Here is a 288,358-nt window from a genome sequence, read left to right as displayed (position 1 = left end):
ACGGACACCATATGGCTTTGCTCACATGATATAACAATATACTATTGGATAATCTGTGTCGCTACTAATGATTCTATTCTATTTTTGATTGTAGAAACATACTACCTTTGGAAAGTTTTGGCTATTGTTTGCTGCCTGATGTTGGCTGGATGCAAGCTCACTGTTGGAGTGACACTAATGTCTCGATTTAAAGAATCTAATATGCATTGTCTGTGTTGTTTCTTCATTGGCCCTTGATTGATTTTAAACTAATGTATGCTAATTTATGCTGTGATGTCATTGGATGGGCAAATCTTTATATAGCCCTTCCGCAGCTTACCTGAAAACATTCTATGACTAAGGGCTTTGGCCAGAAACGCGTCAGAATGAGCACGACTTTTATTGTATGGTTATCCTTTTAATGGCATGAAATAAAGGTCAACATTTTTTATAAGCTGTAAGGATCCCTTTTCCAAGTCTATTGCATCATGACTTTCTCAATCAAGGACCAGAACAGGTCACATAGCAATGTAAATATTGATTTTCCAGTTGTGGTTTATAGTTTAAGCTTATGTTTTTTCAATATAACAACCTTTACAAGAACTAGGTAAGACAAACAGAGTTTTTAATATTTGAAGAATAAGAGTCAATGTCTCCGTATGAATCCTTTTCATGTTAAGAATAGAGTACAAGTGATACAGAGGAGTCTGTAAGTAGTCTAATGAGAAACCATAGTGTAGGCATGTTCTCTAATAATATGAGTAACATTTATACTGATGCTAAGTAGGTCCAGATGTTAGAAATCCCTCTCTCGGCACAGATGGAAGTGGAAAACTGAATCACCTTAAATTTCACGAGATGACGCTAAGCAGGAACCGTTAGTGGACACACACATTTGTGGTGCGTAACGATTCAGCACAGTGTTATATTTTCATTATGTAAGTTTATTATTTCCAATCACGTTCTGCCTCAGCGGTAGGTTATACTCATTTTTATTACTTGCAGGGTGGCTTAGTGTAGATTTTGTATCTGTTCGCTTGCACATGTAGAGCATGAAATATAATTTCTTGTCCTTTGTCCAAGTGTTAATAAAATGAGAATTTAAACAAATGTGGAAAATGTATATGTGGCACCCCAGGGGTCTGGTTTTCCACAGTAATGTAATGTTATGTCTGAGAGCAGGTGGGAGGTCCTTTGGTCAGGGATCCTGTGCATGCCACACCTCCTGCCCAGTCTTGGGAGGGGAAGAACTTCCCCTGTATAAACCCGGGGCTGAGGCAGGGTGAGTCAGACAAGGAGAGTGGAGAAGAGAAGCAGCATAGGAAACAGCAGAGTTACTAGGAGTCAGGGGCTGGCAGCTACAGAGCTCGCCCTGACTAAGAAGATTCTTTACCGGACCCGGAGTCCGAGGCTGTGGGGACTAACTCCTACCCAGCAGCAGAATCCGTCGGGCAGGGGATTTCAGGTCCTCTGGCCCAGAAGCCCGAAGGCACGGTCACACGCGTGGGACCAGCACCGCCATCGTGGAGCGGAAGCCATTAGAAGGCCCCGAGTCACCGGCCATACGGGTGATCACCACACGGTACACTCAGGGACGTGGGCTACTTACATCAGCTTCTAGCAAGGTAGCCAGAAGAGTACAGTCAGTTTGGGAGGCCTACAACTACGCCTGGCCAGGGGAGATCCCATCTGCTCAAAGACTGACCAGGCCCCGTTTGCTAGCAAGTACTCCGGGAGGGTCTGTCGTTGTTACCAGTAAAGACCCTGAACTACACCGTACCGTCTCTGAGTGGTTCCTGCTACCCCCATCATCCACGTCGGCTGCCCTGAGGCCATACCCCTCCCGTTGGGGGTTATACTATCACGCTGCACAATCCTACCACCGGCCTCAGCGGTCTGCCCTGCAGCAGCAGCTTCCTGGCTGCACTCAACGGGTGGCGTAGTCATCAACTATTTACTACTAATAGACTGCCGTCTAGTTTGACTCCCTGGGCACGGACCGGGTCACCGCCACGAGATTACAACCCTCCACGGATCCGGCTCCGGGTAAGCTCCCGCGTGCGCACCGCAGCGCGACACAGGCCCAGGGGCGCGTCAACTTTGGCGTAGTCGGCAGGATTTCGTGCCCGCAACCACCGGGTACTGCGTGCCTGAAAAGCAAAGACTGTTCAAATTTACCAGTGGTGAAGATTCCCGCTATCCGTGGAGGTTTCCCGCCATCCGGCGCCATCTTCTACCTTCTTCCCGCCATCCGCGAAGTTTTCCCGCCATCCGGCGTCATCTTCGACCTTCTTCCCGCCATCCGTGGAGTTTTCCCGCCATTGGACGCCATCTTGAGGACGCCGCGCGGGAAGAAGAGGGGCGTGTACTCCGAAAGCGCGCGAGAACTGAAGCCCCGCCTCACGTCCGGACGTTGCGTAAGGTCCTGGAAGGAGCCCAGCAGACGCCGACGTCAGAGGAGCGCGACGGAAGGTCCTCAACCCTGACGATCCACTGCGGAGCCGCGGCCTACGGAAGAGGATCATCGCAAGGTAGGCCACGGTCCACTAGGGGGGAGGAAGATGTCGGATACGGAGGAGAGCTTCACTGCCCCAACCCCCGCCAGCGCTACCGCTGCTGCAGTTATGCCCTTCACCATGCCCTATATCCCGGGAGCAGCTTGGCTACCCCAGTACTCAGGGGAGTCACATACCCTGCATGACTTTAGAGAAAAGCTGGATAGCCTCTTCCAGGTGTACCCCCTCACAGAAGAGCAAAAAGTGAGCATCCTGGTGGCCCAACTAACAGGGGCAGCCAAAAGGGAAGTAAAATCCTGGCCACCTGGGAGGAAGACTGTCGCAGGGATACTAACCCGGCTGAAGGACACCTTTGATACCCGCACCTCAGCCGAGATTAAGCTTAGATTCTACGGGTGCAAGCAGCGAGCGCATGAGAGTATAAGGGACTATGCACTAAACCTACAAGAGGCCCTGAGGGCCATAAAGCAGACCGACCCTGATGGGGTGGGAAACGAGGACAGGCTGTTGACTGAACAATTTATAGAGGGTTTATATTGCAATGCCCACCGAACCCAGTTGCGGGCAATGGCCTTACAGGATCCCCATCTGGACTTTGCACAGTTCAAGGACAGAGCCATCCGGGTGCTCCGAGAACCGGCACCAGGTGGCGTTGTGACCCACAGACGCCCCACTACCACTTACTACCAGGAGGCGGCGCCCTTGTCAGCAGGGCCTGTGGGAGCTGATGCGCAGGCTTTGGACAATGACCCGGCTCCAGACCTACACCATCAGGTCCAAGAGCTAGCTAAGAGCGTTGCTGCGCTAACCCGAACTGTGCAGTCTTTACAGGTTTCCACCCCAGGGAAGATCCAGCTGGCATCCGGACCGGAGGACATCCCGTGGCGTCGACCAAGGAGGACCCCACCGGCCAGAGGAAGACCCAGTGACCGATACAGCGAGGACGGACGACCCATCTGCCGCCGCTGCAATCAACCCGGACATATGGAAAGGTACTGTTCTTTAAACGGGCACAACCTGGGGTAGAGGGCCAACCCCCAGGAAAAAGATCACCAGGCCCATCGAACTGGCGCGACAGATATGTGGGAGGACGTCCAGTCTTGCCTGTGGTACTGGATGGCATTCCCATGAGTGCCCTACTGGATACCGGGTCACAGGTCACCACCATCCCGTACGTGCTCTTCAAGCAGTACTGGAATGACTCGGATATTACCCACTACCCTGACGACGACTTGAGTATCATCGCCAGCAATGGCCAGCCCGTGCCACAGATCGGATTTAAGGAGGTGGCCCTCAAAATCGGTAGAGTCGAACTGGCCGCACAGGGACTGATCATTGTAGATATTGATAAACATGAGAGTCACCCAAAAATAACTCTAGGAGCTAACGTAATTGAAAATTGTCTTGCAGAGGTGATTTTCCTTTTACAGCAGGTTGCCAAGAACGCCAGCTCCGGCGAGCAGCGGGTGCTCCAGAAAGAGATCCGGGCACTGATGCAACGGCAACAAGTGGAACTCTCCGGCGGTGAGATTGGTAGCGTAAGAATGTGTGACCCTTTTCCTATTGCCATGCCCCCAAAAAGTGAAATGATGATTTGGTGCCGGGCAGCTATTGGTCTGAGAGGAAGAGATTACCAGGCAATGGTAGAACCAGTTTACTCAGACAGTAGGCCCACCATTTTGACAGCACGGGGGGTGGTCAATGTACGCCATGGGAGGGTGCCCATTCGCATAATAAATATCGGGGAGAGGGAAGTGTACCTGCCCCGGTATGCCACGCTAGCCAAATTATATACCACTAATCAAAATTCTATACAATCTGTGGAACCCTTGCCTCCATCTCACCCGGAGGAAGGTAACGGCTCTAAGAAAGACATGGAGGACTGGTGTCAGCAACTACATTTGGGTACTGATTCCACTCCCTCACATCAGAAACAAGGAGTCTATCGGGTGGTTCAAGAGTATGAGAGAGTGTTTAGTAAACACCCGTTAGACTTCGGGCGAGTCAAGGGGGTAGAACACCGCATCCCCACGGGAGATCATCCTCCCATAAAAGAGAGGTATCGACCCGTACCCCCTGCACATTACCAACACGCCAAGGGGATGCTTAGAGACATGAAGGAGGCTGGGGTAATCCGGGATAGCTGTAGCCCCTGGGCAGCCCCACTAGTTTTAGTCAAAAAGAAAGACAACACCATGAGGATGTGTGTAGATTACCGGAAAATCAACCGTATCACACACAAGGATGCGTACCCCTTACCAAGGATAGAGGAGTCATTGGCTGCTTTAAGATCTGCTAACTTCTTCTCTACCTTGGATCTCACTAGCGGGTACTGGCAGGTTCCTGTAGCAGAGGCGGACCGGGAGAAGACCGCATTCACCACCCCGATGGGACTTAGTGAGTTCACCTGCATGCCGTTCGGACTCTGCAACGCCCCAGGAACCTTCCAACGATTAATGGAGTGCTGTCTGGGCCACAGAAACTTCGAGACGGTCCTGTTGTACCTGGACGATGTCATCGTATACTCCAAAACTCATGAGGACCACCTGAAACACCTGGCGGAGGTGTTCGAAGCTCTGGCGAGTTACGGCCTAAAGGTGAAACCCTCCAAGTGTCACCTCCTGAAACCAAAGGTGCAATACCTGGGACACGTGGTGAGCGCTGACGGAGTGGCTCCCGACCCCGATAAGATCACCGCAATTAAGGGATGGCCAAGCCCCTCCAGCGTAAAAGAAGTGCGGCAGTTCCTAGGGTTGGTAGGCTACTACCGAAGGTTTATTCCCGGTTTCACCAAAAAGGCAGCGCCTATGCAGGACCTCCTGATAGGCCAGTCCCGGAAGGCCAAGAACCAGAAGCCGCCCTTCAAATGGGAAGAGCTAGAAGAAGAGTCCTTCCGCCAGCTGAAGATGGCCCTCACGGGGGATGAAATCTTGGCGTACCCAGACTATAGCCAGCCCTTCATCCTCTACACCGACGCCAGTAACATCGGGCTAGGAGCCGTACTATCCCAGATTCAGCAGGGGAGAGAACGAGTGATCTCCTATGCCAGCCGAAAACTGCGACCCACCGAAAGGAACCCCGAGAATTACAGCTCATTTAAGCTAGAGTTCCTGGCCGTGGTATGGGCAGTCACCGAGCGCTTTAGGCATTACCTCGCTTCTTCCCGGTTCACCGTATACACGGATAACAACCCGTTGATACACCTGGACACGGCAAGACTCGGTGCCCTGGAGCAGAGGTGGATGGCCCGTCTGTCCAACTACGAGTTCACAATCAAATACCGGGCAGGACGCTCCAATACTAACGCGGATGCCCTGTCCAGGATGCCCAACCTGCCGGACGAAGGAGAAGATCCGGAGGGACTGGAAGAAGTTGAACTCCCTGCGTTCCACCGTCATGGGACTATCCAGTATTCCCACCGGGTAAGGGGTAAACAGGCTGCTACGTTGAACCCCTTACCCCACTACAACTGGGCGGAAACGCAAGACAGCGACCCTGCCGTCCGACTGGTGAAGGAGATGCTGACTCGGCCGGAGGCTCGACTTGAACCAGACGCTCCGGAGGAAGCCAAACAACTATGGGCGGAGAAGAGTCGACTATTCCTTTACAAGGGGAAGTTGTGCCGCAGAATGGTCAACTCCCGGACGCATGAACTACTCTGGCAAGTAGTGGTGCCACGAAGAGACGCAGCCATGGTGATGGAGGCATACCACGACGGAGCTGGACACTTCGGGTGGAAAAAGCTGGAGTTCCTGCTGCGCGAGCGGTTCCACTGGGTAGGCATGAGGGGAACCATCGAGAAGTGGTGCAGAGACTGTGGCCCGTGCAATCTGAGAAGGAAGGACCGGGCCAGCCAGAAGACTCCCCTGCAGTCCATCGTCACCCGGCAACCGTTGGAACTGGTAGCCTTGGATCATGTAAAACTGACCCCAAGCAGAAGTGGCTACGTCTACGCGTTAACCATCGTGGATCATTACTCCCGGTTCTTGGTTGTCGTCCCCGTCAAGGACTTAACGGCTCAAACAGCAGCTAGAGCCTTCCAGCAGCACTTCTGCCGTCCACACGGGTACCCGGACCAAGTGCTGACGGACCAGGGACCTGCCTTTGAAGCGGAGGTCTTCCAGGAATTCTGCAATCTGTATGGCTGCCGGAAGATAAGGACGACACCCTACCATCCGCAAACTAATGGACTTTGTGAAAAAATGAACCAGGTGGTAATGGATCTGCTAAAAACATTGCCCCTGGAAGAACGCAGTCTGTGGCCTGAGAAGTTGCCCGATCTGGTGGACCTATACAACCACATCCCGGTAGGTTCCACCAACTGTACCCCGGCTTACCTAATGAGGGCGAGACCTGGTAAGTTACCTGTTGACCTGGAAATGGGAGTCCTGACACCTGAGGACACTTCACCAGAAACAGACTGGGACACAGAGAGGCAGCAGCAGTACCGGAGAGTACAAGAGAGCGTGGAGCGAAGTCTCTGTCAGGCTAGGGAAAGACAAGAGAAGACTTACAACCAGTATGCTCCCGCTGTTCCTCTGGTACCCGGAGAGCAGGTCTTGAAGAGGAAAAGACGGCTCCACAAGTTGGATGACCAGTGGGAGGAGGACCCGTACACCGTACTGCCCTCAAGCCACGAGAACCCGAAGGTCTGTACCATCAGTAAAGACGGAGGGGAAACCACAGCCATTGTATCCCGGGACCACCTGAAGAAGTGTCCCGAACAACTGAGGAACCCTGAAGAGGAACAAGAAGACCATCGACCCGTGGAAGAAAGGGAAGATATGGTTAGTACCGTGCTCGGGGACTTCCCTCAGTCTTGGACTCAAGTCAATGGTGCAGTTGTGGTACCCGTACTCACCTTCCTCCAACCATCATCCCAAGAACCTACGGAGCAACGGGTAGAGCTGGAAGAACAGCCGGTCCAGGAGGCAGAAGACTCCATACAAGCAGAACAGGAGAATCAACCCTCTGCTTATAGTGAGCCTGCCGTACCCCTAGTGAGACAAAGAGCCGGTAGACAGCTGCCCAGTTTACCCTTGACAGCTCCTACACCCTGTAGTTCAGGGCCAGACAGTCAGCTCCGTAGGTCCACTCGGGCCACTAGAGGCCAGTTACCCGCACGCTGGAGAATTTAAAGTGTATAAATTGTTTTATTTATGTTTTTCTGTGTATTGTTGCTTGTGAATAATTTTGTGTTTCCAGTTGTTTTTAGGAAACCTTGGTGGATTTACCGGGAATCCTTGTATATAGTTGGAGCGTAACCCAGGATGGACTAGAGACTGTTAAGGACTCGGGGTAGGACAGACCCCTACCTGGTTACGTCTCCCTGTGTTGGTGAAATGGACACCTTTGCTTTTCTTCAAAGACTGCACCCGGTTGCGGACACGCCGCAACCATCTTATGTGTTTTTCTTATAGTATTGTTATTGTTATACTTTGTTATGTTTTTCTAAATGTGTTTAGTCCCGGAGTACTAAATTTCACTAGGGGGGAATGTGGCACCCCAGGGGTCTGGTTTTCCACAGTAATGTAATGTTATGTCTGAGAGCAGGTGGGAGGTCCTTTGGTCAGGGATCCTGTGCATGCCACACCTCCTGCCCAGTCTTGGGAGGGGAAGAACTTCCCCTGTATAAACCCGGGGCTGAGGCAGGGTGAGTCAGACAAGGAGAGTGGAGAAGAGAAGCAGCATAGGAAACAGCAGAGTTACTAGGAGTCAGGGGCTGGCAGCTACAGAGCTCGCCCTGACTAAGAAGATTCTTTACCGGACCCGGAGTCCGAGGCTGTGGGGACTAACTCCTACCCAGCAGCAGAATCCGTCGGGCAGGGGATTTCAGGTCCTCTGGCCCAGAAGCCCGAAGGCACGGTCACACGCGTGGGACCAGCACCGCCATCGTGGAGCGGAAGCCATTAGAAGGCCCCGAGTCACCGGCCATAAGGGTGATCACCACACGGTACACTCAGGGACGTGGGCTACTTACATCAGCTTCTAGCAAGGTAGCCAGAAGAGTACAGTCAGTTTGGGAGGCCTACAACTACGCCTGGCCAGGGGAGATCCCATCTGCTCAAAGACTGACCAGGCCCCGTTTGCTAGCAAGTACTCCGGGAGGGTCTGTCGTTGTTACCAGTAAAGACCCTGAACTACACCGTACCGTCTCTGAGTGGTTCCTGCTACCCCCATCATCCACGTCGGCTGCCCTGAGGCCATACCCCTCCCGTTGGGGGTTATACTATCACGCTGCACAATCCTACCACCGGCCTCAGCGGTCTGCCCTGCAGCAGCAGCTTCCTGGCTGCACTCAACGGGTGGCGTAGTCATCAACTATTTACTACTAATAGACTGCCGTCTAGTTTGACTCCCTGGGCATGGACCGGGTCACCGCCACGAGATTACAACCCTCCACGGATCCGGCTCCGGGTAAGCTCCCGCGTGCGCACCGCAGCGCGACACAGGCCCAGGGACGCGTCATATACAATATGCAGATTTTATTACACTGTTTGTATAGATGTTAATACGACTTTGACACAAAGGAGAATGTTTATTAGTTTTGCTCTTTAGGGATAAACTTGAGACAATTTTAGATAGAATAAAGTAAATAATTTCCCTAGATGGGAAAAATAGTAGGAAATAATGTAGACAAAGCTACTATTGTATCTGTTCATTTAACCAATGTTTATTTAAAGTCTGTATAGTCCATCTAATAAAACAGGTCATGGCTCACAGGTATGAAAACCTATAAAATAGTGATGCCTCTCAAAAAGGTCACCCCTGAGAACATCGCTCCTAGATGTAGACTAGATTTCTATGTGACTGATGTCTTATGCCCTTTTATCTCATGTATATTGACAATCCATAAACTAGAGCATTATTTTTCTCCAAAGAGGCACACAAACATACTAATTAGCAATTGATAATGCTCACAAACTTAGTAGTTACAATTTTGATGCGTTACAAACGTTTACAATATCAGATAGGCAAGATAATTAAAGTCTTTTGTTGGTTTAGTATAATATAAATTATTCCTTTTGTTTTGACTTTCTTATTAAATGGGCTGTTCAATTACAGTAAATTGATGATTACAGTAAATTGAGGAGAAAGAGAGAGAGGATCCTGTTGACCAGAAGAGCTTAGATTCTATAGGAGGATGAAGGGGGACCCTGCTGACCATAAGAGCTTACACCCTACAGGAGAGAGAGAGAGAAGACCCCCACTGATCATAAGAGCTTACACTCTTCAGGAGAGAGAGGATCCCGTTGAACATAAGATGTTAAAATCTACAGGAAAAAGAAAGAGAAGAACCTGCCGACCATAAGAGCTGACACTCTACAGAAGGGAGAGACTTGCTGAGTGACTCTGAAAATGGAAAACAAACCGTGTTTCACTGGGAACCACTAATCTGTGATGGACCAGGTACTGACCACCACTATGCAAGGTATGATAATCTGTAAGATGTCATACCTCCAGGGCATGATGGGGAGGGCCATGTAGCAATGCAAAATGATGTTGGCCCTCCCTTTTGCTTCAGCTCTGTGAGAAATGGTGCTGGGCAAGTTTTACTTTTTTGCTAACCACAAAACGAATCTCAAAATGTTCAAATTCATATGGAACCGCAAATTTCAGGAAATTCAACTCTAACTTATTTATCCTCAGATTAATCCGTTCTTCCCTACAGCTGATCAGTGGGAGTGCATCGATCTGACAAGTGTTCTGTGATAATTGCCTTAAGCCAGATCTGTTCTGCAGCATTTGCTGCTGGTTGATATAGCCCGCTGTTTGTACGAGTCTGTCTGTGCCACTTAATTGTTGAAAACTACCACTGTCCAGTAGTCTGATGAGTGCTCTGCCACAATACTGTAGTGCAAGTTTCAATCTCTGAGTCATAGTCTAGTAACGAAAGCTTTTGTTATGTGACTACTAAGCTCAGTGCCTCACAAATAAAGTGTAACAACCAAGATCTGTTTCATCATTGCTGTGAACCCCTATGCTAGCATCCTCATGTGAGATATTATTGTAACCGATAGCTTGCCTGCTGCCATGTCTGTCACAGCATCATGTGTGAGGAGCCATGTTTCCAATGAAAGGGCTATGCATGAAAAAAGGCCAGTACTGCAGACAATGTATCTTCAAAATGAAGGGCACTTCAGATATAGCATATTCATTAGCAATATACAGTGGGTATGGAAAGTATTCAGACCCCTTTACATTTTTCACTCTTTGTTTCATTGCAGCCATTTGGTAAATTCTAAAAAGTTCATTTTTTTTCTCATTAAAGTACACTCTGCACCCCATCACATGGTCATAAGTAATCAGACCCATTGCTGAGACACTCATATTTAAGTCACATGCTGTCCATTTCCTTGTGATCCTCCTTGAGATGGTTCTACTCCTTCATTGTAGTCCAGCTGTATTTAATTAAACTGATAGGACTTGATTTGGAAAGACACACACCTGTCTATATAAGACCTCACAGCTCACAGTGCATGACAGACCAAATGAGAATCACGAGCTCAAAGGAACTGCCCAAGGAGCTCAGAGACAGAATTGTGGCAAGGCACATATCTGGCCAAGGTTACAATAGAATTTCTGCATTACTCAAGGTTCCAAAGAGCCTCCATAATCCTTAAATGGAAGAAGATTGGGACCACCAGAAGACTTCCTAGACCTGGCCATCCAGACAAACTAAGCAATCGTGGGAGAAGAGCCTTGGTGAGAGAGGTAAAGAAGAACCCCAAGATCACTGTGGCTGAGCTCCAGAGATGCAGTAGGGAGATGGAAGAAAGTTCCACAAAGCCAACTATCACTGCAGCCCTCCACCAGTCGGGCCTTTATGGCAGAGTGGCCCAACGGAAGCCTCTCCTCAGTGCAAGACATATGAAAGCCCGCATAGAGTTTGCTCAAAAACCTGGCAAATACAATCTCAACAGTGAAACATGGTGGTGGCAGCATCATGCTATGGGGGTGTTTTTCAGCTGCAGGGACAGGACGACTGGTTGCAATTGAAGGAAACATGAATGCGGCCAAGTACAGAGATATCCTGGATGAAAACCTCTTCCAGAGTGCTCTGGACCTCAGACTTGGCTCAAGGTTCACCTTCCAACAAGACAATGACCCTAAACACACAGCTAAAATAACAAAGGAGTGGCTTCAGAACAACTCTGTGACCATTCTTGACTGGCCCAGCCAGAGCCCTGACCTAAACCCAATTGACCATCTATGGAGAGACTTGAAAATGGCTGTCCACCAACGTTCACCATCCAACCTGACGGAACTGGAGAGGATCTGCAAGGAAGAATGGCAGAGGATCCCCAAAGCCAGGTGTGAAAAACTTGTTGCATCATTCCCAAGCAGACTCATGGCTGTACTAGCTCAAAAGGGTGCTTCTACTCAATACTGAGCAAAGGGTCTGAATACTTATGACCATGTGATATTTCAGTTTTTCTTTTTTAATAAATTTGCAAATATTTCTGTGTTTTGTCAGTCAAGATGGGGTGCAGAGTGTACTTTAATAAGAAGAAAAATGAACTTTTTAGAATTTACCAAATGAAGCAAAGAGTGAAAAATTTAAAGGGGTCGGAATACTTTCCGTACCCACTGTAAGGAGGTATGTTAAAACAAATTTGATTACAGTTTTTCATTGCTTCCAAAGCGAAGAAAGAAGCAACTTTTCAAGTCATCCTACTGTCTTAGCCTATGTTTCCATGGAGACCAACAAACTATAGTCCTGCAGTCAAATGTTTATCCATCTGTTCTTTGCAACAACAAAAAATGTATCCTACATAGGTAAATATAACTTTAAGCAATAGTTTCACGTAAAGCATATGGATGTATTTAAACCAAATATTCAGCATCTTTGCCAAACACAGATGTAAATGATTTATGAGTGTTGTGTTCATTGGTTGGAATTATGCCGGTTATTAGGGTTACGATCTGACAGTCCCATAAGACGCTTTTCGTATACATTTCTTGATACATCACATAATAGTGTGAACGTGATGTCGTATTTTTCTAACACCATCCAAGTTTGCAAGCAGAGACCTTGCAGCTGTTTTATACACTTGGCAGATGCATTTATACATTTTGGAGCAATTTCACAATGCAAACTTTTTCACCAAGCTGAGTAAGGTAGGTGCTAAGTCCTTACAACGGGGCAGCGTTTCTCGGTGCTAAACATTAATTAAAAATCATAATGCTGTAACCTTAACTGCATTACATCACTGTTTTATACTTTACAGCAGAACTCTCCTTCATATAGTGTCATTTTAACTGCAAACATAATAGGCAAATCATATTATTGGCAAATGAATGAAACTTGACAACCAGCGATTTAGAATTTATTATCAGTCCACATTATGGCTCACCAACCTCTATATACACTTGAATGTGGTAAGAGAGTACAATCTAAAAAGTACATTAGTTGCAAACTTGCAGAAACCTTCACCAAATCTATAAAAAGATATGTGACGACTTATTCACTAGGAGTTTGGTTATAATGGACATATGCCTTAGTGACAGTAAGGGCAGGTGCAGATGGCCATATTCGGCCCCGGTGCGATCCGACAAAACATTGAATCACACCAGCACTAATGTTATTCAGTGGAGCCGTGCACATGTCTGATTTTTTCCTCTGATCCATACACGCAAATATCTCTTCTACATCAACCCACATACAAACATGCCCACACCTCTGATGTACACTGTGTATATACTACAACATTTTGAAGTTCCTTTCAGGTATGGGACTGATTACATGACCTGAAACATCCAGGGCCTTGCAACTTAAGGGATGTGTAGGTCCCAGCTTTTTCTCCTGCCCTGTACCGATCAGACTGATCAGTGTTAGGCTGGAGGAGATAGATCTGTGCCCCAGCATAGTTCTCTCAGCGATCAGGAAGGACGCTGAGCCTGCTTTCTTCTCAATCATAGGAAGCTGTCTCCGTATTATAAGACTCATACTTTTTTTTAGCAAGATTTCTTTTCGTTAAAAAGTAAGTCTTATAGCCCAAAAAATGAGGTAAGTTCTTCTGTGGCCTCAAATAACCTAAAATTCTAGAAAAAACATAATTTGATCCACTTCTTCAGCATGACTGTATTTATATGACAATCTAAGGTAATATGTTTGCTGCCAGTGGAACTATATTATATCTTTCTATTCCAATTTTCCGATTTTGCATAAGATCCAGTGTTTTATCTTTTCAAGTATGAAGAATTTAGTGGAATAATTTGTTATTTATTAACTCATTTTTGGACCTTAAGATGATTGTGGCATCCAGAATGATCTGAGCACAACTGCTCTTCATTATAACAGCAATAATAATAATAAAAAATTCTCTCTTGCATGCCTATATGTTTGATTGTAAGGTTGGCTTATTTTTTGCCTTGGTTTACAAAATTATGGCTAAACTGCAGTATTTTGCTGTTTTTTTAACCCCTTAACGACCTTGGGATTTTCCATTTTTGCGGTTTCATTTTTTGCTCCCCTTCTTCCCAGAGCCATAGCCTTTTTATTTTTCTGTCAATATGGCCATATGAAGGCTTATTTTACTTTTAAACGCCATCACTGGTTTTACCATATCGTGTACTGGAAAACGGGGAAAAAAATTTCCAAGTGTGGTGAAATTGCAAAGTTGTTGTTTTTTTTTTGTTTTTTTTTACCACGTTCACTGAATGCTAAAACTGACCTGCCATTTTTATTCTTCAGGTCATTATGAGTTTGTAGACACCAAACATGTATAGGTCCTTTTTTACTTAAGTAATAAAAAAAATCCAAAGTTTGCTAAAATAAAAAAAAAGGCGTCATTTTCCGAGACCCGTAGCGTCTCCATTTATTTGGATCTGGGGCTGGGTGAAGGCTTATTTTTTGCACATTGAGCTGACGTTTTTATTTATACAATTTTGGGGTAGATCCGATACTTTGATCGCCCGTTATTGCATTTTATTGCAATGTTGCGACGACCCAAAAACCATAATTCTGGTGTTTAGAATTTTTTTTTCCTTACGCCGTTTACCGATCGGATTAATTATTTTTTTATATTGATAGATCGGGCGTTTCTGAACACGTCAATACCAAATATGTGTATGTGTTTTTTTTTTATTATTATTTTAATTTGAATGGGGCGAAAGGGGGGTGATTTAAACTTTTATTTTTTTTAATTTTTTTATATTTTTAAAAACATTTTTTACACTTTGTGCTTGCTGCAATAGTCTCCATAGGAGACTAGAAGCAGCAGTTGTCAGATTGCCTCTGCTGCTTACAAGCGATGAGCAGATCGCTTGTATGCAGCAGAAATGAGCAGGACTGGGTCCTTTATATGTATACCCAACAAATGTGAAGCTATATAAACGTAATGTCCAGCTCATTTTGCATGCATACCAACTTATACTCCAGTTCATTTTTTTCGAGTAAGTTTCAGGTTCCTGCACTCAGTGCAGGTAAGGGTGTGGCCTCCCTTTCTTTGAGCTGGACATTATATTTATATAGCTTCCCATTTGCTGTGTGTCCATATTCTGGACCCATAGAGGCAAACAAACAGCGTCCAGTCCAGGGTGATGCATTTCAAAAGTTGAAGCCTATTCCGCCATCATACAACGTTTCAACCTGAGATAGGTCTTCATCAAGTCCTTGATAAGGTTTTGTCTGTTTAACCCCTTCACCCCAAGCCTTTACGACAGAAAATACCCAAAAGTGATACCATTCAAAAACTGCACCTCTCAGGGTGCTCAAAACCACTTTCAAGAAGTTTACTAACCATTCAGGTGCTTCACAGGAATTTTTGGAATGTGGAAGAAAACAAGGAACATTTAATTTTTTTTCAGAAAAATGTTACTTTAGACCCCAATTTTTTATTTACGCAAGGGTAACAGTAAAAAATGGAGCCCAAACTTTGTTGTGCAATTTTTCCTGAGACTGCTAATACCCCATGCATGGGGTAAAACCGCTGTTTGGGCGCACGGCATGGCTCGGAAGGGAGGGAGCACCATTTGACTTTTTGAATGTAAAATTTGCTGGAATAATTAGCGGATGCCATGTGAAGCTCAGAAGGGAGGGGCTGCATTTGGATTTGGGAGTGCAGAATTTCTTTTAGGGGGCAGGAAGCCATGGCACTTTTCCAGATCCTTTGTACTACCAGTAACATGGAAGCCCCCTATATTTCTGATAACAGATGATGGACCTGAGTGGGGACTTGCTTTTTTTTATGGATTGATTTGAAGCTTTTGTTAGGAACATTTTACATACCATTTTGGATCACATTTATCCGGCGCTTTACGCTGAGCACTTACATTAGGGTTTCCATCTAAATCTCCGAGTGACATGATTCAGATGAAACCCCTTGAGGGATCCATTCACTGTAATGAGGCAGCAGAGTTACTCTGGACTCCGTCTGGCCTCTGTTCAGCAGTATCCTTCTTTTCAGAAGTGCACAAAACTGTGGCCGACGGCAGTTTTATGCACGCCTAATAAAAAGATGGACACCGTTGGAGCATAGGCCAGACGGCGTCCACAGTGCCTCCATCTGCCTCGTTACAGGGAATCTTCCGCCGGGGTTTACGTCTGAATCATGTGTTTCAGAGATTTACATGGAAACCCCGGTATAAGTGCTCAGCACAGAGTGCAGTATAAATGTGAGCAGAGCTTTACTGCAATCTTTGGGAGACAGAATAAACAAATCAACAGCAGGTAAGGAATTGGTTTTATTTATTTTTTAAGCCGTTCCTTGTGCGGTATAAGTGATTAGGTGACTTTATTCTTCGGGTCGTGCGATTACAGCGATACCAGATTAATATTGGGTTTTTATGTTTGGCTGCTGTCACACACAAAAAAAAAATGCTTTTTATGTATCGCCATATTTTGAAAGCTATAATTTTTCTATGTTTTGGCCGAGAGAGTTATGAGAGGGCTTGTTTTTTGGTGGACGAGCTGACGTTTTTATTGGTACCATTTTCGGGCATGTGTCATTTTTTGATCGGTTTCTATTCTATACACCTGGCACTGAGTCCTGGGTGTCAGCTGTCAGAATCAGCTGACACCTGGCGGCGATCACCCGTGCACAGCCTCTTGTGCGTGGACGATCGCCATGACATATATATACTGCCTCTGTCGGGAAGTCCTTCCCGACGATGACGTGTATATATGCTACAAATGTCGGGAAGGGGTTAATGGCCAATGTGAACATGCTCCTATTTTGCATGCATACCAACTTATATGCCAGTTCATTTTTTTCAGTTAAGTATAAGTGTGGCGCCCCTGAGGGTTCGGTCGCCACAGAAGTATTGCATCTTATCCAGAGGTGTGGTATCTCACTCTCAGGTAAGGAAGGAGCATGGCTCAAGACCCTAACACTACATCCACTACACCACATTTCCGGGGGACAGGGCGACAATGCTCCTACGGTAGAGCACAACTGTCCCTGATACCTGGCTGGAGTGGGGAGGAACCACTTAGAGAGGGGGAACTATGTAGTGGATGGGTGGAGGACGTAGATGGTGGGTGCACTGAGTAGGAGCATATAAAAGAGGGTAGCCATCTTAGATGAGGGTTCAGTCAGAGGAGGAAGGTGACAGGAGCAGAGGCTCTGCATGAGCTCTGCTCCACAGGCAGGCCTAGTTAAGAGGCCTGAGCCTAAAAGGAAGAGAAAAGAGAGAAAAGGGGAGCAGGAAGTCTCCAGGACAGGAACCGAAGGGACCCTAGGGTTACGGGCCGTGCAGCTGCCACCCGTACGCCCACCGTTGCCAGGAGGTAGGGGGGTCAGGTCAGAAGAAGGGAACCGGATCTCTCAACCAGCAGAGACTACAGGGCTCAACTGGGAACCGGAGGCTGCAGGACTTTAAGTACAGCAAGCCACCCACACCAGCCACTAGGAAAGTAGCCACATAGGACCAAGGGGACAGAACACACGTCGCCCACTAAGGCCCGAGGACACTGGACAGAGGTGCTGCTAGGTGTGAGGTACAAGGAGAGAGGCCAGAGAGGACACACAAAAGGGGGTCCTGCTAAATGCTCCAGCGATACCTGAGGGTCGACCGAGCCCCTTACTGCGTGGCCCTGTAACTGGAACTGCCTAACTGTGAGTAAAAGATCTGGGACTGCATTATCTGGACTCTGTGGTTCTTATTACACCGCGATACCCTGCACTATCACCACGATCATCCACTCAAGCTGCCCTGAAGCTACACTCTTCCTATGGGGAGTTATACTACCTTGCTGCGCATATCACCAGTTTCAGTGGACTGCTCCGCAGCGGCGGTTTCCAATAACCGCAATCCACAGGTGGCGTAGTCGGACTATTTAAACCAGATACACATAGACTACCCTGGTTTGACCGCCCTGGGTCACGGACCGGGTCACCGTCACGGTGACTACAACCCCCAGCAACTACAAGGCCCGTCTCCGGGTTCCCCCACGGCCCAGGGGGCGCGTCATAAGTTCTTGACTTGATTTTTATTTAACCCTTTAGAGACAAAATATCAACTGAAAACATCCAAAATGCTTGCCTACTAAATAATGTTGTTTTTAATCTCCACTTCAAATTGGGAGGGCGGGGCTATCTTGTTTTATACATTGTATTTTTACCTGTTATGATGCAACTACTGATAATGTACAGTATATTGTTTTTGACAACCCCCATCGTATTAGACAGGTCCTGGCGGATTTGGGTTCCCAAATTTCCCATCATGCAGCTGACACATTGAATATTGCCGCACATGTCATTAAATAAACCACATATGCGATAGTGCAGTTGATATGTTGTCAGTACTGAAAAGTTCTATTGGTGGTTGTGGAATTTAAATTCTAAGAAATTAACATCGATGTAGAGCAAAGCTACTGCGCATAACCATGTCTAAAATTACCCTTGGTTTACAGTCAGGTAGAATTTGGTGACTGTGTTTCCAAGGATAAAGTTGGACATAACAATTGCCATAAGTAAAGGCTTTATGGGGTACACAACACAACCTACACCAGCCGCTAATGTGATTTTTGACGATCACTATGATGTAATGGGATATTTTTTTTTAAGATTATACATTATTCTGCATATTCCATGGATAACTAGGTGGGAAAAGCAATAGAAGACTGTTGTTTAAGTATGATATCATGACAAAAGTTGCCTTCTAGTTCTGCGGCAAACTATGTTCTCAGCACACGTTAATGTTCTCAAGGGGTATCCTTGTTTAAGTTTAGAACTAATTTCCTGTCTCAGTTTTGGTCTCCTGAAAGCAATTGCATTTTGCCTTGAGCAATTCACCAATGTGGACCCCTTTTATGGTATGTGCAATATGACATTAACAAGCATGCAGCAGAAAATTCCTTGTGTTTTCCTTGTGGTGCATGCTAGTGATCACACTATCACTTGCAGTAGCTAATTTCAAGGATAAGTCGAGGAACGGAACTGACACACAATTAAAAGTAGAATTAAAATGGAGGCATATAACATTGCAACTGAGGTCTGACATGAGCTGTGACATGGCCGCTCTTGCCACGCCACCACCATCCCCAAAACAAGAAAAGGTCATCAATGTAGCAAGCATAACAGAACAAATGCCAAACTACATTGCAATAGCTGTGAAAAATAGATTTTTTCTCCTTAAAGATTACATGTATATATTAGTCAATTTAGGGGAAATTTTAGCACCCATTGAAGCTCCAGTCTTCTGGAGAAAAAATTCCCTATTAAAAAGAAAAAATAATGCTTCAATAGATAGATGTAATTTCAGCCAGGTATGTTTTTCTCTAAAATGCGAAGTTTCAGAGAAGACAAACATTTAAACGCTGGCTTGGATGACCAGTCCACTAGTCTTCTCCCCTTCTCACTCCCCTTGAGTAACAGGTCTCTCCTTATACAAAAATGTAGGGAGTTGCACAGCCCAACATTTCCGGCGTTACATCCTATGAGTCTGATTCTGTAAAGAAAAAGTCCCCTTTAGATGAAATATTATGGTTTAGAATTCTGATTTCTTATTTAGACTTGATTTAAGGGTAATGATGGAAGAACATTGTTGAGACCAAGAATATTACGTCTCTGTTTTATTATAAAATTTTGATCTCTTTGTTTCCATTATATTTTTTTCTAAAGTACATATGTTACTCTTGATTTTTTTGTCTCGATCCATCAAATTCATCTGATCTTTTTAAACTACAATTTCATAATGGAGAAAAGTAATATTTTCACATATGTTCATAAGGAGTTTTGGGAAGATTTGGATGTGTGAAATGCACCCAGATAGGGCAGTACCATAAGAAACAAGATGGCAGTGAGGGTGCTGGTAGCTCTCACCTGTAAGCGTTGTGTAAGGACACAACACCTATAGAAGCCTTATGTACCATAACTGCAGCCCTTGGCTGGAGGAGAGTATCATCCAGTTATCATTTTGGCAAAGTGGAGATTATCACGATGTGCAGGCTGCACTCACAGAAAAGGTGAGATACGCAGAGTAGAAGCAAGGTTTTTTATTCACACCAATGCATTTCAGTGCCGTAACGGCACCTTTCTCAATTTAAAAAGCCAAATACCTTGAGAAAGATGCCTATCTGGAGCCAAAACACATTGGTGTGCATTAAAAATCTTGCTTATACTCTCGGGATATCATCCTTTCTGTGAGAGCAGTCCACAAATTGTGATAATCTCCATTTTGCCATAAGGAGTTTTTGTTCTACTTTTATAGTAAGGCATATTGAGTTAAGGGAAAATACCAACAACCAATTTTCCCATCGTTGAATAAACATATTGGAGCATGTTTAGGGGGCCACGATTTTAATTGTGAGATACTGTGGCATCATATTTTTTGTGCAGAATTTTTCAAGGTGGTCAAACCCCACCATGTATCCTGTAGAAAACAAAGGTGGATAGGAGCTCACCATGTCTGTAGAGCAGGTGCACTGAATGATTTCACGGAGGTTGCTGGATGAAGCAGGAGTATAAGGCACATCTGGTAAAAATAATCTTTATTGGATGGATGTGCCGTATACTCCTCCTGCTACATCGTTGTCCCACCATGTATGCATTTCTTTTGGAAGAGTTTTCCAATTGTAGTATAAGGTCATGAATGTCTTCCCAATCGCCTTCGAGTCATTAAACATTACATCCATTTTAGACAATCTGTCTGTATTATCAGTAACAGGCTTAAAGTTCAAGCTTGATGTATTTGGGTAAATACACACCGTGCCAGACGTAGATTAATTTGCCATGATACTAATTTCAAAGCACCACAAGAGACAATTCTGTACTGAGCAGTAAACAAGAAACTAGAGCCGCGTATTTTGATGGCCGAATAAACTACAGATTTTGGACTCTGGATAGGACGCTGTTTATTTGCTTCTCTATTGCTTAGTCATAGATGATGGATATGTATAAACACTCAGTGTTCGATACATCACTTGCATTTTTTGTCATTTTTTTGTATTATGATATTTACCAATAATTTTGCACCAAATCAACAAAAAGGCACACACATTTCATACATTTTTGATATAGTCAACAACATATCTTTTTTTTCTGAGTTTAACAATTTTTGTGACTTAATACAGCAAAAACTTGCATGTTTTTCAAGATGTCACAAAAAAAATTCTAATGTCCAGTACATAAAATCACTCCATGGGGAAATTGAGCACATTTTGTGGTAATTTTTGTGACTTTTTTAAAAATCATAAATGATTAGTGTTGAGCGAACATGCTCGACACTGTTCGGTACTCGCCCGAGCATCACGCTACTCGGGATGTTTGGCGAGCACCGAGCATTTCCGGGTTACTCGGGCGGGAGCTCGGGTCTCCGCCCTGCATGTTTAGCGCTCTTTACAGAGCCAATGAACATGCAGGGATTGCCAGCCAGTCACTGTAATGCTGCAGCCATGTTGGTTGTGGGCATTACAGTGATTGGCTGGCCGCACAGCGTCACCTCGAGTATTTAAAACCGGGCGCCGCCATCTTGGACACAGGCGCTCCGGATTAGACAGTGTAGGGACAGCGCTGCTGATTTAGGGAGAGATATAAACTGCAAAATAGTTAGTGTAGGGTCTGTAAAGGCTGCCAGAACAAACAAACAGTTCTTTTCAGGACTAATATCCATCCCAGATACCAAGCAGGCTGTATAGGAGACACAGTGGTTATACCAGCAAACGCTGCATTACAGTCCTGTATGCTCCTGTTGCTCAAATTGCTGGACTTAGCACCAGGTGTCGGGGACCAGGAAAAATCCTTTTTTTTCCATCTAAATCCTCTTTTTTTTTCCTCCTTCACACTGTACAAATACCCGTCTTATTAACCTTTTGGTGTGTCCCCCCTCCCCCACCCAAAAAAAAGCGTGTCTCTGATTTTTCAGACACAAATATAACTGTTGAAAATAGTCTGGTGTAGGCTAGAGAAACAGAAGTGTTGTTTTGCACTTCCACGGTTCAAACCTCTGTATTATCCATTTTGGGCCATTTGTATCTAAAAAAAAAAACAGTTTGAGTGTGTCGCTCACTGTTCAGCCGCAAATATCTCTATTTAAAAAAGTGTGGTATACCCCAGTAAACAATAACTGTGGTTTTGCCATCCCACGGTAAAAAATCTCTATTATTCAGGTTTTGGTAGTTTTTTCCGTAAAGAAAAACAGTAGTGTCTCCTGACTGTTGTGACACAAAAATATATCTGTTGAAAATAGTCTTGTGTAGGCTCGACATCCCAGTGTGGTTTCGCAGTTCCACGGGTCAAATCGCTGTACTATCCAGTTTTGGGCCTTTGGTATCTAAAAAAAAAGCAGTTTGAGTGTGTCGCTCACTGTTCAGCCGCAAATATCTCTATTTAAAAAAGTGTGGTATACCCCAGTAAACAATAACTGTAGTTTTGTCATCCCACGGTAAAAAATCTCTATTATTCAGCTTTTGGTAGTTTTTTCCGTAAAGAAAAACAGTAGTGTCTCCTGACTGTTGTGACACAAAAATATATCTGTTGAAAATAGTCTTGTGTAGGCCCGACATCCCAGTGTGGTTTCGCAGTTCCACGGGTCAAATCGCTGTACTATCCAGTTTTGGGCCTTTGGTATCTAAAAAAGAAGCAGTTTGAGTGTGTCGCTCACTGTTCAGCCGCAAATATCTCTATTTAAAAAAGTGTGGTATACCCCAGTAAACAATAACTGTGGTTTTGCCATCCCACGGTAAAAAATCTCTATTATTCAGCTTTTGGTAGTTTTTTCCGTAAAGAAAACAGTAGTGTCTCCTGACTGTTGTGACACAAAAATATATCTGTTGAAAATAGTCTTGTGTAGGCCCGACATCCCAGTGTGGTTTCGCAGTTCCACGGGTCAAATCGCTGTACTATCCAGTTTTGGGCCTTTGGTATCTAAAAAAGAAGCAGTTTGAGTGTGTCGCTCACTGTTCAGCCGCAAATATCTCTATTTAAAAAAGTGTGGTATACCCCAGTAAACAATAACTGTGGTTTTCCTCTTCCACGGTTCTAATCTACTCTTTATTACCCTTTTTCCATTGATAGTGCAAGTGTAAACTATTTTACTTCATTTACAATGGGCAAGTCGTGTGGCAAGGGACGTGGAAGTGGACGTTCTGGTGATGGTTCGTGCAGAGGAGGGGGCCGTGGCCAAGGTGAAAATGTGCCACAACCAACAGCCACATCTTCTCGCTCCCACTTCTTGACCAAATTACTAGGGAAGCACAGAACAACACCAGTATTGAGAACTGATCAGTGTGAACAGGTTATTAATTGGATAGCAGACAATACTTCCAGTTACCTGGGCACCACCACCTCCGGTCTGTCTTCCACATGGTCAACTCTTAGTAGCCGTGAGTCTCGACCGCATACTCCTCCTCACCCTGATGCTCCTTCCTCCCACCATGCCGAGTGTCGTCAGACAGCAAGTGATCCCACACTTGGACACTCTGAAGAGCTGTTCATTGGTCCATTTCCATATTTGGGCCCCTCGCCTGATACGCTTGAAGTGGTGGAAGAGGAGATCCCATGTTGCGATGCCCAAATATTTGAACAGCCACGGCCACAGGAAGTTGACGTTGGCAATCTGTCACAAGAGGTGGACGATGACGAGACACAATTGCCAGGAAGTGAGGAGGAGGATCGTGGTGCGCAAGTGGAAGAGGAGGAGGTGGTGGGTGATCTAGTAACTGACCCAACGTGGAAGGAGGACATGCAGAGTGAGGCCAGCAGCACACAGGGGGAGGGAGGCAGAGTACCCCAACAGGCAGGAAGAAGCAGTGTGGTGGCTGCAGACAGAAGGCAGGCAACCGTTCCCCATAACACCAACACGAGGGACGTTGCCAGTACAAGCGGTAGGTCTTCCAGAGTCTGGAATTTTTTTAAAGACTCTGCTGATAACCCCAAAAAGGCCAGATGTTCCACCTGCCATGCCAGCATCAGCAGGGGTGACAAAACTACCAGCCTGACCACCACCAGCATGATCAGGCACATGGCAGCAAAGCACCCGACTTTGTGGGGCGAAACCCAGGGTCCACGACCAGTGTCAGCGGGTGTCACCACTGCTTCTTCCACTGTTTTGCGTGCAATAGAACCCCCTGTTGTGTGTGCAAGGCAATCCCCTATCCATACTGCATGTAAAGATGCCCCCTCCTCTCAGTCTTCACTTGTTATGGCAGTTTCTCAAGAAACAGCATCAACATCCACGTCCCACCGCAGCGTTCAATTGTCCATATCCCAGACCTTTGAACGAAAGCGGAAATTCGCAGCTAACGCCCCACAGGCCACAGTCCTAAATTCGCACATTTCACAACTGCTTGCATTGGAAATGCTGCCTTTTAGGCTGGTGGAGACGGAATCCTTCCGCAATCTTATGGCGGTGGCCGTCCCTCGGTACTCGGTCCCCAGCCGACACTATTTTGCCCGGTGTGCCATCCCCGCACTACACAAGCACGTGTCCCAAAGCATCTGCCATGCCCTCAACAACGCAGTTACTGGGAGAGTCCACCTGACAACGGACACGTGAACAAGTGCTTGTGGCCAGGGACGGTACATCTCTCTGACGGCACACTGGGTAAACATAGTGGAAGCCGGGACCCAGTCGGACCTTGGGACGGAACACATCCTCCCCACACCTAGGATTGCGGGCCCTATGTCAGTCAGAGTTGCCCCCACAGTGTACAGCTCCTGCGCATCCTCCTCCTCCTCATGTTCAGCCTCCATGTCCGATATCACCACATCAGTTACAAGCTGGAAGCATTGCAGTACTGCCTCCGCCAAGCGGCAACAGGCTATGCTGAAACTCATAAGCTTAGGTGATAAACCTCACACTGCTTGTGAGTTGTGGACAGCTGTGAAAGAGCAGGCAGATCTGTGTCTGAGACCGCTGAACCTACATCCCGGCATGGTCGTATGTGACAATGGCCGTAACCTGGTGGCGGCTCTGAGGCGAGGTGAGATCACACACGTACCATGCCTGGCTCATGTGCTTAACCTCGTGGTTCAGCGGTTTCTTAAATCATACCCCGAGTTGCCAGATCTGCTCGTGAAAGTACGCCGCCTGTCAGCTGATTTTCACAAGTCGTCTACAGCTTCCGCCGCCCTTGCTGTGTTGCAGCAGCGTTTGCAGCTTCCGGCACACCGACTGGTGTGTGATGTCCCCACACGTTGGAACTCTACCCTCCACATGTTGCAAAGGATTTGTGAGCAGAAGAGAGCAGTTGTGGAGTACCAGCTGCAACAAGGCCGTCGATATTCAGGTCAGACTCCACACATAAGACCTCAGGAGTGGACCTGGATGTCTGACATATGTACCATCCTGACAAACTTTGAGGAGGCCACCAAGATGGTGAGTGGCGATGACGCCATCATTAGTGTCAGCATCCCACTTGTCTGTCTTTTGCAACGCTCTCTGCAGAGAATTAAAGAGGAGGCATTGCAGCCAGAGTATGATGAGATGGATCAAGAAGCCGTAGTGGGCGATTACACACAGCCCAGCCTCATCTCATCCCAACGTGCATTGGGGGACAATGAGGGAGAGGAGGAGGAGGAGGAGGAGGAGGAGGAAGAACAGGAGCTGCTATCATGCGTTGTAGACGGTAGTACCTGTACAAGTGTCATACCGTCGGTTCAGTGTGGGTGGCCTGAGGACAGGGGGGAGGAGGAAGAGGAGGAGGAGGAGGAGGAGGAGAGCATGGTCAGTCGTCATCTTGGTGAGGACACGGAAATCTTGCCCGTTACCAGTCTGGCACGCATGGCTGACTTTATGTTACGCTGCCTTAACCGTGACCCTCGCGTTGTCAAAATGTTGGGTGACAGTCATTACTGGTTGGTGACACTTGTAGACCCCCTCTACAAGGAGAACTTTCACTCTCTTATTCCTGAGGTGGAGAGGTCTACAAAAATGGGGCAATACCAGAAGGCCCTTGCTGCAGAACTCTTAAAAAAATTCCCATCTGAACACGCTAGCGGCAGAGGTCACAGTTCGTTGCCCAACCAAGGCGTACTGGCGAGAGAGATGCAACTCCAATCCAGCAGAGAGAGGTGAACACTGTCAACGTTCTGGGACAGTTTTCTGACACCCGCCCAGCTTACAGGCCCTGAGGCGCGGGGTACTCTCACAAGGAGTGGAAAGTTTCAAAAGATGGTGAGGGAGTACCTTGCCGATCGTACCAGCATCCTCCGTGATTCCTCTGTGCCTTTTAATTATTGGGTATCCAAGCTGGACACTTGGAATGAACTCGCTCTGTATGCCTTGGAGGTCCTGGCCTGCCCTGCCGCTAGCGTGTTATCGGAGCGTGTTTTTAGTGCCGCTGGGGGAATTATAACTGATAAGCGCACTCGCCTGTCAACTGACAATGCTGACAAGCTCACCCTTATCAAAATGAACAAGGGCTGGATTGGGACAGACTTCTCATCACCACCAAATGGCAGCAGAGTAACATAAAGTCAAATCCACTGTGTTATTTCGGGAGGTGTATTCACATGCACCGCTTCACACCCACACATGGGTATACGCTTCCTCGTTTCGGCTGTTTAATCTTCTTCTCCTTATCCTCAGCCTCCACCACCACTATACCACCAGGGTGCCAGCATTGCAAGTTCCTCCATCCAATTTTTGGCAGCTTTTGCTGGGAAAGCATAAGCAAATACCATGGGACACCCACTCCCCAATAATGGGACTTATGTTTGTAATATGCTGTACTGCATGGCTCTTGTAAGGGGCATTGCAAGTTGCTCCGTCCTAATTTTTGGCAGCTTTTGCTGGGAAAGCATAAGTAAATACTATGGGAGACCCACTCCCCAATAATGGGACTTATGTTTGTAATATGCTGTACTGCATGGCTCTTTTAAGGGGCATTGCAAGTTGCTCCGTCCTAATTTTTGGCAGCTTTTGCTTGCAAGGCATAAGCAAATACTATGGGACACCCACTCCCCAATAATGGGACTTATGTTTGTAATATGCTGCACTGCATGTGACGCGCCCCCTGGGCCGTGTGTACACGTGTGTGGGATACCCGGTGCCGGGTCTCTGGGGTCTGTAGTCTCCGTGGCGGTGACCCGGTCCCGTGGCTCAGGCTGGTCAAACCAGTGGCAGTCTTTCTTAGGTTTTGAGGTTAATTGTCTGACTGCGCCACCCGTGGATTGCGGTCAGGGAGTACCACCGCTGCGAGGCAAACCGCTGAGGCTGGTGTTGTGTGCGCAGCATAGAATGGGATAACTCCCCTCGGGAGGAGTATAGCCTCAGGGCAGTGAGTGTGGATGATGGGGGTGATGGTGCACGAGGGCAGCAGAAACGACTCAGAGTCTTTGCAGTGCAGTTCAGGGTCTTTACTGATGATTATAAGGTAGACCCTCCCGGGAGTACTGGCTAGCATAAGAGGCCTGGTCAGTCTGTGAGCAAGCAGGAGTTCCCCTGGCCAGGTGGAGTTGTAGGCCTCCCCGTCTGTCTGCACTCTTCCTGGCTACCTTGCTGTAAGCGGGTAGAAGTAGCCCACGTCCCTGAGTGTACCGTGTAGTGCTCACCCGTATGGCTGGTGACTTGGGGCCTTCTGTTAGCCTCCGCTCCACGATGGTGGTGCTGGTCCCTTCCTTGTGACTGAGCCTCCGGGCTTCTATGGCCAGAGGACCTGAAATCCCCTGCCGGCTGGTTTCTGCTGCTGGATATATAAGTCCTCACAGCTTCGGACTCCTGTGTCCGGTTCCTATTGTCTTCTGCCAGGGCGAGCTCTGCTCAGCTTCCAACCCCTGGTCTTTAGCTCCTAGCTCCTACAGAGCTCCTTGCTGTTACTTTCCCTTGCTCTCACTCTGACTCTGACTGTTCTCTGACTCACTCAACGCCGCCCCAGATCCAGTTTATATGGGGAGAATTCTCCCCTCCCAGGACTGGGGCAGGAGGATGTTGCATGTTTAAGGGATCCTGACCAGGAAACCTCCCACTTGCTCTCCGACATAATATCTCTATTACTGTGGTGACCAGACCCCTGGGGTGCCACACATGGCTCTTGTAAGGGGCATTGCAGTTCCTCATAATTTTTGGAAAGCCTTCCATTCACTGCTTAGGCCAACAGTGCACGGGAGACCCAGTTGCTATAAATCAAAAAAAAGGTTTAGTTAACGCCCTCTAACCTCCATGTCATTTCCAAGGGGCATTGGAATGGCTCGAAATTTTTGGTAGGCATTGCACTCACTGTATGCCCTATAACTGTGTAGCCGAACCGCTCCTTTTGTTACAGAAACATATCCTACAAGACATATCTGGTTGACTGGCCTGATATTGATGTGAATGGTCCCTGTTCCTCCTGCTCTTTCTCCTTTGCCACCACCTCATCCATCATTTATCACCTGAAGCTTTGTTTTAACGGGAGTCATAGAACTGGGATAGTAGCAGGAAAACATCCAGCAATCCTCGGAGGAGGTAGGATATGCGGCAAAACGCTGACCACCTCAGGCCTAGCCGCTACTACATACATGCGCTTGCATTCCAAGAAAACAAAGCAGATGCTAACTTCTATCATCATCATCATGCTCCTCACCTAGGCAATCTCAACTGCCCTGATGGAGAAGCCAGGGCCCACCGGAGGAGTCTGGTTCTCTGGTGGGCTCGTCCAATGCTGCCCTAAAGCAGGCCAGGCTAAGAAAAGTGTGGGGGAAGGTGACAGGAGAAATCAGGGCGGCTGGGGACCGAGTATGGACACCTGGCCGCCACCTGGCGGCTGGGGACGAGCGTGGACACCCGGCCGCCGGGCGGCTGGGGACAGAGTATGGATACCTCACTGCCGAAGCGGCCATGAGGTAGTGGCCAGCTTCGGCCTCCTCCAAACTAAAAGGCCCCATTTCAAGTGAAAGCTAGCAGTATGGTATTGCAGCCTGCGGGTGGGTGGGTGGTTGGCTGCATATTTTCGCTTGCATTGCAAGGAATGGGGGAGGTACAATTGAACACTGCCCTGGGACAAGGGCTTGCACGGGGATAGTTGCAAGTCTGCATCTTCTGATGCGGCAAGGATCACTTCTGATGGGCACACTTTTAGACAGTGACCTGGGCTTCAGAGATGCTTCCAGGGGTCTTCCCCATGCTGATCCCTTGTCTTTTCAGCACTGTATGCATGTGTCACACAGCACATGGCCAGATAAGGTTGTAAAATGTTAAAATGACATTTCCCGGTGAACGCATTTGTCACGGTTGAAAGCAATACAAAAGTGCAAAAACGCATGAAAAATGCTACTTGTGAACATATCCCAAGGTGTGGAGGATTATTTTTGTTTTTGGTTATTTATTTTACCTTATACACAAGTTTTTACCCTGGAAAGGAAATTCCTTAACATATTTCACAGGAAAACCCTTTCAGTTTCGTTTTTGAACGTTTTATTGTGAGCCCGCAAAAGTGGCTTAGTACCTCTGACCACGTTGTTGACAGCAGTGACCTGGGGGTCAGAAATTCTTCCAGGGGCGATCCCCATGCTGCCCCCATGTCTTTTGAGCACTGTCACTATCGTTTAGGGCACTTTTTAGGCTTTCTACAGACTGCCGGGGGTGCCGCCGCAAAAATGCACTAACATTGGGCTCGTTGCTCGGGTCGAGCACCCGAGTATCACGGTAAGCTCGGCCCGAGCTTCGAGCACCCGAGCATTTTAGTGATCGCTCAACACTATCAGTCGTCATCTTAGTGAGGACACGGAAGTCTTGCCCGTTACCAGTCTGGCACCCATGGATGACTTTATGTTACGCTGCCTTAACCGTGACCCTCGCATTGTCAAAATGTTGGGTGACAGTCATTACTGGTTGATGACACTTTTAGACCCCCTCTACAAGGAGAACTTTCACTCTCTTATTCCTGAGTTGGAGAGGTCTACAAAAATGGGGCAATACCAGAAGGCCCTTGCTGCAGAACTATTAAAAAAATTCCCATCTGAACACGGTAGCGTCAGAGGTCACAGTTCGCTGCTCAACTAAGGCATACAGGCGAGAGAGACGCAACTCCAATCCCAATCCAGCAGAGGCAGGGGAACACTGTCAATGTTCTAGGACAGTTTTCTGAGACCTGCCCAGCTTACAGGCCCTGAGGCGCAGGGTACTCTCACAAGGAGTGGAAAGTTTCAAAAGATGGTGAGGGAGTACCAGCATCCTCCGTGATTCCTCTGTGCCTTTTAATTATTGGGTATCCAAGCTGAACACTTGGAATGAACTCACTCTGTATGCCTTGGAGGTCCTGGCCTGCCCTGCCGCTAGCGTGCTATCGGAGCGTGTTTTTAGTGCCGCTGGGGGAATTATAACTGACAAGCGCACTCGCCTGTCAACTGACAATGCTGACAAGCTGACCCTTATCAAAATGAACAAGGGCTGGATTGGGCCAGACTTCTCTTCACCACCAAATGACAGCAGAGTAACATAAAGTCAAATCCACTGTGTTATTTCGGGAGGTGTATTCCCATGCATCGCTTCACACCCACACATGGGTATACGCTTCCTCATTTCGGCTGTTTTTTGCTCTTCTCCTTATCCTCAGCCTCCAAGACCACTATACCACCAGGGTGACCGTGGTCCATGTTGCCAGCATTGCAAGTTCCTCTGTCCTAATTTTTGGTAGCTTTTGCTTGGAAGACATAGGCAAAGACTATGGGAGACCCACTCCCCAATAATGGGAATAATGTTTTTAATATGCTGTACTGCAAGGCTCTTGTAAGGGACATTGCAAGTTCCCCCTTCCTAATTTTTGGCAGCTTTTGCTTGGAAGGCATAGGCAAAGACTATGGGAGACCCACTCCCCAATAATGGGAATAATGTTTTTAATATGCTGTACTGCATGGCTCTTGTAAGGGGCATTAAAATCGTCTTGTTAAGCTACTGTGACCTCCACGTCTCTTCCAAGGATCGTTAATATTGTCTTTTTATTCCACTGTGACCTCCACCACTCTTCCAAGGGGCATTAAAAGCGTCTTGTTAAGCTACTGTGACCTCCACGTCTCTTCCACAGGGCGTTGATATTGTCTTTTTATTCCACTGTAACCTCCACCACTCTTCCAAGGGGCATTAAAACCATCTTGTTAAGCTACTGTGACCTCCACGTCTCTTCCACGGGGCATTGATATTGTCTTTTTATTCCACTGTAAACTCCACATCTCTTCCAAGGGGCATTAAAACTGTCTTGTTAAACCACTCTGAACTCCACAGCTCTTCCAAGGGGCATTGACATGTTGTTTTTAATTACCTCTAACCTCCACGACTCTTGCAACGGGCATTGCATTTCCTCCTAATTTTTGTCAGCTTTTGCTTTTCAATGCATAGGCGAACACTAAGGGAGACCCACTCCCCAATAATGGGTAGAAGGTTTTTAATACGTTGTAATCCACGTCTGTTTCAAGGGGCATTGCAGTGCCTAATAATTTTTGGAAAGCCTTCCATTCCCTGCTTAGGCCAACAGTGTACAGGAGACCCAGTTGCTAGAAATGGAAAAAAAGGTTTAGTTAAGGCCCTCTGACCTCCATGTCACTTCCAAGGGGCATTGGAGTGCCTCAAAATTTTTGGTAGGCATTGCATTCACTGTATGCCTTATAACTGTGTAGCTGAACCGCTCCTTTTGGTACAGAAACATATCCTACAAGACATGTGTGGTTGGCTGGCCTGATATTGATGTGAATGGTCCCTGTTCCTCCTGCTCTTTCTCCTTTGCCACCACCTCATCCATCATTCATCACCTGAAGCTTTGTTTTAACGGGAGTCATAGGACTGGGATAGTAGCAGGAAAACATCCAGCAATCCTCAAAGGAGGTAGAATATGCGCCAAAACGCTGACTACCTCAGGCCTAGCTGCTACTACATACATGCGCTTGCATTCCAAGGAACAGAAAGCTAAGGAGGTGGATGGCCTCATGATCATGAATAATTTACTCGTTGTGTAGGAGGCCGACCACTGCTGCTGTCTACCTTCTGAACTTTGTGTTGAAGCCTGATTGACCCAGGACCAGCAATCCTCTATGTCTGGAGGACGTGTTGCATCCCAGTGTCCAACTGTGTCCCGGCTTCCACAATATTAACCCAGTGTGAAGGTGTCAGTGAGATGGACAATTCCTGGCCACATTCACTTGTCCACGTGTTTGTGGTTAGGCTGTTCTTCCCACTATATGCACTGGGGAGGGCACAGGTAATGTTTTGGTATGCGCGCTTGTGTATAAGGCGCACCGGGACAAATAGGGGCGGCTGGGGACCGTTTATGGACACCCGGCCACCCCACGCGGCTGGGGACTGTGTGTGGGCACCCGGCCGTGGGGCGGCTGGGGACTGAGTATGGACACCCGGCCGCCCCCTGGCGGCTGGGGACCAAGCGTGGACACACGGCCGCCGGGCGGCTGGGGACTGAGTATGAATACCAGGCTACCGACGCAGCCATGACGTGGTGGCCAGATTCCACCTCCACATGCCTAAAAGGCCCAATTTCAAGTGCAAGCAAGCTAGCAGTATGGTATTGCAGCCTGGGGGTGGGTGGGTGGCAGGCTGCATACTTGCGCTTGTATTGCAAGTTATGGGGGAGGTACAATTGAACACTGCCCTGGGACAAGGACTTGCACGGGGATAGTTGCAAGTCTGCATCTTCTGATGTGGCAAGGATAACTTCTGATGGGCACACTTTTAGGCAGTGACCTGGGTGTCAGAGATGCTTCCAGGGGTCTTCCCCATGCTGTTCCCATGTCTTTTTAGCACTGTATGCATGTGTCACACAGCACATGGCCAGATAAGGTTGTAAAATGTTAAAATGACATTTCCCGGTGAATGCATTTGTCACGGTTGAAAGCAATACAAACGTGCAAAAACGCATAAAAAATGCTACTTGTGAACATAGCCCAAGGTGTGGAGGAGTATTTTTGTTTTTGGTTATTTATTTTACCTTATACACAAGTCTTTACCCTGGAAAGGATGTTCCTTAACCCCTTTCCAACCTGGTCAGTAATAGTACGCACCAGGTCGGGAAGGCCGGTTCAGCGGGGGCTCCGGCGGTGAGCCCGCACTGAAGCGAGCACATGTTAGCTGATTATTGGAATCGCAATCCACCTGCGGCTGTTAACATGTTAAATCTCTGACAGTGGCATTTAACTCGCGCTTCCGGGAGTCCTAAGCCCCGCCCATCAGTGACCCCATCACGTGATCGCGGGTCACCAATGGGTGGGCATGACAACTCAGGGTCTGCAGCAGACGCCTGTGGTTGTCATGTCTCAATTGCTATGAGCGCCACCTAGTGGTCAGCGCTCATAGCAAGTGAGCATTTCTCCTGCATACAAGCAATCTGCTCATCGCTTGTATGCAGTAGAAGCAATCAGACAACTGCTGCTTCTAGTCTCCTCTGGAGACTATAGAAGCAAGCAGAAAGTGTAAAAAAAAAGTTTTTAAAAAAATAAAAAAAAATAAAAAATATATAAAAGTTTAAGTCACCCCCCTTTCGCCCCATTCAAAATAAAATATATATATATATATATAAAAAAAAAAACACATACACATATTTGGTATCGCCGCGTTCAGAATCGCCCGATCTATCAATATAAAAGAAGAATTAATACAATCAGTAAACGGCGTAACGAGAAAAAAATTTTAAACGCCAGAATTAAGTTTTTTTGGTCGCTACAACTTTGCAATAAAATGCAATAACTGGCGATCAAAACATCGGATCTACCCCAAAATGGTATCAATAAAAACGTCAGCCCGGCACGCAAAAAATACGCCCTCACCTGGCCCCAGATCCCGAAAAATGGAGAGGCTAAGGGTCTCGGAAAATGGCGTCATTTTTTTTTGTTTTTTTAGCAAGTTTTGGATTTTTTTTTCACCACTTAAATAAAAAAGAACCTATACATGTTTGGTGTCTATGAACTCGTAACGACCTGGAAAATAATGATGGCAGGTCAGTTTTAGCAATCTGTGAACGTGGTAAAAAAAGGACCCAAAAAACAACTGTGGAATTGCATTTTTTTGCAGTTTCGCTGCACTTGGAATTTTTTTCCCATTTTCTGGCACACGATATGGTAAAACCAGTGATGGTGTTTAAAAGTACAACTCGTCCCACAAAAAATAAGCCCTCACATGGCCATATTGAACGAAAATTAAAAAAGTTCTGGCTCTGGGAAGAAGGGGAGCAAAAAAGGAAAACACAAAAACAGAAAGACCCATGGTCGTTAAGGGGTTAACATATTTCACAGGAAAGCACTTTCACTTTCGTATTTGAACGTTTTATTGTGAGCCTGTAAAAGTGGCTTAATACCTCTGACCACGTTGTTGACAGCAGTGACCTGGGGGTCAGAAATGCTTCCAGGGGCGATCCCCATGCTGTCCCCATGTCTTTTGAGCACTGTCACTATCGTTTTGGGCACTTTTTAGGCTTTCTACAGACTGCCGGGGGGAGCCGCCTCAAAAATGTTCGGGTCTCCCATAGACTAACATTGGGCTCGTTGCTCGGGTCGAGCACCCGAGTATCACGGCGAGCTCGGCCCGAGCTTCGAGCACCCGAGCATTTTAGTGCTCGCTCAACACTATAAATGATGAATTAGCTGAAAAAATCTGGAAACTCTAAACTCCACACACAAAGTAGAACTAAAAAAATCCCCCAAAAAACAGCCGAACACAAATAAAATAGATTTAAACAAGGAGCAAAGATGAATTAGGTGAAAACAAAAAAAAAATGGTGAAAAACACCACAAACCAAAACAAAAAAACAGGCAAAAGTGCAACTATGAATCGGTCACTCAGTTTTTACGCAGATAACAGGGGTGCAGTAATAAAACAGCACTAGTCAATTAAAACAGCATTTAGTAGCTGTGCATTCCCGTCTCCTTGTTGACAAAACCATGCACACTTCTTTCAATGACTGGACTGGATACAGACAGAAGAACAGTATATAAGCCCTTATAGTCCAATAACTCATCATAACGCACAATTCCACCTGCTTTGGAGGTGGTAATGGACCCCCCTACCTCTTGGGCTGATAAGGCTGCACCACTGGTATGTCCGAACTTGTCCCATGAAGTCAGCACATTTAGACAACTTTTTTTATGTGTGTGGGTAGATTTAGAGGGTTATTGTTAGAAAAACATAAGATTATAGTTCATCAATAACAAATTTGTGGGGATCCAAAACCCAACTCCCCCACTAATCAACTGTCTTCAGCTTTGGCAACAACAGAATTTAAACAGTGGACATAGCTGGAACAGCACAGCTCCGTACACTGTGCAATAGTTGTTAGTGAGATGGTCAACTCAGTTCCTATTCTATTCACAAACTTCCATAGCTTGTCTGTGAGCACAATATGTTGAGATTCAATTGGCTCTACGACATCTTAACCATGATATGTCTTTTCTTTCTGAATCTATGCAATGTTTAACATAAATCAGATAAAGACTAAGTGATGACAAATAGCAGAGTCTTAGCTGAGCCAAACGTAGTAGAAAGGGGAATCTAAGTAGTTTTCTTTTAGTTTACCACTAGAAAAAGAAGTATCAGCTGGAAGTTAAAACACCCAAATCATCATAACATGTTTGAACTCTTTCTTATTCTAAACCTGTGTATATGTATATGTAGTTTACTGTCAGTGTGTTAATACACTAAATTACCACCATGCGCTGGTATCCAACACTGCTCTGGTCCTCTTCTCGGTGACATCAATGCTCTGTAGACTCTCCGGATCACTCTGTGCTGTGAGTAATCTAGAAATGGCTTTTACAATGTAAGTCAATGTAGTGTCAGAACAGGGCTCCATAGGCTTACATTGTAAAAGAGATTTCCAGCTGACGCATAGACCATAGAGTGACCTGGATAGTCTTCAGAGCAGTGACATCACTTAGAAGAGGACCAGAACAGCATTGCATATGACGATAGATGAGCATTAGTGTTCAGCGAGCATGCGTTGTTAACCCTTTCGGCGAGCACACTCGGGTGCTCGCTGAGTATTTGCAGCGTGCTCGGCATCTATGTTAGTGCCACAGCGGCTGCAAGTGTCACGGCTGTTTAACAGCTGTGACACATGCAGGGATTGCCTAACAAACAGGCAATCCCTTCATGTGTCACAGCTGTTAAACAGCCGTGACATATGCAGCCCCGGCGGATCAAACATAGATGCCGAGCACACCGCAAATACTCAGCGAGCACCTTAGCGTGCTCGCTGAAAGGGTTAACTTCACACGCTTGCTCAACACTAGTGAGTATATTAATGCACTGACAACCCAGTACATACAAATATAAACAGATTTAGAGGAAAAAAAGTTCAATGGAGGGCTTCTTTAAATGGTGTCCAACACATGTGGATACAGACATAATAACATAAACCTGAGAGAAAAGGGGAAACAGGGGAGTCAGCTCACCAGATCCACATTGTAAAGAAGCTCTGTAAGTCTTCGCACGGAGCCGCCCAGGACCAGGTGGGTGCAGTTAGCAGACAGCAGGAAAACAAAATATATGTAGTGAAGAATCAAATAAGTAAAACTTCAGTATTTATTTGAACATCATAAAACAGTAGCAGTTTCTCCAATGGTCTCCAACCAACGTGTTTCGGCTAAGCCTTACTCATGGGTATGCCAAAGTGGAGTGAATACCGACTTAAATGAGAACATACATAGAATCACATATTATTGCCAACCAATGGTATCACATTAACAATCAGGAAACACATGTGTACAAAAGTTTGCAAGGAAACTGGGGCTAGCATTAACCCTAGCGTATCTGGGATACTCCCAGAACTTGATGAACAAAAAAACCAAAAAAACACAAGTGGGACAAAAACCCTATATTTCAATCCGATCATGTGTATTGTAAAATTAGGTCTTGTCTGGTGTTTAAACCACAGTTCTGGTATTTAAAACAAAAATCCAATAAGATTCTCTACTGAAGAAAAATTCTCAATAGAGAATCTTACTGGATTTTTCCTTTAAATACCAGAACCATATGTGGTTTAAATACTAGACAAGACCTCATTTTCTCATTTTACAATGCACATGATTGGATTGATAGTAAGGGTTTTTGTCCCCCATGTGTTTTTTTTTTGTTCATCACATTCACACAATTGGCTGAGGACATATTAGGAGTGTGCGCACTTTCTCTTTAGGAAACAGGAAGAGCACATGCGCACGCTGCCAGAAAGCAAGCACAGCGTACCCAGCAAGCAGAGTACAAGGAGCTCACTGCATGACATGGGGTGGTGAGAATGTCGGTGTACCTGTGTAGAACAGGCAAGAAAGCTTGTAAAAGAACTTCAACATGATGTTTCAAGGATGGAGCGAGACTGCCATCTACTGGCCCGATACAGTCAAGCGGAACCAAAATATGCAAGGGAAGTTGCAGGGAGAGCAGGTTCAGACGCTGGACCCGATCAGGTGACTTCCAGGAAGGAGTTCCGGGAGATAAGAGGCCAGCGCGCCAAACCTGAGGGGTCTTTGGCGCCAAGCAGCAGAAAGGAGCAGACGTGCTCCCTGCGTCCTGAGAAACCCCGCGTGACAGGCCAAATCCAGAGGCCTGAGAGGTGCTCCAGCCGGGCACCGGTAAAAGAGCTCCGGATCCCTCACAGTTGTGACCCGAGTGCTGTGCCTGCTGAGGAGACTAGGAACCTGATCGCGGTGCTGAGTGAGTTTTCGGAACCCGACGTTGCCCGCCGACAGACGAGGCCTGGACACCCCTATCCAAGGCTCGAGAGACTGCCTCCAACGGCCAAGCAGAGAGGAGTTGAGAGACGGTTGCCCCAGGAAAGTCACGCCAGCGGAGGCAGAAGAGCTGCATACGTGAGCAGGGCCGTCACTTCCACTGTTCACCCACGGTACCGGGGACAATTGGGTTTAGGTACTCAGGTTGGGTGGGGAACGGTTGGGGCTAAAGTAGCACAACGTGATTTAATTGAATTTATCCGGAAGAGACTCACGGCCTAGCGGGAATAACCGGTGACCCCCGATAGGGCCAAATGCACAGTTAAAGAACTTGCGTGGTGTCTCCCATGATTGAGGGCATCACCTTACTTTGAGAGACTGCGCCTTACTTTGAGAGACTGCGCCTTACTTTGAGAAATTTAGTATTTTTCTGATATTTCAAACCACTGTTCATTACCCTTGTTGCTAATCCCTTGTTTCAGTATACCTGTTGTATAAAACTGTTTACAATCATCTCTGACTGTTCTCGCCTTGTGTCTCTGTGCGTTGCATTCCGGCACCTGCATTACATTTGGCGTAGTCGGCAGGATGCAACATTTAGACGCAGAGATGGGGGATCAGTCTGTGGCTGGGTCCGGCCGGAGCCATATACCCCTGGGGGCTATGCTCAGCCATCTTCCCAAGTTTACAGGGGATGGCATGTCACTGTGGGACTGGGCAGAAAGACTGAGAAGTATGCTACGTATGTATCCCCTTGACCCTCTAGCCCAGGCGGAGCTAGCCCTCCTAACCCTTGATGGAGAGGCCCGGCGGACTGTGATGTACCGCCCACCTGGGGACCGTGACACCGTGGATAAAGTGATAAAAATTCTAGAGGACATGCACGGTGACACTACAGATTTGGGACACTTGCGCTTACGGTTGTTTCAGCGGGTCCAAGGGGAAAATGAGACAGTAAATCAGTATGTTAATGCATTACAGGAAGTGACGGCCCATATCACTAAGAAAACTCGAGATGGGAACCGAGGACTGGGACCATTGGATGAGGTGTTGCTTGAACAACTGATTGCTGGCTTGAAAGACCCTTCCCTGAGGCAGATCCTGAAGGAGCGGCTGCGATTGAGCCCTGATATGGGCTTCCTGGAGATAGGGGCTGAAGCTAGAGTCCTGGAGAGAGAAGTTCCTGTTCTCAAAGCCACAGTTAGAAGTCATGAGGCAATTGCTCCTGGATTCACCAACCAAGAGCCTGATTGGGCACGGGAAATACGTCAGGAAATTCGAGACATTCGGGGTGAGCTGAATGCTATTAGGAAGACTCCTACTGCCCCCTTGCCGACGGACCGTACTGCTCAACGTGGACGGAGACCAGAACGAGAAAGACGTTCCTATCCGGCCCCAGCACGACATGTACCCGACCTATCGGCAGAACGAGGACCGGAGTGCTGGACCTGCGGAGGTAGGGGGCATATCTCCAAAGACTGTCCCAACCGAGAAAGGAGGAGGAGGGGACAGCCGTTAAACTAAAATGCCCCACAGTTGTGGGGCATACCGTGGGGTCTCAAGCTTCGGAGAGTAGAAGAGGGAGCTCTGAAGACATTGTCTCCGAGAGGCCCATTATCTGGGCTGAATTCACTGGGCAGCGGATCCGCTGTTTGATGGACACTGGGTCTCAAGTGACCACTATGCTTGAGACGTACTTCCAAAGTCACTTTCCTGAAGTCGCTCGTTCCTGCCGGGAACCCACTGTCAAACTGGTGGCGGCTAATCAACTACCTATCCCAGTAGCGGGAGTAGTATGGATGTCCGTGCGGGCATGTGAAAAGGACCTCGGTCGAAAAGGGATCGTACTGACCACAGGGCCCGGAGGCGATGGGCCCATTGTAACCCTGGGCATGAATGTGCTGAAAGAAGTCGGACAGTTCCTGGCTGAGGGCTGTAGCAAAAACAACTGGACCCGCGCCACTCGAGACCCAGCTAACAAGGGAGTGTTCCAGCACCTCGTGCAGGTCAGTCAGATTCAAAAGTTGCCCACTACCTCTCAGTACCTTTGTAAGGTATCGATACCGCCCGAAGCCACAATGACACTGCCGGTGGGACAGACTGTACTGACTTTGCCGGTGCTGGCACATGTGTCCTTAGAGGGCGTGGACATTCAAATTGAACCAATGGAGGGAGAAGAAGCGCCCTCTGGACTCCTGATTGCTCGAACTCTGGCCACCGTACGGCACGGTCGAGTACCCGTGCGCTACATCAATTTAAGTGGCACCAGTTTACAGTTGTTGCCCCGACAAGAGGTGGCGCGAGTGTGCATAATGCCAGAGGCCCTTACTAGAGCTGACGCTATAGGGCTGGCACCTGTGGAAGGAGAGCCATGGACCCTAGAGGTGTCCCTCAATAGCCAGGAACATGGAAGAGAACCGTTGGCTGGACGCCACCTCCTGGAAGAAATGGAGGCTAACCTGACTGAGTTTTCTGCCGGACAAGTAAGGCAGATCGAACAACTTCTACAGTGATATCAGGGAGTGTTTGCACAGCATGAAGATGATTTTGGGTGCACTCGGGACATTCAGCACGAAATACCCACCGGAAATACTGCTCCCATCCGAGAGAGATATCGGCAGATCCCGCCTCAAATGTATCAGGAGGTGAAAGAGCTGTTGGCCCACATGTTGCGGAACGGTGTGATCCGTGAAAGCCAGAGCCCCTGGGCGACTCCGATCATGCTGGTCTGAAAGAAGGATGGTACCCTGAGATTCTGCGTAGACTATCGAAAGCTGAATGCCTGTACAGTACGGGACTCCTATCCACTCCCCCGAATCGAAGAGTCTCTATCTGTACTAGGGAGCGCCAAATTCTTCTCCTCCCTCGACCTGGCCAGTGGCTATTGGCAGGTCCCAGTAGCTGAGAAGGATTGCCCGAAGACAGCTTTTGTTCTCCCTATGGGCCTGTATGAGTTCAATCGAATGCCGTTCGGACTAACAAATGCGCCAGGAACCTTCCAACGGCTCATGGAAAGATGCTTGGGGGACCTCAACTTTGAAGCCACTTTAATATATCTGGACGATATAATTATCTATTCCGCTACGTTTGAGGATCATCTCCGCCTATTGGAACAAGTGTTAGAACGACTACAAAGGCACGGCCTGAAAATTAAGCCTCGTAAGTGTCATCTCTTCAAACGAGAAATTGAATATCTGGGGCACACTGTGTCCAGTGCAGGGGTGCACCCCACTGCGGAGAAAGTAGCTGCCGTGCAGAAGTGGCCCACGACCGCCAATCTAAGGGAACTAAGGGCGTTCCTGGGGCTTGCTGGATACTACCGCAGATTCATTAACCCTCCGTCACATATAATATCGGTTCTAACGAGTTCACATACAATGTGACTGTCAGGCGCAGGCTAGAAAAATACCTATAATATCTAATGTTTGGAATTTCAGTGCTCTAAAAGTGATCAGTGACCTTCATAGGGATGTAATAAAAGAGACTACACATAATCAGGTGCAAAACAAAACATTTACTTAACATAAAACGAATAACTCTGAAATACAAACATTTCAAAACTCTCGCCAAATAGTCCCCAGTTCGACTCTGTCCAAAAACTCTACAAAGAAAATTTATGGAAACAAACTTAATTTTAAGGTACCTTATGTACTATTAAACACATATTCAATCAGAATTAGATCCTGAAGTTTCCCCAGAAAAATTACACTTGCAGAGCAAAGAGCAAGAATTACACATCATTTTTGCATGTGTCAGGCAGATTGCATTATGACATTTGTGACATTCATAATTAGAAAGCCTTCTGATTCCGCTTTCCGTGGTGCAGGTGGTGCATCTCCTTCTTTTGGGAGGTGGTGCAGGTGGTGAATTTTCACTATCATCTTCTGGGCAGAATCTTTTGAGCTGAACTTGAAGGCAAGAGGGGATACCGATTGTTTTCATACTTCTCCTGCGTAGCTCTCCAAGCACTAGTTCATGGGCCAATTTTTTCAGATAGAATCGTCTACGGAGTGGTTCAAGCTTGTTTTCAAGGTAAATGACATGTGAATTTATACCACCCAAATTCAACATAGCAAAAAATATGACCATTGGCCAGCGTTTGGTGTTTCTGCTGACATTGAAAGTTGAGCACATCTGATCAGCTGTATCAACACCCCCTTTGGTTGCATTATAAAATGTAATTATCTCCGGGTTTTCTTGTGCCTCAGTCCCAGGATCGATGGCATCATCATCATGAAGTGTTGATAGAAGAAGTACAATTTTTTTTGCTTGTGGTACATAGGAAACCAAAACCTTTCCATTATGGAATGCAAGCATACTGCTGTACTGTTGTCTCCCTTTCACACTTACAAACTGTGTAGGCAATTCTTTTTTATTTTTTCTTACAGTTCCGACATATGAAAGCTTCTGCATTTTCAGATAATGAATCAGATCACAATTTGAAAACCAATTGTCAGCTGTTATATTGCGACCCGATCCTAATAAGGGCTCAGCCAGCCTTTTTAAAACATCACTGGGTTTGTTGCTGACACAGTAAGGACCTTCTGGTTGTTTTCCTGCATAAACTTCCAGGTTGTAAGTGTAGGTCTTACTGGCATCAACAAGGGCATACATTTTTATTCCATATTTGTTAGGCTTTGATGGAATATATTGACGAAAGGCACCTTTATCACGAAAACCAGGGAGCATTTCGTCAATAGTGAGATTCTCCCCAGGGCAATAGCTTTTTTTACAGTTTTCAACAAATTTTTGGAATATATCACGAATTGGAGCAAGTCGGTCATGTGTTTTACGTTCGGTTCGGGTAGTTCTGTCGTCAAACCGAAGGCAACGAATTAGAAGCTTGAATCTGTTTATGGACATAACAAGGCCAAATTTTTTAACTCCATCCCCATCTTTACTCCAAAGTTCCTCCAAACTTTGTCTATTTGCCCTCTAATCTCCTGCAAGGTATAATAATCCAAAAAAGCACGCAGTGCTATTTCATCTGTGGCCTTGATGGTTCTGTTGCAGATGAACTTGTCCTTTATAATGTCTATATATTGGTTGGTATATGTGACAATAGAGTCCAGAATGTCATCTGTGAATAAACTATTCCAGCATTCAACTGCAGTTTTTGCATTACTTGCAGTTCCTATAACTGCAGGAAGGTGAGTAATAATGTTTTGAGGTTCCCTACGTTTTTTCTGGAGTGGCTTCTTGTTCCATTGTTTTTTTTATATTTTCCCATATAATAAGATTCTACATCTTCATCCTCATCACTGTCACCATCTTGCTCTGTTTCAGAATCCACTTCACATACTTCCACCTCATCATGAGAATCAATCTCACTTTCCTCTCCCAAATCCTCATTCAGTGTGGGGTCTGCATAATCTAACAGCATGTTTAGGTTTTTTGATAAATTGTACATTTTCCTCTCCATTTCAGCAGATAATCTGAAGCAAGAGAAGGAATATGTGTTAGGGAACTACTGTATATGCCTGAGCAGCACACTTTCTTTTTTAATCTGCCTTATTTCTATGAAATATCCTCACACTTTGTGCTATACATTCATAAAACAAGCTAAATAAACAATTGTGATGAATAAAAACATAAAATACCAACCTTATTGAGTGTGACGTGTTCACATACAATGAGCCTGAGAGATTAGCGCAGTTATATCTGTCCTCCTGAAGCTCTGCAATCCAACTGTGGTATGAGGTTTCACAGAGCTGCTAGACACAGGAGACGACCTGGAGGGAGGGGATTTCCTCACAATCTGGTGAGGAAGGAGAAATGAAAGTAAAAGAGATGTGCCTGTCAGGCCTATTGTATGTGACGGAGGGTTAAAGACTTTGCTAAGATTGCGATCCCGCTCAATGAATTGCTGAGAGGAACGGCCGGGGGAGCCAAGCGGCAGCCCATTCAGTGGGGCCCACGACAAGAAGAGGCATTCCGAGCATTGAAAATGGCGCTAACAGATGCCCCAATTCTGGCCTACGCTGACTTTTCGCAGCCTTTCATGTTGTACACTGATAGAAGCTTGCATGGGCTGGGAGCAGTGCTGGCTCAAGTACAAGTAGGGAAAGAGCGAGTGATCGCGTATGCCAGCAGGTCACTCCGAGATACGGAGAAGAATCCGGACAACTACAGTTCGTTTAATCTGGAGCTACTGGCACTGGTGTGGGCCATGACCGAGAAATTTGCTGAGAACTTGTCAGGGTCAGAAGTGCAAGTGCGGACAGATAACAACTCTTTGGCCCACTTGGAGAGCGCCAAACTGGGCGCGTTAGAACAGCGGTGGGTCGCAAGGATGTCCAAATTCCAGTATAAAATCGCCTATCGGTCCAAGGCCCTGAACACACATGCAGATGCCCTGTCCCGGGTCACTCAGGCGGAGCCGAAGAAGGACAGAGATGAGGAGCTCGAAGGCGACGAGATCCCGGATTTCAGCCAGTTCGCCGCTGCTGTGATCGACGCCCAAGAGACCAGAGAGGAGCCGAGGCCCACTCAGATTCTGGGCCGTTCAAGAGACGAATGGATACATCTGCAGCAATCCAACCCGGAGCTAGCAAAGTTGAGAGAATGGGTCGCCCTTAATCAGAGACCCGACCAGGAAACCAGAGCCGCTTCACTTCCAACTACCCTACAAATCCTAGGCCAGTGGGAGTGGCTTCTCCTGAAGGACAGCTTGCTATGCCGAAGAATCCAGCTGCCTCGAGAGTTTGATGTTACCTGGCAAGTGGTAGTTCCAGGAGCACTAGTAACACAGCTAGCCCAGGAAGCTCATAGAAGAGGTGCTCACTTCGGAGTAGAAAAGACCTTCCGGTGGTTGCAACGGCTGGTGTATTGGTCTCAACTGTGGCAAGAAGTCGAGGGGGTCTGCCGAACATGTCGCCAGTGTGAGTTGAACAAGCCCCCGGAGCAAAGAGCTCCCATTCAGACCATCCGAACTTGTGCCACCTTGGAAGTCTTGATGATTGACTACCTGATGATAGGAACTTCATACAACGGTTATGGACACTGTTTAGTCATGACTGATCACTTCACCAAGTTCGCAGTAGTGACGCCCACTAAAGATCAGACGGCAGAAGCCGCAGCCAAGGCCATCTGTCAAGATTTCATCCGGATTTATGGGTGCACGAAGCGAATACATTCTGACCAGGGAGCCTGCTTCCAAGGACGAGTGATGGATGAGCTATACCGCATCTATGGGATCGACCGTTCCCGGACAACGCCCTACCACCCGCAAGGGAACGGTGCATGCGAGCGCTTTAACCGAACCCTGTTGCAAATGTTGCGAACACTGGAAGCGGACAAAAAGATGAAGTGGCCCGAATTTGTGTCGAGCTGGTGTGGGTGTATAATAATCGAGTTCATGCAACCACCGGCTACACCCCTACATGTTGCTGTTTGGAAGAAGCGGCCGAGAAATCACCGAACCGGAGCTAGACTCAGAACACCCCGGCCCGGGCAGTAGCCCAAGTACCTGGATTCGAGAACACCAGCGTCGACTCCAAACTGTGAGAAGACTGGTTGCTCAGAAGTTTCAGGAAGTAGAGCATGCAGTTCGGCCCCCGACCACAGGTGGATCGCTTCAGCCCGGAGACTGAGTGCTGGTGAGGGCTAAACAATTTGGGAGTAAGCTGGACCATCGTTGGGAGGCAATACCATATCGGGTGGTGAAGAAGGTTCACCCAGACAACCCCGTCTACGTGGTTAGGCCCGAAGGGGATGACGCCGCGACATCCAGGGTGTTGCACCGTAATATGTTGCGACCTTGCTCCTCTGAAGCAGAAGTCTGTAATGGGGTTGGGCCCTCAGACGTGTTGGCTGAAGTGCCACATACAGGAACCTTGGGGGATGAAGAAGGATGGGCCACAATGCAGTTGGGATCATCAGAACCGTTGGTGCCACTCCCGAGTGGAACTCAGAATGAGTCGGGAAATGATTTGCAATCCCTAGTAGTTGATTCCTCGGATCTCCCGGAGTCTCCTCCGCAAGAAGAGCCCCACAGAACTGAGCAGGCTAATGCCGGAATTCCTCCTAACCGGTATGCTCAGGAAGTGTGCCCAACTCCTGTCTGAGCTTGCACTGCTTGGAAGGAGACATCAATTCTGCGAGAAGTCCACTTGCCCGAGGACTGGCGAGCAAAAAGGAGGGAGGAATGTAGAACAGGCAAGAAAGCTTGTAAAAGAACTTCAACATGACGTTTCAAGGATGGAGCGAGACTGCCATCTACTGGCCAGATACAGTCAAGCGGAACCAAAATATGCAAGGGAAGTTGCAGGGAGAGCAGGTTCAGACGCTGGACCCGATCAGGTGACTTCCAGGAAGGAGTTCCGGGAGATAAGAGGCCAGCGCGCCAAACCTGAGTGGTCTTTGGCGCCAAGCAGCAGAAAGGAGCAGACGTGCTCCCTGCATCCTGAGAAACCCCACGTGACAGGCCAAATCCAGAGGCCTGAGAGGTGCTCCAGCCGGGCACCGGTAAAAGAGCTCCGGATCCCTCACAGTTGTGACCCGAGTGCTGTGCCTGCTGAGGAGACTAGGAACCTGATCGCGGTGCTGAGTGAGTTCGCGGAACCCGACGTCGCCTGCCGACAGACGAGGCCTGGATCCCCCTATCCAAGGCTCGAGAGACTGCCTCCAACGGCCAAGCAGAGAGGAGTTGAGAGATGGTTGCCCCAGGAAAGTCACACCAGCGGAGGCAGAGGAGCTGCATACGTGAGCAGGGCCGTTACTTCCACTGTTCACCCACGGTACCGGGGACAATTGGGTTTAGGTACTCAGGTTGGGAGGGGAACGGTTGGGGCTAAAGTAGCACAACGTGATTTAATTGAATTTATCCAGAAGAGACTCACGGCCTAGCGGGAATAACTGGTGACCCTCGCTAGGGCCAAATGCACAGTTAAAGAACTTGCGTGGTGTCTCCCATGATTGAGGGCATCACCTTACTTTGAGAGACTGCGCCTTACTTTGAGAGACTGCGCCTTACTTTGAGAGACTGCGCCTTACTTTGAGAAATTTAGTATTTTTCTGATATTTCAAACCACTGTTCATTACCCTTGTTGCTAATCCCTTGTTTCAGTATACCTGTTGTATAAAACTGTTTACAATCATCTCTGACTGTTCTCGCCTTGTGTCTCTGTGTGTTGCATTCCGGCACCTGCATTACACCTGCATGGCGAGGGAAGGTAAACCATGCAGGGACACAAGCAGTACTGTTGCCTTACCCCCTCCTTACGCCCCCTCTTCTTCAAGCCCGCAAGGATCGTCTGCAGAAGGTGTAAAGCCCAACTCTCCTCTGGAACACGTACAGTCCAGTACATCAAGACATCCTTGGGATATATTGAAGTGGGCGTAATGCCAGAAACCTTGGATTACCAAGTCTCTCTCTGATCAGCTACTACTATAGAAGATACAACAACCTGGGCTCCTTCTGCCTGGTCGGTGGATAGCAGAGACCTGAAGGTTTTCTGCCTTGACGTCAACCGGCCACTTGAGAACTGAAGACACCCTCACAGGATTCATCTTCCACCCAGTATCCAGAAAAATACATCCTCGGGGCGGTGAGGTTCCTGGGAACTGATCATTGGTACAATCGTTGAAGATGTGTGGAGAAATCGCCTCCACTTGCCCTTATTCAGGGATGTCAGCACACAATGATTTGATGACTAGCAGACAAGTAATGACCTTACTGTCCACAGCTACAGCCAGAGTCAAAGATGGAAAGGGAATACTCTTGCCAAGGGTAGCCTCTCCTACAGACCCAAGACTTTGGAGTACTTCAGAGTTCTTAGAACAAAGATTGGTGCAATGTTCCATAAAACCTCCGCAATCGCTTAATCCCCCGGAACGTCAAAGTTCAGACTGCTGCTCAAACAGCCAAATCCGGTCGAGTTGCATGGGTTCAGAGCAGACAGCCATCTCAGGAAGCTGGGGAAGGGAAAGAATACTCTTGGCAACGGTATCCTCTCCTACAGACCCAAAGCTTTGGAGTACTTCAGAGTTCTCAGGACAAAGACTGGTACAATGTTCCATAAAAAGCGCTGCAATCGCTTAATCACCTGGTAAGTCAGAGTTCAGACTGCTGCTCAAACAGCCAAACCCAGTCGAGTTGCATGGGTTCAGAGCAGACGGCCATCTCAGGAAGCTGGGGAAGTGAAGATGTAGTAGGAGATTCGTGACTTGGCTCATTGAAGACCCCTCAGAAGGCCACCAGTAAGGCCTGTAGGACCGATGTGACAGGATCCCTTCTCTCCCACAAGGGGTTGATCCATGTTAGGGCATCTCCTATTAGGTAGGACATAACGAATCCCATCTTAGCCAGATCAGAGTGAAAATAATGAGCAAAAAATTTGTAGTGCTACAGGAACGCACGACACTGCTTTGGATTCCCATCGTGCCGTGGTGGATCAGACAAGACGGGTTCCACTCCAGGAGTGCAAGTCGCAGGTTGAATAGGCAACTACGACTTGGGCTGATGCTGCTAAAGTCAGGACTTCTGATCGGGTATCCAGAGTCTGTGGATGATAAAAAAATGTCTTCCTGTCACTCATACTGGCCAAACAATGATTGGTATATCTCCGAGAGCGAAGGAACATGGGGCTCAGCGGGGACCATGGCCTGAGCAAACTGTTATGCCCGCAGGTGGCACACAGTAATGTGGAGAGCCTGGAGGTGTGTGGCTAAGTGAACACCAGACTCTTCACTAGAGCCCCTGATGGTGGGGTTAGACTTGGCTCTGGATGGATGCTAGGTACTACTCCAGGGCAGATCTCAGACACACGGCAGCTGACCCTCAAGGAGGTATGCCGGCACTGGCAGGTTTGGCTGGTATAAAGGAACGGCAAGCGCTGACTGGCTCGGCTGGTATACAGGAATATCAGGTACTGGCAGACACGGTAGGAATACAGGAATGGCAGGTATTGGCAGTCATGGCTGGTACACAGGGACAGCAGGTGCTGGCAGACACGTCTGATATACAGTCACGCAGGTGCTGGTGGGCACAGCTGATATGCTGGCAGGCAGGTGCTGGCAGGTATGGCTGATGTACAGGCAGGCAGATGCTGGCAGGCATGGTGTTATGTACTGCAACTTAGAACTAAGGAATAGAAGGGAAAAGCTGTCCCTGCACTGAGACTCAGCTTAACCCTACACTGCGGTGGGAGCCCTATTCCTTATGAATAGCCCCACCGACACTCCTGCGCTGAACTCAAACAAAGACCTGTAGGAAGGGAAAAGGGGTCCCTAAAAGATCTAAGGACTGGGAGCAAAAGCAGGAGACCTCCTAACAGAAAAGTTAGTTGCAGAAATGAAGATTAAAGGGAACAACAACTGGTGGAACAAGAAGTCCCAGGATAACAATTGTTCAAAGCACAAGAACTAAACATGGCTACTTAGCCAGAGCACAAGCGTAACAACACTGATGTCCAGCGGGGAATGGAAGCCAGGTGTTGAGTAATAAAGAGTGCAAAGATCACGTGACCAAGAAACCCAGCACCAGAGGAAAAGACTAGAAGCCAGCAAACCACAACAAGATGGCCGATAGTAAAACAAAATAGATTCTAACACATGGCTCATATTCAGGCAGGCGGGTGCTGGTGGGCACAGCTGATATGCAAGCAGGCAGGTACGGCTTTAGCAACAGGAACGTATAGAACCCAGTTCAGACGGGACAGACCGGAACAGCTTCAGGGAGAACTAGGTTACTGGCAGAAGAGGTTCCAGTCCGCAGGTGCAGACAAAATGGTAACTGCAGATGCGGACAGGCAGGGAATCACAGATGTGGCAGACAGGAAACCGCAGGTGTGGACAGGCAGGGAGCTTTTTTGCTTGTCTTTCAGGTCGGATCTGGGGCATATATACAGCATTATAGAATGCTGTATATGAGGGCTAAAAGGTGGTGGCCATATCTCATATCGATCAAACCTGGAGACAGATTTGCTTTAAATACTAAGTGCCTCCCAGCAATTGGTTGAGGACACATTAGGAGCATGTGCACCATCTCTTTAAGAAACAGGAAGAGCACGTGCGTGCGCCCTAAGCATGCTGCCAGGAAACATGCACAGCGTACACAGCAAGCAGAGGACAAGAAGCTCACTGCACGACGTGGGATGGTGAGTATGTCGGTGTCCCTGCATGGTGGGGGAAGGGAAACCATGCAGGGACGCAGGCAGTAGTGTTACATCTTATTTTATTCCTGGGACTTGTGGCTCTGGTCAGTCCAAAAGCTATGGGGTGAATCCTGCCTGTTAGTTTTGAGTTTCTCCCTGTTGTCAGAACTGGGTAGGGTTGTTCACTATATAAACCTTTACCTGTGTTTTATGCATCTGTTGTTTCATCCTGATTTCTTCTGTTCCCTGATCTTGGATAGTTTATTGATGTTTCTCCTGCATGATGATTTTGTACCTCTTGTACATCTTGGTTCTGACCCAGCTACATTACTATCCTTCTTTCCAGCTTGTGCCACCAAACAGAAGCTGACTCCATGGCCCAAACCTACAGATCCCTGTGTAAGTCCAAATCCCTGTCCAGTGGTTAAAGGTTGAAGGCCAGGGCAACCTCTGGGTTCTGAATAATGGAGTAGCTAGCGCCAAGCCTGTTTGTGGTAGCCATTTTGGAGCTGCCAGGTGATCAAGAACAGGGCCATTGTGACACCGAATTTTGTCTTGATAATAATCCACCTATGAACCAATGAACCAATAAAATTGTTAGCTTAATAGTTAGCTTTGTCCATAACTATCAGATCTGTGAAGGTTTAAAATCTGGCACCAGAGGCGTAGGTAGGGTTTTGGTTCCGGGGGGAGGTGAAACTTCTGAACAGGCCACTAACCAGGTAACCCTGATTACAACTATGGTGGCGCACCCTAATAGTGCATGTAGGAGAACCTCAGCAGATAACCGCGCTTTACTAATAAAAATCTCTATACGAAGACCAACACTGATATTACTGCCATATGGTGACCATATAGTGGTAAATACCAGTGCTGCAGAACATGTAAGAGATTACAGCACAGTTATGCAGTATATAGTGACTTACAGCTGACATTCTGTCTGATGGAGTCGTTCACTTTTCCCGTGTTTTCCATTTGGCCCAGACTGACATTACAACTTCTTGAAGCCAGGACTGCAGAAATTACAACAAAGAGACATTTGACTTCTCACATTTCCAGCACGGTCACCATCTAGTCCTGCACAAACTCCTTATCCTGCTGATACCCCAATGCTGAGCCGCTGCTTACGTGTCCCTATTGCTGCACCTACTGTGTCATACTGTATGTCCTCTAGATGGTAAAACAACCCTTTAGAATATATTAAAGCCCTATGCAAGCACCCTAGAAAACAGTGCCGACATTTTACCCTCTATAAAGTAATAATGCCCTCTGTGTGCCCCTTTGACAGTCACAATAACCTTAGTGCCCCTATAACAATAAGTGCCCACTTAACATTTAATAACGTCCTGAGTCTCCCATCTGGACAGCTTCCCTCTACACATTATGATGCTCTCAAGTACACAGTATAATGACCCCCCGCACTGTACAGTACCCCCCACACAGTATACTGACCTCTTAGTAGCCCCCAAACTGTTTGATGGCCCAACACTGTATGATGGACCCCACACTGTACAAAGACCTTACATTAGCTCCCACACTGTATGATGGCCCCCTCAGTGTATGATGGCCCCCTCACTGTAATCCCCACACTGTATGATGGCCCCCTAAATAGCCTCCATATAGTATAATGCACTCCCCATAAACCTCCATACAGTATAATGTACTCCCCATAGGCCTGCATACAGTATAATGCACTCCCCATAGACCTCTCTATAGTATAATGCACCCCCTATAGTCCTCCATATAGTATAATGCACTCCCCATATGCCTCTATATAGTATAATGTACTCCCCATAGTCCTCCATATAGTTTAATGCACTCCCCATAGGCCTCTATATAGTATATTGCACTCCCCATAAGCCTTTATATAGTATAATGCACTCCCCATAGGCCTCCGCACAGTATAATGCACTCCCCATAGGCCTCTATATAGTATAATGTACTCCCCATTGGCCTCCATACAGTGTAATGCACTCCCCATATGCCTCTGTATAGTATAATGCACTCCCCATAGGTTTCTATATTGTATAATGCACTCCCATTAAGCCTCTATATTGTATAATGCACTGCCCATAGGCCTCTGTATAGTATTATGCACTCCCCATAGAAAAAATACAATACTCACCTCTCCTCCTCATTCCCCCAGTGCTAAGGTCCCTGCAGCGAGCATTCTGAGCACTCGCACGTCTCAGCACAGTGGTCACCATGTAATGATGCCATCACACCCCCTGTGCTGAGACGTTAGACGCAGACGGGGAATGATGGGAGAGGGAGCATCAGCTGACGCTCCCTCTCTCATCATTTTTTTCAACAGTATTGCTTTCAACTGTATCAGCATCAGTGATACCGATACAGTTGAACTTGCGATGGGCTCACGGGCCCGATAGTGTCCGAGTGGCAGTGCAGGGAGATCATGTCTCCTTACTCTGCCGCAGAGTTTAACTGTATCGGTGTGCTATGCACACCTATACAGTTAAAAGTAGAGTAGCTCTGGATGGGCCCTCAGAGTGCGACTGCACCCTTTGCCCCCCAGTAGCTACACTACTGCCTGGCGCCTTAACAATCAACTTCTGCTGGAGACAGATATACCATGTGTACAAAGAAAGACCACCATTGCTTCATTCACTTTGTAGTGGCTGTTCTCGAGTACTGAAATGCAGCGGTCATTGAAGTGAATGAGGATTGAGCAGCAGTACCCATGGCTCTTTACACTGTGTACATTTGGCCTTAGCAGGAGCTACAAACAGCTGAAAAGTGTGGGAACGAGTGTGGAACCCCCACCAGTTTGAAACTGATGACTAGAGATGAGCGTTGTTCTACTCGAACTGTTCGCCAATCTCAAATTCGAGCTGTTTTGGGCGGTGTTCGAGCCGTTCGGCGAACACGAACAATTTGAGAAAAATTCGGCTGTTCGAGGTTATGTTCGATAACTGTTCGTGCACCAAAATCATAACTGGATTTTTTCTCAGTAATGATGAAAATTAATGTTAATACGCAGTTTGAGTGTACAGCGGGGTGGGGGGAGGGGCAGGGGATGGATCTCTGCAGGAACAATGAAGATCTCCATTTTTTTTTCTCTTTCCCGCATTTGCAGTGGGGAGGTGCAATCTGTCAGCCTATCAGCAGCGCACACACGGAGCGAAGTGCTTTTTTTCACACAAGCAAGGGCATGTGTCATTGGCAGTGTATGTCACATGTCCTTGCCCTATAAGACCAAGCCATTTTCCCCGTCGCCACCATTTTCTCACTGCTGCAGCTGCGTGTTAGACGGCACCGCTGTTGCTGTGTGCGCTATACCTTGTTAATTTCAAGCCAATTTTCGCACAAATCTACAGATAGCTTGGGAGTAGGGAATAGTTGTGATTGCAGTCCTTTTAAGGACTAGGTTACAGCATTTCCTACGACTTTTATCAGGCAGGTCTGTGCTCTTAAATAGATAGATTGTGGGAGTAAAGACTAATTGTAATTGGAGTCCTTTTCAGGACTAGGTTACATCAGTTCCTATCAGTTTTTGCCAGGCAGGTCTGTGCCAGTGCTGTGCAAGTTTTTTTCACAGCATTTGGCTGAATCTAGCAAAGCTAATCCTTTTTGGCCTATTGCAGAGTGGGTTAGTCAGTGGAGTAGCCTATCTGTGTTGCAAGATATACCACCTGTGTATAGAATACCAATTTTTTTACTGCACCTAGTGAAGTAAAATCTTTTGGGCATAGCATCATTCTATTAGTCCATCTATACTGACCTCCATCAGGTTGCAAATTGAATATAATTTTTTTCTGCATCTAGCTCTGAAAAAATATTGGGCTTCTAGCTGTGTGTGGGACTTGTTCTATTAATCCATCTATACAGACCTCCATCAGGTTGCAAACTGAATATATTTTTTTCTGCATCTACCTCTGAAAAAATATTGGGCTTCTAGCTGTGTGTGGGACTTGTTCTATTAATCCATCTATACAGACCTCCATCAGGTTGCAAACTGAATATATTTTTTTCTGCATCTACCTCTGAAAAAATATTGGGCTTCTAGCTGTGTGTGGGACTTGTTCTATTAATCCATCTATACAGACCTCCATCAGGTTGCAAACTGAATATATTTTTTTCTGCATCTACCTCTGAAAAAATATTGGGCTTCTAGCTGTGTGTGGGACTTGTTCTATTAATCCATCTATACAGACCTCCATCAGGTTGCAAACTGAATATATTTTTTTCTGCCTCTACCTCTGAAAAAATATTGGGCTTCTAGCTGTGTGTGGGACTTGTTGTATTAGTCCATCAATACTGACCTCCATCAGGTTGCAAACTGAATATATTTTTTTCTGCATCTACCTCTGAAAAAATATTGGGCTTCTAGCTGTGTGTGGGACTTGTTGTATTAGTCCATCTATACTGACCTCCATCAGGTTGCAAACTGAATATATTTTTTTCTGCATCTACCTCTGAAAAAATATTGGGCTTCTAGCTGTGTGTGGGACTTGTTCTATTAATCCATCTATACAGACCTCCATCAGGTTGCAAACTGAATATATTTTTTTCTGCATCTACCTCTGAAAAAATATTGGGCTTCTAGCTGTGTGTGGGACTTGTTCTATTAATCCATCTATACAGACCTCCATCAGGTTGCAAACTGAATATATTTTTTTCTGCATCTACCTCTGAAAAAATATTGGGCTTCTAGCTGTGTGTGGGACTTGTTCTATTAATCCATCTATACAGACCTCCATCAGGTTGCAAACTGAATATATTTTTTTCTGCATCTACCTCTGAAAAAATATTGGGCTTCTAGCTGTGTGTGGGACTTGTTGTATTAGTCCATCTATACTGACCTCCATCAGGTTGCAAACTGAATATATTTTTTTCTGCATCTACCTCTGAAAAAATATTGGGCTTCTAGCTGTGTGTGGGACTTGTTGTATTAGTCCATCTATACTGACCTCCATCAGGTTGCAAACTGAATATATTTTTTTCTGCATCTACCTCTGAAAAAATATTGGGCTTCTAGCTGTGTGTGGGACTTGTTCTATTAATCCATCTATACAGACCTCCATCAGGTTGCAAACTGAATATATTTTTTTCTGCATCTAGCTCTGAAAAAATATTGGGCTTCTAGCTGTGTGTGGGACTTGTTCTTTTAATCCATCTATACAGACCTCCATCAGGTTGCAAACTGAATATATTTTTTTCTGCATCTACCTCTGAAAAAATATTGGGCTTCTAGCTGTGTGTGGGACTTGTTGTATTAGTCCATCTATACTGACCTCCATCAGGTTGCAAACTGAATATATTTTTTTCTGCATCTACCTCTGAAAAAATATTGGGCTTCTAGCTGTGTGTGGGACTTGTTCTATTAATCCATCTATACAGACCTCCATCAGGTTGCAAACTGAATATATTTTTTTCTGCATCTACCTCTGAAAAAATATTGGGCTTCTAGCTGTGTGTGGGACTTGTTCTATTAATCCATCTATACAGACCTCCATCAGGTTGCAAACTGAATATATTTTTTTCTGCATCTACCTCTGAAAAAATATTGGGCTTCTAGCTGTGTGTGGGACTTGTTCTATTAATCCATCTATACAGACCTCCATCAGGTTGCAAATTGAATATAATTTTTTTCTGCATCTAACCCAGCCAATAGTTTTGGCCTAATACCACAGTTTGGCCACTCAGCTCTGCTCGGTTCCCATCCATTGTTTTTTTGTGCAAACAACTCCAGAGTTGTGAATTAGTTAACCACCAAAATGAGTGGAAAAAGGCCTGCTGCTGGTGGAAAGGGGAATAGGCGTGTTGGGAAGGGGAAAAAAGGTTGTGTCCGTGGGGTAGGTGTTAAAGCAACAGTAACATCTGCAGAAGAAAGACCATCTTCCAGCCAAACTAAAATGTCTACTTCTTTTAGCGGACAATGTGATAAGATCCCTTTCTTACGGCCACGCCAATCGCTACAAATTCCAGATGAGGCACAAAAACAGCAGGTGCTTCAACGGATATCAAGTGCTCCTTTAAGTGGGCTCTCCTCCACATCAACTTCAACATCACAAATACTCCAGTCCTCAAAGGTGTCACCCCAATCGCACTTGCGTCCTCACAGCTCCCAAATCTCCAGCTGCCCGTCTGAGTATGAGGTAGAACAGATGGTTGAGTCTGCAGAGCTGTTTACTCATACTATAGCCTGGGAATCAGAGGTCGACTCCAGCGCTTCTGTGAATCCAGACGAGGAAATGATCTGCACTGATGCCCAGAATCTTTATGAGTCGGATCCAGGACCAGACGCAGAAGGTTCGGACCATAATGTAGACCCTCATTCCCAAACTGTAACTCCTGTTGGTGGAGACAATGAGTAAGACGATGATAAGACTCAAATACCTGATTGGAGCGACAACTTTAGTTTTTTGTCAGGGCAGGAACAGGTTGGCTCTGAGGACGACGGGTGTGATAACGCACAGGGTGATGATGATGAGGTTGGAGATCCCACTTACTGTCAACCCACAGTCAGCCAAGAGATGAGGTCAGCAGAGGAGGTGGAGGAAGATGCTAGTGATGACGAGGTCAGGTTGCGCCTTCCTGGACAGAGACGTAGTACTGGAAGCACGTCAACAACTGCATCCTCAAACACAACTCTGCCTCTCACCACAAGTCGTGGTGGCTCTTCAGGTCGCATGGGTGCTAAGCCTTGCATAGCCTGGGCATTTTTTCAGATCGATAAAGATGACCCAACTCGTGTTATCTGTAACATTTGTCAGCAAAAGCTAAGTAGAGGCCAAAAAATACATAGTTTGAGTACTTCATGCATGAACCGGCACATGGACATGAAGCATAAGTTGCAGTGGGAAGCTCAGTGTGCTACAATGCGGCCTAGCCGGCCGGGCCAACCACCGTCTGCCATATCTTGTGCATCCGCGGCCTCTTCATCCTCTGTGACTGGGGGGACAGCAGTCACACCTGTTTTGGGGCGCAGACCTGCCACCTCTTTACCCGCAACAGCCAGCGTGATTGGCAGGTCATCATTTTCTTTGGAGGTGGTAACACCAGCTGGTGTTGAGCGCTGTCCGACATCGATAGCACCACCTTTGGATCAAGGCAACCTAACATGTCAGCCTGCATCTTCCTCACAGACCGGCAGTTTGCCAGGGACACCCTTATCAACCCCGTCTAAGCACAATAGCCAGCCCTCGGTCCCTCAGATGTGGACAAGTAAAAGACCATTTCCTCCTAGCCATGAGAAAGCTAAGAAGTTGAATTTCACCATCTGCAAGTTCTTGGCTACAGAAATGCTGCCTTTCCGCCTGGTGGACACAGAGGATTTTCGAGACCTTATGTCCGTCGCAGTGCCCCAGTACCAGATGCCCAGTCGGCACTACTTCTCAAAGAAAGGTGTGCCTGCGCTCCACCAGCATGTCGCACACAACATCACCGCTTCTTTGAGAAACTCTGTGTGTGACAGGGTGCATTTCACCACAGACACTTGGACGAGTAGGCATGGACAGGGGCGTTACATGTCGCTGACTGGGCACTGGGTAACTATGGTGACAGCAGGACAAGGGGCTGCTGTCCAAGTCTTGCCGTCCCCACGAGTTGTGCGTCAATCCTCTTTATGTCAAAGTTCCTCCACTGCTTCTGCCTCCTCAACCTCCTCTCGGTCTTCCACCTGCACCCAAAGCCTGTCTGGTCATGCCACAAGCTTTCTAACTGCGCAGAAGGGATCCTGCACACCTCCTTACTATGCTGGCAGTAGGGCTCAACGTCATCAGGCGGTTTTTACATTGAAATGTCTGGGAAATGTGAGTCACACAGCTGAGGAGTTGTGGTCAGCTCTGGAGAACCAATTTCATGAATGGTTGTCTCCACTGGACCTGAAACCAGGGAAGGCAGTGTGCGACAATGCTGCAAACCTGGGTGCGGCCCTTCGCCGCGCAATGTCACACACGTGCCTTGTATGGCTCACGTGTTGAACCTGGTTGTCCAGCAATTTTTAGCCCACTATCCCAGACTAGATGGCCTTCTGCAGAGGGCACGGTCGCTGTGTGCTCACTTCCGCCGTTCGCATCCCGCAGCTCAGCGACTTACATCTCTACAGAAGTCGTTGGGCCTGCCACTTCACCGGCTAAAATGCGATGTGCCTACCCGGTGGAATTCAACTCTGCACATGTTGCAGCGACTGTGGCAGCACCGACAAGCCCTGGTGCAATACGTTCTGACGTATAGCCTGGGCCAACGAGATTCAGAGGTGGGGCAAATCACGCTGGAGGAGTGGTCTCAGATCAGGGACCTATGCACCCTTCTGCACAGTTTTGAAATGGCGACGAAGATGTTTAGTGCTGACGATGCCATTATCAGCATGACTATTCCGGTGATTTACATGCTGGAGCACATGATAAACAGAATTCGGAGTCAGGTGGTGGCACAAGAGGAGGTGGAGGAAGTAGAGGAGGAGGAGTTGTATGCGGAAGGGCTAACATCTGCAAGGTCCAGACGGTCGGCAGCACCAAGGCGGCAGGCATGTGAGGGTGGGGGAGATGGTTTTACCAGGGCGCATGGTAGCAGCCAAACTAGTGAGGAAGGTGCAGGAGCCCAGGAAGAAGTGGAGGACGAACTGATGGAAGACTCATCAGATGAGGGAGACCTTGATCACATTTCTGTTGTGCGAGGTTGGGGGGAGAGGACAGAGGAAGGAAGCATGATTGTTACCTCGCCACCAACACAACAGGGACTTGGTGCTCCTGGATGCGCAACACACATGAGTGCCTTCTTGCTGCACTACCTGCAACATGACCCTCGAATTGTGAGAATTAGAAATAATCCTGACTACTGGGTTGCCACACTGTTAGATCCCCGGTACAAAAGTAAATTTGCAGAAATTATTCCTGCCATAGAAAGGGATGCACGCATGCAGGAGTATCAGCAGAGACTGTTGCAGAATCTTACATGTGCTTTTCCACAAAATACCAGTGGTGCACGTAGTGAATCTCACAGTTCCAACTTGCCAACCGTGGGACCGTCAAGTGTTCAGCACTCAAACCGTAACAGAACCACAGTATCTGCTGGTAACATCAATTTTGCGGAATCATTTCACCACTTTTTTAGCCCATCCTTTGCAAGGCCACAGGAGACAAGAAGTCTGACACATAGTCAATGCCTAGAGACGATGGTACAGGAGTATCTCCAAGTAAACATTGAAGCCACGACTGTGTCACTGGACCCTTGCTCCTTTTGGGCTTCCAATCTGGATAAATGGCCGGAGCTAGCCACTTACGCCTTGGAGATCTTGTCATGCCCCGCAGCCAGCGTTCTGTCTGAACGTGTGTTCAGCGCTGCTGGTGGTGTGCTGACAGATAAGCGCACGCGGCTCTCCTCTGATAATGTAGACAGACTCACGTTCATAAAGATGAAAAAATCATGGATCCGAAACGACTTTTCTACTCCTGTGTCATCCTGGGGAGAGTAAAAGCTTGATGATTGGTTAAAATCACCCTACCAACCGTTTTAAGCTTTCAAATTACTAATCATGTTTATCTGTATCTTGGCTGGAAAATAATTTGGGCTTTGTAGCAGTATGCAGCACTGATTCTATTAGGCCATCTATAATAAGCTCCACCAGATTTAAAATTACTAATCATGTTTATCTGTATCTTGACTGGAAAATAATTTGGGCTTTGTAGCAGTGTGCAGCACTGATCCTATTAGGCCATCTATACTAAAGCTTCACCAGATTTAAAATTAATAATAATTTTTAGCTGCATCTAGCCCGGAAAATAATTTTGGGGCTCCGAGATGCGCAAGACACATAAGTGCCTTCTTGCTGCACTACCTGCAGCATGACCCTCATATTGTCAGAATTCGAAGTAATCATGACTACTGGGTTGCCACACTCTTAGATCCCCCAAACTTTTCGATCAACCTTTTCATTTTAATAAAGACCAAAAAAATGGTCATTTTTTAAATTATAAGCATTAGCAGGTTGTTAGAAACTGAAATCAAACAGTTTTCAACTCAAAACTTTATTCTAGGTGATGTTACATTTTCACATAGGACCCCTTGTTCGAAAGGAGCTCCTGAACTATCTCGTCCATTGAATTTGTCAGGTTTTGGATGGTTTCTGCTTCAATTGTTTTGCATGAGGACAGAATACCCTCCCAGAGCTGTTGCTTAGATGTGAACTGCCTCCCGCCATCATAGACACTCCTTTTAATGATGCTCCAAAGGTTCTGAATGGGGTACAGGTCAGGGGAGCATGGGGGTCACACCATAAGTTTGTCCCCTTTTATGCCCATATCAGCCAGAGATGCAGATGTTTTATGTGCAGCATGAGATGGTGCATTATCATGCAGAAAAATGATCTTGGTGTGAAATACACGGTTCTTCTTCTTGAACCATGGCAGGAAGTGCTGTTTGAGAAAATCCACATACATTATGGAGTTCATCTTTAGCGCCTTCAGGGATCCTAAAGGGGCCGACAATCTCTCTCCCCATGATTCCAGCCCAAAACATTACTCCACCTCCTCCTTGTTGGCGCTGTAGCCGTGTTTGCGTGGGGTGTCCATCAACCAGCCATCCTCCACTCCATCCATCTGGACCATCGAGCGCTGCACGGCACTCATCCGTGAACAAAACAGTTTTGAAATCAGTCTTCATGACTGGAGCCGTTTCTGCTTGTGTGAAGTGGATAGAGGAGGTCGACAGGATGGCGTATGCACAGCTGCAAACCTCTGAAGGACCCTGCATCTTGTTGTTCGGGGGACGTTGGAGGCACAAGCAGCTTCAAAAACTTGTCTGCTGCTAAGACAAGGCTTTTTTGCCGCTGCTCTTTCAACCTGACGTAATTGCCTGTAGGAAAGAGTCCTCAATTTGCCCTTATCAGCACGCACACGTGTGTACTGTGAATCAGCTACATACTTCTTGATTACCAAGACACTTCATCCTGATCATCGCACAATGTTGATTGTAGTCATGCCTTGACCTAAACACTCCACAATTTGTTGCTTCTCAGCAGCCGACACATCCTTTTTCTTTCCCATTTTGGCAGAAAATGTAGGCTGCTTAATAATGTGAGACAACCTTCTTAAGTAGTCTTGCCTTTCATTGGACACACCTGCCAAACTAATTAGCACAGGTGTCTGCAATTGCTTACAGTGATATAAAGAGCCCTGACACACATCACCATCAATGAGTTTAACTGACAAACAAACAAATTCTTCCCTTATCACTCCTAAACACTTTTTGCATAATAATTTGGAACGCAGTGTACATGTGCTTTTCCACAAAACACCAGTGGTTCACGTAGTGAATCTTACAGTTCTAATTTGCCAACCGTGGTCTGTATGGGGTTGTTCAATAAAGGGCCCAAAATTAAGATAACATAGATGGGAGAGGTCTCTATGAATAGGAATTCCTAAGTATTTGATACCCTGTGAGGGCCAGGCAAAGGGAAAGTTGGACTGGATGGAATCCTATATGGATTTGGGGAGGGAGACATCAAGGGCCTCAGACTTCGCTGCATTGATTTTAAAATTTGACCATGTAACAAAGTGATCTATTTCAGCCATAACAGCATGGATGGATATATGTGATTGAGTGATATATACTAGGACATCATCAGCAAATAGAGAGCACTTGTACTCGGTGCCTCCCACCTCAATCCACCTAATATTGGGGTTATGGCGAATTGATGAGAGCAGGTGCTCCGTCACTAGGATGTATAAGAGAGGGGACAGAGGACATCCCTGCCTTGTCCCATTGGTGATTGTGAAAGGTGATGAAAATGTTCTGATGCACCCCCTGGGCCTTGGGACACCCGGACCCGGACCCTTTTTGGTGGATGCTGGTGGTTGTAGTCTTCGTGGCGGCGACCCGGTTCCGTGGCTCAGGGTGGTCAAACCAGTGTCGGAACTATTTATGTGGTTTTGATGTTTAAATGTCCGACTACGCCACCCGTGGATTGCGGTCAGAGTGAACCGCCGCTGCAGGGCAGACCGCTGAGGCTGGTGTTGTGGGTGCAGCAGAGCGTAGCATAACTCCCCACGGGAGGAGTATAGCCTCAGGGCAGTGTATGCGGAGGATGGGGGTGATGGTGCAGGGCAGCAGCAGTAACGACATGGAGTCAGTGATGCAGTCCAGGGACTTTACTCACAGTTCTTATTATCCAGACCACGTCTGCAGGTAACGGCTGCCCACGTCGTACTGTGCTCACCAGGTGAGGGGCTCAGACAACTCCCAGATAACTTTGGAGCGCTTCACAGGACCCCCTTTGTGTGTCCTTTGTCTGGCCTTTCTTACCAACCCTTCTGTCCGGCTGCCTCGGGCCTCCTCTTGGTAAACTTGGCGCCAGTTTCCCTGACCCTATGTGGTGCCTTCCTAGCGGGTGTAGCGAGGGGCTGCGCCACATAAAATGTCACAGCCTCCGGTTTCTAGCTGAGGGTCGTTTCCTGCCTCCACTAGTTTCGGGGACCGGTCTCCCCCTTTGGCCTGACCCCTCCACGCAGGTGGATTCGGGCGTGCGGTGGCGACTCGCCCGTCCGCACCCCTGGGATCCCTTCATTCCTCGTTCCTGGAGCCTTCTCCGCTCCTCTTCCTTCCTTCTCCCTCTTCCAGGCCTGGGCCTCTGTTACTAGGCCCGCCTCCGGAGCAGAGCTCATGCAGAGCCCCTGCTCCCTGCCACTTCTGCTCAGACTTCTCTGCACTGAACTAAGATGGTGCCCACCTTTTATACTCCCTTCTCAATGCACCCAGGAACTGCTTCCTCCCTGCTCCTGCACTACAGGGTTCCCCTTCCTCAGTGTTCCCTCCCCCCACTCCAGCCAGGGACAGGGACTGTCGTGCCCATCTCAGAGGCCTATTGGTCGCCCTGCCCCACGGCAATGTGGTGTAATGCATGCAGGTGTCGGGTCCTGATCCACACTCCATCCTTACCTGAGAGTGAGATATCACACCTCTGGGTGAGGTGCAATACCTCTGTAGCAACCGAGCCCTCAGGGTGCTACAGTTCCATTTATCTTCAGCCTAGGTGACGTATTGTGATACAGGGCCGTGATTTTGGCTATAAAAGGGTCCCCTAGACCCCTACCCCAAGCTTTTTAAGAGAATCATATATGGCGTGCCAGGAGACTCTATGGAATGCTTTCTCAGCATCCAACGAGAGTATCTAATTACAAATTTTTAACTGCATCTAGCCCAGGAAATACTTTGTGCCTAGTAGCAGTGTCTGCTAGTCAGCGGATTATCCCGGCTGTTAAGCAAGCTACACCACCTGTAGTTTAGACACTTAATTTTTTCAAAGGAAATGCTTCGGGACCTTGGGATACTCAGTGAAGAGCATCAGGAGGCACCCCAAGGCATAGGGGCTGGGACTGGCAGTAGGATGCCTTGCGGTGGACAGCTGAGCTCGATCCTTATAAAAGCTTTTTAACTGCAGCAGCTTTAGTGGACGCTACTGGAGCTGGAATTACGCGGCTGCTGGCATGAGACTTGCCCTCCAATAGATCCTTGTAAATGGATTTAAAGTGTATTCATTCAAATTAGAGAGACAATTTTAATTAAAAAGCTTAGAGCTGCCTCCACCACAGGGGGGCTCGCTCGACCCACCAGCGGACAGGCACCAGTATTGGGAGAGGGGGGCTGGCCATCAGGGTTCACCGCGGCTCTGGCACAAACCCGGTGACACGGAGGTGGCACGGGCAGGAGCGGACTGGCCGTGTCGGCTTCTCACTTTTTGGATTTTAGAAGGGCATGACATGCCTATATCTGTGTCTCCCCCTCCTTTTACTCCTCCACCTCTTTTATTTTCGCATGACTATATGTACTTGTCACTTTTCCATGTGTTAGTTATGTCTTCTGAGCAGTTTGTCAGCTTTTGGACACCTTTGAAGGTGTTTTCTATGTGTTTCTATGTGTTTTTGTTTGCCTGCCATTGGTTTTAACGGTGTTCGAAGGTGTTCGACGAACAGTTCGACGAACAGTTCGGCGAACACACGGGTGTTCGACGAACCGAACCGAACTCGAACACTACAGGGGTGGCTCAACACTACTCAACACTACTGATGACCTATGCTTAGAATAGTGTATTGATATTTAAGCCTTTTGCACCAGAGCCCTTCACTTTTGTGACCAGGCCAATTTTTTCAATTCTGACCAGTGTCACTTTATAAGGTAATACATCTGGGATGCTTCAATGGATCCCAGTGATTCTGAGATTGTTTGTTTTGTGACATATTGTACTTCGTGTTAGTGGTAAGTTAAGGACAATATTTTTCAAGTTTACTTGTGAAAATATCGGAAATTTGGCAAAATGTTTGAAATTTTCGAATTTTTCAAACTTCTAATTTTTATGCCCTTAAATAAGAGAGTTATGTCACACAAAATAGTTAATAAATAACATTTACCACATGTCTACTTTACATCTGTATCATTTTTTAAACTTTTTTTTTTGTTAGGAAGTTAGAAGGGTTAAAAGTTTATCAGTAATTTCTCATTTTTCCAACAAAATTTACAAAACCATTTTTTAGGGATCACATCACATTTGAAGTGACTTTGAGGGGCTGACAGAAAACACCCAAGAGTGAAACTATTCTAAAACTGCACCTCTCAAACTGCTCAAAACAACATATAAGAAGTATATTAACCCTTCAGGTGTTCACAGAAATGAAAGCAATGTGGAAGAAAAAATGAAAATGTTACTTTTTATCACAAAAATGTTACTTTAGCCCCAAATTTTGCATTTTTACAAGGGTAAAATGAGAAAATGCACCATACAATTTGTTGTGCAATTTCTCCTGAGTACACCAATACCTCATATGTGGTGGAAAACTATTGTTTGGGAGCACGGTAGGGCTCGGAAGGGATGGAGCATCCTTTTATAACATTGAACCGTGAAAATAAAAAATCACATTTTTCTCGCAAAAATGTTGTTTTAGCCCAAATATTTTTATTTTCACAAGTTTAAAAGAAGAAAATGGTTCATACAATTTGTTGTGCAATTTCTCCTGAGTATGCCAATACCCCATATGTGGTGAAAAACTACTTTTTGCATGCACGGCAGGACTCGGAAGGGAAGGAGCACCATTTGACATTTGGAACGCAAAATTGGCTTGAATTGCTAGGGGACACCATGTCGCGTTTGGACAGCCCCTGATGTGCCTAAACAAAGGAAACCCCCACAAGTGACCCCATTTTCGAAACTAGAACCCTCAATGAATTTATCTAGATATGTGGTGAGCACTTTGAACCCCTAAGTCCTTCACAGAATTTTATAAGATTGAGCTGTGAAAATAAAAAATAATTTTTCCCACAAAAATGTTGTTTTAGCTAGAGTTTTTATTTTCACAAGGGCAAAAGGAGAAAATGGACCATACAATTTGTTGTACAATTTACACTGAGTATGCTAATACCCAATATATTGTAGAAAACTACTGTTTGGGAGCACAGCATGGCTCGGAAGGGAAGGGACGCCATCTTGGCTGGAATAGATTGCGGATTCCATGTCACATTTGAGGAGCCCCTGACATGCCAAAACAGCAGAAACCCCCACAAGTGACCCCATTTTGGAAACTACTCCTCTTTAGGAATTCATCTAGGGGAATAGTTAGAATTTTTATTCCTCAGGCGATTCACAGAATTGTATAACATTGGGCTGAGTAAATGAAATATTACAATCTTTCCCACTAAAATGTTGCTTTGGCTCCAAGTTTGTAGTTTTCTAAATGGGTAATATGAGAAAACGAACAGTGCAATTTGTAACGCAATTTCTCCTGAGGCCGCCAATTCCCCATAAGGGGTTGAAAACTACTTTTGAGGCACAGTGCAAAGCTCAGAAGAGAATGAGCGCTATATTACAATACAGATTTTTCTGTTATGGTTTGCAGGTGCAATGTAACATTGGCAAAGCCCCTGATGTCCCAGAACAACAGAACCCCCCATAAGTGACCCCATTTTACAAACTGCAACCCCAATGATTTCATCTAGTCATGTAGCGATCATATTGACACCATAGGTGTGTTACAGAACCTTATACCATTGGGCGGTGAAGAAAAATTAATTACATTTTACCTCAAAAATATTGTTTCAGCCCCAGATTTTACATTTTCAAAAGGGGAAATGGGTCAAAATGGCAACAAAATTTGTCACACAATTTCAGCTGAATGTGGCAATACCACATATGTGGCTGAACAGTACTGCTTAGCCACATGGCGAGTCTCGGAAGGGAAGGACTATTTAACTCTTGGAGAACAAATTTTCGTAGAATAGTTTGTGGACTCCATATGCAGAGCCCCCAAATGCCAGAAGAGTAGAATTCCCCATCAAGTAACCCCACTTTGGAAATTGCACCCCTCTGGAAATTTATCTACAGGTGTTGTGACGATTTTGACTCAATGTGTGTATACCAGCATTAAGCAGCAATGGATGTTGCTTAGTGAAAATTGCAAATCTGCTATTGTAGTTCCCAGTACATTGCAGTGTCCAGTACACTGCAGTGCCAAGTACATTGTAGTGCCCATATATTGTGCCCAGCTCTTTACTTCCGTAAATTAAGTGGACTTTCATCGCTGCAGAAATGCCAAACATGTGGACGCTAAATGTAGTTTAGGCACACTGTGGGGCTCAGAAGGGAGGGGGCATTTGGATTTGGGAATGCAGAATTTGCTGGATTTTATTTTTTTTTTTTGGGAAGGGGGCATGATACTTTTCCAGAGCCTTTGTGCTACCAGTAACATGGGAGCCCCCTACATTTCCGTTAACAGATAATGGACCTGAGTGGGGATTTGTTTTTTTTTTGTGGGAGTTGAAGCTATTATTGGGAACATTTTACATAACATTAGGAATCACATTTGTCCTGTGCTCTACGCTGAGCACTTACATCGGGGTTTCCATTAAAATCTCCAAATAACGTGATTCAGATGAAATCCCAGAAGCAGCAGAGTTACTCTGGACTCCAGTTCAAAACGACACAAGAGGAAAAGAAATTGATCAGCTCACCTGATTGCTGTAGGTTCTAGGTGCAAGGAAGCAAGGATACGTGTGGCCTCACGTGTTTAAATAGGAAAAAGAGAAGGAAAACCAGCTTCCAAAATAGCAAAATTTATTGAAGTAAATCCACGCAGTTAAAAAAGTTCATGTCATGTCGGGGAATCTCACATAGAAAAAATAGGCAACGCGTTTCGAACACAATCCTGTATTCTTTGTCAGGATTGTGTTTGAAACGCGTTACCTATTTTTTAACTGCGTGGATTTACTTCAATAAATTTAGCTATTTTGGAAGCTGATTTTCCTTCTCTTTTTCCTATTTAAGTGTCCCCATCTGCCTCATTATTGGGAACCTTCCACTGGAGGTTGATCTTTGCAAGGCAGGTCAAAAATTGGTTTTATTTATTTTTTACGCCATTCACCATACAGTATATTTGATTAGACAGGTTTATTCTTCGGGTCGGTGCTATTACAGCAATATCAGTTTATATCATTTTTTATGTTTGGCTGCTATCACACACTAAAAAACACTTTTTATATATATAAAAAAAGTTTTTGCATTGCAATATTTTGAGAGCTATAATTTTCCTACAGAGTCATATGTGGGCTTGTTTTTTGTGGGAAAAGTTGATGTTTTTATTGGTACCATTTTTGGGCATATAATATTTTTTGATCGCTTTCTATTCAGATTTTTGTGAGGCAGAATGAACAAAAATCAGCAGTCCAGGATTTGTTTTTTTTTAGTTTGTTTTTTAATGTTTTTTATTCTTCAGGTCAGTACACAATTACAGCAATACCTCATTTATATAATTATTTATGTTTTGCTGCTTTTACACAGTAAAAACTATTTTTATAGAAAAAATAATTATTTTTGCATGGCTATATTCTGAGAGGTATAACTTATTTTATTTCTCCGCTGACAGTGCTGTATGGTGGCTTTTTTTTGCGGGGCAAGATGTCATTTTCAGCTATACCATTTTTATTTACATTTGTCTTTTTGATAGCATTTTATTCCACTTTTTGTTCAGCGGTATGATGAACAAGCATAGTTCTTTGCCCCTTTATTTATTTTTATTTTTTTTACTGTGTTCAATGAAGGGGTTAACTAGCGCGACAGTTTCATAGATCGAGACGATCTGGACACGGCAATATCAAATATGTGTACTTTTTTTTGTTTATTTTTGTTTTTACATAAATATACAGTATAAATTGATTGATTTAATATTTTTTTTTCTTTATTTTACGTTTTTTTAATTGTTTTTACTTTTTTACTTACACATGTATTGCAATGCATGAGACCTGTCAGCTTTACACTGGCAGATCGCCTGAAAGACCCTGCTTCTGGCTATGTCTAACAGGCCATCATAGCTGGCAGGTCCAGAGGTCATTATTTGACGTTTGACTGCCATGACAAACCTTGGCTCCCCCATGATCACATTGCGGAGGTGCTGGAGGGGTCAGAGAAGGAGCCCACTGTCTCTCACAAACTTCTGAATGGTGCGACCTCTATTGATCGCGGCATCTAGAAGATAACAGAGCATTAACATCTTTGGGACTTGAGTGTCATGCTAGGTATGGGAAGGACCCAGCATACGACGAGGGGAAAAGGGGGGGAAGCCGAACACCCTGGCTCCCCAATCATCCCTAAATAGGTTCCTCACTAGTGATGGGCGAGCACTAAAATGCTCGGGTGCTTGATGCTCGGGTCGAGCACATTGGAATACTCAGGTGCTCGACCTGGGCAATGAGCCCAATGTAAGTCTATGGGAAACTCGAGCATTTTTCAGGCGGCTCCGCCCGGCGGTCTGCAGAGGGCCTAAAAATCGATGGGAACAGGGCTCAAATGACATGGGGACAGCATGGGGAAGACCCCTGGAAGTATTTCTGACTCCCAGGTCACTTCTATCAACAATGTTGTCAGAGGTATTACGCCACTTTTACGGACTCACAATAAAACATACAAAAACAAAACCAAAATGGATTTTCCTGGGAAAAATGTTAAGGAACATCCTTTCCAGGGTAATGACTTGTATATAAAGCAAAATAAATAACCAAAAACAAAAATGCTCCTCCACACCTTGGGCTATGTTCACATGTAGCGTTTTTGATGCGTTTTTTTCACTTTTGCATTGCTTTCAACCGTGACAAAAGCATTCACCAGGAATTGTCATTTTAACATTTTACAACCTTATCTGGCCATGTGATGTGTGAGATATCATCAGACACATCGTGTTTCATTTATGAAGGAGGGACTCTGAAAGTCACAAAGCTTATTTTTATAGGGCCATCAGACGACCTTTACTATTCTTAAAGGGCCAGCAGGCGGCCCTCACTATTCTTAGAGAGCAATCAGCCGGCTATGTTTTATTGTTCCCATAACTAAAGAGTGGGTCTCCTATACTGTTATTGCGAATGCATAGAGCGGCAGGGCTGCCCAAAATCTGGACGCACCCCAATACCCCTTTGAAGAGACTTAGAGGAGGGCCTCCTGAAAACAATGTTCCCATTATTAGGAAGTAGGTATCCCATTGTGTTTGCCTATGCAGTGAATGCAAGGGTTGCCAAAAATTTGTAGGCACTCCAATGCCCCTTGGAAGAGACGTGGAGGTCAGAAGGCCTCCTTAAAACAATGTTCCCATTATTAGGACGTGGGTCTCCCATTGTGTTTGCCTATGCAGTGAATGCAAGAGTTGCCAAAAATTTGGAGGCTCTCCAATGCCCCTTGGAAGAGATGTGGAGGTCAGAGGGCCTCCTTAAAACAATGTTCCCATTATTAGGACTTGGGTCTCCCATTGTGTTTGCCTATGCAGTGCATGCAAGGGCTGCTAAAAATTGGAAGGAACTCCAATGCCTCTTGGAATAGACGTGGAGGAGGGCCTCGTTCCCATTAGAAAGGAGCGGGCCTCGTATACTTATAATGGCCATGCACTAAGTGTATGGGCTGAAAAACATTTACCCCTGGGGGGTATACATGAACATACTGTATAATTTTTTTTTTACTGGAATAATAAACACCCTTTAAAAAAATTATGTGGGTGTTGCATCACGGACCACGGTCACCCTGGTGATATGATGGTGAAGGATGAGGAGAAGGAGGAGGACAAAAGCAAATAGACAAAATCAGGAAGCATATGCCCATGTGTGGGGGTAAAGAGGTGCATTGGAATACACGTCCCAAAAAAAGACACTGGATTTGAGCTTATGTTAAGCTGCTATAATTCGGTGGTGTTGAGAAGTCTGGCCCAATCCAGCCCTTGTTCATTTTTATAAGAGTCAGCCTGTCAGCATTTTCAGTTGACAGGCGGATGCGCTTATCAGTTATAATTCCACCAGCGGCACTAAAAACCCTCTCTGATAAAACGCTGGCGGCAGGGCAGGCCAGGACCTCCAAGGCAGAGAGCCAGTTCATTCCACGTATCCAGCTTGGATACCCAATAATTATAAGGCACAGAAGAATCGCGGAGGACGTTGGTACGGTCGGCAAGGTATTCCCTCAGCATCTTCCCAAACTTTGCACTCCTTGTAAGAGTACCCCGTGCCTCAGGGCATGTGCAATGGGAGGGGCTGAGAAAACTCTCCCAGAACTTTGACAGTGTTCCCCTGCTTCTGCTGGATTGAAGTTGTGTCTCTCTCGCCTGTACTCCTTGGTTGTCCAACGAAGTGTGACCTCTGCTGCCAGCGTCTTCAGATGAGAATTTTTTTAATAGTTCCGCAACAAGGGCTTTCTGGTACAGCCCCTTTTCTGTAGACCTGTCCACCTCAGGAATAAGAGATATAAAGTTATCCTTGTAGCGTGGGTCTAGAACTGTCACCAACCAGTAATGACTGTCACCCAAAATTTTGAGAACGCGAGGGTCATGGGAAAGGCAGCGTAACATAAACTCAGCCATGCGTGCCAGACTACTCTCAGGCAAGACTTCCGTGTCCTCACCAAGAGGATGACTGACCATGCTTTCCTCCTCTCTGTCCTCTGTCCATCCACGCTGAACAGACGATATGACAGCTGTGCAGGTAATACCGTCTATAGCACATGAAACTAGCTCCTGTTCTTCCTCATTGTCACCCAATCCACGTTTGGATGAGATGAGGCTGGGCTGTGTGTAATCACCCTGTATGGTTCCTTGCTACATCTCATCGTGCTCCGCCTGCAGTGCATCCTCTTTGATTGTGAGCAGAGAGCATTTCAGAAGACAGAGAAGCGGGATGGTGACACTAATTATGGCGTCATCGCCGCTCACCATCTTGGTGGAGTCCTCAAAGTTTTGGAGGATGGTACATATGTCTGACATCCAGGTCCACTTTTGAGGTCTTATGTGTGGAGTCTGAACTGAATACCGACGGTCTTGTTGATGCTGGTACTCAACAACTGCCCTCTTCTGCTCACAAATCCTTCCCAACATCTGCAGTGTAGAGTTCCAACGTGTGGGGACATCACATACCAGTCTGTGAGCCGGAAGCTGCAAGCGCTGCTGAAACACGGCAAGGGTGACAGAAGCTGTAGGTGACTTTCTAAAATGGGCAAACAGGAGGCGTACTTTAACAAGCAGATCCGGCAGCTCTGGGAAGGATTTGAGAAACCACTGAACCATGAGGTTAAGCACATGGGCCAGGCATGGTACGTGTATGAGCTTGCCTCGCCTCAGAGCCGCCACCAGGTTTCGGCCATTGTCACACACGACCATGCCTGGCTGTTGGTTCAGCGGTGTGAGCCACAGATCTGCCTGCTCTTTCAGAGCTGTCCACAACTCTTCAGCGTTGTGCGGTTTGTCACCTAAGCATATTAGCTTCAGCACAGCCTGTTGCTGCTTGGCCTAGGCAGTGCTGCAGTGCTTCCAGCTTGTGAGTGATATGGTCATTTCGGAGATGGAGGCTGAAGAGGAGGAGGAGGCTGAGGAGGATGAGGTGCAGGAGCTGTAGACCGTGGGGGCAACCCTGATTGACCTAGGGCCCGCAATCCTTGGCGTCGGGAGGACGTGTTCCGTCCCAAAGTCCGACTGGGTCCCAGCTTCCACTATGTTAACCCAGTGTGTCGTCAGCAAGATGTACCATCCCTGCCCACAAGCACTTATCCACGTGTCCGTGGTTAGGTGGACTTTCCTGGTAACTGCGTTGTTGAGGGCACGGCTAATGTTTTGGGACACGTGCTTGTGTAATGTGGGGACTGCACACCGGGAGAAATAGTGGCGGCTGGGGACCGAGGGACGGCCACCGCCTTCAGGTTGCGGAATGCTTCCGTCTCCACAAGTCTAAAAGGCAAAATTTCAAGTGCAAGCAGTCTTGAAATGTGGGAATTTAGTACTGTGGCCTGTGGAGCATTGACTGCGTATTTGCGCTTGCGTTGCAAGGACTGGGGTATGGAAACTGAATGCTGCGCTGGGACAAGGACGTGGATGTGCTTCCTGATGCTGCTACTTGAGAGTGTGCAATGACAGGTGCAGGGCAGGAGGCATCTTCGCATGCACCATGGACAGGGGATTGGCTTGCATGCACAACAGTGGATGAAGCAATGGTGCCACCCGCAGACATTGTTCCTGGACCATGGGGTTCGGCCCACAAAGTCGGGTGCTTTGCTGCCATGTGCCTGATCATGCTGGTGGTGGTCAGGCTAGTCATTTTGCCACCCCTGCTGATGCTGGCCTGGCAGGTGGTGCAAATGGACTTTTTGGGGTTATCGTCAGAGTCTTTAAAAAACAACCAGACTCGGGAAGACCTAACAGTTGTACTGGCAACTTCCTTCGTATTTGTGATACAGGGAACACTTGCCTACCTTCTTTCTGCAGCCACCACACTGCTACTTCTTGCCTGTTGGGGTGCTCTGCCACTCTCCCCCTGTGTGCTGCTTTCCTTGCTCTGCATGTCCTCCTGCCAGGTTGGGTCAGATACTATATCATCCACCACCTCGTCTTCCACTTCCGCACTCTGGTCCTCCTCCTGACTTCCTGGCAATTGTGTCTCATCATCGTCCACCTCTTGTGACACTTTCTCACCGTCACCTTCATGTGACCGTGGCTGCTCAAATATTTGGGCATCGCTACATGCGATCTTCTCTTGCCCTGCTTCAAGTGGACCGGGCGAGAGGCCCGAATCTATAAATGGAAAAGTGAACAGCTCTTCGGAGTGTCCAAGTGTGGGATCAGTTGTCTCTGGGCACTCGGCATGGTGGGAGGAAGGAGGTTCAGGGTGAGGAATACGCAGTCCAGACTCAATGCTACTGAGACTTGACCGTGTGGAAGACAAGGTGGTGGTGGTAGTGGCGGCTAAGTGACTGGAAGCATTATCTGCTATCTAACCAATATCCTTTTCACACTGCTCTGTGTTCAATAGTGGTGTTCTGCGGTCCCCTATTAAGTGGGACAGTAAGGTCGAGACAGAAGATGTAGGAGTTTGGTGTGGCACAATTTCAGCTTGCCCACGGCCTTGGCCTGTGCATGCACCATCATCACGATCACGTCCCTTTCCCCGTCACTTGCCACGTGCCTTGCCAATTTTAAATGGAGGACAATATCTTCCACATTCACAACAATTGACTGAATTTGGAGCGAACTTATATGTGATCCATGTGACGGACAAACCGCAGTTTTAAATACAACTATTTTGAACAGCAATTTGGTGTCAATTGCTTCACTGACACACTGAAACAAATTTTTAATGGAGGTCAGAAATGGCAGTATTTTCTGAAAACGTATATGTGATCCGTGTGACAGAGAAAACACAGTTTTAAATACCTGGCCTGTAGGTAACTATTTTGAACAGCAATCTGGTGTCAATTGTTTCACTGACACACTGAAACAAATTTTTAATGGAGGCCAGAAATGGCAGTATTTTCTGAAAATGTATATGTGATCCGTGTGACAGAGAAAACACAGTTTTAAATAGCTGGATTTTTAGCGCTGTAATATGGAAAGGACCTGGCTGTATTCTGCAGTGCCAACAAGCAAATGGCGCAGAAAAACTGTGTTCTCTGGATTGCTTTTTATGCAAATAATGAGGATTAAGATCCAAAAAAAAATTATTCCTGGCCCCTGAGACCTGGGCCTATTTCTAGAAATATCTAACAGCAGCAGCAGCAGACAAAACTGGAATGGAGCCTCTTGTCCTATGTGCATGCAGTCTGCTATATACCCTGCCTGCCTGCCTATATATATTACCTGATATCTCAGCAGATGGATTAGTCCTAAGAAGGACTGTTTGTTGAGATGGATACGTGTCTCTAATATAGTTTGGTACACCTACACTAACTAGAAACAAGCAAATCTCTCCCTAGCTCAGCAGCATCTCTCCCTACACTGTCTGATTCCGGAGTGACTGTGACGAGCATGGCGGCGCCAGATCTGATATAGACCTGATGACGCTGTGCGGCCAGCCAATCACTGTAATGCCACAACCAACATGGCTATGACATTACAGTGAGTGGCAGGCAATCCCTGCATGTTCATTGGCGCTCTAAAGAGCGCCAAACATGCTGGGAGGAGACCCGCGCTCCCGCTGAGCAACCCCGGAAATACTCGGCGAGCGCCGAACATGTCGAGCAGTGAGATGCTCGGGCGAGCACCGAGCAGTAGCGAACATGCTCGCTCATCACTATTCCTCACCTATTACCGAGTAGGATACCTAATCCCTACTGACCCTAGAGCTAGGCCCTAGTTAGGAAGGGAAAAGGGTGAGCACTAGTCAGCCCCAAGGCAACTAAAGACAAACAAGGTAAATAGGCAAGGGGATATGTGGCGCCCCTGCAGGTTCAGTCGCCACAGAGGTACTGCATCTCACCCAGAGGTGTGGTACCCCACTCTCAGGTAAGGAGGGAGTACTACCCGGGACCCACCCACCTGCATCCAAAACTACACCATTTCTGACCAGCAGGAGGGGCAAGATACACTGATCCACTGCTGAGCCCTGTCCCTGGTTGGAAGGGGGGGAACCAAGAGAGGTGGAACCATGTAGTGGGTGTGGGGTGTGGGTGAAGAAAGTAGTTCAGTGGAGCACAGAGGGAAGCAGTATAAAAGAGAGGGTAGAAGGTTCTAGAGTCATTCAGTAGAAGGAGTTCAGAGTCGAGTCCTGCTCAGGAGAGCAGCGTAGGAGGCTCCAGGCTCCTGGCTCCAGTACTTGGAGCAGGAGTTAAGTGGCGAGAGAGGAGTCGGGCCTGGTAAGAGAGGCCCAGGAGGAGAGTGAGAGAGGACGGGAGCAGAGGGAAAGGCTCCGGAGACACAGGGGATCCCAGGAAGCCACCGTTGCCCCGAATCTAAACAGACGTGGAGGGATCAGGCTGTAGAGGGGACCGGCCCCAAAACTAGCGGAGAACAATCAGACTCAGCTAGATAACCGGAGGCTACTGTACTTGCAAGGTGCAGCTGCCAACCACCACAATTACATAGTCGAAAAGGTGGCCACAGAGGGTCCAGGGGACTGCACGTCGCCCGACAAGATCCGAGGCTACCGGCTTGGGACACTGATTGTGAGGCGCAGGGCAGGAGGGTGAGAGCCAGCGCAGGGAAGACGACTGAGAAAGGAACATAAAACAGGGTGTCGTTTAAGTACTCCTGAAATACTTGAGAGCTGCTGAACCCCTTCCTTGGTGAACACAGAACGACGTGGGCGGTTAAAATCCAGAAAGTGTAACCTGAGGAACTTAACAACTGTGAGTAAAACCTTGAAGACTGCACCCCACTGTGTCCTTGAATAATTGCTGCACCATCACCAGCCCTGCACTACACAGCACCGACAACATCTACCTCATAAAATCTCTATATCCTGCCCTGGAGCTAAACTCTGCCTGTGGAGAGCTGAACTAACTCTGCTGCATCACCATCAGCTCCAGTGGATCTGCACCGCAGCGGCGGCCCCATATAGCAGCATACCACAGGTAGCGTCACGAACATTATCTCTAAAAACATTATTCCCCTTTTACTTTCCCTTTAATTGACCGCCCTGGGTCACGGACCGGGTCACTGCCACCGTGACATCCCCCAGCACCGACCGGCCCAGCTACCGAGTACCCCACGGCCCAGGGGGCACGTCAGATACACTTAGCGTTGAGAAGACACCAGAGCGATTACGACAGCGATCACAAAGGAACTCTAAGAAGAAATTAGCCGACTGCTAAAAACTCCAGACCTCCTGAACAGAGGAAAATGCTTATATCACCAGCGATTCTCTGGAGAGACTGGATGTTATTTAAAGGTCCAGCAAGAGTGTGTTAATTAGCAGCAGAAAGGAGAGTTCACCGCTGAGTCCAGAGAGGGAAGGATGGTGAAAGGATTAGGAAGGTGTCTGCAAAGCCAAGGGCAGCGACCTTCTACAGCCGGATCCAGAATGACTGTCTGTCACACCCGACACACCAGTGACACTGAGCCAATCGCTCTGTACTGGAATACCAATGCTTACTGGACACTGGGGGTCCTAAGTGCTGCAAGACCGCTGACCATAGAGAAACGTTGGCACTGCACAAAATCCAGCAAGCGCTGGCTTTTATCTACCATTGGGAAGCGGTTAAGTCCTGGAATACCCCTTTAATATCTTACAAGTAATGTAATAAACATCGGGAAGCTCATTATCTACTGAGCTACTGCTATTAACAAGTGGATTTTTTCTTTGTAGTTTAGTGTGCTTTAGTGCATATAAGGGTGTGGCCGCCCTTTGTCTGAGCTGAAAGGTTCATTCTGCCTCTCAGGTCTATGCTTCTACTAGGGGTTCAGTCTCTCTGCCCTTATCCATATGTATGTCACTTGACAAATGGTAAGGTTTTAATATTAGAGTTAGGACTGTCCCATAAAGGTTGCCGTGACGTGGCGGGATGGTTTTTACATTATTTTGATCAAAATTATGTTAACTAAATTCCCTTTATTATTTATCATTATTTTTATGCACTGTGCGATTTATCCATTTACTTCCAGTTGTTTTTGGTATTTTGCTTGTCTTTGGTTTTTCTCCAACAAGTGGATTTGCAGTTTATTTTCAGGTCTACCCCATTTTTGGTCTATCAGCAATATATCAAGTATGACTCACTGTCTCAGTACGTGTAAATGCTTGTAGTGTTTCTATATTAGTCTCAGATACTTCCTTTATCTAAGCCGGCTGTGATGAATTCTTTCTGAGTAACTACTGAGTATTCTGAGCAAATACTAGATATTTGTTTAATTTGGGAGTATGTCAAAATATAGTATATGACTGATAACATGGGCAACTTTACTATGTAAGTACTGTAGAACTATTCTATAAAAAAATATCAGTCAGCTTGTCTTACTTAGATGATATGAAAAGGACACGAATGGCAAAAAGTAGACGGAACATCAGAAAACTGGCATCATTGTAGCAAAATTGTTAACTGTAATCTGATTATAGATCTCTTTATTAACTACAAAATGACTAGGTGAGAAGGACAAGGGTTTGTTCTATGCTTTGATGTAAAAATGAAAAACTAACATTTTCTGCAAAATTTTAAATAAACCTACATGACTTAAAAAACACAAATAAACCAAAAATGGCAAAAAAATACATATTCAATTCATTGCAACTCCAACTTTGGTGGTTCTGCTGCGACCAGATGTCCATCATTTATGTGACCACTGCAGACATGCACAGACCTCAATAGTCACACCCTACATGCAAGCATCAACACTGAGGCCAGTAAATGTGGCATTATGACTGCAGGACCATCGGGGATCACCGAAGTGACAGCACTGGGATGGCAGTGAATTTAATAAGTAGGTAATAGTGATGAGCAGATCAGCCAAAATTTGACTTTGCCTGTTTGATTTTCTCAAGAAATTTGATTCACAGAGGAATTATTCTCTGCAAATTCAATGTTCCTTATACATGTAAGATAAAAAAAATCCTTGTGCTCACCTCCCTTATTATAGTAAGATAAAAAAATCCTTATGCTCACCTCCCCGCTCATCTCTATGGCCCTTCTGCTCCTCACCGTCACCCATCCGTCCTTGCTCACTCTGAAATCCTTTTAAGTTAGGCCGGACCTCCCAGCTCTGATAAGATCCGGGAAGGTCCTGCTCAAGAGTGTGAAAGGTTATGATGTCATGACGTCACGACGTGTGCCGTGACCTTGCAATTTCGGCGTGAGTAGCAGTGATCAGAATACCTGGGGAGGACCAAACAGCTGACAATGAAGAGAAGAGGGTCCGGAGAAGTGAGCGTAAGGTGAGTGTAATGATTTAGGCCCTTTATGATACAGAAAAATGGCAGCCAGCGCAAAAGTGAATTAAAAAAAATCCACATTTTGGCGAAGGCAGATTTTTAAAAAATTTAAGTAAAATTCAATTCCACTCAAATTAATTTGTTAATCTCTAGTAGGTAATATTTATTTCAATATTTTTGCACATTTCCAGTAGGTAAAATACAGACCTATTTCCTTCAGTGTGCTACATCAAATTTTCACCAGCCAGTTTGATCCAAGAGAAAAAATTGTACACAATGAAACAGAATAATATGAAACATAAAATTGTATTAAATATACAGAATACAAGTGTAAAAATAATAGTTAAAAAGTGGGAAAACCAGCAATTGGCACACACTCAAATTACAAAGCAGAGGCAATCACAATAACTATTTCTCCCATAAGGACACAAAATATCGGTCCATTGCTTAATGTACATTTATATAATTATTTTAATGGACCCTCGGCAGTCATTGTGGAACAATCAATAAAGAGATCATAAATAATATAATACCAGCAATAAATCATGGTTATAATACTAGTAGTTTAAAATGAAGGTAAAGAGATTACATTATAATACTAGTAGTACATACGTTACCACAAATGGCTGCTTCAGAGTACAAACAATGTAAATGAAGTATTGCATACAGGGAAGAAAAGTAGGGGAAAAGAGGGAGAAGGGGGGAATAGATTATGTCTTGTAGAGTGTGGTGCCCGGCCCTGACGTACGTTTCGGTGTATAAAGCCTTCTGGAGGTGGCATCACAACTATCAGAGCAGATATTTATATTCCTATCTAGCCAGTTGTCTCACAGGATACAAAAGTTACAATTAAAACATGACTTGTAATAGGTAGGCATTCCCACAGCCAATAATGACATAGAACACTAGAGTTGCCATTGACTATAATGAGTACATGTTCTATCTGTGAAAAACACAGATATGTATGAGAAAATCAGACATTTCAATGAGGCTTTAGCTTACATTATCTATTGTTTAGCTTAATTTACACCAATCATTTTCCCCAAAATTTAGTATGGTGTAACATTTCAGTCCATGCCATTTATGGTAAGCCACAGTGTTTTCCATGTAGGCCACTCCCACTTGTCATTAAGTCTAAAATGTTTAATGAATGTAGTGCAAAACATTTGCTACAGATTTTTATTCAAATTGTGCCAGAATTGTTGTCTGGGGTTTGCACCATTATTATATTGATGCTCATGATGCATGGAAAGTCATTAATAAGACTAAATTATTTTAAGGGGGGGGCGTGGCCTGGCCAGGCATGTGAGAAGACGTGAGGCAGAAGAGCTCCTATAACCCTGTCCTATAATCCTTCCTGCCCGAGGGAATCATTGCTTCTAAAAGATCTCACCAGGTGGCCTGGGGTCTCAGGAGTGCGGGGGAGCAGTCGGTGGTGCAGAACGGGATGACCCGGCGAGATAGCAAGCAGAGGCAGGCGGCTGGCTCATCACAGCACGAGGGCCAAAATGGAGCCGTGGCCTCTGAGGCGGGAGCTGAAACTCCAAGACAGCGGGAGAAGCGCATGGAGGTGGTGAACAGGCTCTCCAAATATGCGCATGGCGGAGGAGCTGAGGAGCTTACACCCGACCGGAATGTGCAGACATTGAAGAGCACGGTAACTGAAGGGGATGTGGAGAGGGCAGCGGGGGAGACACATGAGAGGAATGTGCAGGCTGCTAAAACAACAACTCCCCCCAGCAGAGAGGCTCAGGTTACCAGTGGTGCTGGCCATCTCACATAGTAAGGCAGATCTTACTGAACACATAGGGTCTGTGAAAGTGGACATATCTCATATACGCCATGACATGCAGAAAATGAGGGAGCGCCTCACTGCAACAGAAGGCAGAGTGGGGGATTTGGAGGATACTGTGTCTCCTATGACTAAAACGCTTAAAACAGCTACTGACTCTATTAACTATTTACTCAATAAAGCGGATGATCTTGAAAATCGTCTGAGAAGAAATAACGTGCGTATTGTGGGTGTGCCTGAGAAGGCGGAGGGCAGGGAGGTGGTGGACTTTTTTGAGAAATGGCTGCTGCAATCCTTTGGAAAGGATAAATTCTCTAGAATGTTCGCTATTGAGAGGGCACACAGGGTCCCCACCAGACCTCCACCGACTGGGGCAATGCCGCGTACAGTTCTAATCAAAATGCTGCATTTTCGTGACAGAGATAAAATCCTACAATTGGCGCGGTCTGCTAATGACTTATGTATAGAGGGGGCGAGAGTGTCCTTCTATCCTGATTTTTCTGTGGGGGTTCAAAGGAGACGCGCCCAATTTCAAGATATCAAGCGCAGACTGAGAGCACTTCAAGTACCCTATGCAATGCTATATCCTGCACGGCTGCGGGTCACAGCACTGGGTGAAACTCATTTCTTTGATTCACCAAAGGAGGCTGCAAAGTGGATGGACTTAAAAGAGAGACAAATCCAGGCGGGCTGACACCAATTTTGAGAAGATTCTTGACAGATTATAATATAATAATTCAAGAAATTTGAATTCTAGTGGATAATACTCCGCTGTTGGCTAATGAATCTCTGTTTATAAATGTTATGATTATTATTTTACCGTTATTATATATTGTTCATAACCTGGCTCTCATATATACCTCGGGCAGGCCAATATACTTATATGGTTGTTGAGGTGCTGGTTTCACCTATAATGTATAGGCAGGGTTAAGACACTCTGCCGTTTGAATGTTCTGGGAACGTTGTGTGGGGGGGAAAGGAGGGAGTCTCTGATGCAACTCATGTTGCGGCGCCTCGTGTGCTTAAGGCCTACTAGGCTGCATGAGGCTAAACACCAGACTCTTCATGTTACGGCTGTTGGTATTCATTTGATCAAGGGGGGGATGTTAAATGAGGTAGCGATGGGGGGTAAAAGAACAGAACTTACTTTGATTGGTGCAGACTGTGTATTATTACAATACCATAATCTTGATGATCAGACACACGTGTGGGTACAGAGGGGGGCATGTGACAGTTCATCTTCAATCCTTAAAACATGGTTAAGCAGATTAATGTAGTATCCTGGAATATTAGAGGTATGGGTGATCACAACAAAAGATTTGCGGCACTTAAATATCTTAAGGAATATCGGGAGTCGATAATCTGTCTGCAAGAGACACATTGCAATACGGAGGCCGCTGCGGCACTAAGCAAGCTTTGGAGGGGCCGGCCTATCACTCTATACATAGTACATACTCTAGAGGGGTTAGTATATTGATTCATCCGAATTTACCCTTTGAATGTGAAAGAAGTATTTGTGACAGAGAGGGTAGGTATGTATGTCTAGTGTGCAGAGTGGCTGGACTTAGAATTTGCCTAATTGCTCTATATGTTCCTCCTCCTTTCTCTATACAGACTCTGCGACAACTATTCCCGTGGATAACGGAATTTGCTACTATACCCCTGTTAGTTATCGGTGATTTTAATATGTATCTACACGCTGAGCTTGATAAGTATAGGGGTAATGTGGGGGAAGGGGCTGCTCAAGAGACATCGTTGGCAAGGGTCCTGCAGGAAATCAGTCTGGTGGATGTGTGGCGGGTTCGTTTCCCTAATGTTAAGCAGTATTCGTGCTATTCAGCATCCTATTCCTCTCTGTCCAGAATTGACCTGGCTCTGGGAAATAGTCATCTGGTCCCTCTAGTCACTAAAGTAGAATACTGCACAAGATTGTTATCTGATCATTCCCCATTATTGGCTGTTCTGGGGGTCGATCCTGGCACCATAAACAGAAGGGCACTGTGGAGGTTTAATCCCTACTGACTGGACGTATTCGGGGAACAGTTAGATTTAGCAGGTAAATTGGCTCATTTCTTTTAAGACAATATAGGCTCTGCTCCTTTAGATACGGTATGGGAAGCCATGAAGGCGTTCTTAAGGGGGATCCTGATTAAGGAAATTTCCGTGATCAAATCCAAAAATAGGGCTCGTACTCAGGAGTTGCGGAGGGAAGTAGACATATTGGAACAGAGGTATGTTGAGTCTCCAATCATAGAGAATAGGGAACACTGGATACGGGCACAGGATACACTAAATGACCATATATTGAAACAAGCAGAACATAAACGATTCTTTCTTAAACAACAGTTTTATGTGGAGGGAGAGAGTGCAGGGCACTTGCTGGCCACTATAGCTAAGGCCCAAACTGGGGCTCCTATGATTGCAGCTATCAGGGATACTAAGGGTGTGGTAATTAATGATTCAAAGGATATAATGGAAGAATTTTTTCAGTTCTATAGACAATTATATGCGTCCAAACTGACTAAGGCGCAAAGGGACATAGATCTATACCTTCATGATATGCAAATACCATGCCTAACAGATAGCCAGAGAGAGCAACTAGATGCACCAATCACCCTGGAGGAGATGCAGGAAGCTTTAAAAGATTTTCAAAATAACAAAGCCCCTGGTGCTGACGGGATCCCCGCGGAAATTTATAAGGAGGCTGGGGGGGTTTTACTTCCCAGGTTACTGGAAGTGTTTAAAGAAGCGAGGGGGGGGGGGCCTTGCCGGCTTCAATGAGGGAGGCTAACATAGTTCTTTTGCCAAAACCTGGAAAGGATGCACTAAACCCTGAATCATATAGGCCAATATCCTTACTTTCGGTAGATGTTAAAATTTTAGCTAAGGTCTTGGCTACCAGATTGGTGGCGGTTATTACACATCTGGTTGCAGAAGACCAAACTGGGTTTATACCGGCCAAGTCGACGGCAATTAACTTGCGTCGGCTTTTTCTTAATCTACAAATGCAGTCACAAAATACGGGTGGTAGGGCAGTACTATCACTTGATGCCGCTAAGGCTTTTGATAGTGTCGAATGGGAGTATTTATGGGCTGTTTTGCGAAAAATGGGGTTCGGTACTGGATTTCGGTCCTGGGTACGGCTTCTATATAACAATCCGCTAGCTCGGATTAGAATTAATGGTAGTCTTTCTGGTAGCATCGAAATGGGCAGGGACACGCGTCAAGGCTGCCCGTTGACTCCCCTACTGTTCGCCCTGGCTGCGGAGCCATTTGCTGTTAAGCTTCGTTCCAGCAGTGAAATTCAGGGTTTCCGCTACAAAACACTGGAGGAGCGGGTGGCCCTATATGCTGACGACCTTCTGTTGTTTTTGGGTGACACGGAGCAATCTCTGACGACAGCTATGAATTTAATAAGGGAGTTTGGAGATCATTCCGGCTTACGGATTAATTGGGACAACTCAGTTCTTATGCCGGTTGATGGTTTGTCTCAGAATACTAGGGTAGGGAGTACTTGCTTGAAGGTGGTGCGAGAATTTAAATATCTCGGAGTTAGAGTGACCGCATCTATCGGAGACTATATTTCTTTAAATTTACTTGAACTGCTTACTAAATTTCAACAAAAGGCCAATACTTGGAGCAAACTTCCCCTATCAATGGTAGGTCGAACTAACTTAATTAAAATGGTGTTAATGCCCCAATTATTATATATCCTTCATAATTCACCGGTTTGGATCCCCATGAGAATATTTTATAAATTTCAGGCACTGTTTTGGGAATTGATCTGGAAAAAAGGGGTGGCCAGAATCAGCTTGGATACACTTCAAAGGCCCAAAGATCAGGGGGGACTAGCCGCACCTAATCCATGGATATATTTTCTAGCTTCTCAAATGCAACAGCTCTGGTTAATCCAGGGGAACCTAGATAAACTGATACGTCTATTATCACACAATCTGCCAATTACCTCCTTTCTAGAAACAGGAATCTCGGGGTGGGATGCTAGGAGACACCTCCCGACCCTAACACTTATGGGGAAAACGTGGCAGAAAATCAAATTGTTGTTGGGAATAAAAGGCTTTACCCCGTTTACTCCGCTGTGGCATAATGCGGGCCTTCCAGAGATCCATAAACTGAAAGGATTTGGAATATGGGAAAAATTGGGAATAACTAATGTGGCGCAAATATTAGAGGGGGAAATATTTAAATCGTTCCAACAGATAAAAGAAGAATATTGTATTCCACAAACTAGTTTTTATTTTTATCTCCAATTGAGGCATGCATGGTTTATACAGCCGCGACATATGCAAAGTAAAATCCAACATCATCTACTGTTTAACACATTATTATGCCATAGAGGTGGGAAGGGATTGATTTCCAGAATTTACAGGATACTTATGCAGCAATTTCAGTGGGACAGACCCTTAAATGTTAAGGAGAGGTGGGAACGCGACATTGGTACTATATCCTCAGAGGAGTGGGAAGATGTGGTGGGGAGCGTTCCGATTCTATCTACATGTGAGGCACATAGACTTTCACAGTTGTATTTATTACATAGGGTATATAGAACCCTCAAATTTCTACAGCGCATTGGGGCAAGGAATGACAGTGCGTGTCCAAAATGTGGAGAGGAAGGAGCAGATCTTATGCATATGATGTGGACGTGTAGAAAGGTCGCTGTATTCTGGAATGAGTGTGTGCAATACATTAATGATGTGTTTGAGTGTAATTTACCCCTATATTCTAAAGTGTGTGTATTAGGCCTTGTAGAAATAATAGGATGTGAAGAGGATGAAATAATAGCTGTTAAGAGGACTCTATACCAGGTCAGAAAGCTTATAGCTGCACATTGGTTGGATCCCTCCCCTCTCAGGCTCCAGGAATTTTTGGAAAGAATGCGCCTTTTATTGAGATTAGAAGAGGGAGTGTACAAAAAGCGTAAGGCTATACGTAAATTCGATAAAATCTGGGGTAAATGGAATATGTTTCATGGTTATCATATTATGTCTATTTTAAATATCACTTGAATTTAAAATGTTGTGGTCTCTCATGTTCTGTATAACTAATTACTGATTATCAGATACTAAGCTCTGTACCCATGGATCAAACTAGTAATGCTTTAACAGTCGGATAAGCTTTATGATGGTATACGGTTTGTAACAAAATTTGTTTTTTGCCATATGGTTCTTGGGCTGTTATGGGTGGGGGGAAGGGGAACGGGTGGGTCTTGAGAGGCACTGCTAGTTTAGTGATGCTTCACTGTTGTTTATGTATAATGTTATAAAAAGTATTTTAATAAAAAAATATCTGATTTAAAAAAAAAAATTATTTTAAGGGACAATTAATATGACATTGTTATTTACAGGGACCCTAATATTTTAAGGGTATACTACATGGGCATTAATATTATCATCGGCAATGTGGGACACTTATTTTCAGGGGTAAAAGGGTCAAAAATGTCTCTGAAAAGTAAACTGCTGCGATGAGTCATGATCAGGAGATGTCATGATTGTCTAGGCTGAATGGAGAAGAAAAGAAAAAAGAACTACTATAATCAAAGAGGACGTGACCTATGAGTCACCAAAATTTCACAATTTATTTTGCCTGTGACTGCATCTAATCAGTACTGGATACACTCTTGTAATCTGCAGCATAATATTTGTTACCATTCTTGCTAGTAAAACAATGAATTCCAACATCCCATTGTCAAGGTCATAGTCGGAACAGTAGTTTCCCATGCTTCCAAGTTATACCACAGGGGTCAACCTGATTTGGCTAGCACCACAGTTGGATGAATTAATTTAAGTGGAATTGAATTCTACTTGAATATTATAAAAATGTGTATTCTATTATACTTATCCTCTGATTGTGCCACTCTTGATTTTGGCTTACAAATACGGATGTAAAATACTGAACAAGTACTGAACGCGTGAACATAGACTAAAAGCATATACTTACCCTGGTCTTCGGCTCATTACATCCTTGTTGCTTGATTCTATTCGTATTTCTGGTCGGACCAAAGCACGTTCATCTCTGGGACACAGAACCCGTCTCCTTCCTGAGCAGTATGATGGCTAGACATTCCCATCTTGTTTGTACTTGCGTATAATTGTTTGTACAGATGAACGAGGCACCTTCAGGTATCTTGAAATTGTACCCAAGGATGAGCCAGACTTGTGCAAGTCCACAATTCTCTTCCTGATATCTTGGCTGATTTCTTTAGACTTTCCCATAATGCTACAAAAAGTAGCAGTAAAGCGTCCACAAAGAATGTACAGGAAGCGCATGTGAAACATGTGTCAGGACTGCGGTTGCACACAGGGACACGTTATTAAATGGGTAAGCCCTTGTATTATTAGACCTTTCAATAGGCTTTATATTTATTACTGCTGGTTTTATACCTGAAACAGCCTAATTGTTCTTGGGTTGATCATCATTTGGTTTAAGACTCGAGCCACATGTCGGTTGCCACCTTCAGGGCACATCATGGAAATGCACTTAATATCATTGAACATATATACTGTGGTTACTTTTTGCTTCCACCATTTTTCTTTCTTGCTATACTTACAGCTCTGGCAAAAATTAAGAGACTACTGAACAGTTTTCTATTGGAAAAGCATGCCAAGACGCATGAAAGCTGTGAATAAACATCATGGTTATTCCACCAAATATTGATTTCTGAACTCTCCCTGGGATAAAACATGAGTGTTGTTGTTTATAAATGAATAAGAACTTGTTTTCTTTGTGTTATTTGAGGTCTGAAATCACTGTTTCTTTTTTAGTATTTGCTGCAAGTAAATACAAAATTTTTAGCTTTGAATTTCAGAGACATGTTGTCAGTAGTTAATAGACTAAAACAACAATGTACATTTTACTCAAAAATATATCTATAAAGAGAAAAATCTGAGAAACTGAAAATTTTGCAGTGGTCTCTTAATTTTTGCCAGAGCTGTATATACATTTATTACTTTTCCCTATGTGCTTACTGTCCATTCATTGTGTCTTCACCATTGACCTACTTCCACACTTTATTGAATAATATTTTTGTATATTTAATGAAATATTTAATAAAATGGGATATTTTTTTTACAAATTCTCTATTTTTATTGCTCTATTTGGGTCATCCACTATGTATAGCTTAATCCATTAGTGCATACAGTGGCCTGCTTTATAATGTATAGCGTTTTCCTTTATTACAGACAGTACCCTTTTAATATGATTTACAGTATCCTCCCTTATTATATCATGCAACGACTGATGCCTTGTGTGTGGATTATATTTGTTCATGAGGTTTGGAGTGTTGGCTGTTTGTCATTTTGGAGCATAATTAATTGCATCACGTATTCATGTGTGAAATGCCATAGCATGGGCAGTAGGAACCAGTCGTAATGGTAGAACTTCAGGAATCTAAAAAGGAAAAGAAAAGAGAGGGGAGCACCCTTGTATGATAACTTCACAAAGTATAAAGTGAGCAGGATATACAATACATTACTAACCTGATGGAGTTGTGCAAGATTTAGGCACAACTCTAAATGAAGTGTGGCTGGGATAATGCAAACCTCCTAGCAGGTGTGGGCTGCTGCTTTGTGTGGCTGCACTCCTCTAAAATCTAATGCCATCTGGACAAGAGGTAGGAAGTCAAATCTGAGGAAGGTGTAAATTCTGCAACAAAACGCGTTGTTTTTTTGTTATATTTTTTAGAAATAAAATATCTCTTTTATCTTCGATCCATTTGTCATTACCTTGGCAGACCTCAGCATTCAGTTACACGCCTATTTTTTTTTTCCTTAATAGCCGAACTGTATTATTTCATCCCATTAGCTAATTTTATTAATTCAGGAAAACTCCCTGTGTCCCAAGTATCTGCAGAATTTAAAAATCATTTTTAATTTTTCTAGTCCAGAAAAATTTTCTACATTGTATAAGTTGGCGTATGGTCAGTAGATATATTCTGGTAAAAACTGCCATTCTATATATACTGACATGCCTGAATCACCTTTTGGGATATAAGAATGGTGAATATTAGTGGGATGCAAGTGTGGTCAAAATACTAATGTATTGGTATCCCATAATTACATATATAATGAAAAGCATTGTCTATACTTTTCAATACAAGTATATTTTAAATGACAGATTAAAATATGTTTGCAGTATATAAGTCAGAATTATTTTTGTTACATTATTGTAAATGTACTAATGTGTTTGATTTGTTAAGAAGTTCAATTTCTGACAATGCAAATTCAACATGGTATCATAAATTGCTGGAAAAACCCTCAATAGACTGCAATTAACATAACAATCACTGGGTTCAAACATATAAACACTGTATAAACATCTCTTGACAGAGTAGCACAAAATCATATTTTCTTTTAACGCACCACTCCAGCGTTTCCTGCCCCTAGCATCATACTTACTAGTCGCCGTTTTCATTTGCTATCGGTGCTGCTTCCGTCGGTCTTCTGCAGTTTTTGACCTGCCGGATTGCTTCAGTGTTTGCTGGGCGAGCCAGATGTCCAGAACAACGCCAGACCAAGGCTCTTATAGACTTACACTGAGAGCTTGTGATAGTTACCTCTGACTTCTGGTCGGTCAGAAGTTGCAGTCACAAGATGGTGCTGAGGGACCGAAGTGGCACCAGTAACAGCTGAAGACGGCGCCTGGCAAGTATAAGACTAGAGTCAGGGAACTTACATTAGTGGCATCACTCCAGTGCTGAAATAAAATAAAAATGCTGGAGTGGTGTTTTAAGCAGGTTAGCTTGCACTACTCAAGTATGCCAAGAGAAAAGGTAAGGAAGAACACATCTGTTTGTAACTGTATTGACATATAGTTCCATATCTTAGACCATGCCTTGAGAAAAAATAAACATTTTAAATGATCCCAACAAATGTAATCAATGAAGGGAAGGTGCAGAAGTGTTTAGCTGAAGGATGCTGTCCTCTAATCTATATAAATAAAAATGTAAATGTTCATTTGTTCAAAATCTTAAATCTCCAATAGTTCTTCACTGATTGCTTTGAAATTTTGACATAACATTGCATTCGAATGCATGCATGTTTTTATACACCAGCTGTTGGACGTAAAGGCAACAGCAAGAGGAGGGGGGTGTTACGAGCTCAGTCCCAGGATGACTCTCCCCGGCCACCCGGCATTCTTTCCTCCTTAGTGACATCTCATTCATAAACCCTTCTCCCTCTCCTTCATTCGCCCCAGACGCTAACTGTGCTCTGATCCTTTTGTGTCCCCCATGGAGGTTAGGGGGAAGGGGAATGATGAGACCATCTATTCAAGGCAGAAAGACGCTGCTGCTCAGCACCACCACCGCCTGAGAGACGGCCGCCTCTGCTCTCCGGCACCGCTGCTGCTGCGGCTTCTTCTTCTCCGGAAGGTGAGTCTTATTTCCCCTCCTCCTCTGCCACCACCTTCCTTCATCTCTGCGCCCCCTCCTATCACATTCCCTCTGTACTAGGGAATTGCATAACTAGCAATCCCTGACATAACCGGCACCATTGTGATACCTGACAGCAAGTACCGACCTCTTTATTGTCCTGTGCAGAGTACAGCCCTGCAGTACTCACAGGTTACAGGCTGCCACCATGCCTGCTTGATTGGCACAACTATCAACAGCGCCAGCATTGCCCCATCTGATATATCTATCTATCTATATAAATAAAAAAGGAAATGTTCGTTTGTTCAAAATCTTAAATCTCCATAAGTTCTTCACTGATTGCTTTGAAATTTTGACACAACGTTTCATTCGAATACAGGCATGTTTTTATATACCTACTATGTTTTTATATACCAGCTGTTGCACATAAAAGCAACAGTTAGAGGGGCATGTTATGAGCTCAGTCCCAGGCTGACTCTCCACGGACGCCGGGCATTCTCCCCCCCTTAGTGACATCTCATTCATAAACCCTTCTCTCTCTCCTTCTTTCACCCCAGCCGCTGCCTGTGCTCTGCTCCTTTCATGTCCCCCATTGGGGTTGTGGTGTAGGGGAATGACGACACCATCTGTTTGAGGCCGAAAGATGCTGCTGCTCATCACCACCACTGACTGAGAGGCGGCCGCCTCTGCTCTCTGGCACCACTGCAGCAGCTTCTTATTCTCCGGCAGGTGAGTCTTATTTCCGACTGCGCAACAACAAGCAGGGGAGGGAGGGAAGGAGAAAGGGAGGCTGCATGGAGAGGCGCAGGCCGCGGCCCTCCTCTGGGCGCTGAGCTGGTCCCGAGCCTTGCAGCAGGAGCGGTGCTGTGATATGGCCGGCACCGGCCCAGGACATGTCAAGCGGATCACCCCCTCATCCTCTGCCTCCACCTGCCTTCATCTCTGTACCCCCTCCTGTCACATTCCCTCTGTACTAGGCAATTGCATAACTAGCAATCCCTGACTTGACCGGCTCCATTGTGACACCTGACAGCAACTAGCGACCTCTTTAGTGACCTGTGCAGAGTACAGGCCTGCAGGGGTCACAGGGTACAGGCTACCACCATGCCTGCCTGATGGGCACAACTATCAACAGCGCCAGCATTGCCTCATCTGATATATATATCTATCTATATAAATATAATGTAAATGTTCGTTTGTTCAAAATCTTAAATCTCGGAAAGTTCTTCACCGATTGCTTTGAAATTTTGACACAATGTTGCATTCAAATACACGCATGTTTTTATATACCTCCTATGTATTTATATACCAGCTGTTGGATGTAAAAGCAACAGCGAGAGGGGGGCATTACGAGCTCAGTCCTAGGCTGACTCTCCCCGGCCACCTGGCATTCTCCCCCCCTTAGTTACATCTCATTCATAAACCCTTCTCCCTCTCCTTCATTTGCCCCAGTTGCTGCCTGTGCTCTGCTCCTTTTGTGTCCCCCGTGGGGGTTAGGGGAAAGGGGAATGACGAGACTGTTCAGTGCTGAACTACGCTGCTGCTCATCACCACCACCGCCTGAGAGGCAGCCACCTCTGCTCTCCGGCACCACTGCTGCTGTGGCTTCTTCTTCTCCGGCAGGTGAGTCTTATTTCCGACTGCGCAACAACAAGCAGGGGAGGGAGAGAATGAGAGAGGGAGGCAGCACGGAGAGGTGCAGGTCACGGCCTCCGCACTAGGTGCTGCGCTGGGCCCGATCCTCGCAGCAGTGGGCGGATAGCAATTGAGTGCAAATCCCACTATGCCACCGGCGGTAGCGGTGCTGTGATCTGGCTGGTACCAGCCTGGGACATGTCAAGCGGATAACCCCCTCATTCTCTGCCACCGCCTACCTTCATCTCTGTGCCCCCTCCTGTCACATTCCCTCTGTACTAGGGAATTGCATAACTAGCAATCTCTGACTTGACCAGTTCCATTATGACACCTGACAGCAAGTACCAACCTCTTTAGTGACCTGTACAGAGTACAGGCCTACAGGGGTCACAGGGTACAGGCTGCCACCATGCCTGCCTGATTGACACAACTATCAACAGCGCCAGCATTGCCCCATCTGATATATATCTATATAAATACAAATTTAAGTATATATACAGCTCTGGCAAAAATTAAGAGACCACTGCAAAATTTTCAATTTCTCTGATTTTTCTCTTTATAGGTATATTTTTGAGTAAAATGTACATTGTTGTTTTAGACTATAAACTACTGACAACATGTCTCCAAAATTTAAAGCTAAAAATTTTGTATTTATTTGCAGCAAATGATAAAGCGTCAAAATACTAAAAAAGAAACAGTGCTTTCAGACCTCAAATTACTCATGTTTTAACTCAGGAAGAGTTCAGAAATCAATATTTGGTGGACTAACCATGATTTTTAATCACAGCTTTCATGCGTCTTGGCATGCTTTCCACCTTTCTTTCCATGCTTTCCAATAGAAAACTGTTTAGTGGTCTCTTAATTTTTGCCAGAGCAGTATATACAGTATATTAAATATATATAATATATAATCTATATAAATAAAAATGAACGTTGCATTCGAATACACGCATGTTTTTATATACCTACTATGTTTTTATATACCAGCTGTTGGACGTAAAAGCAACACACGCTATACTCATCTGATGAACGTAAAAGCAACATTCAAAGGTACGCAGTCATATACAAGTCCGTTGACACTGTTGTGGAAGCAGATGAAGTGGTTAAGTATCCAACAGAATTTTTTAATTCACTCGATCTATCGGGGATGCCACCACATGTACTGCAATTGAAAATCGGCGTGCTAATTATCATGTTGCGAAATATCAACCAGCCAAAGCTTTGCAACGGCACGCGGCTTGCAGTAAAACAATTAATGAGCAACGTTGTTGAAGCAAGACTCTTGACAGGACCTTTCAAAGCTGAAGATGTTCTCATTCCTCGCATTCCTATAATTCCAACGGATATACCATTTCAATTTAAGAGATTGCAATTCCCAATTTGATTTGCATTTGCAATCACCATCATCAAAGCTCAGGGCCAATCTTTAGAATTGTGCGGTTTAAATCTAGACACGGATTGCTTCTCACATGGACAATTATATGTTGCAGGTTCTAGAGTGGGAAAACTGGACAATCTCTATATATACACAGACAGAGAACAAAAAATATATATTGTAGACCCACAAGCATTGTGAAATTAAATATTTTAGAAATGTGCGCTTTCTCTTTTCCATTTAACCAGATTGAGCCACAGCAACACGTGGCCGGGTACAGCTAGTTCTCAATAAAAAGGAAAGCAGTGTTCAGCTGGGCACTTCTGCTCTTATGTTTTAATGTTTAGAGGGGAGGTGAGATTCTAATATGTCAGACATTTTCTACAAGTGCAGTTACTCTTTAAACATATCAACAAACTACAAAAAATAATTCCTAAGTGGAGAACCCTTTTAAAATTAAAATGCCAGACCCTTAATCATATATTTTTCAGAATTTTAGAATGCATACAGTATAGATATAAGAATCAATCCATGTTTCACGGGGGTTAATTTTCATCTGAATAACCACCAGCAGATCACTTTTAGTAATATAAATAGAATAGTAATTCTCAGACAAGAATAAACACACAATAGAAAACAGTTAATGACAAAAACATGCTCAGGCTGTGTAATGACCTAAGCAATTCAAATGTGAGAATTGTAAAAGTGCATTAATTAAATGGATAATTTCAGTAAATTAGCCTATTCTTGTAGTTTGTACTGTTGATTTCATCCTCTTTTGTAAAACTGTTTATAGAGAAACAATGTCTGAAATTAAGAGCTCCATTAAGAACAATGAAAGATAATTATTTTTTGGCTGATGTTAACATTTAACTTTCTTGCCAATTTTTTTGTCTACATCCCATGTTGAGTTAGTGGTTACTGTTCGATAATATTTGTCTCTGTAAAATACAAGCGAGCTGCAGTGAAACATGGATGTAAGTGTGGCACCCCAGGGGTCTGGTTTCCACAGTAATAGCAATATTACGTCTGAGAGCAGGTGGGAGGTCTCCTGGTCAGGAATCCTATGCATGCCACACCTCCTGCCCAGTCCTGGGAGGGGAAGAACTTCCCCTATATAAAACTAGGGCTGAGGCAGGGTTAGGAAGAAGAGAAGAAGAGGAGTCCCAGATGTAGACATAGTCTGGTCTGGAGAGGAGCGGCTATAGGAAAGAAAGATCAGGAGCTCAGTGGGAGCAGTGCTAAAAGGAATTAGGGGCTGGAAGCTGTAGAGCTCGCCCTGATTGAAGAGTTCTTACCGGACCCGGAGTCCGAGGCTGTGGGGACTAATCCTTACCCAGCAGCAGAAACCGCCCGGCAGGGGATTTCAGGTCCTCTGGCCAAGAAACCCGAAGGCACGGTCACACGCAAGGGACCAGCACCGCCGTCGTGGAGCGGAAGCTACCAGAAGGCCCCGAGTCACCGGCCATACGGGTGAGCACCACACGGTACACTCAGGGACGTGGGCTACTTTTATCAGCCTCTAGCAAGGTAGCCAGAAGAGTACGATTAGTTGGGGAGGCCTACAACTCCACCTGGCCAGGGGAGATTCCATCTGCTCACGGACTGACCAGGCCCTGATCGCTAGCCAGTACTCCGGGAGGGTCTACCTTTGCCACCAGTAAAGACCCTGAACTACACCGCACCGTCTCTGAGTGTTTCATCATCCACGTCCGCTGCCCTGAGGCCATACCCCTCCCGTTGGGGGTTATACCATCCCCGCTGCTCAACCGTATCACCGGCCTCAGCGGTCTGCCCTGCAGCGGCGGTCTCATGACCGCATTCAACGGGTGGCGTAGTCGAGCAATATAACATCTTCTGACAAGCACCGCCACTTAGTTTGACTCCCTGGGCACGGACCGGGTCACCGCCACGAAACTACTACCCCTATCAGATCCGGCTCCGGGTAGGCCCCGGCGTGCGCAACGCTACTCAGTACAGGCCCAGGGGCGCGTCAACTTTGGCGTAGTCGGCAGGATCCCGTGCCCGCAACCACCGGGTACTGCGTGCCTGAAAAAAGAGACTTTTATACTTACCTGTGGTGAACATTCCCGCCGTCCGGAGTCGTTTCCCGCCATCTGGAGCCGATTCCCGCCATCCGACGCCATCTTCTGCCTTCTTCCCGCCATCTGTGGAGTTTTCCCGCCATTGGGTGCCATCTTGAGGGCGCCGCGCGGGAAGAAGAGGGGCGTGGACTCCGAAAAGCCCGCAAGAACTGAAGCCCCGCCTCACGTCCGGACGTTGCGTAAGGTCCTGGAAGGAGCCCAGCAGACGCCGACGTCATAGGAGCGCGACGGAAGGTCCTCGACCCTGACGATCCACTGCGGAGCCGCGGCCTATGGAAGAGGATCATCGCAAGGTAGGCCACGGTCCACTAGGGGGGAGGAAGATGTCGGATACGGAGGAGAGCTTCACTGCCGCAGCCACCGCCAGCGCCACCGCTGCTGCGGTCATGCCTTTCACTATGCCCTATATCCTGGGGGCAGCCTGGCTACCCCAGTACTCAGGGGAGTCACATACCCTGAATGACTTTAGAGAAAAGCTGGATAGCCTCTTCCAGGTGTACCCCCTCACAGAAGAGCAAAAAGTGAGCATCCTGGTGGCCCAACTAACCGGGGAAGCCCAAAGGGAGGTAAAGTCCTGGCCACCTGGGAGGAGGACTGTTGCAGGGATATTAACCCGGCTGAAGGACACCTTTGATACCCGCACCTCAGCTGAGATTAAGCTTAGATTCTACGGGTGCAAACAGCGAGCACATGAGAATATAAGGGACTATGCACTAAACCTACAAGAGGCCCTGAGAGCCATTAAGCAGACCGACCCTGATGGCGTGGGAAACGAGGACAGGCTGTTGACCGAACAATTTATAGAGGGACTATATTGCAATGACCACCGAACCCAGTTGCGGGCAATGGCCTTACAGGATCCTCATCTGGACTTTGCACAGTTCAAGGACAGAGCCATCCGGGTGCTCCGAGAACCGGCACCGGGTGGCGTTGTGACCCACAGGCGCCCTACTACCGCTTACCACCAGGAGGCGGCGCCCTTGTCGGCAGGGCCTGTGGGAGCTGATGCGCAGGCTTTGAACAATGACCCGGCTCCAGACCTGCACCATCAGGTCCAAGAGCTAGCTAAAAGCGTTGCTGCGCTAACCCGAACTGTGCAGTCGTTACAGGTTTCTGCTCCAGGGAAGATCCAGCTGGCATCCGGACCGGAGGACATCCCGTGGCGTCGACCAAGGAGGACCCCACCGGCCAGAGGAAGACCCAGCGACCGATACAACGAGGACGGACAACCCATCTGCCGCCGCTGTAATCAACCCGGACATATGGCAAGGTACTGTCCTTTAAACTGGCACAACCTGGGGTAGAGGGCCAACCCCTAGGAATAAGATCACCAGGCCCATCGAACTGGCGTGACAAATATGTGGGAGGACGTCCAGTCTTGCCTGTGGTACTGGATGGCATTCCTATGAGTGCCCTACTTGACACCGGGTCACAAGTCACCACCATCCCGTACGTGCTCTTCAAGCAGTACTGGAATGACTCGGATATAACCCGCTACCCTGACGACGACTTGAGTATCATCGCCAGCAATGGTCAACCCGTGCCACAGATCGGATTCAAAGAGATGACCATTAAAATCGGTAGAGTCGAACTGGCAGCACAGGGACTGATCATTGTAGACATTGACAAGCGCGAGAGTCACCCAAAGATAACGCTAGGAACTAATGTGATTGAAAATTGTCTTGCAGAGGTGATTTTCATTTTACAGCAGGTTGCCAAGAACGCCAGCTCCGGCCAGCAGCGAGTGCTCCAAAAAGAGATCCGGGCACTGATGCGGCGGCAACAGGTGGAACTCTCCGGTGGTGAGATTGGAAGCGTGAGAATGTGTGACCCGTTCCCTATTGCCATGCCCCCAAAAAGTGAAATGATGATTTGGTGCCGGGCAGCTATTGGTCTAAGAGGTAGAGACTACCAAGCAATGGTAGAACCCGTCTACTCAAACAGTAGGCCCACCATTCTGACAGCACGGGGGGTGGTTGATGTACGCCATGGGAGGGTGCCCGTTCACATAATAAACATCGGGAAGAGAGAAGTACACCTGCCCCGGTATGCCACGCTAGCTAAATTGTTCACCATAAACCAGAATTCTGTACAGGCCGTGGAACCCTTGCCTCCATCTCAACCAGAGGAAGGTAACGGCTCTAAGAAAACAATAGAGGACTGGTGTCAGCAACTACATTTGGGTACTGACTCCACTCCCTCACACCAGAAACAGGGAGTATATCGGGTGGTTCAAGAGTACGAGAGAGTGTTTAGTAAACACCCGTTAGACTTCGGGCGAGTAAAGGGGGTAGAACATCATATCCCCACGGGAGACCATCCTCCCATAAAGGAGAGATACCGACCCGTACCCCCTGCACACTACCAACACGCCAAGGGGATGCTTAGAGACATGAAGGAGGCTGGGGTAATCAGGGATAGCTGTAGCCCCTGGGCAGCTCCACTAGTCTTGGTTAAAAAGAAAGACAACACCATGAGAATGTGTGTAGATTACCGGAAAATCAACCGTATCACACACAAAGATGCGTACCCCTTACCAAGGATAGAGGAGTCTTTGGCTGCTTTAAAATCTGCTAACTTCTTCTCTACTTTGGATCTCACTAGCGGGTACTGGCAGGTTCCTGTAGCAGAGGTGGACCGGGAGAAGACCGCATTCACCACCCCGATGGGACTTAGCGAGTTTACCTGCATGCCGTTCGGACTCTGCAACGCACCAGGAACCTTCCAACGGTTGATGGAATGCTGTCTGGGACACCGAAACTTCGAGACGGTCCTGTTATACCTGGACGACGTCATCGTCTACTCCAAGACCTACGAGGACCACCTGAAACACCTGGCAGAAGTGTTCGAAGCCCTGGCAAACTACGGCCTAAAGGTGAAACCCTCCAAGTGTCACCTCCTGAAACCAAGGGTGCAGTACCTGGGACACGTGGTGAGTGCTGACGGAGTGGCTCCCGACCCTGATAAGATCACCGCAATTAAGGAATGGCCAAGCCCCTCCAGCGTAAAGGAAGTGCGGCAGTTCCTCGGGTTGGTAGGCTACTACCGAAGGTTCATTCCGGGTTTCACCAAAAAGGCAGCTCCTATGCAGGACCTCCTGATAGGCCAGTCCAGGAAGGCCAAGAACCAGAAGCCGCCCTTCAGATGGGAGAAGTTGGAAGAAGAGTCCTTCCGCCAGCTGAAGATGGCCCTCACGGGGGATGAGATCCTGGCGTACCCTGATTACAACCAGCCGTTTATCCTCTACACCGACGCAAGTAACATCGGGCTAGGAGCCGTACTGTCCCAGATCCAGCAGGGGAAAGAACGGGTAATTGCTTACGCCAGCCGAAAACTGCGACCCACCGAAAGAAACCCTGAGAATTACAGCTCATTCAAGCTAGAATACCTGGCAGTGGTGTGGGCAGTCACCGAACGCTTTAAGCACTACCTCGCCTCTTCCCGGTTCACCGTGTACACGGATAACAACCCGTTGACACACGTGGATACGGCAAGACTCGGTGCCCTGGAGCAGAGATGGATGGCCCGCCTGTCCAACTACGAGTTCACGATCAAGTACCGGGCAGGACGCTCCAATACCAACGCGGATGCCTTGTCCAGAATGCCAAACCTACCGGACGTAGGGGAAGATCCAGAGGAACTGGAAGAGGTTGAACTCCCCGCGTTCCACCGTCATGGGACTATCCAGTATTCCCACCGTGTAAGGAGTAAGCAATCCGCTACGTTCAATCCCTTACCTCATTACAACTGGGCGGAAACGCAAGACAGTGACCCCGCCGTCCGACTGGTGAAGGAGATGCTGACTCAGCCAGATGCCCGCCTTGACCCAGACGCTCCGGACGAGGCCAAGCAACTGTGGATTGAGAAGAGTCGACTGTTCCTTTACAAGGGGAAGTTGTGCCGCAGAATGGTTAACTCCCGGACGCATGAACTGATCTGGCAAGTAGTGGTGCCAAGAAGAGACGCGGCTATGGTACTGGAGGCATACCACGACAGAGCTGGGCACTTCGGGTGGAAGAAGCTGGAGTTCCTGCTGCGCGGGCTGTTCCACTGGGTAGGCATGAGGGGAACCATCGAGAGGTGGTGCAGAGACTGTGGCCCATGCAGCCTAAGAAGGAAGGACCGTGCCAGCCAGAAGACTCCCCTGCAGTCCATCGTCACCAGGCAGCCGTTGGAACTGGTAGCCTTGGATCATGTAAAACTGACCCCCAGCAGAAGTGGCTACGTCTATGCGTTAACCATCGTGGATCACTACTCCCGGTTCTTGGTTATCGTCCCCGTTAAGGACTTAACGGCTCAAACAGCAGCTAGAGCCTTCCAGCAGCACTTCTGCCGTCCACACGGATACCCAGAGCAGGTGCTGACGGACCAAGGACCTGCCTTTGAAGCGGAAGTCTTCCAGGAGTTCTGCACTCTGTATGACTGCCGGAAGATAAGAACAACACCCTATCATCCGCAAACCAATGGACTCTGTGAGAAAATGAACCAGGTGGTGATAGACCTTCTGAAAACATTGCCCCTGGAAGAACGCAATCTGTGGCCTAAGAAACTGCCTGATCTGGGGGACCTATACAACCACATCCCGGTAGGTTCTACCAACTGTACCCCGGCTTACCTAATGAGAGCAAGACCTGGTAAGCTCCCTGTTGATCTGGAGATGGGAGTCCTGACACCCGAGGACACTTCACCAGAAGCAGACTGGGACACAGAAAGGCAGCAGCAGTACCGGAAAGTACAGGAGAGCGTGGAGCGAAGTCTCTGTCAAGCTAGAGAAAGACAGGAGAAGACTTACAACCAATATGCTCCCGCTGTTCCCCTGGTACCTGGAGAGCAGGTCTTGAAGAGGAAGAGACGGCTCCACAAGTTGGACGACCAGTGGGAGAAGGACCCGTACACCGTACTACCCTCAAGCCATGAGAACCCGAAAGTCTGCACAATCAGTAAGGACGGAGGAGAAACCACAGCCATTGTATCCCGAGATCATCTGAAGAAGTGTCCCGAGCAGTTACGAAACCCTGAAGAAGATCAAGAAAATCCTCAACCCGTAGAGGAAAGGGAGGAGATGGTTAGTACTGTACTCGGAGACTTCCCTCGGTCTTGGACTCAAGTAAATGGCGCTGTTGTGGTACCCGTCCTAACCTTCCTCCAACCAGCATCCCAAGTGCCTACGGAGAAACAGGTAGAGCTGGAAGAGCAGCCGGTCCAGGAGGCAGAAGACCCCACACAAGCAGACCAGGAGGATCAACCCTCTGCTTATAGTGAGCCTGCCGTACCCCTAGTGAGCCAAAGAGCTCGTAGACAGCTGCCCAGTTTATCTTTGACAGCTCCTACACCCCGTAGCTCAGGACCAGTCAGTCAGATCCGTAGGTCCACTAGAGCCACTAGAGGCCAGTTGCCCGTACGTTGGAGGATCTAAGTGTTTAGACTGTTTATTTGTATTTACCTGTTTCCTGTTACTTGCAAATAATTGTGTATTTTTAGTTATTTTATAGGTGTCGTTTAGGGATTATCCGGAATCCTTTGTACATATGTTTGGAGCGTAACCCAGGAATGGACTAAAGACTGTTAAGGACTCGGGGTAGGACAGACCCCTACCTGGTTACGGCTCCCTGTTCCTTGGTGAAATGGACACCCTTGTTTTCTTCAAAAACTGCACCCGGTTGCGGACACGCCGTGACCATCCAAATGTGTTTTTCTTTATTATGCTGTTTCTGTTTATACTTGTTATGTTTACAAAAATATGTTTAGTCCCGGAGTACTAAATTTTACTAGGGGGGAATGTGGCACCCCAGGGGTCTGGTTTCCACAGTAATAGCAATATTACGTCTGAGAGCAGGTGGGAGGTCTCCTGGTCAGGAATGCTATGCATGCCACACCTCCTGCCCAGTCCTGGGAGGGGAAGAACTTCCCCTATATAAAACTAGGGCTGAGGCAGGGTTAGGAAGAAGAGAAGAAGAGGAGTCCCAGATGTAGACATAGTCTGGTCTGGAGAGGAGCGGCTATAGGAAAGAACATCAGGAGCTCAGTGGGAGCAGTGCTAAAAGGAATTAGGGGCTGGAAGCTGTAGAGCTCGCCCTGATTGAAGAGTTCTTACCGGACCCGGAGTCCGAGGCTGTGGGGACTAATCCTTACCCAGCAGCAGAAACCGCCCGGCAGGGGATTTCAGGTCCTCTGGCCAAGAAACCCAAAGGCACGGTCACACGCAAGGGACCAGCACCGCCGTCGTGGAGCGGAAGCTACCAGAAGGCCCCGAGTCACCGGCCATACGGGTGAGCACCACACGGTACACTCAGGGATGTGGGCTACTTTTATCAGCCTCTAGCAAGGTAACCAGAAGAGTACGATTAGTTGGGGAGGCCTACAACTCCACCTGGCCAGGGGAGATTCCATCTGCTCACGGACTGACCAGGCCCCGATCGCTAGCCAGTACTCCGGGAGGGTCTACCTTTGCCACCAGTAAAGACCCTGAACTACACCGCACCGTCTCTGAGTGTTTCATCATCCACGTCCGCTGCCCTGAGGCCATACCCCTCCCGTTGGGGGTTATACCATCCCCGCTGCTCAACCGTATCACCGGCCTCAGCAGTCTGCCCTGCAGCGGCGGTCTCATGACCGCATTCAACGGGTGGCGTAGTCGAGCAATATAACATCTTCTGACAAGCACCGCCACTTAGTTTGACTCCCTGGGCACGGACCGGGTCACCGCCACGAAACTACTACCCCTATCAGATCCGGCTCCGGGTAGGCCCCCGCGTGCGCAACGCTACTCAGTACAGGCCCAGGGGCGCGTCATAAGCAACGTGTGACGCTTTTCTATTTTGTTTTAGATATTTCAATGTTTCATGTTTAGAAAAAGAGAAACATTTGGGTCAAATTCATTATTGCATTTGTGCATGCTTTTTGTCGAGTTTTTAGTTACATTGTTACATAGTTATGACGCACCCCCTGGGCCATGTGCAAGGGATACCCGGAGCCGGATCTGGATAGGGGTAGTAGTCCTTGTGGCGGTGACCCGGTCCGTGCCCAGGGTGTCAAACTAAGTGGCAGTCTATGGCAGTAGATGTTAACTTGATTGTCGACTACGCCACCCGTTGAGTGCGGCTTTGACGCCGCCGCTGCAGAGCAGTCCGCTGAGGCCGGTGGTATATGTGCAGCAGTGATGGTATAACCCCCAACGGGAGGGGTATGGCCTCAGGGCAGCAGGTGTGGATGATGGGGGTTGTGATGATGCAGAAAGAAGACTCAGAGTCAGGAGATGCAGTTCAGGGTTTTTACTTACTGGTGTTCTTTTGGTCACTCTGGCCTTGAGTGACCACCCGAGCCGTGCTGCGTCCACCAGGTCCTGGACTCGGCTAACCCCCAGGCGATTCCGGAGCGTGGTCCTGAGCTCCCTTCTGACTCTCTCTCTCTCTCTGGCCGTTCCCACCAGGGATCCACCTGTGTCCGGCTCCCTCGGGTCTCTTGTTGGTTGAACCTTCCCTGGCTTACCTGACCCTATGCTCGGTGTGCCATTCTGGTGGATTTGGTGAGGGTCGTGGCAGATCCTGCCCACGACCTCCGGTTCCTGGCTAAGGTTTGTTTTGGCCTCTGCCAGCTTGGGATCCGGTACCCTTGTTCGCCAACCCTTCACCCTTTTGTCTTTATTCTGGGATCTTGGGGTTCCCTTCTTGTCTTTCTCTCTGGGTCCTTCTTTTCTCCTCTCTCCCTCTGCAGGCTTGGCTCTGGAGCTGGGCCCAGCCGGAGCCACAGCTCCCTGTCAGCCCTCCTGGCTGAGCTCCTCTGCTCTGCTCCTCAGGCTAAAAAGACCCTGTCCTAAGATGGTGCCCACCATATATACTCCCTCTATGTGTCAGCCCAGGTGACTAGCACCCAATGAGCTCCTAGCTTTACCCAGACTACTCCCCCTATCTGCCCCTACACTACTGGGATGTTCCACCCCCCTCCCACTCCAGCCAGGGACAGACGCTGTCGTACCTGCACATATACTGGTGGGAGTACCGTTGATCTGTCCCCCGGAAATGGGATGTATGTAGTGCATGCAGCCTACTGAGCTCAGTTCCACACTCCATCCTTACCCGGGAGTGGAATACCACACCTCTGGAGTGAGGTGCAATACCCCTGTAGCAGCCGAATCCTCAGGGTGCTACATTCCCCCCTGGTAAATCACAGCACGTCCTCGGGCTGTAAAAGAGCAAAATATCCAAAAACATACAAAATTTTTGCAAAAACATCATAAACATATAAAACACTATATATATATATCAGCAGCATAATACTCTTCATATAAAACATTTTTGACCTCTGGCCACTTGTGCAAATTGTGACCAGGTAAGTGCCACAGTCTCTGGTAGAAAAAACAGTTTCCTATAAAACCGGTAGGGGGCACTTTAGGAAGCGCAACTATATACAAGGGATATGGCCGCTCTCAGTCCTCGGCCAGTGGGGAAAAGGGGATGGCTGCTCACAGTCCTCAGCCTGTGGGGAGATGGGACACACTGGAACAGTTCACTGGTCCCAACGGGGACTATAATGGTAACAGTTCCTGTACCCTTCACGGGTAACTATTTTACAGTTCCATTTACCGTACTTTAGTAGCGGCGTCCTCCTGATGCTTCCTCCCTGTACCATTCAGACCCGTTCAGGTCCTCTTGCTCCTCCTGACACCTCAGCTCTTTCTCTGTCAGTCGGTGCACATGAAGGGCATAGGGTCCTTTGGCACATTGGTGCCGGGTGAAGGTGACCTCATCACCCAGGTAAAGGTCACGACCTCTATGTCCCTCCGGTAGGTGGGACTCGACATCTCTTCTGGTCACGAAGATGTCGCCGGGGGTGTGATGATCTCTGATGAAGCCCCAACCGTGCTGCAGTTGGAATTTGATTACAGTCCCGGTGGCACGGGGACCGTGGGCTGCACGGGGGTTCCTTCGGGTCCGGCTCTTTTGTTCTGCACTCTTTACTTGCAGCCGCTCCTCGCGGACCCGTCTCTCTCTCTGTTCTCGCTCAAAGACTTTCAACTGCTGGCGGCAGCACTCCGCACGCTCCGCTGCAGCCGCCCGGGTCTCTTGAGTGAACCCGATGAGGTCTCCTTCTGCGGGGTCCCACTCAAACTGCGCCTCCTCTAAAGAGAGCGGGGTCATCTTGACGGGCGCCGGAACTGGGATTAGGGGCTCATCCAGGGGTCTTTCTTTCCGGAGTCGGGGATGGTGGTACTCCGGCGGCCACACAAAGGGCTGCCCATCCGGGCAAGTGTGCTGGGCAAGCAAGTCCTCACCCAGGTGCGGCACAGTGGAAGTTGAGGGCGCGGTGGTGGCAGCGGCGCCCGGGATCACTAGGACTTGCGACCAGGCTTGGGGTACCCTGAAGGTAAAGGGCACCGTGAAGACGGCGGCGCCCGGGGGCACTCGGCCTTGCGACCAGGCCGGTGGCGTCTCCTGCTTGGCCGCGCTCAGGGTTGAGGCGCGTGACGTCACAGGGGGCGTGGTCGCGGCTCCTGCTTGGGGCCTAGTCTGGAGCGGTAGCGGTGCGGCAACGGGCACGATCAGTGGGATTTCGGGCTCTGCGACGGGGAGCGGGGGTAGGCTTGCGGTGGCTGGGCTTGGGGTAGTGACGTCCCCTTTACTTGCCTCCGTCTCTTCAGCTCCCTCTGCGGCGTCGTCTCCGGCCTCCGTCCCTTCTGCATCCTCTTCAGGGGCAGGCGTGCTCCTCGTTGCGGGTGGTGTGCTCCGCTGGCGGGTTCCAGCCTGCTGGGCCATCTCCCTGCTCCACTCCATCAGCGTTTCTCGCTGCACCTGGGCCATCCTCCGTGCGAGGCCCTCCAGCGCGGTCTGTGCACGCTCCCGGTCTTGGGGGAGCTGTGCCAGGATCTCCACCAGGTCTTGTGGGGTGGTTGCTTGCATCAGGCTCCTGACCACAGGGTCGGTGCTGCCTGCTTCTCCCTCCATCTCTGGGTACGGCTCCTCTAGACTCCTCCAAGCTGCTCCCATCTTCTCTCTTTTGTTCTGTCTCCGCCCACATTGAGGGCGGTCCTGGGGCAACTTGGTGATTGACAGCTCCAGGGGCAGACCCCCCACGCTGATGGACATCTCAATCATTGCAGTCTCTGCTGGTGGGGGCGGTCTTCGTTTTTGGCGCCATTCTTGGTCCTGGCCCACGATGGGAGGTGGCCTCTTGCCACCCTCTGGCACGCCCATAATGGCGTCCGCTCTGCCAGGGCGGGAAATCTTCTGAAATGGCGGGAACCGCTTCCCAGTGGCGGGAAACTCTGTGGATGGCGGGAAAAGACTGCAGATGACGGGCAAATGGCGGGAACCGATCCGAGATGGCGTCCGATGGCGGGGACCCTCCGGAACCGGCAGGAGACTTCTTTTTGAGGTAAATGCGAACTTTTCTTCAGGCACGCAGTACCCGATGGTTGCGGGCACGTGATCCTGCCGACTACGCCAAAGTTGACGCCCCCCTCCTGGGCCGTGTGCAAGGGATACCCGGAGCCGGATCTGGATAGGGGTAGTAGTCCTTGTGGCGGTGACCCGGTCCGTGCCCAGGGTGTCAAACTAAGTGGCAGTCTATGGCAGTAGATGTTAACTTGATTGTCGACTATGCCACCCGTTGACTGCGGCTTTGACGCCGCCGCTGCAGAGCAGTCCGCTGAGGCCGGTGGTATATGTGCAGCAGTGATGGTATAACCCCCAACGGGAGGGGTATGGCCTCAGGGCAGCAGGTGTGGATGATGGGGGTTGTGATGATGCAGAAAGAAGACTCAGAGTCAGGAGATGCAGTTCAGGGTTTTTACTTACTGGTGTTCTTTTGGTCACTCTGGCCTTGAGTGACCACCCGAGCCGTGCTGCGTCCACCAGGTCCTGGACTCGGCTAACCCCCAGGCGATTCCGGAGCGTGGTCCTGAGCTCCCTTCTGACTCTCTCTCTCTCTCTGGCCATTCCCACCAGGGATCCACCTGTGTCCGGCTCCCTCGGGTCTCTTGTTGGTTGAACCTTCCCTGGCTTCCCTGACCCTATGCTCGGTGTGCCATTCTGGTGGATTTGGTGAGGGTCGTGGCAGATCCTGCCCACGACCTCCGGTTCCTGGCTAAGGTTTGTTTTGGCCTCTGCCAGCTTGGGATCCGGTACCCTTGTTCGCCAACCCTTCACCCTTTTGTCTTTATTCTGGGATCTTGGGGTTCCCTTCTTGTCTTTCTCTCTGGGTCCTTCTTTTCTCCTCTCTCCCTCTGCAGGCTTGGCTCTGGAGCTGGGCCCAGCCGGAGCCACAGCTCCCTGTCAGCCCTCCTGGCTGAGCTCCTCTGCTCTGCTCCTCAGGCTAAAAAGACCCTGTCCTAAGATGGTGTCCACCATATATACTCCCTCTATGTGTGAGCCCAGGTGACTAGCACCCAATGAGCTCCTAGCTTTACCCAGACTACTCCCCCTATCTGCCCCTACACTACTGGGATGTTCCACCCCCCTCCCACTCCAGCCAGGGACAGACGCTGTCGTACCTGCACATATACTGGTGGGAGTACCGTTGATCTGTCCCCCGGAAATGGGATGTATGTAGTGCATGCAGCCTACTGAGCTCAGTTCCACACTCCATCCTTACCCGGGAGTGGAATACCACACCTCTGGAGTGAGGTGCAATACCCCTGTAGCAGCCGAATCCTCAGGGTGCTACAGTTACATGGATTGAAAATAGATATGCATTCTCTATCGTTAGATTATCTATACCCCCCAATGTCATTTGCTTTTTAAAAATGCATCTAAACATTTTTTCAATTCTGATATAGCATCCGTCATTACTACCTCTTGCAGTCAAGTATTCCACAGTCTGACTGCTCTAACTGTAAAGAACCTTTACTTGTTTAATTGCCGGAATTGCCTTTCCTTCACAGGTAATTAGTGCCCCCCCTGGTCCTTAGTATGGTCTTTGAAAAGAATAAGCCATGTTCCAATCCTTTGTATTGACCACACATATATTTATATATGAAAATGATATCTCCTTTGAGACGTCTTTTTTCTAAACTAAACAAATCCAACTTTTACAACCTCTCATTATTTGAGAGGCCTTCCATCCTACGTAATAATCTCGTTGCCCACCTTTGAATTGACTCTAACTTCTGAATATCCTTTTTAAAATGTGGAGCCCAAAACTGGATCCCATATTCTAGATGTGTCCTCACAAGTGATTTATAAAGGGCTAACAATACATTGGGATCACTGGATTTTATCTCTCTTCTTATACACCCTAAAATCTTTTTTTCCTTTTGCGGCTGCTGCTTGACATTGAGTACTGCTGCTCAGCTTACTTGCAACCAGAATATCCATGTCCTTCTCCTGTTCTGTAGTCCCGAGTGTAATCCCATTTATTGTATATGCAGCAATAGGATTACTCCGTCCTAGGTGCAGTACTCTACATTTATCAACATTAAATCTCATTTGCCAAGTATTTGCCTGTTTAGACATCTTATCCTGATTGTTTTGCAATATTGTAATGTCAAGGTCAGATTTTAATATCCTACATAGTTTGGTGTCATCAGCAAAGACTGACACTTTACTCTTAATCCCATCCACAAGATCATTAATAAAGAGGTTAAAAAGAATTGGTCCTAGCACAGATCACTGCGGTCCCCATTGCTGACTATGTCCTATTTACAGAATGTACCATTTACAACGACACTTTGTTTCCTGTCTTTTAGCCAGTTCCTTACCCATCTGCATATCGTTTCCCCTAGTCCCTGCTTCAGGAGGTTCATTGTAAGGCTATTATGTGGTACAGTATCAAATGCCTTTGCAAAGTCCAGATAAATCACATCAGCTGCATTACCAACATCTAGATTTGCCCTTACCTCCTCATAGAACCCCAACATGTTAGTTAGACATGACTTATCTTTCATGAATCCATGCTGTTTGTCATTCATTATATTATTATCTGCAATATATCTCTGCAGGTCATCTCTTATAATGTCCTCAAAAACTTTGCACACTACTGATGTCAGGCTTACTGGATGGTAGTTGCCTTGATCTACCTTCGTACTTTTCTTAAATATCGATACCACATCAGCCATCCTCCAATCCTGTGGCACCACCCCTGTTACAAGAGAGTCTAAGAATATGAGATACATCGGTCTGTCAATTACTGAGCTTAATTCCATCAATATCCATATATGCCATCTGGGCCGAGGGATTTGTCAATGTTCAATTTGCTCAGACGCAGGCATACTTCTTGTGTTAAACTAGTTATATTAGGTGGTGAACTTTGATTTTTGCCTTGTTGAATGATCCCTGGAACAGTCAGTACATTGGTGATCACAGATGAAAAGAGCCTGTTTAATATCTCAGTCTTTTCTTTGTCCTCTATAATTATCTTGTTATTATCATCTTTTAAGGAGCAGATACCATCCGTTATTTTCTTTCTGTCATTGATGTATTTATAAAAAATGTGGGATTTATTTTAATGTCGGTGGCGATTTGTGTTTCAGTAGATAACTTTACTAGCTTGATTTCTTTTTGAGATCTTTATTCTCCTGAAATGCTATTTCTGTATTCTCGGCCTTCTACATTTTGAATGCCCTTTATTTTTGTCTTATTAAACTTTGTACTGTCTTATTTTTCCACAATGTTATCTTTTTATTCATGGATATTTTATTTCCTGAGGGTATACATTTTCTACAGGATTCTAGTAGTATTTCCTTAAACATGCCAAATTTACGTTTGGTATCCCCAGTTACCATGACATGCTCTCAGTCTACACGTTTAAGCACTTCCCTTAATTTGTTGATATTCAGCTTTCCAAAAGTTCCAGGTTTTTGCATTTCCCCTTTGAAATGTTTTATTGAAGATTACATTGAAACTTACCACATTATGATCACTGCATCCCAAATGCTCCATGACCTGTAGATCTGAAATTGTATCTAGTCTATTTGACAGAACCAGATTATCTCCCCTGGTTGATTCATCTACCAAGTGAGAGAGGTAATGGTCTTGAACTGGGGATAAGAACTTGCATCTTTTAGCACAAGCAGAAGATTTTATGTCCCATTGAATGTTTGGATAGTTTAATTCCCCGAATCCTATTATTTGCTGCATTTCAATTTGTTGCAGCATTTCATCATGTAATCCATTCCTGACATTGAGTATTGCTGCTTAGTTTCTTTGTAAGTAGAATACCTAAATCCTTATCTTACTTGTAATCCTTAGTATATTTCCATTTAAATGGAAGCTGTCACCATTTTTTTCCGATATAACCTGATATAACCTACAGCCACCACCTTTCAGTCCCATGTGACAGCATTCTATAATGCTGTGCATATGACTCCAATTCACCCTGCAAGGCAAAAAAAAGACCCTTTGATACACTTTTGACCTTTCCCGGCGCATGCGCAGAACAGTACTTTTCTCTGCCCTCTGCAGGGCAGAGAAAAGTGTAACTGCGCAGAAGTGCGAAGGGAGACACTGTATGGCCTTATTTTTTTTGCCATGTACAGCGAATTGGAGTCATATGTGCAGCATTGTAGAATGCTGTTACATGGGCCTGAAGGGTGGTGACCGTAGGTTATACTGGAAAAAACTGGTGACAGGTTCCCTTTAATGTATATGCAACAATATGATTACTCCAGCTGCGGTGCATTCATCTACATTTATCAACATTAAACCTCATCTGCCCTGTGTTTGCCCTTGCAGACATCTTATCCATATCATTTTGTAATATTGTATTGTCAAGTTCAGTTTTTATTATTCTACATAATTTTGTATCATCAGTAAAAGCTACAACTTTTTTCTCAATCCCACCACAAAGTCTACAATAAAGAGTTTAAAAAGAATCGTTCCTAGCACAGATCCTTGTAGTACCCACTGCTGACTTGATACCATTTAGAAAATGTACCATTTACAATGACTATTTGTTTCCTGTTCCTTAACCAGTTTTTTAAATGTGTGCATATAGTGTTTTTTGCTTTTTTGTTTGTGCCATATTAATTTTTCAATTTGCGCCTTTTCTGAAATCTATTTTGTATGTGTTCTTTTTATTGTAATTTGTCAATGTGAACATTGTTTAGGGTTTCCACATGTTGTTGCCTGATTCTTCATTTGCAACTTTTCGAAAAGTCTCAAAATTTGTGGCAAATATATTCCAGTCCTCCTGTGATTTTAAGAACGATATGTAGATATCTTGGTGCAAATTTTATACCATTAGGAGAAACATTAGGAAAAATATACTGGAAAGACAAAGAGCGCAATAGGGTCTTTTCCGAGTATGAAAAGAGAACGTATAAGCAAGTGTGCTCACCTGGTAGGGTTGTGTTGTTCTTCATTGTAATATCCCTGGCAGCGTGCCTGCACGGCTTCACATCCCTCACTATGCAAGGATGCCGACTTGCTCACCAGTCCAGGCCGTGCAGTGTGTTCCCTATCCTCTGCTTCCTGGCTGCATGCTTAGGGCAACCGCACCTGCACTTCCTGATTCTAAAAGGAACAATGCTTGCATTCCTAATGTGTCCCCAGCCTATTGCTGTAAGGCATTGAGTACTGAAAGCACCTCCACCCTTTGGGAGGTGCCTGAGCAACACTCTCTTTCAGTGTGTTCTGTGCAACTGCTGAGTTGCCAGGTCCTGTCCTGTATCTAGTCTGTTTTCTGCCACCCTGAGGGCTGAGTTCCCAGGCCTGAACCTGTTTGTATTTATGTCTGATCTTTCTCTTTACCTCCTGTGTCTGTTCCAGTACCTTTCTCATAACCTGCAGTGTCTGAACCAGTGCCTATCTCCAATCAGTTGTCTCTGTGCTACATTTTGTGAGTTGTGTGTCCACTCGCTACTTCATATTAAACACCCCGTGTGAATCTGGCTCCCTGTCCTGTGACCCTGTCCTTGTATTGATCCTCTGTGTACTTGCTACTTTTCTGTACTAACCTGACCCTGTCTGTTCCATGTGAACAGAGCCCTGTCTCTCCTGTCCGCGCCTGCGGTTTCCTTGCCTGTCCATGCCTGTGGTTTCCTTGCCAGCTGGACCTGCCCACACCTGCCAATGCTTATCTGTATACCAGCCGGACCTGCCCGCACCTGCCAGTGCTTATCCGCATACCAGCCGGAACTGCCCGCACCTGACACTGCTTATCTGCATACCAGATGAACCTGCCAGTACCTGCATACCTCATTGAGGGTCAGCAGCCGTGTGTCCGAGGTCTGCCTTGGTGTAGCACCTGGTCCACCTCCCTCGACCCTCCTCAGATCACGGAATCGTACATCCGAGGTTGGATTTGGTGAGTCCCTTAGTCACGCCCCTACAGACACTCCTCGGTCTCTTGCACAGTGGGACCACAATCCACCCTTGCGCTGGGTAGTCTGAGCGCAAGCATAACATTCATCAGAAAAAACCTGATAAAAAAGTGTGCTATTTCGAAATGTGTTGACAATAAAAACCGCTACTCATGGATATTTGATTCCTGTCCATCGTTGTTCCTCTGGCAGCGCAATTATTAACCCATTTATTTTCTATCTCTGATGACTAGGAGAAACATGACACTTTTTTGTGCTAAAATGTCGCAAAAAAGGTTAGAGACAAAAATGACCATTCGATGCCGAATTTGGCGCAATAAAAGGCAATGAGTATCACAAAACAAAAAAATTAATTAAACATAACAGGAAGTGGTGAATAGGTGTCTTTGTTTTTTATTCTTCTCTATTTAAACAGGAAGTTATTCTGAAAGTGCTTGGGAACTGCAAATAAGTGAAGGAGGAAAAAAATTGTCCCAAGGGAACTTAAATAGAGATACACTCCAAAAGGCAAACAATAGGAAATGTCCTCTCATTATTTTAGATTTCTATTCATAGTGCTAGTTAAAATAGATATGTGGATAACAGGATGTGATAATGCATCAAATACAACAGGGAAGTCTTTGAACAAGCAGAAGACATGTGTGCATAGAGTTATATCTTATACCTGGCTAGATGTAAATAAATAGTACCATCTTTGATTCTGTGACACCCAGGGTCTGATCGAGCACCAAGTTTCTATAGGAGATATATTTCAATGGTGGTTCCTTCACATACTAATAGCAATTTTTAAAGTGACTTTTCTAAAAATATGAAAATAGTAAAACCAGTAAACTTAAAAAATGATATACCCAAACTCATATTCTTTCCTTCATCTTACTCAACCCCTCAATGACATCACGCTTTCCGCTGTATCATAAGTCTGCGGCCTTGGTTTAACCCTTGACTCTGCTTCATACCACACAGCCAAGCCCTTACTACCTCCTACCATCTACAACTCAAAAATATTTCCAGATTTTGTCCTTTCCTTAACCCCAAATCTACTAAAAAATTAGTGCATGCCCTCATCATCTCCAGTCTCGATTGCTGAAAAATCCTCCTCTGTGGCCTCCCAACTAACACTCTCATACTTCTCCAGTTCGTCCTGCTCGATTAATCCATCTCACCCCTCATTACCCCTCTGCCTTTCCTCTGCCAATCCCTTCACTGGCTTACAATTTCCCAGCAAAACCAGTTAAAGAAGAACTAAGTTAATGAAGAAAAACATACAAAGCCTTCCATAATTTGTCTTCTCCAAACTAATCTCCCAATACTTCCCCCAAATGTAATCTCACAAAGCCTTCTCTCCTTCACTCTTAAATTTTCCTCGCCCAATTGCCTCCAAGATTTTTCAAGAGCATCCCCCATCCTCTTGAATTCTGTACCCCAACATGCCCTATCATCTCCCATATTTGGATCTTTCAGATGTAATCTGAAAATTCATCTCTTCTGAAAAGTCTACAGCCTGGAATATTCCCGCTGCTAGCACACTACCACCGAAGCTACTCCAACCCCCGACCTACGGTCTCCTTCACCATTGCCTTGTAGATTGTAAGCCTGTTAGGGAAGGGTCCTCTTACCTCTGTACAAGTCTGTCAGTTTGCATACCTTACTTTATATATGTAATATGTATGTAACCCTTTTCAAATGTACAGCATCATGGAATTAATAGTGCTTTATATATAAATAGTAATTACACCCTATACAGCAGCTGCCAAAGTACAAGCTTAACAATGACTCATGAGAAACAAATTTTGGGGCTTGCTTTATGTTCCTCTAGATCAACATTAATGGACAACAGGTTGAACTTTATGGACTAATGCCATTTGTCATCCTTACTATCTTATAACAGTTAAAATATAGGTAACGCACAGGGGTCAAAAGCACCAGAGATGGATGAAGTTTTAATCTCTCTGATGCCTTGAACCACATTGACATTGCTTATTTCTTCAACTGTGTTGAAGATCATGTCAAGTTTGCCTTGAGCTCTCTTTGCTGTACATGAGACTTTTTTGTAGTTTGGAGGTAAGAAACACCTCCAAAGAATTTTTATTACCAGGACTTTAAAATATATTGACTGAATATACTTTACACAATGTTTGTTTTAACTACTTTATGGCAGGGGTGAGGAACTTTTTTGCAGTCAAGGGCCATTTGGATATTTATACCATCCTTTGGAAGCTGTATGAATGATAACCCATCCACAAAGTATGTCCTGAGGCTGGCACTGGCATCAGGATGTAATTTTTCATTGCACTCGCCTCAGAATTCAATAGTGAACACTGCATGTGCGTGCTCACAGAGAAAGAAGAAATTAAAGGGCTGGCAGCCGTCAAAACACAGCTGCTGGCCCGAGTACTATGGTCCCCAGGAATCTGCCCGGGGGCTGGAGAAAAGGTAAGTGTGGACCGTCAACGGCCTGCGGTTCCCCACCCCTGCTTTATGGTGTGAATTTATCTCAATAACAGAGGCAGAAACATCTAAATTTAATTCTTATGCTTTTATTTTTTCAAATTTACATCCAGATAGTACTTCAGGTACCCCTTATTCTGACAGCTTCCCAATGGGTACAACTTTCAATAAGATGATTTCATTTAACTTTTGGTTGCCATTTACAACTTCTCCTCATACTTTAGTGTTCCATTAAATGTCACTTGAATAGAGTACATATGGAAATGTACAAGCATGCTCCATATTTCCACTAGCATCACTAGACTGTTCCAAGAGCTCAATAGGTTCACAAGAGAAGAATATACTCATTTATAATAAAGAATTCAAAGTCCTTCAGATAGAGATTCATCAAGTGTAATAGCTGCACTGGCTTCCAAACTTTTTGCTTCAGAAACAAGACTTGTGGCTGGCATTTCTGGATCATCAATTGACTCACATGGGCAACATCCTTCTACCATCTGTCCTTTTGCTTCCCGGTTTTCCAAAGAACCATGAAAGTCCACCAATATTACCACAAGTCGATAAAGCTGTAGTAACACAATCAGACTGTTTTTTGCAGCAAAAAACACCAACATTTGGTTAGTTACATTGTAACAAGCCATAAGAATAATCCGACTTATAAGAAATGGACCATCTTGAATGAGTAGACTTATTCCAATGTTCCAAAGATCAGCACTGTACCTACAGAACAGGAGACAAAGGTTCCTCTTGGTTGCCGATCCTTGCTGACATCCAATATTTTGCACTGCAAAGTAAAAATAACAAACAGTATAATTAAAAACTTATGTGACTTTGGATTTTGCTAAAGATCTGCCACTGAGTTTAAACATATGGAATTGTGCAAAAGTTTTTTATTCAAGTGTGGAAAAATTAAGAATGCTTTCAAAAATAGAAGTGTTAAAGGAAATCTGGCTCCCCAAACTATTTATATGCACATGTAGTTCTTTCAAAAACAAGTGTAGCCTTACCTTTTCATGGCGAGTCCATACCTCCATACATACGACTCTTAGTTAGAAACATCGGATATTAAAAAAAAAAACTAATACTCACCTCAACGTTTTCCAACCAAGTCGAAGTCGGAGCTCACTGTGCGGTCCTCTTATACCCTCTATTGTGCAACACATCTCCAAGACTTTCAGCCACGTCCAGGTCCCAGAGGTCACTGTGCTTCATAAGGTTACGATGTTGATGCTGCAACTTTATGACACGCTGTAACCCCCAAGGCCTGAACATGGATGGAAGTCATGGTCTATAATGAAAAGGCTGGAGATGCGGCACGCAACGTTGGAAAGAAGAAACCCAGCTTGTGGACGGTGAGTAGCGTGGTGGCCGGAGCAGTAAGCGGTTAGGTGAGTATTTGTTTATTTTTTCCCAGCCCTATTCCAACTTACATACATACAGTACAGACCAAAAGTTTGGACACCCCTTCTCATTTAAAGATTTTTCTGTATTTTCATGACTATGAAAATTGCACATTCACACTGAAGGCATCAAAACTATGAATTAACACATGTGGAATTATATTCTTAACAAAAAAGTGTGAAACAACTGAAAATATGTCTTATATTCTAGGTTCTTCAAAGTAGCCACCTTTTGCTTTGATGACTGCTTTGCACACTCTTGGCATTCTCTTGATGAGCTTCAAGAGGTAGTCACCGGAAATGGTTTTCACTTCACAGGTGTGCCATGTCAGGTTTAATAAGTGGGATTTCTTGCCTTATAAATGGGGTTGGGACTATCAGTTGTGTTGTGCAGAAGTCTGGTGGATACACAGCTGATAGTCCTACTGAATAGACTGTTAGAATTTGTATTATGGCAAGAAAAAAGCAGCTAAGTAAAGAAAAACGAGTGACCATCATTACTTTAAGAAATGAAGGTCAGTCAGTCCAAAAAATCGGGAAAACTTTGAAAGTGTCCCCAAGTGCAGTTGCAAAAACCATCAAGTGCTACAAAGAAACCGGCTCACATGAGGACCGCCCCAGGAAAGGAAGACCAAGAGTCACCTCTGCTTCTGAGGATAAGTTTATCCGAGTCACCAGCCTCAGAAATCGCAGGTTAACAGCAGCTCCGATTAGAGACCAGGTCAATGCCACACAGAGTTCTAGCAGCAGACACATCTCTTCAACAACTGTTAAGAGGAGACTTTGGGCAGCGGGCCTTCATGGTAAAATAGCTGCTAGGAAACCACTGCTAAGGACAGGCAACAAGCAGAAGAGACTTGTTTGGGCTAAAGAACACAAGGAATGGACATTAGTCCAGTGGAAATCTGTGCTTTTGTCTGATGAGTCCAAATTTGAGATCTTTGGTTCCAACCACCGTGTCTTTGTGTGACGCAGAAAAGGTGAACGGATGGACTCTACATGCCTGGTTCCCACCATGAAGCATGGAGGAGGAGGTGTGATGGTGTGGGGGTGCTTTGCTGGTGACACTGTTGGGTATTTATTCAAAATTGAAGGCATACTGAACCAGCATGGCTACCACAGCATCTTGCAGCGGCATGCTATTCCATCCGGTTTGCGTTTAGTTGGACCATCATTTATTTTTCAACAGGACAATGACCCCAAACACACCTCCAGGCTGTGTAAGGGCTATTTGACCAAGAAGGAGAGTGATGGGGTGCTACGCCAGATGATCTGGCCTCCACAGTCACAAGACCTGAACCTAATCGAGATGGTTTGGGGTGAGCTGGACCACAGAGTGAAGGCAAAAGGGCCAACAAGTGCTAAGCATCTCTGGGAACTCCTTCAAGATTGTTGGAAGACCATTTCCGGTGACTGCCTCTTGAAGCTCATCAAGAGAATGCCAAGAGTATGCAAAGCAGTCATCAAAGCAAAAGGTGGCTATTTTGAAGAACCTAGAATATAAGACATATTTTCAGTTGTTTCACACTTTTTTGTTAAGTATATAATTCCACATCTGTTAATTCATAGTTCGGATGCCTTCAGTGTGAATGTACAATTTTTATAGTCATGAAAATACAGAAAAATCTTTAAATGAGAAGGTGTGTCCAAACTTTTGGTCTCTACTGTATGCGAGTTACAAGCAAACTTATAGAATGCATCATTACTGCTTTTGCTTAAAAATCAGCAATTGAACTGAATAGACATGCAAATGAGGCTGTAAATCTGAAACGTCTGTCACTCCAGCTCTATTCTTTGACCAGCACCACCTCCTCCTGCTTGACTGAGTGCCTCTATGTTGTGTGACTTTGCACAAAATGAGCTGTCAGTCAAGCAGAAGGCGATGGCACTGGGTAGGGAATAGATTTGAGGTAACAGAGGCATCAGATCTGCAGCCTAATTGGCATATCAATTCAAACACTGATTTCTCAGCAATGGAGAAACAGACAGATATTTTGCTGATAGATTCACTTTTATAGTTTATTATTTATTGATTTGCAAAATGCAAAGTGAAAGATCAAAATACATTTTTGATGTGACCACCCTTATTCTTTAAAACATCAATTTTCTTAAGTACACTTACACACAGGTTTTGAAGGAACTCAGTAGTGGGGTTGTTCAAAACATTCTTCTATGTATTCAATGCCAGACAGACTCAATGATGTTGAGATCAAGGCTCTGTGGGGGTCATATCATCACTTTCAAGACTACTTGTTTTTCTTTCAACCGAAGATTATTATTATACCGCCATTTATTGCATGGCGCTTTACATGTGAGAACGGGGTATACATAGCGAAAACAATTACAATAATCTTGAAAAAAACGTGATGGTGACTGGTACAGGAAGAGAGAGGACCCTGCCCATGAGGGCTCACAATCTACAAGGGATGGGGGAGGATACAGTAGGTGGGGGTAGGACTGGTCGTGCAGCGTTATGGTGGATCGGTGGTTACTGCAGGTTGTACGCTTGTTGTTGTAGTTCTTAATGACATTGGCTATATGTTTGAGGTCATTGTCCTGCTGCAGAATACATTTGGAACCAATCAGATATGTCCCTGATGGTATTGCATGGTGGATAAGTACCAAATCTCAAACTTCATTTGCTAAAATTCAACCTCGAAAAGGAAGCTCTTCCATGCTTCACCGTTACGTGCAGACAATCATTATATTACCACTTTCAAGCCCATCGCAAACAAACTGTCTTCTGTTACAGTATTCCAAATTTTGACTTATCAATCCAGAGCACCTACTGCCATTTTTCTGAACCCGAGTTTTCATTCATTGTTGAGTTGCATGGCCTCCATTAAAGATCACTTCTGGCCCGACATCTCCGAAATGTACAGTATATGGGTATATCTGGGGTATCTGGTTCCCAATAGTTGCTGCCAATTTTGACCTGATGGCATTGCTGGACATCTTCTGATTTTGAGGGGAAGTATTCATGATTAGAGATGAGCGGTGTTCGACTAGAACTGTTCGCCAATCTCAAATTCGAGCTGTTTTGGGCGGTGTTCGAGTTGTTCGACGAACCCGAACGATTTGCAAAAAATTCGGCTGTTCGAGGTTATGTTCGATAACTGTTCGTGCACCAAAAGCGTGTCCTGCATGTCTGGCGCTATTTAGAGCACCAATCATGCAGGGATTGTCTGCCACTCACTGTAATGTCACAGCCATGGTGGTTGTGGCATTACAGTGATTGCCCAAATCGATGGGAACAGTGCCAACAGTGAAACATGAAAAGCCGGCAATTCAGCAGCGGCATACACCGGTACCCGACAATTTAGAACCGAAAGAATAGAGCTTCACACATAGATTAGATAGATATAAACATGTCAGACACATATATACGAAGTACAGTGAAAGGGCTGCTTACTGTACTTGTCATTTAGCGTAAAGGATTTATCAAAAAAAATAATAGTGTTTTCAGGCACCGTCTCTTTAAAAAAGCCGGCCGGCAATTCAGCATCTGTACCGGACAATTTAGAATAGAAGGAATAGAGAATCACACATAGATTAGATAGATAGAAACATGTCAGTCACATATATAAGAAGTGCAGTGACAATGTTGATTACTGTACTTGTCATTTAGTGTAAAGGATTTATTTAAAAAAATAATAGTGTTTTCATGCACTGTCTCTTTAAAAAAGCCGGCCGGCAATTCAGCATCTGTACCCGACAATTTATAACAGACAGAATAGAGCTTCACACATAGATTAGATAGATAGAAACATGTCAGTCACATATATATGAAGTACAGTGATAGTGTTGGTTACTGTACTTGTCATTTAGTATTAAAATAAAGGATTTATTATTAAAAAAATTGGCGTGGGGTTCCCCTTAATTTTAGGCTCTAGCGGAGGTTAAGCAGACGGCTGGGGCAGATGTTTGAAGCCTGGGAAGGGGGTAATACCCACGGAGCTTCCCAGGCTACTAATATCAGCCCCCAGCTGAATACATAGCCTTTACTAGCTATTAAAATGGGGGACCCCCCAAAAAAAATGACGTGGGGTCCCCCCTAATTTAATAGCTAGCAAAGGCTAGGCAGACAGCTGGGGGCTGATATTAATAGCCCAGGAAGGGAGCCATGAATATTGGCCCCCTCCCAGGCTAGAAACACCAGCCGTCAGCCGCCCCAGAAATGGCGCATTCATAGGATGCGCCAATTCTGGCACTTAGCCTCGCTCTTCCACGCTGCCCTGGTGCGGTGGCAGGGGGTAATAGGGTTGGGGTTGATGTCAGCTTATAATGCCAGCTGACATCAAGCCCAGGTTAGTGATGGAGAGGCGTCTATAAGACACCCCCATTACTAACCCCATAGTCAAAGTTAAAAAAAACACAAACACCCAGAATAAAGTCCTTTAATTGAAATAAAGACACAATCCTTTATTGTTCTAAATTAAACCATACTTACCGTCACGCCCATTCCAGCTGAAGCCAACGATCTCCTGCAATAAAAGAAAAATAATAAAGCAACCTCATCCTTACCTTTCCATGGTTCCCACGACAGCTTCAGCTCTGCTACATCGAGATGACAGGCTGGACCGCAGCAGAACGCTGCCATCCAGCCTCTCATCCCGCAGACACTGAGAAGCGCAGGCTTGCTTGCGCTGCTCAGCGTCTCTCTGTGACGACATCCAGATGAGCCGAGTTCATGTCCAATGAACTCATCTCACCTCATGCACGTCACTGACAGCGTGGGAAAATTCTCAAGCTGAAGCGGTGAGTGCAGGAGAATTCTCCCACGCTGTCAGTGACGTGCATAAGGTGAGCTCATGTCCAATGAACTCAGCTCACCTCCTGCACGTCACTGACAGCGTGGGAGAATTCTCCTGCACTCAGCGCTTCAGCGTGAGAATTCTCCCGCTGAAGCGCTGAGTGCAGGAGAATTTTCCCACGCTGTCAGTGACGTGCATAAGGTGAGCTCATGTCCAATGAACTCAGCTCACCTCCTGCACGTCACTGACAGCGTGGGAGAATTCTCCTGCACTCAGCGCTTCAGTGTGAGAATTCTCCCACGCTGAAGCGCTGAGTGCAGGAGAATTTTCCCACGCTGTCAGTGACGTGCATGAGGTGAGCCGAGTTCATTGGACATTAACTCGGCTCATCTGGATGCCCTCACAGAGAGACACTGTGGAGCGCAAGCAAGCCTGCGCTTCTCAGTGTCTGTGGGATGACAGGCTGGATGGCAGCGTTCTGCTGCGGTCCAGCCTGTCATCTCGATGTAGCAGAGCTGAAGCTGTCATGGGAACCATGGAAAGGTAAGGATGATGTTGCTTTATTATTTTTCTTTTATTTCAGGAGATCGTTGGCTTCAGCTGGAATGGGCGTGATGGTAAGTATGGTTTAATTTAGAACAATAAAGAATTGTGTGTTTATTTCAATTAAAGGACTTTTTTCTGGGTGTTGTGTTTTTTTTAAATACTTTACTAGAAATTCATGGTGGTCATGTCTAATATTGGCGTGACCCCATGAATTTCGGGCTTAGGGCCAGCTGATAATGCCAAGCTGGCCCTAACCCCTTTATTACCCAGTGAGCCACCGCATCAGGGCCCTGGATGAGTTGGGTACAGCGCCAGAAGATGGCGCTTCTATGAACGCGCCATTTTCCGGGGTGGCTGCGGACTGCAATTTGCAGCGGGGGTGGCCCAGAAAGCTTGGGCCTCCCTGCGCTGCGGATTCCAGCCCCCAGCTGCCTAGTTGTACCTGGCTGGACACAAAAACAGGGCGAAGCCCCACGTCAATTTTCTTTAAATTATTTCATGAAATAATTAAGAAAAAAAGGGCTTCCCTATATTGTTGTGTCCGGCCAGGTACAAATAGGCAGCTGGTGGTTGGGGGCAGCCCGTTCCTGCCTGCTGTACCTGGCTGGACACAAATATAGTGCGAAGCCCCACGTCAATTTTTTTTAAATTATTTCATGAATTTCCTGAAATAATTTAAAAAATTTGAAGTGGGGCTTCGCACTATATTTGTGTCCAGCCAGGTACAGCAGGCAGGAACGGGCTGCCCCCATCCACCAGCTGCCTATTTGTACCTGGCCGGACACAACAATATAGGGAAGCCCTTTTTTTCTTAATTATTTCATGAATTTCATGAAATAATTAAAAAAAATTGAAGTGGGGCTTCGCACTATATTTGTGGCCAGCCAGGTACAGCAGGCAGGAACGGGCTGCCCCCAACCACCAGCTGCCTATTTGTACCTGGCCGGACACAACAATATAGGGAAAGCCTTTTTTTCTTAATTATTTCATGAATTTCATGAAATAATTAAAAAAAAAGTACGTGGGGCTTCGCCCTATTTTTGTGTTCAGCCAGGTACAACTAGGCAGCTGGGGGCTGGAATCTGCAGCGCAGGGAGGCCCAAGCTTTCTGGGCCCCCCCCCCGCTACAAATTGCAGTCCGCAGCCACCCCGGAAAATGGCGCGTTCATAGAAGCGCCATCTTCTGGCGCTGTACCCAACTCATCCAGGGCCCTGGTGCGGTGGCTCACTGGGTAATAAAGGGGTTAGGGCCAGCTTGGTATTATCAGCTGGCCCCAAGCCCAAAATTCATGGGGTCACGCCAGTATTAGACATGACCGCCATGAATTTCTAGTAAAGTATTTAAAAAAAACACAACACCCAGAATAAAGTCCTTTAATTGAAATAAAGACACAATTCTTTATTGTTCTAAATTAAACCATACTTACCATCACACCCATTCCAGCTGAAGCCAATGATCTCCTGCAATAAAAGTAAAATAATAAACCAACCTCATCCTTACCTTTCCATGGTTCCCACGACAGCTTCAGCTCTGCTACATCGAGATGACTGGCTGGACCGCAGCAGAACGCTGCCATCCAGTCTGTCATCCCGCAGACACTGAGAAGCGCAGGCATGCTTGCGCTCCTCACTGTCTCGCTGTGACGGCATCCAGATGAGCCGAGGTCATGTCCAATGAACTCGGCTCACCTCATGCACGTCACTGACAGCGTGGGAAAATTCTCACGCTGAAGTGCTGAGTGCAGGAGAATTCTCCCACGCTGTCAGTGATGTGCATGAGGTGAGCTCATGTCCAATGAACTCAGCTCACCTCCTGCACGTCACTGACAGCGTGGGAAAATTCTCCTGCAATCAGCGCTTCAGCGTGAGAATTTTCCCACGCTGTCAGTGACGTGCATGAGGTGAGCCGAGTTCATTGGACATGAACTCGGCTCATCTGGATGTCGTCACAGAGAGACGCTGAGCAGCGCAAGCAAGCCTGCGCTTCTCAGTGTCTGCGGGATGACAGGCTGGATGGCAGCGTTCTGCTGCGGTCCAGCCTGTCATCTCGATGTAGCAGAGCTGAAGCTGTCGTGGGAACCATGGAAAGGTAAGGATGAGGTTGCTTTATTATTTTTCTTTTATTGCAGGAGATCGTTGGCTTCAGCTGGAATGGGCGTGATGGTAAGCATGGTTTAATTTAGAACAATAAAGGATTGTGTCTTTATTTCAATTAAAGGACTTTATTCTGGGTGTTTGTGTTTTTTTTAACTTTGACTATGGGGTTAGTAATGGGGGTGTCTTATAGACGCCTCTCCATTACTAACCTGGGCTTGATGTCAGCTGGCATTATAAGCTGACATCAACCCCAACCCTATTACCCCCTGCCACCGCACCAGGGCAGCGTGGAAGAGCGAGGCTAAGTGCCAGAATTGGCGCATCCTATGAATGCGCCATTTCTGGGGCGGCTGACGGCTGGTGTTTCTAGCCTGGGAGGGGGCCAATATTCATGGCTCCCTTCCTGGGCTATTAATATCAGCCCCCAGCTGTCTGCCTAGCCTTTGCTAGCTATTAAATTAGGGGGGACCCCACGTCATTTTTTTTGGGGGGTCCCCCATTTTAATAGCTAGTAAAGGCTATGTATTCAGCTGGGGGCTGATATTAGTAGCCTGGGAAGCTCCGTGGGTATTACCCCCTTCCCAGGCTTCAAACATCTGCCCCAGCCGTCTGCTTAACCTCCGCTAGAGCCTAAAATTAAGGGGAACCCCACGCCAATTTTTTTAATAATAAATCCTTTATTTTAATACTAAATGACAAGTACAGTAACCAACACTATCACTGTACTTCATATATATGTGACTGACATGTTTCTATCTATCTAATCTATGTGTGATGCTCTATCTTTCTGTTCTAAATTGTCGGGTACCGCTGCTGAATTGCCGGCCGGCTTTTTTAAAGAGACAGTGCATGAAAACACTATTATTTTTTTAAATAAATCCTTTACACTAAATGACAAGTACAGTAAGCAACACTATCACTGTACTTATTATATATGTGACTGACATGTTTCTATCTATCTAATCTATGTGTGAAGCTCTATTCTTTCTGTTCTAAATTGTCGGGTACAGATGCTGAATTGCTGGCCGGCTTTTTTAAAGAGACGGTGCATGAAAACACTATTATTTTTTTTGATAAATCCTTTACACTAAATGACAAGTACAGTAAGCAACACTGTCACTGTGCTTCTTATATGTGTGACTGACATGTTTCTATCTATCTAATCTATGTGTGATGCTCTATTCCTTCTTGTCTAAATTGTCGGGTACCGGTGTATGCCGCTGCTGAATTTGCCGGCCGGCTTTTTTAAAGAGAGTGTCTTCTGAGCAGTTTGTCAGCTTTTGGACACCTTTGCAGGTGTTTTCTATGTGTTTCTATGTGTTTTTGTTTGCCTGCCATTGGTTTTAACGGTGTTCGACGGTGTTCTAAGGTGTTCGACGAACAGTTCGACGAACAGTTCCTCGAACATCCCGGTGTTCGACGAACCGAACCGAACCCGAACACTACGGGGGTGGCTCAACACTATTCATGATATCTCTTTCATCCATTGCTCTGTTTTAGTTGTTGACCACTGTGCATACACTCCTCATTGTTTCCCATTATGTGTTGCTACTTCATAAGAGCTTGGACAGCACATCTTGAAACCCCAGTTGACTTTGAAATCTTGGACAAACTTTCCTGTTGCAGTATAACCACATTTTGTCTTGTTGCTGTGCTTATTCTTTCCATGGTGTATGATCTGTGATGTGAAACTGTCTTCCACAATCTCACCTTTGTAGCAGAGTTTGGCTGTTCCTCTCCAAAATCAAAAATACAGTAATTTGGACTCTAATTTTAGAATTTATTTTAATGTCAGGATTTCTGTTGCCCTTGTACAGTTTGACCACTAACGGCTGCTATTGTTGACTTTAACATTGTACTGCAGTTTCACTCCTTACTACTGGAGGCTGCTGTTGTGTTCTGCAATTGCCCTTTACCAAGATGGCGAATTCTGAATCTATGGAATCCATCTTGTTTCCTGTTTGGGCCAACTTAAAGCCGCATGGATCTCTCATTCATTGCTGGAGTATTGTGTCAAGCTGTTAGCCTACTTTCAGTCTCCAGCTCTTGAACATTCTTACCCAGACTGTTCTATTCATCTACGGATTGTTTCCTACAACAACTTGCCATCTCCAAGAACTTTTACTAGAGCTTGCTGTTCCTGCTTGTGCTCCTTTGGCCACTGGTTTCTAGCAGTACTACGCTAGTATCACACAATTTAATCAACTTTCAGAAAAGACAAACATATAATTTTATTCAACATAATTCCCTACTTTTAATACAATTTGTTCATCTGTAAACAAACTTTTGTATTACCCCAAAAAAATTTTTAGGCTGAACTGTGTGTCACAAATGTGCCACTGTCTTCAATTCTTCATGAGGAAAATACATTTTTGACTCCCTCTTCTATTTTTCAAGTCTGAACTATAAAAATTTAAATCGATTGGTGGACATTAATTTTGATAAATGTGCAATTGAATGGAATGACATATAACGTAAAGCAATGACAGCAGTAATGGATCTGTGAATTCTGGTGTAACCCTTGACCTTAATGGGACCATTATTATGTTATTTTTAATGGTAGATAGTATTACAGACTGTGCCATTCTTAAAATAGAAACTCCAATGATTTTCCATAGCTCAAGTGTGATCAGAGCCTTACATGTCAGTTTTTTGAGAGTAATACCTACCAGCCAAGTCAAGTGGAAACTGCAACATACTCCATGTCCATACTCCAAGGATAGCACAGACTAATGTAGGGTTTTCTCTGCAAAGAAAAACAAAATATATGATTTAATTCTTGCTAAATTACTTACTTGCTGTATGAAAACAACAGCAAATCTTAACTTAAAGTTGTTTCACACTTTTTTGTTAAGTATATAATTCCACATGTGTTAATTCATAGTTTTGATGCCTTCAGTGTGAATGTACAATTTTCATAGTCATGAAAATACAGAAAAATCTTTAAATGAGATGGTGTGTCCAAACTTTTGGTCTTTACTGTAGATTTCTAAATTACTGAGACAGGAGATGACAATTGCTACTCTGAAGATTCTGAATACAATGGCGTGAGAAGGAGGGAGGAACTAGAGGCAGAGCTCCTCCTTTCTTGTCCCTCCTCCCGTCTACATAGAACGTTATCAGTACCAACTGTCATCTCCTATCTCAGTAATGTAATACTCTCTTTTCACTGATTACAGATTTTACCTGTGAATTGAGTATTTTGAAAATGAATGATCAGTTCAGGAGAAAGAATCTGATTTCTCTAATAAGATACGTTTCTTATTTTCATATGTACTATTAATTTATTAAATAAAAACTAAAGGAAGGATTAATCTTTACTTTTCTGTCTGTAAAGTATTAAAACTAGCGAAGAGCAATTTGATTTACACACTGCCTTAATCTTGCATCCACTATAGTCCTCCAATGACAGCTGGTCTTCATTTCTGCATTGAGCATCCTAGGTGCACTTACGTAGCATGCCCCTTGATGTCATGACGGTAGAGGTCATAATGTCACAGATGACTCTTGCGACATCATAACATCACAGGGCGTAGTAAGCGGCAGAGGAGCCTATGATGCCAGACCAGGAATGTTGAGTGCATATTTGAAGATCAGTTTGGCTTCCACAGAGGACCACACTTGATGCCAGACCAGGGCAGCACAAGTCAAACTTCTAATATCTAATGTAAATGTTTGAAGACCTAGAAGAAAAACATTCATTCAAGAAAATAGACACACACTGTAGGGTAAATTTTTGACCACATTGTGGACAAACACTTCAAGCTAAAATATAGTTATTTAAACTTTTACATGATAGGATTACAACAAAACACAGCAATGCTATCATAAAACGAGATCCAACCATCGACAAAAGGTTTAGGAAACAAAACTCCTCAGCTCTTCGTCTTTTCCCTTTCTTTGAACTGTAACCTCTGTAAACTTCACAGATTGTGCTTATGACACTATGTTAAAGACCTCCTGCGCTTACCGGGTCTTGAGCATAGCCAACAGGTTTCATGCACCTGTCCCATTAATTAGAATAGGACACGCGCACAAAATCTGCTGACCATACATGGATACCTGGCAAACTTCAGTAGGGTCTCTCAACTCTGACGCAGAACCCTATTGATAATATCATGTCCATGCGCATGCTATAAAGAAAATCTCAGGAACTGCTCCTGCAGGCATTTATAACCATGTAACAATATGCTAATATTAATCTAAATATATATGTATAAAATAAATAAAAAATTATTCAAATATATGAAATAAATGAAACTATATATATTCCCTGTAAACTACATCCCCCACTTTATTTATTGTTTTTTTTTTCTTTTTCTGGCAACTTGTCTCTAGCGCAGTTATCACATATTTTTTAGCAGATATCATCTAGATGGTTTCTAGCAAATAAAGCTTTCATGCCCAACTATAATAAGGCAATGACTTGATAACTGGTGTTAGAAAATGCTTTCAGGACTTTTATCTTAAATGCATTGTGCGGGCAGTTTGCCAAATTTCAAAATGATCAAGTTTTCTCAGTCTGCAGGTTTCTGTATTGATTCTGTCTGAAGAGCAAAATCCACTCGTATATAAAGCCTTTAGCACATGATGAAAAGCAGACTGTTAGTTCCACATCAAACACCAGGGGCCAAAAATCCTCTTGCACAGAAATAATTTGTTCATAATTTTTATTAGTCGAAGTGCTAAAATAAATATGACGGGTTCTCCATCTTTAGATGCATTTAATCAGCGACTACAATGATGACTTACAGGTCGTCTATATCTGGATCACATTCCTTACTGTCTGTAATGGTCTGTTGCTGTGTGAAGTATAAACTGTGGCAAGGTCTTGGTCTACTCTATGTGAATGTTATGTTTTTGGCTTCTCCTCAGGCTATCGTCGCTTTAATATCAACTTCAAAGTACAAAAGATGAGATGAAAACAAACTGCATGAACAGATTAGTCATTTTATTGTTAAATGGCCTCGTCTCACAGCAAGAAATAGGTAGACAAGTTAAACACATAAAATCCTTGTTAGTTTCACTGAATCTCACTGAATTTATTTACACCAGTTATAAGCAATTTTCCTTTGAATGTCGTTTTAAGAAAGGTTTGAACTTTGTATTCTCTTTGCCTATCAGTAACAAAAGCCGATATAGACTTATTTTTTATAGTTAGTAAAAGCACAAAATAGTACAAAGGAAAGACTCTTTCGTGTCAACTTTTCTTGATCTATTTCTTTTTGAACTAGACTAAAACAGATTTAACTTTACTGAAAACCTGGTGTGACAGCAGATCCTATTTTAGTCAGACTCACAAGGGTCCATGCAGGTGGTATATGATGAGTTTCTTAATAATTATTTAGAAGATCTGATAAATCAAAACAGTTATTTATAAGAATTAATCCTGGACATTGGGACAGCAAAGTTAGCACCACTTTACAAGTATACATTTAGGCTGCGTGCCCTCGAAGCATTTTCCAAGCGTTTATGCTGCGGAATTTCTGCAGGGTAAATGCTTGGGAAACGCTTGGTAATCCGCCCCCCATGGTCCCCAATGACAAGCCGCAATGTCAATGCCCATGCTGTGTATTTTTCCGCAGCATTTATGCTGCGCTCAAAAATCCGCAGCATGTCCATTAATTTTGCGGACACACAGTGTAATCGCCGCCATTGACATCCGCATCACTACATGTGGATAAGCGGATATCACACGGTTCAATGTGCGGATGGTACCGAGGCCTGGAGGAGAATAGACTCTCATCCAGACCTGGGTACCTTAGAAACTGTAAAAAAAAGAATTTAAAATAAAAAATAAAGCTTATACTCACCTTCCTATGTCCTCCCGGTGTTTTTTCTGCTCCGTCCGGTCTCTTACATTGCTCGCGCTGTTGTGAAGGACCTGCCATGACGTCATTGAGTCATGTGACCTGACACATGACTGAATGACGTCACCACAGGTCCTTCCTTTTTTACCATTCTTCTTTTTTTTTTTTTAACTAACTTGGTCACACTACTATAAATCCATGCCTCTTGCATGGATTTATATAGTGTGAGCAAGTTGTCAAGCACTTTTCCAAGTGATTCCAAAATCGCTTGGAAAAGCACTTGATAACCCGTATGCAGAAATGCATGCAAAAACGCTTGACAAACGCTTCTACCTGGCGGGAAAAACGCATGTAAAAACCGCATGCGTTTTTCCTGCCAGGGAGAAGCGGAAAAAATATGCAGCATTTCTGCATCGTGGGCACCTAGCCTTATGGATGTTGGGCTATTATGTCAATAATTTAATGTTTTCAACTTCTAACTTTTTTTTCTTGACTCTTTTTCTACATAATATAACTCCAGGTATGAAGTCAGCTTTCAGAATTTAACAAGCTTCAACATTTTATTTAAAGTAATTATCCGCTTTGAACAGCATCGTCTCACAAAAAAAGATTGCTGATGATCAACTGATTGAGGACGTCCTGCTAATGGATACCCTCTTAGATTAGCACTTCAGGTATACTGTGCTACTTGTTAATTAGGTTATGTGATTTCATGCTGGCTCTCTGGAATTGCATTCTTTTATGTTCACTGAAGAAGGACCCCATCTCGTTCAGCAGAAATGCCTGCATGATGTCATCACATGACCTATAGCACTGAAGATCTCAGCAGATGTAAACAGAAACTGCTATCACAGCTATTGATTATGACTGCACAGCTCCTTTCATGCAGTTATAAAGTAAGAGATTCCAGCTCAGCTTGCTATATTGTATACTTTTGATCTATTAGTTTATTTTAGAGAATATACAGTAGATGGAAGGATATTCATCAAAGTCATCCCAATAGATGTAGATGGCATTAGCAGAGTAAATTATGTATTATGGGATTGGTAGAAGAGCATAAAGAAATACAATTCAAAGTGAGTGTTAGGAATCAAGATGACATTTAAAGAGAAGAAAGATAAGGCTGGACTGCATAAATATATGTACAACTTATTTAGAAGTTCAGGGTGTCATGGAAAATCAAGCGGGAGTGCAGTTATTGAAGAAAAAAAACTGAAAGTGCTTTTTTAATGTATGGCTAGTCCTTGTTTGTCTTGCAACAATGCTGCAGCAGAAATGAATCATTATTCACAGCCTATAGAAATCAATGGGTCATCCATGTAATGCAGACAATAACTTTACAATATAAGCTACTAGGAAATACTACATCTGCTAACCATTGAAGTAAAATTATGTTAAGTTAAAGGAATTCAGACATACGATACTGATGATGACCTATCCTTAGGATAGGTGATTACTATCAGATTGGTGGAGGTCTGTGGGTGCAGCTGTCGAATCGCCACCGATCTTATATTGATGATCTAGCTAGAGGATAGGTTGTCCCTATCATAAGGTTGAACAACCCCTTTAAAAGACGATTATGTCTTCTTTGCCAAACAAAGTTTAATCTGATAATGAAAAGAGTGCAATAGGAGATCTTTGTAAGGTTAAGTGCACATTGAGTGTTTTTGATGTGTTTTTGCGGCGTTTTTTCCTCACGGAAATGCATCAAAAATGCTGACCGCCGCAGCTGATAACAGTGAGAGCAGCACGGCTGATGGGAGAAGTAGTCTCCTCAGCTGAGCTGGGGCTGTGTGCAGTGAAAAAAAAAGTAAATTTAAAATAAAAAAAACCTTATCCTCACCTGTCCGGCGTCCTCCCGATGTCCCGCCATCCTCCTGATGTCCCCTGGCGATGCGATCATTCCGGCGGCCGACGGTACACAGACGGGAGTGTGCGTGCTCCCGGCAGTGTACATCGCTGATGCCGGCTGAGGGTCACGTGAGTTCATCAGCTGAAGATCAGCTGAAGATTTCCGGGACCTCAGTTTATGGCACCGGTGCTGTGTGGGAATATTCTCACGAATGTTCCCACGCAGTACTGATGCAGTATGAGGTCACCAGAGCTGATCAGCTGATCTTCAGCTGATGAACTCACCTGTCCTTAGCCTGCAGCAGAGCAATGTACACTGAAAGGAGTGATTTTAGACTCCTGTCAGTGTATATTGCGGTCTTCTACAGCAGTCACATCAGTGCTTGATGTGACTGCTGTAGAAGTGACCTGGATCAACGAGGGATAATCTAGATTACGTCATGATGGCGGAGAGGTGAGGGATATGGTTGTTTTTCATTTTTGTTTTTTTTTCAGGAGACGAGCGTGTCGGGTTTATGAGAACAATAAAAAAATTATTAAAACCGTGTGTAATTTTATTTCAATAAAATACTTTATTCTGGCCGTGTCTTTATTGAAAAAGTGTTGAAAACTTAACTACAGGGTTAGTAATGGGGGCATCTTATAGAAGCCTCTACATTACTAACCTGGGCTTCATGTCAGTCGCCAATGCAAGGCTGACATGAGCCCCAAACTCATTACTCCACTCGCCACCACTACATGGGAAGTGGGAAGAGTGGAGGCTAAACTCCAGATTTGGAGCATCTTATGGATGGGTGATATTATTAGCCATGGAGGGGGCTAGTATCCATGGCCCCTTCCCTGGCTATTAATATCAGCCTGCAGCTGTCTGTTTAGCCTTTTCTGGCTAGATTTTATAGAGGGACCCTACGTCAATTTTTTTCTGGGGTCCTCTGTAATCTAGCCAGTAAAGGCTAATCAAACAGCTGCGAGCTGTTATTAATAGCCAGGGAACATTTTTGGCTAATGGCCCCTTCCCCTGCTACTAATATCAGCCCCCAGCGGTCGGCTTTCCCTCTGCTGATTATAAAAATGACGCGGGATACCACACTATTTTTATTTTATTTTTTAGGCTATGAGCCCACGATGCAGACGTAGCAGCGCTTTGGATGCAGCATATTTTTGCTGCGTCCAAAACGCTGCATTCTATTGAAAGCAGGTAAATCCACATATATTCACTTAACCATGTGTATTTATCACATTCAGTACATTCTAGTGGTCAAATTTCTGTTGCGGAGACTAGTAACTCCACAAGAGAATTTGACACGCTGCGGTCCTAAATGATGTGCAGCATGTCAGTGTCCACGGATGATCCGCAGCCTCAGATGCACGCATAGTGGACATGGGATTTCTAGAAATACCATCCACTATACTGTAACATCTGGACACTGCAAGTTTGATGCTGCATAAACACGCAGCTTCAAACCTGCAGTGGCTCCGGATCGTGGGCACTTACCCAAACTCACTCACAGCATGTCAATTTCTGTAGCAGAGACACTAGTCTCCGCTGCAGATTTTGATAGATTTAAATGTCATTATATGCGGTGGATCCGCAAGTGTTGACAACAAAAGTGCGGCATTAGAACACAGTGTTTTGGACGCAGCTAAAATACGCTGTGTCCAAAGAGCTGCTTGTTGCTGTTCGTGAGGATGTAGTGGCTAATGAAACAGCTGGGAGCCGTTATTAATAGCCAGGGAACATGTTTGCCTAATGGCACCTTCCTAGGCTAAAAGTAACAGCTCTCAACTACCCCAGAAATGACTTGGAAATGAATGGAAATGCTAATGAGATTGGGTGTATGGGATTAGCTGACACCTAGCCCTTTTGTTTGGTGATGACAAGGTGTCAATCAGACCCTTTCATTACTAAAGCTAATTTAAGTAAAGTAAAGAGTTAAATAAACACACAGAGTAAAACACTTTGTTTGAAATACAACAGACACATTCTTTAATCATTTAAATTAACCAATATACTCACCCCAGGTCTGACGGTAATCCAAGGGTTGAAGCAATGTGCCACATTTCTTTTTTCACATATCTTTATTTAGCTCCAAACAGCATTCATTGATGTCCAAAAATGCATAAAAACACACCAAAAACGCATAAAAAAAGACAAAATCGCAACAAAATGCGCACTTTTTCCGCAGCGTTTTTCCTGCCAAGAGATGCAGAAACGCTGCAAAAATTTCTGCATTTAAATCCTGAAGGTGTGTACATAGCCATGTATGTATGTATATGTAGCATTAATGCTCCTATAAATAGATACACAATCTATACCAGGCAAAGTGGATCAAGGTTGCTGCATCCATATTTAGACTGGATGTGGCCTCACTTGTTTGGCTCTCTTTTTATTAAACACTGTGAAAATTGCAGAAGCAACCAAAGAATATGTCCTAAATATATGCAACTAAGTTGTGTCAATGTGTAGTTATTGCATTATGCAATATACCTATATACCTTATAGTGACGTCTTCCAAAGTCTCGCTAGTAAATTCCAAAATGTCTGCTGCAGTTCCCACAAACATGAGGAGAAGCTGAGAAAGCTGATCACGTGTTACTCCATCTCCAATTGGAAGAAGCCATTTTCCAATAATAAGAAGCAGTAGAAATGTCTGGTGCAGTCCTAATGTCCATACCGATAGGCAAATTTCATTTATTGACGTAATAAATTCTCTGCCCTACATTAAAATAAAACAGTTACATGAGCTTGGAGTATTTCAGTGCAGAGAGATTAGTTATCAAGTCATATTACCTAAAATATTAGCAAAAGATACAAATTTTGTGGTTGTAAGCATCAGTCGTTTAACCCCTTCAGGAACCTTACAATTTTCCGTTTTTTGCACTTTCTTTTTTTCGTCCTCTTATTCCAAGAGCCATATATTTTTTATTTTTCCATCCCCATAGCCATATGAGGGCTTATTGTTTGTGGGATGAGTTGTACTTTTGAATGACACCATTCCTTTTATCACGTGCACTGAAAAGTAGGAAAAAAAATCCAAGTGCTTTGAAAGTGAAAAAAAAGTACAATTCCACAGTATTATTTTTTTATTTTTTATTTACCAAATTCACTATATGGTAAAACTGACCTGGTATTTTGACTCCCCGGGTCAGTACAAGTACACAGATACCAAACATGTATAGGTCCTTTCTTATTTAAGTGGTGACAAAAAAATTGGAAATTTGGAAGAAAAATTTCACTTATGTCGCCATTTTTCGAGACCTGTAGCGTTTTTATTTTTCGGGATCTGGGGCTAGGTGATGGCTTATTTTTTGTATGTCAAGCGAGCGTTTTTATTGAAACCATTTTGTGGTAGATACAATGTTTTGATTGCCCGTTTATTGCAATGTTACGGCGGCCAAAAAAATGTAATTCTGGTGTTTTGATTCTTTTTCTCTTTACGTCACTTACCGATAAGATTAATTTACTTAATATTTTGATACATCGGACATTTCTGAACCCCAAAATACCAAATATTTGTATTCTATTTTTTTTGTTTTATTTTTAATGGGGCAAAATGTGAGTGATTTGAACTTTTCTGTTTTGTTTTTTTTCATAGTTTTAAAAAAAAATTTTTCATTTTTTACTGACTTCAATAGTCCCCCTGGACTTGAAGCTGCGATCGTCTGATCTCCTTTGCTATATATAGCAGTGCTTCAGCCCTGCGTTCACAGGAAAATTGTAATGACAGGAATGGGGGTCTTCTGCAGACCCCCAACTGTCATGACAACCCATTCCTGCCCTGCGATCAGGTGACTGGGGCATGGGCACCGATGAGCATGTATGATGCACTTCCTGCTGGCACGTTTTAAATCCCGCTGTCAGTTATTGACATCGGGATTTAACTGGTTAACAGCCATGGTGCTCTCCACCCGCAGATGTTAAAGATACATGATAATTGATTAAATCAGTCATCAAGTCCATTGAAAGATGTGGGCTCTGAGTGCGAGCCCACATCAAAGGCCTTTGGCCATGAACTTTGATGTAAAATAACTCGGCTATCACTAGTCTGAGTTATACGCTCATGTGAGTGAGCACTTCAGTCCAAGATGCCCCTGTTTTAACATAGTTGCTTTTATCTTTGCTTTTAAAGGGAATTTCCAAGCAACTACCTTTCCAACTTATCTTCCAGTTCATCTCTTTAGGTTTGTGTCTCAGTTTTTTTTGTGCCCTGTGCAAATAAAGGTGTGGCCTCCCTTTTCTTTGAGCTGGACGTTACATTCATGTGATTCCCCATGACTGGATGTCCATTAGCCGGGTCTCAGTCCTTCTCAGCCCTTATACACATTACATCCCTTGACATATTGTAAGGTTTTAATACTAGAGGTTGGGACCATCCAGAATAGGGTCACCTTAACGTGGTGGGATGGCTTTTACATTTTTTTTTATCCAAATTATGTTAACTAAGTACACTATAATATTTTCATGCACTATTGCTATTTACTCCAGGGTATTTACTTATTTTGTTCTTAGCATTCCCCCCACCCAGAGCCTGGAAGAGGTGATTTATATAAAGTGATAAAAGATGATATACCAGCAACTACGCATCTGATATGAGGCATACAACTGATAGGACTTTTATCAGAAGTCTATAACCTGTATGCTCATAATAATAGTTTGCATACAGTGAAGGAAATAATTATTTGATCCCTTGCTGTTTTTTTAAGTTAAATGGTAGGTTAATTTTAACATTGAGAGATAGAATATCCCAAAAAAATTCAAGAAAATCACATTGTATCAATTAGATACATTTTTTTGCATTTTTCAGTGAGATATAAGTATTTGATCCCCTACCAACCATTATGAGTTCTGGCTCCTACAGACCAGTAAGACACTCCTAATCAACTCGTTACCTGCATTAAAGACAGCTGTCTTACATAGTCACCTGTATAAAAGACTCTTTTCCACAGACTCAATTAATCAGTCAGACTCTAACCTCTACAACATGGGCAAGACCAAAGAGCTTTCTAAGGATGTCAGGGACAATATCATAGACCTGCACAAAGCTGGAATGGGCTAAAAAAACATAAGTAAGACACTGGGTGAGAAGGACACAACTGTTGGTGCAATAGTAAGAAAATGGAAGAAATACAAAATGACTGTCAATCGACATCGATCTGGGGCAGCATGCAAAATCTCACCTCGTGAGGTATCCTTGATCATGAGGAAGGTGAGAGATCAGCCTAAAACTACACGAGGGAACTTGTTAATGATCTCTAGGCAACTAGGACCACAGTCACCAAGAAAACCATTGGTAACACATTATGCTTTAAAGGTTTAAAATCCTGCAGTGCTCACAAGGTCCCCCTGCCAAAGAAGGCACATGTGCAGGCCCATCTGAAGTTTGCCAATGAAAACCTGGATGATTCTGTGAGTTATTGGGAGAAGGTGCTGTGGTCAGATGAGACAAAAATTGAGCTTTTTGGCATTAACTCAACTCGCCGCGTTTGGAGGAAGAGAAATGCTGCCTATGACCCAAAGAACACTGTCCCCACTGTCAAGCATGGAGGTAGAAACATTATGTTTTGGGGGTGTTTCTCTGCTAAGGGCAAAGGACTACTTCACCACATCAATGGGAGAATGGATGGAGCCATGTACCGTAAAATCCTGAGTGACAACCTCCTTCCCTCCGCCAGGAAATTAAAAATGGGTCATGGCTGGGTCTTCCAACAAGACAATGACCCAAAACATACAGCCAAGGCAACAAAGGAGTGGCTCAAAAAGAAGCATAGTAAGGTCATGGAGTGGCCTAGCCAGTCTCCAGACCTTAATCCCGTAGAAAACTTATGGAGGAAGTTGAAGCTCCAAGTTGCCAAGTGCCAGCCTCAAAATCTGAATGATTTAGAGATGATCTGCAAAGAGGATTGGACCAAAATTCCTCCTGACATGTGCACAACCCTCATCATCAACTACAAAAAACGTCTGACTGCTGTGCTTGCCAACAAGGGTTTTGCCTCCAAGTATTAAGTGTTGTTTGCCAGAGGATTCAAATACTTATTTCTCACTGCAAAATGCAAAAAAAATTATCTAATTTATACAATGTGATATTCTTTTTTTTTTGGATATTCTATCTCTCAATGTTAAAATTAACTTACCCTTAAAATTATAGACTGTTCATGTCTTTGTCAGTGGGCAAACTTACAAAAACAGCAAGGGATCAAATACTTATTTCCTTCACTGTAGGTGAAATGTGGTGACAAGATTCCCTTTAATGGGTTATTCACATCTTAAAAATAAATGTCAGGTCCTGCAACTCTTTTAAACGGCCCCCATAATGCTTTAGAGCCATGTTTCTATATTAAAATAATGAATTCTCTTGATGTTCTTTAATAATATTTTTGGTGTATCAAACAGCAAGTTATATAGTAGCACTTGTCATATGCGATATAATCTTGACATCGGGGCATCTTCTAGACTAGTCCAGTCTTTCTTGCTGCAACCAAGCCCCCCTGGATGTGATTGTTGTGCTCTGTACTGCCCACCCTATCTCCTCAGTCCTGTGAATCTTGTGCATTGGCGCCATGTTTTTCTGTCTGGGCATGTGCAATGAAATCGATAACATTGGGGTAAACCTGGATTCATTGCACAACAACAGTGAAATAGAAAAAAATGACATTGTACATTGTGCTTTTCTCACAGTGGACTCAAAGCACATACATGAAATTAACAGGACTGAGGTGATGCCGGGGGCAGTGCGGAGAATGTCAATCATACTTAGGCAGGGGAAGGGTTGGGACTGAAGTAGCTAAGGTTGGACTGGTTAGACACAGGGCACATAGCCAAGCTATGCAATGCAATGCAATGCAAATGCAATGCAATGCAATGCAAAGCTCCTTAGGGTACGTGGACACGGTGCGGATTTGCTGCGGTTTTGACGCTGCAGAATTTGTACACCATTTCCGCACCTAATATGCAAATTAGGTTACTTGCGTTTTTTGGTGCAGTTTTTACATGCGGTTTTGCCGCATGCGTTTTTTGATGCGTTTTTTATGCATGCGGTTTTCATGTCTTCATGTTGAAATTAGAGAATAGGTTTTTTTTAAACAAACTTTATTGATCATCAGGTAGCATTTTTGTCTGCATTTCCACTGCGGAAACGCTAATGAAATACACATGCGGTTTTTAAGCATGCGGATTTTCCTCATCTAATGAAAGTCTATGGGAAAAATCCGCATGCATTTCTGCAAGAGAAATAGACATGCTGCGGTCTGGAAAGACGCGCCTCATGTCAGTTTCTGCGTGGTGCACAAAAACGCATAGTGGGCATGGGATTTCTAGAAATCCCATCCACTATGCTATAACATCTGGCAGCTGCGGTTTTGATGCTGAATAAAAACGCAGTGTCAAAACCGCAACAAATCTGCACCGTGTGCACATACCCTAAGGGTTTCACTTTGACAACATCCTTAGTTTGTTAAAGGAACTGCATCAGCACAGAATGACTGTTCAAATCCAGTAGAGGTGCTCGGTGCTTCATGGCGGCCAATCATTTAAATACACCTTCACACCTGCTTGATTTCCATCTTTCTCCTCCCTTCTATGGCACTATGGAGCCAATCAAATCAAACAATCAATCAAAATCAATCAAAGAAGAGGGAGGTGTAAATAGAGGGAAAACAAGCAGGTGCGAAAGTGTATATAAATGCTTGGCCCTGCTGTGATGCACAGAGTGCCTGTACTTTAGTTGAACAGTCCTTGAGTGCTGACGGAGTCCCTTTAAAGGGAATTAGTCACCAGATTTTTGCCGCCTAATCAGAGAGCAGCATAACGTAGAGACAGAAACCCTGATTCCACCGCTGTGTCACATACTGGGCTGCTTGTTATAGCTTTTATAAAATCACTGTTTTATCATTAGAAGACTAGCAAACCTGCTGCCAGGTAGTCAAGCATATTCATGAGCTCTGAATAACCTTGTCTCCACCACTGATTGGCAGCTTTTTTGCCTATGCACAGTGCATACAGAAAGGAGCCAATTGCTGATGTGGCACCCTGCTACCCAAAGGTACCACAGGACCCAAAAGGGTGCATGGACAGACTCCTCCACAAAAGGCCCTCATTACATAACAGACACCTTCACCCTTCCACCTCATACCACCAGAGGGAGCCCCGTTAGGGATATATATACTGGAGGGTGGAGTTATGTAGGCAGAGTGTGCTGACACTTTAGATCAGTGAAGGAGCAGCACATCTGCTGCTGTGTTGAGGGCCCCGAGTGTGGCCGGTGGCAAGGAGAGAGGAGTTGAGGGGGCAGAGGAGCATCTAAAGCTCACCCCAGGACACAAGCCGGACACCAGTTCCGCGCCTACAGGGTCCTCTACACCCAGTAGGGACCACTGGCATACCGGGAGGATTCCAGACCTCTGGTCGACCAGAAGCTATCATCATTTTACAGAACTAGGAACCACGAAGGCCCCAGCATCCAGGGATAGTGGTAGCCGGAGAAAAGTTCTATTACCAAGCAGACAGGTGAGAGAGTGAAACAGCATAGAAGCTAGGCCTAGTTCCAGGCTGGCCAGAAGCTTAGAGAGAGGAAGAAACGGACCAGGAGGAATAATACCCACTCACTGGGGAGAGTCCTGAAGTGCACCCTCCTAATAAGTACCCTGGACCATACCTGCCATTATACCAGTAAAGGTACTGAAGCAAATCCCCCTGTGTGCGTGTCCGTCATTCCCCCTGACCTGACCGGGCCACCTCTCACCTGCATCCCTTCCATCAACCCTGCCCTGGGGGCCCGCTCCACCTGTGGGGAGCAGAAACATCCCAGCTGCCATCCCATCACCCCCAGAGGTCTGCAGCAGCGCTGGTACCCATTACCAGAAACCACAGGTGGCGTCACGAGACAAACTGTTAACAAAACCCCTTTTAAAGAGTGACCCCAGAGTACGGGCCCAGGAGCTGACTGCCGTGACATCCCAAGGAGGTAAAGGCCCGGGTACCGAGTCCCCCATATTCCCCCCTGGGCGAGTCATCTCTTCCTGGCGTCACGAACAGGATTTCGTGCCCGTTGCCACCGGGTACTGTGTGCCGTAATTGAACTGTGTTTGTACTGTGGTGAACATCGCCGCCATTACCGCGTCGCCGCGCGGGAAGAAGAGGGGCGTAACCACGGGAACCAGAGAGGCGTGACCGTTAGTAGCGCGTGAAGCTCAAGCCCCACCTCGCGCTCTGATGCAGCAACAGGAAGCGTCAGGTCCTGGAAGGAGACCGTGATCTGCGGAGCTGCGGCCTACCCGATAAAAGCAAAGGAGGTAGGCTACGGTTTACTAGGGGGGTGCAACCGTGGCCGACGACCAGCAAAACGCCGGAGCACCGGTTAACGCTCCAGATGCTCAACTCGCGCCCGGCGCTGCTCAGGCCGGAGCGGCCGCCCCACCAGCAGGGGTCATGACTCCAGTGATACCCATGGCCCTGCCGTGCGTCCCCGGAGCGAAATGGCTTCCCCAGTATGACGGCAAACCAGACACCCTGTCTGGGTTCAAAAGGAAAATATGCGCTGTATTGGACATGTACTCAATGACTGGTAAACAGAGAGCCGCAGTTGTGTTGGGACAATTGGCTGGTGCCGCAGAGCGGGAAGTTGAAACCTGGCCAGCCGCAGACCAGGAATCAGTATCCATTATATTTAAGAGACTGCAAACTGTCTTTGAAAACCGCACTGAGACAGATCTTCGGATGAGGTTCTACCACTGTACCCAGAAACCTGAGGACAGTATCCGGGACTATGCCTGGCGTCTACAAGAGGCCCTGCGGGCCCTGAAACAGGTTAGTCCAGCCAGCATACATGATGAAGACAAAATGCTGATAGAACAATTCATCCGGGGGTTAAGGTCCCAGGAGGAGAGCAGAACTGTACGGTGCTGGGCCTTAGATCATCCAAATGCCACCTTTGATGCCCTGAAGGACATGGCTATTAAGGGCCTTCAGCCCCTGGAAACATCGTTTACTGCTATCCAGCGTTACCAGGGTGGGGCCACCCCAATGCCCACAGCACTCACTGCCCCTTCATTAGCGGCTGAGGCAAAAGTGCAAGCAGCGTCCCCTAGTGAGCTGGACAGCCTGCGCTCTGAAGTGCGTCAGCTAAGTAAAACCCTGGCCACTGCCCTGAGCGCCCTGCAGATACAGACGGAGCCCGAGCCAGAAGGAAGGATCCTACTCGCAGACAGTCCTGAGGATGTCCCCTGGATGAGGAGAAGAGGGAGGACAATGCCACCCCGTGGGAGGACCAACGACCGACCTCGCCCTCCAGGTGAACTCGTTTGCTACCGTTGCCACAAGGTAGGCCACACCACACGGATCTGTCCTTTAAACGGGCAAACCCTGGGGCCAAGGGCCGACACCCAGGAGTAGATCAAACAGGCCCATCGAGCTGGTATGACCGGTTTGTAGCAGGAAGGCCTTTCCTATCCATTGTGCTGGACGGCATAGCAACACCTGCATTACTGGACATTGGGTCACAGGTAACAATCATACATGATGTCCTTTACAAAAGGTACTGGTCCATAGATGAACTCCACCCGCCAGCCCCAAACCTCTCTGTATATGCCTCCAATGGCCTTCCTCTTAACCTAGTTGGGGTTAAGGACGTGACAGTGAAGGTGGGAAGAGTGGAACTAAAGGACCAAGGACTGATTGTAATAGAGTCTAACCCTGGTGATACAAACCCATATATGATACTTGCCACAAATGTTGTTGGTAACTGTTTGGGAGAAGTGTTGATTTTACTCCAACAGATTGCTGACACTGCCAAACTAGGGCAGAGGAAGGTTCTCCAGAGAGAGATTTGAGCCCTCCTGTACCAGCAACAGGTAAAACTAACAGGTGGTGAGATTGGTAATGTACGGGTGACAGACCCGATACCCATTGTGATTCCCCCAATGAGTGAAATGCTGATTTGGTGTAGGGCAGCAATAGGTCTCATGGGACAGAACTACCAGGCGGTAGTAGAGCCCGTTAACTCAGAGCAGAGACCTACACTCCTAACTGCTAGAGGGGTAGTTGATGTGCGCAATGGGAGGGTACCCGTACGCCTCCTAAATTGTGGGGAGGAGGAAGTCAAATTGCCAAGATACGCCACTGTTACCAGGCTGTATACTGTGAATAATAATGCCATACACACAGTGGAATCCTTGACCCCACCAGATACAGTGGAGGACAATGACTCCAAAACCCAGCTGGAGGAATGGTGTCAACAGCTCCATGTTGGAACTGACGCCACTCCTGTCCATCAAAAGCAAAGTGTTTACAGAGTGGTTCAGGAATAAGAACAGGTGTTTAGTAAACACTCACTTGATTTTGGAAGGGTCAAAGGGGTACAACACCACATACCCACAGGTAACCATCCACCCATTAAGGAGCGTTACAGACCCATACCACTAGCACATTACCAAAAGGCAAAAGAAATGTTGCATGACATGAAAAAGGCAGGGGTAGTAAGGGATAGCTGTAGCCCCTGGGCAGCTCCCCTGGTCCTGGTCAGAAAGAAGGACGGTAGCATGAGGATGTGTGTAGATTATAGACAGATTAATCGAATAACACATAAGGATGCATACCCTTTGCTCCGTATAGAGGAATCCCTGGCTGCACTAAAATCTGCCAATTACTTCTCCACATTGGATCTCACTAGCGGGTACTGGCAAGTCTCTGTTGCTGAGGAAGACCGGGAGAAGACAGCCTTCACCACCCGATGGGATTATGCAAATTCAACAGCATGCCATTTGGACTCTGCAACGCACCCGGAACGTTCCAGAGGTTGATGGAGTGTTGCTTGGGACACCGGAACTTTGAGACTGTGCTGCTATACCTGGATGACGTTATCGTGTACTCGAGGACATATGAAGACCATCTAAAGCACCTGGCGGAGGTATTTGAGGCATTGTCCCAGTATGGGATGAAACTAAAACCTTCCAAGTGCCACCTGCTCAAACAGAAGGTTAAGTACCTGGGACACCTAGTCAGCTCAGAGGGGGTAGCACCAGACCCGGAGAAGGTCATTGCCATCCAGAAGTGGCCTGAACCAAGGAACATCAAAGAAGTACGTCAATTTCTGGGACTGGTCAGGTACTACAGGAGGTTCATTAAGGACTACGCCAAAAAGGCAGCACCTTTACAAGATCTCCTAGTAGGACAGTCCAAAAGAGGTAAAAGTCCCCCATTCCAGTGGGGCAAAGAACAGACTGAGTCCTTTGCATTAATGAAGGAAGCCCTAACCGGTGAGGAAATCCTGGCTTACCCCGACTACAGCCAACCTTTCCTGTTACACACAGATGCCGGCAATGAGGGACTGGGAGCTGTGTTGTCCCAGAAGCAAAACGGCAGAGAAAAGGTAATTGCCTATGCCAGTAGGAAGCTTCGCCCTACTGAGAGGAACCCGGAGAATTACAGTTCCTTCAAGCTGGAGTTCCTGGCCTTGGTCTGGGTTATCACCGAAAGATTCAAGCATTACCTAGCCTCAACTAAATTCACAGCCTTTACCGACAATAACCCCTTGACACACCTGGAGACAGCCAGGTTGGGAGCCATGGAGCAGTGTTGGGTGGCCAGATTGTCGAACTACCAGTTCACAATCAAGTACCGGGCAGGTCACAAGAACACCAATGCTGATGCCCTGTCAAGAATGCCCCACCAGTCGGACACCGAGGATGAAGTGGATGATCTAGAAGAAATTTAATTACCTGCTTTCCACAGAAATGGAATGGTCCACGAGCAACACACCTCCAGAAGACGTCATGGTAAGACGCTAAACCCTTTACCTCATCACAGCTGTAAGGAGTCCCAGGACAGTGACCCGGTTGTCAGCCTCATCAAAGGACTGATAACCCAAGAAGGTTCTCACCTGGAGAAGGATGCTCCTCCACAAGCCAAACACCTGTGGAATGAGAGAAGCTGGCTGTTCATCTACAGAGAAAAGCTGTGCAGGAGGTATGTCAACCCTAAAACCCATGAAATGGTGTGGCAGATTGTAGTACCCAGGACGGATATCCAGATGGTGCTAGAGGTCTACCATGACCAAGAAGGTCATTTTGGCTGGAAGAAGCTGGAAACCCTGCTGAAGGACCGGTTCTATTGGGTTGGAATGCGGAGTTCCATAGAAAGGTGGTGCCGGAATTGCGGGTCCTGTAGCCTCAGAAGTCAGAAAGCACCCTTGCAGTCCATCAAAACAACCCAACCCCTGGAGATTGTCGCTCTGGATCACGTCAAACTGTCGCCCAGCAGATCAGGCTATTCCTATGCCCTGACCATGGTGGATCACTATTCCCGGTTCCTGGTGGTAGCCCCTGTCAAGGATCTGACAGCAGAAACTGCAGCAAGAACGTTGCAAGCCTACTTCTGCAGGCCCCATGGATATCCGGACAGGGTGCTAAGAGATCAAGACCCTGCCTTTGAAGCTGAGCTGTTTAAAGAATTCTGTCACCTGTATGGATGCAAGAAGATCCGGACTACACCATATCATCCTCAGACCAACGGTATGTGCGAGAAAATGAATAACATCATCATTGACCTGTTAAAAACCCTACCTTTGGAAGAGAGGAACCAGTGGCCAGAAAAGCTACCTGACCTAGTGGACCTGTATAACTACATACCTGTGAGTTCTACTAATTGTACCCCAGTGTACCTCATGAGAGCAAGACCTGGAAAATTGCCCATGGACCTGGAACTCGGAGTGGTAGAACCTGCTGCAGATATGTCCACTGAAGACTGGGACACAAATCGGCAAGAGCAGTACAGGAAAGTACAGGCCTGTGTTGAAGACAGTCTAAACAAAGTCAGGGAAAGACAGGAAGACCAGTATAACAGGCATGCACCAGCAGAACCCTTGGCACCCGGAGAAATAGTGCTAAAGCGGAAAAGAAGAGGTCACAAGCTCGATGACCAGTGGGAAAGAGAGCCCTACACGGTGTTAAATTCCAGATTTGACAACTCCAAAACCTGCCTGATCAGCAAGGATGGAGGTAGGACAACCACAACAGTCTCAAGAGACCACTTGAAATTGTGCCCAGGTCTGCTGAAGACACAGGAGGGAGAAGTACCTCTTATAATACCGGAAAAACCCAAGGAAGATGTGGTTCATACAGTTCTAGGAGACTTCCCCGCGGATTGGCCTCAACTCGATGGAGCAGTTATCATACCAGTGATACACTTCTGTCAGCCACCAGAAGAACCTCCACCACAAGAAGAACCTGTGAACACCCTAGAAAAACCTGCTCAGGAACAGGAAGAGTCCCCAGTAAGAGGAGGATCACCAGTTGAAGCAGAACCTGAGGGTCCAATAAACAGTGCACTTGCCAGTCCTATAGAGATGTTGAGGCAGTTCTATAACTTACCCGCACGTACACCTGATAGGTTAGCGGATAGTGCATGCACAGACACCAGTATCACCCCAGTGCTACATAGATCCACACGCAGCACACAAGGCCAAATCCCTGCCAGGTATAGGGAATAAAGTACAAAATGCCTACAGTGTAAATAGTTACCCGTAAGGGTAAGGTAGAGAAATTTGTTTATGTGTATGAACTGAAAAATTTATATGTGTGCATTTAGTTACCCATGAGGGTATAAAGACTGTAGGTTATGGACGGTGAATAACCGAAAAACTTTCCGCTGTAAATAGTTGCACTTATTGAAGTGCCCCCTTATTGGTTTTATATTAAGAAGACCACTGAACAAAAACCCATTTGGCTTGGCCAAAGACGTGGTCCAACACCTGGATCACTTATGCCCTGTAGCCACGCCCAGGGCCTACGTTGAGGGTTTTCAGGCGGGTCCCTCATGCTGCTCATGTTGCACCATCACCAGTGAGATGGACACCTGGTTATGGGACTCACTGTAATTTTGCTATGTGTTATTGTTATTATAATTGTTGTTGTTACCTGTTTAAAATGCTTCAGTCCAGGAATACTGAGTTGTACTAGGGGGGAATGTGGCACCCTGCTACCCAAAGGTACCACAGGACCCAAAAGGGTACATGGACGGACTCCTCCACAAGAGGCCCTCATTATATAACAGACACCTCCACCCTTCCACCTCATACCACCAGAGGGAGCCCTGCTAGGGATATATATACTGGAGGGTGGAGTTAAGTAGGCAGAGTGTGCTGACACTTTAGATCAGTGAAGGAGCAGCACGTCTGCTGCTATGTTGAGGGCCCCGAGTGTGGCCGGAGGCAAGAAGAGAGGAGTTGAGGGGGCAGAGGAGCATCTAAAGCTCACCTCAGGACACAAGCCGGACACCAGGTCTGCGCCTACAGGGTCCTCTACACCCAGTAGGGACAACTGGCATACCAGGAGGATTCCAGACCTCTGGTCGACCTGAAGCTATCATCATTTTACAGAACTAGGAACCACGAAGGCCCCAGCGTCCAGGGATAGTGGTAGCTGGAGAAAAGTTCTATTACCAAGCAGACAGGTGAGAGAGTGAAACAGCATAGAAGCTAGGCCTAGTTCCAGGCTGGCCAGAAGCTTAGAGAGAGGAAGAAACGGACCAGGAGGCCTAATACCCGCTTACTGGGGAGAATCCTGAAGTGCACCCTCCTAATAAGTACCCTGTACCATACCTGCCATTACACCAGTAAAGGTACTGAAGCGAATCCCCCTGTGTGTGTGTCCGTCATTCCCCCTGACCGGACCGGGCCACCGCTCACGTGCATCCCTTCCATCAACCCTGCCCTGGGGGCCTGCTCAGCCCGTGGGGAGCAGAAACATCCCAGCTGCAATCCCATCACCCCTGGAGGTCTGCAGCAGCACTGGTACCCATTACCAGAAACCACAGGTGGCGTCACGAGACAAACTGTTAATAAAACCCCTTTTAAAGAGTGACCCCAGAGTACGGGTCCGGGAGCCAACTGCCGTGACATCCCAAGCAGGTAAAGGCCCGGGTACCGAGTCCCCCATATTCCCCCCTGGGCGAGTCACTAATGTTGGTGGGGTTATACAGAGCTCAGCATTTAGAGAACTGTTACATCTATAGCAGATAAAATAGGGATTTTATGAAAACTACAGCAAGCAGTTCAGTAAGGGACACATCGCTGGAATTGGGGTCCCTGCCCAAATGTTATGCTACGCTCAGATGGGGTAAAAACAAAACTGGTGACAGATTACCTTTAAAATGGTTCCTTTAACAATAATTTGATTGCTGCTTGACCTTCTTCTAACAGTTGCTTATATTGGGCGAGTAATAAGACACAGATGTTTTGAATTGTTCTAAACAAAATCTGCCAACTATGGTTGAAAAAGGGGGGCTGTAAGTAAGAGAACACCCTCTATTTACTGAGAATGTCATATGTTTATTCCAAAAGGCACTGATGTTGTAACCATACAATGCCAGAGAATAAAACGTATCATGTGGTTGTAATGATAAACTTCAGTTATACCATGAATTATTTCAACATATTTTCTCATGGAGCATTAAATGAAACCAATTAGACATTAAAAGGATATTCCCATCTCCAAGATCCTATCCCAATATGTAGTAGATGTAATAATAATAAAATTAGTAAATACCTCCAATTAGAAATGTAGTATAGTTTTTCTGATTCACTATGTCTCTTTCCTCATGTGCAGACATTGCAGGACCTTAGGTATCCATGATTATGACCACTGATATAGTGACAGCTAACTAGTTGCTAGTGGTAGTAACTAGTGATGAGCGAGCATGCTCGCTACTGCTTGGTGCTCGCCCGAGCATCTCACTGCTCGAGATGCTCGGCGCTCGCCGAGTATTTCCGGGATGCTCGGGTGGGAACTCGGGTCCCCTCCCTGCATGTTTGGCGCTCTTTAGAGAGCCAATGAACATGCAGGGATTGCCTGCCATGCACTGGAATGCCGTAGCCATGTTGGTTGTGGGCATTACTGCGATTGGCTGGCCGTACAGCGTCATCAGGTCTATATCAGACCTGGCGTCGCCATGCTCGTCACAGTCACTCCGGATCAGACAGTGTAGGGAGAGGTGCTGCTGCGTCAGGGAGAGATTTGATTGTGTATTAGGTAGTGTAGGGAGAAAAAACGTACATTATACATATCCATCTTAACAAACAGTCCTTCTGAGGACTAATCCATCTGCAGCGATATCATGCAGGCAGGGTGTATCGGCAGGCAGGGTATATAGCAGACTGCAGTGCATATAGCACAAGAGGCTCCATTCCAATTCTGCCTTCTGCTGCTGTTAGATATTTCTATACAAAGGCCCAGGTCTCAGGGGCCAGGAATACTTTTCTTTGGATCTTAATCCTCATTATTTGCTAAAAAAAGCAATCCAGAGAACACCATTTTTTCTGCGCCATTTGCTTGTTGGCACTGCAGAATTAAGCCAGGTCCTTTCCATATTAGAGCGCTAGAAATCCAGCTATTTAAAACTGTGTTTTCTCCGTCAAACAGATCACATATACGTTGTCAGAAAATACTGCCATTTCTGGCCTACATTAAAAATTTCCTTCAGTGTGTCATTTAAGCAATTCATCTCGGTTTTCTGTTCAAACTACTTACCTACAGGCCAGGTATTTAAAACTCTGTTTTCTCCATCACACGGATCACATATACATTGTCAGAAAATACTGCCATTTCTGGCCTCCATTAAAAATTTCCTTTAGTGTGTCATTGAAGCAATTCACCGCAGTTTGCTGTTCAAACTACTTACCTACAGGGCAGGTATTTAAAACTCCATCACATGGATCACATATAAGTTCGCTCCAAACTCAGTCATTTGTAGTGAGCGTGGAAGATACTGTCCTCCATTTAAAATGGGCAAGGCACATGACAAGGGACGGGGAACTGGACATGATGGTAATGGTGCATGCAGAGGCCGAGGACAAGGCCGTGGGCAAGCCGAAATTGTGCCACAACAAACACCCACATCTTCTCGCCTGACCTTTCTGTCCCAATTTCTAGGGGACCGCAGCACACCACTATTGAACCCAGAGCAGTGTCAAAAGGTTGTTGGTTGGATAGTGGATAATGCTTCCAGTCACTTAGCCACCACCACCACCACCCTGTCTTCCACATGGTCAGGTCTCAGTAGCCTTGAGTCTGGACCGCATATTCCTCACCCTGATCCTCCTTCCTCCCACCATGCCGAGTACCCAGAGACAACTGATCCCACACTTGGACACTCTGAAGAGCTGTTCACTTTTCCATTTATAGATTCGGGCCTCTCGCCCGGTCCACTTGAAGCGGGGCAAGAGGAGATTGCGTGTAGCAATGCCCAAATACTTGAGCAGCCACGGTCACACGAAGGCGACGGTGGGAAAGTGTCACAAGAGGTGGACGATGATGAGACAAAATTGCCAGAAAGTAAGGAGGAGGACCAGGGTGCGGAAGTGGAAGACGAGGTGGTGGATGACATAGTAACTGACCCAACCTGGCAGGAGGACATGCAGAGCGAGGACAGCAGCACACAGGGGGAGGGAGGCAGAGCACCCCAACAGGCAGGAAGAAGCAGTGCGGTGGCCGCAGACAGAAGGCAGGCAACCGTTTCCCGTAACACCAACACGAAGGAAGTTGCCAGTACAACTGTTAGGTCTTCCCGAGTCTGGTTGTTTTTTAAAGACTCTGCCGATAACCCCAAAAAGGCCATTTGCACCACCTGCCAGGCCAGCATCAGCAGGGATGGCAAAATGACCAGCCTGACCACCACCAGCATGATCAGGCACATGGCAGCAAAGCACCCGACTCTGTGGGCCGAACCCCAGGGTCCAGGAACAGTGTCTGCGGGTGGCACCATTGCTTCTTCCGCTGTTGTGCATGCAAGCCAATCCCCTGTCCATGGTGCATGCGAAGATGCCTCCTGCCCTGCACCTGTCGTTGCACACTCTCAAGTAGCAGCATCAGGAAGCATGTCCATGTCCTTGTCCCAGCACAGAGTTCAGTTGTCCATACCCCAGTCCTTGTAATGCAAGCGCAAATATGCAGCCAACGCCCCACAGGCCACACTACTAAATTCTCACATTTCATGACTGCTTGCGCTCGAAATGTTGCCTTTTAGGCTCGTGGAGATGGAAGCATTCCGCAACCTGATGGCGGCGGCCGTCTCTTGGTACTCGGTCCCCAGCCGCCACTATTTCACCCGGCACGTGTCCACAAACATTAGCCGTGACCTCAACAACGCAGTTACCGGGAAAGTCCACCTGACCACGGACACGTGGACAAGTGCTTGTGGGCAGGGATGGTACATCTCGCTGACGGCACATTGGGTTAACATAGTGGAAGCCGGGACCCAGTCGGACCTTGGGATGGAACACGTCCTCCCGACGCCAAGGATTGTGGGCCCTAGGTCAATCAGGGTTGCCCCCACGGTCTACAGCTCCTGCACCTCATCCTCCTCAGCCTCTTCCTCCTCTTCAGCCTTTATCTCCGAAATGACCACATCAGTCACAAGCTGGAAGCACTGCAGCACTGCCTCGGCCAAGCGGCAACAGGCTGTGCTGAAGCTAATATGCTTAGGTGACAAACTGCACAATGCTGAAGAGTTGTGGACAGCTCTGAAAAAGCAGGCAGATCTGTGGCTCACACCGCTGAACCTACAGCCAGGCATGGTCATGTGAGACAAGGGCCAGAACCTGGTGGCGGATCTGAGGCGAGGCGAGCTCACACACGTACCATGCCTGACCCATGTGCTTAACCTCATGGTTCAGCGGCTTCTCAAATCCTACCCGGAGCTGCCGGATCTGCTTGTTAAAGTACGCCGCCTGTGTGCCCATTTTAGAAAGTCACCTACAGCTTCCGCCACCCTTGCTGTGTTTCAGCAGCGTTTGCAGCTTCCGGCTCACAGACTGGTGTGTGATGTCCCCACGCATTGGAACTCTACACTGCAGATGTTTGGAAGGATTTGTGAGCAGAAGAGGGCAGTTGTTGAGTACCAGCATCAACAAGGCCGTCGGTATTCAGTTCGCACTCCACACGTAAGACCTCAGGAGTGGACATGGATGTCAGACATATGTACCATCCTCCAAAACTTTGAGGACTCCACCAAGACGGTGAGAGGCGATGACGCCATAATTAGCGTCACCATCCCGCTTCTCTGTCTTCTGAAACGCTCTCAGCTCACAATCAAAGAGGATGCATTGCAGGAGGAGCACGATGAGATGGAGCAAGGAACCATACAGGGTGATTACACACAGCCAAGCCTCATCTCATCCGAACGTGGATTGGGTTACAATGAGGAAGAGGAGGAGGAGGAAGGACAAGAGCTAGTTTCATGCACTATAGACGGTACTACCTGTACAGCTGTCATACCGTCTGTTCAGCGTGGATGGCCAGAGGACAGAGAGGAGGAGGAGGAGGAGAGCATGGTCAGTCATCCTCTTGGTGAGGACACGGAAGTCTTGCCTGTTAGTAGTCTGGCACGCATGGCTGAGTTTATGTTACGCTGCCTTTCCCATGACCCTCGCATTCTCAAAATTTTGGGTGACATTCATTACTGGTTGGTGACACTTCTAGACCCACGCTACAAGGAGAACTTTATATCTCTTATTCCTGAGGTGGACAGGTGTACAAAATGGGGAAGTACCAGAAGGCCCTTGTTGCGGAACTATTAAAAAAATTCCCATCTGAAAACGCTGGCGGCAGAGGGCACACTTCATTTGACAACCAAGAAGTACAGGCGAGAGAGACACAACTTCAATCCAGCAGAAGCAGGGGAACACTGTCAAAGTTCTGGGAGAGTTTTCTCAGACCCTCCCATCGCACAGTCCCTGAGGCGCGGGGTACTCTCACAAGGAGTGCAAAGTTTGGGAAGATGCTGAGGGAGTACCTTGCCGACTGTACCAACGTCCTCCGTGATTCCTCTGTGCCTTATAATTATTGGGTATCCAAGCTGGATGCATGGAATGAACTGGCTCTCTATGCCTTGGAGGTCCTGGCCTGCTCTGCCGCCAGCGTTTTATCAGAGCGGGTTTTTAGTGCCGCTGGTGGAATTATAACCGATAAGAGCATCCGCCTGTCAACTGAAAATGCTGACAGGCTGACTCTTATAAAAATGAACAAGGGCTGGATTGGGCCAGACTTCTCAACACCACCGAATGATAGCAGCGTAACATAAACTCAAATCTAGTGTCTTTTCTTGTGAGGTGTATTCCCATTAAACTTTTCACACCCACTTCCTGATTTTGGCTATTTGCTCTTGTCCTCCTCCTTCTCCTCATCCTCCACCACCATATCACCAGGGTGACTGTGGTCCGTGATGCAACACCCACCTAATTTTTTTAAAGGGTGTTTATGATGCCCGTAAAAAAAAATTTTTTTACAGTATGTTCATGTATACCCCCCAGGGGTAAATATTTGTCAGCCCATACACTTAGTGCATGGGCATTATAAGTATAGGAGGCCCGCTCCTTTCTAATGGGAACATTTTTTTTATGAGGCCCTCCTCCACGTCTCTTCCAAGGGTCATTGAAGTGCCTCCAAATTTTTGGCAGCCCTTGCATTCACTGCATAGGCCAACACTATGGGACACTCTCTCCTTTCTAATGGGAATTTGTCGTTACTGTGGCCCTGCTCTGTGTGTCTTTAAATTCTTAGTGGGGTTTTTCCTAAAATTGGTCAGTCGTTGGACTCACTGCATACCCTATAACTGTATAGCAGACTCTCTCCTTTCCAATGGGAACATGTCGTACCTTGTTACTATGGCCCTGCTCTGTGTGTTTTTAAATTCTTAGTGGGGTTTTTCCTAAAATTGGTGAGCCGTTGGACTCACTGCATACCCTATAACTGTATAGCAGACCCTCTCCTTTCTAATGGGAACATGTCGTATCTTGTTACTGTGGCCCTGATCTGTGTGTCTTTAAATTCTTAGTGGGGTTTTTCCTAAAATTGGTCAGCCGTTGGACTCATTGCATACCCTATAACTGTATAGCAGACTCTCTCCTTTCTAATGGGAACATGTCGTACCTTGTTACTGTGGCCCTGCTCCGTGTGTCTTTAAATTCTTAGTGGGGTTTTTCCCAAATTGTGGCAGCCCTTGCAGTCACAGCATGGGCATTACCACTATAGGAGACCCGCTCCTTTACTCCGTTATAATGGGAACATTTTTTTACTGAGACCCTCCTCTATGTCTCTTCAAAGGGGTATTGGGTTGCGTCCAAATTTTTGGCAGCCCTTGCAGTCACTGGATACACAATAACAGTATAGGAGACCCACTTGTTAATAATGGGAACAACAAAGCACAGCCGGCTGATGGCTCTCTAACAATAGCTAAGGCAGCTAGGGCCGACTGCTGGCCTTTTAAGAATAGTAAGGGCCGTTTGATGTCCCTATAAAAATAGGCTTTATGACTTTCAGAATCCCTCCATCATAAATAAAACAGGATGTGTCTGATGATGTGTCACACACCACATTGCCAGATAAGGTTATAAAATGTTAAAATGACATTTCCCGGTGAATGCATTTGTCTTAAAAAATAACGCAAAAAAAACAAAACAATAGGATCTTTCTTTAGTATAAAAAAACAGCGTCACCAATTTAACCTCAATGTAATCACATTGTTCAGCTCATGCACCTCCTCCTCCATCTCCGAAATCACCACATCAGTCACAAGCTGACAGCACTGCAACACTGCCTTGGCCAAGCGGCAACAGGCTGTGCTGAAGATAACATGCTTAATGCTTAATTGACAAACCGCCCAGTACTGCAGAGTTGTTGAAAGCTGTAACACAGCCGCCTGATCTGTGGCTCTCACCGCTGAACATACAACTAGGCATGGTTGTGTGTGACAATGGGCGGAACCTCGTGACGGAGAAATGATAGCCGGAGTAGATATGGTTTCCCTCTATGCCAGTCCATTCACTGAGCTAAAGAATATGGCTGTGGTGAAATACAACTCCCACTGAGAAGCTGTTTCAGATTGAAAAACATTGTGCCCACCAGAGGACTTGATTCTGAGGGCTAACCTTTCTCACCCGCTCAAGAGCCCCATAGCAGCTGCAAAGTTAGCGCTATCATGAACTCTCCTGAGGTAGAAGCCAAGGCACACCAGAGGATTCTCTGGTGGGACCGTCCAACCCTGCCAAGAAGCAGTCCTGGCTAAGAAAATTGTGTGGGAAGGTTCCCGAACACTCTATGGCTGCTTTTTTACTGAGTAGGAAACACACGCAAACACGGGGAGCACATCATACAAAGTCCTTGCAGATGTTGTCCTTGCTGGGATTTGAACCCAGGATCCCAGCGCTGCAAGGCTTCAGTGCTAACCATTGATCCAATGTGCTGCCGTTCACCCTCTAATATCTAACATGCTGGAGAAACTTGCACCTATTGCCACTCTATCTTCAGCTCCTCTGTGAGAAAATGTATTTGGGCAGCCAATCAGTCTAACCAAATAAAATTCCTGAGAAGGAAATTGGGGATGGCTTCGCTACTGGTACTGGGGGCAGTGCTAATAGCATGGCGTTGTACCATAGTTTGCTGGAAATATTCCAGGCTGGTAAGAGGCAAGCAAATTCCCACAGAAAAGTATCAGCAGTAATGTTCAGGCCACATTTCAAGTGCAAGTGTAGCACCCTGAGGATTCGGCTGCTACAGGGGTATTGCACCTCAATCCAGAGGTGTGATATTCCACTCCCGGGTAAGGATGGAGTGTGGAACTGAGCTCGGTAGGCTGCATGCACTACACACATCCCATTTCCGAGGAGCAGACCGACGGTACTCCCACTTAGAAATGTGCAGGTACGACCGAGTCTGTTCCTGGCTGGAGTGGGAGGGGGGTGGTACATCCCATGTAGTGTAGGGGCAGATAGGGGGAGCAGCCTGGGTAAAGATAGGAGCTCATTGGGTGCTGGTCACCTGAGCTCACACATAGAGGGTGTATATAAGGTGGGCACCAACTAAGATCAGGGTCAGATGCAGAGAACAAGACAGCTGCAGAGGAGCAGACAGCAAGACAGCTGCAGAGGAGCAGACAGCAAGCAGAGAGGAAGTCAGCCTGCAGCAAGAGAGAGACCCTGAGTGAGAGAGGAGCAGAGAAGGAGTACCCAGAGGGGAAAACAGAGAGGACCCAAGAACCCAAATTAAATCCCCGGGTGAGGAGTCGGCACAGGGTACCGGATCCCAAGCTGGTGGGGGCAGAAAACACACCCCAGCCAGAGACCGGAGACCATGGGCAGCGTTTGTCACGGTCACCCATCACATCCACCCCGAAGGCACACCACATGAAGGGTCAGGGAACCCAAGGCCAAGGGTGTCCCAACAGAAGGCCCGAGGGAGCTGGACCTAGGTGGATCACTGGTGGGGACGGCCAGAGAACGGGACAGAAGGAGAGCTCAGGGTCACGCTCCGGACTCGCTTGGGGGTTGGCTGGATCCAGGACCTGGTGGATGCAGCACGGCTCGGGAGGTCACTTGAAGCTGGAGTGACCGGAACATCAGCAGTGAGTAAATACCCTTAACTGCACAACCCGACTCTGTCTTCCTTTAACACCTATGCTGCACCACCACAACCCCCATCCTCTGCACCTGACCCCCTGAGGCTATACCCCACCCGTTGGGGGTTATACCATCACAAGCTGCACCTACACCATCAGCCTCAGCGGACCCTGCTGCAGCGGCGGCCATAGTGACCGCAACACAACGGGTGGCGTAGTCGACATTAAGAACTTAATAACATCTGTAGGACTGCCACATACTCTGAGCTTGACACCCTGGGCACGGACCGGGTCACAGCCACTCGGAAGACTACAACTCCCATCTGATCCGGCTCCGGATATTCCCCTAAAGAATATGGCCCAGGGGGCGCGTCAACTTTGGCGTAGTCGGCAGGATTACGTGCCCACAACAACCGGGTACTGCGTGCCTGAAGAAAAGAACGAGTTTACCTCAAAAAGAAGTCTCCTGCCGGTTCCGGAGGGTCCCCGCCATCAGACTCCATCACAGGTCGATTCCCGCCGGTTGTCCGCCATTAACAGCTTTTTCCCGCCATCTGCAGAGTTTCCCGCCACTGGGCGACGCTTCCCGCCAAAACCGCAGATTTCCCACCTTGGAAGAGCAGCGGACGCCATTATGGGCGTGCCAAAGGAGGGCAGGAGGCCGCCTCCCATCGTGGGCCAGGACAGAAAATGGCGCCAAAAGTGGAAACCGCCCCCACCAACAGAGACTGTGATGCTGGAGGTGTCTGTCAGCGTGAAAGAACTACCCCTGGAGCTGACAGTCACCGAGTTGCCCCGGGACCGCCCTCGAAGTGGGAGGAGACGAAAGAAAAGAGCGAAGATGGGTGCCGCCTGGAGCAGTCTGGAGCGAGCGCACCCGGAGGCAAGAAGTCTGGAGAGGAGTAGCAGAGAAGCTCACCCGGAGATGTCCAGAGAGCAGAGCAGCACCGGCCCGCTGGCCAGGAGCCTGCTGGAAGAAGAGCAGAGCAGCACCGACCCGTTGGTCAGGAGCCTGCTGGACACCACGACCCCACTAGGCCTAGTGGAGGTCCTTGCACAGCTCCCCCGAGACCGGGAGTGTGCGCAGACTGCCCTGGAGGGCCTCGCACGGAGGATGGCCCGGGTACAGCGCGAGATATTGGCGGAATGGAGCCGGGAGATGGCCCAGCAAGCTGAAACCAAGACGCAAGCTGAAACCAAGACCCGGAGCACGCCAGCCGAGATGAGGAAGGAGACCGCCTCTGAGGATGGCGCGGGAGGACCCAAGGCCGGAGACGGCGCCGAGGAGGGAGCCGAACGCATGGAGGCAGGTAAAGGGGACGTCTATACCCCAAGCCGTGACACCGCTTACCTGCCCCAGCTCCCCGTCGCAGAGCCCGAAAGTCCCCCTGCTGTGCCCGAAAACGCCATGTCACCGACGCAGACTAGGCCCCAACCGGAAGCCGCCGCCGCGACCCCTGTGACGTCACACGCCTCGACCCCGAGCGTGACCAAGCAGGAAGTACCACCAGCCTGGTCGCAGGGCCTAGAATTCCCGGGCGCCGCAACACCAACAGCGCCCCCTACCTCCGCGGAGCCTCCGGCCTGGCCGCAAGGCCAGGTAGCCCAGGGTGCCGCCGTATTAACGGTGCCCTTCACCTTCCAGGTGCCCCAGGCCTGGCCGCAAGGCCTGGGCAACCCGGGCGCCACCACCACCGCGCCCGCACCCGTAAAACCAAGGGTGCCGCATCTGGGAGAGGACTTGTTTGCCCAGCACACGTGGCCGGACGGGCAGCCTTTCATCTGGCCCCAGAAGTATTACGAACTGGAGCACCAGAGGAGGGTTGGGGCCATGTGTGCACCCCTGATTCCGGCTCCGAAGCCCGTAATAAGGATCTCGCCCCCGCTAGCGGAAGCACAGTTTGAGTGGGACCCCACCGGAGAAGATCTAATGGGGTTCACTCAGGAAACTAGGGCAGCTGCAGCAGAGCGTGCGGAGTGCTGCCGCCAACAGCTCGAGGAGTTTGCGAGGGAGCGGAGAGAGAGGCGGGTCCGGGAACAACAGGCCCAAATAAGGAGCGCCGAGCAAAAGAGCCAGACCAGGAGGGACCCCCGTGCAGCGCACAGTCCCCGTACCACCGGGACTGTAATCAAGTTTAACCAGCAGCACGGGTGGGGCTTCATCAGAGACAACAACACCCCCGGCGACGTCTTTGTCACGCGCAGAGACGTGGAGTCCCATCTGCCGGAGGGGCACAGAGGTCGTGACCTCTACATCGGAGACGAGGTCACCTTCACCCGGCACAAGTGTGCCAAAGGACCTTACGCCCTCCACGTACACCGCCTGACGGAGGAGGAGTTGCGGTGCGAGGAGGAGGAGCAAGAGGACCCGGACGGGTCTGAAGTAACAACCAGCTGTAAGCAAAGAGCAGGAGGAAGACGCCGTTGAGTGCGGCAGAGCAAGTGATGTAAATAGTTACCCGACCGGGTACCAAAGAAACTGTTGATATATATATATATAGTCCCCGTTGGGACCAGCTGAGTGAACTGTTTACCCGTTAACCCCTTAATCCCACAGGCTGAGGACTGTGAGCAGCCATTCCCTTCCCTCTACCTGGCCGAGGACTGAGAGCGGCCAACTTCCCTTGTAAATAGTTGCGCGTCCTAAAGCGCCCCCTACCGGTCTTATAGGAAAACCAGTTTTTCTAAGAGACTGTCGCACTTTACCCGGTCACACGTTGCACAGTGACCGGAGGAGGAGCCAGAGGCGACGAGAATGTTTTATATTGATATATATATATATATAATGTTTTATATGTTTCATATGTTTATGCAAAAAAATTTGTATGTTTTGGTGTTATGTCTTACAGCCCGAGGACGTGCTGTGATTTACCAGGGGGGAATGTAGCACCCTGAGGATTCGGCTGCTACAGGGGTATTGCACCTCAATCCAGAGGTGTGATATTCCACTCCCGGGTAAGGATGGAGTGTGGAACTGAGCTCGGTAGGCTGCATGCACTACACACATCCCATTTCCGAGGAGCAGACCGACGGTACTCCCACTTAGAAATGTGCAGGTACGACCAAGTCTGTTCCTGGCTGGAGTGGGAGGGGGGTGGTACATCCCATGTAGTGTAGGGGCAGATAGGGGGAGCAGCCTGGGTAAAGATAGGAGCTCATTGGGTGCTGGTCACCTGAGCTCACACATAGAGGGTGTATATAAGGTGGGCACCAACTAAGATCAGGGTCAGATGCAGAGAACAAGACAGCTGCAGAGGAGCAGACAGCAAGACAGCTGCAGAGGAGCAGACAGCAAGCAGAGAGGAAGTCAGCCTGCAGCAAGAGAGAGACCCTGAGTGAGAGAGGAGCAGAGAAGGAGTACCCAGAGGGGAAAACAGAGAGGACCCAAGAACCCAAATTAAATCCCCGGGTGAGGAGTCGGCACAGGGTACCGGATCCCAAGCTGGTGGGGGCAGAAAACACACCCCAGCCAGAGACCGGAGACCGTGGGCAGCGTTTGTCACGGTCACCCATCACATCCACCCCGAAGGCACACCACATGAAGGGTCAGGGAACCCAAGGCCAAGGGTGTCCCAACAGAAGGCCCGAGGGAGCTGGACCTAGGTGGATCACTGGTGGGGACGGCCAGAGAACGGGACAGAAGGAGAGCTCAGGGTCACGCTCCGGACTCGCTTGGGGGTTGGCTGGATCCAGGACCTGGTGGATGCAGCACGGCTCGGGAGGTCACTTGAAGCTGGAGTGACCGGAACATCAGCAGTGAGTAAATACCCTTAACTGCACAACCCGACTCTGTCTTCCTTTAACACCTATGCTGCACCACCACAACCCCCATCCTCTGCACCTGACCCCCTGAGGCTATACCCCACCCGTTGGGGGTTATACCATCACAAGCTGCACCTACACCATCAGCCTCAGCGGACCCTGCTGCAGCGGCGGCCATAGTGACCGCAACACAACGGGTGGCGTAGTCGACATTAAGAACTTAATAACATCTGTAGGACTGCCACATACTCTGAGCTTGACACCCTGGGCACGGACCGGGTCACAGCCACTCGGAAGACTACAACTCCCATCTGATCCGGCTCCGGATATTCCCCTAAAGAATATGGCCCAGGGGGCGCGTCACAAGCAGCTTTAGAGGACTTCCTGGGAGAAATGACACACAGGGTAGATACGGTTTCCCTCTATGCCAGTTCTTTCACTGAGCTAAATACAACTCTCAGCAAAAAAAGTTGTGGACTGGCTCCGTACCGTCCCTGACCACATTCACCTGTCCATGTGTTTGTGGTTAGGCTGTCCTTCCTAGTAAGTGCACTGGGAAGGGCACGGGTAATGTTGTGTGACCCGTGCTTGTGGAAGGCGGAGGCGATACCGGGAAATATAGTGGCGGCTGGGGACCGAGTATGGACACCCGGCCGCCGCAGGCATGGGGTTATGAAAAGCTTTCCCCTCCACGAGCCTAAAATGCCACATTTCAAGTGCAAGCAGCTGTCAAAAATTTGGCAGTATAGTATTGCAGCTTGTGGGTGGGTGGGTGGCTGGCTGCATACTTGCGCTTGCATTCCAAGGAATGGGGTAGGGACAACTGAACGCTGCAGTGGGACAATGACGTGGACGGTGATTGTTGCAAGTTTGCAACGACAGGTGCATGGCGGGAGGCATCTTCGCATGCGCCAAGGATCACTTCTGATGGGCACACTTTTAGTCAGTGACCTGGGAGTCAGAGATGCTTCCAGAGGTCTTCCCCATGCTGTTCCCATGTCTTTTCAGCACTCTATGCATGTGTCTGATGATGTGTCACTTACCACATGGCCAGATAAGGTTGTAAAATGTTAAAATGACATTTCCTGGTGAATGCATTTGTCTTGGTTGAAAGCAATGCAAAAGTGCAAAAACGCATCAAAAACGCTACGTGTGAACATAGCCCAAGGTGTGGAGGAGTATTTTTGTTTTTGGTAATTTATTTTGCCTTATATACAAGTCCCTGGAAAGGATGTTCCTTAACATATTTCCCAGGAAAATCCATTTTGGTTTCGTTTTTGTATGTTTTATTGTGAGTCCGTAAAAGTGGCGTAATACCCTGACAACGTTGTTGACAGCAGTGATCTGGGAGTCAGAGATGCTTTCAGGGGTCTTCCCCATGCTGTTCCCATGTCATTTGAGCACTGTTCCCATCGATTTGGGCAATTTTTAGGCCCTCTGCAGACCGCCGGGGGGAGCCGCCTGAAAAATGTACGAGTTTCCCATAGACATACATTGGGCTTGTTGCTCAGGTCGAGCACCCAAGTATTCCCATGTGCTCGACCCGAGCAACGAGTACCCGAGCATTTTAGTGCTCGCTCATCACTAGTCGTAACCATGGATACCTAAGGTCCTGCAATGCCTTCACATGAGGAAAGAGACATAGTGAATCTGAAAAACTATACATGGGAACTACTATAGAACTTGGATGAACCTTGAAAGGCTTTTTGACCAAGATTTGGTCACGATGTCTCCACAATGTAATGGTCAGCAGGTACGTCGCTATCTATTTTATTAGCTAAATGTGTTACTTGAAGTTGTAACTTTGCCAAAGTTCTGATGTAAAATTTTAAGCTTTTCTCTGGTATTTTGGCCCATGCCCATGGACCATTGGTGGAGCATTCCTCAGCTGGGTAATATCTGGTCTAATGATGAACTTTGGTTTAAAAGCTGATTAGCAGGCTCTGCAGACTGTATTCCATAGGAGCTGCAGCATAGTCTTCTATGGGCAGCAGCTGTAATGTGATTTTAGAATCTCATTAATTTTGCTGTTACTCTAGAACGCTGATTTTTTTCTGCATAAAGAATGCAATGTGTGTACAAGCCCTTAGGGTATGTGCCCACGGTAATTATTTGGTGCCGAAATTACTGCACCGTTTCTGCATCTCTTGGCAGGAAACACGCAATGGCAAAAATACACGGTTTTGACGCTTTTGTGCTGTAGTTTTTACTTGTGTTTTTGGTGCAAACCTTTTCCCCACTCATTAGTATGGGTGAAATCTGCAGCAAAAATGCTGAAAAGAATTGACATGCTGCAGATTTAAATCTGCATGTCACAAATAAGCACCGTGTGCATGAGACTTCAGGATTCTCATTCACTTTGCTGGCATCAGAAAAGCTTTCAGGTTTTGTGACAAATCTGTACTGAAAAAAAAGCAGCTAAATACGGCAAAAATGCAACATGTGCACACAGCCTAATTGTTACAGTGTAACAGTTGTCTTAGGCCCTGTTCACATATCCAACTGTCATCCCTTTGTAGTGGATCCAGTATTTAAAAATATGGATCCGTTATAAATGGAGTAAAAACAGATGCACATTTTGAATTCTGTTTTGCTTCCTTTTTTTTCTGTTTCTAACAGATCTTGTTTTACTAAAAGTGTCTCTTAGCATCTATAGGGTTCTGGGCATGTGCAGTGCTTAAAAAACGGACCCATTAATGAAAGACATAACAGATGACATCAGTTATGATCCGTTTCCCATAGACTTCAATTTAAAAAACAAGTTGTTCTAAGTTTTTTCACTCAGCTAAAAAACGGATTGCAACTGGATGGTAGTCAAACGAAAGACATTTTAGGATATTTTTTTCCATTCAAATGACTGGATCCTGAAGTGGATCATTTCATTTTCACTTCGTCATCCCAAAACTGATCCAAAAATGGAAATAACAACTGGACATGTGAACATAGTCTTAGGTGACTTTTCAGAATACATTGTCTTTTGTGTGTACATAAGGGTAACACATTTCATGGTCAATATGTGTCTTTGTGTGCCACATTTTTAGCAGTATTCTATTTTTATGGGCATCCGATCTCCGAGGCTGGACTGACCAGTCAATCAATTTCAGGCAATCAATTTCAGGCAATCAATTTCACATGGGAAAAGGATTGAGAGTTGGAGACGTAGAAATGCTCTGACATAAGTACTCCCAAAGCACTTGCAGCTAATTTGTGGATTTCTCAGCAATGACATGGGGATTTCTACAAGAAAAGTATCACTTTACTCAGGGTGCAGACGATGAGAGTTTTCTCCGCATCCGAGAAATATGATCCGATTATGCTAATCACACTCTGATCAGAATCTGATCAGAGTGTGATCCGATGTCATTTGAATGCGGCCTTACGCTTTCCATGGACCCATAGAGTTAAATGGGCTAATGCCATTGGATTCTCAGAGGCAAATCGTGCATGTGCACCGCCCCATAGAATAACACGGGGACGACTGCTGTCTGCCAAAACCACAGAGAGCACTTGTCCAAGTTATAACATCGTCTGCACGAGCCCTAACAGCAACCATACAGCCATGCCTTTAGTTTAGGTAATCTATCACCTATCAAACCCATGGTTGCATGAAACAGAGCTTGGCTGCAAGTTGCAACAGCTATGTTTTAAGAGCCGTCGGGGCAACAAAACAATAGATGTGACTATTTCAGTGCGGCTTTTCAAACTATGCTACTACAATTGTGCATCGGGTCTTTGATTCACGCACCCCATGGTTTGGACAGGTTCCCTTTAAGTACAATCTCTTCCTGACAGGTTCCCTTTAACATTGTGAGGTACAAACAGCTGATGGGTATATTACACCCTTCCTCAATTGCCACTTTAGCAAGGTGGTGGTGTGTATAAAGTTGGCAAATTTATATCACTATACTGTACAGTAGGAGCAAATTCAACACTTTATATCTAGCTTCGTTATTTAGTGATAAAATTCACCCAACTCAGCGGAAAGATGATTAATTCTTAAGAATAAAGAAAACATTGTGTAACTTACCACTTGAAGAATATTGGTATGGTTGCCATTCAATGCAATATCCACAGTTTTATTATTACATGGCTAGAAAATGAGTAAATAATAAAGATCATGTTAGGATCAAATAAGACAAAACATCGGAAGATTGAGAATTAGCGATTGTTAGCATTATTGTACTCTGGGATAATACCCCGGTCTTCATGAAACTTCAATTGCCTTCTCGTGATTAACACCTTCAATTCAATTGGTTATAGGTGTTTGTTAATATTTGTACTAGAGATAAGAAAAAAAGATTTTTGCTTCCATGGTCCAACATCCGGTCCAGCTCTCTGGGGCAGCTGGATGTTGCTGTGCGACGCACGTCATGATGTTGTATGACCAGGCTCGGACTGGCCAACAGGAGAACAGGAGAATCCCCCAGTGGGCCCCACCCCACCTATATGAGAAATAGTTGGGACAATACATTTGTTTCTCAATGTACAGACTAGGGCAGCATCTCCTCATTCATTTAACAAACAACCCCATTTATTATTATAAATATAGAAACATAGGCAAATTTGTAAATGAGGGTAGTGTGATATTTTCATGTAGCCGAGCAGTGGGTCTCCCAGGGTCAGTGTTACTGGTGGGCCCTTCGCACTCCAGTTCGGCACTGTGTATGACCTAGTAGCCAAGAGAGGTGACCGGGATGCCAGGCCAAGGATGCTGGCTGCAGAAGTGAAGACTGCCCTGGTCTTGTTGCTGTGGAGGACAGGAATGGGTACTGGACCAGGGCAGCAGTCATTTTTTTTCTTAAAGGAGTTTTACACTTTAAGAAAAGTGGTCCCCAACTCTTTCATACTTCTGAAATAACATAAAGAGCATGTATTCAACCTCTCCAGTCCAAGCGCCATTTATAAATTGCAGTTCTGGGTCTTTGTGTTTTGGCTACAGCAGTGATGTCATGTTGACAGCGAACATCACCGCTGAGACCAATCGTTGAGCTCAGCGGCTCATGCTATCTACATCAACAGAGCTGCTAATCTCAGTGACTGTCTCCAGTGCTGCTGTTTGCTGTTGACGTTCAGCCAAGTCATAGAGACTGAAGCAGAGATGGAGAGTGAGGACTGGACATCATGTTATTATACAAGCATTGAAGCGTTTTGGTATCACTTTTCTTAAAGTGGAAAAAACTTTAATTCTAATTTCTGCTACATAATGCTATACAAACTATTCATCTTATTACAATTTAATTTGTGAAAAGGTGATAAACCATGTCTGGCAAAACACTGCAAGGAAAAGGAAGCAATCCATCCGTTGAAGCAAAAAATTTATCCGTCACCATCTATTGCTAAAAGAGCCCAAATTCAGACTCACACTATTGTATACACATTTAATATTTACATCAAAAGTACAGATGTTGGCGACTTGCTATACACTAGGGCCCCGACCCATTGATACTGGCGTTTCATAAACCAGTTTTAATGAAGGGCATGCAGGAATAAGGTACCCCACTTAATGAATTCAGCCAATATTACCAGTGGCGTGCACCTCCGTGTGCCTCACCAGAAATGTTACTCCAGTCGAGGACTGGAGTAACATCTGATATGAAGAACGCCACTACTTTTGATAAATTTGACAAAAGGGTGTAGATAAGCCAAAACCCATCCTACTTCCGCTCCTCCCCAGTTCCACCCATTTTGACAGAGCTACTCAAAACTGGCATAAAATCTCCAAAATTGTTTCTCAACTCCATGTTGCGCAGAAATTTTGCAACTTATTAAAGTGTTTTAGACCAGAATTCAGGTTTAAACCCTTTGATGAATCAGCCCATAGGTAACTAAAAGAAAGGCCTTGACTGTTGAGCCATAAGATACACTAGATTTATTACTGACATGTGCCAAAATTTTAGACTTAAGATATCGGTTTAAAGTATACCTCCTAAAAGGAGTTCCTTATTTCAGTATGAAATAAGGAACTGAATCTAACACCCACCAAAGCTGCACCAAGACTAACAGGGTGCGCCAATGTGATAGATTAGGTGCATATTATTTTTGCGTCATATATATTTTTACATGTTCTTTTTGTCGGAATGTCAGACAGCCACAATTAATCTGCTCCAATGTGATGAATGTAAAAATTAGGGAGGAAATAGTATGAAGCTGTTATATATTTAGGGTTTTGGCTGGCCATTGATAATATTAAAGGTTAAGAAGAAAAGTCTGCTGACTCACGATTTGTAGTGTTGACGAAGCAAGACAGTGATCGATGTGTGGCACTATTTGTAATGTGAATTGTTATTGTTAATTGTTAATTCAAAAAGGTATCCTCAGTCCGGGAGTACTGAAGTTAACTAGGGGGGAATGTGGCACACCAGGAGTCCGGTTGCCACAGTGGCATTGCCTTCCTCACAACAGGTGATGCCATGCCTGGAAGCAAGCAGGGGTCCCCTAGTCAGGTATACTAGCATGCAACACTTTCCTGGCTCCAGACCAGCAAGGGGAGCTCCTCCCCTTAGCAACTGGAATCTGGAGGCGGGGTTAGTTAGACTTAGTGAGAGGAGTTGAATACAGAACAGCGACGAAGAAGGACCTGGGGAGTGGAGCTGCACAGCAGTTCACCCCAGGAAGGAGCGTAGAAGAACCAGACACCGGAGTCCGAGGTTGTGGGGCACTGAAGGCCCAGCATCAGAAACCGGAGGGCAGGAGGCTGCAGGTCTCCTGGCCCCATCAGACGCCAGAGGCTCAGCAGCACATAGGGCCCAGCACCGCCACGTGGGAGCGACACTCCAGGAAGGCCCGAGCTGCCTGCCATACGGGTGAGCACAGAGACGTTTTACTCACGGACGAGGGCCACAGCATAGCTACAAGCAGCAGGGCCAAAGAGATTAGCGGAAAGGCAAGGCCTCCAACTTCACCTGGCGAGGTGGATTCCCAACTTGCTTCCAGGCCGCGCGGACCTCTACTACCAGCTAGTACCCGTGCCCCAGTCTGCCTAACCACCGCAAGTAAAGATAAGAGGAAACCGCCATTAAGTTGTGGACTGGTCATTATCTGCGCCATCCTCTGCACTACAGTGCACAGCAACATCTATAACATCACCATTTCCTGCCCTGGAGCTAAGCTCTGCCTGTGGAGAGCTGAACCAACTCTGCTGCGTCATCATCAGCTCCAGAGGTTCTGCACCGCAGCGGTGGCTCCATATAGCCGCATACCACAAGTGGCTTCACGAACATTTATATAAAAACTATAATCCCCTTTCAATAATCCCCCTTTTATTGACCGCCCTGGGTCACGGACCTGGTCACCGCCACTGTGACACCCCCAGCACCGACCGGCCCGACTACCGAGTACCCCACGGCCCAGGGGGCGCGTCAACTTAGCGTCACGAGCAGGATTCACAAAGCCCAGTATAACCGGGTCCTGTGTGCCATAGACTTTGCTGAACTGTGTCATCACGTCATTTGCCGTCAGCCGAGGGGAAGCAGGAGGCCCCGATCCGGAACCGCCGGGTAAGTGAACCCTCCCGCCTGCAGAGAAGCATACTGGTATGTCAGCAGAAACCCAGGACCTGGCTGAGGTTCACTAGGGGGGAGGATGATGCCCAACCTGGGAGAGGATTCAGCTGCAGGCGCGGCCGCCACCACTGTAATGCCGTTATCAATGCCATATATACCGGGGGCGGCATGGTTGCCCCAGTACTCAGGGGAGTTGCACACCCTGAGCGATTTTGAGGAGAGACTGCGCAGTTTGTTTAAAGTGTACCCCCTGTCTGAGAAGCAAAAAGTCAGCATCCTCATAGGCCAGCTAATCGGTGCAGCCCAGAGAGAAGTGAAGTCCTGGCCGGGCAGGGACAAAGGCACTGTTAAGGAAATACTGGCCCGGTTGAAGGATACCTTTGACACCCGCACCGCAGGAGAAATTAAGATGAAGTTCTACGGGTGCAAACAAAGGGTGCAGGACAGTATACAGGACTATGCTCTAAACCTGCAGGAGGCGCTGCGGGCCATTAAACAGGTAGACCCCGACAGTGTGCGAGACGAGGACAGATTGCTAATTGAGCAGTTTATTGAGGGGCTCCTGTCTAACGCTCACCGGACACAGCTGCGCATTATGGCTCTGCAAAACCCTGATCTGGACTTTGCGCAATTTAAAGACAGAGCCATCCGGGTGCTACGAGAACCAACTCCAGGTGGCGCTGCATCCCTCCGGCGCCCAGCTATCACATACCACCAGGAGGTGGTGTCCTTTTCCCCAGCACCTGTGGAGGCTGACGTGCAGATCCTAGATAATGACCCGTCTGCAGACCTACGCCTTCAGGTCCAGGAGCTGACCAAAAGTGTGGCTACGCTAACCAAAACTGTGCAGGCCATGAAAGTGTCTCCAAAGGAAAAGATCCAGCTGGCTTCCAGTCCAGATGATGTCCCGTGGCGACGACAGAGAAGAATTCCACCGACCAGAGGGAGGAACACCGATCGCTACGACCAGGACGGACAACCCATCTGCCGCCGCTGTCAAAAGGCGGGGCACTACGCAAGATTCTGTAATTTAAACGAGCAACCCCTGGGGCAGAGGGCCAACCCCCAGGAGTAAGATGAGCAGGCCCACAAAGCTGGCGAGACAAGTACATGGGAGGACGACCGGTCCTACCTGTCATGCTTGATGGCATCCCAATGAACACACTGCTGGACACTGGGTCCCAGGTGACAAAGATGCCATATATCCTTTACAAACGGTACTGGACTGACTCAGACATTACCCGCAGTCCAGATGAACATCTTAACATCTTTGCCAGCAATGCTCAGCCCTTGCCTTAGGTGGGGTATTAAAAGGTGACCATAAAGATTGGCCGAGTAGAATTGCCATCACAAGGAATGATTATTGTTGATATTGATCGCCGAGAAAGTCATCCTATGATAACCTTAGGCACCAATGTGATGGAAAATTGTCTTGGAGAAATTATTGTTTTGTTGCAACAGGTCGCAGAGACTGCCAGTTCCAGTCAGCAGCGAGTTCTGCAGAAGGAAATCAGAGCCCTGATGAAAAGATAACAGGTAGAGCTGTCTGGAGGAGAAGTTGGCAGTGTCAGAATGAGGGATCCATTCCCCATTACAACGCCCCCAAGGAGTGAAATGTTAATATGGTGTCGGGCAGCAATTGCTCCCAGGGGTCAAGATTATCAGGCCCTGGTAGAACCCGTGTACTCTGATAGTAGGCCCACCATCTTGACAGCCAGGGGGGTAGTCGATGTCCGCAATGGGAGAGTACCGATACACATCCTGAATTGTGGGGAGAAAGAGGTCCATTTACCCCGGTATGCTACCCTTGCTAAGCTGTTCACTGTCAGTAACAACGCAATAAAGGCAGTGGAACCCTTGCCTCCATCCAAACCAGCGGAGAATAATGGCTCCAAGGGGCAGATGGAGGATTGGTGTCAGAAGCTACAAGTGGGCACTGACTCCACCCCTTTGCACCAAAAGCATGGAGTATACCGGGTGATCCAAGTATATGAGCGAGTCTTCTGCAAACACCAACTAGATTTTGGGCAGGTAAAAGGGGTCCAACATCATATCCCCATGGGAGATCATCCGCCTATTAAAGAGAGGTATCGACCTGTACCCCCAGCTCACTATCAATGTGCCAAAGGAATGTTACGGGAGATGAAGGAGGCTGGGGTGATCAGAGATAGTTGTAGCCCCTGGGCAGCTCCATTAGTTCTCGTTAGAAAGAAAGATGGTACAATGAGGATGTGTGTTGATTACAGGCAGATTAACCGCATTACACATAAGGATGCCTACCCATTACCCAGAATTGAGGAATCATTGGCTGCACTAAGATCCGCTAATTATTTCTCCACTTTGGATCTCACCAGTGGGTACTGGCAGGTTCCTGTGGCAGAGGCGGACAGAGAAAAGACCGCATTTACAACACTAATGGGCCTCAGTGAGTTCAACTGCATGCCATTCGGGCTCTGCAACGCCCTAAGAACCTCCCAGCGGTTAATGGAGTGCTGCCTAGGACACAAAAACTTCAAAACCGTCCTGCTGTACCTAGACGACGTAATCGTCTACTCAAAGACATATGAAGACCACCTGGAGCACCTAGCCGAGGTGTTCGAAGCCATATCTGGTTATGGCCTGAAAGTAAAGCCATCCAAGTGTCACCTGTTGAAGACCAAGGTGTAGTACCTAGGTCATGTGGTAAGCGCCGAAGGTGTAGCACCAGACCCTGAAAAAGTCACTGTGATCAAGGACTGGCCAAGACCCTCCACTATCAAGGAAGTGCGGCAGTTCCTCGAGCTGGTAGGCTACTACAGGAGATTCATCAAGGGTTTCACCAAGATAGTGGCACCCATGCAGGACCTCTTAGTAGGCCAGTCCAAGAAAGCCAAGAACCCAAATCCTCCGTGCAAGCGGAGTAAAATAGAAGAAGAATCCTTCGCTCGACAGAAAGTGGCTCTTATGGGAGACGAAGTCCTGGCCTACCCCAACTATGGCCAACCCTTTATATTCCATACGGATGCCAGCAACGTGGGATTGGGAGCGGCGCTGTCCCAGGTACCGCAAGGCAGAGAGAGAGTGATTGCCTACGCCAGCAGGAAGCTCCGTCCTACGGAAAGGAACCCCGAGAACTATAGTTCCTTTAAGTAGGAGTTTTTAGCCATAGTCTGGGCTGTGACAGAGCGCTTCAAACATTATCTCGCCTCCTCCAGATTTACAGTCTTCACAGATAACAACCCGCTGACGCACCTGGAGACTGCGAAACTTGGTGCCCTAGATCAACGATGGATGGCCCAACTGTCTAACTACGAGTTTACCATCAAGTATCGGGCGGGGCATAAAAACACAAATGCTGATGCGCTGTCCAGGATGCCCAACTTGCCAGATGGGGTAGAAGACCCGGGAGAGCTAGAACAGATAGAGCTACCCGCTTTCCATCATCACGGGGTGACCCAGTGCTCCCACTGTGTGAGGGACAAGCACTCTGCCAACAGAGAGGCCAAGTTCAACCCATTGACCCACCATGGATGGGCAGAGACGCAGGATAGTGACCCGACTGTCCGCCTGGTAAAGAAGTTGCTGACACAAGCTGACTCACACCCTGATCCAGATGCTCCACAGGAGACCCAACAGTTGTGGAAGGAGAAGGGCAAGCTGTTCATCTACGAGGGAAAGCTGTGTCGAAGAAGCATCAACTCCCGGACACACAAACTGGTCTGGCAGGTGGCAGTCCCGAGGCAGGATGCGCCAATGGTCTTAGAAGCGTACCACGATGGAGCAGGACACTTCGGGTGGAAGAAGTTGGAAGTCCTGCTATGTGAGCGATTCTACTGGGTTGGCATGAGGAAAGCAATCGAGAGATGGTGTTGAGAATGTGGTCCATGCAACCTGAGACGTAAAGACCGCGATAGCCAGAGGGCTCCCCTGCAGCCCATAATCACCAAACAACCACTTGAACTGGTAGCCTTGGACCTCGTGAAGCTAGCTCCAAGCCGGTCAGGCTATGTCTGCGCTCTCACCATAGTAGACCACAACTCTCGATTCCTTTTGTTACCCTGAACGAGTGCTGACGGACCAAGGTCCAGCCTTCGAAGCAGAAGTGTTCAAGGAATTCTGTGACTTGTACGGCTGCAAGAAAATAAGGATGACGCCGTATCATCCCCAGACCAACGGGGTGTGCGAGAAAATGAACCAGGTGGTAATAGACCTGTTGAAGACGTTGCCCCTTGAAGAACGTGGCCTGTGGCCAGAGAAGTTACCAGATTTGGTGGACCTATATAACCACATCCCGGTGAACTCCACCAACTGTACACCCGCTTGCCTGATGAGAGCAAGACCTGGTAAGCTACCCATTGACTTAGACATGGGAGTCTTAAAACCTGAGAAAACATGACCAGATGCAGACTGTGATACGGAGCGGCAGCAACAATACCACAAGATGCAAGAATGTGTGGAGAAAAGTTTGTCCCAGGCAAGACAGAGACAGGAGAAAACTTACAATCAGCACGCACCTGCAGTTCCCTTATCATCTGGAGAACAGGTACTTAAGAGAAAGAGACAAGTCCATAAATTAGATGACCAGTGGGAAGTTGAGCCATACACCGTCTTACCTTCAAATTTCGATAACACCAAGGTGTGCCTCATCAGTAAAGATGGAGGGGAAACTTCAGCGGCAGTCTCAAGAGACCACTTGAAGATATGCCCTGAACAGTTGAAACACAAAGAAGAAGACCAAGACAGCCCTCAGCCCACAGAAAAAGCGGAGGAAATGGTTCAGACAGTCCTTGGAGCATTTCCCCGGTCTTGGACGCAGGTGAACAGAGCAATTTTGCTACCGGTCCTGACCTTTCTCCAAGCGGCCTCACCGGAAGCTGCAGAGGCTCCAGAACAGCAGAGAGACCAATCGGCCTCAGAGACAGATGCTTCATCAGCAGTAGATCAGGAGAATCTACCCTCTGCTAGCAGTGAACCTGTCGTACCCAGGGTGAGCCAAAGAATTCGTAGGATATTACCCAGCCTACCGGTGTTACCTCAGACTACCTGTAGTGTAGTTCACACTGAACCCACCACACCAGGGGTAGACACTAGGGACCAGGGTAGATCAGTGACAACAAATGTACTACGTAGATCGACCCGAAGTACTAAAGGTCAGCTCCCTGCCAGCTGGAGGAACTAAAGTGTATGTTATACATATAGTTGTAACCGTTAAATAATCTTGTATATATATAGTTGTTAAATTTATGAACAATTGGACCACAAGACTAGGTGTGGTCAGGACAATAGTGAAAATAGTTGGTAAGTGGCCTTGAAAATAAACCGCAGGCGTGGCCGAAGACCAGGCCCAACGACAGTGTGCCCTGAAGCCACGCCCAGGGACGATACACAAAGTGAGTTGATGCGGTTCCCACCAGCCAAATTTCAATTAACTGGAAAAAGACAATCCCCGGATTGTGGTGTAAAGACTAAGCGCCGCAGTGACTGCTATAAATTTTTGGTTGGGTTTTTTGTAATTTTTGACTTAGTAAACTATTTGTAATGTGAATTGTTATTGTTAATTGTTAATTCAAAAAGGTATCCTCAGTCCGGGAGTACTGAAGTTAACTAGGGGGGAATGTGGCACACCAGGAGTCCGGTTGCCACAGTGGCATTGCCTTCCTCACAACAGGTGATGCCATGCCTGGAAGCAAGCAGGGGTCCCCTAGTCAGGTATACTAGCATGCAACACTTTCCTGGCTCCAGACCAGCAAGGGGAGCTCCTCCCCTTAGCAACTGGAATATGGAGGCGGGGTTAGTTAGAGTTAGTGAGAGGAATTGAATACAGGACAGCGACGAGGAAAGACCTGGGGAGTGGAGCTGCACGGTAGTTCACCCCAGAGAGGAGCGTAGAAGAACCGGACACTGGAGTCTGAGGTTGTGGGGCACTGATGGCCCAGCAGCAGAAACCAGAGGGCAGGAGGCTGCAGGTCTCCTGGCCCCATCAGACGCCAGGAGGCTCAGCAGCATATAGGGCCCAGCACCGCCACGTGGGAGCGACACTCCAGGAAGGCCCGAGCTGCCTGCCATACGGGTGAGCACAGAGATGTTTTACTCAGGGACGAGGGCCACAGCATAGCTACAAGCAGGGCCAAAGAGATTAGCGGAAAGGGAAGGCCTCCAACTTCACCTGGCGAGGTGGATTCCCAACTTGCTTCCAGGCCGCGCGGACCTCTGCTACCAGCTAGTACCCGTGCCCCAGTCTGCCTAACCACCGCAAGTAAAGATAAGAGGAAACCGCCATTAAGTTGTGGACCGGTCATTATCTGCGCCATCCTCTGCACTACAGTGCACAGCAACATCTATAACATCACCATTTCCTGCCCTGGAGCTAAGCTCTGCCTGTGGAGAGCTGAACCAACTCTGCTGCATCATCATCAGCTCCAGAGGATCTGCACCGCAGCAGCGGCTCCATATAGCCACATACCACAGGTGGCATCACAAACATTTATATAAAACTATAATCCCCTTTCTATAATCCCCCTTTTATTGACCGCCCTGGGTCACGGACCGGGTCACCGCCACTGTGACACCCCCATCACCTACCGGCCCGGCTACCGAGTACCCCACGGCCCAGGTGGTGTGTCAGATGTGCACACTGTCAGGATTCCCCTATGTTTCCTGTGAGGGTGGGCATTCACATGACCACTTGCATGCAATTAGTACACTTGCAGTCATGTACCAACTAGACTCTTCTGAAGCGAGAATTGAGAAGCAGAGCAGAGTCTAGTCTAGCGGAGAATTGAGTCTAGTTGGTACATGACTGCAAGTATGTAAATTGCACATAAGCGGTCATGTGACCACCCCTCCACATGGGGAATACAAGGAATTGTGACAGTGTGTGCATTGTACACTGTCATGATTAAGCAGTTTGCAGTCACATAGAATGACTTCAGACTTTTCTTCTTAGACTGCAAAACCTTCACAATCACAAACTTCAGTGCAGAGTTTGTGAGTGGATTATAAATGATTTTAAGCAGAGCACAATCAAGGAAAATCACGAGATCCCCTAGCCATAGACGTGTGTCTGATATATGGGAGCAAACTACGAAGAGATGAACAATTGTATGCTTTCAACTTGTGGCAATAATTAGGGGAATGTCTTTTCTGCTCCGGCATGACTGTGCCCCAGTAGATAAAACAAGGTCCACGAAAACAGGGATCGTGGTGTGTGGGTTCTCAAGAGACCCATACAAAGCCCTGATCCCAACCCTACTGAGCACTTTGATATTCATTGGAGCACCGACTGCGAGCCAGACCTCATCCAAAATTAGTGTCTGACCTTACAAATGCTCTTTTAGCTGAATGAGCAAAACTTCCCATAGACACATTACACAATTGTACAGAAAGCCTTTTCAAAAGAATAAAGGTCCTCATAGAGGCAAAAGGAGGGCAAGTCTATATTAAAACCCATGGTTTGAAAATAGGATGATTCTAAGTTCATACTTGTCCACATACTTTGGGCCACATAGTATGTACATCATTGAAGACAATGTCCTGATGCTTTAGAAACCAATCAAGATCGATTCTTAGAGAGGGAGGGGTCACATAAACCCTGTGCAAAAGTGGACTGGGGGTATTCCTTGATGGTACCATGACAGGGCTTGAATGGCATATTTTGCCAATAAAAATGTTGGTAAATACGTGTATATAGTGCCAACATATTTTACATCACTTAACAATTCAGAGGGTATATACCAAGAATGTAACTTTATTGTGTGCAGGGGTTGCAATCATCCCCGATCTCGTGAAGTTAGGGGGGGCAAAAAGATCACTTTAGCCCATATTAGACCCATGATAATTGGGAACTCTGTTGAAGATTTAGAGTGGGCACCCTTGTTTTTCAAGTTGCTCCACTGATAAATGTACAGAGAAAGGACAGGTGCAGACGACCGTACTACTGGTCAGAGTGAGATTCAACAAAACATCAGATCGCACCAGGACCTATGTTATTCTATGGAGCCACGCACATGTCTGATTTTTTTCCTCAGACAGACTCTGTCTGAGGTAAAAATCGCTGCATGCCTGACTTTGATCTGATGTTTGGATCGCACTCGGCCATGCAAGTCAGTGAGTCCTTAGAAATAATAGGACTGCACTCAGATGACATCTGAGAGCAGTCCGATTTCTGTGCACTGACTTAGTGGAGAAGATGGAGAATTTTTTTCTCCATCTTCTCCACACAGTGTGCTCCCATTATGGATCCCATTATGCTGACACTCCGATCAAACTCTGATCAGAATTTGATCAGGGTGTCATTTGCATAATCGGTCTGATTCTGTCTGATAAGAGAATCTACGACCGTCTGCACAAGCCAGAAGTTAGACATTATAGTCAGAAAGACGCTAGCAACAATCGAACTAAGGTTTCCAACATGTCTCCTGAAATGACACATCTTCTTTCATTTTATCTTTCATTTTACCTACAGCCTTTCCATGAATAGTAACCACTAACTAAATATTAGAACACTCATGAAAACAGTTACAGTATAAGCCCTTGGTGCTTTCTGGGAATAAATCAGAGAGGAAAATATTCCTCACTAGAACTGTTGGTGACATCACTGCAGGCTTCATAGTCGACCATTGTACTTCCCCTGCTACTATGAGCAGGATCCCGCACAGGCACATGGTAAATTGCATTTTACATGACTTTCACCGTTGTGTTACAATGATAAATACGAGTCACATATATTTATTAAACGGTTTCCATCCTTACTTGTGTGTACAACGTTCCTCACGTTTAGTCGATACATTAAGTTTACTGATACATGGTTGCTTAAATTCAGTTTCCGATCATAGTCACTTGAAGGTCAGAACATAATCCCATTCACTATCATTACTTGTGATTTTGTGGCCATGATACATTGTGATTTTATAAGTTACCTTTGTGGACCTTTTGCAAGAAATGTTAAAGTTGATCCTTCAGCATGAAGAACATGGTAATGGTAACGTGTTCAGATTGAGTGATTTATACATAACAGTCTTTAAAGGGAACCTGTCACCAGGAGATACGGCCACCTCCTTTCTGCCCTCATGTACAGCATTATATAATGCTGTTTATGAGCCCCCAGCTTGACCTGCAAGACAAGAAAAAGAGCTTTTATTATACTCACTTGGGGGGGGGCGGTGTGGTCCGAGGGGCGTCGCTGGTCTTGTTCTGGTGCCTCCCTTCTTCTTGCGATGCCATCCTCTTTCTTACTTCGTGTGGATGACGAGTCCCATACGTCATCCACACAGTCTCCCCGGCATCACGCTCCTGCGCAGGCGTACTTCTCTGCCCTGATGAGGGCAGAACAAATGCCCTGGCTCCTGCGCACTGCAGTACTTTACTCAGCCCTAGTCTGGACAGAGAAGTACGCCTGTGCAGGAGTGCGATGACGGGGAGACTGTGTGGATGACGTAGGGTCTCGTCATCCACTTGAAGCAAGAAGGAAGACATCATAGAAAAAGAAGGGAGGCACCAGACCAAAAAGAGTGACACACCTCGGACCAGACCGCCCCCCCGGTAAGTATAATAAAAGCTCTTTTTATTGTCTTGAAGGTTGGATTGGGGGCTTATATTCTGCATTATAGAATACTGTATATGAGGGCTGAAAGGGGGTGACCGTATCTCATATAAGGCAAAACTGGTGACAGCTTCGCTTTAAAGACATAAAGTAAGCAGACATACCATTGGTGCAACTGAGGCCCAAGAGGTAAGGGGGTCACTTTCACTACCAAAGCCCTCTTCTATCTGCATCCACCCCTACAGTAATCCATACATTATTCAATTTACTGTACTTTAGAGGATTGTGTACTTTTGTTTATAACCTCCTTAGAAGGGTCAATGATAAATTAATAAGATGATGTCCTGCTGCTGGGACCCAAAGCAATTAGCTGTAATTTCCTGGGGAATCCAGCAAGTGTTTGTTTCACTGCAGCGCCACCACAAGGGGAACAAAGCATTACACAGTGCCATTTGTACAAGACTATCCATGTAATGTATGGATGTATTGTGTACTCTAAAGGGATAGATAGCTGTATATGAGGGTCCTCAATAGCGTATTCCGAAATGTTTTTTCTAAATTAGAGGACACAGTTGAGGATAATAAAATCAATTATAAGTGAATTTAGCTTCTGTGAAAGTGTAATATTTTTTTTTTATTTTACTTCTTTGCTTATTACATACTATTTGTTCTATGATGTCTAGATGCAGATTAGTGAATTTGACTATACCACTACTTCCAGTGTGATTTTCAATAGTAATGCAAAGAATATACATTGTAGCCCACTTACCTTAAGATCAGTGTTTATTTCCAGGAGCCAAAGAGATGGTACGATGCTTAATAAGTAGCAGAAGATTGGAGGAGAGACCCTGTGGAAAACAAGATATGAAATCACTGAAATAAATTGGAAAAAATGCCATAAAAAAAGATGTATTGTCCAGGTATGTGAGCGAGATGTATAAATAGTTGTAATAACTACGGAGTTGTTATTTCACATAAGGATCAAGATAACAGAAAAGCAAAAAAGGCAAGTAGAATGTAAAATGCCATTAAAGCTTGCTTCCTATGAAAAACTATTATGACATATTAACCCGATATGACATGTCTGATAGGAGTCTTCCACCAATACTGACATACAGTATCTATTACGGTAATTATGCTATAAATGTGTTTACTAGAAAACCATTACAAAGTTACAAGTTAGCAGAAAAAAAAATCTGAGACAAATCCATGGGTTCCCTGCCGATTTGTTGCTGATTTTGCAGAGGAATTCACTGTATATTATAAAGTGTACAAGCAGTGAAGAAAATACACAGCATAAATTGACAAGCTGCATATATAATATTGGCAATGCAGGTCAATTTCCATGCAGATCCCACACAGATTGTTTTAAGAAGCTTGTCCATATACAGGTGTGTAGTATTCCCATTAAAGGGCTTTCCCAAGATAGCAAGTTATCCACTATAGATAGGGTAGGGCATAAGTTGCTGATGGCTGGAAATCCAACTAGTAGGACCATCAGTGATGTTAAGAAAGTAGCTCTTCAGAGCCTAGACTGAGTGGTCAAAAGTTGATGATATGCATCATTCATTGTAGGATTCCTGGGGGGAGCTGATTTCAGAGCTTGACATTTTCCAGCAGTTCTATATTGACAGTATAGACAGTGAATGGACTGGATGTGTGCTTGTTCAACCTCTACTCTATTCAGATGGTAATCTGCAGAGCCATATTCTTGGGACTGGGCTTGGATCCCCTGAAATCAGTAAGTTGTCCCCTATACCATTTTTAGGGATTAATTTACTATCTTGGAAAAACTCCTTTAAGCTGGAGCCTTCATTAAAGAGGTTGTCAGAGAATTATTATTATTGCTTTATATGCTTGCAGATAACAAAAATAATAACTTCAGCAATATCTGGCTTATATCCTAAGTCATGTGATAAGGCTGGTTAAAGGGTCACTATTGACTTTTAGGATTGCTATTTCCTGTACGTGCACTAGAGTTCTAGTCCTCTTCTTCTCTGAAGACGCAATTTGCAACTACAGCAATATGCATTCACTCCATTATCAGAAATGCCTTTCTCCTGCGGCCCTGCGCTTTGTTGCTCTGCTGTAAGGACTATAGTGCATGTGACCACTACAGCCAATCACTGGGCTCAGCAGCCCTTGCCATCTATATCAGCATCATGTCTGTGCCCATCATTTCCCAGCATGGCCCATAGCCCTGTCCATGTGCATGGAGCCATGTTTGAAGTCAAGGGCATCACTCAAGTTCTGACCTTTTTATCGAAGATATTATTGTTTAAAAGTATGGTGCCACAACTCAATGCTCTCACCTTGTCCTCAGTGCAACTATCAAATGTATCCAACCAATAATTGCATAATGCAGTGATTAAGTCTTTTAATGCTTCTGTAGCACAGATCAGTATAGATTAATTTATACTAATAATAAAGTATTATAATAAAAAAATCTAGAGAACTGTGATTACGCCTATAATTAAAGGGAGTCCGTCAGCAGCTTTTCACTATGTAATTTGAGAGCCGTATGATGTAGGGGCACAGACCCTGATAGCAGTGATATATCACTTATTTGGCTGCTTAGTGTAGTTTTGATAAAATCACTGTTTGCATAAGATTATTTTTTAGAGGACTAATAAACCTGCTGCCACTTAGTCAAGCATAGTCTCATGAGCTGTTTATAACCCCACTCCCACTACTGATTGGCAGCTTACTGTGTACACTGTGCATAGGCAGAAAGATGCCAATCAGTGGTGTGGCCTAGGTTATACAGAGCTCAACATTCAGATAACTGGTAGATCTGCAGCAGAGAAAACAGTGATTGTATCAAATGACAGCAAGAAGCCCAATAAGTGATACATTGCTGGAATCAGGGTCTCTGTCCCTATATTATGCTGCTCTTAGATGGGGTAGCAAAAACTTGCTGACAGATTCCCTTTAAGCAGTGAACAGTGGGTAGAATACAAGCATTGCACAGCATGAAAAAAAATTAATAATTTAATAATGTAGTTCCCATAATTGACAAATTCAGCTCCCAGGTCTGTAAGACATCTGGAAAATCTTGTCAGCCATCGCTTACAAAAATGTTCCTTTTTACTTAAATGCTACTTCAACTTGGACATAAGATATCATTTCAGATTTACTGGTGCCAATGTAATTATTAGGGTACATTTCGGGAACTCGTAATGGTGCAGCAGAGAGCCATATAATTGCATGCTGCCTGTGATGTGGATTTACCACATCACAAAAATGTACAGCATATACTGACATAGTTACATAGTTACATAGTTTATAAGGCCGAAAAAAGACAAGAGTCCATCCAGTTCAGCCTATTTCTTGTGCACTGCAGCTATTCCGCAGCGTTGATCCAGGCGAAGGCAATAAAAAAACCATGCGGTATAGGCCAATTTACATCATTGAGGAAAAATTCACTTCCCGTCACCAATCTGGCAGTCAGATTAAATCCCTGGATTAATTAACTAAGCATAAGATGTAATTTTATTGTTCTCAAGAAAGGCGTCCAGGCCTCTCTTGAACTCATTAAGTGAGTTGGACATCACCACTTCCTCTCCCAGAGAGTTCCAGAGTCTCACGGCTCTGACCGTAAAGAATCCCCTTCTATGCTGGTGCAGGAACCTCCTTTCCTCCAGACGCATAGTGTGCCCCCTCGTCTTTGTCACCATCCTTGGTATAAACAGGTCATGGGAGAGATCTCTGTACTGCCCCCTGATGTATTTATACATGTTTATGAGGTCTCCCCTAAGCCTTCTCTTTTCCAACGTAAATAGGCCTAATTTTGACAACCTCTCTGGGTATTCTAGTCCCTCCATTCCCTTTATTACCTTAGTCGCCCTCCTTTGTACCCTCTCTAGCTCCAATATGTCTTTCCTGAGCACCGGAGCCCAGAACTGTGCACAATATTCTAAGTGCGGCCTTACCAGCGCTTTATACAGAGGAAGAACAATGTTCTCATCATATGCCCCTATTCCTCTTCTGATGCATGCCATGACTCTATTTGCCTTCGCAGCTGCTGCCTGACACTGGGCACTCCAATTTAATTTCCTATTAACCAAGACGCCCAGGTCCTTCTCCACGTCAGATTTCCCCAACGGTTTCCCATTTAATATGTATGGGTGACTGCTGTTTTTCTTTCCCATGTGCATGACCTTACATTTATCGGCATTGAACCCCATTTGCCATTTTTTGGCCCAACTCCCCAATTTATCTAAATCCTCCTGTAGCTGTGCCCTATCCTCATCTGTATTAACTACTTTACAAAGTTTAGTATCATCTGCAAATATTGCTATTTTACTATGCAACCCTTCCACTAGATCATTAATAAATATATTAAATAATATAGGGCCCAAGACAGACCCTTGAGGCACCCCGCTAGTAACCCTGACACACCCTGAGCTTACTCCATTGATAACCACCCTCTTCTTTCTATCACTCAGCCAGCTATTTACCCACTTGCACACATTATCCCCCAGACCAAGCATTCTCATTTTATATACCAACCTTTTGTGTGGCACGGTATCAAACGCTTTGGAGAAGTCAAGGTATACAACATCCACTGACTCTCCCCGGTCCAGCTGTGAGCTCACCTTCTCGTAGAAGGCCATCAGGTTTGTTTGGCAGGAGCGATCCCTCATGAATCCATGTTGATATGGAGTTAGACAGTTATTATCATTAAGATATTCTACAATAGCATCTCTAAGAAATCCTTCAAACAATTTACCCACAACAGACGTTAAGCTGACTGGTCTATAGTTCCCAGGGTCACTTTTAGACCCCTTTTTGAATATTGGTACCACATTTGCTTGGCGCCAGTCTAGTGGGACAGTCCCTGTCCATAAAGAGTGCTTGAATATAAGATACAGTGGTCTGTCTATCACATTACTTAATTCTTTTAGTACCCGGGGGTGTATGCCATCTGGGCCTGGTGACTTGTCTATTTTGATATTATTTGACATTTAACTCAACTTTGCCCCCCATAAGTATGTATCCTCAATGCAATAGTCTTTTGGGTTGATTTGCCATTTAAAGGGAACAGCTCATGTTCTCAAACAGTTCCCAACCACTAATGTAGCTGTATATATGAAAATGTGTTTTTTTCTAATAAGGTATTTGATGTAACTTACAAACACTGACATTTTTTCAAGGGTGAACTTTTATCCAACAGCGTCACATATGCTGATGAGGCAGGACTAGTCTAGAGGGGCGTCTCTTCCCCCAGACCAGTCCAACCTGTGATCTTCTAATCACACCTCCTTGTGCATGATTGACCGTCTACATAATGGTGATCCCACAACAGGAAGTGTTTAAGGAGTTGGTACAACCAGTATAAATTGTTCGTATATGCCTTGAATGCGCAAGGGATATTCCCGTGAAGACAAAGGGAGACGACGTTTGGTGTTTTTCCGCTATATATGTCGGCTTCTTTGTGTCTGTCTTGTGTTGTATAATATGGGTTTGAAGAAAGCCTTAAAGAGGAAGACATACCTAGAGGAAAAATGCAAGCCCCACAGGTGGTCTCCCTTTGCTTTGGCGGGAAAACCCCTCACACATTCAAGGCATATATGAACTTGCCCTTTACAAGTGGAATTACACCCAATAAGATGTGAATAAAAAAACTGAGACAGAACTGGTCCATGGTAAGTCGCGCCTTGCCGGACTAGTCCTGCCTCATAAGCATAGGAGGAATGAAAAAATCATCCTTGAAATATTCCAGTGTCACCTGCCAGGTTCCCCATAGGAAGTTTTGTTATTAATCAGGAAATGTCAATCATGTTATAGGTTATTTTCAGGAAATGTAAATAATGTTATAGGTTTTTTACATTATTTATTTTTTTAATAAGATAAAATATAGTAAATCCAAATACATCAACAAATAACAAAGAAGAAAAACAGAAGCTGCCAGTTCCAACAGGAAACCATCTGCAGAGCTGAAATCTGATATTGGTCATGAAAATGCATCTCCCCGTGTCTTATACATTGTTGAGTCATTATGTAACACATCCAACTTGTGATGAGTGACTTTAATCGAGTGGAGTTAAATTCTTATTATATTTTACAAAAAATTGTATTCAACAGAATAGGGATGTTCTGCTTTTTACTCTAAGCAAATTCAGGCAAATTGCTGCCAGCTGCGGCCATCATTTTACTTAAACAGGTTTTCCTATGTCGAAGATCCTATCCCAATATGTAGATGTAATAATAATAATATTAGCAAATATCTCCAATTAGAAATGTAGTATAGTTCTTCTGATTAGCTATGTCGCTGCCCCATGTACAGAGCATTAGGTATCCGTGGTTATGACCACTCATATAGCGACAGTTAGTTAGTTGTTAATGGTCATAACCATGGAAACCTAAGCTACTGCAATGGCCTAGTAAATCAGAAGAGTTTTACTACATTTTTAACCCCTTTCCAACCCATGACGTCTTAGTACGCACATTTGCGTACCCCCGGTTCAGTGAGGGCTGCTGCGCTGAGCCCTCACTGAACCGAGCACATGTCTGCTGATTCTTACAGCTGACATGTGTCCGCAACAGCTGCGGGTGGAATCGCGATCCACCCGCGGCTGTTAACATGTTAAATGCCGCTGTCAATCTCCGACAGCGACATTTAACGCGCGCTTCCGGGTTGCGCGTCATAAGCCCCGCCCATTGGCGACCCCGTCACGTGATCGCGGGTAGCCGATGGGCGTGCATGACAACCCAGGGACTGCAGCAGACGCCTGTGGTTGTCATGATCTGGTCGCTATGAGCGCCACCTAGTGGTCGGCGCTCATAGCACAGGACCATTTCTGCTGCATGCAGGGGATCTGCTCGTCCCCTGTATGTAGCAGAGACGATCAGACAACTGCTGCTTCTAGTCTCCTTTGGACACTATTGAAGCATGCAGTAAGTGAAAAAAAAATGTTTTTAAAAATATAAAAAAAAATAAAAAAAATATAAAAGTTTAAATCACCCCCCTTTCGCCCCATTCAAAATAAAATATAAAAAAAAAACCCCACATACACATATTTGGTATCGCCGATCTATCAATATAAAAAAAGAATTAATCCGATCGGTAAACGGTGTAACGAGAAAAAAATTCTAAACGCCAGAATTACGTTTTTTGGTCGCCACAAAATTGCAATAAAATGCAATAACGGGTGATCAAAACATCGGATCTACCCCAAAATGTTATCAATAAAAAGGTCAGCCCGGCATGCAAAAAATAAGCCCTCACTTAGCCCCAGATCACGAAAAATGGAGACGCTACAGGTCTCGGAAAATGGCGCTATTTTTTTTTTGCTTTTTTTACCGAATTTTGGAATTTTTTTTCACCACTTAAATATAAAATAACCTATACATGTTTGGTGTCTACGACCAAATGACCTGGAAAATAAGAATGGCAGGTCAGTTTTAGCATTCAGTGAACGTGGTAAAAAAAATAAATAAAAAACAACTGTGGTATTGCACTTTTTTTGCAATTTTACCGCACTTGGAATTTTTTTCCCGTTTTCCCGTACACGATATGGTAAAACTAGTAATGGCGTTGAAAAGAACAACTTGTTCCGCAAAAAATAAGCCCTCACATAGCCATATTGTCCAAAAAATAAAAACGCTATGGCTCTGGGAACAAGGGGAGCAAAAAACGAAAAAGCAAAAACGACAAAACCCAAGGTTGCGAAGGGGTTAATTTTAAGTATTTGTTAATATTATTATTACACACACTACATATTGGGATAGGATCCTGGAGATGGGAATACACGTTTAACTGTACAGAGTCAGAAAACGATTAAAAAAATAATAATAATACTCAACTCACCACACTCTTGTTCTGACATCCCAGCAGCCCTCCAACCAGTCCTCCATGCCTCTTCTTATCCTCTTCCCCATCACGCACATTTTCTTTAGCTTCTTCACTCCAGACCAGGTCTCTGACATAACTGTGTGGCACGCAGTGGTGTCCATACAACTTTGGAAGGACAGAAAGAGGGACACCCCAGACCCCAATGCACTTCTTTGCAAAGCTGTATGTAGTACCCAGCTTCACTTACTGTGACGCACAGTGGCTCCAGCGCATGCGCACACAGTGAAGCATTCAAATGGCGTGGGTGGTGACAACCCTGACTGAACACAAAGAAGCACACCCATATGACTAAACGAGCAAATAAGATATAACTATACCAAGTGTTTTTTGCAAAGGATTACAGCCCAGATTTTAATGAAAAAAGCGTGTTAGTGATGCACATTGCATCACAAATAACGTACTGGGGACCAGGGGCCTAGATAGGAATCATGGCTGGATGTCCTTAAGGACAAAAATGTCCAGGAAGGATGGGAAATTTTTAAAAATGAAATTCTCAAAGCACAATCGTTAACAATCCCAAAAAGTAGGAAGAATGGGAAGCATTTAAGGAAACCAGGATGGATGAACACAGAACTTAAACACATGCTAAAAAGAAAGAAAGAAATGTTTATTAAATGGAAAGAGGGAGGCATATCTAAAGAAGATTATAATGCAGTCTGCAGATCCTGCAGGGCACGTATCAGGTTAGCTAAAGCTGACAATGAATTAAGGCTTGCAAGAGATGTCAAAAGCAATAAAAAAGGATTTTGGGGGTATGTCAAAAGTAAAAGAAAAGTCAAAGATGCTATAGGATTTTTTACAGGATGAAAATGGAGAAATGGTAAGAGAGGATGTTGAGAAGGCCGAACTTTTTAATTCCTATTTTGCATCTGTTTTCTCTCAGAAAGAAAATGTAACATCAACTGATCTTCACTGTCCTTTTAAAGGAATAGAGGAATCCAAGTTATCTGTAAACAGAAAGATTGTGAGGGAATATTTAGCTAACATAAATGAGTTCAAGTCTCCAGGTCCAGATGAATTACACCCCAGAGTACTGAAGGAGATCGTAGAAGAAATTTTAGAACCACTCTCCATAATCTTTGAAAATTCTTGGAGAACAGGAGAAGTCCCAGAAGACTGGAGAAGAGCAAATGTTGTTCCTATCTTCAAAAAGGGGAAGAAGGTGGACCCAGGGAACTATAGGCCGGTGAGTCTGACTTCTATACCAGGAAAGATCTTTGAACAAATTATTAAACAACATGTATGTAAGTACATGGATAAGAATGAAGTGATTAACCAGAGTCAGCATGGGTTTGTAACTAACAAGTCATGTCAGACTAACTTAATTTCCTTCTATGACAGAATCACTGACTGGGTGGATCAGGGAAATGCTGTAGATATAGTATATCTTGACTTCAGCAAAGCATTTGACAAAGTATCTCACACCATCCTTATTGAAAAAATGACCAAGTATGCAATGGACCAGGCAACTGTTAGGTGGATTCATAACTGGCTTAGTGATCGGACTCAAAGGGTGGTTGTAAATGGCTTCACATCCAGCTGGATGAATGTCTCAAGTGGGGTACCACAGGGCTCCGTCCTGGGACCTGTATTGTTCAACATCTTTATCAATGATTTAGATGAAGGAATTGAGGGTAAACTGATTAAATTTGCTGATGACACAAAGCTAGGAGGGATAGCTAATACTAGAGAAGAGAGAGAGAGGATTCAAAAAGACCTAAATAAACTGGAGCAGTGGGCAGCAACCAACAGAATGGTTTTTAACAGGGAAAAATGCAAAGTACTACATCTGGGCAATAAAAATGAAAAAAGCATATACAGAATGGGAGGAATAGAGCTAAGCAACAGTACATGTGAAAAAGACTTAGGTATACTAATAGATCATAGACTGAACATGAGTCAACAGTGTGATGCAGCAGCAAAAAAGGCAAATACAATTCTGGGATGTATTAACAGAAGCATACAGTCTAGATCACGTGAAGTCATTATCGGTCTTTACTCCTCTTTGGTCAGACCTCATCTGGAATACTGTGTACAGTTTTGGGCACCACATTTTAAAAAAGACATAGACAAACTGGAGCAAGTTCAGAGAAGAGCGACCAGAATGGTGACTGGTCTGCAAACCATGTCCTATGAGGAACGGTTGCAGGATTTGGGAATGTTTAGCTTGCAAAAAAGAAGACTGAGAGGAGACTTAATAGCTGTCTACAAATATGTCAAGGGCTGTCACATTGTAGAAGGATCATCTTTATTCTCATTTTCACAAGGAAAGACTAGAAGCAATGGGATGAAACTAAATGGGAGGAGACACAGATTAGATATTAGAAAAAACTTTTTGACAGTTAGGGTGATTAATGAGTGGAACAGGCTGCCACGAGAGGTGGTGAGTTCCCCTTCAATGGACGTCTTCAAACAGAGGCTGGACAGACATCTGTCTGAGATGATCTAGTGAATCCTGCTTTGAGCAGGGGGTTGGACCAGATGACCCAGGAGGTCCCTTCCAACTCTACCATTCTATGATTCTATGGGGCCCCATAGCAGAAGTTCTAATTGCCCCCCCCCCCAAAAAAAAATGTAAATAATTGTCGGGGTCACAGAAGAGCAGATCTCACAACTTTCCAGCCTTTACATAGTAATTTTCCTCCTGCTGAAGTCCTAGATTCCTTTTTCATTGCCCTATAAAGTGTGATGCCAACAATGCCAACAAAAGTGTCCCCAAACACAGTATGATACCCCCATGGTGAATTCCTCCACATTCACAGTATAATGACCCTATTGTACCCCACCTCAACTCCCAAGGCAAAGTATGGTGACCCCAACACAGTATGATCCCCCAACTGTGACCCCCACACAGCCCTCCATGCAGTATAATGGGCCTACATACAATATAATGGCCCCACACCTCTCCACACTCCACAGAGTATAGTGAACTCGCCATGGTCCTCCATACAGTATAAGGCACTCGCCATGGTCCTCCACACAGTATAATGCACTCGCCATGATCCTCCATACAGTATAATGCACTCGCCATGATCCTCCATACAGTATAATGCACTCACCATGGTCCTTCACACAGTATAATGCACTAACCATGGTCCTCCACTCAGTATAATGCACTCGCCATGGTCCTCCACACAGTATAAGACACTCGCCATGGTCCTCCACACAGTATAATTCACTTGCCATGGTCCTCCACACAGTATAAGACACTCACCATGGTCCTCCATGCAGTATACGGCATTCCCTATAGTCCTCCACACCAGGGCTGTGGAGTCGGTAAGCCAAACGTCCAACTCCGACTCCTCAATTTCCATGACACTGACTCCAACTCTGACTCCACGACTCCGACTCCTTCATACATGGCTCATGTTTAAGTGATAAATTTACTGTAACACAGATTCATCTCAGCTAAAAGTCTAGACCCTTAGATCAGGAATAGGACAGACATTTATAGGACATTTCATAACTTTCCCAAATTCTTATGAAAAAATATTTCCCACAAACTGCATTTAACTACTGTACCCAATTTATTATATATTTTAGGAGTCTGAGTTGGTCCATTTTAAACCGACTTTGACTCCACCAAAATGGCTCCGAAGTCCAGCTCCATACAGTATACTTCACTCCCCATAGTCCTCCATACAGTATACTGCACTCCCTATAGTCCTCCATATAGTATAATGCACTCCCCATAGTCCTCCATACAGTATAATGCACTCCCCATAGTCCTCCATACAGTATACTGCACTCCTCATAGTCCTCCATACAGTATAATGCACCCCCATGGTGCTCCATGCAGTATAATGCAGCCTCATGGTCCTCAATGTAGTATATTGCACCCCCATGGTCCTCCATGTAGTATAATGCACTCCCATGGATCTACATGCAGTATGATGCACCCCCCTGGTCCTCCATGCAGTATAATGCACCCCCCTGGTCCTCCATGCAGTATAATGCAGTCTTCATACTGTACTATGGCCATCGGTCAAATAAATACAATATTCACCTCTCCTGGTTTCAGCTGATGCTCCAGTCCCCTCAGCGTGTAGTGTGAAGTGCCGGACATCTCAGAGCAGCGAGCGCCCTTTAATGACATCATACGTCGAGTAAGAATGATGGTAATGGAAACGTCTTCTGACGCTCCCTCCTCCATCATCATTGCTTTCACTGGGCCCCCCTCCGGCTGTCAGCGCGAGCAATGATGATGGACGAGGGAGCATAAGAAGACGTTTCCATTCCCATTATTCTATGAGGGAGAGCGGCTGGGCAGTGCGGGTGCTAACAGGCGGAAGCAGGGCCCAGTGAGGTGCGGCTCACACACACATATACAGTACAGACCAAAAGTTTGGACACACCTTCTCATTTAAAGATTTTTCTGTATTTTCTTGACTATGAAAATTGTACGTTCACACTGAAGGCATCAAAATTATGAATTAACACATGTGGAATTATATACTTAACAAAAAAGTGTGAAACAACTGAAAATATGTCTTATATTCTAGGTTCTTCAAAGTAGCCACCTTTTGCTTTAATGACTGCTTTGCACACTCTTGGCATTCTCTTGATGAGCTTCAAGAGGTAGTCTCCGGAAATGGTCTTCCAACAATCTTGAAGGAGTTCCCAGAGATGCTTAGCACTTGTTGGCCCTTTGGCCTTCACTCTGCGGTCCAGCTCACCCCAAACCATCTCGATTGGGTTCAGGTCCGGTGACTGTGGAGGCCAGGTCATCTGGCGTAGCACCCCATCACTCTCCTTCTTGGTCAAATAGCCCTTACACAACCTGGAGGTGTGTTTGGGTTCATTGTCCTATTGAAAAATAAATAATGGTCCAACTAAACGCAAACCGGATGGAATAGCATGCCGCTGCAAGATGCTGTGGTAGCCATGCTGGTTCAGTATGCCTTCAATTTTGAATAAATCCCCAACAGTGTCACCAGAAAAGCACCCCCACACTATCACACCTCCTCCTCCATGCTTCACGGTGGAAACCAGGCATGTAGAGTCCATCCGTTCACCTTTTCTGCATCGCACAAAGACATGGTGGTTGGAGCCAAAGATCTCAAATTTGGACTCATCAGACCAAAGCACAGATTTCCATTGGTCTAATGTCCATTCCTTGTGTTCTTTAGCCCATACAAGTCTCTTCTGCTTGTTGCCTGTCATTAGCAGTGATTTCCTAGCAGCTATTTTACCATGAAGGCCTGCTGCACAAAGTCTCCTCTTAACAGTTGTTAAGAACTCTGTGTGGCATTGACCTGGACTCTAATCTGAGCTGCTGTTAAACTGCGATTTCTGAGGCTGGTGACTCAGATAAACTTATTTTCAGAAGCAGAGGTGACTCTTGGTCTTCCTTTCCTGGGGCGGTCCTCATGTGAGCCAGTTTCTTTGTAGCGCTTGATGGTTTTTGCAACTGCACTTGGGGACACATTCAAAGTTTTCCCAATTTTTCGGACTGACTGAACATCATTTCTTAAAGTAATGATGGCCACTCGTTTTTCTTTACTTAGCTGCTTTTTTCTTGCCATAATACAAATTATAACAGTCTATTCCGTAGGACTATCAGCTGTGTATCCACCTGACTTCTGCACAACACAACTGATGGTCCCAACCCCATTTATAAGGCAAGAAATCCCACTTATTAAACCTGACAAGGCACACCTGTGAAGTGAAAACCATTTCCGGTGACTTCCTCTTAAAGCTCATCAAGAGAATGCCAAGAGTGTGCAAAGCAGTCATCAAAGCAAAAGGTGGCTACTTTGAAGAACCTAGCATATAAGACATATTTTCAGTTGTTTCATACTTTTTATAATTCGACATGTGTTGATTCATAGTTTTGATGTCTTCAGTGTGAATGTGCAATATTCAAAGTCATGAAAATACAGAAAAATCTTTAAATGAGAAGGTGTGTCCAAACTTTTGGTCTGTACTGTATATATATATATATATATATATATATATATATTTATACACACATATGCACACACACACACACACACATACACACATATATACACACACATATGCATACACATATATGCACACACACACGTTAGACATGGACTTACCCTCTCTGCAGATGATTCCACATGATGCATTTCTCTGGTGCAGCCTCCCATCTTCCAGGTCCCGAAAGCAGAGTGTTTTTGCAAATTGCAGGGCTGAAGTCAGGAGGGGGAGAGCGGAGCAGTAAGATACCTACAGAGCAGGGGAGACAGGGAGAGCAGGGGCCATGCTGGAGCAGCCCCTCTACTGGAACTACAGGCCGGAGTTGGTGGGCGGAGCTTCATCTCCTGCACTTACAGAGACAATGAGGCATGGTCTGCGTGGCCAGACAGGACACAGTGCAGCCAGAGGTGAAGAGGTGGGTCCTGATTCCGGCCCACCGAACCTCTGGAGGTTCTGAACGAGCCTGTTTGTTTTCAACAGTATCCTTAGGATGCAGATACTGTGGAGATTGTGATGCGGGATGGAGGGGTCTGATGTTGTTTCACATCGGGCCCCCCTGTCTCACGGGCCCCATAGCAGCTGCGTGGGCTGCCTCTATGTACGGTTCGCCCCTGCTGGGGACAGTTTAAATGCTGTAAATCACATGACAGGTTCCCTTTAACTGTTTTTCATTATTTTTAGTAATTTTATAGGAAAAAATATCTTTTATTCTCCCTCTAGAATACAAATACATAGAAATACACTGTTGTAGACAGTTGTATCTCTATGTATAAATATCATCTGTCTATGGGGTAGTGGCGGCAATGAAGCTCAGGTATATAAGACGCTCCCAGTGACATCTACAGAGCCTGAGGCTCAATAGTTTAGCTCCTGCTTGTAATTATAGAAGCTGTGGATTCGAGTCCTGGGGAAAATGACTTTTTTCTAATTGTTTTTTTATTATTTTCAATAGTTTTATAAGAGACAAAAAATGTACTTTTTCTTCCCCTCTAGTATACAAGGGACATAGACATACATTGCTATATACAATGTTTCTCTATGTACCTGTATAATTTTCTTCTGTGTTCACTGCCTGCAATATAGCTCAAGATGACCAAATTCTCATAGCTTGTCCTCAAACATGGAGTTGCGAGTTTGAGACTCAGGGAGAACCGTAGTTTAATTTAATTTAGGTAAGAGCAGAGATGCTGCCACGCCCCTCGAGGAGGAAGAGGAGCTAGGCAGCATCTCTATTCTCAGAGAGAATAGAAGTGAGTATTAGGACACATTCAGTATTTGATCAATATTTTCCATCAGTATTTGCAACCCAAAACCAGGAGTGGATGAAAAATGCAGAAGTGGTGCATGTGTTTCTATTATACTTTCCCTCTGACTCCTCCCTTCTGATCTTGGCTTACAAATACTGATGGAAAATACTGACCAAATACTAAACATGTGAATGTGGCCTTAGAAGTCAGGAAAAGCCCTTACATGGGGGGACTGAGCCCTCAAATCGGGACAGTCGTGCTGAATCCTGGACGGTTGGGAGCTATGGTGGTGTCCTTGGGCTAGTCAAACTTTAAGCCATGGGCTGGAGTGAAGAGGCCAAAAACATTAGTGCAATGGGGAAGTGGAAAAGAAGGGACGCGGAGGACTTGACGTGGTCTGTGGGTATGGCAGGCCTGGTGAGGTCCTGGAGAGACCCCATATAATAAGGAAGATTCAATTCGCAGAGAATTACTTCACTACAAATCAAACTTTCCTGTAAAATCTGCACAATTTGTTGATTTATAACTTTTGCAGATCCGCTCATTTCTACATCTCACATATAGCTCTCTGCTTGTCCTTGAAGTCTTAAACTTTCTGAGCTTTTATAACTACAACGCAGGGTAAATCAATTAGAAGTATTTATCTGTAACTACGGAGATGATCATCCCCATCTTTTCTCTGTGGAGCACAACATGAAAATGCGATTTATAAGTCATTGTTTCTTACATTGCCTGTAATTTAAAGATTAACATAACCCGATGGTCAATATACTTCCTGATCTGTTATAAAAAAGGAAAAACAAAGATAAATTTAACAAGGCTTTTAAGCTATGAAGTTATTTTCTTACCAGTATGCACTAAGTACTATTGAATTATTTACATTTTCCTTTTTTTGTGCTTGTTTCCAAATAATTTCACATGTGCCTTAAAAGCAGCTGTTTGAGATGAGCAGATCTGGCGAGATTCGAATACGTCAAATCATATAGATTTTCCTGGAAAATTTATTTTGCAGCAAAGTTTTTCTGCACGAATTGAATGTTCCTTATTATGGTCTGGTGTCTCTAGTAGGTATTTTGTTTCTAAGACTACACATTTAAAGGGTTATTCCCATCTCAAACATTTATGACATATCCTCAGTTCTCAACAATGTTATACTAATGATATGCAAACCAAGCTGCTATCCTCTGAGTCTTAATGTATCCAAAGTGACGTATCCTCACTTTACAAACTCTCATTGTATCCTATGCGATTCAGTGTCAGTCTGCCTTGCCTGCTTCTTGCTTGTGATAGGTTCCTCCATGTCAACTCTTACAAGCAGGAGGCAAGAACTGAAGCTGCTTCTCATAGAAATACACAGGAGATTCTGCAAATTGAACACACAGATAGTACTAGCAGTGTGAATTATGGGAGCTCTATAATGCTGCAGCTTTACATTTATATATAATGATGGTAGGGTATGAGATATATTTTTGTCTTTTGTAGGTTTTGCTTCTTTTTGCTAGTGTGAACATGCTCCTATTTCTTGCATGTCTACCATCTTAGACCTCAGTTCACATTGCTTGGTTTTTTGTCTTGTTTGCATTCTGTGCAATTTAAGGGTGTGGCATCCCCTTTGTTGAGCTGATTAGTATATATGTAGCTTACCACGGGTCTGGGTGGTCTGGAGTTGGGACCCGGTCCTATTTGTCTACCCTTTTATATGCATTACTTCAACTTTGATATACAGTAAGGTTTTTAATATAGGCAGTATAGGTACCGTCCCAATTTAGGGTCACCTTGCCGCTGGTGGGACGGCTTGTATACTTTTTTTGATCAAAAATAGTTCACTAAGTACCCTATATTTATTATGCAACTTTGCTTTACATTTATATATAATGATGGTAGGGTATGAGATATATTTTTGTCTTTTGTAGGTTTTGCAGCTAATAATTGTAGAGACTCACCTACGGTATGACTGCTGTTTTATATAAAGCAGAAATTATTTCTCAAGTTACATGATAAGACATTCAGAGAAACAGGAATGGTCGAGCTAGGTGAAGAAGTGTCAGTAATCTGCTGGGAGGAATTTGATAGGTTATGATGTCACCCTATAGTTCACAGAAAATCAGAGACTAACTTCTTGTCTACACTGGAGATCATGTACTGGACTGGTGGTCAGACTGCTCACATAACAGATTTGTCTGTAATAAAACGATTCAAATGTATGTATGCCACTGAGCTGGGGTGAAACAATTATAAGGATAGACCGCATGTAATAACATTCTATGGTGGAAATTATGCAGCGGAGTCTCCGCTACAGAAATTCACCTGCTGCGGATTGTAAACTGCACCGCTGGTGAGTTTATGGAGCGTTAAACAGAAGCACAGTGTGAATGGGATTTCTATAAATCTCATCAACTGTGCTTGTAATGTAGAACACCGCATCCAAATGCGCTGTGTCCAAAACACTGCTATTCCTGATGGTGGGCAGGTAACCTAAAGATAGTGACCTAGCATTATAACAAAATTTAGAGTGCTACTTTAAACAGGTGCAGATATACCATGGGTCCATCCTGTACAGTTGCGCAGGAGACCAAGAGGTCCACTTCCTTCTCCAAAGCTGCAAGCAGCTTCTGTCACAGACACTTAATGATGAACTATTGGACTGCAAAGGGCCCGTATACTGTACTTTCATTATATATTTAAATATTATATTTCTCTGGCTTCTCACAGCCACCACTTTGGGTAACTTTAGAGTTTAGTGGAAGCTGTATGCAGCCAGTTTCTTCTAGTGGCCGAACACAGTGTTTTAACATCGCAGTCTTTGGCTGTATGAGCAGAAACTGGGGATTTGGAGCTTTCGAAAAACAGATGTTCACCTCTGATATAGATATACTATGAATCAGTGCAGAATTTTGGACTTGTTTGTGTATACAAATTATTGGTTCAAAGGGAGACATGTACTTTAAAATATGTGAAATATCCTGTAAGTTTATTTTGATTCTTACAGCTAAATCCTTATACACTAATACTTTTCCATGTAAAATAAAACATTGATGTGTCTTTCTATTATTACAAATGTCTGTACGTCATGTATTGCTTTTATTTCCGCAGTCAAATCGTCAACCTGAATGCTATGAGTGGTAATATTATACAGATGTGAAAAGGACAGGCTCCCTTGTTGGCTATGTGCTGTGCATTAATATATTGTATAGAAATCTGTTGCCCACTGATAAGCCAACATGCCCAGCAGCAAAGGTCACATCTAAACGTTCTGAAACATTTGATTTTTATTACCAGTAAACAACTTAGATTCTATATATACAGAGCCAGCTGTATGGGAAGTATTTCTGTAATGTGCTGAAACCGTTGCATTCAACATCACTAAGGACCATTGTGACATTTCCGTTCCACATGAAATTATAAATAACAGAAGCTCAATAAAAGAAAAAAAAGATAACAATTTGGTGTGATAGGATAAAATGTGTTTACATGATGACCAACTAGCTAGTGTAATGCAGCAGGTTGCTAGCATTACTGTAAATGGTCCAGGATGTGCTTACCGGACCATGTACCTTCCCCTTTATCTGACTGGTCACATGACTGTGACATCACCCAGGTCCTGCATGCACAGTAAAGCTCTGTATACATGACTGGGACAGCACACAGCACCTATACACACAGCTGACTGATCACATGACTGTGACATCAGCAAGGTCCTGTCAGTATGTGGCTGTCTGTGCACAGCATATATAAACCTGCTTAATTTGAGACAGGTGTGTTCGGTGTGAGACCTGTTCCCCATGTGTGTGGGATACCGTGATACCGTGAAGCTTGGCAGCCTGAAGGCAAAGACTAGATCCTGTGCAGATGCTAGTGGCCTTGGAAGGCAGCGGCTTTGAAGTGAAGCCTGGTACCTGAAAGGTCGAGCCTGGATCCTGTGCGGATGTCAGTGGCCTTTGAGGGAGAGCCGGCTTGAGTAAGAGTCCTAGAAGGCAGAGCCTGGATCCTGTGTGGATGTCAGTGGCCTTTGAGGGAACGACGGCTGAAGACCCCTACCTGGGAAGCCGCAGAGCCACAGTGGTGGCAGAGTAACGGACTGAGACAGCTATACCCGGCAAAGGTAATACCCGGTGCTATATGGACATTGCGATATGAACATTGCTACTTTATTACCTTGCCGTAAGCTGTACCCTGGAGCAAGTGGGCCGGTGTGCCACTTGGCTCATGAATTGTTTATGTGTGTAAACCTGCCGGTGGCGGACTAAGATGAACTGTGTGTGAACAGCGGTTTATGAAGTGCCATAATAAACTGCAACACTGTGTGAAAAACGTAAAGACATTGCACGTGTGCATTGATTGACGCAGCGAAGCGAGTTACCCCCAGTATGATGACGAGCGCTGCCTTACACTAGCAATAAAATCATATTACTGTAGGTCAGAGCAACTCCACTGATAATGATAACATGCATGCATGGTATATATATAGCATGAGGGAACTATGAAAAGGTAAAAAAAAGTTTGCTTTTTGAATTATCTCATAGCCAACGCAGGAGCATGGCTTGAGATGGTCAAACTATGTATTATTTATTTAAAATAAATCAAAATACTTGATTGAATCCATGTTGCCATCTTCCTGCTGCAGGTTTCCAGTGCCAGAAGAAGAAAGAATGCCCCACAGCATCATCAAGCCACAAGTAGGCATCACTGAGCCACCACCACACTTCACTGTGGGGGGGTCGTTCTTTTTAATATATGCTTCCTTCTTCCTCCTCCAGACATGCCACTGATCCATAGGCCCAAAATGTTCAAGTTTTAGTTCATCACTCCACAGATCCGAATCCCAAAACTTATGTGGCCCGTTCATATGGTTTGGAGCAATTTGGAACAGACATTCTTGTGCTTTTGGGTCAAGTGAGGTGTACATCTTGGAGTTTGGGAATGGAGCATTTAGTATGCACCTTAGTATGCAAACTAAAAACCTTAGTGACTGCTGTCTAGATATATTTCTGGAGATCTTTTGCAGTCACTCAAGGGTTTCTGACCTGCTCAGAAATCTGGTGGCAGATAGTGATAAAAGTTACATTTTGGAATGAATTTGGAGAAGTTAGTTGACATTACTTGTGTTGAGGTATTTACATTGTTAGTGTTTGACTGGTTTATTGCAGGCAGCAAGAAAGTTGGTAAATTTTCTTACTAAACCTCATTTGTAAAGGGGAGGTGAATGACCAACAGCTTTTAGATGGAATTTAACATAGGTCTGTCCATAGATTTGTACCTAGTGTGCATTATATTACTAAAATGAGATTAGTATATTTTATAATTTTGTTATTATGTGGGCTTCAATGAGCATGCCTCCTAAAACTCCTACAGAAATTTCAGACGTGAAACATCATCATCCTTACAAGTTACTGCTACTCCTGTTTTTGATTAAGTCTCACAAAACGCCCTGCCTCCAACCTTCTACTGCTCTGAGCCAAATCACATTTCACCAAAGGTCTCTGCTTCCAAAAACTTGGAAGCCACCAAACTTCTTGTGATTAGTTAAATATGTATCTAATACTTTACATCGTTGACATTACACAAAATTGTATTAATATTATTTTCTGAACATACTAATCTACATCGGGTCAATCCTTTATCATATTATTAAAATAATATATATATACATACAAAGCCTTGGGAATTGTTGTCTAAACCAAAAGCAAAATTAAATATAGTATACTTATACAGAAGTGTTCAAAATAATAGCAGTGTTCAAAAACATGAGTTAAGCAGAAAATCTTTATACTAGTTTTCATTTCCATGTATTGGGAACATTGCACACTGCTTTCTAATTCAAAACATGAAGAGAAATATACAGTTGAAACCAGAAGTTTACATCCACTATATAAATAGACACAATATGCATGTTTTCTCAATATCTCACATGAAATCAGAATAAACCTTTCCCATTCTAGGTCAATTAGTATTACCATCATTTTTAATATTTGCCAAATGCCAGAATAATGAGACAGAGAGAATGTTTTAAGCCATTTTTATTACTTACTGCAAAGTCAAAAGTTTAAGTACATTTCATTAGTATTTGGTACCATTGCCTTTAAACTGAATGACTTGGGTCAAACGTTTGAGATATCCTTCCACAAGCTTCTCACAATAGTTGGTTGGAATTTGGGCCCATTCCTCCTGACAAAACTGGTGTAACTGATCCAGGTTTGTAGGTCGCCTTGCTCGCACCGGCCTTTTCAGCTTTGCCCATAAATTTTCAATAGGATTGAGATAGGGCTTTGTGATGGCCACTCCAAAACATGGACTTTGTTATCCTGAAGCCTCTTTGTTACCATTTTGGCAGTGTGCTTTGGGTTATTGTCCATTTAGAAGACCCATTTCTGCTCAAGATTTAACTTCCTGGCTGATGCCTTGAGATGTTGCTTTAGTATTGCCACATAATCTTCTATTCTCATGATACCATCTATTTTGTGAAGTGCAAAAGGCCCTCCTGCAGCAAAATAACCCCACAACATGATGCTGCCAGCCCCGTGTTTCACATTTCTGATTGTGTTCTTAGGCTTCCAAGCTTCTCCCTTTTTCCTCCAAACGTAATGATGGTCATTATGCCCTAAAAGTTCAACTTTAGTTTCATCAGACCCCAGGATATGTCTCCAAAGATTAGGGTCATTGTACCTGTGTGTATTCGCAAACATTAATCTGGCTTTTTTTATGATTCTTTAGGAGTAATGGCTTCTTCCTGGCAGAGTGGTCTTTCAGCCCATGTTGATACAGTACTCGCTTCACTGTGGATATTGACACAATCTTACCAGCTTCCACCATCATCTTCACAGAGTCTTTTGCTTTTGTCCTTGGGTTGATATGCACATATCGGACCAAAGCACGTTCATCTCTGGGACTCAGAACCTGTCTCCTTCCTGAGCGGTATGATGGCTGGACATTCCCATCTTGTTTGTACTTGCGTATAATTGTTTGTACAGATAAACGAGGCACCTTCAGGTATCTTGAAATTGTACCCAAAGATAAGCCAGACTTGTGCGAGTCCACAATTCTCTTCCAGACATCTTGGCTGATTTCTTTAGACTTCCCCATGATGCTGCACAAAGAAGCAGTGTGTTTCAGGTGTGCATTAAAATACATGCACAGGTGTGTTTCTAATTAACTCAGATGTTGCCAAAAAAAAACAGAAGCTTCCAAACACATGACATCATCATATGGGCAGTCCAGAATTGTTTAAAGGCATAGTAGTCTTAGTGTATGTAAACTTTTGACTTTGCAGTAAATAATAAAAATGCCTTAAAACATTCAATCTCTCTCATTATTCTGACTTTTGTCAAATATTAAAAATTATGATAATCCTAATTAGCCTAAAACGGGAAAGGTTTATTCTGATTTCATGTGAGATATTTAGAAAAATATGCATATGTGTCTTTTTATATAGTCTATGTAAACTGGTTTCAACTGTATATAATTTTTTAACTACTTTACAGAAAATAACAAAAAATGAACATTGGGCTGTTCTAAAAAATAGCAGTGTCTGCATTTGTTTTTACAAACTCACAACATGTACTCTTTTTTTGTGGATTCAGCATTCCTGTGAATCACTAACCTAATATTTAGTTTTATACCTACAGTGTTTTAGAACTGCTTCACATCTATGTTGCATAGAGTCAACCAACTTCTGGCACCTGACAACTGTTATTCCAGCCCAGGATACTTTGATTACATCCCAGATTTTTTGCCATTTGTTGTCATTGCCTCAGAAATGGCATTTTTGATGTCACCCCACAAGTGTTCTATCAGATTAAGGTCCGGGGATTGGGCTGGCCACTCCATAACCTCAATTTTGTTGGACTGGAACCAAGATTTTGCTTGTTTATGTTACGGATCCGGGTGGTGGAACCTCTGTGCTGTGGTGCAAGGAGGGACCAGAGGGGCGTAGCTAGGTATCAACTCGGAACGACCAAGGTCGTACGGCGGCTAAATCGACTCCGTGACCAGGGAAGGACCCAACAGAGGGACCAGGTGCTACTCTTGGGACCGATCTTGTATGAGAGCAGGTGACTCCCACGGGTCAGAAGGCAGGGACTGACCGGTACAGCAGATGAGCACGGCAGGCAGGCTGACGGGTGATCCGGGCAGACGCACTGGCAGGCACGGCAGGTAACAAGCAGGAGCCTCCAGGTAGGCGGGCTGGTAGGCACGGCAGGTAACAGGCACTTGCTTCTAGGTAAGCGGGCTGGCAGGCACGGCAGGTAACAAGCAGGAGCCTCCAGGTTGGCTGGCTGGTAGGCACGGCAGGTAACAGGCAGGTGCTATCAGGTAAGCAGGCTAGCAGGGCCCATAGACAGACTGGCGGACTGGACTGTAGACAGACTGTCGAGCTGGAGAGTAGACAAGTTGGCGGACAGGGCTGGTAGTCAGGCTGGCGGGCCGGACTGGTAGTCAGGCTGGCGGGCTGGATTGGTAGTCAGGCTGGCGGGCTGGACAGGTAGTCAGGCTGGCGGGCTGGACTGGGAGTCAGGCTAGCAGCGGGACCTGAGGGCTGAAGCAGAGTTTAACACACAAAGCTACAACCTTGCACAGGCGCCTCCATTTTAGAGGAGGTGCCTTATATATGAGAGGTCCTCCGGCCATTGGCCGGGGACTCCTTAGGATGGCGCGCGTGGCCCCCTTAAGAGGGAGGGAGCGCGCGCGCCCTAAGGACAGTGCCCGGGAAGCTGCGTGCGCCGGCAGCAGCAGAAGCAGGAGCGCCGGAGGACACCGGACAGGGAGCGCGGCGGTAAGAGGGACGGCGTCTCTGCCTGTAAGGGGGCAGAGACACCGATACTACAGTACCCCCCCCTTTACGCCCCCCCTTTTTTTGGCCAGAAAGAAATTTTCTAAGGAGAAGCGGGGCGTGGATGTTCTCCCTGGGTTCCCAAGTTCTCTCCTCTGGGCCAAACCCCTTCCAATCCACCAGAAAAAAGGTTTTTCCTCTTACCCTCTTGGTGGCCAGAATGTTCTCTACCTCATAGACGTCCTCAGTGGAGACCGGAGCTGGGGAGGCACCTGGATTGTCGGAAAAAAATTAAGCACAACTGGTTTGAGGAGAGATACGTGGAAGGAGTTGGGAATCCGTAAGGTGGCCGGGAGTTTTAACTTGTAGGCTACTGGGTTGATTTGCTTGAGGACTTCAAATGGGCCGATGAACCGTGGACCCAACTTATAGGAGGGTATTTTGAGACGGACATGTTTGAAGGAGAGCCAAACCTTGTCTCCCAGACGGAATTGAGGGGGATCCAGACATCTCTTATCAGCATGTTTCTTCATCCGCTTGGAGGATTGAAGAAGTGCGGATCTAGTGTCCTCCCAAATAGTGGAAAATTCGCTGACCAGAGACTCCATGGCAGTGCTGTCCACTGAAGCGGAAACAGGAAACAGAATCTGGGGATGTTGACCGTAGACTACAAGGAACGGGGACTTGGAAGAAGATTCGCTCTCATGGTTGTTATAGGAGAACTCGGCCCATGGTAGGAGCTCCACCCAATCGATATGGTGACCATTGACGAAGTGCCGGAGGAAGCTGGTAAGGATCTGGTTGATACGTTCCACTTGGCCATTGGACTGCGGATGGTAAGCAGAGGAGAAATCCAGGGTGACATCCAGCAGCTTACACGTAGCTCTCCAGAAGCGCAAAGTGAACTGGACCCCTCGATCAGACACAATGTGGAGGGGTAGGCCGTGGAGACGAAAGATGTGATGGATGAAGTCCTTAGCCAGCACAGATGCAGACGGGAGATGAGGCAGAGGAATGAAGTGGGCCATTTTAGAAAAGCGGTCAGCGACCACCCAAATGACCGTACAACCGGCAGAAACAGGGAGATCAGTAATAAAGTCCAAGGCAATGTGTTGCCACGGGGCAGCAGGTACAGGAAGAGGCAGGAGACGGCCGGCAGGAAGATGTCTGGGAACCTTATTGCGAGCACAGGACGAACAGGCCGTGATGAAGTCTACCACAACCTGGCGCAGGGTAGGCCACCAGTAATGCCGGGTAATGAGCAGGAAGGTCTTCTTCTGGCCAGCATGGCCAGCTAGTTTGGATGAATGACGCCAGTGAAGAACCTTCTTACGATCTGGAACCGCTCCAAACGTCTTACCGGGTGGGAGACGAGACAGGTCCAAGGGGGCCACATTCATCACTTTGGAGGGATCGATGATATGCATAGGCTCTTCCTCTTGATCAGACGACAGGAAGGATCGAGACAAGGCGTCTGCTTCAACGTTCTTGTCCGCCGGGCGGTAATGTAGGGTAAAGTTGAAGCGGGCGAAGAACAGAGACCACCGGGCCTGACGCGGATTGAGTCTTTGGGCATTCTGTAGATAAGCCAGGTTTTTGTAGTTCGTATAGATGACCACCGGGTGCAGAGTCCCCTCGAGCAGGTAATGCCACTCCTCTAGTGCCAATTTGATGGCTAGCAGTTCTCGGTCTCCTATGGAGTAGTTGTGCTCAGATAAGGAGAAGAGCTTGGAGAAGAAGCCACAGATTACCATTCTCCCGGATGGAGATTTCTGGGTGAGCACCGCTCCGGAAGAGGAAGCATCAGCCTCCATAAAGAACTGTTTGTTGCTATCCGGACGGTGCAGCACAGGGGCGGAAGAGAAGGCTTGTTTTAAGAAGAGGAAGGCCTCCTCCGCTTCGGACGGCCATTCCTTAGGATTTTCTCCCTTTCGGGTGAGCGCAGAGATGGGAGCAGTCCGGGAAGAGAAATGTGGAATGAAGAGATGGTAATAGTTGGCGAAGCCCAGGAATCGCTGAATTGCCTTCAACCCCTCCGGACGGGGCCACTTTTAGATGGCAGAGACCTTCTCGGGGTCCATCCGTAGACGTGTCTTAGAGATGATATAGCCCAGGAACGGAAGAGAGGTCTGCTCGAAGAGGCATTTCTCAAATTTTGCATAAAGGTGATTCTGCCTGAGCCTAAGCAGGACCTGACGAACATCCCTCTGGTGTGTGGGAAGATCCGGAGAGAAGACCAAGATGCCGTCCAGGTACACCACCTCGCAAGAATATAAGAGGTCATGGAAGATGTCGTTAACTAATTCTTGGAAGATGGCAGGAGCATTACAGAGGCCGAAGGGCATCACACGGTATTCATAGTGACCATCCCGGATATTGAATGCCGTCTTCCACTCGTCTCCTTGGCAGATCCAGACCAAGTTATACGCCACACGAAGATCGAGCTTGGTGAAGATCTTCATGCCTTTAATGCGGTCGAACAGCTCAGAGATGAGCGGCAGGGGGTATTTGTTTTTGATAGTGATTTGGTTGAGACCTCTATAATCGATACATGGGCGAAGTGAACTGTCTTTCTTTTTTACGAAGAAAAATCCGGCTCCAGCTGGGGAGGAAGATTTCCGGATGAATCACCTAGCCAGATTTTCTTCGATGTACTCCGACATGGCCCGGGTTTTGGCCAACAACAATGGGTAAATACACCCACGGGGTGGAGTGGCACCGGGTATCATGTCGATAGGGCAGTCATATGGCCTATGAGGTGGCAGTGTCTCTGCCTCCTTCTTGTCGAAGACATCAGCATAGGACCAGTAGGGTGCCGGTAGACCGGGTAAATTAGTCGGAGTAGATGGAGGTCGAGCCTGGCGAACCGGAACCAGGCAGGTCTCATGGCAATCCTGCCCCCAACGGAGCACCTCACCAGATTGCCAGTTCAGAACGGGTTCATGTCTCTGTACCCAGGGTAGACCTAGCAAAAGAGGGTGAGAGAGTCCGGAAAGCACATGGAAGGAGATCCTCTCTGAGTGCAGCATTCCCACCTGCAGGGTTACGGGCTCTGTGACGAGCAAGATCGTCACTGGAAGGAGTCTTCCATCCACGGAAGCGACTGCCAATGGTTCAGCCAGAGGTTTGGTTGGAATCTGATACTTCTCTACAAGGGACTGGGAAATGAGATTCCCAGCGGCTCCGGAGTCCAGATGTGCGGTTTCAAAGAAGCGGTTCTCTCCACAGGAGATAGAGAAGGACAAAGTCAAGAATGGAGAGGATTTACTCTTGCCTAGGACGACTTCTCCGAGCGGTCCTAGACACTGAAGTTTCCCGGCTTCACTGGACAGGAACAGATCAGGTGCTCCTTACTACCACAGTAGAAACAGCTCCCCTCGGCTCGGCGTGTTTCTTGGTGAGACTTGACCATCTTGGTCTGGTCGATCTGCATAGGTTCGGGCGAGCGTGTCGGGGAGTTGCTGATTGGGAAGCCGGTTTCTGGAAAACAGGAGCAAGACGAGGAAATCTTCTCTCCCGGCTAGTCTCCTTAGCACGTTCTAGGAAATTGATGTCAATCCGGGTTGCTAGTGACACCAGGTCATCCAGGGTGGTAGGAATGTCCCCGCCAGCTAACTCGTTCTTAATCCGACCGGAAATGCCCTCCCAGAAGGTGGACACCAGGGCCTTGTTGTCCCAGGCAAGCTCAGAAGCGAGGGTACGGAAGCGTATGGCATACTGGCCCACAGTGAGACTCCCTTTGTGGAGACGGAGCAATGAGGAGGCAGTAGAAATCCTTCGTCCGGGTTCATCGAAGACCCTCTGGAAGGCAGGGAGGAAAGCCGGAAGATCGGACACCAGGGAATCCCCTCTCTCCCATAGAGGGTTTAGCCATGCCAATACTTCCCTGGTGAGGTGAGACATGATGAATGCCACCTTGGCCCGGTCGGAGGGAAACTGATGTGCCAGAAGTTCAAAGTGCAGCATGCACTGGTTTAGAAAGCACCGACATAAGGCGGGGTCACTTCCAAAACGAGGAGGCGCAGAGAGCCGGGGTCCTAGGCTGGATGCCGTGGTATTGGTAGGCAGTGGCGCTGCCGGAGGGGGTGTCGCTCGACTCGAGGCGGACACAGGTGGAACAGACAACGTGTCCAGGAGAGAATTGGCAGATCGCAGGTAGGTCAGGATGGTTTCCTGTTGGGATCCCTGACGAGAAACCTCCTGGTACAGGTCAGCAAGCGAAGGGGCCTGGGGGCCACCGGGTTCCATGGCCCGTGCAAACTGTTATGGATCCGGGTGGTGGAACCTCTGTGCTGCGGTGCAAGGAGGGACCAGAGGGGCATAACTAGGTATCAACTCTGACCGACCAAGGTCGTACGGCGGCTCAATCGACTCCGTGACCAGGGAAGGACCGAGCAGAGGGACCAGGTGCTACTCTGGGGACCGACCTTGTATGAGAGCAGGTGACTCCCACGGGTCAGAAGGCAGGGACTGACCGGTATAGCAGATGAACACAGCAGACAGGCTGACGGGTGATCCGGGCAGACGGACTGGCAGGCACGGCAGGTAACAAGCAGGAGCCTCCAGGTAGGCGGGCTGGTAGGCACGGCAGGTAACAGGCAGGTGCTTCTAGGTAAGCGGGCTGGCAGGCACGGCAGGTAACAAGCAGGAGCCTCCAGGTAGGCTGGTTGGTAGGCACGGCTGGTAACAGGCAGGTACTTCTAGGTAAGCGAGCTGGCAGGCACGGCAGGTAACTGGCAGGTGCTTCTAGGTAAGCGGGCTGGCAGGCACGGCAGGTAACAAGCAGGAGCCTCCAGGTAGGCTGGTTGGTAGGCACGGCAGGTAACAGGCAAGTGCTACCAGGTAAGCAGGCTGGCAGGGCCCATAGACAGACTGGCGGACTGGACTGTAGACAGACTGTCGGGCTGGAGAGTAGACAAGCTGGCGGACAGGGCTGGTAGTCAGGCTGGCGGGCTGGGCTGGTAGTCAGGCTGGCGGGCTGGACTGGTAGTCAGGCTGGCGGGCTGGACTGGTAGTCAGTCTAGCAGTGGGACCTGAGGGCTGAAGCAGAGTTTAACAAACAAAGCTACAACCTTGCACGGGCACCTCCATTTTGGAGGAGGTGCCTTATATATGAGAGGTCCTCCGGCCATTGGCCGGGGACTCCTTAGGACAGCACACGCGGCCCCTTTAAGAGGGAGGGAGCGCACGCGCCCTAAGCACAGTGCCCGGGAAGCTGCGTGCGCCGGCAGCAGCAGAAGCAGGAGCGCCGGAGGACGCCGGGAGGGGAGCGCGGCGGTAAGAGGGACGGCGTCTCTGCCTGTCACGGGGCAGAGACGCCGATACTACAGTTTACTGGTGTGTTTAGGGTCATTGTCTTGTTGAAACACCCATATCAAGGCCATATCCTCAAGTATTTAATATATGCAAACTGGCCCATGATCCCTGGTATGTGGTGAAAAGGTCTGGCACCATAGTAAGAGAAACATGCCCATATCATGATGCTTGCACCACCATGCTTCACTGTCTTCAGCGTGTACTGTGGGTTGAATGCAAAGTTTGGGGGTCGTCTGATGAACTATCTGCAGCCCAAAAAGAACAATTTTACTTTCATCAGTCCACAAAATGTTTCTCCATTTCTCTTTAGATCAGTTGATATGTTCTTTGGCAAATTGTATCCGCTTAACCACATGTCTTTTTTTTAACAGTGGGACTTAGCGGGGACTTCTTCCTAAGAGATTAGATTCACACAAGCGTCTTATAACTTTCACAGTACTCACAGGTAACTTGAGACTGTCTTTGATCATCCTGGAGCTGATCATTGGCTGAGCCTTTGCCATTCTGGCTATTCTTCCATCCATTTGAATGGTAGTCTTCCATTTTCTTCCATGTCTCTCTGGTTTTGCTTTCTATTTTAAAGCATTGGAGATCATTTTAGCTGAACAGCCTATAATTGTCTGCACTTCTTTATAAGTTTTACCCTCTCCAATCAACCCATATTTCTCAGGCTTTCAAGGAGAAATGCATTTACAACATGTGCTGGCTTCACCCTTAAATAAGGGTCATATGATTCACACCAGTTTCTTCACAGAATGATTGACCTCACTGATTGAACTCCACACTGCTATTATTTTGAACACACCCCAATTCAATTAATTATTCAAATACACAGACTCAAAAACATGCAGATTGTGAATGCAGAGTCTGGTGGTTTTCCTAGAATCTACTGCACCAACTGGTAAATAGTTTAACATGTGGTAATATAATTTATACCAAAAACAGTGATTAATCTGGTTAGTAATATTGGACTGCTATTATTTTGAACACTACTGTATATAGAGAGAGGCAACAGTAGGGATTTGGATACCCACCCCACAGCTCTGCTTTATCGTAACATAAAAAAAACTCTTACTGACAGAGTGATTCTGATAATTGCATTATGTGAAGGAATTAATGTTCCTTGAGGATATTGTGAAGAACATTAATTGGAGACCTCTCTTTAAAGGGAATCTGTCACCATTTCTTTTCACCATAATCTGAGAGCACTATATTGTACAGAAAGGGACCCTTATTCATGTACCGACTGCTTGATGTAGTTTTGATTTAATCCCTGTTTTAACAGCAGGAGATTATCACTAGAGAACTAGTAAACCTGCTGCCATGCAGTCCTCCATATTCAGGAGCTTTGCATAACCACACCCCCACAAATAATTGGTTGCTTTCTATGTATACTGTATATGGGCAGGAAGTTGTCAATCAGTGATGTGCGCAGGGTTATACAGAGCTCAGAATTCAGAGAACTGCTAGACTTGCAGCAGAGAAAACAGTGATATTTTGAAAACTGCAGCAAGCTGCCCAGTAAGTGACACATTGCTGGAATCAGGGTCTTTGCCCCTATTTCATGCTGCTCTCAAAAGGCGGTAGCAAAAAGTGGTGGGAGCGGAGTTATACAGAGCTCAACATGCATACAAGTGATGGATCTGTAGAAGATAAAACTGAGATTTTATCAAAACTGCTTCAAGCAGTCCAGTAAGTAACGCATATCTGGAATCAGGGTTTCTGCCCCTATATTATGCTGCTCTCATGGTAGCAAAAACCTGGTGACAGATTCCCTTTAATAGATAGGTTTGGTGGATGCAGCATCCTGCTCCTTTGGCCAGTTTCACCAATCCAACATTTGAGTACAGACCACAGTGGCTGAACCTGAATTGAACTGCAGCTTTTATTTGCCCAAGAGGCTGTTGAGTCAGGAGATCTGTGGCCATTCTGGACATTGTGGTCCCAATCTTTTCAAAGAGTGGACTAGGAAAGGATCAACTCTCGCTGCGGGCCATAACTTGTATATTTTTACTCTGTAACCATTATGAAACGTAAGTCTGGCGAGGAGTTGTACACATACAATGATTGTTTTATTGATGTGATATTTAGGGGATGCATTTTGTTAACATACAGTTGGCATACATTACTCTTTCATAGTCGCTTTGTATATTCTGATTTGCTCCTTATTGTTGGAATAATGCTTATTATTGTATATATTGCAACAACTACTATTTACTATTGTTTAATAGTGCATGAGTTTCTGACTTCAAAAATAGTGTAATATTGCCAGTAATGCATTGATAAAAAATACAAAAACAGGAAGTTCCTGCTCACTCTGTGTGTGTATCTGGAGCACAGTTTTACTTTCACTTTGCAAGGTGACAGACAAGATGGTAAGATCCTCCCTAAGCTATAAGAGATACCAGTTGTAATCTGTGTACAGCTGGACAGTACAGAGATTAATATGCTGCCAACAGGTTATTGGCCCAGAAACCCGAAGACCCAGAGAACAGCCCAGAGGAGAGAGAACAACAGTATACTAAGAAGAAGAAGAAAAGATGGCCACCAGCAGCAACTTTGTGAAGTTCACAATGCCAAATCAGACTAACCAGAACTATCAATCATGTAAATTCAAGGTAAAGATGCTCCTGATAAGAGAAGGTATGTGGAAATACACACAGGAGTCTAGACCTGACACACTACCAGAAGACTGTCAAAAGAAGGATAAAAAAGCACAAAGCACTGTCTCCTTCAGTATAAATGATGATCAGATTGTGCATGTATGTAAATGTGAAACTGCAAAAGAAATGTGGGAACAGCTGCAGAAAGTGCATGAAAGGATGAATCTCAGTAATAAGCTCTATTTTATGAGAAAGCTATATCAGTCTAAGCTAAATAAGGGCAAAAATATGCAGAATTACATAACAAATACTCTAAAAATTGTGGAGCACCTGGGAGGAATTGGTGGAGATCTAAATGATTTCCATGTTGCTGCACTACTACTATGAGGTCTAACGGAAAGCTATGACACATTTGTAACTGCACTAGATGCACGCCCAGATTATGAGCTTACATTGGAGTATGCCAGAGGAAAGCTTGTAGATGAGTATAAGCGAAAGACAGAAAGTGTAAGCAGCAGTGGAGTCTCCAAAGCAGAATCTGCTTCAAAAACCCAAGATCTACCCAAAAATAAAATTCAATTGAAGGAAACACATGAGTGTTTTGTCTGCAAGAATTCTGGGCAACTAAAGGCTGACTGCAAAGTCTGGAAAGCTAGAATGAATCAACTGAAGAAGCAAAATAATCATCAAAGAGTTAAAAGTGTCATTACTGAAGAATATGACACTTCAAGTACTGAAGCTGTGTTTACTGTTAATGCAAGTACATCAAAGCATGCATGGTGTATGGACTCTGGGGCAACTAGCCATATGATTAATGACAGAAGCTTCTTCTCTAACTTTGACCAAAGTAAATTAGAGAAAGTGATCATGGCTAATGGTCAGTATATGAATTCAGAGGGAATAGGAGATGGTTATATTAATTGTCAAGTCTCCTCAACACAAAGCATAAAGATCCCAGGAAAGGACGTGCTCTATGCCCCTAGTCTTGAAAGTAATCTGTTATCTGTGAAGAAACTCACAAGACAAAGAAATTAAGTTTCATTTAAAGATGACAACTGTATCATCTCAAAAGAAGGTTACACACTAGCAGAAGGAAAAATCAAAGATGAGTTGTACCAGCTAAACTGTAAGGAAAGTGCGTACAGTACTAAACATGAAAAACACAAGAATTGCATCCATGTATGGCACAGGCGTATTGCACATAGAGACCCAGAAGCAATAAGAAAGTTAATTTAAAAAACAACTTGCTGATGTTATTACAGGTGATCTGTTTAATCAGACAATGACATGTACTAGCTGTCTTAAAAGGAAAATGTCAAGAATATCCTTTGCTAAGAATAGTACTACAAAATCAGAACAGCTTCTGGACTTATTACACACAGATATTTGTGGTCCAATGAGTACTCAAACATCTGGAAAGAAGAAATACTGTATTTTCTCACAGTTATCGATGATTATTCAAGATATACAGTTATATATCTGCTTCACAGCAAAAATGAAGTTCCAGAGAAACTTGAAATATATCTAGTGAAAGTATATAACTAATTTGGGAGAATGCCAAAAATTCTGCATGCAGATAATGGAACTGAATACACAAGTAATGAGACACAAAGTGTTTGAAGGAAAAATGGAATCGTGTTTCAGACCACTGTACCTTACAACCCTGAACAAAATGGTGCAATAATAATAATAATCTTTATTTATATAGTCCCAAAATATTCTGCAGTGCCTTTACAATTCAGAGGTTCATATACAACAGTCATAAGTAACAGTTAAAGATAATACAATAAATAAAGCAAAAATAATGATGACCCTGCTTGCAAGAGCTTACAATCTACAAAGAGGTGGGGGTGACACAATGTACAGGTGCTCATTTACAATGATGGTCCAGCCATCTTGAGGGAATGGGGGATAGATAAAGGCTGCATGAGCTCATCACCAGCCAATATTTGTAGTACTTTTGGGTGCGGTGGAGTTTGATGGAGAATTATGTTTGGATAAATAGTGAATGGGCTATATATAAAAGGACTTTGATTAGGGAACGTGCTAGGCTTCCCTAAACAGATGTGTTTTTAGGGAGGTGCCTAAAACTGTGTAAGTTGTGATGAGTCCTAATTTCTTGCGGAAGAGTAGGTGCAGCTCGGGAGAAGTCTTGGAGCCGGGAATTGGAGGTACGGATTAGCGCAGATGTTAGTCGAAAATCGCTTGAGGAGCTTAGAGAACAGGTAGGCCGATAAACAGAAATGTTGGAAGAGAGGTAGGGGGGTACCACACTGTGGAGAGCTTTGGGGGTGAGAACAAGCAATTTAAATTGGATCCTACAATGTATGGGCAGCCAATGCAATGACTGGCATAGAGCGGAAGCATCTGAAAAACAATTAGCCAGATAGATGACCCTGGCTGCTGCATTAAGGATGAAGTGGAGAGGGGAAAGTCGAGTGAGGGAGAGGTCAAGTAATAAAGAGTTACAGTAGTCAAGGCGGGAGTGGATGAGGGCGACAGTGAGGGTTTTTGCTGTTTACATGGTGAGAAAGGAGTGGATTCTAGAGATGTTCTTCAGGTCCAAGCGACAAGAGCGGGCAAGAGATTGTATATGGGAGGTGAAGGAAAGATTGGTGTCAAACATATTACCCAGACAGCGAGCCTGCTGGCTCAGCGTTATTGTGGTGCCACATATGGAAAGGGTGATGTCAGATATATGGAGGTAAGTAGACAACGGGAGCAGAAGTTCAGTTTTGGAAAGGTTGAGTTTAAGATAGAGAGCAAACATGATGTTGGAAACTGCAGACAGACAGTCACTAGTATTCTGTAGTACAGCGGGGGTGAGGTCAGGGGATGAAGTGTACAGTTGTGTGTCATCAGCATAAAGATGGTGCTGAAAGCCAAATTTGCTGATGGTCTGTCCAATTGGGGCCGTGTACAGAGAGAAGAGAAGAGGGAAAAGGACTGAATCCTGAGGGACCCCAATAGCGAGAGGAAGAGGAGAAGAAGTGGAGACAGCGAATCATACACTGAAGGAGCGATCAGAAACATAGGAGGAGAACCAGGAGAGAGCAGTGTCCTTTATGCCGATTGAGTGAAGCATAGAGAGTAGGTGATGGTGGTCAACAGTGTCGAAAGCTGCACAGAGGTCAAGAAGAATGAGCAGAGAATAGTCACCGTTAGGTAGCGGAAAGAAGGAACCGGACACTTTGTGAAAGTGGAAGAAGTATGCTATTTGACGCAGACTTGCCAACAACATGTTGGGGTGAAGCAATCATGACAGCTTGCTATCTTCAAAACAGACTACTAGGTAAAGCTACTGAGAAATCTCCATTTGAGCAATGGAACAGCAAGAATCCTGAACTACAGCACATAAGAATATTCAGAAGTAAAGTATTTTTTGCATATTCCCAAAGAAAATTGTACCAAGTGGAAATCTCATGCAAAAGAGGGTATCCTGGTGGGCTACAATGAAACCCAGAAAGGATATAGAATCCTGCACACAGAAACAAACAAGATCACAATAAGCAGAGATGTAATGATTGATGAAAACTTTGTGTCACTCAAGTTTAATGACATCATACCAGTAGTCCAGCTGAAGCAACAACAATCTCAGTCACAATTTCAAAAAAACAAGGAAAAGGATGTAGAAGTTTGGTTAGGTTCTTCAACCACTGAACTGAGAAGCCATGAAAAATCTGGTGAGCCAGAAGTCAGATCATCAAGAACAAACAAGGTTATACCATCTAAAAGTCTATCCTACTTTGTCAAAACGCTAACTGAGTCAGAGCCGTTGTCATGGGTTGAGATGCAACAACTACCTGTCCATAAAAAACTGAAGTGGATTAATGCTTCTAATAAGGGAATTAAGTCCCTTCATCAACTTCAAACTTGGAAACTCAGGAAACTACCACAAGGCAAGAAAACAATCAAATGTAAATGGGTTTTTAAGACATCAAATTTTTAAATGGTAACATTGAAGTGAACTTGTACATGCCTCACCTTGAAGGTTATACCAAACAGGGTGAAGAGAATCTCGTTTGCAAACTACAAAAATCTCTCTATGGTCTTAAGCAATCGGGAAGCACATGGAACAGCAAAATTAACAAAATCTTATTGTAAGAAGGATTTACAGTAAAAGAGGTCAAGCAGATCTGTGTTTATACACAAAATGTACAGGCGAAAAGTGGATGTATATTCTCTGATATGTGGACGATGTGATTATGGTTTATCAAGAGGAAACAGAAATTGCAAAGATGACTAAAATTCTGAATCAGCATTTTGATACTAAAGACCTTTGAAATATGACACATTATCTAGAAATCCAGGTCCAAAGAGAAGAAGATGGAAGCTTCATTCAAAGTGCAAAAATCAACTTCATTCTGAATCAGTTTGGAATGTCAGAAGCCAATGGTAAGCCAATGGTATATCAACCCTAATGGAACCATCCTACTTAAAGTTGGAGGGAGAAGATGATCTGTTAACTAACAGTGAGTAATACAGGCAGGCAGTGGGGGCACTTCTATACATAGCAACTATGGCGGATATTGCAGCAACAATTGGAATTCTCTTCAGATATGTGGAAAAAACATGCCAAAAAGACTGGAATGCCGTTAAGAGAGTTATTCGATATTTGAAAGGGACTCAAGACATACTTTTGAGGATATCTGCAACAGGAGATATAAAACTCACAGGCTATGTGGATGCAGACTGGGCTGGTGACTTAAGTGATCGTAAATTGACAAGAAGCTATTTGTTCAAGCTTTGAGAAAGTTCAATTTCTTGGTCTAGCAGAAAACTGGTGTCTGTAGCCTTGTAATCTTCAGAAGAAGAGTCACGCAAGTCAGGAGGTCATTTGGTTAAACCAATTGTTAGGCAATCTTGGTAAGCCATTAACTCAACCGACGGTAATTTATAAAGACAACCAAGGATGCATTAAACTTGCATGCAGTGAGAAGATCAATTCAAGCACCATACACATTGATGTTAAACATCATCCCCTGCATGATTTGATAGAATGTGGCATAATTGAGTTTGTTTTTTTGCTACCAGATGATAGCTGATGTTATGACAAAGCCACTTCCAAGAGACAAATTTGAAGAATTCAGATCCACTATGGGACTAACAGGATTAGTAGTTGTTGAGTGGGGGTGTTGGAATAATGCTTATTATTGTATATATTGTAACAGTTACTATTTACTACTGTTTAATAGTGCATGAGTTTCTGTCTCCAGCAATTGTGTTATATTGCCAATAATGCATTGTTAAAAAAAATCCCCCAAAAAACAGGGATTTCTTGCTCACTGTGTGTGTAGCTGGAGCACAGTTTTACTTTCTCTTTGCAAGCTGACAGGCCAGATGCTAAGATCCTTCCTAAGCTATAAGAAATTCCAGTAGTAAGTTATGTTATCTTTGTTCCTGAATAAAGGGATTCATTCACTGCCAACACCTATACTTACTAATGTATGGTCTTTTACAATTGGCTACACAAACTGTATTGAAAGTTATCATCTACCAACACAAACGCAGCACTGTATGCAGACAGAGGTATGTTGCTTATAGTTAGCTTTAGCTGGGTGCAGCAACTGTAAATAGGTGCTGAACAACCTTTTGGTCATTATCGAAAGAAATAGGTAGTTGTCGCATACAATGTGAATCCCCATTTTATTGTGAAAAGAATGATCATTTATAACAACTACAGCTAAGTATCACATCGTGTATTGAGCATCTTTTATGTCATTAAATTCTGTTGTGCTTCAAGAGATTCTTTATTCATTATGAAAAACCTATCAAAGAGGGTTGACTTTTATCTTGCATTTTTGGTAGTTGTACCACCTGTGTCTGAACGTGCTTCTACTGTCTCTGCTTTTGTCGTTAATCAAATCTGCCGCTGGGCAATGGTAGTATTTTTTTGTTTCACTTTTTGGGGGTAGCAGGGACTTTTTGTATCTCCTCCAGTTCAACTGTGTTTTGCAGCAGAAGGTTAGTTATCAGTGTAATTAGCTCTCTGCTCTTTGCCATGGGAGAATACTCCTTATTTAAACTTTTAGCAGCCTGCCTCTGGCTTCCATTTATAGATTATACTTTTACTCCTGCCTCTCTGTACAGTTCAGCCTGTTTATTCCATCCCTGACCTGGCTTGTGTTTTAAATAGCCGATTGTCTATCTATTCAGATAGACAGTCTATCTATCCTAGTTCAGACCTGGTATCCTGACCATTCTCTTCCAGCCCACTCCACTGGCCAGCAACCCCTCCATGGACATAACCCAGAAGTCCATGCATGAATCCAGATTCCTGTATAGAAGTTTAACTGCGTCCCAACTGCCCACTGTAGATAAACGTCGACGCTTGCTGGGCTCTGTGCAGCACCATGGTTTATCAACAGTCGGCAGTCTCGTAGCGCTCAGGACCCCCAGCTCTGACAGGTGACATCATCAGGACCTGATTGGATCAGGTCCCCATGATGATAACCCTTTTCTATCTTCTAGATGCCGTGATCAATAGCGATTGCGGCATTTAGAAGATAGTGACAGCCAGTTTTGCACTGATTGAGACCCCCACATGCCTTATAAAGTGGGGATTCTGTTGCAGAACGCTGGCTGTGACCCCTGATTGGTTCAGGTCCTGATGAAGTCAGCGTCACACAAGCCAATGAGAGCGATCACTGGGAAAGTTTGTTGTAGCAACAAACTTTGACACAAAATTTTGCATTCCACAAGTCAAATGGTGCTGCTTCACTTCCGAGCCCTGCCGTGCTCCCAGACAGTAGTTTTCCACCACATATGGGATATCGGCGTACCTAACAGAAATTGCTCAACAAATTTTGGAGTCCATTTTTTTGTGACGTTACATGCGACATTTTGGTTGGAAAAAGTAAAACTTTAATTTTTTCCTTCCACATTCCATTAATTCCTGTGAAGCACCTGAAGGGTTAATAAACTTCCTGAATGTGATTTTGAGCACCTTGAGGCGTGCAGTTCTTAGAATGGTGTCACTTTTGGATATTTTCTGTCATATAGGCCCCTCAAAGTCACTTCAAATGTGATGTGGTCCCTAAAAGAATGGTTTTATAAACTTTTAACCCTTCTAACTTCCTAACAAAAAAAAATGATGTTTCCAAAAATTGTGCTGATTCAAAGTAGGCATGGGGGAAATGTTATTTCTTAACTATTTTGTGTGACATAACTCTCTGGTTTAAGGACATTAAAATAAAAAGTTTTGAAATTTGCGAAATTTTTGCCAAATTTCGGATATATTTTCAGAAATCAGCAGAAGTTAGTTATATCAAACAAATTTTACCACTGTCATGAAGTACAATGTGTAATGAAAAAAACATTCTCAAAATCAGTGGGATCCGTTGAAGCGTTCCAGAGATATTACCTCATAAAGTGACAGTGCTCAGAATTGAAAAAATTGGCCCAATCACAAAGGCGAAAACAGTCTCTTGCGCAAAATGGTTAAGGGTGAATGCCAGTGTTCCCATGGCACCTGCTAAATGCAGTTGCTTGCACATGGCGTGTCTGTGGAGACCCTTTTTAGAGCTGGCAGTCTACCACAGACAGTGCTCTGTTACAGGACTGGTATATAAGCATTCACATTTCCAAACATAAGCTTATACTGTGTATAAAACATTCATAGATTGAGCCTCATGTTATTGCCTTAAAGAGTTTATTTTTAATGTTTAACTTTTTTTTTTGCAATAAGCTTTATGCTATAAAATTTTTTAATTATTTTTGCATTTTAAAACAGCGCTTCTTTTATAACCTAATAAGGGGTTCCCTCTGGACCTCTTCTATTGGCTTAAAGGTGTTCACAGGAAATAGAAAAAAAAAACCTAAATACATTTTTTTTTATACATTAATGCTTTAATTAGTAAATCACAGTTTTTTGGGTAGCCAGGCAATCACTATAACACATTAAAATGGCCACTATCTTGTTATGTTGATAGAAACCTGTCCTAGAGTGGTAATAGGACAGGTGCCTGTGAACATGCGCAGTAGTAAGCTCCAAGTCCCTGCCCAGTTGATAATCTGTTGTAATACAGAAGATTCCAGGGGTACTGATGTAAAAAGTGCAGCTCACACAGCTGTCCACCTTGTCTATCTGACCGAATACTGGAAATACCATGGATGCTGAGGCAAGAAGAGGCTGCTCACACTGCTGTCCACCATGTATATCTGATCTAATACTGAAGATACCAGGAGTACTGGGGTAAGAAGAGGCTGCTCACACTGCGGTCCACCATGTCTATCTGACTGAATGCTACTGTGACACCCCAGGGGTCTGGTTGCCACAGTAATAGAGATATTATGTCTGAGAGCAAGTGGGAGGTTTCTCTGGTCAGGAGCCCTAAGCATGCAACACTGCCCACTCAGACCTTATAAACTGGGTCTGGGGCGGGATTAAGTGAGTCGGAGCCTGGAGAGGGAAAGTGAGAACAGGAGCTCTGTAGGAGCAGCAGCTGAAGGCCAGGGGCTGTGAGCAGAGATATAGCTCGCCCTGGCTGAAGTTACTAAAACCGGACACAGGAGTCCGAGGCTGTGGGGACTGATATATACCCAGCAGCAGAAACCAGCCGGCAGGGGATTCCAGGTCCTCTGGCCATAGAAGCCCGGAGGCTCAGTCACAAAGAAGGGACCAGCGCCGCCATCCAGGAGCGGAGGCTAACAGAAGGCCCCAAGTCACCAGCCATACGGGTGAGCACCACACGGTATACTCAGGGACGTGGGCTACTTGTAACTGCTGACAGCAAGGTAGCCAGGAAGAGTGCAGATAAACGGGGAGGCCTACAACTCCACCTGGCCAGGGGAACTCCTGCTTGCCCGCAGACTGACCAGGCCCCTTATACTAGCCAGTACTCCCCGGAGGGTCGGCCTTGTACCATCAGTAAAGACCCTCAACTGCACCTCACGTCTCTGTGATTCCTTGCCGCACCAGCACCATTAGCACTGGGACCCTCACACCATCACTCCCATCATCTCTCACATTAGCTGCCCTGAGGCAATACTTCTCCCGTGGGGAGTTATCCCATACTCGGCTGCGCAAACAACATCAGCCTCAGCGGTCGGCAGCGCAGCGGCGGTCCCCACTGACCGCAATCCACGGGTGGCGTAGTTGGACATTTGCTATACATTAAGACTGCCACTGGTTTGACCAGACTGGGCACGGACCGGGTCACCACCACACGGAGACTACAACCCCCAGCATTCTACAACAGGCCCGGTTCCGGGTTCCCCTGCACAACACAGGCCAAGGGGGCGCGTCAACTTTGGCGTAGTCGGCAGGATTTCGTGCCCGCAACCACCGGGTACTGCGTGCCTGAAAAAGAGACTTTTATACTTACCTGTGGTGAAGTTTCCCGCCGTCCGGAGTCGTTTCCCGCCATCCGGAGCCGATTCCCGCCATCAGACGCCATCTTGGACCGTTTCCCGCCGTCTTCTGCCTTCTTCCCGCCATCCACAGCTGCTTCCCACCTTCGGACGCCATCTTCGGGACGCCGCAAGAAGAAGAGGAGCGTGGACGCCGAAAGCGCGCGAGATCCGAAGCTCCGCCCCACGCTCCGCCCCACGCTCTGACGCTGCGCAAGGTCCTGGAAGGGAGGAAGAGCGACGCTGACGTCATCGGAGCGCGACGCCAGGTCCTCAACCCCGACGATCGACTGCGGAGTCGCGGCCTACGGAAGAAGAGCATCGCAAGGTAGGCCACGGTCCACTAGGGGGGAGGAGGATGCCGGATACCGAGGGGAGCTCCACTGCCACAGCCACCGCCAGCGCAACCGCTGCAGCAGTCATGCCATTCACCATGCCCTATATCCCGGGGGCAACCTGGCTACCCCAGTACTCAGGGGAGTCACATACTCTAAATGACTTTAGAGAAAGACTGGATAGCCTCTTCCAGGTGTACCCCCTCACAGAAGAGCAAAAAGTGAGCATCCTGGTGGCCCAATTAATCGGGGCAGCCCAAAGGGAGGCAAAGTCCTGGCCACCTGGGAGGAAGAGGACTGTCAGAGAAATACTAGCCCGGCTGAAAGACACATTTGATACCCGCACCTCAGCCGAAATAAAGCTCAGATTTTACGGGTGTAAACAGCGGGCATATGAGAGTATAAGAGACTATGCTCTAAACCTACAAGAGGCCCTGAGAGCCATTAAGCAGGCAGACCCTGACAGCGTGGGAAATGAAGATAAGCTGTTGACTGAACAATTTATTGAGGGTCTACTGTGCAATGCCCACCGAACCCAGTTGCGGGCAATGGCCTTACAGGACCCTGACCTGGACTTTGCACAGTTCAAGGACAGAGCCATCCGGGTGCTCCGAGAACCGGCACCAGGTGGCACTGTGACCCACAGGCGCCCTGCTATCACTTACCACCAGGAGACGGCGCCCTTGTCTGCAGGGCCTGTGGGAGCTGATGCGCAGGCTTTAAACAGTGTCCCGGCTACAGACCTGCACCATCAGGTCCAAGAGCTGACTATGAGCGTTGCCGCGCTAACCAGAACTGTGCAGTCTTTACAGGTCTCTTCTCCAGGAAAGATACAGCTGGCATCCGGACTGGAGGACGTCCCGTGGCGCCGACTGAGGAGGACCCCACCGGCCAGAGGAAGACCCAGCGGCAGATACAACGAGGACGGACGACCCATCTGCCGCCGCTGCAATCAACCCGGACATGTGGCAAGGTACTGTCATTTAAACGGGCACAACCTGGGGTAGAGGGCCAACCCCCAGGCATAAGACCATCAGGCCCATCAAACTGGCGTGATAAATACGTAGGGGGACGTCCAATCTTGCCTGTGGTACTGGATGGCATTCCTATGAGTGCCCTACTAGACACTGGGTCACAGGTGACCACCATACCGTACGTGCTCTTTAAACAGTACTGGAATGACTCGGACATAACCCGCTACCCAGATGACGACCTGAGTATCATCGCCAGCAATGGTCAGCCTGTGCTGCAGGTGGGATTCAAAGAGGTGACCATTAAGATCAGTAAAGTCGAACTGGCGGCACAAGGACTGATTATAGTGGACATAGACGTCATGAGAGTCACCCTAGAATAACCTTGGGAACTAATGTGATTGAAAATTGTCTTGCAGAGGTGATTCTCATTTTACAGCAGGTTGCCAAGAACGCCAGTTCCGGCCAGCAGCGTGTGCTCCAAAAAGAGATCCGGGCACTGATGAAGCGGCAACAGGTGGAACTATCTGGTGGTGAGATAGGTAGCGTGAGAATGTGTGACCCGTTCCCTATTGCCATGCCCCCAAAAAGTGAGATGATGATTTGGTGCCGGGCAGCTATTGGTCTAAGAGGTAGAGACTACCAAGCAATGGTAGAACCCGTCTACTCAGACAGTAGACCCACCATTTTGATGGCACGGGGGGTGGTCGATGTACGCCATGGGAGGGTGCCCGTTCGCATCATAAATATCGGGGAGAGAGAAGTATACCTGCCCCGGTATGCCACGCTAGCCAAATTGTTCACCATAAACCAGAATTCTGTACAGGCCGTGGAACCCTTGCCTCCATCTCAACCAGAGGAAGGTAATGGCTCTAAGAAACCAATGGAGGACTGGTGTCAGCAACTGCATTTGGGTACTGACTCCACTCCCTCACACCAGAAACAGGGAGTCTATCGGGTGGTTGGAGAGTACGAGAGAGTGTTTAGTAAACACCCGCTAGACTTCGGGCGAGTAAAGGGGGTAGAACACCACATCCCCACAGGAGACCATCCTCCCATAAAGGAGAGATACCGACCCGTACCCCCGGCACACTACCAACACGCCAAGGGGATGCTTAGAGACTAGAGATGAGCGTTGTTCTACTCGAACAGTTCGCCAATCTCAAATTCGAGCTGTTTTGGGCGGTGTTCGAGCCGTTCGGCGAACACGAACAATTTGAGAAAAATTCGTCTGTTCGAGGTTATGTTCGATAACTGTTCGTGCACCAAAATCATAACTGGATTTTTTCTCAGTAATGATGAAAATTAATGTTAATACGCAGTTTGAGTGTACAGCGGGGTGGGGGGAGGGGCAGGGGATGGATCTCTGCAGGAACAATGAAGATCTCCATTTTTTTCTTCTCTTTCCCGCATTTACAGTGGGGAGGTGCAATCTGTCAGCCTATCAGCAGCGCACACACGGAGCGAAGTGCTTTTTTTCACACAAGCAAGGGCATGTGTCATTGGCAGTGTATGTCACATGTCCTTGCCCTATAAGACCAAGCCATCTTCCCCGTCGCCACCATTTTCTCACTGCTGCAGCTGCGTGTTAGACGGCACCGCTGCTGCTGTGTGCGCTATACCTTGTTAATTTCAAGCCAATTTTCGCACAAATCTACAGATAGCTTAGGACTAGGGAATAGTTGTGATTGCAGTCCTTTTAAGGACTAGGTTACAGCATTTCCTATGACTTTTATCAGGCAGGTCTGTGCTCTTAAATAGATAGGTTGTGGGAGTAAAGACTAATTGTAATTGGAGTCCTTTTCAGGACTAGGTTACATCAGTTCCTATCAGTTTTTGCCAGGCAGGTCTGTACCAGTGCTGTGCAAGTTTTTTTCACAGCATTTGGCTGAATCTAGCAAAGCTAATCCTTTTTGGCCTATTGCAGAGTGTGTTAGTCAGTGGAGTAGCCTATCTGTGTTGCAAGATATACCACCTGTGTATAGAATACCAATTTTTTTACTGCACCTAGTGAAGTAAAATCTTTTGGGCATAGCATCATTCTATTAGTCCATCTATACTGACCTCCATCAGGTTGCAAATTGAATATAATTTTTTTCTGCATCTAGCTCTGAAAAAATATTGGGCTTCTAGCTGTGTGTGGGACTTGTTGTATTAGTCCATCTATACTGACCTCCATCAGGTTGCAAACTGAATATATTTTTTTCTGCATCTACCTCTGAAAAAATATTGGGCTTCTAGCTGTGTGTGGGACTTGTTCTATTAATCCATCTATACAGACCTCCATCAGGTTGCAAACTGAATATATTTTTTTCTGCATCTACCTCTGAAAAAATATTGGGCTTCTAGCTGTGTGTGGGACTTGTTGTATTAGTCCATCTATACTGACCTCCATCAGGTTGCAAATTAAAAATAATTTTTATCTGCATCTACAGTATCTCTGAAAAAATATTTGGGCTTCTAGCTGTGTGTGGGACTTGTTCTATTAGTCCATCTATACTGACCTCCTTCAGGTTGCAAATTGAATATAATTTTTATCTCCATCTAGCTCTGAAAAAATATTTGGCCTTCTAGCAGTGTGTGGGACTTTCTCTATTAGTCCATCTATACTGACCTCCATCAGGTTGCAAATTAAAAATAATTTTTATCTGCATCTACCTCTGAAAAAATATTTGGGCTTCTAGCTGTGTGTGGGACTTGTTCTATTAATCCATCTATACAGACCTCCATCAGGTTGCAAACTGAATATATTTTTTTCTGCATGTACCTCTGAAAAAATATTGGGCTTCTAGCTGTGTGTGGGACTTGTTGTATTAGTCCATCTATACTGACCTCCATCAGGTTGCAAACTGAATATATTTTTTTCTGCATCTACCTCTGAAAAAATATTGGGCTTCTAGCTGTGTGTGGGACTTGTTCTATTAATCCATCTATACAGACCTCCATCAGGTTGCAAACTGAATATATTTTTTTCTGCATCTACCTCTGAAAAAATATGTGGCCTTCTAGCAGTGTTTGGGACTTTCTCTATTAGTCCATCTATACTGACCTCCATCAGGTTGCAAACTGAATATAATTTTTTTCTGCATCTAGCTCTGAAAAAATATTTGGCCTTCTAGCAGTGTGTGGGACTTTCTCTATTAGTCCATCTATACTGACCTCCATCAGGTTGCAAATTCAAAATAATTTTTGTCTGCATCTAGCTCTGAAAAAATATTGGGCTTCTAGTTGTGTGTGGGACTTGTTGTATTAGTCCATATATACTGACCTCCATCAGGTTGCAAACTGAATATATTTTTTTCTGCATCTACCTCTGAAAAAATATTGGGCTTCTAGCTGTGTGTGGGACTTGTTCTATTAATCCATCTATACAGACCTCCATCAGGTTGCAAACTGAATATATTTTTTTCTGCATCTACCTCTGAAAAAATATTGGGCTTCTAGCTGTGTGTGGGACTTGTTCTATTAATCCATCTATACAGACCTCCATCAGGTTGCAAACTGAATATATTTTTTTCTGCATCTACCTCTGAAAAAATATTGGGCTTCTAGCTGTGTGTGGGACTTGTTGTATCAGTCCATCTATACTGACCTCCATCAGGTTGCAAATTAAAAATAATTTTTATCTGCATCTACAGTATCTCTGAAAAAATATTTGGGCTTCTAGCTGTGTGTGGGACTTGTTCTATTAGTCCATCTATACTGACCTCCATCAGGTTGCAAATTGAATATAATTTTTATCTGCATCTAGCTCTGAAAAAATATTTGGCCTTCTAGCAGTGTGTGGGACTTTCTCTATTAGTCCATCTATACTGACCTCCATCAGGTTGCAAATTAAAAATAATTTTTATCTGCATCTACCTCTGAAAAAATATTTGGGCTTCTAGCAGTGTGTGGGACTTGTTCTATTAATCCATCTATACAGACCTCCATCAGGTTGCAAACTGAATATATTTTTTTCTGCATCTACCTCTGAAAAAATATTGGGCTTCTAGCTGTGTGTGGGACTTGTTGTATTAGTCCATCTATACTGACCTCCATCAGGTTGCAAACTGAATATATTTTTTTCTGCATCTACCTCTGAAAAAATATTGGGCTTCTAGCTGTGTGTGGGACTTGTTCTATTAATCCATCTATACAGACCTCCATCAGGTTGCAAACTGAATATATTTTTTTCTGCATCTACCTCTGAAAAAATATGTGGCCTTCTAGCAGTGTTTGGGACTTTCTCTATTAGTCCATCTATACTGACCTCCATCAGGTTGCAAACTGAATATAATTTTTTTCTGCATCTAGCTCTGAAAAAATATTTGGCCTTCTAGCAGTGTGTGGGACTTTCTCTATTAGTCCATCTATACTGACCTCCATCAGGTTGCAAATTCAAAATAATTTTTGTCTGCATCTAGCTCTGAAAAAATATTGGGCTTCTAGCTGTGTGTGGGACTTGTTGTATTAGTCCATATATACTGACCTCCATCAGGTTGCAAACTGAATATATTTTTTTCTGCATCTACCTCTGAAAAAATATTGGGCTTCTAGCTGTGTGTGGGACTTGTTCTATTAATCCATCTATACAGACCTCCATCAGGTTGCAAACTGAATATATTTTTTTCTGCATCTACCTCTGAAAAAATATTGGGCTTCTAGCTGTGTGTGGGACTTGTTCTATTAATCCATCTATACAGACCTCCATCAGGTTGCAAACTGAATATATTTTTTTCTGCATCTACCTCTGAAAAAATATTGGGCTTCTAGCTGTGTGTGGGACTTGTTCTATTAATCTATCTATACAGACCTCCATCAGGTTGCAAACTGAATATATTTTTTTCTGCATCTACCTCTGAAAAAATATTGGGCTTCTAGCTGTGTGTGGGACTTGTTGTATTAGTCCATCTATACTGACCTCCATCAGGTTGCAAACTGAATATATTTTTTTCTCCATCTACCTCTGAAAAAATATTGGGCCTTCTAGCAGTGTGTGGGACTTTCTCTATTAGTCCATCTATACTGACCTCCATCAGGTTGCAAATTCAAAATAATTTTTTGTCTGCATCTAGCTCTGAAAAAATATTGGGCTTCTAGCTGTGTGTGGGACTTGTTGTATTAGTCCATCTATACTGACCTCCATCAGGTTGCAAATTGAATATAATTTTTATCTGCATCTAGCTCTGAAAAAATATTTGGCCTTCTAGCAGTGTGTGGGACTTTCTCTATTAGTCCATCTATACTGACCTCCATCAGGTTGCAAATTGAATATAATTTTTATCTGCATCTAGCTCTGAAAAAATATTTGGCCTTCTAGCAGTGTGTGGGACTTTCTCTATTAGTCCATCTATACTGACCTCCATCAGGTTGCAAATTAAAAATAATTTTTATCTGCATCTACAGTACCTCTGAAAAAATATTTGGTCTTCTAGCTGTGTGTGGGACTTGTTCTATTAGTCCATCTATACTGACCTCCATCAGGTTGCAAATTGAATATAATTTTTATCTGCATCTAGCTCTGAAAAAATATTTGGCCTTCTAGCAGTGTGTGGGACTTTCTCTATTAGTCCATCTATACTGACCTCCATCAGGTTGCAAATTGAATATAATTTTTATCTGCATCTAGCTCTGAAAAAATATTTGGCCTTCTAGCAGTGTGTGGGACTTTCTCTATTAGTCCATCTATACTGACCTCCATCAGGTTGCAAATTAAAAATAATTTGTATCTGCATCTACCTCTGAAAAAATATTTGGGCTTCTAGCAGTGTGTGGGACTCATTGTATTAGGCCATCTATACCAAGCTCCACCAGCTTTGAAATTAATAATAATTTTTAGCTGCATCTAGCCCTGAAAATAATAAGCGAATTTGTCCCTCAATCCAAAATTACCACCAGTGGACGCTTATTACACCAGGAAGTAGTCATAGCCAATAATGCAATACGTGTACGCATACACCAATCGAAAACGGTTCCAGCGGGCAGGGGTACTTGGGTACTTCTACAACCCACAAACGGTACACTGAGTCGGGTAACAATAGTAAAAACATATCTAACCATCAGATCACAAAGTAATTTCTTCGTATCACACATTGATGGAACTCCATTATCAAGATACCTGTTCCAAGCTATATTTAATAAATGCATAACATCGGCAGGGAACCACCCCAAAGATTACGGGACACACTCATTCCGCATAGGTGCGGCCACGGAAGCAGCAAGAGCAGGACTGTCAGAAACGGAAGTTCAGAGGATAGGGAGATGGCGATCCACGTGTTTGGCGAGATGCATAAGACCGGACTTGTTATCCTAACGTGGTTTGTTTCTTTTACAGGTGACGCTAAGCCAACAGTGTGAGTGATAGGCCACTCGTATATATATTGGGCACAAAAAAGGGCGAAAGTCCGCCCAGGCGGGAGGAAATTAGAGTTTCATAACACATATTTCAACTGGAGAGGTATTAGAGGCCTGCTATGGCCACAGGTACTAATGGAGGTAATCAAGGTAGGGAGAGAGGCAAGAGGTCCGGTCATCTTAGTTATACAGGCCGGGGGAAACAACCTAGGTCATCACAAGAGCGCATAACTAATGGCAATAATGAAACTAGACACTGAGCGCTTCAGAGAATTTTTCACAAAATTAGCTATAGTATGGTCAGAGATTGTGCCGATAGCGGTATGGCAAGGTGCGCGAGACATCACGGCCATCGAATGGACAAGGCGGGTAATAAATATTCGGATGGCAAAATTTAGAAGAGACAGAGGCAGTGTAGTGATACGACACCGACAACTGGAAGGAGATAAAGCAGGCCTCATACGGCCCGACGGTGTTCACTTAATAGATATTGGACTGGACATATTCCTGTCAGGACTCCAGGACGGAGTGGAACAAGCGTTAAGAGTGATGGGTGGGGGTCAGAGTCCTGCATACGAGTACGCTGGATCCTCCGTGGCCTGGAAATAGAAAGGACATGTTGGAGAGTTACACTTGTTGGCCAACTTGCCGGAGTGGGGACCCAGGGCATGCTGCAACAAGCTGAATTATTTTAGAAATAAAATGCCTTTCTAATGGAATGAGTATAAAGAGTTAATAAAGCTGTGACCGATCCTCACCCATCCAGTTGTAAGAGTTACATTATTGGGTTGTCCATGAAAGGGGGGCGGTAGGGGGGCTGAGCATTTGGGTTTGGTTGGAGGTCCCCACAGTCTGCCTAGGCTAGATTAATTTAAAAATTCTTATTAGATACACAGGCGGTGCAGCTTGCTTCGCAGCTGGGCTACTACGCCCAAAGTATTGCCTAGGCTAGATGCAGTTAAAAATTCTACGCTGACTAGCAGACACTGAAGATTTGGAGCAGACCTCTGAGTAAACAGCTCTTCAGACTCAACCATCTGTGTTACCCCAAGCCATAGTGTATGTAGTTTCTTACAGTTAAAAGGGGGGGGTGCGACCCAACCCACCTGGAATTGACGATGCCAACGTCACGTAAGACACAGCAAGGGGACTCCCAAAATTGTGGCACAGACACCACTTAACCCTAGAACGCATACCTGTGGCCTTGCAGGCCCGCCCAGTTAATTGTTTTCTATTTTCTGCAAGATTGCTTTAGTTAGAATTTTGAAACTCTAGGTATTCTTCATGTATATAGTTGTTTGTCATTTGAGTTTGAGTTATTCCATGTTATTTGCACACGGGCCTAAAGGGCCCCAGGTATGTGAAAGTGTAGATTTTTATGGTCATGCGTTCTAGGGTTAAGTGGCATCAATTGCCCCACTGTTGCTTAAAACGGTTGGTGAGGTGATTTTACCAAATCCCCAAGCTTTTAGTCTCCCAAGGATGACACAGGGGTAGAAATGTCCTTGCGAATCCATGATTTGATCATCTTTATGAACGTGAGTCTGTCTACATTCTCAGTGGACAGCCGCGTGCGCTTATCTGTCAGCACACCACCAGCAGCGCTGAACACACGTTCAGACAGAACGCTGGCTGCATGGCATGACAAGATCTCCAAGGCGTGAGTGGCGAGCTCCGGCGATTTTTCAAGATTGGAATACCAAAATGAGCAAGGGTCCAGTGACACAGTCATGGCTTCGATGTTCACTTGGAGATTCTCCTGTACCATCCTCTCTAGGCATTAACTATGTGTCAGACTTCTTGTCTCCTGTGGCCTTGCAAAGGATGGTCTAAAAAAGTGGTGAAACGATTCCACAAAATTGCTGTTACCAGCAGATACTGTGTTACTGTTACTGTTTGAGTGATGAAGACTCGACAGTCCCACCGTTGGCAAGTTAGAACTGTGAGATTCACTACGTGCACCACTGGTGTTTTGTGGAAAAGCACATGTAAGATTCTGCAACAAATACTCCTGCATTCGTCAATACCTTTTTATGGCAGGAATTATTTCGGCAAATATACTTTTGTACCGGGGATCTAAGAGTGTGGCAACCCAGTAGTCGGGATTACTTCGAATTCTGACAATCCGGGGGTCATGTTGCAGGTAGTGCAGCAAGAAGGCACTCATGTGTCTTGCGCATCCAGAAGGACCAAGTCCTTGTTGTGTTGGTAGCGAGGTAAGAATCATGCTTCCTTCCTCTGCCCTCTCCCTCCAACCTCGCACAACAGAAATGTGATCAAGGTCTCCCTCATCTGATGAGTCTTCCATGCCCATTGCCAGTTCGTCCTCCACTTCTTCCTGGGCTCCTGCACCTTCCTCAACAGTTTGGCTGCTACCATGCGCCCTGGTTAATCCCTCTCCCCCACCCTCCCATGCCTGCCGCCTTGGTGCTGCCAACCGTCTGGACCTTGGAGATGTTATCCCTTCCGCATACGACTCCTCCTCTACTTCCTCCACCTCCTCTTGTCCCACCACCTGACTCCGAATTCTGTTTAACATGTGCTCCAGCATGTAAATCACCGTAATAGTCATGCTGATAATGGCATCGTCAGCACTAAACATCTTCGCCGCCATTTCAAGACTGTGCAGAAGGGTGCATAGGTCCCTGATCTGAGACCACGCCTCCAGCGTGATTTGCCCCACCTCTGGATCTCGTTGGCCCAGGCTATACGTCAGAACGTATTGCACCATGGCTTGTCGGTGCTGCCACAGTCGCTGCAACATGTGCAGAGTTGAATTCCACCGTGTCGGCACATCGCATTTCAGCCGGTGAACTGGCAGGCCCAACGACTTCTGTAGAGATGTAAGTCGTTGAACTGCGGGATGCGAACGGCGGAAGTGAGCACACAGCGACCGTGCACTCTGCAGAAGGCCATCTAGTCCGGGATAGTGGGCTAAAATTTGCTGGACAACCAGGTTCAACACATGAGCCATACAAGGCACGTGTGTGACATTGCCCCGGCGAAGTGCCGCACCCAGGTTTGCAGCATTGTCGCACATGGCCTTCCCTGGTTGCAGGTCCAGTGGAGACAACCTTTCATGAAACTGGGTCTCCAGAGCTGACCAAAACTCCTCAGCTGTGTGACTCACATTTCCCAGACATTTCAAAGTAAACACTGATGCGTTGAGCCCTGCTGCCAGCATAGTAAGGAGGTGTGCAGGATTCCTTCTGCGCAGTTAGAAAGCAGGTGGCATTACCAGACAGGCTTTGGGTGCAGGTGGAGGACCGAGAGGAGGTTGAGGAGGCAGAAGCAGTGGAGGAAGTTCGAGATAAAGAGGATTAACACACAACTCGTGGGGACGGTAAGACTTGGACAGCAGCCCCTTGTCCTGCTGTCACCATAGTTACCCAGTGCCCAGTCAGCGACATGTAACGCCCCTGTCCATGCCTTCTCGTCCAAGTGTCTGTGGTGAAGTGCACCCTGTCACACACAGAGTTTCTCAAAGAAGCGGTGATGTTGTTTGCGACATGCTAGTGGAGCGCAGGCACACCTTTCTTTGAGAAGTAGTGCCGACTGGGCATCTGGTACTGGGGCACTGTGACGGACATAAGGTCTTGAAAATCCTCTGTGTCCTCCAGGTGGAAAGGCAGCATTTCTGTAGCCAACAGCTTGCAGATGGTGAAATTCAACCTCTTAGCTTTCTCATGGCTAGGAGGAAATGGTCTTTTACTTTTCCACATCTGAGGGACCGAGGGCTGGCTGTTGTGCTTAGACGGTGTTGAGTAGGGTGTCCCCGGCAACTGCCGGTCTGTGAGGAAGATGCAGGCGGACATGTTAGGTTGCCTTGATCCAAAGGTGGTGCTCTCGATGTCGGAGAGCGCTCAACACTAGCAGGTGTTTCCACTTCCCAATGAACTGACGACCTGCCAATCACACTGGCTGTTGCGGGTAAAGAGGTGGCAGGTCTGTGTCCAAAAACATGTGTGACTGCTGTCCCCCCAGTCACAGAGGATGAAGAGGCTGCGGATGCACAAGATGGGGCAGACGGTGGTTGGCCCAGCCGGCTAGGCCGCATTGTAGCACAGTGAGCTTCCCACTGCAACTTATGCTTCATATCCATGTGACGGTACATGCATGAAGTACTCAAACTATGTATTTTTTGGCCTCTACTTAGCTTTTGCTGACAAATATTACAGATAACACGAGTTGGGTCATCCTTATCGATCTGAATAAATGCCCAGGCTATGCAAGGCTTAGAGCCCATGTGACCTGAAGAGCCACTACGACTTGTGGTCAGAGGCAGAGTTGTGGTTGAGGATGCAGTTGTTGACGTGCTTCCAGTACTCCGTCTCTGTTCAGGAAGGCGCAACCTAACCTCTTCGTCAATAGCATCTGTGATGCCCCGCTGTGCTTGGTATCACAGATCCTACAAGAGTGCATTGATGGAATCCTCCACAAGAGGCCCCCATAAACATTCACACATCTCCACCTTCCACCTCAGACCAGCAGAGGGAGCCCGTTAGGGATATAAATAGGGAAGGTGGAGCTAGGCAGTTCAGTTCCTCTGAAGAGTTCCTGCAGTAGAGAAGCCTAAGAGAGGTCAGTCTGCAGTGGAGCTCAGTCTAGTCTAGAGAACGCTGTTAATAGTTCAGCAGTGGAGCACGAGGCTCCTGCTTGCTAGATTCAGGGAGCCCAGATAGAGCTTAAGGTGTGCCGGTGTCGTAAGATCAGTGAAGCGCGGCAAGCTGCCGTTAGTGTGTATAGCCTAGTGAGGGCCCGAGTAGGCCGAAGGCGAGTGGCGAGTTAGTACATAAGGGGCAGAGGAACTTAACCAGCTCACCCCGAAGCATTTACCGGACACAGGATCCGAGCTTACCGGTATCTCTATGACCCAGTAAGGCATAACCGGAATCCCTGGAGAACTACAAGTCCCAGGATCGCTAAGGTGCTGATATGTAACAGAGCCAGGAGACGCTTAGGCCCCGCATACTGGGAGCGTGATCTCCAAGAGAAGGCCCTACCACAAGGTCAGCCAGCGCAGGACAGAGACAAAGTTAGGCCTAGCTCCAGGCAGGTCAGAACACCCGCTCATTGGGGAGGATCCTGATATGCACCCTTCACCCTACAGTGCTCCGGGATGTGCCTGAATTTCCACCAGTAAAAGGTACTGAAGTGACTACCGTGTCCGTTCTTGCTCTGACCCAGCTGGGTCTCGCCTGTCCTGCATTCCCCCTGCATACTCTGCCCTGAGACCTAACTCCACCTGTGGGGAGCTATACCATCGAGCTGCCTTATCACCGGTAGTGTTGAGCCACCCCCGTAGTGTTCGGGTTCGGTTCGGTTCGTCGAACACCGGGATGTTCGAGGAACTGTTCGTCGAACTGTTCGTCGAACACCTTAGAACACCGTCGAACACCGTTAAAACCAATGGCAGGCAAACAAAAACACATAGAAACACATAGAAAACACCTTCAAAGGTGTCCAAAAGCTGACAAACTGCTCAGAAGACGCTTTCTTTAAAAAAGCCGGCCGGCAATTCAGCAGCGGCATACACCGGTACCCGACAATTTAGACAAAAAGGAATAGAGCCTCACACATAGATTAGATAGATAGAAACATGTCAGTCACATATATATGAAGTACAGTGACAGTGTTGCTTACTGTACTTGTCATTTAGTGTAAAGGATTTATTAAAAAATATAATAGTGTTTTCATGCACTGTCTCTTTAAAAAAGCCGGCCGGCAATTCAGCAGCGGTATCCGACAATTTATAACAGACAGAATAGAGCTTCACACATAGATTAGATAGATAGAAACATGTCAGTCACATATATATGAAGTACAGTGACAATGTTGCTTACTGTACTTGTCATTTAGTGTAAAGGATTTATTAAAAAAAGTAATAGTGTTTTCATGCACCGTCTCTTTAAAAAAGCCGGCCGGCAATTCAGCATCTGTACCCGACAATTTATAACAGACAGAATAGAGCTTCACACATAGATTAGATAGATAGAAACATGTCAGTCACATATATATGAAGTACAGTGATAGTGTTGGTTACTGTACTTGTCATTTAGTATTAAAATAAAGGATTTATTATTAAAAAAAATTGGCGTGGGGTTCCCCTTAATTTTAGTCTCTAGCGGAGGTTAAGCAGACAGCTGGGGCAGATGTTTGAAGCCTGGGAAGGGGGTAATACCCACGGAGCTTCCCAGGCTACTAATATGAGCCCCCAGCTGAATACATAGCCTTTACTAGCTATTAAAATGGGGGACCCCCCCAAAAAAATGACGTGGGGTCCCCCCTAATTTAATAGCTAGCAAAGGCTAGGCAGACAGCTGGGGGCTGATATTAATAGCCCAGGAAGGGTGCCATGAATATTGGCCCCCTCCCAGGCTAGAAACACCAGCCGTCAGCCGCCCCAGAAATGGCGCATTCATAGGATGCGCCAATTCTGGCACTTAGCCTCGCTCTTCCACGCTGCCCTGGTGCGGTGGCAGGGGGTAATAGGGCTGGGGTTGATGTCAGCTTATAATGCCAGCTGACATCAAGCCCAGGTTAGTAATGGAGAGGCGTCTATAAGACACCCCCATTACTAACCCCATAGTCAAAGTTAAAAGAAAACACAAACACCCAGAATAAAGTCCTTTAATTGAAATAAAGACACAATCCTTTATTGTTCTAAATTAAACCATACTTACCATCACGCCCATTCCAGCTGAAGCCAACGATCTCCTGCAATAAAAGAAAAATAATAAAGCAACATCATCCTTACCTTTCCATGGTTCCCACGACAGCTTCAGCTCTGCTACATCGAGATGACAGGCTGGACCGCAGCAGAACGCCGCCATCCAGCCTGTCATCCCGCAGACACTGAGAAGCGCAGGCTTGCTTGCGCTCTGCAGTGTCTGGCTGTGACGGCATAAAGATGAGACGAGTTCATGTCCAATGAACTCGGCGCACCTCATGCACGTCACTGACAGCGTGGGAAAATTCTCACGCTGAAGCGCTGAGTGCAGGAGAATTCTCCCACGCTGTCAGTGACGTGCATAAGGTGAGCTCATGTCCAATGAACTCAGCTCACCTCCTGCACGTCACTGACAGCGTGGGAGAATTCTCCTGCACTCAGCGCTTCAGCGTGAGAATTCTCCCACGCTGAAGCGCTGAGTGCAGGAGAATTTTCCCACGCTGTCAGTGACGTGCATGAGGTGAGCCGAGTTCATTGGACATTAACTCGGCTCATCTGGATGCCCTCACAGAGAGTCACTGTGGAGCGCAAGCAAGCCTGCGCTTCTCAGTGTCTGCGGGATGACAGGCTGGATGGCAGCGTTCTGCTGCGGTCCAGCCTGTCATCTCGATGTAGCAGAGCTGAAGCTGTCATGGGAACCACGGAAAGGTAAGGATGATGTTGCTTTATTATTTTTCTTTTATTTCAGGAGATCGTTGGCTTCAGCTGGAATGGGTGTGATGGTAAGTATGGTTTAATTTAGAACAATAAAGAATTGTGTGTTTATTTCAATTAAAGGACTTTTTTCTGGGTGTTGTGTTTTTTTTAAATACTTTACTAGAAATTCATGGTGGTCATGTCTAATATTGGCGTGACCCCATGAATTTTGGGCTTAGGGCCAGCTGATAATGCCAAGCTGGCCCTAACCCCTTTATTACCCAGTGAGCCACCGCATCAGGGCCCTGGATGAGTTGGGTACAGCGCCAGAAGATGGCGCTTCTATGAACGCGCCATTTTCCGGGGTGGCTGCGGACTGCAATTTGCAGCGGGGGTGGCCCAGAAAGCTTGGGCCTCCCTGCGCTGCGGATTCCAGCCCCCAGCTGCATAGTTGTACCTGGCTGGACACAAAAACAGGGCGAAGCCCCACGTCAATTTTCTTTAAATTATTTCATGAAATAATTAAGAAAAAAAGGGCTTCCCTATATTGTTGTGTCCGGCCAGGTACAAATAGGCAGCTGGTGGTTGGGGGCAGCCCGTTCCTGCCTGCTGCACCTGACTGGACACAAATATAGTGCGAAGCCCCACACCAATTTTTTTTTAATTATTTCATGAATTTCCTGAAATAATTTAAAAAAATTGAAGTGGGGCTTCGCACTATATTTGTGTCCAGCCAGGTACAGCAGGCAGGAATGGGCTGCCCCCAACCACCAGCTGCCTATTTGTACCTGGCCGGACACAACAATATAGGGAAGGCCTTTTTTTCTTAATTATTTCATGAATTTCATGAAATAATTAAAAAAAATTGAAGTGGGGCTTCGCACTATATTTGTGTCCAGCCAGGTACAGCAGGCAGGAACGGGCTGCCCCCAACCACCAGCTGACTATTTGTACCTGGCCGGACACAACAATATAGGGAAGGCCTTTTTTTCTTAATTATTTCATGAATTTCATGAAATAATTAAAAAAAAAATACGTGGGGCTTCGCCCTATTTTTGTGTCCAGCCAGGTACAACTAGGCAGCTGGGGGCTGGAATCTGCAGCGCAGGGAGGCCCAAGCTTTCTGGGCCCCCCCGGCTGCAAATTGCAGTCCGCAGCCACCCCGGAAAATGGCGCGTTCATAGAAGCGCCATCTTCTGGCGCTTTACCCAACTCATCCAGGGCCCTGGTGCGGTGGCTCACTGGGTAATAAAGGGGTTAGGGCCAGCTTGGTATTATCAGCTGGCCCCAAGCCCAAAATTCATGGGGTCACGCCAGTATTAGACATGACCGCCATGAATTTCTAGTAAAGTATTTAAAAAAAACACAACACCCAGAATAAAGTCCTTTAATTGAAATAAACACACAATTCTTTATTGTTCTAAATTAAACTATACTTACCATCACGCCCATTCCAGCTGAAGCCAACGATCTCCTGCAATAAAAGAAAAATAATAAACCAACCTCATCCTTACCTTTCCATGGTTCCCACGACAGCTTCAGCTCTGCTACATCGAGATGACAGGCTGGACCGCAGCAGAACGCTGCCATCCAGCCTGTCATGCCGCAGACACTGAGAAGAGCAGGCATGCTTGCGCTCCTCAGTGTCTCGCTGTGACGGCATCCAGATGAGCCGAGTTCATGTCCAATGAACTCAGCTCACCTCATGCACGTCACTGACAGCGTGGGAAAATTCTCACGCTGAAGTGCTGAGTGCAGGAGAATTGTCCCACGCTGTCAGTGACGTGCATGAGGTGAGCTCATGTCCAATGAACTCAGCTCACCTCATGCACCTCACTGACAGCGTGGGAAAATTCTCCTGCACTCAGCGCTTCAGCGTGAGAATTCTCCCACGCTGTAAGTGACGTGCATGAGGTGCGCCGAGTTCATTGGACATGAACTCGTCTCATCTTTATGCCGTCACAGCCAGACACTGCAGAGCGCAAGCAAGCCTGCGCTTCTCAGTGTCTGCGGGATGACAGGCTGGATGGCGGCGTTCTGCTGCGGTCCAGCCTGTCATCTCGATGTAGCAGAGCTGAAGCTGTCGTGGGAACCATGGAAAGGTAAGGAGGAGGTTGCTTTATTATTTTATTTTTATTACAAGAGATCGTTGGCTTCAGCTGGAATGGGCGTGATGGTAAGTATGGTTTAATTTAGAACAATAAAGAATTGTGTCTTTATTTCAATTAAAGGACTTTATTCTGGGTGTTTGTGTTTTTTTTAACTTTGACTATGGGGTTAGTAATGGGGGTGTCTTATAGACGCCTCTCCATTACTAACCTGGGCTTGATGTCAGCTGGCATTATAAGCTGACATCAACCCCAGCCCTATTACCCCCTGCCACCGCACCAGGGCAGCATGGAAGAGCGAGGCTAAGTGCCAGAATTGGCGCATCCTATGAATGCGCCATTTCTGGGGCGGCTGACGGCTGGTGTTTCTAGCCTGGGAGGGGGCCAATATTCATGGCTCCCTTCCTGGGCTATTAATATCAGCCCCCAGCTGTCTGCCTAGCCTTTGCTAGCTATTAAATTAGGGGGGACCCCACATCATTTTTTTGGGGGGGTCCCCCATTTTAATAGCTAGTAAAGGCTATGTATTCAGCTGGGGGCTAATATTAGTAGCCTGGGAAGCTCCGTGGGTATTACCCCCTTCCCAGGCTTGAAACATCTGCCCCAACTGTCTGCTTAACCTCCGCTAGAGCCTAAAATTAAGGGGAACCCCACGCCAATTTTTTTAATAATAAATCCTTTATTTTAATACTAAATGACAAGTACAGTAACCAACACTGTCACTGTACTTCATATATATGTGACTGACATGTTTCTATCTATCTAATCTATGTGTGAAGCTCTATTCTGTCTGTTATAAATTGTCGGGTACAGATGCTGAATTGCCGGCCGGCTTTCTTAAAGAGACGGTGCATGAAAACACTATTATTTTTTTTAATAAATCCTTTACATTAAATGACAAGTACAGTAAGCAACACTGTCACTGTACTTCATATATATGTGACTGACATGTTTCTATCTATCTAATCTATGTGTGATTCTCTATTCCTTCTATTCTAAATTGTTGGGTACAGATGCTGAATTGCCGGCCGGCTTTTTTAAAGAGACGGTGCATGAAAACACTATTATTTTTTTTGATAAATCCTTTACACTAAATGACAAGTACAGTAATCAACACTGTCACTGTACTTCATATATATGTGACTGACATGTTTCTATCTATCTAATCTATGTGTGATTCTCTATTCCTTCTATTCTAAATTGTCGGGTACCGCTGCTGAATTGCCGGCCGGCTTTTTTAAAGAGACGGTGCATGAAAACACTATTATTTTTTTTGATAAATCCTTTACGCTAAATGACAAGTACAGTAAGCAGCACTTTCACTGTACTTCGTATATATGTGGCTGACATGTTTATATCTATCTAATCTATGTGTGAAGCTCTATTCTTTCGGTTCTAAATTGTCGGGTACCGGTGTATGCCGCTGCTGAATTGCCGGCTTTTCATGTTTCACTGTTGGCACTGTTCCCATCGATTTGGGCAATCACTGTAATGCCACAACCACCATGGCTGTGGCATTACAGTGAGTGGCAGACAATCCCTGCATGATTGGTGCTCTAAATAGCACCAGACATGCAGGACACGCTTTTGGTGCACGAACAGTTATCGAACATAACCTCGAACAGCCGAATTTTTTGCAAATCGTTCGGGTTCGTCGAACAACTCGAACACCGCCCAAAACAGCTCGAATTTGAGATTGGCGAACAGTTCTAGTCGAACACCGCTCATCTCTAATCACCGGCCTCAGTGGACTGCTGCAGCGCTGGTGCTTGTCACCAGATACCACAGGTGGCGTCATGAACTCTTATAAAATTAACAATTATCCACCCTTTTAAAGAGAGACCCCAGGGTACGGGCCAGGGAGCCGACCACCGCGACATCCCCAAGGCCAGGCAAATGCCCGGGTACCGAGTCATCCCCATCCCCAGGGCTAGTCACATCCTCCTCCACCTCCTCTGCTGACCTCATCGACTGTCTGACTGTGGGTTGACAGTAAGTGGGATCTCCAACCTCGTCATCATCACCCTGTGTGTTATCACACCCGTCGCCCTCAGAGCCAACCTCTTCCTGCCCTGACCGAAAAGTCAAGTTGTCGCTCCAATCAGGTATTTGAGTCTCATCATCGTCTTCATCATTGTCTCCACCAACAGGAGTTACAGTTTGGGAACAAGGGTCTACATTATGCTCAGAACCTTCTTCATCTGGTCCTGGATCCAACTTATAAAGATTCTGGGCATCGGATCAGATCATTTCCTCATCTGGATTAACAGAAGCTCTGGAGCAGACCTCCGTTTCCCAGGCTATAGTATGAGTAAACAGCTGGGCAGACTCAGCCATCTGTGTTACCCCATACTCAGACGGGCAGCTGGAGACTTGGGAGCTGTGAGGAAGCAAGTGCGATTGGGGTGACACCTCTGAGGACTGGAGTATTTGTGATGTTGAAATTGAGGTGATGGAGAGCCCACTTGAAGGAGCACTTGATATCCGTTGAAGCACCTGCTGTTTTTGTGCCTCATCTAGAATTTGTAGCAATGGGCGTGTCCGTAAGAATGGGATCGTATCACATTGTCCACGAAAAGAAGTCGACATCTTAGTTTGGCTGGAAGATGGTCTTTCTTCTGCAGATGTTACCCCCCCCCCCACCGTGGGGGGCCTCGACCCACCGGCGGACAGGCACCAGTATTGGGATAGGGGGGCTGGCCGTCAGGGTCCACCGCGGCTCTGGCACAAATCCGGCGACACAGAGGTGGCACAGGCAGGAACGGACTGGCCGTGTCGGCTTCTCACTTTTTGGATTTTAGAAGGGCATGACATGCCTATATATGTGTCTCCCCCTCCTTTTACTCCTCCACCTCTTTTCTTTTCGCATGACTATATGTACTTGTCACTTTTCCATGTGTTAGTTGTGTCTTCTGAGCAGTTTGTCAGCTTTTGGACACCTTTGAAGGTGTTTTCTATGTGTTTCTATGTGTTTTTGTTTGCCTGCCATTGGTTTTAACGGTGTTCGAAGGTGTTCGACGAACAGTTCGACGAACAGTTCGGCGAACACACGGGTGTTCGACGAACCGAACCGAACTCGAACACTACGGGGGTGGCTCAACACTATTAGAGACATGAAGGAGGCTGGGGTAATCAGGGACAGCTGTAGCCCCTGGGCCGCTCCACTAGTCTTAGTGAAAAGGAAAGACAACACCATGAGAATGTGTGTAGACTACAGGAAGGTCAACCGTATCACACACAAAGATGCGTACCCGTTACCAAGGATAGAAGAGTCCTTAGCTGCATTAAAATCTGCTAACTTCTTCTCTACTTTGGATCTCACTAGCGGGTACTGGCAGGTTCCTGTAGCAGAGGCGGACCGGGAGAAGACCGCGTTCACCACCCCGATGGGTCTCAGCGAATTTAACTATGCCTTTTGGGCTCTGCAACGCACCAGGAACCTTCCAACGGTTGATGGAATGCTGTCTGGGACACCGGAACTTCGAGACGGTCCTGTTATACCTGGACGATGTCATCGTCTATTCCAAGACCTACGAGGACCACCTGAAACACCTGGCGGAAGTGTTCGAAGCTCTGGCAAACTACGGCCTAAAGGTGAAACCCTCCAAGTGTCACCTCCTGAAACCAAAGGTGCAATACCTGGGACACGTGGTGAGTGCTGACGGAGTGGCTCCTGACCCTGATAAGATCATCGTGATTAAGGACTGGCCAAGACCCTCCAGCATAAAGGAAGTGTGGCAGTTCCTCGGGTTGGTAGGCTACTACCGAAGATTCATTCCCGGTTTCACCAAAATGGCAGCCCCTATGCAGGACCTCCTGATAGGTCAATCTCGGAAAGCCAAAAACCAGAAGCCGCCCTTTAGGTGGGAAAAGCTGGAAGAGGAGTCCTTCTGCCAGCTGAAGATGGCCCTCACGGGGGATGAAATCCTGGCATATCCAGACTACAGCCAGCCCTTTATCCTCCACACGAACGCAAGCAACATCGGGCTAGGAGCCGTACTGTCCCAGATCCAGCAAGGGAAAGAACGGGTAATCGCTTACGCCAGCCGAAAGCTACGGCCCACGGAGAGGAACCCTGAGAATTATAGCTCATTCAAGCTGGAGTTCCTGGCAGTAGTGTGGGCAGTGACCGAACGTTTCAAGCATTACCTTGCCTCCTCCAAATTCACCGTGTACACGGATAACAACCCGTTGACACACCTGGACACTGCAAGGCTCGGTGCCCTGGAACAGAGGTGGATGGCCCGCCTGTCCAACTTTGAATTCACCATCAAATACCGGGCAGGACGCTCAAATGCCAACGCGGATGCCCTGTCTAGAATGCCGAACTTACCGGACGTAGGGGAAGATCCAGAAGATCTGGAAGAAGTTGAGCTCCCTGCGTTCCACCGTCATGGGATTACCCTGTATTCCCACCGTGTGAAGGACAGGCGCTCCGTGACGTTCAATCCCTTGCCCCACTACAACTGGGCGGAGACACAAGACAGTGATCCCGCAGTCCATTTGGTGAAGGAAATGCTGACCCAGGCCGATGCCCGTCTTGACCCAGATGCTCCGGAGGAGACCAAGCAACTGTGGAAGGAGAAAAGTAAGCTGTTCCTCTACAGGGAGAAGCTGTGCCGGAGAATGGTTAACTCTCGAACACATGAGTTGACCTGGCAGGTAGTGGTCCCAAGACGAGACGCGGCTATGGTTCTGGAGGCATACCACAACGGAGCAGGGCATTTCGGATGGAAGAAGCTGGAGTTCTTGTTGCGTGAACGGTTCTACTGGGTAGGCATGAGAGGAGCCATTGAGAGGTGGTGCAGAGACTGTGGCCCGTGCCACCTGAGAAGAAAAGACCAAGCCAGCCAGAAGACTCCCCTGCAGCCCATCATCACCAGACAGCCACTGGAACTGGTAGCCCTGGACCATGTGAAACTGGCTCCAAGCAGATCTGGGTATGTCTACGCCCTCACAATCGTAGATCATTACTCCCGGTTCCTGGTGGTGGTCCCGGTCAAGGACTTAACGGCTCAAACAGCAGCTAGAGCCTTCCAGCAGCACTTCTGCCGTACCCGGACCAAGTGTTGACAGACCAAGGACCAGCCTTCGAAGCGGAGGTCTTCCAGGAGTCCTGCAACCTGTATGGCTGCAAGAAGATAAGAACAATGCCCTATCACCCTCAAACCAATGGACTCTGCGAGAAGATGAACCAGGTGGTGATAGATCTGCTAAAAACTTTGCCCCTGGAAGAACGCAGTCTGTGGCCTGAGAAACTGCCCGATCTGGTGGACCTGTATAACCACATCCCTGTAGGTTCCACCAACTGTACCCCGGCTTACCTAATGAGAGCAAGACCTGGTAAGCTGCCTATTGACCTGGATATGGGAGTCCTGACGCCTGAGGACACCTCGCCAGAGGCAGACTGGGATACAGAACGGCAGCAGCAGTATCGGAAAGTACAGGAGAGCATCGAGCGAAGTCTGTCTCAAGCTAGAGAAAGGCAAGAGAAGGCTTATAACCAGTATGCTCCCGCTGTTCCCCTGGTACCTGGAGAGCAGGTCTTGAAGAGGAAGAGGCGGCTCCACAAGTTGGACGACCAGTGGGAGAAGGACCCGTACACCGTACTGCCATCAAGCCATGAGAACCCAAAAATCTGTGTAATCAGTAAGGATGGAGGAGAAACCACAGCCATTGTCTCCAGAGACCACCTGAAGAAGTGTCCCGAGCAGCTGCAAAGCCCTGAAGAAGATCAAGGAAACCCTCAACCTGCAGAGGAAAGGGAAGAAATGATCAGTACCGTACTCGGAGACTTCCCCCGGTCTTGGACACATGTAAACGGCGCTGTCGTGGTACCCGTCCTCACCTTTCTCCAGCCAGCCCCGCAAGTGCCTACAGAGGAACGGGTAGAGCTGGAAGAGCAGCCGGCCCAAGAGGCAGAAGAGTCCACACCAGCAGTACAGGAGGATCAACCCTCTGCTAGTAGTGAGCCTGCCGTGCCCCTAGTGAGCCAAAGAGTGCGCAGACAGCTGCCCAGATTACCCATAACACCTCCTACACCCTGTAGTGCAGAACCAGTTAGTGAGCTCCGTAGGTCCACTAGAGTCACTCGAGGTCAGATGCCCGCTCGCTGGAGAATCTAAACTAATGCACTGTGAATTTATCTGTTAACTGTTTATGGTTTATGTTTGTTGCCTGTTATTAATTATGTTTCTCAGTTACCCTGCAGATTTTTATGGACTAACAGGTTATGGACGCTGGATAACCGGAACAGTTTTGTAGATAGTTGCACCATGGTGCCTCTTGCGAAGACGGCCGCGGAAGAGAAAACCTGTCTGGCGTGGCCTCCTTGCGGCCCAAAGTAGTTAGTCTACCCTTGCAGCCACGCCCAAGGCCAACGCAAGGGGTTTGCTTTGGACAGGTCCCCTACTTCGCTTAAAGTTTCACCTTGGGTGACATGGACACCCTCTTGTTTCAAAAACTTCACCATGGGTGATATGGACACCCGGTTGCAGACACGCCGTGACCTTTAAAGAACTAAAGCTTCTTGTAAATATGTTATTGTGTCATTGTTATACCCTGTTATTATGTTTTAAAAATGTGTTTAGTCCCGGAGTACTAAAATTTACTAGGGGGGAATGTGACACCCCAGGGGTCTGGTTGCCACAGTAATAGAGATATTATGTCTGAGAGCAAGTGGGAGGTTTCTCTGGTCAGGAGCCCTAAGCATGCAACACTGCCCACCCAGACCTGGGAGGGGAGGAATCTGCCCTTATAAACTGGGTCTGGGGCGGGATTAAGTGAGTCGGAGCCTGGAGAGGGAAAGTGAGAACAGGAGCTCTGTAGGAGCAGCAGCTGAAGGCCAGGGGCTGTGATCAGAGATATAGCTCGCCCTGGCTGAAGTTACTAAAACCGGACACAGGAGTCCGAGGCTGTGGGGACTGAAATATACCCAGCAGCAGAAACCAGCCGGCAGGGGATTCCAGGTCCTCTGGCCATAGAAGCCCGGAGGCTCAGTCACAAAGAAGGGACCAGCGCTGCCATCCAGGAGCGGAGGCTAACAGAAGGCCCCAAGTCACCAGCCATACGGGTGAGCACCACACGGTATACTCAGGGACGTGGGCTACTTGTAACCGCTGACAGCAAGGTAGCCAGGAAGAGTGCAGATAAACGGGGAGGCCTACAACTCCACCTGGCCAGGGGAACTCCTGCTTGCTCGCAGACTGACCAGGCCCCTTATACTAGCCAGTACTCCCGGGAGGGTCGGTCTTGTACCATCAGTAAAGACCCTGAACTGCACCTCACGTCTCTGTGATTCCTTGCCGCACCAGCACCATTAGCACTGGGACCCTCACACCATCACTCCCATCATCTCTCACATTAGCTGCCCTGAGGCAATACTTCTCCCGTGGGGAGTTATCCCATACTCGGCTGCGCAAACAACATCAGTCTCAGCGGTCGGCAGCCCAGCGGCGGTCCCCACTGACCGCAATCCACGGGTGGCGTAGTCGGACATTTGCTATACATTAAGACTGCCACTGGTTTGACCACCCTGGGCACGGACCGGGTCACCGCCACACGGAGACTACAACCCCCAGCATTCTACAACAGGCCCGGTTCCGGGTTCCCCTGCACAACACAGGCCCAGGGGGTGCGTCACTGCAGATACCAGGGGTGCTGCAGTAAGAAAAGGCTGCTTACACTGCTGTCCACCCTGTCTATCTGATCTATTACTGGAGATATCATGGATGCTGAGGTAAGAAGAGGCTGCTTACACTGCTATCCACCCTGACTATCTGATCTAATACTGGAGATACCAGGGCTGAGGAGGTAAAAAGAGTAAAGTCACACGAGAGGTAACAAGAGATAACCCAAGTCACACCAGTGCAGCTTCTTGCTGCACATGCTCAGAGGCATCTGTCCTATTAAATTCTAGGAAAGATTTCTGTTAGTGTTACAAGATGGCTACCATTTTAATGTTCTATAGTGATTACCTACATATACAAAACAAGTGTAATTTGCTAATAGTAAATGACATTTTGGAATTGATTTATAATGGCATTGATTTTATTTATATTTTTTCTGCACATGGAGAACTCCTCTAAGGTGAAAGTCACATTTACTGAAGTACTTGGCACTAGTGATCCACATGAAATAGATGGTGTATGATTCTGTAGACATTGATGGGCATGCTATAATACTTCACTTCAGCTCTTTTGCTGAACGATCCCAATTAAAATCTGTTAATAGAATAAAATAATAAACTGAACAGTATCTTTAAAATTGTATCAAAATGGTACTATAGAGATTTGGTTGGCATGGCAATATGGATTGGACAATGAATTAAATAGTCCAACCTACAAATTCCACTTTTTTTAATTAAAAAAAAACATATTTTAAATAACAAATATGTTTATTGAAAAACTACAAAAAAATCCTACTAAAATATGAAAATGAACACCTGAAAAACTGGATTACAAATCGGTATGCAATTTATCATAGTCAATGCATACGGATAATCTGTAATAAACAGATGGGTCCTCCCCTACATTTCAACTTTGCTCAATACATCATGAGATTTAGTACAAGATTTTGAACTTTAACCCCATTAATGACCGTTGAAGTACATGTACTACAGGCTCACACGCTGAACCCACATCTTTCCCCGCACTTGATGGCTGATTTAATCAGCTATTCAGTGCCTCTAAAAGCCACGAGTGGATCGGAGATCCACCAGCCGCTGTCAATCACTGACACTGTCATTTGACATGCACAGACAGGAAGCGCGTCATTGATCTGATGAAGTCTGTCATCACGATCCTCCTGTGAATGCTATGATTCCTGTGAATGCTCGCCCGTGGCCGGCGTTCATAGGAGATCATGATTTCTGCTGAAGCACTGCTATGAATAGCACAGGCAATCAAATGATCGCAGCTTCAAGTCTCCTAAGGGCACTATTAAATACAGTAAAAAGCAAATAATTAAAAAAAAAGTATTAAAAAATTAAAAAAACACAAAAGTTGAAATCTCCCCCCTTTTGCCCCCATTAAAAGTAGAACAGTTAAAAATATACATATTTGATATCTCTGCTTTCAAATTAATCCAATTGGTAAACGGTGTAATGAGAAAAAAAGTTAAAACGCCATAATTATGTTTTTTTGGAGGCCGCAATATTGAAATAAAATGTAATAAAAAGCAATCAAATCATCAAATCTACCCAAAAATGGTAGACTTGATAAAAACATCCTCAGAGGGCAAAAAATAAGCCATCACACAGCCCTAGATCCTGAAAAATGAGAACTTTACAAACCTCATAAAATGGCGAAAAAAGCTAACTTTTTTTGTACAAATTTCAGATTTTTTTTTCACCGCTTAAAGGGAACCTGTCATCTCCTTTTTAGCTTTTAAACTGCCCCCAATGTCTTGTTAGTGATGCACATTGCATTGAAATGAAGCTGGGACGTGAAACTAGTTGCGGAAAAGCCTAGTATAAGAAACCAAACATCATGCCCTTCTATCCTGGGTGATAGAGCCTGGCACCATAATGGGGGACCATCTTCCAAAATTGAATATACATTGCTTTTTGAAAGCACTGAAAACATTTCACATAACTGACAGGTCTATAAAATAAAAGTCTTAATTACAAACATTCTCAAACATAAAATCATTATTATCAATATGCAATAGTATTTACTATCCAGTTTCCCTGATGCAACATTTTGGTTGCTCTATTCTTCTAAATGCAAATATTTATTTTGAATAAAGATGTTTGATATTGGACATTTGGTTGTTAGACATATACTGTAAGTGGAACTTAAGACATTTTGTATTGATGCTTTTATAAGTTTTCACTGTAGTAAGAGGTTTACTTTATATTATATGGGTTTTCAACTATCATTTAACAACTTTTTACAGTGCTGCTCACCATTATTGGCACCCCTTCATTTTTTTCATAGACTATACAATATCTTCATAAATAAATGGAAATGTACCAAAGTTATATGCTCAGAACTTTTTATTTAGTGGTCCAAAGTAATACAACAATAAAACATTGTTTTTCAACTTCCATGTTGCAATTTCAAAGAAGAAACAAAATAAACAGCAGGTACAGCAATAAAGGTATCTCTAATTAATACTTGGTTGCACACCCTTTGTCATTGCTGACAGCTTCCAAACATTTCTTTTTGGAGACATCTATAAGCTTCTTGCACTTCTCAGCTGGAATTTTCTCCCACTCTTCCTTTGCAGTTTGTTCAAGCTCTTGAGTGTTTGCAGGTTTCTTTTTCCCAATGGCAGATTTCAGCTCACTCCAAAGATTTTCAATGGGATTGAGGTCAGGGCTCATTATTCGCCATTAGGTCATTTTCTTGCTGGAGGACCCATGATCTTCGACTCAAACCACGTTTTCTTACACTGGGTAGAACACTTCACTCTAAAATGTCTTGATAATTCTCTGATTTCATGATTCCTGTGATACGGTCAAGGCCTCCAGTGTCGGGTGCAGCATTGCAACTCCACAGCGTTATGGATCCTTCACCATGCTTAACTGTTGGTAAGGTGTTCTTTTCCTTATAAGCTTCATTGCATCATCTGTAAAAAAAACTGTTGCTAATGTAGCACCCTGAGGATTCGGCTGCTACAGGGGTATTGCACCTCAACCCAGAGGTGTGATATTCCACTCCCGGGTAAGGATGGAGTGTGGGACTGAGCCCAGAAAGCTGCATGCACTACACACATCCCATTTCCGAGGAACAGACCAACGGTACTCCCACTTAGAAATGTGCAGGTACGACCGAGTCTGTTCCTGGCTGGAGTGGGAGGGGGGTGGTACATCCCAAGTAGTGTAGGGGCAGATAGGGGGAGCAGCCTGGGTAAAGATAGGAGCTCATTGGGTGCTGGTCACCTGAGCTCACACATAGAGGGAGTATTTAAGGTGGGCACCATCTAAGATCAGGGTCAGTCTTTGCAGAGGAGTCAGTCAGTCTTTGCAGAGGAGTCAGCTTGCCACAGTCAGTCAGTCTGTGAGGAGTCAGTCAGCCTTTTGCAGAGAAGCCAGAGGAAGAGGAGCAGAGCAGCCCCAGGCCCAGAGAGAGTGAGAGAGGAGAGTCAGAAGGACCCAGAGAAAACAAGCAGGAACTCTGAGAACCCATATACAAACCTAGGGTGAAGAGTTGGCAAAAGGGTACCGGATCCCAAACTGGTGGGGGCTCAAGCACACCTCAGCCAGAGACCGGAGGCCGTGGGCAGGATCTGCCACGGCCACCCACCACATCCACCCTGAAGGCAAACCACGTGTAGGGTCAGGGAACCCAAGGCCAAGGGTTTCCCAACAGAAGGCCCGAGGGAGCTGGACCTAGGTGGATCCCTGGTGGGGACGGCCAGAAGACAGGACAGGAAAGAGGGCTCAGGGTCACGCTCCGGACTTGCTTGGGGGTTGGCTGAATCCAGGACCTGGTGGACGCAGCACGGCTCGGGTGGTCACTTGAAGCTGGAGTGACCGGAACATCAGCAGTAAGTAAATACCCTAAACTGCACAACCCGACTCTGTCTTTAATTACCATCTATGCTGCACCACCACAACCCCCATCCTCTGCACCTGACCCCCTGAGGCTATACCCCACCCGTTGGGGGTTATACTATCAAAAGCTGCACCAACACCATCAGCCTCAGCGGACCCTGCTGCAGCGGCGGCCGTAGTGACCGCAATACAACGGGTGGCGTAGTCGACATAACGAACTTTGTAACATCTGTAGGACTGCCACACACACTGAGTTTGACACCCTGGGCACGGACCGGGTCACAGCCACTCGGAGACTACAACCCCCATCTGATCCGGCTCCGGGTATTCCCCTAAAGAATATGGCCCAGGGGGCGCGTCAACTTTGGCGTAGTCGGCAGGATACCGTGCCCGCAACATCCGGGTACTGCGTGCCTGAAGAAAAGAACAAGTTTACCTCAAAAAGAAGTCTCCCGCCGGTTCCGGAGGGTCCCCGCCATCGGACTCCATCACAGATCGATTCCTGCCGGTTGTCCGCCATTAACAGCTTTTTCCCGCCATCTGCAGAGTTTCCCGCCACTGGGAGACGATTCCCGCCATTTCCAAAGGTTTCCCGCCTTGGAAGAGCGGACGCCATTATGGGCGTGCCAGAGGGTGGCAAGAGGCCGCCTCCCATCGTGGGCCAGGACCGAAAATGGCGCCAAAAGTGGAAACCGCCCCCACCCACAGAGACTGTGATGCTAGAGGTGTCTGTCAGCGTGAAAGAACTGCCCCTGGAGCTGACAATCACCAAGTGGCCCCGGGACCGCCCTCGAAGTGGGAGGACTGAGGAGAAGAGAGCAAAGATGGGTGTCGCCTGGAGCAGTCTGGAGAGAGCGCACCCGGAGACAAGAAGCCTAGAGCTGAGTCCAGAAGAAGCTTACCCGGAGATGGGAGAAGAGCAGAGCAGCACCGGCCCGCTGGCCAGGAGCCTGCTGGAGACAACAGAAGGAGAGCAGAGCAGCACCGACCCGTTGGTCAGGAGCCTGCTAGAAGCAACGACCCCACTAGGCCTAGTGGAGGTCTTGGCACAGCTCCCCCGAGATCGGGAGTGTGCGCAGACTGCGCTGGAGGGCCTCGCACGGAGGATGGCCCGGGTGCAACGAGAGACGTTGGCGGAGTGGAGCCGAGAGATGGCCCAGCAGACAAGAACCCGTCAGCGGAGCACGCCACCCGAGACGAGGAGACAGACCGCCTCTGAGGATGGCGCAGGAGGACTGAAGGCCGGAGACGGCGCCGAGAAGGGAGCCGAACGAAAGGAGGCAGGTAAAGGGGACGTCTCTACCCCAAAGCGGGAAACCGCGCACCTGCCCCAGCTCCCCGTCGCAGAGCCCGAAGTACCCCCTGCCGTGCCCGTAACCGCAACGTCACCGCCACAGACTAGGCCTCAACCGGAAGCCGCAGCCGCGACCCCTGTGACGTCACACGCCTCGACCCCGAGCGTGACCAAGCAGGAAGTACCACCAGCCTGGTCGCAAGGCCTAGTACCCCCGGGCGCCGCAATACCAACAGCGCCCCCTACCTCCGCGGAGCCACCGGCCTGGTCGCAGGGCCAAGTAGCCCAGGGCGCCGCCGTCCTTACGGTGCCCTTCACTTTCCAGGTGCCCCAGGCCTGGCCGCAAGGCCTGGGCAACCCGGGCGCCACCACCACCGCGCCCATAAAACCAAGAGTGCCGCATCTGGGAGAAGATCTGTTTGCCCAACATACGTGCCCGGATGGGCAGCCCTTTATTTGGCCACCGGAGTTTCACCATCCCCGACTCCGGAAAGAGAGACCCCTAGATGAACCCCTGATCCCGGCTCCAAAGCCCGTAAAGAGGATCTCGCCCCCGCTGGCAGAAGCGCAGTTTGAGTGGGACCCCACCGGAGAAGATCTCATGGGGTTCACTCAGGAGACCCGGGCAGCCGCAGCGGAGCGTGCAGAGTGCTGCCGCCAGCAGCTCGAGGTCTTTGAGAGGGAGCGGAGAGAGAGGCGGGTCCGGGAACAACAAGCCCAGATAAGGAGCGCGGAGCAGAAGAGCCGGGCCAGGAGGAGTCCCCGTGCAGCCCATGGTCCCCCTTCCACCGGGACTGTGATCAAGTTTAATATGCAGCACGGGTGGGGCTTCATCCGAGATCACCGCACCCCAGGCGACGTCTTCGTGACCAGGAGAGACGTTGAGTCCCACCTACCGGAGGGACACAGAGGTCGTGACCTGTATATAGGGGACGAGGTCACCTTCACCCGGCACAAGTGTGCCAAAGGACCCTACACCCTCCATGTGCATCGCCTGACGGAGGAAGAGCTGCGGTGTGAGGAGGAAGAACAAGAGGACCCGGACGGGTCTGAAGCTAAAGGTAACCACAAAGAAAGAGCAGGAGGACGTCGTCGTTGAGTACGGCAGAGTAGAAGCTGTATATAGTTACCCGTAGGGGTACCAAAGAAACTGTTGCTGATAATATAGTCCCCGTTGGGACCAGCAAGTGTGAACTGTTTACCCGTTTATCCCTTAAATCCCACTGACCGAGGACTGAGAGCGGTCATTCCTCCCTAATACCTGGCCGAGGACTGAGAGCGGCCATATCCCTTATAAATAGTTGCGCGTCCTAAAGCGCCCCTACTGGTTTTATAGGAAAGCCACGAGTTCTAAAGACTGTCGCACTTTACCCGGTCACACGTTGCACAGTGACCGGAGGAGGAGCCAGAGGCGACGAGAATGTTATTAATATGAAAAGTTTTATGATGATGCTGATATATATATGATATTTTATATGTTTTTATTATGTTGTTTATATGGAAAAAAAAATGTATGTTTGTGGATGTTTTATATCTTACAGCCCGAGGACGTGCTGTGATTTACCAGGGGGGAATGTAGCACCCTGAGGATTCGGCTGCTACAGGGGTATTGCACCTCAACCCAGAGGTGTGATATTCCACTCCCGGGTAAGGATGGAGTGTGGGACTGAGCCCAGAAAGCTGCATGCACTACACACATCCCATTTCCGAGGAACAGACCAACGGTACTCCCACTTAGAAATGTGCAGGTACGACCGAGTCTGTTCCTGGCTGGAGTGGGAGGGGGGTGGTACATCCCAAGTAGTGTAGGGGCAGATAGGGGGAGCAGCCTGGGTAAAGATAGGAGCTCATTGGGTGCTGGTCACCTGAGCTCACACATAGAGGGAGTATTTAAGGTGGGCACCATCTAAGATCAGGGTCAGTCTTTGCAGAGGAGTCAGTCAGTCTTTGCAGAGGAGTCAGCTTGCCACAGTCGGTCAGTCTGTGAGGAGTCAGTCAGCCTTTTGCAGAGAAGCCAGAGGAAGAGGAGCAGAGCAGCCCCAGGCCCAGAGAGAGTGAGAGAGGAGAGTCAGAAGGACCCAGAGAAAACAAGCAGGAACTCTGAGAACCCATATACAAACCTAGGGTGAAGAGTTGGCAAAAGGGTACCGGATCCCAAACTGGTGGGGGCTCAAGCACACCTCAGCCAGAGACCGGAGGCCGTGGGCAGGATCTGCCACGGCCACCCACCACATCCACCCTGAAGGCAAACCACGTGTAGGGTCAGGGAACCCAAGGCCAAGGGTTTCCCAACAGAAGGCCCGAGGGAGCTGGACCTAGGTGGATCCCTGGTGGGGACGGCCAGAAGACAGGACAGGAAAGAGGGCTCAGGGTCACGCTCCGGACTTGCTTGGGGGTTGGCTGAATCCAGGACCTGGTGGACGCAGCACGGCTCGGGTGGTCACTTGAAGCTGGAGTGACCGGAACATCAGCAGTAAGTAAATACCCTAAACTGCACAACCCGACTCTGTCTTTAATTACCATCTATGCTGCACCACCACAACCCCCATCCTCTGCACCTGACCCCCTGAGGCTATACCCCACCCGTTGGGGGTTATACTATCAAAAGCTGCACCAACACCATCAGCCTCAGCGGACCCTGCTGCAGCGGCGGCCGTAGTGACCGCAATACAACGGGTGGCGTTGTCGACATAACAAACTTTGTAACATCTGTAGGACTGCCACACACACTGAGTTTGACACCCTGGGCACGGACCGGGTCACAGCCACTCGGAGACTACAACCCCCATCTGATCCGGCTCCGGGTATTCCCCTAAAGAATATGGCCCAGGGGGCGCGTCACTTAACATTGCCGAAAAGCTCTATTTTTGTCTCATCTGTCCACAGAACATTTTTCCAGAAGGATTGTGGTTTATCAAGGTACTCTTTGGCAAAGATCAGTTATTCCTTTTTATGTCTTTTCTTCAGCAATCGTTTCTTCCTTGGCCTTAGCCCATAAAGCTCTGTTTGGTTTAGTGTGTGGTGTATGGGACTTGTTGAAACTATGTACCCAGACTGTTCCAGGTTGGCCTTCAGGTCTTTGGATGTTTGCCGGGGTGTTTTTTCCACCATTTGCACCAACCTTCAAAGACATCTCTTGTCAATTTTCCTCTTTTCTCCACGTCCAGGGAGGTTCTTGATGGTTCCATGCTTGGCAAACTTCTTAATAACATTGTGCAATGTTGAAACTGGGATACCAAGGTCTTTGGAGATGGCCTTATACCCTTTGGAAGTCGTATGTTAGCTAATAATAGCAGTTCTGATGTCCTCACACAGCTCCTTTGTCTTCACCATTGTAAAAAAGGAACAGGGCCTACCACATGGCTTCTTAAAACAGTGAAGTCATTATTCATTGGCTAATTCATGTCACATGGGCACCAACAATTAATCACAGGTGAATCTCTTTTGTGATTTACCACAGGCGAGTCAAAATGTGTTTCCATACTAAATTAATGTAAAGGGTGCCAATACCAGTGTCACAGAAAGCTTTAGGTTTTCCTATTTTTCCCTCCCATTGTTTTTTGTTTTAAATTATTGTTTATCATTTGCTCTTTTGAATTTAACAAGAGTGCTCTATGAAAAAAAACTTTCACTTGATTCATTTTTTTCAGGATATATTCCACATTATGTACTTAAAGTTCATGGGTGCTAATAATGATGAACAAGACTGTATATGGCCTCTTCATAATATCTTTTCTAATATGCAGTCATTAACAGCATTTATTATGATTTGCTTTTATAGCACCATCATATTCTGCAGTGCTTTACAGACATTATCATTAATGTCTCCATTGGGGCTCACAATTTATATTCCCTATCACTATGTCTTTGGAGTGTGAGAGAAAACCAAAATACCCAGAGGAAATGCACGCAAACATGGTGAGAACATACAAACTTCTGGCAGATGTTGTCCTTGGTGGGATTTTAACCGAGGACCCCAGCGCTGCAAAGCAACAGCGCTAAACACTGAGCCACCGTGCTGCCCACAATGAACTTCTAAAGGGGAACCGGATGAGGGTCACATGATCATTTGTTAACATCCATGAACTTCTTGCTCTTTTATGTACCATCAACCTCGTATTTGGGCACAGGATTTGGATGGAATGAGAAGAGCACTTCATTCTGCTCCTGACATGGGTGGAGCTGTCTTAAATTATTGACTGCGTGTCTGAGCACACAAGTTCATATCACAGGATTCACTGTCTTGCCGATGCTTTGGAGCACCAGCTCCTTAAATTGATAAGAGCTGCAATGTGCTTGTCACTACTAAGAACACTACAGCAACTGTCAATTGAATAAACCAGCATTTGCGCTCCCAAGCATCGGCAACATCAGTCTGCTGCACACATTGGTAAACTCAGAAGAGAGACTTCATTGTCCTCTGCACTGATCCTGCTGATGCTTTGGAGCACAACAGTTGATCCTTTCAGAAGCAGTGAAATTTTGTTTCTAGTGATAAGCACGTCACATCACTTGTCAATTAAAGGATCCAGCGCTCCTCAGCATGTGAAGGATCTAAGCATCTAAGCATGTGTGGACAGTGAATGCTGTGACCTACGTTTGCATGCTCAGGCATATTGTCAATCATTTCAAGGCAGCTCCGCACTCATGAGGAGCAGAGTGACCTGCTCTTCTCATTCCACCGCAATCTTGTGCTCGAATGGGTGGATCAAAAGTTGGCACGGGTGGTAGGAAGTTGGATATGCATGTCAACAAAGTATCACGTGACATATATACGTAGAAATGCTCTGATAGAAGAAGCGCAGGTAATGAAAGTATATTAGAAAAGTGATTTTTATGAAGAGTTAGGACGAATTAAAGGGGTCAAATAGTGTAAAACCTTTGTAAACTGATCCTACTATTTGCATGAGAGACAGTTTTAGGGAGGACACAGCAAGATCTAATGCACAAAATAATATCTATAAAGCCAGAATAACAATAATTAAGTAAATAATGCTAAGCATTACTAAGTATGCACAGCTGTCTATCAAAGCAATGAGAAAAGATTATTATGTGTTGTGCACAATTTCACACAGCCAGGTAAAAAGACATGATACCAAGCAATGAGTCTACCGTCCAAGCATATTTACGTCTGCGGGTCTAGCCAAATGTGGAGATGGGAAGAGCAGATGAAGGCTGATAACACACATTATCCTTCTTTGGTAATTGAAAGTGTCTTGAAGAATGAAAGAAAATTCTTTTTTTTCTTGTGTGAAGCTGAAGGAACGATTAAGAGGAAGTCAATCTGCATATGGTAGGAGAGTACAGTGGATAATTGTGGTGTTGTTTATGTATGATAAATGTATTCTCATTTATTGCCCAGTAGCATGACTAAATGCTGTATAATGGATAGATGGATGGAGTTTGGCTTTAACTTGCTATACTTTGTACAATATTTATGAATGTATATAGCATGCTTTTAGTGCATTAAGATATTTATAGAAGGGAAATTGTAAAAACGACCTATACAAGATGAATCAGTGAAATACATTGGCAATCTGCACAAGAAGCTGTTATCATTGAGATTTCAGACAACAATGTACGATAACCGGTGATAGTAGGGTAAGATTGAGGCTGTGTTCACACACTGCTTGCAGTAGTGCAGCCACATCTAACTGCAGGGGTGAATGAGCATACAAGTTTGCAGGTAACATGCGCCAGCTGTATCATGGGATGCCAGTCTAAAACTCAGCAGATTGCCCCTGTTATGTGGTCCATTCATCAATATGAGCAAACTGTGTACCGCTAAATGTACTTATTAAATATCAAAGAGATAACATTTACTTCAAATTACGCAACCATCAATCCATTGATTATTGAGGTTACAGTCCGTTAAGATCTAAAAGGGGGTCGTAGAATCACCAATAGGCAAAAGTCCCACCATTTGTTGAACGTTTATGATGTATACAGAGGATAGTTATAAAGGTTTCAGTTGGAAAGGACAATAAAAGACAATTAGGATATATGCTATAAATATCCAATAGATGCAGGTCCCACCTCTGGTACTCCCGCCTATGTTGAGAATGGGGTTCCTATGACCCCAATCACACCTGGTGAGGGGGGTCAAGAATACATGGACACATTTGCTCTTCTATCTCCATTCCCAGATAAAGGAGTTCTATGGGTGATACAGAGACACCCTTGCTATGATTGTGACCCCTGCATAACAATAAGTAATGCATTCTGTTCTTTACACTAGTCAAAACTTTGCGTAAAGAATTCATTTTAGTTATTTGTATATATTTGAGTACAACTGTCCACAAAGTGAATGTAAAACATTTATTATCATCTACAACGTGACATAGTGGCAACGTGCCACTGCAGCTGCTTTTTCTAAAACCAATGTAAAATACAGTCAGAAAGGCGCATTACATGAATAGAAGCATTGTTGTTTCTAAGAGCTGTGAAAAAGCACACAATGTTGGGGCTGAGCAGAAAATTAATGACTTACTGCTAAAATTATAAAAATGTGCTTGCGGTCAGTGAAAATGCTGAATATGTTGTTTTTAAAGATATGGAATAAGCTGGTATTTGTTGCACGCAGTGTCACTCAACACTTTCCAAATTAAAGTGACTGTATGGTACTCAACCAAGCCAGCTCCAAGTATTCATCTACTCAAGTGTGTCACGGAATGGTGAGACAGTGAGACAGACGCTCCTTTGAGCCACATTTATTGAGTAAGCTTCAATAAAGCCCTATAAACCTTCACTAGTGAACAGGTACTAACAGTCTCAGAAGTTTATGCTATATGATCCAAAAAAAACTTCAGAAACTAGCAGATCATATGTCTTAGAAGCTGTGTACCAAGGGATGCAAAAAAGCCACCAGAATTGTCCAGGGTATTTTCAAAGAAAATTATGGGAGTAGCCCTAAATAAATGTAAGCCTACCTTGCACACAGAGTCATGACTGTCCCCAAAATAACATGAACACACTGCTTTTCTGTTTATAGTCATGTGAATCAACACATGACTGTTCTTCATGTCTCTAATCTAAACATTTTTTTTTGTATTTACATTGCATCTATCTTACTTCTCACCCATAATAAACCGTTATAATGTTTGCAGCATAATTGATCAGGTACTTGTCCAAACACATCAAATTTTTCCTGGAAAGCATATCCATTAAACTTTTCCTGGAGCATAGTCTAGAATCTCACTTTTCCCAAAGAACAGTCTAGAATCAAACTCTTCCTGGAGCATAATCTGTAATAAAACTCTTCCTGGAGCATAGTCTAGAATCAAACTTTTCCTGAACCATAGTCTAAAACATTTCATTGAGACCACAAGAAGCAACTTAAATTTAAACAGTAGCTGTTGCCGTTTAAAGAAGAAAATACACCAAAGTTTGTGTCTTCTTAATATATTGCAGTTATCATATTATATGGCACTGTGTACTTACAATTGCTCATTTTGCCCTTTTACCCAGTTAATTCTTGCCTTTTCCATTAGGTCTATGACATCACGTGATTAAACATAGACTAGCTGAATCCTTCATGAGTCATCATCAGAACTTCAATTCTATATCACTGCAAAGTCCCTTGCAGGGGGAAGGAGCGGAACAACTGGGTCAGGAGTTGAAGAGGAGGTGGAGCTTGGCTGCTAGGGACTTTGCAGTGATGTAGAATTGTAGTTCTAATGATCACTCATACATGGAAAAGCGACTCCCTGCTTCTACATAGAGCTTAGAAGGATTCAACTAGTCTATTTTTGTCATAAACCTAATGGAAAGGAGAAGAATTAACTGGTTAGAATGGCAAAATGAGCAATTGTAAGTACACAGTGCTATATAATATGATGACTGTAATATATTAAGAGGATAAAAACTTTGCCTCTTTAAATACTTGCATTCCCAATGGAGGAAAAATCCTGGAACCACTTTTTCCTTAAGTTCTGGGCTGTATGGGTCCTCTGTTATTCCTACTTGATTTTAATAGACTGACAACTAGGAGTTACAATTCCACTTGTCAAATAGGTGTATCCTAACACAGCCAACACAGATTGGATAATGTTAGAACAAGCAGAAACATTCTAACAAAACTTAACACTCAGGTGTGAATTTTTTCATAAACTTCTAAGAGGAATAACAGAGGAACAGCACAAGATTGAGTTCTATGAAAAAATGCTCCAGAATTGTTATACTGAAGAGAATACAATTATTTGTTAGACAGACACATCAAGAAAGCTGACAGATCCACTTCTAAAAAGAAAATTACCTGGCTTTGTGCCATGAGGAGTATTTGTTCATATGAACTGCCAAGAATTGTATTTAAATTATTAATGCAGTTGTAATACTATAATGTTATGTGGGAATACATTTCATACTGGTGGCATCAGACCTGAATTTGTCAATTAACCTTTTAAGGATTCATTATTTGTACTTCCTAGTACAATAATGTAATAGGTTTATCTGAAGTCTAATGCAAAACTTGATATGATACATTGTGCCAAGCGATAAACTCTGCTCTTCCACATCTGATAACCATAGCACTGCTCGTAGCACTGTACAGTATTTTGCATTTATGCACATACTCCATACATTGATATAAAATAACTTTATAAACTAACTACAAGTTAACTTTTAGAGTTAGAGACACTGTATCAGGTCCAAACATTTTGGAAAGCTTAGTGGCAGCATCATTGTACGTATGTTCCATAATTGATCATTAGACTGTGACATTTGCAAATCCACATAGATGTCATGACAACATGATACCGAAGACTGCAAGGTATTAGTGAAGCTGATTAAAAGGAAATGCACAAAGATGATGGAAATATTAAAATGTATAGAGACTCACTTACCATTTAAGCCCCTTTCCTTTTTTAAGTTTTAGAGTCAGTACCATCTCAATACATAGTAAAAGGTTGACAAGAGCCAGCAGCCAGTACATATTGTCATTTTTTAGCACAGTAACTCTCCAAACTCCAACTACAGAGTGAAGCATGAATAGGAATCTAGTCAGAACTGCATTAAGTAAGACTTTGAGTTCCATGATCCTAAAGTTGGTCCCTTTGTAAATCCTATAAAATGTCTCCTTTTTCTGCCTCTCCAGTGAAATTTTCAGAGAGGACAGGAAAGTTGCTCCGTAGATATGTGATGTGTTTCTGTGTGAGATGCTCTTTCCTCCCTTACAACAAAGAAGCCTATAGCAGCTCTTAAACCGCCCCTCCTCCAGACTTCCTGAACTTATGCGTCTGCTCAACTCTTCCCGAGCTGAGCAGTTTATATGGAGAAAAAAGTCAGAATGAGCCTACTACAGTTATTGGTGATTACACCTCCTTCAGTTCCACTAGATGTTAAGTATGTACAGGACAAGGTTTTTTTTTCTTTTCTAATCCTAAAATATCTAAAGTTTAGAACTTTAGTTTTTGGATACTTCTTTGTGGAATATTAGTTTTGCCCATACATTTTTTTGGATTCAGCAGTAAATCTCATGGCTTTATAAATTTCTGCTTCTCAAAATAAAATTGTAATATTATATATGATGGCGGTGTAAAATCTGAAATTTGTTAGCAGGTAAGGATAAACTCATATAATGATTTTCTCAGTATTCATGGAATGCACGCAGAATATGTTATTGAAGAGGATTGCTAACATAGAAAAAAAACAAGTTTCAAATTATTCTTTATTAATGATAATTAAAAGAGAACCAAAGATATCGTCCAAAACCAAAAATGGTAACTGGCCAAAGAGGTCACACAAATGACTACCATTACTCAGTATAGGGTAAGAAGGGTAGGAAAGACAAGAGGAAGGACAATACTTTCCCTAGATACTAAACTTTATAGGTACGGTAACTCTTCCTAACCGTGGAGGTTGGCACCCTATGAAAGCATGCCTCTCACGTTGGGTGGGGTTTCTCGGTTTTGTTAGGCCTGGGAGGGTTCTGTCCATACATGGCATGTGCATGGCAACACTCGCATCGCATTGGTGATCTGGAGATGTGTCAAGGACTGGCCAGGTGACATTGAAGAGTGGAGGGGCCGGAGATGTGAGCGGTGAGTACTTTTCTAATTTTTTACATATAACGTTTATTATGCTTTGGGGTTTGGAGAGACCCCAGAGCACAATAATGTACTTTAAAATCGTGGAGAATAACTTTTCTGCAAATCGAATATCCATGGGAATATCCGCGAACAAACGAATTTGAATTTTGCCTGACATGCTCATCTCTAACCTTCACCTATCTATGTCTGTCTATACTTTTTGGTGTGTAAAAGGGAGCCAATGTTAATCTATTGGTTAAAGTCTATGAAGTGGGCTCAAAATGCAAATGCACCTCCATGTTATTCATATGCCATCATATGCCATCCATATTTCAAGGGTCTGTTTTAATTGTTTAAATTTCTTCTCTAGAAACAATCCATGTAATGTGAGACATACAATAACCAAATAAGAAAATGCAACCAAATGTGTTCCATAATTGTAAGTCTAAATCTTCTCATCGTTATATAATTAACCTGAGAGTAAAAAAAGTCATTACAAAATATACAAAAGAAAACTTTACAATAAAAAGGCACCTAAAAAGATAAAATATGGTGATAAATAAACCAAATAGTGGTTGACACTCTGTTTCAGATTTGGGCACGACAAAAGAACAGTACAGTCATGGCCAAAAGTTTTGAGAATGACACCAAAATTATATTTTCACATGATCTGCTGGCCTCTGGTTTTTATTAGTGTTTGTCTGATGTTTATATCACATACAGAAATATAATTGCAATCATATTATGAGTACCAATAGGTTATATTGACAGTTAGAATGAGTTAATGCAGCAAGTCAATATTTGCAGTGTTGCCCCTTCTTCTTCAAGACCTCTGTAATTCTCCCTGGCATGCTCTCAATCAACTTTTGGACCAAATCCTGACTGATAGCAGTCCATTCTTGCATAATCAATGCTTGCATTTTGCCAGAATTTGTTGGTTTTTGTTTGTCCACCCGTCTCTTGATGATTGACCACAAGTTCTCAATGGGATTAAGATCTGGGGAGTTTCCAGGCCATGGACCCAAAATCTCTATGTTTTGTTCCATGAGCCATTTAGTTATCACCTTTGCTTTATGGCAAGGTGCTCCATCATGCTGGAAAAGGCATTGCTGGGCGCCAAACTGCTCTTGGATGGTTGGGAGAAGTTGCTCTTGGAGGACATTCTGGTACCATTCTTTATTCATGGCTGTGTTTTTAGGCAAGACTGTGAGTGAGCCGATTCCCTTGGCTGAGAAGCAACCCCACACATGAATGGTTTCAGGATGCTTTACTGTTGGCATGAGACAAGACTGGTGGTAGCGCTCACCTCTGCTTCTCCGAATAAGCTGTTTTCCAGATGTCCCAAACAATTGAAAAGGGGATTCATCAGAGAAAATGACTTTGCCCCAGTCCTCAGCAGTCCACTCCCTGTACCTTTTGCAGAATATCAGTCGGTCCCTGATGTTTTTTCTGGAGAGAAGTGGCATCTTTGCTGCCCTCCTTGAAACCAGCTCTTGCTCAAAGAGTCTCCGCCTCACAGTGCGTGCAGAAGCACTCACACCAGCCTGCTGCCATTCCTGAGCAAGCTCGGCACTGCTGGTAGTCCGATCCCGCAGCTGAAACAGTTTTAAGATACGGTCCTGGCGCTTGCTGGTCTTTCTTGGGCGCCCTGGAGCCTTTTTGACAACAATGGAAGCTCTCTCCTTGAAGTTCTTGATGATGCGATAGATTGTTGACTGAGGTGCAATCTTTGTAGCTGCGATACTCTTCCCTGTTAGGCCATTTTTGTGCAGTGCAATGATGGCTGCACGTGTTTCTTTAGAGATAACCATGGTTAACTGAAGAGAAACAATGATACCAAGAACCAGCCTCCTTTTAAAGTGTCCAGTGATGTCATTCTTACTTAATCATGACTGATTGATCGCCAGCCCTGTCCTCATCAACACCCACACCTGTGTTAATGGATCAATCACTAAAACGTTAAAATGTTAGCTGCTCCTTTTAAGGCAGGACTGCAATGATGTTGAAATGTGTTTTGGGGGTTAAAGTTCATTTTCTGGGCAAATATTGACTTTGCAAGTACAGTAATTGCTGTTAAGCTGATCACTCTTTGACATTCAGGAGTATATGCAAATTGCCATTACAAAAAATGAAGCAGTAAACTTTGGAAAAATTACTATTTGTCTCATTCTCAATACTTTTGGCCATGGCTGTAGTCCCAAGTCTGAATAGATGGTCCTGATGCTCATTATTCTAGGTCTCATAAAGAAACACACCCAGGAGACCTTTTTGAGTAAAGAAAATTCACAATTGAACATATGTTTTGGACTCTCCATCAGTCAGCAAGTAGGAAGCCCACACATTTCCATACGTATCAACATTACTGATGGTAGTATATGAGTGCTTGGGCTATACCCCCCAGTCCCATCAGCAAGGTACCTACCCGCTGGGCCCAGTATCCCAGATCACTGAGTCTTCCATTAATTGCCAAAATAGTGAAGTTATGTCCTCCATTTGAATGTGACTGTGGTTGACCAAACACACTACCATTCTTTTAATTTTCTATAGAACTCCCATTGATATAAAAGTTAAGGTAGGTGTAGGGCAATATTTGGCATTCATACAGCTCTAGACATTTTAAGTTGCCATTTTAAGTAGGGGACTGGTAAGTCCGACTCTGGATATGTGAACACTGTGTTGGGGTGTGTGACAGAGCAGATAAGGACAGCAGGCTTGTGAACAATCCAACAACCTTTAGGCTGTGTGCCCACTATGCGTTTTTTAAGCGTTTCCGCAGCAGCAATTCAGCTGCAGAAACGCTTAAAAAACGCTTGGTAGAAGGCCTGCAACGTTCCCCAATGATAATCCACATGTGCTTGCACATGCTGCGGAAATTTCCGCTGCGGATTATAATTGCCGAAAAATCTGAAGCAGTACCAATTATTTTGCGTAATCGCGGTATTTTCGCCACCATTGACTTGCATTGAATCGCTTAATATCCGCATGACTACATGTGCACATGTGGATATTAAGTGATTCAATGTGCGGATGGTACCCAGGTCTGGAGAAGAGGAGACTCTCCTCCAGACCCGGGTACCATGGTACCTGTAAAAAAAAAGAATTAAAATAAAAAAATACATTATACTTACCTTCTGATGGCCCCCTGTGTTTTCTCTGCTGTGTCCGGTCTCTTGTACAGTTCGCGATGGTCTAAAAGGACCTGCAATGACGTCATTTAGTCATGTGACGGGTCACGTGACATCCAGCATGGGGCATTATATGGGGGGTGACATCCTGCATGGGGCATTATAAGGGGAGAACAGCCTGCATAGGGCATTATGTGGGGGGAACAGCCTGCATGGAGCATTATATGGGGGCCAGTATCCTGTATGGAGCATTATAAGGGGACCAGTATCCTCTCTCCTCTGACATACAAGCCGAGGTAGATCAGACCTTCCAGAGACTCTGTTCTAGACCAGACCTTCCAGACCTGTTGAAGCGCTGGTTGGCGTGAAATGGCTGTTGTCCTCTTTGCATTCCATTCACCCCTGCAACCCGATGTTTTAACTTTTTCATTGACATTCTGAAGTTTTAAAGAGATGGTGCATGTAATTTTTTTCTTCCTAGTTTTTGATGACTTGCAATGTTAGGTCATCCCTCGGCATACACAATTGCAGATCATGCAGAAGCCACAATACTGATTAGAAGCAGGCAGTAGCATTATTAAACATTAAAAAAAAATGTAACTTCTTGGAGATATGTTATAGGCCCTTTATTTCTGAGCAGATTAGTGTGGGTCTCGATCTTGATACTCTTGCCCTCCGCTCAAAATACCTCTTAGAAGTGTACAGCTCAGGAAACAGTAGCCAATGACTTTCTCCTGAATCTTTGTGTTTTCACTCTTGTTTCCTGAGATGAGCACTTGTAAGAGGTCTTTGGAGCAATTGGTGGGGTCTCAGGACCAGGCCTTACACTAATCTGCTCAGAATTAAAGAACCTAAAACATTTAAAAAAGTTGGTACAATTTTAGTTACACTCTAAAGTGCATCTACACTGGGCGATAATCGAGAATCATATATTGGTCTCTCTATACAGGCTGTCAATCACCTGATGCATGAGCAAAATGTTTGTTCTTCGTGTGAAAAGATTTATAAGCTTGCTTAAATTTCAATGTTCTTGGCAGCAGGTCATCCAGTCTAAACATTCGCTGCCAATAAAATGCTTTTCTATGCACACAGATCGATCATGTTAATGACTATTCTGTGCTGCTGAGCCCATGAATGTGCGCTTTGTCTGTCTGACTATAAGACTAATTGTGATCAGCTTAATGTACATGACGCACCCCCTGGGCCGTGGGGTACCCAGTGCCGGGCCTGTAGATGCTGCGGGTTGTAGTCACTGTGGCGGTGACCCGGTCCGTGACCCAGGGCGGTCAATCCAAGGGTAATTTGTATATATGGGTTTTATAATGTCCGACTACACCACCTGTGGAGTGCGGCTAATGGAGGCCACCGCTGCGGAACAGTCCTCTGAAGCTGATAGTTTGGCAGCAAAGGTGGTATAACTCCCCACAGGAAGAGCTAGCTTCAGGGCAGTGTGTGGATGATGGTGGTTGTGCAGGTTGTGCTGGGCGTTGTAGTGCAGTGAGGGATGGCGCAGCAAGGAACACAGAGACAAGATAGTGCAGTCCCAGGGTCTTTACTCACAGTTGTTGCAGTCAAGATCACAGGTACCAGAGCAATCTCCCCTGTCATGCTGTGCGTACTCAGTGAGGGGCTCAGTCCACCCCCAGATAGCTCCAGAGTACTTAGCAGGACCCCCTTCTGTGTCCTTTCTCTGGCCTCTTCCCTGCACCTCACACCTAGTGACTCCAATCCAGTACCCGCGGGCCTTGGCCGGCGACGTATGTTCCGTCCCCTGGGTCCTATATGGCTACCTTCTCGGTGAGACTGGTGTGGACTTGTGGCTACAGGACATAAAGTTCTGCAGCCTCCGGTTACTAGCTGAGACTTGCAATCTTCTACTAGTTGAGGGATCCGGTTCCCTTTGTGTGGCCTGACCCCTCCACCTCCCGGTAGATTCGGGCGTACTAGTGGCCTCCAGCACTGCCCGTACTCTTGGGATCCCTTCTTCCGTTCCTGGAGCCTTCCTGCTCCCTCTCCTCTCTCCTCTCCTTCTCCTAGACTTGGGCCTCACTGGCTAGGCCCGCCTCTGGAGCAGAGCTCATACAGAGCCTCTGCTCCTGTCACTTTCCTCCTCTGACTGGCTTGTCTTTCTAAGATGGTTCCTTCTTTTATACAGCTTCCTGTTAAGTGCTCCCAGGATCTACTTCCTCCACCCCATCCACTACATGGTTCCCCCTCTCTAGGTGGTTCCCCCCACTCCTGCCAGGGACCAGGGACTGTGCTCTCCCGTAGGAGCAATCTCGCCCTGTCCCCCGGAAATGTGGTGTAGTGAATGCTGGTGTTAGGGTCCTGAGCTGTACTCCTTCCTTACCTGAGAGTGAGGTACCACACCTCTGGATGAGATGTAATACCTCTGTGGTGAACGAACCCTCAGGGGCGCCACATGCATGGCTGGCAATTAGTTTTTTTTGCTTTTTTAAAGGCTTTGATTCTACAGTGTAAATGCACCCTGAACCCCCCATGCTGTCTCACTTTACAAAGCGAGCCCCCATGCTGCCCTTTCTCAATACTAAGTCCACCATGCAACCCCCTCTCCACACTGGTGCGCCTTCTCCATACTGAGCCCACCACACGGCCTGACTCTTCCATACTGAACCCATCACACTTCCGCACTGTATATTCTGTGCCTCCCATACTAACCCTCTCCATGTTGAGCCTGCTAAGCTGCCCCTTCTCTATACTGAGCCTCCTTGCTGCCCCTTCTCCATACTGAGCCCCCCCACTTCCCAACTCTCCATACTTAGCCCCCAAGGCTGCGACTCTCTGTACTGAGCCCCCCATGCTTTCTTTTCTCCTTACTGAGCCCACCCCACACCGCCTCTTCTCCATACTGAGCCCCCCCATACTGCTCTTCATACTTAGCCACTCACAGTGTCACACATCCATTTTATCTCTTGCATTATCCCTCTTTTTGTAAGCGTCCCTAACAGTTGAAAAATGTCAGTCCACGAGGGTGCAATTTCAAGTTTGAGGCATGAATAGTTAAAATCTATTATTTATTGGTTGCGATTAAAACCTGGTCATACATTGAATATTTTGTTCACTGGATCATCATGATTTAATTTTATACCAATAAATAATGGATTTTAATTATTGAGGTCTTAAACTTGAAGCTGGACCAGGTGAGCTGGTCTCCTTTTTCACTAGAAGTCCCCAAACCACCCAGTCTACATTAAAACTTCCCCTAAACTCCAGTCTGCAGTAAATGCACCTTTGAAATTTTGACTTTATATGCTTACCTGCTCCCTGCTCCAGTTTATTTTCCTTCTGTGTTGCATTCTTCAGTTACTTCTGCAGCATGATGAGGTGACCTCATCGTGCTGCAGCGATGTCAGCAGCTTGAGTACGCCGCCACATTAGGGCAGGGAACTTTTTGGAGTGCCTCTGACCCCGGCAGTGTCACCACACTCAGAGGTTCATTCATATTTATGTTTTGCATCCTGGTGCAGCTCCCCACAACCCGCCGCCCTAGACATCGCACCTCCAGTACCTAGGGCCTGGATAGGTGATAACTTATTTTTACTGATATACCTTATTAGTTAAAAAGAAAAAGAAAACAAGCTCCCTTAGTAATTATTCGTGACTTTTTTTTGCTAATTTTATTTTTTTTTATCTTATAACATTTTCTCAGCACACTCTTCCTCCTCTACTGCAGTAGACCAATGATTGGTATCATTATTTGGTCTTCTGGGCTTTATGAGGACTCTTGCAGATAACAACTCTCCATTAGGATATACATTCACAGGAGCTGTAGGCATAGTCTCCGCTTGGAGAAGTCACGTTGTCCACCATGTATATAGCCTTCAGAATAGCCTGCATGCCATGAGCAGGATTTTTAGCTTTGGAAGAAGAGGTGAATCCTTGGTCGTACTCTGTGAATGTGGATCATAGGAATGACTTGTTAAAACAATAATACAATTATTTTATATAGTAAGGACATATAACTTTATGTATATGATCATGTTTGCACTCCCATGTCAACTAAATTATTGGAGAAAATTTCCTTTGCTCACTTGTTATTTCTTTTAATACTGCCTGTAATCTTAATCTGCCATTCCGTCTGATGCTGTGAGTAGATAAGACAATGTTTCTATAGGATATGTGTTTCCTGACATGTACTGGACACTGACAATTGTATAAATGTTGTGTGTACTGTTATACAACTTTACCTTAAAAAAAGATATATACTTACATTTGGTAGTGGAATCAATAGATCGCATCCACTTAATAGTACAGCCTGGTGAGTTTCTGCAGGTTTTGTTGGATTATTCCACATTCTGGTCTAATATCTGATATCTCGACTGCAGTTCTATCTTAGCGTCTGTGTAGATAAAGTATGATGACTAGGAGATAAATGGTCCTCATATTGGGTGTTCAGTATGAGCGTCTACCTCTCCATTTTCGTCAATATGCACTCTCATCATCAATACTTATCTATGGAGAGAGATAGGAAAGACATTAACCGAAAAAAATTAACTTTAGTATAAATTGGGATGCATGCAAAATATAAGAGCATGTTCACACTGGCCATTAAACAGACAAAAGATAGAAGCAAAATTAACATAGACCCTGCTATAAATAAAAGTAATAGTGCATATAAATTACATGAGATACTTATTTAACACCGTTTTTTTATTAAAAAAAAGCGTAGAAGCCATCCCACCAGTGCCAAGGTGTACCAAAATCAGGATGGTCCTAACCTCTAGTATTAAAACCTTACCATGTGTCAAAATAGCGTAAATATGAATAAGGGCTGAGCAGGACCGTGTCTGGAATATAGACACCCAGCAATGGGAAGCTATATAAATGTAATGTTTATATTTACAAAGTACTTGATGTTATTTTTATTCACTATTGCTTTTATGCTTTTACTTACAGCAGGGTATGTGTTCATTTTTTTTCTATCTTAAGAATAGACATTAGTAGATTGAAAAAAGCAGGAATATCAGTTATTAGAGGAAGGGCATAGATTATTAGTGGAATATTAGATCCTTGTCTTCAGTGATCTCTTGGTGTCAGAATATAAATTGCATTTATATACTTCATAATTATATGAAAATAAAATATCTTCTTACCTGTTTTTACACCTTGCACACATGTGGTTGTCATCAGTTGTGTGATACATGCTCGCTGGTGGAAGCCCAGGGTGAACACAGGAGACCAGCAGACGGCATGGCACATTTCTGTGATGATGTGTCTCTAAGACACTGTAAACATAGAAAATATACAATTAGTATTAGTTGGAAAGATACTTTCATGTTAAGTGCCAACCTGCTAGGCCATATTATAGGGAAAGCAGAAGAGACAATTGCCCTGGAGCTTTGAAGTTTTCATCAACTATATGACGTAAAGTAATTCCATCACCCAGGTTAACTCTTCTGATTTATTGACCCAGCAATTTCTAGATACACCACTGACAGTCACTTATTACATGTAGTGAATCCTCAGTTCACCTCTGGAACACGGGAAAAAGGTGTACCTGAAGGCTTTCAATGATCCTCTTTGGCCATGTGTGACACCCCAGGGGTCTGGTTGCCACAGTGATAGAGATATTACGTCTGAGAGCAGGTGGGAGGTCTCTTGGTCAGGAATCCTATGCATGCCACACCTCCTGCCCAGTCCTGGGAGGGGAAGAACTTCCCCTATATAAACCTAGGGCTGAGGCAGGGTTAGTGAGTAGAGAAGAAGTAGAGACAGAGAAAAGAAGCAAATATAGGAACAGAACATCAGGAGCTCTGTGGGAGCAGTGTTACAAGGAGTCAGGGGCTGGCAGCTGCAGAGCTCGCCCTGACTGAGAAGATTTCTTACCGGACCCGGAGTCCGAGGCTGTGGGGACTAACTCCTACCCAGCAGCAGAAGCCGACCGGCAGGGGATTTCAGGTCCTCAGGCCCAGAAACCCGAAGGCACGGTCACACGTGTGGGACCAGCACCGCCATCGTGGAGCGGAAGCCAATAGAAGGCCCCGAGTCACCGGCCATACGGGTGAGCACCACACAGTACACTCAGGGACGTGGGCTACTTATATCCGCTTCTAGCAAGGTAGCCAGAAGAGTACAGTCAGTTTGGGAGGCCTACAACTCCGCCTGGCCAGGGGAGATCCCATCTGCTCAAGGACTGACCAGGCCCCGTTCGCTAGCAAGTACTCCGGGAGGGTCTATCGTTGTTACCAGTAAAGACCCTGAATTACACCGCACCGTCTCTGAGTGGTTACTGCTACCCCCATCTTCCACGTCGGCTGCCCTGAGGCCATACCGCTCCCGTTGGGGGTTATACTATCACGCTGCACAATTCTACACCGGCCTCAGCGGTCTGCCCTGCAGCGGCAGCTCCATAGCTGCAAATCAACGGGTGGCGTAGTCGACACTCAAATAACATCTATCAAGACTGCCACACACTGAGTCTGACTCCCTGGGCACGGACCGGGTCCCCGCCACTCGGAGACTACAACCCTCATCTGATCCGGTTCCGGGTAAGCCCCGTGCGCGAGACGCTGCGCGACACAGCAGGCCCAGGGGCGCGTCAACTTTGGCGTAGTCGGCAGGATTTCGTGCCCGCAACCACCGGGTACTGCGTGCCTGAAAAGCAAAGACTGTTCAAACTTACCAGTGGTGAGGTTTCCCGCCATCCGGCGCCATCTTCTGCCTTCTTCCCGCCATCCGCGAAGTTTTCCCGCCATCCGGCGCCATCTTCGGCCTTCTTCCCGCCATCCGTGGAGTTTTCCCGCCATTGGACGCCATCTTGAGGACGCCGCGCGGGAAGAAGAGGGGCGTGGACTTCGAAAGCGCGCGAGAACTGAAGCCCCGCCTCACGTCCGGACGTTGCGTAAGGTCCTGGAAGGAGCCCAGCAGACGCCGACGTCACCGGAGCGCGACGGAAGGTCCTCAACCCTGACGATCTACTGCGGAGCCGCGGCCTACGGAACAGGATCATCGCAAGGTAGGCCACGGTCCACTAGGGGGGAGGAAGATGTCGGATACGGAGGAGAGCTTCACTGCCTCAACCCCCGCCAGCGCCACCGCTGCTGCAGTTATGCCCTTCACCATGCCCTATATCCCGGGAGCCGCTTGGCTACCCCAGTACTCAGGGGAGTCACATACCCTGCATGACTTTAGAGAAAAGCTGGATAGCCTCTTCCAGGTGTACCCCCTCACAGAAGAGCAAAAAGTGAGCATCCTGGTGGCCCAACTAACCGTGGCAGCCAAAAGGGAAGTAAAATCCTGGCCACCTGGGAGGAAGACTGTCACAGGGATACTAACCCGGCTGAAGGATACCTTTGATGCCCGCACCTCAGCCGAGATTAAGCTTAGATTCTACGGGTGCAAGCAGCGAGCGCATGAGAGTATAAGGGACTATGCACTAAACCTACAAGAGGCCCTGAGGGCCATTAAGCAGATCGACCCTGATGGAGTGGGAAACGAGGACAGGCTGTTGACCGAACAATTTATAGAGGGACTGTATTGTAATGCCCACCGAACTCAGTTGCGGGCGATGGCCTTACAGGATCCCCATCTGGGCTTTGCACAGTTCAAGGACAGAGCCATCCGGGTGCTCCGAGAACCGGCACCGGGTGGCGTTATGACCCCCAAGCGCCCAGCTATTACTTACCACCAGGAGGCGGCGCCCTTGTCGGCAGGGCCTGTGGGAGCTGATGCGCAGGCTTTGGACAATGACCCGGCTCCAGACCTACACCATCAGGTCCAAGAGCTAGCTAAGAGCGTTGCTGCGCTAACCCGAACTGTGCAGTCTTTACAGGTTTCCACCCCAGGGAAGATCCAGCTGGCATCCGGACCGGAGGACATCCCGTGGCGTCGACCAAGGAGGACCCCACCGGCCAGAGGAAGACCCAGTGACCGATACAGCGAGGACGGACGACCCATCTGCCGCCGCTGCAATCAACCCGGACATATGGCAAGGTACTGTTCTTTAAACGGGCACAACCTGGGGTAGAGGGCCAACCCCCAGGAAAAAGATCACCAGGCCCATCGAACTGGCGCGACAGATATGTGGGAGGACGTCCAGTCTTGCCTGTGGTACTGGATGGCATTCCCATGAGTGCCCTACTGGACACCGGGTCACAGGTCACCACCATCCCGTACGTGCTCTTTAAGCAGTACTGGAATGACTCGGATATTACCCGCTACCCTGACGACGACTTGAGTATCATCGCCAGCAATGGCCAGCCCGTGCCACAGATCGGATTTAAAGAGGTGACCATCAAAATCGGTAGAGTCGAACTGGCAGCACAGGGACTGATCATTGTAGATGCCCCCAAAAAGTGAAATGATGATTTGGTGCCGGGCAGCTATTGGTCTGAGAGGTAGGGATTACCAGGCAATGGTAGAACCAGTTTACTCGGACAGTAGGCCCACCATTTTGACAGCACGGGGGGTGGTTGATGTACGCCATGGGAGGGTGCCCGTTCGCATAATAAATATCGGGGAGAGGGAAGTGTATCTGCCCCGGTATGCCACGCTAGCTAAATTATATACCATTAACCAAAATTCTATACAATCTGTGGAACCCTTGCCTCCATCTCACTCGGAGGAAGGTAACGGCTCTAAGAAAAAGATGGAGGACTGGTGTCAGCAACTACATCTGGGTACTGACTCCACTCCCGCACACCAGAAACAAGGAGTCTATCGGGTGGTTCAAGAGTACGAGAGAGTGTTCAGTAAACACCCGTTAGACTTCGGGCGAGTCAAGGGGGTAGAACACCACATCCCCACGGGAGACCATCCTCCTATAAAAGAGAGGTATCGACCCATACCCCCTGCCCACTACCAACACGCCAAGGGGATGCTTAGAGACATGAAGGAGGCTGGGGTGATCAGGGATAGCTGTAGCCCCTGGGCAGCTCCACTAGTCTTAGTCAGAAAAAAAGACAACACCATGAGGATGTGTGTAGATTACCGGAAAATCAACCGTATCACACACAAGGATGCGTACCCCTTACCAAGGATAGAGGAGTCATTGGCTGCTTTAAGATCTGCTAACTTCTTCTCTACCTTGGATCTCACTAGCGGGTACTGGCAGGTTCCTGTAGCAGAGGCGGACCGGGAGAAGACCGCATTCACCACCCCGATGGGACTTAGCGAGTTCACCTGCATGCCGTTCGGACTCTGCAACGCACCAGGAACCTTCCAACGACTAATGGAGTGTTGTCTGGGCCACAGAAACTTCGAGACGGTCTTGTTGTACCTGGACGATGTCATCGTATATTCCAAGACATATGAGGACCACCTGAAACACCTGGCGGAAGTGTTCGAAGCTCTGGCGAGTTACGGCCTAAAGGTGAAACCCTCCAAGTGTCACCTCCTGAAACCAAAGGTGCAGTACCTGGGACACGTGGTGAGCGCTGACGGAGTGGCTCCCGACCCTGATAAGATCACCGCAATTAAGGAATGGCCAAGTCCCTCCAGTGTAAAGGAAGTGCGGCAGTTCCTCGGGTTGGTAGGCTACTACCGCAGGTTCATCCCCGGTTTCACCAAAAAGGCAGCTCCTATGCAAGACCTCCTGATAGGCCAGTCCCGGAAGGCCAAGAACCAGAAGCCGCCCTTCAGATGGGAGAAGTTGGAAGAAGAGTCCTTCCGCCAGCTGAAGATGGCCCTCACGGGGGATGAAATCCTGGCGTACCCGGATTACAGCCAGCCCTTTATCCTCTACACCGACGCAAGTAACATCGGGCTAGGAGCCGTGCTGTCCCAGATCCAGCAGGGGAAAGAGCGAGTAATCGCTTACGCCAGCTGAAAACTGCGACCCACCGAAAGAAACCCTGAGAATTACAGCTCATTTAAGCTAGAGTTCCTGGCAGTGGTGTGGGAAGTCACCGAACGCTTTAAGCACTACCTCGCTTCTTCCCGGTTCGTCGTGTACACGGATAACAACCCGCTGACACACCTGGACACAGCAAGACTCGGTGCCCTAGAGCAGAGATGGATGGCCCGCCTGTCCAACTACGAGTTCACCATCAAATACGGGGCAGGACGCTCCAATACCAACGCGGACGCCCTGCCCAGGATGCCAAACCTACCGGACGTAGGAGAAGATCCAGAGGGACTGGAAGAAGTCGAACTCCCCGCGTTTCACCGTCATGGGACTATCCAGTATTCCCATCGGGTAAGGAGTAAGCAAGGCGCTACGCTTAACCCCTTACCTCACTACAACTGGGCGGAAACGCAGGACAGTGACCCTGCCGTCCGGCTGGTGAAGGAGATGCTGACTCGGCCAGAGGCTCGCCTTGACCCAGACGCCCCGGAGGAAGCCAAGCAACTGTGGGCAGAAAAGAGTAGACTGTTCCTTTACAAGGGGAAGTTGTGCCGCAGAATGGTTAACTCCCGGACGCATGAACTAATCTGGCAAGTAGTGGTGCCACGAAGAGACGCAGCCATGGTGATGGAGGCATACCACGACGGGGCTGGACACTTCGGATGGAAGAAGCTGGAGTTCCTGCTGCGCGAGCGGTTCCACTGGGTAGGCATGAGGGGAACCATCGAGAGGTGGTGCAGAGACTGTGGCCCGTGCAACCTAAGAAGGAAGGACCGTGCCAGCCAGAAGACTCCCCTGCAGTCCATCGTCACCCGGCAGCCGTTGGAACTGGTAGCCTTGGATCATGTAAAACTGACCCCAAGCAGAAGTGGCTACGTCTATGCACTAACCATCGTGGATCACTACTCCCGGTTCTTGGTTGTCGTCCCCGTCAAGGACTTAACAGCTCGAACAGCAGCTAGAGCCTTCCAGCAGCATTTCTGCCGTCCACACGGGTACCCGGACCAAGTGTTGACAGACCAGGGACCTGCCTTTGAAGCGGAGGTCTTCCAAGAATTCTGCACTCTGTATGGCTGCCGGAAGATAAGGACGACACCCTATCATCCGCAAACTAATGGACTTTGTGAGAAAATGAACCAGGTGGTAATGGATCTTCTGAAAACGTTGCCCCTGGAAGAACGCGGTCTGTGGCCTGAGAAGCTGCCCGATCTGGTGGACCTATACAACCACATCCCGGTAGGTTCCACCAACTGTACCCCGGCTTACCTAATGAGGGCGAGACCTGGTAAGTTACCTGTTGACCTGGAAATGGGAGTCCTGACACCCGAGGACACTTCACCAGAAGCAGACTGGGACACAGAGAGGCAGCAGCAGTACCGGAGAGTACAGGAGAGCGTGGAGCGAAGTCTCTGTCAGGCTAGGGAAAGACAAGAGAAAACTTACAACCAGTATGCTCTCGCTGTTCCCCTGGTACCCGGAGAGCAGGTCTTGAAGAGAAAAAGACGGCTCCACAAGTTGGACGACCAGTGGGAGAAGGACCCGTACACCGTACTGCCCTCAAGCCACGACAACCCAAAGGTCTGTACCATCAGTAAAGACGGAGGTGAAACCACAACCATTGTATCCCGGGATCACCTGAAGAAGTGTCCCGAACAGCTACGGAACCCTGAAGAGGAACAAGAAGACCCTCGACCCGTAGAGGAAAGGGAAGACATGGTTAGTACTGTGCTCGGAGACTTCCCTCGGTCTTGGACTCAAGTCAATGGCGCAGTTGTGGTACCCGTACTCACCTTCCTCCAACCAGCATCCAAAGCACCTACGGAGTGACAGGTAGAGCTGGAAGAGCAGCCGGTCCAGGAGGCAGAAGACTCCACACAAGCAGAACAGGAGGATCAACCCTCTGCTTATAGTGAGCCTGCCGTACCCCTAGTGAGCCAAGGAGCCGGTAGACAGCTGCCTAGTTTACCCTTGACAGCTCCTACACCCTGTAGTTCAGGGCTAGACAGTCAGCTCCGTAGGTCCACTAGGGCCACTAGAGGCCAGTTACCCGCACGTTGGAGGATTTGAAATGTATAAATTGTTTTATTTGTGGTTACCTGTTTCTTGTTGCTTGTGTATAATTATGTGTTTCTAGTTGTTTATAGGAGTCTTTGGTGGATTTACCGGGAATCCTTTGTACATAGTTGGAGCGTAACCCAGGACGGACTAAAGACTGTTAAGGACTCGGGGTAGGACAGACCCCTACCTGGTTACGTCTCCCTGTTTTGGTGAAATGGACACCTTGCTTTCTTCAAAGACTGCACCCGGTTACGGACATGCCGTAACCATCTTTATGTGTTTTTCTTATTGTATTATAATTGTTATACCTTGTTATGTTTTTCCAAAAATATGTTTAGTCCCAGAGTACTAAATTTCACTAGGGGGGAATGTGACACCCCAGGGGTCTGGTTGCCACAGTGATAGAGATATTACGTCTGAGAGCAGGTGGGAGGTCTCTTGGTCAGGAATCCTATGCATGCCACACCTCCTGCCCAGTCCTGGGAGGGGAAGAACTTCCCCTATATAAACCTAGGGCTGAGGCAGGGTTAGTGAGTAGAGAAGAAGTAGAGACAGAGAAAAGAAGCAAATATAGGAACAGAACATCAGGAGCTCTGTGGGAGCAGTGTTACAAGGAGTCAGGGGCTGGCAGCTGCAGAGCTCGCCCTGACTGAGAAGATTTCTTACCGGACCCGGAGTCCGAGGCTGTGGGGACTAACTCCTACCCAGCAGCAGAAGCCGACCGGCAGGGGATTTCAGGTCCTCAGGCCCAGAAACCCGAAGGCACGGTCACACGTGTGGGACCAGCACCGCCATCGTGGAGCGGAAGCCAATAGAAGGCCCCGAGTCACCGGCCATACGGGTGAGCACCACACAGTACACTCAGGGACGTGGGCTACTTATATCCGCTTCTAGCAAGGTAGCCAGAAGAGTACAGTCAGTTTGGGAGGCCTACAACTCCGCCTGGCCAGGGGAGATCCCATCTGCTCAAGGACTGACCAGGCCCCGTTCGCTAGCAAGTACTCCGGGAGGGTCTATCGTTGTTACCAGTAAAGACCCTGAATTACACCGCACCGTCTCTGAGTGGTTACTGCTACCCCCATCTTCCACGTCGGCTGCCCTGAGGCCATACCCCTCCCGTTGGGGGTTATACTATCACGCTGCACAATTCTACACCGGCCTCAGCGGTCTGCCCTGCAGCGGCAGCCCCATAGCTGCAAATCAACGGGTGGCGTAGTCGACACTCAAATAACATCTATCAAGACTGCCACACACTGAGTCTGACTCCCTGGGCACGGACCGGGTCCCCGCCACTCGGAGACTACAACCCTCATCTGATCCGGTTCCGGGTAAGCCCCCGTGCGCGAGACGCTGCGCGACACAGCAGGCCCAGGGGCGCGTCACATGCATGTATGTGTTTCCCCCATTTGGAAGCTATAAAAGTTGTAACTTCAGTCCTGCCCTAACAACCTATTACTTCTATCAAAATGTCATACTTTTTACCAAATGCTTGCCATGTGAAGTTTACCTGCAGGGTCACAGACTTTTTCAGACTGCTCATCCTGGAAAATCAATCCTGATCCTGATAGATATGGATACAATATGAATATGTTGCCCTCAGTATTTTACTCCATGTTATTTGTATGGAAGCAGGAACCTAAAGATGAGAAATGAAAATTCAAAATTAATTAAATCTGTTTTTATTAAATCAGAAAAAGCAGTCCCTTCTAGGACACTATAAAAAGGAGGTATAACTTGTGACTACTGGTCCTAAAGACTTCCTTAGGCACCAGGTCCCAAGGTGACTGCTACCTCTGCACCTCTATAACTGTGCGTTTACATAGAGGAATAGTAAAGGTTATTGATGATTTTTTATATGAAAGTTTACATGCAGTGTTACAGATAGCAGAATATAGATGAAGATGTACAACCCGGGGGATTATAATATTTTACCTTCTTATCAAACATGGTGCAGTTGTAGACAGTTGTGTTACAAGCTCATGTTTTGTCTTCTGGAAATCCATCATGTAAGGAGATGTGGACAATGTAATATCTTTTAGGGAGCAGCCGTGGATAGTAAGTATGGGCTAATGTCTCAGAACACACAGAACATGTGAGGGTGCAGGATGGGTGCAGTATGAATTAGGCTAATGACTGAGGAAGTGTACCAGCACATTTCAAAGCTATGGTCCGGAGTGTACCAGCACATTTCATAGCTATGATCCCGACCCGAAATATGAAGCTCTTTGTTAAAAACGTATAGCATTATATAATTTACTGCTCCTCTGAAGGGGCTCTTTGCAATTCATTTGATTCTGTGCCTATATAAAAATATGGAGAAGTGAAAATCTTTTTTATCGTTGACCTCTTCATGATATTCTTATGGAGATGAGCAGAATCTGTAGCCTAGAACCAGCCCTTAAAGGGATTGAAAATTCAGCAGATGGTCGCGGCCATTACTCAACCGGTAATTGTTGGGGACAAATTTCAAAATGTATGGTGCATTAGTTATCAGAGTCCCAACAGATCTTAGGATCTCCATCATTGCGACCAGCAGTAGGCAGATCTGGAGAAGTTCCCCAAGTAAAACTCCTGAACGTATCCTGCCCACCTGCCTGCGGTCTCCTGGACATCGACCGTCTGACTGCGGTTTCCAGCATCCCGCTTGCCTGTTTGCAGTTGTCTGGACATCTTTTGTCTATCTGCGGTTTCCAGTCTCTCAACTGTCCATGTGCTGTGACTGTCTGTGTCCCGTGTGCCCAATTTATCTGCTGCACCGACGCCTGTGTGCCCACCAGGACCTTGGGCTTGGAGGATCCAACTCACCTGGTGAGTCTAACACTATAATCTTAATCTGCCATCCTTTCTAATTCTGTGAGTTTATAAAACATTGTTTCTGTAGGATATGTTTCCTGACATGCACTGGACACTGACTATTCTATAAATGTTGTGTTTGCTGTTACTATACAATTTAAAGAACATATATACTTACATTTCATAATGAAAGCAATAAATCGCTTCTCTTTGGTAGTGCAGTCCTGATTACGTTTCTGCAGGTTTTGGTGGATTTTTCCAGATTCAGGTCTTATATCTGGATTAAGTGTCTCCCTGAGGTGTGGATGGCCCTCCCTGAGATGGGTAGTCCTCATCTTAGGTGGTGTTTTACATGAGAAGTCTGCCTCCACATTTTTGGCAAAGTGCCTTCTCTTCACTGATCTTTGTGAAACGGCCGACCCTAAGGAGACAGAAAGAACAGGGATTAGTAGACAAGAAAGGGCAGGAATATCAGTTATTAGAGGAGGGGAATGGATTATTTGAGGAAAATGGGATCTCAGTCTTCAGTGACCTCCTGTCCTGATATCATACTATTAGTTGCATTAATGTAGTTTTTTTTATAATTATATAAAAATTAAATATTTCCTTACCTGCGATCACACCCTGCACACACATAATTGTACATGTATTTGATGTCATACGTGTGATAGATGCTCACTGTTGGTAATTCAGGGTGGACACGTGCGACCTGTTCAGTGTAACCTACCCAAAATGGACCATGTCCATCAACTTGTACACCATTCAAATGCCAGCAGGCGGCATGACACATTTCATGCAATAATGTGTCTCTAAGGCGCTCTAAAGATAGAAATAATACAATTACTACAAGTTGTAAAGATACTTTACATCACAAGTGCTAGCCTGCTAGGCCATATTATCGGGAAGGGTCAAGTGACCTCTGCCCTGGAGCTTTGGAGATTTCACCAACTGTAGGATCTGAAGGATCTCCATCACCCAGCCTGACCCTTCTGATTCATCGTCCCATAAAATTCTAGTTACAAGCCTGGTAGTTACTATTTATGTGTATTTTATCCACTGTTCACCTCTGGATCCCCCACACTAAGGGAAAAAGCGGTCCCTAAAGGTTATTCAATGATCCTATCCAGTTAAGAATTTATAGCCATCCATGTGTGTTTATCTGGTTAGGAAGCTATGAAAGTTTCAGTAACTTCAGTCTGGCCTAACAACTTATATCAAAAAAGTCAAAATTTTGCCATATGATTGTCATATCACACTTACCTGCGGAGTCACACACTTTTTCTGACAGTTCAATTGTGGAATGTAGATCCCTATCCTTAAAGTTGTTAATGCAGTGTGCAGCGGCAACCCTCAGTCTTTTACTCCACTTTATTTCTATATTTGACTCAGGAAGCTAAAGATGAGGAATGAAGAAATAAAATACATTATATCTGCAATTCAATGAAAATCAGTGGAAAATGCAGTCCCTTCTAAGACACTACAAAAGGGAGGTGTAACTTGTGACTACTGGTCCTAAAGACTCCCTTAGGCACCAGGTCCCGGGGTGACTGCGACCTCCTCCGCACCAGTATAACTGTGCATTTACATGGAGAAATAGTAAAGGTTATTGATGATTTATTACACAGACAATTACATGAAGAGTTACAGATAGCAGAATATAGATGAGGATGTACAACCTGGGGGTTATAATATTTTACCTCGCTCTCAAACACTGTGCTGTTGTAGAGCTTGAACAGCCGCATTACCAACTCGTGTTTGGTCTTCTGAAAATCCTTCACATACGGAGATTCAGGGGATGTGATGTCCTCTATGAAGCAGCCCTGGATGGTACAAATAGGCCTGGAAGGAACAGAAGATCATACATGAAGCCCTAGGTTATATCCCAGAATATACAGAACATTTACCTATTCTTTCCTTTCCCCTACAATTTAGAAGGGATTTCCCAATTAAGGATCAAGTCACTCCAATGGTAGAACGTCAGGGGTACATATACAATAGGGGCAGCCAGCAATAAACTATAAGTCCGGACAGGTGGAAGCATCAGCACTGACCTAAATCTCCCAAAATTGCCAATGCAAGAATCCAATATCATTGCTATGTGAGCGGAGCAGGAAGGTTTCATTGGGTGCCAGGAGTTATACAGGGCAGAGAGGGGGGATTAACTAAACCCTGACATGGATTGGGGGGTAAAACAATCAAAGAGAAGTGAGATTGCTGGATTTTGTGAACTGAGCTGATGGCTGAGGATGTCCACCAATAGGGGGCACCACTTCTTAGTTTATAGTATATCTTATAACTTTATATAACTTACTGCTCCTCTGAGGTGCATCTCTCCAGGTATCCAGATGATTCTGTATCTGGAAGGAAACATGGAGCAGTGAAAATCTTTTCATATTTTACATTAGGGCATCAATATAATAATCTTATAGAGATTAGTAAAATCTGAAGCCCTTAATTTAAGGGAGTGAAGAGGCAGCAGATTCATGGCCACTACTCCTTTTTACTCTGAAGTGCTATGGTTGTGACCACTTGTTGGCTATCCGGTCAAGGTGCACCTATCTATTGTTAAATTATGTTTAGGGGAATTATATGTAATCTTTATAGATTGTGATATAACCCATAGTTTAGGACACTGACCAGTGACATGAGATGATGGTGTTATTATATAGTTGTCACCATCACTGTCGATAAATATCTCTGGAGATCCGTGCGGCTCAGGTTCATGGTCAGATTCGATGTCACAAGTCCTGAGTCCTGTGAATAACATAGAACAGAGCAGAAAATGGATTAATGGACGGTGTCAAATACCAGAAATCTACGTTGTGTCTAGAAAACACAGCTAATTAGTCCTTACTTTTGCGAGATGATGTTTCCTCCCCAATAGAATAATCCTCGTCATCAGATACAACAACGACATTGATGTAACTGTGAAAACAAATATAGAAATAGGAATCAGTGGGGAAAATGTTAATATTAAAACTAAATTAAATGACTGATATAAATAAATAGATAAAAAAATCCAGAGCCCAGGAACCACCAGGGTCTAATATGAAGCTGGGATGAAGGACACTGATTGTCCCCAATAGAAATCTCTCCCAATGGGACCTGAGCTCAGAGTTGGAGACGATGTGATTCATCCTACCTGTAGATGTCATTGTTGCATGATGGTAAAGATCTAATTAGATCTGAGGAAGTAAAAAAAATATGTTAGACAGTTCTTATAGGTAACAGCATTAAGTGATAATTAAAGGGATCTTCCAGGACGTGAAGATTCGTGGCAATACTTAGGATAGGCTTATAATGATTGGTGTGGGACTTATCAAAGTAATGAAGGGGCCGCAGTGCCACTGGAAACACAATCACTGTCCCCTTCATTGTCTATAACCCAGTCCCATTGTGTGACCTGCAGTACCAGATTCGGCTGCCCAAGCCATCAAGCCTGAGTTTACAATGAAGGATGTTTTTGAGGATCTGACCCCTATTGATCAAACCTGGCAGCTTTTCCTAAGTATTGACCATTCATGGTTAGGTCACACACAACACTACGATCAAAGCTGTTCTTATAAAGTCATTATTGTTAGGGCACATATCAGCAGAGACTAGATTATATAGGGGATCAGTACCTGGGTCTCTAGGTGTTATCCCAGTATTGAATCCAGCTTCCTGTTGATGGTCTGGAAGTCTCAATCTTTTTTTGGGATGGAACTAAAAAAAGAGAACAAATATAAGACCCTCAATGTCACATAAATTATCAGAAACATCAATTAGAGTAAGAGGATAATGCAAGGGCACATGAGGTAACAGATTCGGGGTGCGGGGCATGTTATTCTTATATTAGAGTAATAATTGTTAGTGACGGTCTAGTAAGATGGATATAAACTCTCTTGCGATTTTCTAAGGTCGCTGCTTATTAACTCAATAATACCCAAACAGAAATATTACTCTTCATTATCAGGTATTAAGAAGCCAACAATCAGCAAGATTGATCATTGTAACTAGTTGTCACATAAATCATTGGCCCATAAATAAGTTATATATATAAGAATAATGCAGAGAAGTGACGGCTCACCTGATGGAAATCCTCATCACTGCTGTTCTCTGAATCAGACATAACAATATTTCGCTTGAAACGCTTTTTGTTCGCCATTTGTAAATCACAAAATACCACAATCCTCTCTCTCTATCGCCTTCAACAACCCTCAACGGAATTAGGCATTACATGGCATCTAGAACTGTCCGGTATATTGTGACATCACTATAGTGACACAATCAGCTATGGAGAATTGTCACTGTGGCATCATCACACATACAATTATAAGCAGCTGTATCTATAGACAGGAGGCTGCATTAATATCCCAAATAGTTATTCTAATAATATGGAGTAATAAAGATGCAGTTATTTTCAGTGAGGTTTATTTATAAAAAGTGTTGTGTATTGGTGAAAATAGCCCAGATTTCCCCATTATATTTTCCTCCCTTCTCTCCCCTTGTTGTTCCCTATTTTATCATTGCTATTATATCTTATAACGTATAAGTTTCCATGTCTGTTTCCCAAATCTTATTGTACCATTTACCTTTTTCTGGAACTTCAATAAAAATGTACAATTTTTTTGAAAAAAAAAAAGTGGATTTATCGAATAAGACCAATATTTCTTTGCATGACACAGTCCTGCATACAGGACTTTGGCACAAGTACTTTACTGTGTATGTCTTAGGAACCTGGTTTGACCCCATGGCCAAGCAGTGGAATATTTGCTGTAGCTACAATAGCTACAAAGGGGCTCAGGAGGACAGGGGGAGCCCAGGACGTCAGACAAGCATAAAAACAGCGGTAAAGGTGCCACACACTGTCAGAAGAGGGGTGATGCTGTGCCCTAATCTTATGAAATTGGAGCAGCAGAGCAGTGCGCCTTGTCTCTCCAATGAGGAGATTGTAAAATGCTCACTGCACTGGGTTCCCAATTCCGGCTAAACAAGGAACATCCTGCTCAGCGGTACCAAGCACCCTAGGCCCCCCTGCAGTTGGCATCCCACCATTTTCTGACCATAGGTTGTCTTGTAGAATATTGTCACAGTGATCCTTTTTGTGACAAGCCAATCAGAGGTGGGATGGGGGCTGGGATCCCACTCAAAAGTTCACTTTAGGTTCCTGGATCTTCTAGTTACAGTCCTATATAGGTCCTTTCTGCATAAATAGGCTTTATGAGTTATCTATTTTTATTAAAGATTTTCATATTATACAGGTATCGTTGAAGCAGAATATAAGGAAGAACATACAATGAATTAAGCCATATTCAGTCTCGCAAATAACATATAAGGGTTAATGAGTTTACACCCAATAGATCTGACATTGTAATATTCAGCATTCCTATTATATATAATTCAGTTTGAATCCAACTCAATGAGCTACAGTGGCAGAAAGGGAGAATGAAAAGGTATGGTCCATATCTTGAGACATTATAAGACATATAAAGCTAGCAAAGAAGAGAAGAAAATATAAAAAATGTGGGGGGTGTGGAGAGAGGACATATTGGGATCATTTAAGGGTCTCTATCTCTCTAAGTGCTGTCGACTGGGGTGTCAGTAAAGAGTTATTAATACTCAGGAGAATCCAAAAAGAGAATCATGTAAAAACCCGTCAGTTGGGCCATTAAATTCAGCAGTTAAAGACGTCCATTACTTTAATATTAACCACTTAGAAAAGCAGTTAGATTAATAAATGAAATAGCTGGAGATATAGTTGGAAGTTCAATGTTAGTTTTCTACAAGCCTTTTAACCCCTTCGCAACCTTGGGTTTTGTCGTTTTTGCTTTTTCGTTTTTTGCTCCCCTTGTTCCCAGAGCCATAGCGTCTTTACTTTTTGGACAATATGGCCGTGTGAGGGCTTATTTTTTGCGGGACAAGTTGTGCTTTTCAACGTCATCACTAGTTTTACCATATCGTGTACGGGAAAACGGTAAAAAAATTCCAAGTGTGGTAAAATTGCAAAAAAAGTACAATACCACAGTTGTTTTTTATTTATTTTTTTTACCACGTTCACTGAATGCTAAAACTGACTTGCCATTCTTATTCTCCAGGTCATTGTGAGTTCGTAGACACCAAACATGTATAGATTATTTTATATTTAAGTGGTGAAAAAAAATTCCAAAATTTGGTACATTTTTTTTCAAAAAATAGCGCCATTTTCCGAGACCTGTAGCGTCTCCATTTTTCGGGATCTGGGGCTGGGTGAGGGCTTATTTTTTGCGCACCGGGCTGATGTTTTTATTGATAACATTTTGTGGTAGATCTGATGTTTTGATCGCCCGTTATTGCATTTTATTGCAATTTTGCGACGACCAAAAAACGTAATTCTGGCGTTTAGAATTTTTTTCTCATTACACCGTTTACCGATCGGATTAATTCTTTTTTTATATTGATAGATCGGGCGATTATGAACGTGGCGATACCAAATATGTGTATGTGGGTTTTTTTTTTTAGATTTTATTTTGAATGGGGTGAAAGGGGGGTGATTTAAACTTTTATATTTTTTTTATTTTTTTTATATTTTTAAAAACATTTTTTTTTCACTTACTGCATCCTTCAATAGTCTCCATAGGAGACTAGAATCAGCAGTTGTCTGGTCATCTCTGCTACATACAGGGGACCAGCAGATCCCCTGCATATAGCAGAAATGGTCCTGTGCTATGAGCGCCGACCACTAGGTGGCGCTCATAGCGACGAGATCATGACAACCACAGGCGTCTGCTGCAGACCCTGGGTTGTCATGCACGCCCATCGGTGACCCGCGATAACGTGACGGGGTCGCCGGTGGGCGGGGCTTATGACGCGCAACCCGGAAGCGCGCGTTAAATGTCGCTGTCGGAGATTGACAGCGGCATTTAACATGTTAACAGCCGCGGGTGGATCGCGATTCCACCCGCGGCTGTTGCGGGCACATGTCAGCTGTAAGAATCAGCTGACATGTGCTCGGTTCAGTGCGGGCTCAGCGCCGGAGCCCTCACTGAACCGGGGGTACGCAAATGTGCGTACTAATACGGCAAGGGTTGGAAAGGGGTTAAGGAGAGAATTACTGCTTGGTTATAGTTGATTGGAATGAACAAAGTAGGAAAGTAAGACAAGAAGTTAGCCGCATACTGAGCATTTGTCCAAAAGAAGACATTTCTGAGTTAGCAAGCCTACAACAGAAACTGGATGAGTGACAGTCTGGATTTTTATAAAATATCTAGTAGGTCCTAGGAAACCGACAGCCAGAAGGAGAGCTCAGCTGCACTGGTTACTGCCAGTAGAGCTGTGGGTCTGTAGGGACCCAGGACAGCTATTGAAGTTGAGCTGAAGAGGCATTATGTAGGCCGGACCTGGAGGTATTAGTGAAAGAAGACTAGACCTGACAGGCTGGGCACGGGTATCACACAGAACTGGACTGTGGTTAGTGAGGCAGAATGGAGTATCTAAGTAATATGTAAGAAGGTGTGACTTAAGAGACGAGTATCCCCAGCACTGTGTAGCATTTGTGCAGGAAGACTGCCATCTACTGTCCAAATTAAACCCTGTGGAACCAACCAAAGGAGGGAGAGATTCAGGGAGGAAGAGTTTGAATAGAGCACCAGGTCAGGTGACCTTGATGACGGAGTTCCCTGATAAAAAAGGTCAGGCAGGACGCGTATCAAGGAAAACGCTGTGGCCGAGGTGACATGGCACGGCAGAAGGACCGATTCAGTGAGTTGTGGTGTGCCTGTAAACAGAGCCCGGGTGGTGCCAAGTGAGTCCCGGAAATCAGATGACGCCAATAAAGAGCCGAAGACTCAAATCCAAATCTTGCACCGAGGCCCATCAGACTCTAATTATACCACAGCTGATATGTATGTGGCTCTGTGTAAGAAGATGTTAAAAGAGTCAAGTTTTATATCTGCTACCTTCTGTACATATGTTCCATCAGTAACATTCACTTTATTGCTGTGTAATGTATTGGTTCCTTCCTTACAAATACTTCACATCTGGAGTTCCCATTACATCTAAAAGTATGTGGCCTCAGAGCAGAAGATCGTCAGCAATTAACATCTCACAGACTTTCAGAAGAACTGTTTTTTAGGGTCGCGACAGAACATTTCGGCTTGTGTAACCCTTACACTTCCACATACATAATTGTAATTTATTATGCTTTGCTTACATAGCATCATCATATTCCTCAGCACTTTACATACATTATCATTACTGTCCCTATCAGATTGTCTTAATGTGGTAGAAAATCGGAGAACCTGGATGAAACCCACGCAAACACAGGAAGAACATGATGTTGTCCTTGGTGGGATTTGATTCCAGTACCCCAGTGTTACAACATAACAGTGCTAACCACTGAACCACCGTGCTTCCTACGTAGTTGATGTTATAGGTGTGATGCATGGTCACTGGAGATAGCACAGGATGAACACAGTCACCCACTAACTTATTTATTGATTAAATATGTGTATATGTGCATGTACTGTAGTGTGAATGTGTTAATATACTCACCGACCGCCGCTCTCTCCGGTGTCCCACGCTACTCTTCTGCTCTTCTGAGTGACATCACCTCAAATGAGACTATTCGGCTCATTCTATAATCTATGTGTAAGCCAGAAGTCTATTTTACTGTGAAAGCCTATGGAGCCTCGATCTGACGCTCCATAGACTTATATTGTAAAAGTCACTGATCACGCAGAGCGCAGCTTGACCCGTAAGAGTCTGCAGAGTGGTGACGTCATTCAGTAGAGCAAAAGATTGCTGCGCACACATTAAATCAATAAAATAGTTAATGGAAGTGCTTCTTTAAGTCATTCATAGAAGATATATTACCAAAGAAAAAAAAGATTACCTATTGACAAGAACACCTGTGATATAAAATGTATATAATTTTATTAAATACAAAACACCATATTTCAATAAAAACAATAAAAAAAAAACAAATATCCTCACAATGCAGAAGCCTGTAAGAAAAAACACTAGAATTTAAGGGAGCAGTATAATAGCTGAATAATCCCAGACAATGGTATCACTCAAATGGTAACAAAAATTAGTAGAGATAGGTATAAACATAGACGGCCATATTATACAGAAAATATAAATATATGAATTAATTAATCAAGACAGGCACATAGTCCCTGACCACAAAGTGCTATGAAAGAAAATTCCAAGCAAGGCATATAATAATGCTAAAAATTGTCTATAAAGTGCAAGAGGAAAAGCATATAGTCCTACATCCAAAAGTGCTAGTTCAAGCAAGGCACATTTTAATGCCAATAAATGCCCCGCCCTTGGATTACATGGAGATAAACAATAAGGTATACTATTGATGTGTTGAGTCCTGGAATGTGGCAATAGAGTATCAGTGAGTATGCACCCCACACATATCGCTGTCGTGTAGCAGCTTCATCAGGGGAAGCATGAGTTCCATGGTTAATGCACACCTATACGTATATACAGTACAGACCAAAGGTTTGGACACACCTTCTCATTTAAAGATTTTTCTGTATTTTCATGACTTTGAAAATTGTACATTCACACTGAAGGCATGAAAACTGTGAATTAACACATTAACAAAAAAGTGTGAAACAACTGAAAATATGTCTTATATTCTAGGTTCTTCAAAGTAGCCACCTTTTGCTTTGATGACTGCTTTGCACACACTTGGCATTCTCTTGATGAGCTTTAAGAGGTAGTCACTGGAAATGGTCTTCCAACAATCTTGAAGGAGTTCCCAGAGATGCTTAGTACTTGTTGGCCCTTTTGCCTTCACTCTGCGGTCCAGCTCACCCCAAACCATCTCGATTGGGTTCAGGTCTGGTGACTGTGGAGGCCAGGTCATCTGGTGTAGCACCCCATCACTCTCCTTCTTGGTCAAATAGCCCTTACACAGCCTGGAGTTGTGTTTGGGGTCATTGTCCTGTAGAAAAATAAACGATGGTCCAACTAAACGCAAACCGGATGGAATAGCATGCCGCTGCAAGATGCTGTGGTAGCCATGATGGTTCAGTATGCCTTCAATTTTGAATAAATCCCCAACAGTGTCACCAGCAAAGCACCCCCACACCATCACACCTCCTCCTCCATGCTTCACGGTGGGAACCAGGCATGTAGAGTCCATCCATTCACCTTTTCTGCGTCGCACAAAGACACGGTGGTTGGAACTAAAGATCTCAAATTTGGACTTATCAGGCCAAAGCATAGATTTCCACTGGTCTAATGTCGATTCCTTGTGTTCTTTAGCCCAAACTTGTCTCTTCTGCTTGTTGCCTGTCCATAGCAGTGGTTTCCTAGCAGCTATTTTACCATGAAGGCCTGCTGCACAAAGTCTCCTCTTAACAGTTGTTGTAGAGATGTGTTTGCTGCTAGAACTCTGTGGGCCATTGACCTGGTCTCTAATCTGAGCTGCTGTTAACCTGCGATTTCTGATGCTGGTGAGTCGGATAAACTTATCCTCAGAAGCAGAGGTGACTCTTGGTCTTCCTTTCCTTGGGCGGTCGTCATGTGAGCCAGTTTATTTGTAGCGCTTGATTGTTTTTGCAACTGCACTTGGGGACACTTTCAAAGTTTTCCCAATTTTTCGGACTGACTGACCTTCATTTCTTAAAGTAATGATGGCCACTCGTTTTTTTTTACTTAGCTGCTTTTTTCTTGCCATAATACAAATTCTTACAGTCTATTCAGTAGGACTATCAGCTATGTATCCACCTGACTTCTGCACAACACAACTGATGGTCCCAACCCCATTTATAAGGCAATAAATGCCACTTATTAAACCTGACAGGGCACACCTGTGAAGTGAAAACCATTTCTGGTGACTACTAGTGTTGAGCGCGACACTGCTTGGTACTTGCCCGAGCATCTCACTACTCGGGATGTTCGGCGAGCACCGAGCATTTCCGGGTTACTCGGGCGGGAGCTTGGGTCTCTGCCCTGCATGTTTGGCACTCTTTACAGTGCCAATGAACATGCAGTGATTGCCAGCCAGTCACTGTAATGCCGCAGCCATGTTGTTTGTGGGCATTACAGTGATTGGTTGGCTGCACAGCGTCACCTCGAGTATTTAAGACCGGGCGCCGCCATCTTGGATACAGTCGCTCCGGATCAGACAGCGTAGGGAGAGTGCTGCTGACCTAGGGAGAGATTTATACTGCAAAATAGGTAGTGTAGGGTCTCGAAAGCCTGCCAAATCAAACAAACAGTCCTTTTCAGGACTAATATCCATCCCAGATATCAGGCAGGCAGGATGCATAGGAGACGCAGTGGTTATACCAGCAAACGCTGCATTACAGTTCTGTGTGCTCCTGCTGGTCAAATTGCTAGACTTATTCCCCGGACTCAGGGGCCAGGAAAAATCCTTTTTTTTTAATCTAAATCCTGTATTTTTTTTTCCTCAGTCAGACTATCCAAATATGCGTCTTATTAACCTTTTGGTATTCCCATCCCCCCCCCCCCAAAAAAAAAAAATTGAGTGTGACTGTGACTGTTCAGACTCCAATATATCTGTTTAAAAGAGTCTGGTGTAGGCCAGAAAAATATAACTGTGGTTTTGCAGTTCCACGGGTCAAATCTCTGTATTATCCTGTTTTTGCCATTTTTTGCCGTAAAAAAAACAGTAATAGTGTCTCCCTGATAGTTCAGACACAAATATATCTGTTTGAAACATTCTGGTGTAGGCCAGAAAAGTTTAACTGTGGTTTTGCAGTTCCACAGGTCAAATCTCTGTATTATGCTTTTTTGGGCATTTTTTGCCATAAAAAAAAACAGTAATAGTGTCTCCCTGACTGGGCAGACACAAATATATCTGTTTAAAAGAGTGTGGAGTAGGCCAGAAAAATATAACTGTGGTTTTGCAGTTCCACGAGTCAAATCTTTGTATTATCCTTTTTTTGGCATTTTTTGCCGTAAAAAAAAACTGTAATAGTGTCTCCCTGACTGGTCAGACACAAATATATCTGTTTGAAAGATTCTGGTGTAGGCCAGAAAAGTATAACTGTGGTTTTGCAGTTCCACAGGTCAAATCTCTGTATTATCCTTTTTTTGGCATTTTTTGCCGTAAAAAAAACAGTAATAGTGTCTCCCTGACTGGTCAGACACAAATATATCTGTTTGAAAGATTCTGGTGTAGGCCAGAAAAGTATAACTGTGGTTTTGCAGTTCCACAGGTCAAATCTCTGCATTATCCTTTTTTTTGGCATTTTTTGACGTAAAAAAAGCAGTAATAGTGTCTCCCTGATTGTTCAGACACAAATATATCTGTTTGAAAGATTCTGGTGTATGCCAGAAAAGTATAACTGTGGTTTTGCAGTTCCACAGGTCAAATCTCTGTATTATCCTTTTTTTGGCATTTTTTGCCGTAAAAAAAACTGTAATAGTGTCTCCCTGACTGGTCAGACACAAATATATCTGTTTGAAAGATTCTGGTGTAGGCCAGAAAAATAGAACTGTGGTTTTCCTCTTTCACGGTTCTAATCTCCCTTTTATTACCCTTTTTCCATTAATAGTGCGAGTGTAAGCTATTTTACTTCATTTACAATGGGCAAGGCGCGTGGCAAGGGACGTGGAGCTGGACGTTCTGGTGATGGTGCATGTAGAGGACGGGGCCGTGGCCAAGGTGAAAATGTGCCACAACAAACAGCCACATCTTCTCGCTCCCAGTTCTTGACCGAATTACTAGGGAAGAACACAACAGCAACACCTCTATTGCGAACTGATCAGTGTGAACAGGTTATTAATTGGATAGCAGATAATACTTCCAGTTACCTGGGCACCACCACCTCCGGTCTGTCTTCCACACGGTCAAGTTTTAGTAGCCGTGAGTCTCGACTGCATACTCCTCCTCACCCTGATGCTCCTTCCTCCCACCATGCCGAGTGTCGTCAGACAGCAACTGATCCCACACTTGTACACTCTGAAAAGCTGTTCACTGGTCCATTTCCATATTTGTGCCCCTCCGCTTGAAGTAGTGGAAGAGGAGATCCCATGTAGCAATGCCCAAATATTTGAACAGCCACAGCCAGAGGAAGTCGACGCTGGCAATTTGTCAGAAGAGGTGGACGATGATGAGACACAATTGCCACGAAGTGAGGAGGAGGATCGTGGCGCACAAGTGGAAGAGGAGGAGGTGGTGGATGATCTAGTAACTGCCCCAACGTGGCAGGAGGACATGCAGAGCGAAGCCAGCAGCACACAGGGGGAGGGAGGCAGAGTACGCCAACAGGCAGGAAGAAGCAGTGTGGTGGCCTCAGACAGAAGGCGGGCAACCGTTCCCCTTAACACCAACATGAGGGACGTTGCCAGTACAACCGGTAGGTCTTCCAGAGTCTGGAATTTTTTTAAAGACTCTGCTGATAACCCCAAAAAGGCCATTTGTACCACCTGACATGCCAGCATCAGCAGGGGTGACAAAACTACCAGCCTGACCACCACCAGCATGATCAGGCACATGGCAGCAAAGCACATGACTTTGTGCGGTGAACCCCAGGGTCCACGACCAGTGTCAGCGGGTGTCACCACTTCTTCTTCCACCGTTGTGCATGTAATAGAACCCCCTGTTGTGCGTGCAAGGCAATCCCCTGTCCATACTGCATGTAAAGATGCCCCCTCCTCCCAGTCTTCACTTGTTATGGCAGTTTCTCAAGAAACAGCATCAACGTCCACGTCCACGTCCCACCGCAGCTTTCAATTATCCATATCCCAGACCTTTGAACGAAAGCGCAAATTCGCAGCCAACGCCCCACACCCCACAGTCCTAAATTCGCACATTTCACTACTGCTTGCGTTGGAAATGCTGCCTTTTAGGCTGGTGGAGACGGAATCCTTCCGCAACCTTATGGCGGTGGCCATCCCTCGGTACTCGGACCCCAGCTGACACTATTTTGCCCGGTGTGCCATCCCCGCACTACACATGCACGTGTCCCAAAACATCTGCCGTGCCCTCATCAAAGCAGTTACTGGGAGAGTCCACCTGACAACGGACACGTGGACAAGTGCTTGTGGCCAGGGACGGTACATCTCCCTGACGGCACACTGGGTAAACATAGTGGAAGCCGGGACCCAGTCAGACCTTGGGACGGAACACATCCTCCCCACACCGAGGATTGCGGGCCCTATGTCAGTCAGATTTGCCCCCACAGTGTACAGCTCCGGCGCATCATCCTCCTCCTCATGTTCAGCCTCCATCTCAGATATCACCACATCAGTTACAAGCTTGAAGCACTGCAGTACTGCCTCAGCCAAGCGGCAACAGGCTGTGCTGAAACTCATAAGCTTAGGTGATAAACCTCACACTGCTTGTGAGTTGTGGACAGCTGTGAAAGAGCAGGCAGATCTGTGGCTGAGACCGCTGAACCTACATCCAGGCATGGTCGTGTGTGACAATAGCCGTAACCTGGTGGCGGCTCTGAGGTGAGGCGAGATCACCCACGTACCATGACTGGCTCATGTGCTTAACCTCCTGGTTCAGCGGTTTCTTAAATCGTACCCCGAGTTGCCAGATTCGCTTGTCAAAGTACGCCGCCTGTCAGCTCATTTTCACAAGTCGGCTACAGCTTCCGCCGCCCTTGCTGTGTTGCAGCAGCGTATGCAGCTTCCATCACACCGACTGGTGTGTGATGTCCCCACACGTTGGAACTCTACCCTCCACATGTTGCAAAGGATTTGTGAGCAGAAGAGAGAAGTTGTGGAGTACCAGCTGCAACAAGGCCGTCGATATTCAGGTCAGACTCCACACATAAGACCTCAGGAATGGACCTGGATGTCTGACATATGTACCATCCTGACGAGCTTTGAGGAGTCCACCAAGATGGTGAGTGGCGATGACGCCATCATTAGCGTGAGCATCCCACTTGTCTGTCTTTTGCAACGATAGCGGCAGAGGTCACAGTTCGTTGACCAACCAAGGCGTACAGGCGAGAGACGCAACACCAATCCGCCAGATGCAGGGTAACACTGTCAACATTCTGGGACAGTTTTCTGAGACCCACCCAGCTTACAGGCCCTGAGGCGTGGGGTACTCTCACAAGGAGTGGAAAGTTTCAAAAGATGGTGAGGGAGTACCTTGCCGACCGTACCAGCGTCCTCCGTGATTCCTCTGTGCCTTTTATTTATTGGGCATCCAGCTGGACACTTGGAATGAACTCGTTCTGTACGCCTTGGAGGTCCTGGCATGCCCTGCCGCTAGCGTGTTATCGGAGCGTGTTTTTAGTGCCGCTGGGGGAATTATAACTGATAA

At 45.9% G+C, this 288,358-nt stretch overlaps 1 protein-coding gene across 1 annotated transcript; it reads right to left on the bottom strand.

Moving 5' to 3' along the window:
- Positions 1-112,787: 112,787 nt before the first annotated feature.
- On the bottom strand, positions 112,788-254,573 carry TMEM26 (transmembrane protein 26). The gene is made up of 6 exons (XM_073681395.1): positions 254,161-254,573; positions 175,092-175,170; positions 161,328-161,390; positions 131,656-131,876; positions 124,168-124,244; positions 112,788-113,485 (listed from the first exon to the last, which is right to left on the bottom strand). The coding sequence occupies exons 1-6, from the start codon at positions 254,349-254,351 to the stop codon at positions 113,064-113,066; spliced, it is 1,053 nt and encodes a 350-aa protein (XP_073537496.1). The 5' UTR covers positions 254,352-254,573; the 3' UTR covers positions 112,788-113,063.
- Positions 254,574-288,358: the final 33,785 nt, after the last annotated feature.

Source organism: Phyllobates terribilis, unplaced genomic scaffold, assembly GCF_046119375.1.
Source record: "Phyllobates terribilis strain yellow unplaced genomic scaffold, ASM4611937v1 Scaffold_5__5_contigs__length_657084704, whole genome shotgun sequence".
NCBI lineage: Eukaryota > Metazoa > Chordata > Amphibia > Anura > Dendrobatidae > Phyllobates > Phyllobates terribilis.
This window is presented reverse-complemented; position numbering and strand designations above follow the sequence as displayed.

Bases quoted from the DNA above. Each gene is read 5' to 3' on its own strand.
- TMEM26 (XM_073681395.1), bottom strand. From the start codon at position 254,351: ATGGAACTCAAAGTCTTACTTAATGCAGTTCTGACTAGATTCCTATTC. The intron at 175,171-254,160 runs GTAAGTGAGTCT...TGTTTTCCACAG, and splicing joins AAAGGAAAGGGGCTTAAATG to GGTCTCTCCTCCAATCTTCT. The intron at 131,877-161,327 runs GTAAGTTACACA...ATTTTAATGTAG, and splicing joins ATACCAATATTCTTCAAGTG to GGCAGAGAATTTATTACGTC.